Raw genomic sequence first — 209,168 nt, 5'->3', positions numbered from 1 at the left:
TAGCTAAGATAGCAAAATCAGTGCAAGAGCAGCCTAACAACTGCTTTCAGCCTTATGGCTGTTTCCCAACCGAGGATGATAAGAGAAGTTAAGAGATGCCAAGAATGTTGGTTAGCAGCCTGTGAAAATATGTGTGCCCATCAGCTGGAAAAAGTTGACTAGTGATCGATTGGAATTCCATTATATAAATGGTGTGGAATGTTTACAGTCCAAACAATGATATGCAAGGAAACTTTGGTTTTATATATATTCGGGTGCCTAATCATTACTCTCTGAAAAGAAGAGGGGAGAAAGATTAAATAATATTGTTTTGGAGAAGAGGCAAGTATTGAAAATACAGGAAGGATGAACTTTCAAATAAATCTAACTCAGACAAAAATGGTTACTGGCCTGAAATGGCACGGGGAAGGGCATCCTCAGAGCTGTTGTGGCTCCGTTTATGCCCATGCTACCCCTCCTTTTCTTCTACCTGGTACCCAGGCCGCAGGCCCCCCAGTGAGGCCCTGCCTCCTCCGTAGCACCTTCTCTGACTGATCACACAACTGGCATTTTATTTTTCTGATACTGTTTCGTGGATATTGTGTTCCCCCTAGAGAGTAGCCCTTAGAGTTAAGGCCCATGTGATATACTCTTTCCCACTTTGTCTTAAAGGCTTGATGTGCCTTTACTGAACATTTGTTCAGCCTGACTAGTTGTCACTGGTTGAACAGAAAATGACGCTCACAAATCTGCCTGCTGGGCTCAAATAATCTTAGAATAATTAGAGAAGAGAAACAGCCAGGTGTATTCCTTTTACGATAAAAACTTTATTTTACAATTTTATAAAGCAGCTTTACATTAAGCACAATCAGTTTACTTTGTATAGAAACAAAATACCTTTCCATCTTCAAAAAAACCAAGTTTTGCTGTATATAAAACTAACATGTGCACATTGTGCTTAAACTGCAAAGTCTGTACAGCTTTACAAAGGACCACCCTTCAGAAGGGCATCCAGTAAACACTTTATTGCATATTTAACACATGGTCTATAGCCCACATGTACAATGGAGGAGCAAGAAAAACAATTACAGGGAGAATGAAAATAGCAGCTTTCAGTGAACGTTTGCACACTGACAAAGAAAAAGGACTGCCGCATCCGGAGAGTTGTGCTTTGTGTCATTTTTGTATTTGCTCACATACACTGGATGGTATTTGGACGAAGCCTTTATGTACAGTAACTCCCAAAGGGTCAAACCTGACCATCATCTGGAAACTTTTGGCTGATTTTGCAACTGAAGTGGCAACTGATTTAACATCAAAGCTAACTCTAAAAAGCTAATAATATCCATCATCCTGAAACTAAGAAAAATTTAAAGAAACAAAACTTTAAAATACCTTCCCCATTCTTTGTAAGCTCAGAATAAGTAAACATTTTACATGATTAAAAACCCTAGGAAACTCCACAGGTGTTTATGAACAAAAATACAATGGCTAGTGTTGGGCAGTGTTCCTCCGCATATGCCCCCATCACCTGCATCAGAATCACCTGAATGCTTGCGAAACACAGAGTGTTGTGAAGAGTACTGTGCTCCACAGTAAGTTATTCAGCATCTGGACTCTGTATTTCAGAAAGCAACCAGGTGATTCTGAGGCATCCTGAAGTTCGAGAACCAGTGGTTTGTACTGACAGTGTTGCTACAAGTTCAACTCTCTCTCTTAGAAAATTCTGGAATCACAAGAAAAATCAAGTTGCTGTTGCAATGTGAAAGGCAGTGTGATACCAACAGCAACGAAATAGCAATGCCATTTCTAGATCAAAATGTCCTTCCTTTTTCAGTGGAAAAGGACAGCCACATTGTTAAGGCACTGATATTTGTCACAGATGCAGTACCGTGTTGCTTTCACTGATTCCTTTAATCTGAAGTATTGGTTTGCAAACATAGGCAGAAGTCTGGACTGTTTCAAAAACAACAAATATGATGAAGCAAAGAGGAGAAAGTTTATTTTTGAGTACTGAAGTTAAAAAAAAGGAGGCCAGATGTTCTTGTTGAGACATCTAATGTCTAAGAATGACCAGGTTCAAAAGCTAGGGAGAAACCTAATACCCCACAACTGTTTTGTTGTGGGCAAAAGAGAGCTGCGGTCACATAAATTGACAATTTAAGCTTACATTTCCATGGCCAGTTTATTATTGTCTTCAGTGTAGATCTACATACCTTTTGTGTTCTGCCCTCTTTGCCATTAATATACGTATTTTTCACATACATATCATACTCACGTGTATACGTGTATTTTCTAGTTTCTAAGCAGTGACGGTAGGCTGAGTTCAGTTAAGATGTGCTGTGAGGGCAGGTGCCCACCTGGTTCTTGATGTGCACTTAACGCAAGTCACAGACAGACTGCACTGGCCGTGTGGGATGGCGCTGTTCCCATCTGTAAAGTCACTGTATGATTTAGGGTACTGTCACACAAAACAAGACAGCAAAATTAACCTTCCTTGATTTGACCCAATGGCTGGAGCCCTACAGGAGCCACTGCCCAGGACATAAGGGTTATGAAACCTATTTATATGAGGTACAGGGGGAAATAAAACCAGACAAAGGCCTGATGACACATGCACAGCAAATGCAGCAGCATTGCTTCACCCAACAGCTGAAATAATTTAAAATTAAAATTGCAGAATTGAAACACTGATGCAGAGTCAGTGGTTTAGAAAGCTGACAACCAAGAATGATCTAAAAAGGAAAAAAGACCTGCTATGATTACTGTATATAATATTTGACCTAGTACTTTTCTTTAAAGGGGGAAAGAAATCCTGAATAGGCAGTGGTAGTGGACTTATCAAAATTACTAGTTCCTTCCCAAAGTAGGCTTGTAATAAAATCTCCAAAATGTCCCCAAAATGCTCCCCCAAAAATCGACAAAACTCTCAAGCATAGTCAGAAATGAAATACAAAATTCTAAATAGTGACAAAAAAAACCCCATCACAATGGGGGTAGGAGTTGGATAGACTGATTATCAAACCGTTACTGATTGTAGATCAAGTTTCATAAAACCAATAGCATTTTTGTAATTTCTTGTGCAGTCAAGTTTCATTTTAGTTGTGCTTACATTCATATAATTGTGAAGCCTGAACACTGGTTGCATTTTAATTTACACATTTTAAGAAAATCATAAATTCAAAATATTCTCCATATATAACAAGCTAAACAAATGCAACAAATGCTCCTTCGCCTCCAAGAAATTAATCCATAGAAAAGAAACATCATTTCATTTTAAAAAGGTGCACACAGTCCACTATTCAGGCTATAAGTACATATTTACTGTATTACAGCACATTATTTTTTAAAGTCAGTTTTCAACATAAACATAAATAATCACATTTTAAAAGAGCCCCATACTAAGTTTTTCAGGAAGTGCTAGACAGCTGGCCAGTAACAGCTACTTACCATTATCTTTCCCAAACGGAGAGGGACTGGCCCGTGGAACCATACAGGGTGATAAGCAAGGCAAAGTTAAACACCTTTGTTTAGCCCACGGGCTAAACCCTTTTCTGCTCTAAATGTCAGGTACATTTCTGAACACCCAACCCATGGAATGCAATTATCTCAGACTAGTTTTAAGGATCATTTATCACTTTGATGTAACCCTAGTATACAGACTTTTAAAATGTGCCTATGCTCTGCTGAGCCACAGCCTGTAGTTTCAGCAGAGGCTGAAATCGTTTTGGCTCTGAGCTCTAGTTGTGCTTTGCCCTGCTGCCTTTAAGGTAGCTTTTCCATCTCTTGACAAATTCTTTGAAGACTGGGGACTCATCAATGGTGCTGAGTAGCTGCAGCTGGTTGATGTGGGTGGTGTGATAGTCCCAGCGGGCCAGGTTGGGGGCAATGCCAAGCATGAAGTGCCGGAGGTCATAGATGGTTCCCGAGCCAGTGTCGTACAAGGGGAGCATGGCCTTCAGGGACTCCACGCCACGCGCATACAAGGACCTCGCTTCCTCCCCGAGTTTTTCTCCTGCGGTTTCTTTTAAGTCATAGAGCCCAATTAAAGAATACATAAAGCCATTTAAAACAAAAGAGCTAGGTGTGGTTGGATATTCTTCATACCAGTCATGTTTATTCATGAACACAGCTTTAACGCCATGCTGCTCAGAGAGAAACTTGTAAGGGGCCGTGGCCCTTAAAGCTGAATTGAGGAATATATGGTCTTTTGTGAACAGATAGGCCCTGACTAATGTAGAAATGGCTTGCCCTTGGGCCATGGCAGAGTACCATCCTGGTTCTAAAGACTTGAACCCTTCCCCTAACTTACGGGTCACCATAATTGGCCAGCCACCTTTCTCATCCTGGTTCCTTACCAGCCAATCACTGGCAGCAAAGAACGCGGCCATATGGGCTGTGGTAGAGATGGTAATGTTGTCGAGGAATCCTTTCCCTTTCACAATCAACTTAACCACTTTCTTGGGCATTATTTTGGTTGGCTTGACAGCTTTTGTGTTGGAAAGACCCACTCCTTTCCTGAGGTCAGTGACCAGGTCCCTGGTAACTGTGCTCCACGAAGTTCGAGGCCCGATGCCATAGTATATGTCTCTTTCTTTAAAAGCAATTAGCTGGGTATTTGAGACATAATGTACAGTGAAGAGCTGATTCCTTTCTGTGGTCTCTAGAACCACGGACACACTTCCATTTGTCAAGAACTTGAGGTCAAATGAAATAATAAAATCTTTTGTGTTGCCCAGTTGTAAGGATACACCGTCACTGGTTTCTGTAGGGAGAAATGTACCAACACTGATTAGAATACAAGTTCTTTGTATTTAGAAGTTAACTGCATCATCCTTGATAATGACTGACCATTGGCAAAATTAACATGTCAGTATTTTATGGGTCTATTATTTTTATTTTTAAACTAAATTAATCATAAATATATGACAGAATTGGTGAGCCATGACAGCTGTGGGTATCAAATCCAAGCTCTTATTTTTTAGCCTGATTTACATTAGAAGGGTTAAGAGTAAATGGCTAGGATATTGTTGATAAAAATGCCTTTCCTAGGTTAAATGCTGGCTGATCGATGACTGTTCCAGTATACCTGTTTTGCAAGTAAGAAAAAACAGCCAAAAACTGGCTCAGCATATAATATTTCAAGACAGAGGCTAGAAGAAAAGAATGGTTACATATGCAATATTTTTTAACACTTAATTAACATTAAGTATTTATTCTGTTCTAAGTGCTTTTACATATTAACTCATTTACTCCTCAATTACAAGAGTAGTGCTGCTATCACTCTCACTTTATAGATGACCAGCTTAGACACCGAGAAATTATGTAACTTGCCAAAGATACAAAGAGCTGGGGCCCAGTTGTCTAGTCTGGCCACACAATACACACCCATAATCACTAACTGATGCTAAAAATGATAGGTTTGTTTGCAGATACTCATTGGAATTATGAATAAAATTTCTGGAAAATAAGCAGTGGGTTCATGTAGTCAACAAAAAGTGAGGGATACTAGGGGATGTGGAGGTAGAAGTATAGGCTTTGGAGTTAAAAAAAAACAAATCTTTTTCAAATTCTTAGTCTACCACTTACTGGCTTTGAGTTGTTCAAGAAGATGTAGCTCTTTGAGCCTCAGTTTGTTTACATGTTAAATATAGATAATATTACTTTCAAGATAATTACAAGGATTAAAAAAATAGTGTCTTAGAACATAGTAAAAGAGGATAGTGTTATTATTATTCTAAAGCCATCGGCTTCAGGGGCTGATGAAATAAGGTAAAAGCTGTTTTATCTGTTGAATTATCAAGTAGGAAATATCTTAACATATCTATAATACAATAATGGCTGACTTTCAGAAAGCCGACTTCTGAATACTGCTGGTCTAGATCTACCAAGAAAAGAAACCTGAGAATATAAAACCAAACAGCAGCAGTAGAAAGAACAAGAATGACAAAAATATACATAGTACAAATTCTATAGTATTAATGGTAAATATGAAATTCTTGATCTTTATCGAGCTTAACATTTCAAAACACATACACATGTATTATCACATTTGAGCCTCACAATAATCTGAGGATAGTAGAGCAGTAATTACTATTTCCATTTTACAGATGAAGATATAGAGGCTTTGTGAGGTTGAAAGTTTTGCCCAAAGCTAATGCTAATTACTGGTAGGGTAGGGACTAGAAACCAGGATTATAGGATGGGAGTTCAAAGACTATGAAAAATAAATTGATAGTAGAAATGGCATTCTTATGAGGCTGGTCAGTGGAAAGATGAGTTAGTTTTCTAAACATAGCCACAGAATCAGATATGGTTTGAAGAGTCCTTGAGGAAATCTTTCAGTGTGTCACCAGAATCAAAGATTGGAAATGTGAACTGTTACTGTATACAGTGTGATCAACTTGGAGAATATTAGCATGTTGAATTGATCATTTAACTCTCCCAACATTAGACTCTACCAGTGTGGATGTAACTGAGCCAAGGCTCTTTATTTTACTTGATGGAATAGACAATTATGAAAATTGTATCAAGAATGAGAACATACTGATAGACTTAAATATAGAACGATGTTTTGAGTGAGTTTTAAAAAAGTGATTTCAGAAGTACACTTTCAATATAGCAAAAATCCATTTTATCTGAAAAAATGTCAATATGCATTTTCTCTTAACTAGCATTTTCCTGCATATATAATAAAATGCAATCTGATGCTCAGTCAGTACATCCCTGAAACACGGCAAAATTCTGAATTGACTTATGAATCACTGAAGATTAAATTATATTCAGTAGAGAAGACTATCTTGGGCACTACTTATTTTTCATTCTTAGGATAATGCCTCATCAAGCAGATATATTACTACTTATGATATCCATTCTCAACAAACGGGATGACAGTGAGCCTCCTCAGTAGTCCAAATGGGAGGAAGCTGAAGAATTGCCCATTTTCCTCTCAGAATTCTATTCTACTTTTTGCTTTAGATAGACAAATCCAATGAAATGATATGGTTCAATCAATCACCTTACATTTCAATTTAACAGATTAGTTGAAAGAATTCAGCAATAAATAATGTCATGGGGTGTAATCTCTTTAAAAAATCATTATAAATTTTCCTAAAACTTTACTTCTGTTACTGAGCCACAGAGAAGTGAGGAAGTCACAATCCCCAATTTAAAATCGACTAATGAACAATTACAGTGTTAGCAATCTCATGATAGGTCTTTTGATTACCACTTTATAGATGTACAGAGGTTAAATAATCTGTCAACCGCACTCAGAACGATGTAAATGGTAGCAAATGGGATGTGACTATGGTTCTGGCAACCATTCTGGAAACAGGCCAGGCAAGGTTCTGAGCTCTTCTGGGTGTCCTGTGCTAGACAGAGATCCCTGCTCTATATCTGCTAATAGGAAGTTTTGAGTTTTTTATTGTTTGAAATCTCTCTCTGGATAGTTATTCCCACGAGTCACGAGAAGTGTCTATTTTTGGTACATGTGCTGTATGTGCATGTGATTTAGGCGACAGAGGATGATAAACATTTAAGAATAGACTTTAAATTAGTATCGTAACAGAGAACACAATTCATCATCATTCATTTACTTAATCAACAGACTTGCTATGTGGAGTGTTTCTATTCAGAACCTGGAGGAACACTGAGAGATAAGGGTTAGGCATTAGAAGAGAAGCTCTCAAGAAGTCCGAAAAAGAGTGGCTACAGAGAGAGGAAAGTGAGGTCACGGAAAGGAAGTGACGAGAGAGCTTTGGGAAGGGGAAAGCTAATGCACTTTAACAGAGGAGGGTAGGTATAAAGTTTCAGTTCATTCCATTTTAAAATTAGGAAGAAAAACAAAACACAATTCAACAAATAGACCAATAAAAAATGTGCTGCAGACCCATGTGTAGTTCTTTCCTCAGATAATTTTGTTTTATTTCAGGGAAAAAAAAGTCAAAGCCAAGGAACAAAAAGTAAAAGGCCAGCAGCATTCATCCCTGTCCTTCAGACCCTCGCCTCATTAAGGTCTATGCTTTTATGTGTAAGGTCCAATTTCTTCTCCAATTTATCTCCCACAAGGTCTAAAAAGCCTCATCTCCCATACCTATGCTTCAATAAAACAGTCTCATTTCTTTGATTTCCTTCTGCTCTCATGTAACCCTAACTCACTCTCCCTCATACGCTGGTACCTAATGCAACTCCAGGTACACCCGAGATACCCAAGCAAGCACCGCATTCCCAGCATACTCCCACCAACCAGAGTTCCGACTGTGAGTAGCCTGTGTTCTGCTGGCCGAGTGGTGTCACAGGTAGAGTTCTCTCCATACGCTTAAAACCACCTCAGAAAGCAGTTTCATTTCTAGCTACTGGATGCAGAATGAAAGGCTAAAGTGAGGGTCCCTGACTTAGTGTAAGGAGACCTATCTTTTTTATTATCCAAGGCATACAATGAAAAGTGCATAGTGAAATCTATTGCTCTAAACAAGATAGAGTTCAAAAGATTGTTCTAGAAAACTTGCCAATACTTGAGATCAAGATGAGGGCTGCTGTTTTCCACCCTAATTCAGACAACATTAGTACAAAAATAAATCAGTGTAAAAATAAACTCTTTGGGTATGCCCAAAACCAAATTCCTCTTGCTTAGTCTAATCATTTCCTGCCACAATGATCTCTTAGGTATTGCAAACATTCTTAAATATTTCCATGTACTTTCTTACCTAGCCAAGTCTGTTGTTTTATAATAAGCAAAGATGCTTTGTGTTCTGGAATATCACAGAATACCGTAAGAGAAAAGATGTCCTAGTCACAGAATAAAAACGAAAGGTCACCCATTATTTGCACTGCATTAAGCACTCATACATCCATTACTTAAGACCATCTACAGTGAGTAGATTTGTATTGTGGCTTTCAAGGTCTGTGAATTACACAGTCATCAATAAAGGACAAGGAGAGCATACAGAAGAGATCGTATAACCTTTTCTCTCTTTTTATTTACCCACTGAAAGGTTGGTGGGAGGGGAGAATGAGTTCTGTTCTTGACAACGTTTACCCATAGAGAATTAAGCCGAGGTGCTAACTAAAATTATTTCATTGTCTTCTTAAGTAATGGACTCATTAATTCTCCAGGATATTGACTAGTGGGGAAAAATACATTACATCCTTATTAATGAGACTGTCTTAGAAAAACGGAAATGCTGCATAAAGTTAATTTGATTTTAGAAATGATTTTATTAATGAAATGATTTTATATGAAATTTGAGACAATCTAATACATTAACAAAATTCAATATGGGAAGCAGGCCTGGTTTGGTAATGCTGTATTTTCTTGAAAAAATAAAAGGTCACCAGTAAAAAATAGGCAAAGGAAAGGATGGCTCTCTCCACAAAAAACAATTTGTACCTTAATTGTAAAGTAGTTATAAAAAATTAAGGAATACTGTACTGAAATATTAAAATAAACCAAGGAATTTCATTCCTGTGTCATACTGATCCCTGGAATGAGACACGTACCATTCAGCAGCCTGAATTTTAACATTCAATCTGTCTTGACTCTTCACATGGTAAATATTCTTTTTATAATCTTGGATTTTTAGGGATTTCATTTGTGTAACACCAATTGTTTCTTTATATATGTAAAATAAAGGGCCTGCTAATATGATTTTTAAACTATAAAAACAATTTAAAGGGCGTATCAGTTGCTATAAACAAACACAGAATTAGCAGACACATATAATAGAACACTTACCTGGAGCAATGAATTGTTTAACATTGGTGAATCTAGACTTATCAGCCACGTTAGCCATAAAGCAGCCCTTTGGCACAATCCAGTCATTAGGCCTGCTGTTTTGGTCCCGATCTTCTGCTGTTTCATACACCTCTATGTGAGGGGGCTTCTCAGTTAGATTTTTGCTGTAATGACTTAACCCATACTGTGCAATCTGGATTGGGTAGAAATAGCCTTGAGGTCCCCATTGTGTAGATAAAGGTACACCTATAAAATAGAGGAACAAAATAAATAACCATGTCCAGACATTGACAAACCTATTCTGAATACCAGTCTTCACTGTTCTACTTCTGGGGGATGTTCGAAGGTTATCAGCAACTTCTGAGTGTCCTTATTATTATTGTTTATTACTGAGAATTAGTATCAAATTAATACAGACATGAAAAACAAAATTAAGTGTTCATTCATTATTTGTTGGTAGACAGAAATGCAATTTTGTAGGTTTTCCTTTAAGGACTCACTTTTTATGTGTGTTACTTTTGCTCATAGCTACAGATGTCATGTTTGGTAATCCTGTTTCATAAAGTTTTGTACAATTTAAATACAAGTAGATAATGTTACCAGTTTTATTCTAGAATACTAATCCTGAAATTTCCTAAACATTTGTGCTTAACAAGCTAATTACATTCTCATTTCTCCCTTCAGTGTGAAGATAGGGTCTGATAAACCTATTTATCACCTGATGGTTAAAAGATTTGCTTAAGAAGCCAGTTACAACTAAGCAATTTAAAGTATAAACAAACTTGCAATTCTTTTTCATATCCTTCATGTCAAAATGTAATTCTTGAAAACAAGGGAGTGTTTTTTTAATGAATTAAAGTTGTACATTTAAAGCATACATTCTTGAAATAATGCATTAATGGAGTGCCTCTAGTAAAGTTTTAAGCAAAACTTTCAAGTGTTTGGTACCAGTGTTTATCTTAGTAATTTTCTACGTGGGAAATACAGTAATACTACATTGTACAGAATACTGTATTATTGTATCATGATGTTATGTGTTGAGAGATGAATTCCTATCTGTAATTCTAAAGTAAGTTAACAAGCATCAGGTGGGCATAGTGGAAACTGGGAACCCACAAAACTGTGTTGTTTTGGTGTAGTTTCAAAACAGTCTAAGGAATAAGGGACCATATAAGGTTAAGAAACCTAGGCTACAGATAAGCTTTTTAACCTGTATTATTTCAAAGAGAAGAGTGTTTCAAAATTCAAATAGAATTATTTTCACATAATCAAAGGAAGGTTTATATGATCTCATTAAAAATGGGTGGTAACTACAATAATGTGCAACTGGTCTAAGAATTGATAGACTGAACAATGGAACAGAATAGTAGGCCAGGAACATACTCTAGCATTCAAAATATTTTAGTATAATGATAAGGATCACATTGTGAATCAGTACGGAAGATCATTTAACACATGCTAGGGAAAAAAAGCTGAAGTTAGACCCTAACTTTGTACCATTTACCAAAATATAAATCAACTTATCTGGGCTAAAAAGTTAAATGTGAATAAACAAAACCATAAAACTATTAGAGAAAATACAGATGAACAGCTGATCATGGTGTGGCAAATGACTTTCTAAGAAAAAAAGAAGTAAAAACAAAATTAGAAGTTTAGTAAAATGAACTAAATACTACTACAACTAACAAATCATAAAATGAAAAGACAACGAAAGTTAAGAAAATATCTTTAACAAATGCAACAGTGTGACTATACTTATCATATAAATAAAAATTCAAACAAATGTATATATTTAAAAACAAATCTAATCACATTAGAAAAAGGGGGAAAGAACATGAAGACCATTTTATAATAGTTAAATATGTATGAAAAAAACTTTGACCTTACTGTTATAGAAAGTAGATTATGAGATCCTTTAAAAGCAACAGATTAAAAAACAATATTCCATGATGGCAAGAGTTAGGTGACAAGAGCAACCTTATATTCTGCTCATGGAAAAGTGAGCAGGTTCAACTTTTTTTTGTAAAGCAGTTTGGCAAAATAGATCGATATATATTATTTGACATGGCAGTTTATTTCCTAGGAAATTACTCTGAGAATACAATTAAAATAGCAAATGATTCACTATGAGTATCTATAACATTATGCATAAGAGCAAAAAAACTGGAAATGACCTAAGCAACCAACTGAAGAGAACGGTTCCATATATTACATATATCATGGCAGTGTCTTACTACGGATATTAGTCACTACAGTGCTCAATAAACATTCAACAAGGGAAAATAATGTTAGATGCAAAAAGGACAATAAAAAATTGACTACACAGTATCATCCCAATTTGTTTTAAAAATGTTTATCTACAACAAAAAAGATTAGAAAACATCAAAATATTAACAGTGGTTACAGTTGTTTTGTTTTTGTTTTTTTAACATCTGAATGTGTTTCAATTTTATACATTTTAAATCACTCAAAAAAAGGTTTGGCAATGGATACTTGTGAAATCTCTAACAAACTAATTACCCTCCTGAACACTGTATCACTGCAACTATGTTAAAACATATGGCCAGGTACAAAGACTTCTAGAAAATATGCAAAAATTCTAATAATTATCTTGAAGTGGTAAGAATGTTATGTGAATTTGGTCCCCTTCCTCTTCTAAACATTTGATAAAGTTATTATAGAAAACTTAAAATATTAAGATATTAAAATCCCTCTTTATAATAAAATAAGGAAAATGAAATAAAACTAAAACCAGGCAATCTTAAAATACACTAAGTTCTTTCCTCTGATTAAATGATGTAAAGTCAAATTCAATTTGGCTTCTGATTCTAGGTTTGAAATACAAATTCCAAAATGTACTAATTATGACCATATGGAAACCCCATGGCTCTAGGTTTTAAAGACAATATACAACAGATTATAGGAATGGGTCCATGGATGGTCTCTCTCCCTTTCATTTCCCCACACAGTATAATAACTGTATATTTTAATGCAAGATTTCTGGAGATTCTGAAGCAGGTGAGTGGAATAATCCTATTTGATCAGTTATGATCTCACTGCAGCCCTATCACACCATCCTGAAAGTTGCCCTAGGTTCAGACTTAACCTGTTCCTCCCTGCTAAGTGCGATGAAACATCTCTTGATAGTAAGCTAAGTATGTACTTGCTGTATAATTAACCCCTAGAGTTTCTTTTTCCTTAACACGATCAGGATAGAAAAATGCAGTGGAGCAGACGGATACCAACCTTCAACCCCACTTATGCACTTGACTCTGTCTCGGACTTCCACATTGTAGCCTTCAAAAGACATAAACACACCATCAGGGTGATAAGGGGCTCTCTGTGCGTAGACTTTGGAATAGCTATGAGAGAATTCAAACCGATCATAGCCATCATACTGAACCACCTTTCCATAAACGTCAAAATATTTCTCTATCCAAGTGAATGGAAGAAAGACTTCATTCCCCTCTCGTCTGCCTTTAATTGTATGATCATCATTTATGAGACAGTCAATCTCTTCATATTTGAGCCCTAAGACTTTGCTTCCGGCATTGCCGTTGAAGCCCCCAACAACAGGGGGCGCTTTCTGCTGTTCCTGGGGGAATGCCTCCTCAGACTGTTTGGCCATGTGGTTGGCATAGTTGTTACTTTCAGACGCTGCTGCTCTTTTTTCTAATCCATCCACTCTGAAGCCACTACTCAAGTGCCGAGGAAACTGGATGGCTTTGTCGCTGGAACACTTATTCCACAAAAGCACTGTGACCAAAGTGAAGAGTGCACAGATGATAATCAAAGTCTTATAGTTGACCCGAGCTGCCAAGCAACGCATATTCAGACCATACCTATGGAGGCAAGAAGAAAAATGCATGCAAAGATGTGTTATTGATATCTCTTAGGAAAGGTTTCATTTTTATGTTGAGCAACCACTTTAGGGCAATTTTATGAACTGCATGAATCCGATCAGATTTAAAATTACTAACTCAAACTTTTCAGCAGACAAAAAAAAAAAAAAAAAAGGCAAGAGGTATTTCCCTCTTAAAATGCTCAGCACTATTCTAAAGCAGAGATTCCCAAACTTTCTGTTTGTGGTTCTCTTGGTGTCTTAGTAATTTTTTACAAAGCCCCTAAGCCAAAAGAAATACCTAATAATTCCATTTATTAAGTAGTTGGGCCCAAACAACTTAATATTTTTGTCCTAACACCTTAGAGGCTGTTTGAAAAAATAAAACAAGTTCTGTTAAAGTAAACACTGACATCTGTGTTGCTAAATCCAACAGTGAATTTTTAGTATTCATCCTACTGGATCTCTCAGAGGCAGCACAAAATAGTCAATGACTCCTTCCTTCTGGAAACACTTCCTTCCCATGGCTTGGAGGGCACCATTCTCCCTTAGTTCTCCTACACCCACAGCGGCTCTTTCTCAGTCATCTTTGACCCTTCCTTCTTCATGTCCCTGAACCTTACAGAACGCCTTAGGGTCCCAGACCTCGGCCTCTTCTTTCTCTCTCTTCACTCCTAGGTGGTCTCATTCAATCTCATAGCTGTAAATACAATTTGTATGCTGACTACTCCCCAGATTCTATCTCTGGGCCAGACCTTTCTTCAGACTGCAGACATACACATCTAAGTGCCAATCCAAATAACTGACACCTTTACTTGCAGGTCAAGTGGACTTCTGCAACCTAACACCCAAAACTTAACTTAATCTTTCCCCTCAACCTGTTCTCCTTTCTTCCTGCTCAGACCAGAAATCTTCATTGCTTTCTTGCTTACCTCATATACCATCAGTCAGGATATGACCTCTTTTCATGAATTCTGCTGCTACCACATCAGAGCCACTGGCATCTTTCACTTGGGATATTGCAGTGATGCCCAGATTGGTCTCCGTGCTTCCACCCTTGCTCTGCCATGCTATCCCCACGTCTATTCTCAACACAGCAGTTAGAATGATGCTTCCGGTCATGAGGAGAACTTGATGCTGCTGCCCCTCTGGCCATATAGTAAAGCAGCCAGTTGTGACTGCAATGCAAGCTGTCCCAGGCTGCTCTGCTGCTGGGGTCATTGGGAAATACGGAAAATTAAGGGTTTTATATACAATCTATGGAATGTTGGCTGCCGAGAGTAAAGGGTGTAGTCTCATTGCTGTTTGCTATAGTCACTCTGCAATTTATTTTATGGTGTAAATCCACAACTACTTACTTTATTGTAATCCTCCTTCCCTCTTTCTCTTCTCAATGAACACTATGGCAAGGAAGGGACTGAAAATACATCAAACTTCCAAATGAAAATTTTAATGAAAAATTGCACAGTGAATTTTTTTTTCAAGAAAGTTGATGCTGAATGTGTGATTCATTGACTTCTTTTAATTCCAAGAGAAGGTAAACTTGACTCCTTGCATGCTTGACAATGTTATTCTGCTCTCACCTTTGTGTAATAGTTTGGCAGGATATAGAACCCCTAGTTGTGTATTATTTTTTTTTGAAATGTTGTAGGCAATATTTTATTGTCTTTAAGCATTAAGGGTTACTGATGAGAGGTTTGGTTTCTCTCAAATATATGAGTCTGATATTTGTCACTTTGTACATGATTTCCCTCTGGATTTTTTCTTTAGCCTAGGAATTCTGCAGCTTCCAGGAAAAGTGTTACTGTAATTACGGTTGAATCACTACTTCAGCACTTGGTGTGCCCTCTTAATCTGAAATCCTGTTTCTTCTGTTTAATGGATGTAGCATCTTCTTACAGCTCTGAGTATATTAAAGTTCCTTTTTTGTAAAGTTCTCTCTGATTAGCTTTATTTTCTCTGGAGGCAATTTCTCTGATCACTTTAGTCTCTTTTTGTCATTAGTTTTACTCACAAGCCTAGCGATCTCCAGTTAGTCATTCATATTTAGACCTGAATGACTCATTAGCCAACAAAAATTTCCTCTGTTATTGTGAAGTTGATCTGATTTTTGGCTAGACTGCTCTCCTGATAGGGCTTTGTGTGAGCTAAATACAGGCTGACTGGCAGTATTCTTTTAGCGTGTGTGGGTGGGGAGCCAGCAGCCCTCTAAACTGTCAGAACAAAGATGGCTTCTATTTTTATTAAGGTATCATTGACATACAATCTTATAAAGGTTTCATATGAGCAACACCGTGGTTATTATATTCACCCATATTACCAAGTCCTTCCACACACACTGCATTGCAGTCACTGCCCATCAGCATAGTGAGATGCTATAGAGTCACTACTTGTCTTCTCTGGGCTATACTGCCTTCCCCCGTGACCCCCCTACATTATGTGTGCTAATAATAATACCCCTTAATCCCTATCTCCCTCCCTCCCTGCCCACCTTCCCCACCACCTCCCCTTTGGTAACGGCTAGTCCCTTCTTGGAGTCTATGAGTCTCCTGTTGTTTTGTTTCTTCAGTTTTGCTTCGTTGTTATACTCTGTAAGTGAGTGAAATCATTATCTTTCTCCACCTGGCTTATTTCACTAAGCATTAAAAGATGGCTTTTTTTCTTTTGCTCGGGGGACATAACTAACACTTTAGAAAACTTAACCTTTTCCAGTTTCTCTAAAGAAAACCTGTGTGGTGTTTTACATGGGGTTCATGCCAGCTATCTGGTCTCAGTGCAGAGATGAGAGAGGTATGGGGAGGTGAGGAAAGAGCACAGTTGTACCTTCTAGTACTTGAATAGAGAGATCCAGAAATCTGTGCAATTATCACTCTTTGGCAGTCTTCCTACTTATGGTTATTGGTGTCTCCATTTCTTATTTCAACACATCTTATTTCAGTGGGGCATCAGGAGGGAAGTGAGGCAAAGAGATGGGTTTAGTCCATCTTGGAAATCATACACAGGTTTTAAGAGCTGGAATACAATAGCATATTTTATCATCTACATTATTACTAGGAGAGAATGTACTGAATGATTAAACCAAAGTATAATACAAGCAAACTTCCAGAAGTCATCTATTTATAAATTGAGGATTTTCTTCCAGTACTCTAACACTAAATGATACTTGTTGAAGCACGTGGTGGGGAAGCAAAGAAAAGTCAAAATGAAAGACTTTCAATACCTTTATGCTCAGACTTTGTTATCTGATACCAGTCCTTACTAAAGGCAAGCAGGGCTTCTTAGTGAAACAGACAATTCTAGGTCTGGGGTCTTGCCCTGCCAGAACACAAAGAAAACTTTCAAATTATCCATGGGATCATTAGGGGATCAAAAAAGCAGCAGGGGATAGACAAAACAAGACGGGAAACAGAGTGATTGCTGGCCCTGAAACATCTGTTGGAGGCTCACTGCATTATTCTCTATACCTTTATGGTTAAATATTTTCATAATTAAAAAACAATTTAAAGCAAAAAGCCCTAAATAGGAATCAGCCTGAAAGGCTTAGTTGTGAGAAGTACAACTGACATTAACTGAAACACACTGAATCAGTAAAATTCCATGAGTGTATGACGATATTCAAAAAGGAGAACCAGAAAAAAAATGCCGTCATCTTCAGAGGCTGGTACAAATTGGCAACTAAGTGAAACTATTTATTTATCTATCTGGGACTGTGCAGGAGAACAAACCAAAAGCCCCAGATGGTAAAGAATTTTACTTTACAGAAAAAGGGTGGCTAAAAATGTACAAGAAATTTTTTTTTAAATCAGAAAATTAGCATTAAGCAATCCATTATGAAATTACTAATTTAGGCTAAAATAGTGTTATATTTAGGTATATATCTAATAGAGACCTACAGATTCATATTGTACAAACAACAAATACATTATTTTCTAGTTGCAAGAAGAAAGAGATGAAGGGACCAGATGGTCACTACCTTAACGCAGTGGTCACATTAACAGTGACTCAATCAGATACTGTGTCTCTTGATGTGTTAAAATAAAAAGTACATAACCTATCATATATTCCAGCCAAAAATATTTGATTTTGGCCTATGATTTAACTTCTAGTTACACGAAATACAAGGGATAGAGGAACAAGTTAAATATGGAGGCAAACAGTTGGCTCTGTCTCCTCAATAAATTAGTGGTATGAAAAAAGGGATTGGCTTAGGGTTTTTTGTTTTTTAAAAAGAATTAAGGGATATAATAACTAGTGTGGAACTTGATCCTACACTGGAGAATATGATTAGGGATTTGATAAGTAGGAAACATGAACATATGGAGATTAACTGAAGAAATGAGGTCACAAAATAGTATATAGAGTATGATATCACTTCAGTAAACAATGCATATGTCTTTATTTTCTAATTTTCTGTGATTATATTTACTGTTCTTTTAAATCGGAAGAATAGAAAATTAAGGCCAAAGTCATTTTTGTCAAAATATTGAAAGAAAGGAATGTAAATTTTAAGTTAAAAATGTATATAAACATTTAATTCTCAAATAGGCACTGACTGACATCTTTTGGGGCGAGGGTGGCAACAGAGAAGACGGAAGAACGGAAAAAAGAAAACCTTGAATACTGACATGCAGTATTAACTACCAAATGGGCTTATCTAAAGGTAAACATAATTTCACTATAATATTGCTCAAATGATAGAAAACTAGCCATAGAAACTTCCAAATTTCAAAAAGTAGATTGCATTGACATTTTGTTAAGTATAAGTGATAGTAACTCTAAAAGCTAAACGTAGCATTTTCTGCTGAGCAGTGATGAGCTTTTTACCTATTTTAAAAACTTATGACACATCCATGAACTAGATGAACTTTTCAAGTTTTAAAAAACCCATAAATTCAAAAACCTTGAAACCTCATCTGTTGCTGAACCTAAGGATTTATTTCATTAGAAACATAATCCAATAAAAATAAGTTTTTAGTAACTTTGGAAATCTAAAACAAAATAATAATTTTAAGTAAGCATCATAAACAAACTGTGGAATAACTTCTTTGCAGAAATAGCTAAAAGTTAGGGAAAGCAAAATATAACTTAGCTTTCCTTTAGCAAATTGTTCTTTCCTAAAATGATTTGCAATTCAGAGAACTCTTGTTATGTCTTTTCAAATTCATTTTCCTAACTGAATATTTCAAGTAACCATTAATGTAATTCAGTAAACATTAAAACTGTGGACATCACGATGAGTTTTTAAAATATGAATGTTATATTTCAGTTAGGAACAAACTTTACATAAATTTATAAAATATTTCACTGAAAGAAATTACTGGCTTTTTTTTCTGCTGAATAATGTAGACCAAGAACTGTTTACTCGTTATTTACTCTATTTACTTATATATCAAACAATTTACATTTCTTATAATTCTTTGGTACCAAGAAATAGAAGAAATTGTAGTTGCTCAACAGATAATCAGATTGACTGGTTCAATCAGCATCTATTCAGCAGCAACTATGAGACAGGTAAGGCACTATCACTGTCCCTAAAGGCCAAATTAGTGGTTAATGTGCACAAAAAATAATAATGCTATGAGATAAGAACTGTAAAAAAGTTATGCAGAATGTGCTATGAAACAGCAGAGGAAGCCCATAATGCTACTTTAGCTTTTTAAGGTGTTATGGAAGGCGTCATAGGATTGACAGCCAAGCATGCTCCCAAATCATGGTACTTGCACTTGCCGTTCCCTCTTGCCTGGTAGTTTCCCAAGACACCCCTTTGGCTTGCTCTCTTACTTCTTCAGGTCACTGCTTAAGTGTCAGTTTCAGAGAGGCCTTCTCTGACCACCCTATCTAAAGCAGCAGTTCTCACCGTCATTTTCTAGACCCTTACTCAGCTTTATTTCTCTTCATAGCATTTACCACCACTTGATATAATAAGTATTTCAATTATTAGCTATCTCCAGCCCACCAATACCTAAGTACCATCAGGGCTGAGATTTTGCTTCTTCTGGTCACTGTGGATCCCTACTGCCTAGAAACGTGCCTGGTTTACAGTAAGCATTCAATAAAGACTTGCTGAATGAATGAACATTGTTGGGTATGCAATACTTAAAAATAAAACATTTGAAATAGACAACTTTGCTCTCCCATATTTGGGTCTTCTGAAATCATAATCCAAATAAAAATGAACATAACTGATACAAGAGAATATGGATTGTTATGCAATATATCGGCTAAACCCTTAAAACAGACTTGCAATTTAATTACTGCTGTTAGTAATGTTCCATCTGTTCCTGCTTGACAGACCAAGATTTAAATTACACAGTCAAATGGTTAAGTATTCCATGATAGCTCAAACTCAAAGGAGAACTGTCTAATACTTTTGGTGGTCAGGACTCTTCCTGTAATATAAACAAGTAGTGTTCTCTAGCAATTACAAAAAGGACAAATGAGAAGGTAATTTTGCTAGTTTATTAAAAAAAGAAGTTAAAACAATCTTTGCTATAAGTGGTTTACAGTGCTCCCAATAAGATTACATTTCTAGGCAAACATACCAAAAAAACTGAGCAGGGGATATACAGTATGTTACATTATTTACATTTTATAGATAAAGAGAGAAAGGTGTAACAGCCCACAAGAGATTCAACAAAGAAGAAGACAGGGAAAAATATAGAGGAGAACTTAAACATAATTAAAAACTGTGTTTCTCCCTGTTTTATAGATGATACTGGAGCTTTCCTAAGTTAAGTAATTTACTCTAAGTCACATGATTATTTGACAGTTCACTTGAGATTTGAATGCAACTTTGTTTTCTGACTTCAAACCCTGTGCTCTGACACGCCATAGGGTATCTCTGGGCAGATATGTATTGTATTTTAAAAGGTGAATACTACCTTTCCTCAGGAGATATTTTAATTTATAATAGGTAACCAGACTGTGAATTGAACTCAAACATTAACAGGTCTTATTCTAGACCAAGCTGAATTTTGACCTGAATCAATAGTTTGCACACGTAAAATACAATTTTGGGAAAAGGTATCTAGTTACTATAAAAAATTTATTAGCACTTCTAAATGAAGCTACTGGAATTTCTGAGTTTTCTTTAAATCCAACAATGCAACTTCATGTCATACTAATCTTAGAAAAGAGTAGAAATGAGTCATAATGTGACTATTCATACATACAGTTCAACAAAGCTACCTGGTCTCCAGGGGAAACAGAATAATTAAGCCCTTGAAAATAGGATCCCCACTGGCCTTACCAGTCGAACAACAGCTTACAAATACATTACAATGATTCATTTCTGCTAATTAGTATGATGTTGTGGGATAATTTGTTGAAGCAAAATTTTTCTCTGGAGATAGAAAGAGATTAACAATAGTTTCATCAGTCCATTTATTTGTCTCTCTCCTTTGAAGAAATGTCTATTCAAGTCCTTTACCCATTTTTGAATTGGGTTGTTTGTTTTTTTGCTGTTGAGTTTTAGGAAGTTCTCTGTAGATTCGGGATATTAATGCCTTATCAGATACATGATTTGCAAATTTTTTTTCCCATTCTGTGGGTTGCCCTTTTTCTCTGTTGATACTGTATTTTGATGCCAAAAAAATTAATTTTCATTAAGTCCAATTAATTTTTTTCTTTTGTTACCTTTATCTTTTGTGTCATACTCAAGAAATTGTTGCCAAATCCAATGTCTTGTAGTTCTTGTCTTATGTTTTCTTCTAAGAATTTTATAGCTTTAGATTTTACATTCAGGTGTTTGAGGATCCATTTTGAGTTAATTTCTATATACAGTGTTAGGTAAGGGCCCAATATCATTCTTTTGCATGTGGATATCCAATTTTCTCAGCACCATTTGTTGAAAAAGACTGTCTTTTCCCCATTGTAGAGTCTTGGCACTCTTGTCAAAAATTATTTGATCATACGTGTGAGGGTTTACTTTTGGGCTCTATATTCTATTCCATTGGTTTGTATTTCTGTCTTTATGACAATATCACACCAATTTGGTTATTGTAGTAAGTTTTGAAATTAGGAAATGTGAGTCTTCCAGTTTAGTTCTTCTTTTTTAAGACTGTTTTAGCTATTTGGGATCCCTTGAGATTCCATATGAATTTTAGGATTAGTTCTTCTATTTCTGAAAAAAAAAAAAAAATTGAAATTCTGATAGGGATTGCTTTTAATCTGTAGATTGCTTTGTAGTACTGGCATCTTAACAATATTAAGTCTTCCAATTCACAAATATGGAATGTGTTTCCATTTATTTATGTCTTCTTTATTTTGAAGTTCATATTCTAAAGCCTTCCAGGCATTCCACCTGACATACTTACTTTTGTATGAAAATCTTATTGTGCTAACAGGACACCAAAGCAATTCCACTTTTCTGAAGTGTAGCAAGCATAAACTAAGCAGAAAGAATAAAACAAGGAACATTTGTTCATAATACAAGGAACACTGGTAATAAAGCTGTGAAGTACAGATGCTGATGGGTACCAGATCAACCACCCTTCCATACTCTCTATTTACAAATAAAGAAGCTCTGTTTGCACAAAAACACTGTTAATGAAGTAAAAAAATTAAAGTCCTTTCAATCCTATAGCACCAGTTATGATAATGAGCTAATAAGCAGACTAAATTTAATATGTTTTTTTACTTGGTATAACTATGTATATAATTTAGCCTAGGAACTGACACTTAAGAACCAATATATTATATCAGAAGTTCTTAAATTTTATTGAGCATTAGAATTACCTGGAAGCTTGTTCAAACACAGATGGCTAGGCCCCACCCCCAGGGTTTCTGATCCACTAATTCTGGGTACAGGCCCAATAAAGTGCCTGTTTAATTAGTTCTAGGAGAGAAATCTATGTTGCTGCCATGCTTTGAGAGTCATTGTAATATACTATATGCATTAAATATATTTAACTCGTAGTAATATACTTAATTAGTAGGTATTGTTTGCAAATCATGAAATGTGTGTGCTGACCAAACTCAGAACCATTTTAGGCAATTCTGAAGATAAAGGTCATTTGGCACACCGATTTTTTGCAGAATAATCCACAGAATAGTGAGAATGATTTCAGGTGTGTCCTTGCTTTCTAAAATTAACAAAGCAGCAATCAAGAGCTAGCAAAACCCCAAACAGAGTCATACTTGGAAAAAAATGTTGCAAGTTCTGGCTTTTGCCTGTATATTGAATAGTCTCTCAGTCAGCTAGAATATGTTTTGAAATAATTCTTTCAGAAGGGTAGGTGTGTGGTATATACTTTGAAGCCCTGCAAACTGAAAATGTGTACGGCTTCTTAGATAACTTGACTAGATAAAGAATCTGAGGTCCAAATTGTCTACAGAACTCTGTGGACACTGCTCAACTGTCTTCTGATGTTTAATTATAAGAACAATCTATATAGCCTGCCTTGTCTTCCTTTATGAATAACTTTTGTACGTTTTTTTTCCTTTGCCTGGATGACTGATTATTAATATTTTTAAAAACAGAAAATACAAAGTTTCACCAGAATAGGTTTAGTTGTTAGTTCCTTTTATTAAGTTTTCCTGGTATTTGTCAACAAGCCTGATGGAATTACAGAGTCAGATTATCCTTCAGCTCAGAAAAATGTTTTTCTTATACTGTGTTTAATAATTGCTCCTATTCAATTTGTTCTGGTCTCTTGCAGAAGATCAATTATCTGTATGTTGAACCTCTTTTACTCAATCCTTTGTGTCTATCATTTCTCTTCATATTTTCTTTTTCTATATCTTTTCTCCTTTCCTTTGCATCCTGGGAGAGCTTCTCAAACTTGTATTTCATATCATTAAACGCATTTTCTGAAGTTTCTAATCTGCTCTCCATTTTTCCAGTTTTATCCATCAACTTAATTTGGATACTGTATATTTAGTTACTATTCTGTTGTTTCCTATTTTGATACCACATTTTAGTTTCCAACCTATTGTTTCTTATTTTATCCAATACCCTTTTAATTTATGCCTCCCCATTAGCTAGCCCCCTTTCATCTCAGTCTAATGTCTTGTGGACTTATTTTCTATGTATTATTCCAAAGACTCTACAATCTTTTAGATCTACAAGCATTAAAAAATGCTTTCTAAAATTTCCTTGTTACTTAAGTAAACTTTAATAAAGAGTATGGTTTTTTCCTTTATCAAGTGCTACATTTCTTTTATTTAGTGAAGAGTCTTATCTCAAATTCTATGCCTGGATACTTCCTGTAAACTAGTAGCTCAGTCTACAGCATGAAAAAATGGTTTGATTTATCAGAAAGAATACTTCACAGTATCTTGGATAAATTCCTATAAACATACAATCTCTCAGACTGAACCAGAAGACAGGAAATCTGAACAGGCCAATTACTAGTAACAAAATGTAATTGGTAACCAAAAATGCCCAATAAACAAAAGTCCAGGCAGGACCAGATGGCTTCACAGGAGAAATCTGCCAAACATTTGAAGAAGAGTTAATACCTAACCTTTTCAAACTATTTCAAAAAACTGTAAAGGAAGGAAAACCTCCAAATTCATTTTACAAGGCCAACATCATCCTGATGACAAAACCAAAGACACTATAAAAAAAAAGAAATTTACGGACTGATATCCCTAATCAACTCAGAAGCAAAATGCTCAATGAAATATTAGCAAACTGAATTATAATATACTTTAAAATCGTCATTCACCATAATCAAGTGAACTTTATTCCAGGGATGCAGGAATGGCTCAATATTCACACGTCAATATGCTACACCACATGAACAAAAGAATGAAAAGCATTAACATCACAATAGATGCTGAAAAGCCTTTAACAAAAAATTCAACATCCATTCATGATAAAAATTCTCAACAAAGTGGGTACAGAAGGAACATATCGTCACATAATAAAGGCCATATACCACAAACCCACAGCTGACATCATACTCAACAGTGAAAAGCTGAAAGCATTTCCTCTACCAGGAACAAGACAAGGATGCCCACTCTCACTACTTTTATTCAACAGAGTATTGAAAGTCCTAGCCATGGCAATCAGACAGGAAGAAGAAATAAAAGGCATCCAAATTGGTAAGGAAGAAGTAAAATTGTCACTATTTGCAGATGACATACTACATACAAAAAACCCTAAACACTCCACCAAAAAACTATTAAAAATAAATGCATTCAGTAAAGTCACAAGATACAAAATCAATACACAGAAATTTGCTGTATTTCTATTTACAAATAATGAACTAGCAGAAGAGAAAATTGTAGAAACAGTTCCTTTAAAATTGCTTCAAAGAGAGTAAGATATCTGGGAATAAATCTAACTGAGAAGGTAAAAGACCTGTACTCTGAAAACTATGAGACACTGATGAACAAAATTAAAGATGACACAAATAAATGGAAGGATATCCCATGCTTATGGGCGGGAAGAATTAATACTGTTTAAATAGTCATACTACCCAAAACAACCTACAGATTCAATTCAATCCTTATCAAAACACCAACGGCATTTTTCACAAAACTAGAGCAAATAATCCTAAAATTTGTGTGGAACCAGAGAAGACTCCAAATAACTAAATCTTGAGAAAGAAGAACAAAGCTGGAAATATAACAATTCCTGATTTCAAATTATATTACAAAGATATCATAATCAAAACAGTACAGTACTAGCACAAAAACAGACACAGAGATCAATGGAACAGAACAAAGCGCCCAGAAATAACCCACACTTACATGATGAATTGATATATGACAAAGAAGGCAAGAATATACAATGGGGAAAGAAATATCTCTTCAATAAATGTTGGGAAAACTGTACAGCTAAAAGCAAAAGAATGATACTAGATCACTATCTTCTACCATACATAAAAATTAACTCCAGATGGATTAAAAACCCAAATATGAAACCTGAAACAATAAAACTCCTAGAAGAAAACATAGACAGTACAGTCTTGAATGTTAATATTAATAGCTTTTTTCTGGAAATGTCTACTCAGGCAAGGGAAACAAAAGCAAAACTAAACAAGCGGGACTATATCAAACTAAAAATCTTCTGCACAGCAAAGGAAAACCATCAACAAAATGAAAAGGCAATGTACTGAACTGGAGAAGATACTTGCAAATGATACATTCGATAAGGGGCTAATATCCAAAATACATAAAGAATTCTTATGACTCAACATCGAATAAAACAAAATAGCCCAACTTTAAAAATGGGCAGAGGAGCTGAATAGACATTTTTCCAAAAAAAGCAAAAAAGATGGCCAAGAGACACATGAAAAGATCACTATCACCAGGAAAATTCAGATCAAAACCACAGAGATATTTACCTCATCTGTGTCAGAATGGCCACTATCTCAAGACAAGAAACAAATATTAGTGAGGATGTGGAGAAAAGGGAACCCTCAGGCACTGTTGGTGGTAATGTAAATAGTTCAGCCACTATGGAAAGCAGCATGGAGGTTTCTAAAACAACCAAAAATTAAAAATACCATATGATCTAATAATTTCCCTTCTGGGAATTTACCTAACAAAATCACTCATTTTCAAAGATATACGTACCCCTATGTTGATCACAGCGTTATTTACAATAGTCAAGAAATGGAAGCAACCTAAGTATCCATCCACAGGTGGATAAATAAAGAAGAAGTGGTACATTAAATACAATGGAGTATTAGCCATAAACAAGAAAGGAATCTTGCCATTTGTGACAACATGGATGGACCTAGAGGATATTATGCTTACTGAAATAAGTCAGATGGCGAAAGACAAATACCACATGATTTCACTTATATGTGGAATCTGAAAAAGAAAACAAGCAGAAATATACTCATAAACACATAGAGTAGATTGGTTGATGCAACAGGAGAGGTGAAATAAGTGAAAAGGAATAAAGAGGTACAAAATAACTGAAAATAAAATAATACTTCATGATAAAGGCTTGAACTTTTATCTGGAAGTATATATCTTCTCTTTTTGTTGTTAGAATTAATTTAATTTAGGTGTTGTTAGCTTGATCCAGCCATTGTGAAGTTCTCCATCAGCACTCCATCTAATAGTTTTAGCAACCACTGATGGCTCTATGATTTGGGGTTGCAAAATGATGATACTATAATTCTCTCAACCGTTCTTCATGTATTAGCTGAAATACATCTGTAAATAAAAATCTTGCCTTAACCATCACTTTTAAATATCCTTATATACAAACTATATATAAAATGGCAGAATTAATGCTTGAATCTTTCCTTTTATTAACTAATTTTCAGAATAATGAATTGACTCCCTAATAATCGCCTAAAAGAAGCAAGTTTTTTTTTAACAACATGAACTCATGGATTTTAAACATATTTGATGTTTCAATCCACTGCTGTTACTATTTTTTTAATGCTCAAATTATTCGATCTTTAGCCAGTGCAAATCTCAAGTTGGTTCCTAAGTCATTTTGACACAATCCAAGTGGTTTCTGATATCTTTCCTGCTTTCTTACATGACAAAATATCCTAGGTTCATTATGTACATTTCTGCTAACGACCTGAAACAGCCATTCTTCGAAGAGTTCTAGTTGCTTTCAGTGGGACTATCCAGATTATTTCTAATATAAATTTCTTGACATTCGATATTTGAGGTATAACAACTCTTGTCCATGTTCCAGTACTGATGTACTATTTTTAGACACAGTCATTTCAGTGATGATGAGGTGGGGTTATAAGGAGTCAGATGCCTGTCCCCAGACTGCTATCTGAATCTGTTAGGATGAGATTTTGCTGCTAGAAACAAGACACCAGAAATAATACATCCTTCTATGATCCAGTCATTGTTACTTTTCACTCATGTACAAGAAACCCAGAAACAGGCAGTCTGAAGTTAATATGCAGCCATTTTATCAAAGGACTGGGCACTTTCTATCTTTCTACGTCACACTATGGCCCAAGAAAGTTACTGAAGTCTCGGCCATCATGTCTGTGTTGTAGATCAGAACGAGTAATGGCAGTAGGGCAAAAGAGCATACCTCTCAGTAGAAGGCCCATAAGCAGGTACTCCATAAATACTAAACTGGAATGTGCCTTATTCAGTCAAACTGAAGGTCTATAATCAAGTCACACTTTATAGCCGTGTATATTTTCAAACTACAGCTTGAATAACACAAGAGAGTTAGAGGCACTGACCCCCGTATAGTGAGAAATCTGTGAATGAATTTTGACTCCCATAAAACTTAACTACTAATAACCTACTGTTGATTTGATGGTAGTAAATGATAAACTAGACATATATTTTATGAATTCATGACATAACTTTATTTTTTTTTGATATTTCTAGGCTATGTGGTTCATCTGTTTTTCAATTGTCACAAATCTCCAAAAATATTCCAATGTACTTCCTGAAAAAAATCCACATGTAAGTGGACCCATGCAGTTCAAACCCATGTGTTCAAGGGTCAATTGTAATCCATTGGCTTGAGTTATCTATATGGCAATCAAGTCTTCCCAGAGACTAGAGCTTTTGCTAAACATCATCACTGGCATTCTGGGTAGGTCAACCCTGCCACCCTCATCTATCCTCAAACCTTTGAGACATATTTAGGTTAAAACAAACAAACAAAAAATAACCCACCAAATCATATCTGAATGACCAAGGAAGTTGTTCTTTTTTTTTTTTGAGGGGGTAGGGGGAACGAAAAAAGAAACATTTAAATAGTACTTGGACCATATGCCAAGTGCTATACATGCTTTCAGTTACTTGTGAAATCAAACCCTAAGAAGCTCTTGTTATCACCAGCATAGAGTTGGAGAAACTGAGTAGTTCTTAACTCTGCTGAAGGAAAATTATTAGCAAGCACATAGTGGGAATTAAGCCTAGATTTATCTGGCTTCAAAGTACAGGTTCTTTATATCAGACAATAATAGCATATTATGCGGTTCCAAACCACTACTGACTTTCTCACCAACTCGGTAAAAGCAGAATGATTTGCGCTTGGTTTGTGCAGTCATCTTAAACTATTAGCATTAAATAGCAGCTCCTCAAACTAAAATTTGTTTCTGAAAAGAGCTTCCAAATTTATTCAGCTTAATTCTCTCTAACACTGAAAACAATAGTATAAAGAACTAGGGCAGAAATGTTTTTTAAAGAGCAAAGAGCAGCTTTGTATGCAGAAAAGCTAAAGTTACAGTGTAGCTAAAATGTTCTTTGGAGTATTGTATAGTACTTAACTAAAAAAGCTCTCTGCTTCTACTAAGCAATGTGTCAAACCAAGCATATGCTATATAAATAAATCCATTCGGAAAGGAGTACCAGGCTTCTCCAGCTGTGTAAAAATTCTCCTCTTTAGAAAAGCCAAGAGAAAGAAAGCCTAATGATGTGTGTGTTTGCATGGTTCACGCACTGTGGGACTTCAGAGGACAAACTGGTATAATGATTCTAAGAAGTTCTACAGAATAGCTGCTAAAACGTTTTTATGAAGTTTGGTGCAATCCTGAAACACAGGAATGACAAAAGGGGAAATGTTCATCAAGTTCCTGCTTACTGTAATTTTAAACAATCCTAAGACATAGAGTCATGGCCATGCAGAAGCAGCTGTGTGGAAGCAATCAGTGCCCAGCCTGATTTTTTTTTTTTTTTTAGAATCAAACAATATATATATTTTCCCCTTAGGTAAGTTTAGATTTTTTTTCTTTTTAATTTTTTATTTTGGTATCACTAATCTACAATTACATGAAGAACATTATGTTTACTAGGCTCCCCCCTTCACCAAGTTCCCCCCACATACCCTTTCACAGTCACTGTCCACAGCGTAGTGAGATGCTGTAGAATCACTACTCGTCTTCTCTGTGTTGTCGAGCCCGCCCCGTACCCCCTGCCCCGCATTATACATGCTAATTGTAAGGCCCCCTTTCTTTTTCCCATCCTTATCCCTCCCTTCCCACCCATCCTCCCCAGTCCCTTTCCCTTTGGTAACTGTGAGTCCATTCGCGGATTCTGTGATTCTGCTGCTGTTTTGTTCCTTCAGTTTTTTTCTTGGTTCTTATACTCCACATATGAGTGAAATCATTTGGTACTTGTCTTTCTCCGCCAGGCTTATTTCACTGAGCATAATACCCTCTAGCTCCATCCATGTTGTTGCAAATGGTAGGATTTGTTTTCTTCTTATGCCCAGCCTGATTTTTAAATGTGATTAATTATTAGGCTAACTGCTGACATAAAAGTAGCAGAATGCAACTTTGAGTCCCTTACAAAGCAAAGCAGAAGCATCACATTGGAAAAAACAATTAAGAGACTACACTATCAAGAACCGGACGAGAAAGACCTGTCGGGTTGTTAGACTATACTGTGAATACTATTTGCTAGTCCATGTAATGTTTTTCTAACATTTACGATAAAAAGAAATGTGTAATATACCAGCCTTCTGATATTGTATAGCCTTTTGCAATTAAAAACAACCATAAGATTAGGAACCACATTTTAGATTTCTCTTAAATAGTTAATAGAATAACAGGGCAGGAGACAGGGAAAGAGGGGACCTTTATAAAAAGGGGAAGGAGAAGAAGAGACAAGCAGTTCTGAGTCCCTCTTAATGCAATCACACTTAATTCTCATAATTACAAAGTGGGTATCTTCTCCATTTTCCACATAAGGCAATTAATATGGAGCCACCTACAAGCCTTGCTCTCACTGCCAGTTACTTCACTTCTGTGAATTGCATTTATCGGTAAAAGAGGACTAGTACTATCTACCTTATTGGTACACCTCATTAGGTGGTCTTGAGTACTAAAGGAGATAATATATACACCTAAAAAAATGTGGAAATGTTCCATCTTTCCTCTTGCAGAGAGGTTACTAATGTGTTCAAAGTCACAATTTGTCCAAAGTCTAGAGAGCTGGAAACTGAAAGCAGATTAAAAGGCTAGAATCCAATTTTCTCTTAGTCCAGTGTTTACCATTACACATTTTCATTGTACTTTATTTCATATAATTTATCTTTATACCTCTACACCATGTTCAATAAAAAAAAAGTATGTCCCAAATGTCATATAGTACCTTCCAAACTTTGAAAACAGTCAACAAGTTTCTTCATCTAATTTCTAATAGAGGGCTCAGAGCTCCCAATGAGTTATCTCAGATTTTAAATTATCTAAGGCTAAGAATCTATGAACTAGTCACTCAAGAGAATACCACACTAACCCCAAAATTCTAAAACTAAACAGGTAATGAATATGAACATCTATAGCAGTTTATTCATAATAACCCACAACTGGAAACAACCCAAATGCCAATCAACTGGTGACTGAATAAACTGTGGTTCATCCATACAATAGAATGTAACTTAGCAATAAATTAATACCTGTTATCTGCAACAACATAGATGAATCTTAAAAGCATCTTAAAGAATCTTAAAAGCTGAGTGAAGAAAGCCAGACACAGAAGGTTACTTAATATATTATTTCATTTAAATGACATTCTGGAAACACAAAATTAGATAAAAATCAGATCAGCAGTGACAGAAAGCGATTTGACTATGAAGGGGCACAAGAGACTTTTGTGGGGTAATGGAAATATTTGAGATTTTGATGTGGTACAGGTTACATGATTACCCACCTGTCAAAAGTCATCTAACTTTATACTTTAAAGGGGGTGAATTTTATTCTATGTAAATTATACCTCAGTAAATCTGACTTGAACTTATAAAATTGGTCACAAAAAAATGTATTTCTAGAGGTTTTTTTTTTTTCAGCAATAAACACTATGAAATACAGATGAAGCTTATAAAGCACGTCAAAAAAACAAAAGGAGAAAGCAAATTGGGGAAAAACCTGAGCTTGAGTCTGACAGACCTAAATTTGAATGCTGGCAAGCTGGACAGTCTTGCACAGGCTAGGTAACCTTTCCAAATCTCAATTTTCTCATCTGTAAAACTGAGATTATACCTTCTATTTATAAAAGTAGTTGTAAACACTTGATTTGATCTCCACCATATAATACTAAAACAAAGGAAAATAGCTATGGATGAAGTAATGTGTCTTTTTTTAAGTCAATAAAGGAAAAATAACCTTTATCTATATCAGCTCATTTAATCAACATATATTTATCAAACATCTGTTATGTTTGTTAACATTTTCCCAAATAAACAATGTGAAAAAAGAGAGGTACATGCCCCCACCCAAAAAAGATCACTGTCCTTTAAGCTACTGTAGTTTTTATCTCATAAAAGTTGCTAAGAACAACAATCAAGAAACAAATATAATTTGCCTTTCTGCAAATCTATTGCTAAGAATGATCTATTGCTAAGGAACATAAATTTTATCAGCAATACATGTGAATTAAATAAGACTTAAGTTAATATTTCCCAAATGTACCATTTTCCAAGCAAATAGGGAGGTTATTATATTGGATTAATTTCAGCCCTGTTGGAACTTACATTTAATTTTTACTTAAGACTTTACTACATGCTGAGCAAAGGGTACAGATACTTTGTTGGTTTTTAAATTTGAGATGAATGTAAATTACAACAAAGAAATTCTATTTACCTAAATAAATGAGGTGACTGAAGTAGAAATGAAATTTATCTGAAGTAGTATTATACATTTTCTAAAGGTTGAAACTAAGTTTTTACTGACATTTATATAAACAATCTCAAATCTTGGCACTGGGATTATTTACAAAGGTAAAACTTGAATTATAAATATTTGGCAGAGAAAATTGTAACTTCTAATTTTTCTTCCCCAATTGAAATATTTGTCTTCATATATGTATGTATGTGTATATATCATGTATATTTCATATACATGTACATATATATTTTACTTCTTCCAACAGCCCCACCTTGTAGCCCACATGCTGCTTCATGTTTTTAAACAACCGCTCCTTCAAAACAGAACTTAAAGTACTACCACATATTTCTTAAGCTTTAGGTTTCAGAATGTGGTAAATATTAAGGAATAAGAAACTAAGATGACACACAAATCTTCTCTTTTCTATTAAGCCAACCACCAAGGAGCTATGGCTTCCTATTAATCCATTAGCAATCTGGATTATAAACCCAGTTTCTCTTATCGTGCCCTATGATGCACATTTGTAATAAGGATAGAGATCATTCTTTTTGTTAGTACTAAGCATTATACATTAAAAAGAAGCTAGCATTATACAATGAATTTGAAGACAGATAGCCATGTTTCCCAGCCCCTTAATATTTATTGTTTGGTATAGAGAAAGGGAAGGGTGTTCAAATATGTTACTGGAATCTATTTCTTGACTGAAAATTAAATTCTTCTAGTAGCTTCTTGGTGTAAATTTACACAGCTTGGATGCAGAAACGAAACAAGGGGACTTTACTTACAAGCTAAAAGCACACATAAAATCAATGAAACTTTTATTCCTTATTCTCTGCTTTAGTCAGAAGAAGTGACAAGGAGGACATAGAAATTTAATAATTTCAAAGCTTTCGGGGATCACATGGAATAATTTTACATGTTTTTCATATATTTTAGAAACTCATGGCGGTTACAGAGCACGCTGAAGTTAAATACGCCCAACCAGAACATTATTTTTCTGTGAGGAACTCCTTAAGGTGATTCATCAAGTCCTAAGTAGCACACCTTCCTTCAGCCTTTCAAGGAAAATGAGACATTACCCTAAAGTGCCCAAATATAGATATTCTATAATCTTTTATAATGTTAAATAAATTATTTATTTACATTAGAAAATTATCTCTCATCTCTGTATTTTCTGCCTCATTCCTCACTGTCTGCTCCTCTCCAAACAGCACATCCTCCACTAAAACAGAAACACTCTTGGTCTATAATTTTAGATTAACTTGTTAACTCTCCAAGGATAAACTCTTGCTGTTGCATTTATACCAGAAAATGAACTCCTTGAGGGGAGACACCGTGTGTAAATGAATTTTTCCCCTTTCCAAAGTGCCTAGGATAATACCAGTTTTGTTCTTTCCATATAGTGTTTTAATTTTTCCTGGAATACATTTTAATAAATTCCTATGAATATAATTTCCACCTCATATTCTACTTTGCTATCCAAATACTGATTCACATTTCCCTGTAAGGAAAAGTAGTAGCTAGTTTGGGTAGTGTAAAGGATCCCAAACGCTGCAACAATAAAAACAGTTAGAAGGCAATGCAATCAGTGAAAAAAAGTATTTGAAATCTTTAAGACACTGGCAGAATAAGATAAAAGTAAAACTCAGCAATTTTTTTTCCACTATAAATAAACCTAGAAGGAAAATGGGTGCATAAGTGTAACACACACAGGACTCATGTAGTCACACCAATCCCATTGTACCAAGTGACAAATCAAGATCTTTTTTCCTATGAAAACATTTTGTAATATAACACAATATTATGTATCTCATCGAAGACGTTGTTGCCTGTAAGTATCACTGATCATTTAGAATATATTATGCCTCGATATCAGTCACTAGCTCTTAAAAAAGCATTAATGACAATTCAACCATAGTCTCCTATCAGACTGATACTACTGGCAGGACCTATCAACATATTAGATAAATATACGAAGTTGTGCTGTAGATTTCATAATTAGTATTTTGTTATTTTCCTACAAATAAAAGGGAATTATGATCACTTAGACAATAACCTGTTTCATTCTATCCAATGGTTTACATGAAAACCTGAAATATATATATATCCTAACTGGGAAAAGCTCATAAATATACAAAAGATATTGAAGTATCTTTTAAGAGTTAGATAACAACAACATAATGATGAAATGGGGGCATTTGCTGAGTATGGTTCAAGTGTTCAATGAATATTCCATCAATTCACCTAATATATGTTCAGTTAGAAATAACTGGACAATAAATGCTAGGTAGCAAAATCAAAATCCCTGGCTGCTTGGAAAACTTGGGATATTTTGTCTTCAAAAATCTGAATTATAACAAAATCTGCCTCACCATCCATCCATTCACTCACACCTAAATAGAGCACCAGGAGAAAAACTTATTTTTGTCAGAATTGCAATGTGGACTTGAATTCTTGATCATTTGTTTTCTTTTTCAAAAATTTACTTTCATGGTCTCATTTAAATTAGCTATGTCAAGTATTCCATCTGGAAAACCAGCCTTTTTACTTCTTTAGACGGGAGCCATGAACTGTAGACTACAGACAGCCTTGAGAAGCCAGAAATACAATTAACAGAACTTAGGGTTTTCAGAAGGAACACGATTCTGCCTAAACCTTAATTTTAGCCCAGTGAAACCCATTTTGAACTTCTTACTTGCAGAAATGTAAGATAATAAATTTATGTTGTTATAAACCACTAAAATTTGTCATAGAAACAGCAACAGAAAACTAACATACCACTAACTGGTAGGCCCCAATTAACATTTATATTTTTATTGATCCCTGGTTGTGGATACTTACATAGAATTGTATTTTTAATAGCTCTCCAATAATCAGGTTTGGCAGACATAACCTTTTGGCTAATGAGAGAGCAAATCCCAATCAGAAGGAAAACACTAAAACTTTACAGGAGTAAATCATGCCTCTTGTGGCAGACTACACAGCTCAACAAATACCGATTACTGAGCATGTTGAAATTTACAACTATAATTGTGTATTTGTCTATTTCTCCTTTCAGTTCTACTAGTTTTCCTTCTTCTATTTTAAAGCTCTGTTATTAGATAATTACACATTTAGGAATGTTTCATCCTCTTGATGAATACATCCCTTTTACATTATGTAATGTCTTTCATATTTCAGATTGATATCTATAAATCTGACATTAATATAGGAACTCCAGCTTTCTTTTGATTAGTGTCTACATCATATCTTTTCTCATCTGTTTACTTTTAACCTGTATCTTTATATTCCTGTTAACAGTATATAATGAGTCTTTTAAAAAAACCTAATCTGTTTCTTTTAAATGGAATTCTTAGATCATTTACATTTAGTGTGATTACTGATATGGCTGGATTTATATCTGTCTTGCTATACAATTTTTTCTTTTCTTTTTCCTGCCATCTTTTGTTTTTTTATGATTCCATTTTATCTCCATCACTGATTTATTAGCTATACTTTAAAAATTTTTCTTGTTATAAATATCACAATATATTACTATTCTTGTTTTAAACAATTATCTTTAAGAAGAAACTCTTAAATGAGGGGGAAAAGGTTTTTATATCTACCCACATCTTAACCATTTCTAATACTCTTCATTCCTTTTTATAGATGCAAATTTCCATCTGTTACCATTTTCTTTCTGCCTGAAGAACTACTTTAAACATTTCTTGCAGTGCAAGTTTGGTGACAAATTCTCTCAGCTTTGTTTATTCAAAAAAATCTTTATTTTGTCTTCATTTTGGGAAGATCATTTTTGTCAGATACAGAGTTCTAGTTGAGTGTTAGTTTTTTTCTTCCAGTACTATAAGGATGTTACTGCAAGGATTCATAGTTTCTGACAAGGAATTTGCAGTGATTTTTGTGTATTAATTCATCTATTAAAGGTGATATTTTTTTCCCTGGATAATTCTAAGATTTTTTTCAAGTTTTTTATTCTTGGTTTCAACAATTTGATTACTGTACTTGGTTCTTCTGCTTGGAGATTTGTGAATGTCTGTAATGTGTGGGTTTACAGTTGTCATCAACCTTTGTAAATAAGGTGCCCACTATTTCTTGAATTATCTTTTCTGCCTCCCCATCTCCTGAAAGTCATTATACTTGTGTTATTTTCTCTTGGCATTTAATTTTAGATTATGCTGTGTCTTCAGGTTTTAACTGATCTTTTTCTCCTGTAATGTCTAATTTGCTAATCTCATCTGCTGCACTTTCCATTTCAGATATTATAATTTCATCTCCAGAAGTTGTATTTGGGTTTTTTCCAAAGTAACGTCTATTTCCCTCCTTGATAGGTATGTCTGTATTTTCCTCTACCCTCTTGAATATACTGACTCTACTTATAATGCTGCTTTAATGTTCTTGTCTGCTAATTTGATCACATGTGTCAAATTTCTTTCTCTCTTCTCTCTTCCTATTGGTTCTTTTTGTTCTGGTTATATTTTCCTGCTTCTTTGCATGTGTGGTCATTTTTTAATAGGTTGCAAGACATTAAATTTTACATTGTTGGATTTTTTTAAGGTTTGTTATGGACATATTTGTATATCATGCTTACTCTTCACCATATGGATATATTGCATATTTTTAAAAGGCAGAAGATGTTATTTATAGCAAATATGGAGAAATGGACTTGTGTAATTTATTCATCCTTAACCAATTTTTAAGTATACAGTATATTATTCTTAACTATAAGCACAATGTTGTACAGCAGATCTCTAGAACTTTTTCACCTTGCATAACTGAAACTTTATACCCACTGAATGGTAAATTCTCATTTCTCCCTCCTTCCAGCCCCTGGCAACCACTATTCTATTTTCTGATTCTGTGAGTTCGGCTATGTTAGTACTTCATGTAAGTAGAATCATGTATTTGTCCTTCTATGACTGTTTTGTTTAATTTCACTTAGTATATTGTGTTCAAGGTTCATCCATGTTGTTGCATGACAGAAGTCCTTCTTTTTTAAAGTTGAATAGTATCCCATTACAGGCATACCGCCATTTTCTTTATTCACTCATCCACTGATAGACACCTGGGTTGCTCCTACTTCTTGAGTATTGTGAATTATGCTTTAATGAACACAGAAGTGCAAATGTCTCTTCAAAGTTCTTGATTTCAATTATTTTGGATAAATACCCACAAGTGGGATTGATGGACCACATAGTATGGATTTTTTAAATTCCTTTTAGTATTTTTGAGCTTTGTTCTGGATATAGTTATATTGTTTGGAAAAAGCTCTACTGTTTCAAGGTTTAAACTTTGTTAGGCAGGCCCAGAGTACAACAGCTCCCCCTTATCCACAAGGGATATGTTCCGAGACCCCCAGTCATGCCTGAATCTGATCTGTAGACAGTATAGAAGTCTCTCTCTCTCTCTCTATATATATATATATATGTTTTTTCCTATATATACTTATGATAAAGTTCAATTTATAAATTAGGCACAGAGATTAACAATAACTAACAATAAAATAGAAAAATTATACTATAATAAAAAGTTATATGAATGTGGTCTCTCTCACAGTATCTTACTGCACTATACTCACCCTTGTGATAATGTGAGATGGTATCATGCCTACGTGATGAGATGAAGCGATGTGAATGATGTAAGCATTGTGACACAGTGTTAACCTACTCCTGACCTTCTGATAATATATCAGAAGGAGAATTATCTGCTTCTGGACTGTGGTTGACCACGGGTAACTAAACCACAGGAAGTGAAAGCACAGATAAGGGAACTACTGGAGCTTTTAGTCTAGGGCTATGCCCTTCTTAAGACTTTACTCAATGCCTGTCTATTAGGAGGTCTTTCCACTCTGGCTGATGAGGCCACTTTCGCCTCTGTGATCTGAGGACTTTTCTTCCTTCTCCTTCTAGTAGTTCTTTTCCTAGGTTGAATAGTTGCATGTCATGTATGCACAGACTGATAGTCCACCAAAGACTTGAAGGAGCCCTCTGCAGGTCCCGGAGCTCCCTACTTACACAGCCCTCTCCTTTCCAGTATTTTGCCCTCAAAATTTTAGCTTCCTTGTCATCTCTGAACCCCAGACTCAATCCTGTGAGACCCTGGGCTGCTTAGGTTCCTTCTCCCTGCACTGTGGGCTTGGGCTTACCTCATTTGTTTCTCTTCTCTCAGAAACAGACTTTTACCCAGTGTCTGAAACACCACAACTAGGAAACAAGTTGAAAAGTCAGTTCTTACCATTAATAAGTTTTCTATTTAATTATTGTACCACTGTTTTGCTGCAACTTAAAAAGCCTCACTGTATTTGTAGCTGACTTCAAGTGTTAATTACTAAGCCATCACATAAAATGTCTTGTATGGAACACATTCTAAATAAAAAATGACTACGGAGGATGATCTCCCATGAAAATGTAATTATTTCTTTGTCTCTTCTTGTCCTTTTATAAAATGAGCATGTAAATTTTTAGCTAATTCTCCAAATATCTTTAAAATTTTTATCCTGGTATACTATACACAGTGAACAGCTTATTTTTCACAAAGTAAATGTACCAGTGCAACCAGTATCTAGATTAAGAACACAAGGTTTAACATTTAGAATTCAAATTAACAGAAAAAGAAAAAAATTATACCATCTCATTAGGTTTTATCAAATAGAAACACTTGAGAAAATGTTTCCAACTATGACTTTATTAAATGTTTACAGCAAACTATCAGTAGAAACGAACTTCCTTAATCAGCTATCCAGAAGATCCCCTCATATTACTTCCCTGTCAAAATCCTTCCCCCAAAGTAACGACTCTCCAGATTTCTAACATAAAAAATTGGTTTTGCCTATTGTTAAACTTTATGTAACTGGAATCACACAGTGTGTACTCTTCTGTCACTGGCTTTTTCCACTGAACATTATGTTCCTGAGACTCATCCATGTGGTTGTATAATAATAGTTCATTTATTCTCATTGTTGTATGGTATGCCATTGTACAAATATATCACTATTTAGTTGTCCAGTTTGCTGTTGAACATTTGGATTGTTTCCAGTTGTTGGCTATCTGAATATTGCTCTACGAACACACTTACACATGTGTTTTGGTGAACATATGTTAGCATTTGTTGGTATATACCTAAGAGTGGAATTGTGAGGTCATGTGCTATGAGTATGAGTGAATTCAGTTTTAGTGAGAAAAAGAAAGGCATTAACCAGCTAAAGCTATTTATATTCCCACTAGCTGTGGAAAATGTGTGCAATGTAACACATCCTCGCCAGCATTTGGTACTGTCAGTCTTTTAGGTCCAGCCCTTTTGTAGGGTGGGCAGTGAGGTCTCATCATGACTTTAATCTGTACTTTGCAGATAACTAATGAGATTGAGGGTCTTTTAATATGTGTGTTTTACTTTTTGAATTATCTTATTCTGTGAAGTGATCATTAAAAGTTTTGCCCATTTTTCTGTTGGGTTGCCTGTCTGTCTTACTGCTATTTAGGAATTTTATATATTCTGGCTGGGTTCTTTGTCAGATATATGAAATGCAAATAGCAAATATCTTCTTACCATTCTATGGTTTGCTTTTTCATTCTTAATGGTCTTTTAATGAACAGAATTTCTTGATTTTAATATAGTTCAATCTACCATTTTCTTCTTTTATTGTTAATGCTTTATGTAGTCTATTTAAGAATCTTTGCCTCCCATGATTATAAGGATACTGTATTCTTCCAGTTTCATTGTTCTACTTTTCATACCTATAATTCACCTGTAATTGATTTTTTTATGTGGTTTGAGTTCAAGATTCATTTTCTTCCCCACATGGATATCTAACTGACCTAGCACAAATATATTGGAAAAAATGTCCTTTCCTCTGCACTGCAATATTATCTTTGATATAAATTAAGTGATTACATGTGTGCATCTGTTGTCTCTATTTTGTTTCATTGGTTTATTTGTCTTTTCTTGTGACAGAACCATGTTGTCTTTATTACTACAGCTTTATAATGTCTTGGTATCTTGTGGTATAAATCCTCCAGTTTTGTTATTCTTCAAGACAATCTTGGCTGTTGTTCACCCTTACGTTTCCATAATTTAAGAATCAGCTTGCCAATTAAAAACTAACAAATCTTTTGGGATTTTGTTTGAGACTGCACTGAATCTAAATGGGGAGCATTGGCATTTTTACCACACTGACTCTTTCAGTCCATGAACTGGCATATTCCTCTATTTATTTGTCTTCTTAATTTCTCCCAGTAATGTCTTACAATCTTCAGTATAGAAGTCTTTTGTTAGACTAATTTGGGGTATTTGATGTTTTTGATACACTGTATGGCATCTTTTAAATTAAGGTATCATTGATATACAATCTTATGACAGTTGCACATGAGCAACACTGTGGTTAACGCATTCACCCATTTTATCAAGTACCCCCCCACACCCCATTGCAGTCTCTGTTACGGCATCATTTTTTAAAATTATTGTTTTATTGAGGTATCACCGATACACAATCTTAGAATGGTTTCACATGAGTAACATTGTGGTTAGTACATTCACCCATCTTATCAAGTTCCCCTGCAACAACCCATTGCAGTCACTGTCCGTCAGCACAGTAAGATGCTATCGAGTGATTGTCTTCTCTGTGACATACTATGGCATCATTTTTTAAATTTCACTTTTTGTTTGTTGTCAGTATTCATTTGTATATGTATGTCACTCGTGTATCTGGCAACCTTGCAAAATTCACTTTTTAATTCTCTTAGTTTATAAATTCTCTTGAACTTTCTTTGAAATTATCATGTCATCTGTAAGTGACTGCAGTTTTATTTCTCTCTCTCTAATCATCGCTTCTCTCTTGTTGCACTGCATAGGCTGGCTCTGTCCAAGAGGACACTCTTGATAATGGAAATGTTCTGTTGTAGCCACAAGCCACGCGCACCTATTGAGCACCTAATATGTGGCCAGTGTGACTAATGGTCTGTAGTTTTAATGTGAACTAACTGGACAGCTCAGGTCTAGGATCTCTGATATTAAATGGTGAATACAAGTGGCAATAGCAGGCATCCTTGCTTTATTACTGATCTCAAAATGAATGCTTTCCATATTTTACCACTAAATATGCTACTTGCTGTGTATTTTGAGGGGGCGGGGGGTGCAGAAATCCCTATCACATTAAGGAAGGTCTGTTCTACTGATACTCTGCTGTGAGCATTTAACAAAATCATGAATGGGTAAACTTTATAAAATACTTCTATTTGATAAAACCTATTGAGATGATATAATTCCCTTTTCCTGCTAATTTGGTCAGTTACCGTCACTGAGTTCTGAGTGTTCAACTAAACTCACACTACTACAGCAAATTCAACTTGGTCATGACATCTGTTTCCACATCTATCTAGATTTGATTTGCTAATATTTTTAGAATTTCTTCACCTTAAATTCTCAAGAGAAATGGACTTGAAGTTTTCCTTTCTTATAATGTCCTTATCAGCTGTTGATATTATGCAAGCTTCAAAACGGGATAGGAAATATTTTCTCTCCTTTTATTCTCTGAAGGACTATTAGTAATATTGATGTTATTTCTTCTGAAAATTCTTAGAAAAATTTCTTTGTGACATCATCTGAGCCTGGAAATTTCTTTGTGGAAAAGTTTCAAATTACAGGCTCAATTTCATTAATAAATATGGAACTATTCAGATTTTTAATCTTTTGTAAGTTTTAAAAAGTTGTTTTTCTAGAAATTTGTCCATTTTATCTAAATATTCAAATCTATTGGTATGAAGTCATTTCAAAAGTCCTCTTATCTTTTTTAATATCTGTAGGATTTTCTTCATCAGTCTTCCAGGGAGTTCATCATTTTTATGAAAGTACTACTTTTGTTAATTCTCTTCTGTACTTTTACTTTTTACCTTATTAATTTGGCTCTTTTATTTTCTGCCTTCTACATTTTTTGTAGAAGAATGCTTCCTGCAGGGCTTCACTTTGGTCCACAGCCTTTGCTTAAAAAAGATTATCCCATTTTTTTACTGTACTATAAAAAATAAATTGATGACTTCCCTGACTTAATTATCTAAACAGTTCATTCTATTAAATGTTATGTTTTCAAAAGCTTCCTCTGACACACTTATCTAGTTGTCAGCTCTGTAATAAGCACATAGTATTTAAGACTGGTGATCCTGTTGTTATAGGGCTTCACAAATACTGATATTCTCTCTCCAAAGAATCCTTTTCCATAAATAGGAATCTCTAATAATTAATTGGAGACCCTTATGGTAAAACATATGAAGTAGCATAGTCAGGATAATCAAGTCCTAGAAAAGTAAATATTTCTCACTCTTGGTAATCTAGCAAAACAAATTTATTTCTTGCTTACACATGGCCCACCAACTCAAAGTACATTTAAACATTAATCACCATTGATTTAATCGGGCAATAATTTTGTATATGTGTGTTGTATGTGTAGACATATATAAGTATTGCCTAATTAAATAATTTCATTTTTATTGTTAAAAATTAATTGTAACTGACCAATTTAAATATGTACAGTATATACGCACATATTTTTTCCCTACTGACATCTACTCAAGAATATACCAATTAATTATTAACAGGCTTACTCTGGCTGAAGACATTAACTCTATATTAAAAAGTCCTAATTTATAGATTAGGAATATACATGAATATGATATCTTATAATGTACCCATGTAGCCATGTTTTGATTTTCAGTAAGGGGTTAGAATTCATTTTAGTATAAACTTTCCTGCTTGGCAACTGGGCTTTACTCTGAAGACCCCATTATTCCTATACTGTTTGGAAATGAACACTACTGACAAAGTAAAAATGGTACATTTAAAAAGTAACTGACCGGTTATATTATTGCCTCAGATTTTCTGTCTTCTGCATTTGTACATTTGTGAGATAGACAAAGCTTTTACAAACCAGGAATTTATGAGATCTTTACAAAATATTCCTTTTGTAGTAACTTTTTATATTAATATAGTACTCAGAATTCTATCTAGCTTGCCATGTTCAACTATAGCAGTTTTTGAACTTTGCCAAAGTCATGCTTATTACTCATGAAATACTTCTAAAATGTTAATAGCTTGGAACAAGAGTGACATTTGTGTCAAAGACTTAATTCTTACCCAACTCACTTAGAGATAAGCAGTTTAGTGACAGAAATAGTCATGATCACAAGATAGTCTAATCACTAGAGCAAATAACAAAGAATTGAAATAGGTAGGTTTAGGGGTGTGTGTGGGGGGCATAGAGGGTGAAGTTTGATGAATTAGAGCTTTTAGTCCAACGAAAACCTGAAAGTTCACATATATAACATTAGGAAGCTGTATGGCATAGTAGTTAAGGATGTAGGCTATTAACTATTCCTTCCGTGTTAGAATCCTGGTTCTATCACTTATTATTAACTCTGTGTCTTTATTTAACTTGTTTACATCTCAGTTTCCTCATGTACCATATGGGTTTAAAGAATAACTACCCCAAAGGGTAGGATCACGAGTTAATATATGTAAAGTGTTTAGATCAAAGCCAGGCACCTAGAAAGTACTCCATAAACGTTAGGAAATAACACCACCCCCATGACATTAAAAAGAAGTGAGAAAAAGAATCTTTCAACCTAATGTCTACCGAAGTTCAAAACCTTCACTACTTCACAAAACAGTGTTCCTTATGCATGAAGACCCAATCAACAAGTGTTTACTGAACACCTACTAGGCAAGGGATGTCAAGACAAGAGGCATAAGTAACAACTGTTCCTCAAAACCTTATAACCATAACTAATAAACAGGTTATTTAGAATATAAGAGCAAACATACTTAAATATTGAACTCTGTGGCAGAGAACATAAATCCTGACTAAGAGACAAGGAATTCCATGAGAGTTGATGCAAGGATGCCTGGTATACTGCTGGCAGTCCCAGAACAGATTCTCTGCATTAGGCCAAGCCTGCAGAGGACCCTTACTTATCTCCCTCCGGCAAAAAAGAAAAAAAAAAGCTTAAAATTATTTGGCTAATGTTGTGGTCTTTTACTCCTAATGACAAGAATCATGCTTGGTTACATGTTCTGTATTACTATAGGTACATGTAGTACTAAAAGCACTTAAATTCACCAGCATAGTTGCATAGAACGCACCATCCATTCTAAAAATGAAAAAATAAAACCAAAAATCCCTATTTATTGGTTAAGAACCAAAGAAAAGTAGATCAGCTATACCTTTCATGTTAGGTTTCGTACTGACATAATTTCTGACATAAGAATCAGACAGCTGGGAATAATCTTAGAAACCATAGTCCAATAACTATTTATAGCCAAGAATTTTTTTAAATCTAGAGAAGTTTAATGTCCAAAGTCACACAGTCAGCACTGGCTGTACAACATCAGAACTCAACTCTTCTGATTTCTGAGGCTGTGCTTTCCACTTCAACTTATACCTCTATTGATCGACCTGCAATACTAAGACAGAAAAATTCAGGTAATACTTTTATATCATCCTACTTAGTATTACAGTAGACTTTACCCTGGTATTTAATAAAAGAAATACTGAATTCTGGACTTTTTCTTTAGCAAATAATATTTAGCACTTTTTAAACAAAAATTCTGTAGTTGACTATATACATTGAAGCAATTTCCCATATAATTTTATCACACTTGAAGTATTTTCCATATTTATTGATTTGAGAATTTTAATATGCTAGAAATATTAAATAACTAATGAATGACTATAGATGAATTTATATTAAGTGTACAATAAGACCACTAATATAATGAAAATATTGAGAAAAACTCTTACAATTGACAATAATTCTATATATAACTCTTAATTTTGGCAGTTGAACATTACTAGAGGCTAAAATACCATTAAGATAAAGACAGCTGTGCAAATGGAATTTATCGATCTACCATAGAATTAGTTTATTGACAAAATAGTTTAAAGCATTATTTGCAGCTACATGTTTGTTCTACAATGTTATACTAAGTATCATTTCTAAGAGTTTAGACTATTAAAAAATTACTGAAAATGTGTTAAATTGTTGAGTATTTTTACTGCTTACAACAATCAGACATTATTATTTCTGATTCACAGATATTTTTAAGAAAGCCACTAATTGTCACTAATATCATTAGGAATTCTTTCTGGAAATCAACTGGAGACTAAGTCACATAATGAGCATTAATGAGTATTATGCTGGCAGTTCCCTCATATAACATGCAAAAATTAGGTTTTCAAAAGTTTCTTTACGGTTGAAGAAAACACTACATAAGGTTGAGATAGTCTCAGTCTTATCTAATTATTAGTTTCCTTCCCAAAGGTTTAAAAGTTCAAAAGATTTCCTAATAATTTTCATTGATTTTTTAATCTTAGGAAAAGCAGAACAACAGTACAGTGATGAGTGTGGACTTGAGACCAGCACACAAAGGTTCAAATTCTCACTCTACCACTACTAGCTCTGTTATCTTGGATAAAATTTTTTAAATTGTAAAATATGGATAATCATACATACCATGTAAACTAATTGTAAGGATTAAGTTAAATAACATGGAAAAAAACCGCCTGACTGGGAGTCAATCAAAAGAAGAGAGACTGCTCAAAAGAAGTTAAACTTCATCCTTCCTCAATTCTCCAATATTGACACTGTCAACTCTTATGCATGCATAATTGCTTGTAGCTGCCACTTTATTAATCTCAAGCTCTAAAGCATACTCAACTTAAGTCACAAAGTTCACCTTTCTAGTCTTCTATTAATAAACAAGGAAGCAGGCTGCCAACAAGACCTTACCCGACAAAACCACACACCTTCCTTTTTTTTCCCTGCTGTTCAGAAAGAAGGAACTAAAACACAGAAAAAATATATTTATAGTGTGTGTATATGCATATATGTGTGTGTGTACACACACATACACATATGCACACGTGGTTTTTTCCCTTTCACAAGGCTAGAAAAACAGTTTGTTTTATTTACAAAGAGAGTCTGAGAAGGCAGAACAATACAAGTTAAAGACCAGAGCAGCCACAGCCACTATAGAAAGGTCTCACTTTCTAATACAGAACTTACTGATTTAAATTCAGATTGTCACCATCACAATAACAACCACCTTGGGTTTACCCACTAGAAATATCAGTGATGTAATCACACTATTAAATAGGATATCTAAAGAAATATGCTCATTATAAAGCAGACAAGAAAGTCATCTTCCCATTTGTAATGACTTTTAATACTAACTTTTATTTTCAGAATCCGAGTACATAAATAAAATAACACTTAGGTTGCCTTTCTCCTACTGAAATAGGGGATTAACTCAGTTAACTAAAATGTGTATCAACAGAATCAGTCATGATTAACCAAAGGATGTGACAGCAATGCTATCCTTTAAGGCATTTAGTATTTTCCCAACATAAGAATGTATTTTAGGTAATATATTAAGTTCTTAAAAAGCCTTTGTACAGCAAACAAACTAAAATATATTTAAACAACACGGCTTCCCTATTCATATTCTAAGATTAAATACAGGTCTTTAAAAAATAGAAATAGTAAATAAAAAGCTCAAACACTAAAAATCACTCACTAAAACCTGCTATGTCTTTAATCCACTATGATAAAAACTAAATGTAAACTAAGAAGTCAATTAGTAACTGAATTACAGATTTTTTAGTAGTAGCCTTTGAAATCCAAAAAATTAAGTGATGACCATTCCATACTTTATTAATTCAGCTCCGTGAAGCAATATCTTATTTTTAAGTTATCAATTTAAATATTTATATGAAGTGGCCCAAGTTTAAAAACATTCATTTCTTATCTCTTTCACATACTATTGACTGATCAGTTAAAAGAATGTATCAAAGGCTGTATGTTGACAGACATCACAAGAAAGTACCAGGCCGGCTTGTTCATTTGATAGTCAAAGGGGAAAAGATCTCACCTAAGACTCTAAAATTTCTTTTTCTAAAGTGACATTTGCCAATCCAAAGCCAACCTTGTAGCACTCGTAGAATTTATTACACTTCACCCTGCCCTACATGTCTTTTCAGTCACAGATGGAATCAATGAATAAACTCTTATAAAGCAATCTAGCTTTGGATAACAATAAAATTATCACTCAAATACTCAGCTATATAAAAACTATACATTCATTCCATCATAGTAAATACAGGAAACTAAAAATCATACTTGGGAATATATTTTATCATAAAATATAGCCAAATATTCAGAGATGATGGCAACGAGTTCAATAAAAAATTTTTTGGAAAACATGGTTGATCATAAAGGAGAAAATCAAGAGAAATAAAAGCAACCAGCTGTCCATTCACAAACATATGGAATGCATATCAACATCAGTCATTGGTGAAATGCAAATTACAACCATGAGATACCATCACACATACATAAGAACAGATGAAAGACAAAAACTGACAATACACCAAGGTGCTGATGAGGATGCAGGGCAACAGGGACTCTCATTCACTGGTGAACACAAAGTTGTATACAGACACTTGGAAAAAAGTTTGGCAGTATCTTATAAAGTTAAATATAGACTTAAAATCCATAATCCCACTCCTAGGTATTTGCCCATGTGAAGCAAAATCAAAAAATAATATACACACACACACACACACAAAAACACCTTATGTAAATGTGTGTAGTGGTAGCTTTATTCACAATTGTCCAAAGCTGGAAACAGATGTCCCTTAACAAGTGAATGGATAAACAAACTGTGGTAATACAATGGAATGCTACTCAGCAATAAAAAGGAACAAACTAATGATTTATGCAACAGATGGAGGAATATTAAATGTATTTTGTTCAGTGAAAGAAGCCAGTCCTAACAGGCTTTTTATTATATGATTCCGTTTATATTAAATTATGGAACAGGCTAACTAAAGGAATGGAAAACCCATGAGTGGTCTCCAGAGTTTAGGGGCAGGAAGAGGGGTTGACTACAAAGGGGTAACACAAGGGAATTTGGGGGTGATTAATTTGTTGTTGGTAGATGAATGACTGTGTTTCTCAAAACCCATAGAACTGTACAACACAAAAACTGAATTTTGCAGGATAAAAATTGAAAACACACACACAAACCAGGGTGTCAGGGAAACCAAAGATGGAATGCAAGCTGTGACAAATCAATCTAACTGCATTACAAATGGATGACATAGCCAAATGAAGGAGATGTGGAAGAAAAGACCTAACTTACCTAACTTTGGAAAAGAGCATTTTGGCTGGATACTGTGAGAATAAAGATAAAAAGAACTGTACACAATGAATTTTATTTGCTACATTTCTTTCTCACAGGGGCATGGACTAGCAATATTTAAACTACTATAAATGAATAATGAAGAGCAAATAGGTAAATATATTGTTGATAATGAAAGTCACAAACAAGCAAAAGGAAAATGCTAGAATAATCCCTATGGTGCTAGATTGGAGTTGGAGATTATCAGTATGAACTAATTTGTTTTATTTATATACAGATAGATAATGCATTCAGAAATAAACTTAGATGTGTGTATAGATGTGGGTTAGTGTACATGCATACATTTTCTAACTCTGACCACTCAAAAGCCTAGAAGCAGTAATACCTCAGTAGCAATGAGCACACCTAGCATCTAGATGTTGGTTTCTAAATACTATTCTCCAATAAGATAGACCTGTGGCTCCTTGGAGAAGTAGGTGAGTCCAAGCCTGGTGCGGGAAAATTATAAAATGAGCATGGAGCATCTTGCGGAACCAAAGAGTTAGGAATTGCTTCAAGAAAAAAAAAGACATTTTCAAAGAACACAGAAGTAAACTTTAAAGGGCTCCCAATAGCCAAAGCTGGGACAATTTGAGCAACAAAGTACGTAACAATACTAATTCTAATCCAGAGAATAAAATAAAAATCCAACAGTGTTCACTAATATAAATAAATGAGTAAATAAATAAATGTGAGGATGCATAACTCTTTCTTACAGAGAAACTATAATTAGTAAACATAGAAAGAAAGAGGGGAATAAAAAATCACTATTAGAATATCAGAGTACTAAGTGCTGGAGGCAGGACCCACCAATTAGTGCTAAAATTAGTGGCCAAAAATTTAAGGAGAAATAGGGTATTTGTGTAAACAAAGTATTTTCCCCAAAATATTTATTAATTAAGAGAAAAACAGTAACTTTACAGTGGAGAAATCTGTCAGAAACCACCAAAACCAAGTGAAAAAGGTAAATAACATTACTGGTAATGAGACATATGGATATCATGTAACCATGATAACATGGCTGATAACACATGACCTCTCTGGTATTCTTTCCCCAAATCTGTAAGTTCATCTATGAGAAAACATCAGAGAACCAAATTGAATGGCATTCCACAGAATACCTGACCAGTGGCTTTCCAAAGTGTGAAGGTACTGAAAGACAAGGAAAGACTGAGGAACTGTCAGAAATTGGAGGAGATGAAGGAAAGAACTATGACAAACAAACACAAAGTGGGTTCCTGGAAAAAAAAGAGCATTATTGGAAAAATTGGTGATATTCTAACAAAGCCTTAAGGCTAGTAGTCAATATTGATTCTTTAGTTTTGATAATTTTACCAACATTAAGGCAAGCTCAGTGAAGAATATACAAAACCTCCATACTATCTTTAAAACTTATTTGAACTTCTAAAATTATTCTTAAATAACAAGTTAAAGAAGGAAGCATACCAAAAAAAAAAAAAAAAAGCAAACCAGCCTTTTTTCCTCCTTTCAAATGTGTGTATACCTTTCTTGAAAGCAAATTCTGTGAATAAAATTATTTTATTACCAGAAAAAATTATTTGGTAGAAAATAAAATAGCTATGTATAAAGAAAAGCTTTAAAAAATACCTTCCTTACAGTTTTTTTCATGAAGATCCCATAGTGGTCAATTAAAGTAAAATGTTCTTACATTATCTCCTATGAGGATAAACCTTGGCAGTTCATTTCCAAATGAGTTTGTTTATTGCTCTAAAGGCTATACAGTAACATTGATCAGGGTTCTACAGAATTTAAAACCTGACTGCTATTGACTCAATGTGTCAACCCAAAATTCATGTTGAAATCCTAAACCTCAATGTCATGGTATTTGAAAGTGGGGCCTTTGGGAGGTGATTATTATTTGGGAGGTGATTCAGGGAAGGCTCTGCTCTCATAAATGGGATTAGTGTAATCACTGCCCTTATGGAAGAGGCCCCAGAGAGCTCCTTCATCCCCTTCTGCCATATAGGGATGCAGTGAAAAGACAGATGTCTATGAAACAGAGAGCAGTAGACACTAAATCTGCTGGCACCTTAATCTTGAACTTCTCAGCCTCCACAACTATAAGAAATAAATTTCCATTATGTGTGAGCAACCTAGTTTATGTTATTTTGTTACAGCAGCCCAAACAGACTAAGACATTGACATTCTTTTTTAGTCTGAATACCTTCAAAGACATGAACAGAAAAAATTTCTAATCAAGTCCATACATGCCCGTTCTTATCCAGCCATATATACCCCAAAAGACAAGCAGCATATTCAATTTAAAGAATTCTGCCACTTTCTTCAACATTAATGTATCTAATTTCAGTGATGCTGTCAAACTAGAAATGACCCGGTATTTGATTTTTAAAATGACATATTTATGTTTGCCTAGAAAAATCTAAGTTTCTATGGGAGGTTATATGTAAGAAAATATCAAGTGTGAACTTTTCTAAGTTTATTTCTCATTCTTTTACTTTTAAGTACCAAACAGAAACATCTGGGAAGTTTCAAAAACAAAAGATGTCTTAAAATATAATTTTGATAGAGGCAAAAAGCTTTAGCAGTATGTCCTTATATCATTCATTATTTAAGAGGGAATTCTTATTCATAAGTTTCAGTCTAATGAATCTTCTAGATAGGAACATCCCAAAATCAATTCAGTTTAGATATATATAGCTAAACACACATAATACTAATGTGGCCTCATTCACATACTCAAGCTATCAAGATTCACATCAATTTTTCTGCAACATAATTTTATCCATCTTTCATAATTCAAATGCATAAGCACTCTAATTCTAAATCTACACTGACTTAAATATAAAATGTGTGATGGTTATAAAACAATGCAAAGTATATTCTTTAAGATAAATTTCCAATTTCCCCCTTTAAAAAGTAAATTTAAAAATGTTTTAAATATGCTTTATAAAAACAATCAAAGATACCTCACACAAGTCAATTAGGAAACCAAACATATCTTAGGTTATACAAGATAGAAAAGAGACTGTTTTCAAAATCAAATAGTTCTTGCAAGATAAAGATTAAAGAAATTAATTTTATTTTGTTAAAATTACCTAAAAACCAGCAAAAGAACCTTCTTTTTAGATTTTGGTTCCTAAAACAGAGAAATATTTCATATTGGCTAGAATTTCTAATTTAATGTCAGGTTTTAAAATATACTTTTTTCTTTAGCCAAGAAATTCCTGAGAAGCCTAGCAAGTATTTTATAGATTTTCTAGCTCAAATTTTAATTTTTCCTGTTACAGTTTTTTAATTAAGGTATCACTGATACACACTTTTTGAAGGTTTCACATGAAAAACAATGTGGTTACTACATTCACCCATATTAGAGTTGCCCCCCATACTCCATTGCAGTCCCTGATTATCAGTGTAGTAAGATGCTAGAGTCACTACTTGTCTTCTCTGTGCTACACTATCTTCCTCGTGATCCCCCCCACACCATGTGTACTAATCATAGTACCTCACAATCCCTTCACCAGTTCTCCCCCATCCCTCCCCTTTGGTAACCATTAGTCCCTTCTTGGAGTCTCTGAGCCTGCTGCTGTTTTGTTCCTTCAGTTTTGCTTCATTGCTATACTCCACAAATGAGGGAAATCATACGGTATTTGTCTTCCTCTGCCTGGCTTATTTCACTGAGCATAATACTGTCTAGTTCCATCCATGATGCTGCAAATGGTAGAATTTGTTTATCTTATGGCTGAATAATATTCCATTGTGTATATGTACCACCTCTTCTTTATCCATTCATCTACTGATGGACACTTAGGTTGCTTCCATATCTTGGCTATTGCAAATAGTGCTGTGATAGACATAGGGGTGCATTATGTCTTTTAAAATCTGAGAACTTGTATTCTTTGTGTAAATTCGTAGGAGTGGAATTCCGGGTCAAATGATATTTCTATTTTTAGTTTTTTGAGGAACCTCCATATTACTTTCCACAATGGTTGAACTAGCTTACATTCCCACCAGCAGTGTAGGAGGGTTCCCCTTTCTCCACATGCTCTCACCAGCATTTGTTGTTCATAGTCTTTTCGATGTTGGCCATCCTAACTGGTGTGAGGTGATATCTAATTGCAGTTTTAATATGCATTTCCCTGATGATAGCGATGTGGAGCATCTTTTCATGTTGGTCTGTTGGCCAGCTGAATTTCTTCTTTGGACAAGAAATTGCCTGTTCAGATCCTCTGCCCATTTTTTAATAGGGTTATTTGCTTTTTTGGGTATTGAGTTCTTTACATATTTTGGATGTTAACCCTTTGTTGGCTACGTCATTTAGAATTACATTCTCCAATACTGTAGGATGCCTATTTGTTCTGCTGATGTCGTTTGCTGTCCATAAGATTTTTAGCTTGACGTAGAACCATTTGTTCATTTTTCCTTTGTTTCTGTTGCCTGAAGACATGTGTTCAGGAAAAAGCTGCTCATGTTTATATTCACGAGGTTTTTGCCTATGTTTTCTTCTAAGAGTTTTATGGTTTCATGAGTTACACTCAGATATTGGATCCATTTTGAGTTTAGTTTTCTGTATGGGGTTAGACAATAATCCAGTTTCATTCTCTTGCATTTAGCTGTCAACAACAATTGCTGAATAGGATGTCATTTCCCCATTGTATGTCCATGGTTCCTTCAGCATATATTAATTGAACATATATGCTTGGGTTTATATCTGGGCTTTTAGGTCTATTCCACTGGTCTATAGGTCTGTTTTTGTGACAGTACCAAATTGTCTTGACTACTGTGGCTTTGTAGTAGAGCTTGAAGTCAGGGAGCGTAATTCCCCCAGCTTTAGTCTTCCTTCTCAGGATTGCTTTCGCTATTCGGGGTCTTTTGTGGTTCCATATGAATTTTAGAATGATTTGCTCTAGTTCATTGAAGAATGCTGTTGGTATTTTGATAGGGATTGTGCTGAATCTGTAGTTTGCTTTAGGCAGGATGGCCATTTTGACAATATCCATGAGCACTTGAAGTATTTTCATTTATTTTGGTATCTTATTTAATTTCTCTCATGAATGTCTTGCAGTTTCCAGGGTATCAGTCTTTCACTTGTTTGGTTAGGTTTATTCCTAGGTATTTTATTCTTTTTTATTAAATTGTGAATGGAATTATTTTTCTGATTTCTCTTTCTTCTAGTTCATCGTTAGTGTATAGGAATGCAACAGACTTCTGTGTATTAATTTTGTATGCTGCAACTTTGCTGAATTCAGATATTAGAACTAGTACTTTTGGAGTGGATTCTTTAGGGTTTTTTATATACAGTACCATGTCATCTGCAAACAGAGACAGTTTGATTTCTTCTTTGCCAATCTGGATGCCTTGTATTTCTTTGTTTTGTCTGATTGCAGTGGCTAGGACCTCCAGTACTATGTTGAATATAAGTGGGGAGAGTGGGCATTCTTGTCTTGTTCCTGATCTTAAAGGAAAATCTTTCAGCTTCTTGCTGTTAGGTATGATGTTGGCTGTGGGTTTGTCATATATGGCCTTTATTATGTTGAGGTACTTGCCCTCTATACCCATTTTGTTGAGTTTTTACCATTAATGGATGTTGAAATATGTCACATGCTATTTTAGCATCTACGGAGATGATCATGTGGTTTTTGTCCTTTTTGTTGATGTGGTGGATGATGTTGATGGATTTTCTATTGTACCATCCTTGCATCCCTGAGATGAATCCTACTTGATCATGATGGATGATCTTTTTTATGTATTTCTGAATTTGGTTTGCTAATATTTTGTTGAGTATTTTTGCATCTATGTTCATCAGGGATATTGGTCTGTAATTTTCTTTTTTTTTGTGGTGTCTTTCACTGGTTTTGGTATTAGAGTGATGCTGGCCTCACAGAATGAGTTTGGAAGTATTCCCTCCTCTTCTATTTTTTGGAAAAATTTAAATAGGATAGGTATTAGGTCTTCACTAAATGTCTGACAAAATTCAGCGGTGAAGTCAGCTGGTCCAGGGGTTTTGTTCTTAGGTAGTTTTTTGATTACCAATTCAATTTTGTTGCTGGAAATTGGTCTGTTCAGATTTTCTGTTTCTTTCTGGGTCAGCAGTGGAAGGTTGTCTTTTTCTAGAAAGTTGTCCATTTCTTCTAGGTTATCCAGTTTTTAACATATAATTTTTCATAGTATTCTCTAATAATTCTTTGTATTTCTGTGGTGTCCATAGTGATTTTTCCTTTCTCATTTCTGATTCTGTTTATGGGTGTACACTCTCTTTTTTTCTTGATAAGTCTGACTAGGGGTTTATCTATTTTTTTCATTTTCTCAAAGAACTGCGTGGTTGGTACAATTTCAATCGCTTCGAATTTACTGAGACTCTTTTTGTGGCCTAGTATATGATCTATTCTTGAAAATCTTCCATGTGCACTTAAGAAGAATGTGCATCCTGCTGCTTTTGGGTGGAGTGTTCTGTAGATGTCTGTTAGGCCCAACTGTTCTAATGTGCTCTTCAGTGCCTTTATCTCCTTGCTTATTTTCTGTCTGGTTGATCTGTCCTTTTGAGTGAGTGGTGTGAAGTCTCCTAAAATGAATACATTGCATTCTATTTTCTCCTTTGATTCTGTCAGTATTTGTTTCACATATGTAGGTGCTCCTGTGTTGGATATAGATATTTGTAATGGTTATATCCTCTTTTTGGACTGACCCCTTTATCATTATGTAATGTCCTTCTTTATCTCTTGTTACTTTCTTTGTTTTGAAGTCTATTTTGTCTGATATAAGTACTGGCAATACCTGGTTTTTTCTCCGTATTAGTTGCATGAAATATCCTTTTCCATCCCTTCACTTTTAGTCTGTGTATGTCTTTGGATTTGAAGTGAGTCTCTTGTAGGCAGCATATAGATGGGTCTTGTTTTTTTATGCATTCAGTGACTCTATGTCTTTTGATTGATGCATTCCGACCATTTACATTTAGGTGATTATCAATAGTTATGTACTTATTGCCATTGTAGGCTTTAGATTTATGGTTAACAAATATTCAAGGGTAACTTCCTTACTATCTAACGGTCTAACTTAACTCAGTATGCTATTAGAAACACAAAATATTCTTTTATTTTCCTTTTTTCCTCCTTTTTCTTCCTTCTCCATTCTTTATATATTAGGTATCATATTCTGTACTCTTTGTCTATCCCTTGATTGACTTTGGGGGTAGTTGACTTAATTTTACATTTGCTTAATAATTCTACTTTCTTTACTGTGGTTTTATTATCTCTGGTGACAGCTATTAAACCTTAGGAACACTTCCATCTATAGCAGTCCCTCCAAAATACACTGTAGAGACAGTTTGTGGGAGATAAATTCTCTCAGCTTTTGCTTATCTGGAAATTGTTTAATCCCTCTTTCAAATTTAAATAATAATATTGCTAGATAAAGTATTCTTGGTTCAAGGTCTTTCTACTTCATTGTGTTAAATATGTCAGGCCGCTCCCTTCTGGCCTGTAAGGTTTCTACTGAGAAGTCTGATGATAGCCTGATGGGTTTTCCTTTGTATGTGATCTTATTTCTCTCTCTGGCTGCTTTTAATTGTCTGTCCTTACCTTTGATCTTTGCCATTTTAATTATTATATCTTGGTGTTGTCCTCCTTGGGTCCCTTGTTTTGGGAGATCTGTGCCCCTCCATGGCCTGAGAGACTATCTCCTTCCCCAGATTGGGAAAGTTCTCCACAATTACCTCCTCAAAGACACTTTCTATCCCTTTTTCTCTCTTCTTCTTCTTTTGGTACCCCTATAATGCGAATATTGTTCCATCTGGATTGGTGAAACAGTTCTCTCAATATTGTTTCATTCCTAGAGATCCTTTTTTCTCTCTTTGCCTCAGCTTCTTTGTATTCTTGTTCTCTAATTTCTATTTCATTTCCCATCTCCTCTAATTCATCTAATCTGCTTTTAAAACCTTCCATTGTATGTTTCATTTCAGATATTGCATTTCTTTAATGATTGAATCTCACTCCTGAATTCTTCCCTGAGTTCTTGAATATTTTTCTGTACCTCCATGAGAATGTTTATGATTTTTATTTTGAAATCTTTTTCAGGAAGATTGATGAGTTCAGTTTCACTTGGCCCTTTTTCTGATGTTAGTGGGAGTTTGGTTTGAACCAGGTTCCTTTGATGTTTCATATTTGTATATGGCGCCCTCTAGTGCCCAGAAGCTCTATTCTGCGGAGCTGCTCAGCCCGTGGAGTGATGTCGGGGATCACAGGGGGGGCAGTGCTGGTGCCTGGGGGAGGAAAGAGCTGTTTCCTGCTTCTCAGTTGCTGCGCCTGTCCCCACTGCCAGAACCAATGGGCTGAGTGCACAGGTGTAAGCCTCTATGCTTTGCGTTTGTTGCTGCCATAGGCGGGGCCTCCGTTTGACTGGCCTGATGCCAGGGCAAGGGCTGCCATTTTGTAAGCTGGTGCCAGCAGGAAGGCACAGCTGGCTACATATCCTAGTGGGGTCCTTGGAGCTGCAAAACCAGCCAGGGAGATGGAGCGCCTAAAGCTCCTGAAAGTTCCCATCTTGCTGGGCTGAGTGCACCTGGATAACTTTGTCCATCTGTCCTTTCTCCTGAGCAGCAAGCTCTGTGCAATCCATGCTGTTTAAGCAGTCCTCTTGCTGTTAGGAATTCTCTCAGACTGCCCACCTTTCTTTTGTCCCATAGCAGCCAGATGTGGATCCCTGGATTCCACAAGCAGCTGGAACCTCAAACTCTCCAAATATTCTGCCTGTATTAGCTTTCCAACCCCACTTATCTTCAGAGCATGATGCAATGTAGGGTTGTGCTCCCAGAGCGGATCTCCAGGGCTGGGTGTTCAGCAGTCCTAGGCCTCTTCCTATCCCCTGTTCTGTTTCTCTTCCTCCTGCTAGTGAGCTTGGGTGGGGAAAGGCTTAGATTCCACTGGATCACAGCTTCGTATGTTACCCTATTCTGTGAGGTCTGTTCTTTTCCAGGTGTGTGCAGTCTGGCGCAGCCTTCTTTCCTGTTGCTCTTTCAGGATTAGTTGTATTAACTATATTTTCATATTATATGTGGTTTTGGGAGAAGCCTCTGTCTCACCTCTTGTCATCTTTTTCTTACATTTTTTTTAATGCTCGTAATTTTAGGAGTAACAAACAGGTATAAATAATTCAATATAAACCTCAGAGAAAATGTGATTTGAACCTTAAGCACTAAACATAGTTTTATGTCAGAATGTTTTGATTTAAAACTTCATATACTCTAAACCACTTATAATCCTAGGACAGATTAAAACAAAATAATCATTACTCTCAAAATATCAATAGTTTTGTTTAAATTTACTGGGAAAGACAATATACAATTAAATAAAGTTAAGTGAATGTTTTTAAGAGCATGAAAATCCTTGACCTTTATCATATACTTTTATTTTTAATAATCTAAGCAAAATTAAGACTTCTACTTAGTAATAAGCACCTGACATTTAATTGCTCACAGCATTACCTTATTTTTAAATTTCAGAAAATTAATACCTCTTTAAGAAATAATACAGACCCTCCACTTCAACTTGGCTTGAGGTAGAAGCACATATACTCATATGCATATTCAAATCTCTAATTAGTTTTCATAGACAACAATACTCACTGACAACTAAAATCAGCTATCAGTTCACATATAATAAATATACAACATAGTAAGACACGCTGAGTCAGTTTTCTAGGCAAAGGGTCAGCAAACTTTTTTAAAGGGCCAGATATTCAGGCTTACAGGCCATACATTCACTGCTGTAACTAATGAACTCTGTCACTGTAGTGTTAAGGCAGCCAGAAACAGTATGGAATGAATGGGTGTGACCGTGTTCCAATAAAACTTTATTTACCTAAACAGGTGACCAGCCTGCACATCATAGTTTGCCAATTCCTTTACTAAGCATAATCATAATCTGATTATGAATATACAATACCTTCAGTAAACATAAAATCACAGTACCCTCATATTTGGAAGTTGTTACATTGAACATTAGCTGTTTAAATGGTAAAGGAACCACGAAAATATTTTGTGAGGTCAGATCCTCAGGAAAACTGAAAAATTGTAATGTATTAAGAAAGCACACATTAAAATAAAAGTCTAAAAATGTATAAGGGCATGATTAATTTTTTGAACAATCTTACCTTAATCAAATGAAAATATCTAAACTCTAGTTCATGTCCGGTTACAACCTCAAAGTATATTTGATCAAAACTTCAGCTTCTTCTCAAACTCCTAGAGAAAAAAAATTAAAAACTTTTAAGTCAGACTCCATTTTCAGATAAAATGGGGTAATTATACTCCAATCTGTCTCTCCAAATGAATGTAGCTATAATATCTGGATAGAATACATGGAACAGCTATGTGAGGACTCTTTAAAAGTAAACAGTAGCAAGCAGATTCGGTAAGAAGAACCCAGTCTGAAGTACTACAGAAATAGTATTAACCAGTATGCAATTCTCCAGATCAGATATCCTCCAGCCCTAACTTATTAATACAGCCATAAACCTAGAAGTGGACAACTCCTTTACTAAGCATAATCATAATCTGATTATGAATATACAACACCTTCAGTAGACATAAAATCACAGTACCCTCATATTTGGAAGTTGTTACATTGAACATTAGCTATTTCAATGGTAAAGGAACCATGAAAACATTTTCTGAGGTAGAACTTCAGGAAAACTGAAAAATTGTAATTTTAGTTTTATAATTTTAGTTGTCACTGATTAAATCACTCACTGATTTTAGTTGTCAGTGAGTGTAGCACAGACAGGGCAGGTGCCAGAAGAAGCCCTCTAATGCTGCCTCTAGGAAAGGGAATGGGAATCTCCTAACATCCACAAGAAAGTGTGGAAATCCATCCCCAACTTTCTTCTCCATTCTCTTAAGCTTAGCCTCTTATGGAAGCTGTAAGCAACGGAGGCCACCAAGACCCTAAAACTCTGAGGGAGGGGAACATCTCTCTGATCAGACAAGCTATAGTCTAAAGAGAATGTGGTGAATCTCTGTTCTTTTTCTCCCTTGCTCTGTCATCTTGCCACTCTCCCTGCAACTTGGCAGTTACAGGGAGTGCAATTAGAGAAATATAAAGCCCCACCTTTCTGGTCAGAGTGGAAAAGGGGTACCCCAGGGAATCAGAAATTACTGAGAGATCCCACAGAAGGAGGAGTTCAAAGTTGTTTATAAACTCCTGGACTCCCCCTCAAGCAGCACATGTGGGGATCTGATCCAAACAAATGCACCCAGATTTTGAAACCTAACCTATGGGACAGACTATCAGCCAAGCTGCAGACTGGCCAACGGACAGATGGTGCACATTTCAGATAGATCTTCAGAGCATCTGAAAGTCTCTGAAAACTGAACTAATGTTGTAACCACAACTCAGGAACTTGTAGGTTGAACCTAAACTGGTTGATCGCTTACAAAAACAAATACATTAACATTCTTCATAGGATTTAAACAAAATCTCATAATGTAATAGTTAAAATGTCCAGGATATAATCCAAAGTTACTTGACATATGAAGAACTAGGAAAATCTTATCTTGGATGGAAAAAAGTGCCCACACCAAGAAAACACAGATGCTAGAATTATCTGAGGAAGATACTAAAGCAATTCTTATAGAATGTTTCAAGTAAGAGCAAATACTCTTGAAACAAATGGAAAAATAGAAAAATTCAGAGAAGCAATAGAAGAGATAAAGAACCAAATGCAAATCTTAGAAATGGAAAAATACCAAGAACCAAAATTAAAAACTCACTAAATTAGCTCAATAGTCAAAAGAAGAGGACACAAGAAAAAGTTAACTTTGTATGAGATAATATAAAATAGAAATTATCCAATGGAACAATAGAGAGACAAAGAAAGAGAGAGAGAGAACAATACTTCAGGTCCAATATTTGTGACACTAGAATCATTGTATCAAAAGAGAAGAGTTCAGTATAATAAAAATATTTTAACAAAATATTTTCCAAGTTTGTTGAAAGACATAAACTTACAGAGTCAAGAAGCTCAGCAAAGCCCCATAAATAAATAGAAATCCATGAACAGATATATACTAATAAAACTTTAGAAAACTGAAAACAAAAAATCTTGGAAGTAATCAGAAAAATTTAACATTACTTATATGGGTAAAAGTGGTCAAATGACTGTGGATTTCTCTACATGTAAAAACCATGCAGGCCAGAAGACACTAGAACATTTTGAAGTACTAAAAGAAAAGAACTGTCAACCAAAAATTCTGTATCCAGCAAAACATATCCTTCAGAGATGAAGGTGAAATAAGACATTCTTAGATGAAGGAAAAACTCAGAAAATGTGTAACAGTGGAAGTGCTTTGAAAGAACTGCTAGAGGATGTTCTTCCAACATATGGTAAATAAGGCCATGAAAAAGTTTAAAACATCAGGAATGAGGGAAGAGCAGCACTACTGTTAAATTCCTGAATAAATAAACTATTGTTACCCTCTTGAATTCTTTAAAATAATGTTTGATAGTTGAAAGCAACAAGTATAAGATCCGATGGAGCTTTCAATGTACGTATTGTAATACATACATAATATAATACGTAACACACCTAAACATAAAAGGGAGGAATAAAGGGACTTGTATGGTGGTACAGTTTCTATGTGCCACTTGAAAGTGGTAAAATATTGACTCTACGTAGACTGAAAAGTTAAGCATCCATCCCTAGAGCAATCACTTAAAAAAAAAACCTGTCCAAAATATAGTTACAAAAAAAAAAAATCAGTAAGTCATAATGGAATACTTAACAAAAAAGAACCTAAAAAAAAAAAAACCCCAAAAAAAAGTAATAAAAAAAAGGGCAGGAAAAAGAAAATGGAGAAACAAAAAACAGGCAACAAATGAAAAAAAAAGAAAATGGCAGGCATAAATCCAAATTTATCAGCAATAACATTAAATGTAAAAGATCTAAACATACCAATTAAAAGAATAGTAGAAAGAAACATTCCTTAAATATAATGCCAAACAGAGGTAGATGAGACACTGCTGAAAGGGGCCATGAGCAAAGCAAAGTGAGTACCTCTAGAAGGCGGAAAGAACAAGGAAACACATTACCCCATAGAGTCTCCAGGAAGTATGCAGTCTTACTAACACCTGGAATTTAGCCAAATGAAACAAGCCTCAAATTTCTAACCTCCAGAACTTGAAAATAATAAATTTGTGCTGTTTAAACCATTGTTTACGGTAATTTGTTATAGCAGCAATAGGAAACTAATATACTGTACCATAAAAAGATTTTTACAAACCTAAAAGAACTGAAATCACGCAAAGGATGTTATCTGACCATAATAAAACTAGACTAGATATCAATTACAGAAAGATACCAGGGCAATCTCCAAGTTGCAGTTAATTTTAAAATTTATATGTAATCCATGGGTCAAAGAGAAGTCTCAAGGGGAAACAAAATATTTTCAACTAAAGAAAAATAAGACAACACATCAAAATGTATGGGATGCAACTAAAGCAGTACTTAAAGGATAAGTTATAGCATTAAATGTTTATATTGGAAAAAAGGAAAGTCTAAAACTAACAATCTAAACTTTCATCTTAAGAAACTAGGAAACAAGCAAATTAAAAAAGCAAGTAGAAAGAAGGAAAAATTAAAGATAAAAGCAGAACATGAAAGAACAATTACAGAAAATCAGTAAAATCAGAAATGGCTCTTTGAAAAGGTCAATACAGCAAGACAAAGACAAAAAGATATAAGACACAAATGATCAACATCAATTTACATGAGATTTCCCAATAACTCTTACAAACACTTAAAGGGTAATAAGGAAATACTGTGAACAACTCTATGCACATAAATTCAACAACTTAAACTAAATGGACCAGTTTTCTGAAACCAAAAACAACCAACATTCACTATTAAATAAATTGAATTTATAAAGACTTTCAAAAATGAAACTTTCTAGGCACAGATGGTTTCACTAATGAAATCTACCAAACAAAGAAATAACTCCAGACTGATAAAACTGGCAAGTAAAAAATAAAACTGTCCCTTTTTGCAAACAATAAGATTGTCTACATAGAAAATTCCAAGAAATACAAACAAAAAAAACCCCCTCCTGGAACTAATAAGTGAATTTATCAGATAAGGCCAAAAAATACAAGGTCAACATCAACTACATTTCTGTGTATTACACAATGAACAATTTGGAACCCAAAAATGTTAAAACAATGGAATTTAAGATAGCTCCATAAATCAAAATACTTAGATATAAGCATGATAAAACATATATAAGATCTATATGCTAAACCCTGCAAAATGCTGGTGAAGTAAGTCAAAAAAGATGTAAAAAGACATTGTATTCAGAGAGTGGAAAACTTTCAGTTCTCAAAACAGTAAAAATTTCAGTTCTCTCCCAAACTGGTCTATAGATTTAATGCAATTTCAATAAAAAGCCCAGGATTTTTTGTAATATAAACAAGCTGCTTCTAAAATTAACACAGAATGGCAAAAGAACTAAAGTAGTCAAAACTACTAAAAAAAAGAAGAAAGTTGGAGGAACCACACTACCCAATTTTAAAGCTTTAAGGTATAGTTATCAAAGCAATGTGATATTGGCAATAAGACACACACACACAGATCAGTGAGACAGAATAGTGTCCACAAATAGATCCACACAACATGGTCAACTGATTCTTCACAAAGTTACAAAGACAATACATGAAAAGGATAGTCTTTTCAACAAATTGTGTTGGAACAACTGAGCATCCATATGCAAAGAAAAAAATGAACTTTGACCTAAACCTCTCAGTTTATATAAAAATTAACTCAAATGGATCATAAACCTAAATGTAAAATACAAAACTATAAAACTTCTACCAAAAAATAAAAAAGAACAAAAATCTTTGTGACCTAGGGCTAAGCAGGGTTTTTAGATATGACACCAAAACATAACCCATTAATCAAAAAGTGATAAATCATATTTGATCAAAATTAATAGCTTAGTAGTATAAAGACATGCTACAGAGAGGGAGATAATGCTTACAAATCATATATTCAACAGAAAACTTGTATCCAGAATACATAAAGAACTCCCTAACTCAAGAGTAAAAAATATCCTATTTAAATATGAGTGAAAGCACACTGATTAGAATTGCTAAAAAAAATCCCCAAAACATGGCAATACAAAATGCTGCCAAAGATGTAAAGCAATAGGAACTCACATTCATTGCTGCTGGGAATGAAAAACAGAACAGCCACATCAAAAAACAGTTTGGCAGCTTCTTATGAAGCTAAATCCACACTTATCTACCATACAACAACCCAACAGATATTTACTCAAATGAACTAAAAATTTATATTCACAAAAAAATCTGTATGTAATTTAACAGAAGCTGTATTCTTTCCTAAACACTGAAAACTTGAAAGGAACCAAGATGTCCTTCAGCATGTTGTTAAAAAAAATGACTAATGGAAAAAATCCAGGTGAAACAAACTTAACACTTCATGGACAGTCTCCATTGTGAGTACTGCAAAAATGGGACAGAAAGCAGGAAGCTTTCACAGGATAAAGAATAAGGAACAAAGAAGAGAAAAATAGAAAGTCTCTGATTGGCTAGAAACACACAGTCAACTTTGGGGTGAGCAGGCCCAGAGCTGACCAGGTGTTTGACTGACTGACAAGATATATTGCATTTTTGGTCAAGCAAAGCATTTACAAAGAAACAGTAGGTTCTCCTTGGCAGATGTGGTATCCTGGGCAGAAGCTGCTTTATCTTGGACCTATAAAATTCTTTCAACAAGGTGAATGGATAAACCAACAGTGGCAGACCCATACAACAGAATACTCTACAGGAATAAAAAGGAATGAGCTGTTTAGCTCACTCAATGGCATGGATAAATCTGAAACGCATTTTGCTAAGTGAAAGAAGTCAGACCCAAAAAGCTACATATTATATGACTGCATTCATACACACTGGAAAAGGCAAATTTACATGAAAAGAAAAGAGATTAGTGTCTGTCAGGGATTGGAGAGATGTGGAAATGGCTGACTACAAAGCAGATGCACAGGTGCCATACTGTGACTTACAAAAAAGTATATACAGGAAAAGCTAAGAAGATGGCAGAGTAGGAAGTTCCTGTGATCACTTCCTCCCACAGACAATGAAGGTGGCAACTACACATAATGTAAGTCACTCTGAAAAGACCTGCAGACTGTAGGACTCATCTTCCACAGCTGATGACATCAAAGGAAGGCCACATCAAGAAGGGCAGAAAGGGCAGAAATAAGGTCAGGATTCAAACCCCACCTCCCCCAGTAGCAACCCACAGGTGGGGGGCAGTGAGGCACAGGAGAGCAAAGGGATCGAGCCTGAAACTGGGCATCCCCGGTCCTGCGGACCTGCACTGCACCCATTAACATCTGGCTTTCAAAATCAACGGAGCTTAACTCCAGGAGCTTTGGAGATCAGTGGAGCTTAACTCTGGGAGAGCCAGAGGGATGTAAGAAACCAAGTCTGTGCTTAAAGGGCGAGATGTTACATCGATTGGTCTGAGACCCAGAACAGAAGCAGCAATTTGAAAAGCACCTGGGTTATACACGAAGGAGATTTATTGATTAATTTTAGGATGTGTACGAGAGGGGCAGAAATCTGCAGAACTTTCTCCAGGGGTAGAATGCTGGCAAGTGCCACTGTTTTCTTGCCCTCCTTCAGCCTAGCTGACCTGACACAAGTGGGAGCCAGTTCTGGCACTTTCCGTCTATCTACCAGCATCACTTATCCTGCCCTAGCATCCCCCTGTGGACTTGCCCCACCCAACCCACCCACCCTGGCAGGTGCCCCTCCAAAGCAATTCCTGCCCTGCCACATCCAGCAGGCAGCCCTGGTAGGAGTGGCACCTCCAGAGCAACTCCTGCCAAGGGAGGGAAGCCAGCCCCACCCACCAGCACACCCACCGATACAGGAAGGCCCCACAGGCAGCCATGCCTGATGTAAGCCCTCCCTACGAGTGGCCCACAGTCATCTCACCCAGTCCTTGCTGGCAGAAGGCTGAGGGCTGACCCACCCACCAGCAAGGTTGCAGCAATTGTAGTCCAGCCACATAGAAAGGTGCATTCAAATCACACAAGGAATACCCCACAGTACCTGGTTCTAGTAACCAGGGGGGATTGTGCAACTGGGCACCACAGGATGCAAACTCCATAACGCTACTGCTTTAAAGACCTGGAGACAGAGCTGACCTATCTAATACACGGGAACAAACACAGTGAGTCAAACAAAACGAGAAGGCAGAGAGCAGTATGTTCCAAATGAGAAGAAGACAAACCACCACAAAAAGGGCTAAACAAAATGGAGATAAGCAATCTACCTGATAAAGAGTTCAAAGTAAGGGTCATAAAGATACTCACCAGACTAAAGAGAAGAGTGGATGAACTCAAGTGAGAATTTCAAGAGATAGAAAATATAAAAAAATAAGTCAGAGCTGAGGACTACAATAACTGAAATGAAAAATACACTAGAGGGAATCAGCAGCAGATTACAAGATGCAGAAGAACAGATGAGTGATCTGGAAGACAGTGCAGTAGAAAGCAACCAAGCTGAACAGCAAAAAGAAAAACTATTTTAAAATATAAGAAGAAATTAAGGGAGCTCTGTGACAATAAGCATACTAACATTCACATTATAGGGGTTCCTGGGGGCTAAAAACTTATTTGAAGAAATAATTGTTGAAAACTTGCCTAACCTGGGGAAGGAAACAGGCATCCAGGTCCAGGAAGCAAAGACAGTGCCCATGTAAGAGGATTCCAAGGAAGTCCACCCAAGAAACAAAATAATCTAAGTGACAAAACTTAAATAGTGAATCTTAAAGGCATCAAGAGAAAAGCAAACACTTACCTTTGAGGCTATCAGCTGATTTTTCAACAGAAACTTTGCAGGCCAGAAGGCAGCAGCATGATATATTCAAGGTGCTGAAAGGAAAAAACCTACCACCAAGAATAACCAGCAATGTTGTCATTCAGAATTGAAAGAGATAGTTTCCCAAACAAAAGTTAAAGGAGTTTATCACACTAAACTGACCTTACAAGGATGTCAAAGAGACTTCTTAGCAGAAAAAAAAAAAGGCCATAACTAGAAGAAAATTATGGAAGAAAAGTCTCACTGGTAAACACAAATAGATAGTAAAAGTACTAACATCAACTATACAATAGTTAAGGGATACACAAAATAAAAAGACATAAAATATATCAAATTCATAAAGGAAGTAAAAAGGTAATGCTTTTAGAATATGTTTGAAATTGAGCAATCATCAACTTAAAACAGACTGCTATAGACATAGGGTGTTACATGTGAAACTGAGGTAACCCCAAACCCCAAACCTCTAATATTTACACAAAAAAAAATAAAGGAATTCAAACATAACACTGAAGAAAGTTAACAAATCACAGGAGATCAAAAGAAAAAAGGAACAGAGAAGAACTATAAAACAACCAGAAGACAATACAATGGCAACAAGTACATACCTATCAATACTTATTTTAAACGTAAATTAATTAAATGTTTCAATCAAAAGATACTGGGTGACTGAAAGGATAAAAAGACAAGCCCCATCTATATACTGCCTACAACAAACTCACTCAGACCTAAAGACAAATACAGATTGAAAGTGAATGGACAGAAAAAGATATTCCATGCAAACGGAAATGAAAAAAAAGCTGGAGTAGCAATATTTATATCAAATGAAATCGACTGAAAGACTGTAACGAGATAAAGGGTAACAAATAACATTATAGGGATCAATCGAACAAAAGGACATAGTAATTGTAAATATCTATGCACCCAACAGAGGAGGGCCTAAATATATAAAGCAAATATTAACAGACAAAGCAGGAGAAAGTGACAGTAATACAATAATAGTGAGGGATTTTAATACCCCAGTTACATCAATGGATACATCGTCCAGACAGAAAATTAATATAAGGTAACAGTGGTTTTGAATCACACAGTGAACCAGATGGACTTGATATATACAGAACATTCTATCCAAAAACTAAAGAACACACATCCTTTTCCAGGGCACAAGGAATGTTCTCTAAGATAGGTCATGTTAGGTCACAAAACTAGTTTCAAAAAACTTAAGACTGTTCTTGGCTTCACTGGAGATGGATGGTAATTATAGATTTGCTTTGTTTATGTCACCATATTCCTATTATGTTAATATGTGTGTGCAAATTAGTTAGTAGTTTAAAACCTATACATACTTAAGGTACTCTACAAGAAGATATGTCAAAGAAATAATCAATCCTCCCATGTTTCCTTCCATATGCTACATCTGTAGCTTTTCTTCTTTCTTCCTAATTACAACCCTTAAATAGAATTCGTGCCTCATATCGAATTTACTGAGTATCATAATTCCTTCAGGTGGTAAAGATACCTCGAGACAAGTGCTGGGCATAGAAGCCACAGGGCATAAATCTGCAAAGAAGTAAAAAGCTAACCTTTGCAAACAATATGGCTTCTCTCTCACTTACCAACTTTACATTTCCCTGTATGGCCCCGGAAGATGACTGGTTAGCCAGAGACGGGTAAGATTCCTCAAGGGAGGAACAACCTAAGACAGGCACAGTCGCAGGGGGGCCATCAGGTGAGAATTTGGGGATCAACAGAGGGGAGGCTCAGAACCTCACCCCCCCTGCTTTGAGAGAAATCTTCTGCATCCGTGGATGTCTTGCTGCCCTTGTCTAGCCTGGATTAATATTTAGTCCATAGGCACACACCTGATCATCTGATCATCTACATTTGCCCTCTTACAGCACTAAACTATGTTTTCTACCTTTATCTTGCATCTACCTACCACTTCAGCATTTTATTAAAAATAATAATAATAATAATAGGAGAAATGTGGGATCAACATATAAATCAAGTACAAAAATCAAACAAATATTCATATTTGACCTGATTGTTTATAGGTCATAATGCATGATCAAAACCGAAAGTTTCTGTGATGAATGCCCTTGTACTGTTCACCATGTAAGAATTTATTCACTATGTAAGAATTCGTTCACCATGTAAGAACTTGTTCGTTATGCTTCAGAAGATTGGAGACTGATGAGAATTAGGCTTGAGATGGATTAATGACTGTACATTGAGCGTTGACCCCCCTATACTGAATTTTATTGTTGTTAACAACCATTTGATCAATAAATATGAGAGATGCCCTCTCAAAAAAAAATAAAAATAAAAAATAAATAAATAAAATAAAAATAAAAATAATAATAATAATAAAGGGAGAAATGTGGGATCCACATATAAATCAAGTACAAAAATCAAACGAACATTCATATTTGACCTGATTGTTTATAGGTCATAATGCGTGATCAAAACCGAAAGTTTCTGTGATGAATGCCCTTGTACTGTTCACCATGTAAGAATTTATTCACTATGTAAGAATTCGTTCACCATGTAAGAACTTGTTCGTTATGCTTCAGAAGATTGGAGACTGATGAGAATTAGGCTTGAGATGGATTAATGATTGTACATTGAGCGTTGACCCCCCTATACTGAATTTTATTGTTGTTAACAACCATTTGATCAATAAATATGAGAGATGCCCTCTCAAAAAAAAAATAAAATAAAAAATAAATAAATAAAATAAAAATAAAAATAATAATAATAATAAAGGGAGAAATGTGGGATCCACATATAAATCAAGTACAAAAATCAAACGAACATTCATATTTGACCTGATTGTTTATAGGTCATAATGCGTGATCAAAACCGAAAGTTTCTGTGATGAATGCCCTTGCACTGTTCACCATGTAAGAACTTACTCACTATGTAAGAATTCGTTCACCATGTAAGAACTTGTTTGTTATGCTTCAGAAGATTGGAGACTGACGAGAATTAGACTTGAGATGGATTAATGATTGTACATTGAGCATTGACCCCCCTATACTGAATTTTATTGTTGTTAACAACCATTTGATCAATAAATATGAGAGATGCCCTCTCAAAAAAAAAAACAACAAAAAAAATTAAGACTGAAATCATATCAAATATCTTTTCTGACCACAGTAGTATAAAACCAAAAATCAATTATGAGTAAAAAACTGGACAAAAACAAACAAGTGGAGACTAAATAACATGCTACCAAACAACCTTCAATGGTTGGAATTGGAATAATAGTAGCAACAACATAAAAAACATAGTATTGGACTGAAAGCCAATGTAGGAAGTATACATATTTATATAAATGACTGAATAAATGAGTGAACAAAACAGGACAAACTTTCTTACAGAAAAATTCCTAATGACATATTAGTTACACCCCCATCCATAAAATTAAGCTTAATCACACCACTTTGAGTATAGGCTGGAATTAGTGATTCACTTCCAAGAAATAGAGGACGGAAAGTCAAAAATAGTAATTTTACAGTGGAAAAACCTAGCAAATACTAACCAAGTGGTGTTATCATGTATTCCCTGATATGATGTAATGGGGAGGGCATTTCACATCACTATCACCTGTGATATTCTCTAAAATCCTTAACCTTGGTCTAATCATAGGAAAAACAACATACAAACACAAATTGAGGCATCCTACAAAAACTATCAAATTTATGAGAAACAAGGAAAGATTAAGAAACTGCCACACACCATAGGAGACTAAGGAGACATGACAAATGAGATGTGGAGTCCTGGTCTGGATCGTGGAACAGAGAAAGGAGACTAATGGAAAATCTGGCCAAATTTGAGTTTAGAATTTAGAATTTGGTTAATAAAAGTCACCAATGTTGGTTTCTTGGTTTTCATTTTGTAAGATGTTGCTACAGGAAGTTGGGTTAGGGATATAGAGTAACTCGCTGTATTATATTTGCAACTTTTATATACAAATCTATTCCAAAATAAAGTTGCTATTATTTTTAAAAATGGAAAAAGACTTGAACAAACTCTTCACCAAATAGCATATATGTATAGCAAGAAAGCACATGACAAGATGTTCAACATCTTAGCTATTAGGAAAATGCAAGTTAAAGCCATTATCAGACATCATTCCAAACCTATTAAAATGGCTAACATTAAGAAGACTGACCATACGAAGCGCTGACAAGTGGAAAGAACATCTAGAACTATCACACATTGAAGATGGGACCACAAAGTGGTATATTACTTTAGAAAACAGTTCAGCAATTTCTCATAAAGTTAAATTGTACACTTACCATATGATCCAGCAATCCTACTACCATGTATTTATTACCTAAGAGAAATGAAAACTAACATTTACACAAAAGTCTGTACATGAATGTTTATACCATCTCTATTCAAAATAGCTAAAAACCTAAACACCTCAAAGTTCTCCAATGAATAAATGAATAAACAAAGTGTGGTACATGCAACTGAATATTACTCAGCCATGAAAAGGAATGACATATTCATATACAAAACAACTTAGATGAATCTCAAGGCATTATGCTGAGTAAAGACATGTACAGTAGTCTCATATGGCTTACATACTGTGTGATTTTTGTGTAATGGCCATTTTTGAAAAGACAAAATTAAAATGACAGGGCAGTTGCCAGGGATTATGCATGAGGTGAAGAAGGTATAACTACAGAGGGATAGCACAAGGTATTTTATGAACTAATGGAACTGTCTGGATATTGATTGTGATGGTTACATGTATCCACAAACATGTTAAAAATTCATCAATAATTCATTCATACAAAAAAGTCAATTGTGCTACATGTTCATTTTAAAAAATGAATTTCTGATACTTAAACAGATAACATTTAAGTAACCAAGGTTTTTCCAGGGTATTTCCTTTGGTCTGTAAAAAGTCCTCTTGTTTATTCTGGTTACTTTTAGGTTACATAAAGCAAATGACAAATTTCTTAGCTCAGTCCTGACATGTAGAATCACTGGGGGATCAATAGCCTAAATGTCAGTTCCTGGGCAGTACATCACCTGCAAAGGAGTCTAATCTGCTAGCAATCAGAATCCCACCGAATTGAAGAGTAAATCCTGACACCTACTACTTAATGGCATCAGAAAAGAACTTTTATTAAAGTTTTTTTTCCCAAAGAATACTGATTTACAGTCAGAGAATTCCAGAAAGGGGGAAAATATTATTAATTTTACTTCAATTGCATAGATAGCATTCTAAAAATGAAAAAGTAAACATTAGTCATTTGTTTCCACTTTTATTATCAGGGAAAAACTCCTTTGTTTAAGTAAGTAGGATAAGGTGAAGCAGGGATGTAAATCAGATTACATAGCATTTCAGAATTAATTCTACTCTTCTGCAAGAGTTTACTTTACCTCAACTAATATAGAACTACAAGTCTCCATTATACTATACATACACATGATATGAAACATTCAAACCCATACACTACAGGAATTAAATTTTTAAAAATCTAAGTACAATTGACCCTTGGAATAATATGGGGCATAGGGGCACCAAACCCCTTAGTCAAAAATCCATGTGTAAATTTGACTCCCCCAAAACTTAACTACTAGTAGCATACTGTTGACCAAAAGTCTTACCACTAACTTAAACAGTTGATTAACACATACTTTGTATGTATTTTTACAATAAAGTTAGAGAAAAGAAAACATTTTTTCTAATTGTCGGAAATCTCCAAAAACATTTTCCAATATATTTGTTGAAAATAAGCCACATGTAAGTGGACCCACAAATAGTTCAAACCCATGTTGTTCAAGGGTCAACAGCACAAAGGTACTACCACTCCTGAACACCTTTATCACATTATTTAATCTATTTGACTTGTAAGTTTCTTAGTTATTTTTAAAACTCATATTCAGCCAACTACTTGTATTTCAATAAAATTCAATGATTATGTTTTTAAGGATACAATTGTTTTCAGTTGTGTTAGCAAATTTAGCAGCAATTTTACACTGCTCTACTTTATTTAGAAGAATCAGCGTTTTTTTAAAAAGCCAGTCTGCAATCGACTAATTTCAAATGAAAAACAAAAAAACCTCTGTGAGGAATAGTATTTGAGTTAAGGCCTTTTGTTTTCCTAATATTACATTCAATTAGAAGTGAAATGGCTTGCTTCAAGAATTTAGGTTTATTTTCACCAGAAACACATTTTTTTTTAAATGTGACATACCTGGAACTATATCCTTTCTAACTGAAGCTATTTGTGTGTGCGTAGGCACTACAACAGTTCACAAAGGCCAGTTCAGTTTCAATACCCATTAAAATGGCATCTACTGAAAATCGTATGCTTATTCCCCCATGTAATCTTCTCAGTAGACATTCAATTACTAAACAAGGGTTGCTTTAATAATTCAAACCTAATTTCTAAAGGTGCAATACACCTGTCAAAAGTCCGTGGTAAGTCAGTAAATTTCATCTCTCTGTGGCATTGCATGTATTTAAGTTATTCCTATATTTTAATGTCCATAATACAGAGTTTTTTCCTCCTCTTTTTAAAAAAATCAAGAGACCCTAAGTCATTTTATTATTGTACCATTCACTGTTTTACCTCCAACTTTCTTCAAAAGTTTCCATGTAATCATTTTTACATATGAACTAACCCCAACAGGATGCTACTTTCCTAGACACTGAGGTATCCAAAAAAAAGTCACAGAAATCAACACTGCTTAGTAACATTTTAAAGACCACAGTACATTAAACCACCTTGATTAAATAGAAACAGCTAGAACATTCCTTTACCCAAATTACTATCACCTAAACTTCATGACAATAGCCATCTCTACATAAACAAATGAAATTAATTCTCCATTCACTATTCCAAAATTTCTTTGATCATAAATTAAATTTTGTATAATTATATTTCAAAGACATAAAGATTATATTGTCTTTATATGATAAGAAATTACACATAAATAATGTGACCTTGCCAAAGAATTACAAAGGAATTTTGTATGGAATGCTTGGTATGTACTGCAATTAAAAAGGTGCCATAAGACCTCATGTGACATTTATACTTTGTAGCACAAACTATATTTAGTTTAACGAATTTATTTAATCACTTGCCAATAAATACTTCTGACAGAAAGTTCTGTGAGGGCCAAGTCTGAAATTAATAATGCCTGGGTATGTAATCTATAAATCTCACATGCCTATGCTTACTCTATCACTAAAGGTCCACACTGCTGCTTTGAGAAACTATGTAACATAGATTATAATCCTGACCATCACTGAAAAATTTCAGAATAAATGTCTTTAGAAGTCTATGAATCCTGTGGAATTCCATAGATTAGAACTGGAATTGTGTATGAGGAAGACAGAGACTCTAAAAGTGGTAAACAGCAGACGGTAAATCCTTCATTATTTTAAAAACTATACATCCATGGAAAAGCCATATTAAGAAGTTTATTTTAATGTGCTTCTGGGTTGGTAATTCTTCACTATCTATTGATAAATACTGGTTCAAAGCAACAGTTGATTTTTTAAAAATTGGGTAAGTACTTTCTGGCTGTTGAATTCAGGGGGAAAATGCAAAAGTTCTCCAATTTATACAATGACAGCATTTGTTAGCTGTGTTTAGCACTTTAGAGCATTTACTACGTAAAAAGGAGTACATGATAGTTCTTAAATCCTTAAAAAAAAATTCTTCAGCAGGTATCTGATTAAATCTTAAATTGTCACCTGGATCTGAATTACTGAATTCAAAATTCCTCACAGCTTTTGGAGTAGAAAATAGCAGAAAAGAAAGATAAGTCAGGTTTCTAAATTTCACAGGAAAAATAAAGTAAGCCTTTGTGAATAACATCCACTGGGCATCCAGTATGTAAAACACGTGGTGAGGAGAGGAAAGGGCCAAAACAGACCACTAGCACCCACTTTCAAAGAACTTATGTAAGTATGAAATAAATAAAGAATCCCTATAAAGCACTGCTATATTTGCTCTTCTTGTTTTTATAAGTATACTGCTATATACATATGGACAGGGACCCTGTATCTTATCTTTTTTCATGACAATAGCCCCAGGGCCTATTGCAATGTCTAGCACAAAGTAAGCAAAAATTAATGTTGGATAAATGAAGACTTTCAACAGCTATGTCAACACTGACACTTGGTTTCCTTGACTCCCGTGACAGTAGCACCTGTTGACAGGCAGAATAATAGCCCTCCAAAGATGTCGTTGCCCTTTCCCCTTCTTCATCTCCCAGTTTCCTTATAAAGCAAAAGGGGCTTTCAGTTATAATTAAGATTTTCTAATGATACTGAGATGGGGAGATTATCCAAACAGGCCCAATCTAATCACATGAGCCCTTTAAAATGTAAGAGGAAAACAGAAGGTAGGTCAGAGAGATGAGACAGAATAGGAAGAAGGAGATACTGGAAGTGCCAAAGGGTCTTGACCTGCTGTTGTGGGCTTTGGGAATGGAGGGAGGGAAGCCACAGCCAGGGAATGGCAGTGGTCTCTAGGAGCGGGAAGGGCCCTCACACAGCCAACAAGGCAACTGAAATGTAAGCCTACAACAGCAAGGAAAAGAATCCTGCCCTAGAGGCTCCAAAAAGGAACACTGTTCTGCCAAAATCTTGATTGTAATCAAGCAGTACCCTAGTGTCATCCTACTGACCTACAGAACAAAAAATAGGTAATAAACTTATGTCATTTAAGCCACTAAATTTTCAGTGATTTGCTATGGCAGCAATAGAACACTAATGTACCCCCTTTAACCTCTATTCTAGCAACCTGTATATATAGCTTCTTGTCATCACTCTGATACTACTCCAATAAAAGATCTAAAATTCTTAAATGCTTCAATCTGATCACAATCTCCTATTCTTAACTCTTGCTTCATACTTCTCATGCCTGTCATTACAAAGGAAACATCTTGTTTAAAAGAAGGGATATCTTGAAACAACAGGTCACTTACCAATCATGAATTAGTACTTTCTAGTTACAATGTTTGGTCAGCATGGTACCAAAGCATAGATGATTGTTCCACACAATGGTTATAACCAAATTGCAAATTTCACATTCCTTGCAGCATGCAATATGGAGGACATACACAGAAATGTGTTATTAAACAACCCATTGTGTCAAATCCTGACTAATTTACTTTTAAAGGAAAAGCCTTTTTGTGTTAAATCTGGAACCATTTGCCTCTTTATATTTATACACTTGCTCTAAAATATTGAAAACGACTTCATAAACAATATGTTTAACAGTAATTAGAATTTTATCTAGTTAAAACAACAGCAGAGCATGCCACAACACAGATGGCAGAAGACTTTCTCCTTGCCTGATCAGTGTCAAAGAACTGTTCTCCTATTTCATGATTAAGGAGAATGTTGTTGCAGGCTCTCATTTACAAAATACACACTAGTGAGTGAGAGGACAGTTTTATTAAGAAAGCCTTCAGCAGAATTCTTGGCTACTTCTCAATGTAAAGATTTTTCTTACTGCCCAGATAAAACCTAGCCAAATATATGATTAAGGAATCAGAATGGATGGAAGTCTGTACTATTGGTTTCACTCTGGTTCCAAATCCTTAAACACACTAATTCCTTATGGAGCAGGTTCCCAAACTTGGAGATTTAAAAAATCCCAATGCTCAAGTACCACCTGATAACCAATTAACTCAAAATATCTGGGGATCAGATAGGCATAAAATATATATACATATATATATTTTTTTCTAAAGCCCCATTACTTAGGCAAGTAGGGAACACGTGGTGGGAGAGTTCCAGGCAGAGGGAGGAGCAGCATGTGTGAAGGTCCTGTGGCAGGAAGAAACAGGCTGAGTTTGCAGAACAGAAAGAGGGTCCGTGAGACTGGGGTACAAAAAGCAAGGCAGGGATGACATGAAATGCACCTGGGCGGGACGCTGGGGTCAGAACATGCAGAACCTTAGTGGCTACACTGACAAGTTCAGGCTCTCATCCTAAAAATAAGGGGAAGCTACTGAATATTTTAAGCAGCAGGGTGATAAGAGATTTGGGTTTTAAAAGATAATTCTGGCTATAGTGTAGAATGGGTAGTTAGAGAACAGGATAAATATAAGGAACATATTAAGGAGTTTTCAGTGGTGTTCTGGCAGGAGAGGACTCTGATTTAAGGCAGAGATTTTTAAGTCACAGAGGATTTTACTGCTCAGGATACTTTTGGCAATGGATGGGAACATTTTTGTTTTGAAATTAACTATGACAGTTTTGTTCTGATTAATGGTAACAAAGTATACCTTTCTCCACCCGTTTACTTTTAAGCTATCAGTGTCTTTACATTTAAATTGGGTTTCTTGTAGGCAACTATAGTTGGGTCTTGTTCTTTTTAACCCACGGATAATCTCTGAGATAGGCATAAATATTTTTAGAGATTCCCAAGTGTTCCAGTATGGTTTATTGTTAGCAATGGGGCATAGTACAGTGCATTGAATGGAATCAGGAGGCCTGGGATTTGGCATTGGCTCTGCCACTAGCAGGTTTGGATACATTAGTGGGTAGCCATTTCCTCATCTGTAAAAAGATTAGGTTGGATAAGTTATTTCTAATATCTAACAGCTAGTTCTCTTCTAAAGATTAAATTGCCTCAACATTAAAACTGCAAAAAAATAAAAAACAAAAAAAATCAAAATCCACAATCTGATACTTAATCTACCATTTAAGAGCTTATTTTTGTAAGCAAAGATTATTTTACATTAGGGATCAAACTTAGCTATACTTCAATTGCACAGATTTTGATATATCAGTGTATCTATCCAGATTATAAAATGGTGTATGTGTTGGGAATGACTGGGAAGCTAGAATTATCTCAAAATATAGTTTGCTATTAGATAATTTTTTTAACTCCCATTAAATTGTATACTCCATGCATTCTGATTTTCTTAAATAGTATTCCTGGTTTTGTTCAGTCCTAAAGATAGAAAATGATTCTACCATTTAACTAATATGACTTATTTTATGAAAGCAAATCATTAATGACAGCAGAAACCCAGGTTGAAAGAATCTCTGAGTAGCAAGTTATTGTTTGACAGTCTCAAACTGTATTCTCACCCTTAGACAGCCCTCTTACAAATATATGCTACCACTCATGAAGGTACTTGGGAAAAGGTTAAGCCACTCAACAAGTTAGCATTTTATTACACAAGGGCTTGGGGACTAGACGGCAGACTTCTAAGATGCGCCTTCTATGATCCTCACCTCCTGGTATTCACAGGCCTGTGTAAATCCTCTGTGGCTTTGAGTGTGAGCTACGCCCAGAGACTTCCTTCTAAAGAACAGAAAATGGCAAAAGTGATGGGATGCAACTTCTGTGATTAGGTTATTGACGATTGTGACGTCCTTCTTGATAGCTCTTTGGCTGACACTCTTCCCTGCCCTATCACTTACTTGCTCTGAGGAAGATGCTCTGTAGGGAAGTCCATACGGCAAGGAACTAAACGGCAGCCCCACAAAGAAACGAATCCTGCCGCAACCACGTGAGTGGGCTAGGAAGTGGGGTCTTCCACAGCAAGTTTTTAGAGACTTCAGGCCCAGTCAACACATTGATCGCAGCCTTGTAAGAGACCTACCTAAGGTGTTCCTGCATTCCTGACCCACTATGAGATAATAAATGCTGTTTTAAGCTACTGTTTTGAGAAAACTTATTATGCAGCTAATAGATAACTAATAAAGGCATGTAGAAATGAATAAAAATTGTATTTAAGGAACCAAGAGTTGAATAATGAGTAGGATCAAGGTATCAACAATCTAGTAATGTGTGAGAGACATGTAAATAAATGTAATAAAGTGCCTTCGGTGCTTTGATAGAAGTATATACATGTAGGGTATGGTGGGGACATAGGAAAGGGTTTGTGTTTGAAAGGGCACAGGCACTTAATTTCTTTAAGAAGGCAGAATGTTAAGTCGTAAAAATTAAAGGGTCAAATATGGTTAGTTTGTAAAATTATAGGCAATCCAATAAGACTGGCACAGAGGGAAGAGATGATTCATCTTCCAACTTTGAAACAGTACAAGCAATGTAAGAGCCAAAGAAGTCTGTTACTGTATATAGTGTAATTTTACTTACGTTAGTATAGTAAATTCTCAACCTCCACTGGATCACAGATCATCATTTTATTATGGAATAATATCACTGATCATAAATAAACTGGTCCATGCTCCCAACAGGACCTAGCAACAATGGCCAACCCTTTCATATTAGATCCTATTCCTTATATCTATTCAAGGAAATTGCTCCAGAAATTATTTCTTCTCTCTTCTGCATTGTCAAATATTCCCTCTCTATTGGATTAATCCCCATCCCATATTTAAAAACAAAAAATAAAACTCTATCTTTAACTCTACATGCCATGGATGCTTAGCTTCCCCTTTACAATAAAATGTAAAAGTGTTGTCAATACTCACCATCTCTACAACTCCCATTTTCTCCTAAATCCACATGAACCAGGCTTTTTTCTCCACCTACCTGCCAAATTTGCCTTATTAAAGTCACTGATGACTTCCACATTGCTCAATACAATAATCAACTATCAGTCTCCCTCTTACTTCCCTGTGACCAACAGCCGATATAAATAACAATTCCTTCCTAGAACCACGCGGCTCCCAGCACACCCCACTCTCCTGGTTTTCATCCTTCTCATTCTCTTCTGTTGGCTCCTCATTTCTCTACCTGCTAAATACATTATGTTCTAGATCTTAGTCCTTAGACCTCGTCTCTCCTCTGTGATACTGTGATTTATAGTAAACATATATTTGGTCTTTGTCCCCATTTCTGGCACAGAGCTCCTAAAATTTTTGGAATTTTGGAATTTCCTAAGATGATAGTGATAAAGGTGCCTTGTTTGGTTAGTGAGGTGACTATTGGAAAACACCTAAGGATGGGGACTGGTTATGAGGAGAACAAACCATATGATTAGAGGGCCCCTCCCACCCTCCACTGCCAACCTCCAGGGAAAGGAGACGGGCAAGGGGCTGGTTTAATCAATCATGCCTATGTCATGCCAACAGGAAGGGTTTTGGAGAGCTTCCAGGTTGGTGAACATGTGGAGATTTGGGGAGAATCATGTGCCTGAAGAGGGCATGGAAGCTCCATACCCTCTCTCTGTACTGTGGCCTATGCATCTCCTTCCATCTGGCTCTTCCTGAGTTATATCATTTTATAATAAAATAGTGATCAAGTAAGTGAAGTATTTATGAGTTCTGTAAGCTCCTCTAACAAATTCATCAAACTCAAGGAGGGGGAGGGGGTTGCTGGAACTGCCACTCTATGGCTGGGGGTTAGAAGCACAAGCGACTGCCTGGACTTACAGCTGGTGTCTGAAGTGGTCGTGGCCTGGTGGGCAGGGGGGCAGGTGTAGTCTTGTAAGACTGAGCCCTTAACCTATTGTGTATGATGCTGTCTCCAGGTTGATAATCAGAATTATGTTGAATTGTAAGGCACCCAGTTGATGTCCAAGAATTGGTTGGTGTGGGGAAAAAGTCCCCATTCTGGAATTGGGTGCAGAACAGTACTTCCATCTACACCCACTCCCTAGGTGGTCTCCCCTAGTCTGAGGGCTTTAAACATGATCTACAAACTGATGACTCCCAAATTATTTACAGTTAGATAAATAACATGGTCCTTTTTCCATATTTGTCTTCTTATACATCCAACTACTTACTCAACATTTTTTTTTGGACATTTAGTATGCATTTCTTTACATGTTCAAAACCATACTCCCGATCAAGCCTACCACCACCTCCCCGGCAGATGTGCTCCTCTCCCACAGTCTTTCTTCCCCATCTTAGTAAATGGCAACTCTAAGCCCCCAGAAGCTCAGGCCAAAAATTTAGCATTAGCCCTGATTCCTCTCCCCTTCTGCCTTTCCCGCTTATCCATCAGCAAAACCTGTTTGCTTTAAAGTAGAATCCAACCATTTTTTCACCATCTGCCCTGCTACTGGCTCACACGGATTATTGCAATCATCTCCTAAATGATCTATTTCTACTTCAAACCCCCATTTGCCCACCAATGGTAACACTTTAAAAAGATCACTCTCCTCAAAATTCTCCAACGGCTTCCTTTTGGAGGTTAAAAGGCAAAATCCCCAAAGAGTTCCACTAACTAGCTGTCATTACCTCTTGAGCTCAGCTACTACTCTCCAGTCACGCTGGCCCCTTCCTAACAAGGCACTGGCCTCCCCAAACGCACTAGGCAAACACTTCCTCAGTTTGTTTTACTTTAGGATAGGAATTCTCTTCCCTGGACATACATCCACACAGATTGCTCTTTCAGGTCTTAACCATTCAAATATTCCTTTCTTTCTCTGGCTTGACTTCCTCCCATCTCCATGCCTCCCAACATTCTCCATCCCCTTTCCTTCCTTTATTTTTCTCTACAGTACTTAGTGCTAATGGACATATAATATATTTTGCCTCTTATTTTCTGACTCTTTTCACTAGAATGTAAGCTCCATTAGGGCAGAAATTATTGTCTATTATGTTTACTGTTGTAGAACAGTGTCTGGCAATAGTAGGCACTGTATTAATATTTGCTTAATGAATGACTATAATAACCAAGAGGATTCTCTCATTGATCCATTCTAATAGACAGAAGTAATCTGAATAATTTTAAAGGTACCAAATATTGCATTCATATTTCAATCATTGTGATTTATGTTCTGACATATTTAACTCCCTAATTAAACTCATACTGGGCTTATATTACATTAGTTTGCATTCCCCTCAATATATACTAATTAGGAGGGGAAGAGTAGTCCAGAAACACTTCAGACAACAAGGAGCAACCAGATTGACTTAAAGAAAATAATGTTCCATAGATAATCAAAAGTGGAAAACTATTCACAATGTTTCACAGAACATAACTGTTACAGATTTGCAAAATCTAGGAGTAGAAGAGAGGATAAGTAAAAATTTCAAAGTTTACTAGTACCAAAAAAAAAAAACACCTTAAGGAGAGTTGATAAATTTTTTCATGGGTAATTTATAACCTTTGCCTAATACCATGTGTTTACCTAATACCATGTGTTTTCCAATCTCTGTATTCTTCATTTTCCTTCTTCTAAACTATCAGTGATAGAAATAAACTATTTAGATGAAACTATACTTACAGTTTCTCATAGATAAGAATAAGACTTGAAATGAGATAAAATAATTTTATAAATATTATTTTTACATTTGTATTTGCATAGTGTTTTACATTTTCCAAGTTGCTTTCACATCTTTATGTACTATAATCTTCATCCTCATATGTACAATAAGCAAGCAGATATTATCACATCCTTTCCCACTTCCCACACATACTTTCATACTTACACTTTACAGATGGAAAAAATTGAGACTCAGAGATTAAGTGACCTGCTCAAGGTCACAAAGCTATATATAAATGGTTCAACCTGGACTGAAAAGAGCCCTTTCAAATGTAAATTAAGTTTTCTATTACAATATATTACCTTACCCAGTACTAAAAAAAGGTACCATTGCAAAAATCTACAAAGATTTGACTGCAAAAGTATCTTCCTTCAGGATTGGGAGTTTTCACATTACAATCTATTATAGAAGTGCTTTGCATATGGTCCAAATGTGCTAATGTTATTATAGAAAAAAAGAAAAAGCCCAAGAAATCAATAGAAATCAAATAAAGAAAACTTAGTACACAAAGCAGCAGTAACATGAGATTAATGGTTAGTCTCTGCACAGAAGATCAATGTTTTAGAACCTTTGAACTATCAAACAAATACTTAATACCACTGCAGCCAAAGGAAGATACTTAACTGAGGCTATTTCAGGTAAAATCACTATTGGTACTAAAATTCCTATACTAGATTCCTATCTGAATGACGCTGGAAATATGGACTGAAAAAAACAAGAATGATTTTTTTGCCCTTCTCTCCCAAGGCTTATAGCTCAGGTTCAGGTAACAAACATATGGTCCATTTGAGGTAAAATCGCAAACTTTCCAGAATCTCCTGCCTGGCCTTAGCCCACTTTACAAATACTACCACTGCTTCCTGCAGCCTCCAAGGCAAAGGGTGGAGAGAGGCTGTGCTCTCCTCCCCTCTGTTGCATAATTGATCTGGCACCTGTCAGTCACCAGCGGACTGGCCCCAGAATTTCTCCTGGAAGGGGCGGGTGGAGGGATGGAGAGGTGAGCATCTGCTGTGACTGCAGGGAGATGGGGAGCAAGAGCGGTAGCCAGAGGGGATGAATGGAACTGTTCTCACTGTAAGCAATAAATGGGCTTCTCCTAATCCAGCATTTTCTTAGACTGATTTCGGTCACACCAGTTTATTTGCCCTGGGCTGGGAACACTGCTTCCCCCCATAGCTACATCTGGTGTAGTTGGCAGGATCAGTGAAACTGAAATCTGTCTTCATGGGGGCGATGTTTGGGCAGGCTACCCCTAGAAATGCTGGAGAGACAGCCAGAAACCCCTCTATGGATGGTGGGGACCCTGCTGTGGATTGCGCGGCTTCACCCAGGGAACCCAGTGTGGATAGTGGGGCTTCCACCCCATGGAGTCCCCAGAGATTTGGTGTGGGGGTGAAGCACCTCCTAGACAAGTGGGCCTCTCTCCAGAATTGAGAAAGGCTGGAGACACCAGAGGCCATGGAATTGGCCCTCCATGAAATAGGGACTGCTTAGTGGGACTGAGCGGCTGCCCTGTAGCAGGAATTGTGGGGTGGCTGTTCCTTGAGGCATTGCAAAGGGTTACCGAGGACAGAGACTCACTTCAGTATCGCTTATGTGAGCTGGGAGATGAGTTATGGGATGCCCTGAAAAAGGAAAGACAGCTACTGAGAACTGAGATCATGCTACTGAGAGACATGCTAGTGGTGAGGGATGAGGCAGCAGGAAAATCCAAGTTGCAGGAAGCCGTGGGGGAGCGGAAGGAAGGAGTGGTGCCTTCAGCCCTGGAGATGGCAGAGAAAGAGCCAAGGGAGGATGAGGGGGTGGGGTCAAGGGTGGAACTGTTGCTGAGGCCACAACCCAGGGCACCAGCCCCTCCCATATTAAAGGCCCACCCAGTTGTAATTAAGAAAATAAACATACAACAACTGCGGGCAAGGGGAGGAGCAGCCCCCTACACCCAGGTTGAGCTGGCAGATTTGAGCATCCGGTTTCAACAAAAGCCCTCAGAACCTCTGCCTACATGGCTTTGAGTCTTTGGAACTTGGGAGAGAGAGTATTCTGTCTGGGTCAGAAATGGGTAAACTGGATTCCCTGATGACTCAGCCCTCCCTCTGGCAGCAGTTACAAAATGCTCCTCCCAACTGGGGGAATTATGCACTTCTGGATTGGCTGAAGGCAGCCCCCAGGGCAATTTGGCCTAATCAGGGTGGTTTACCACACTTCCCCACTAGTTGGAAAACGTATGCAGAGCTCTAGCAGGTTTTACAGAAGTTAGACATGAAAAATATCGCCTATAATGTGGACCCTGGGGGCCGCGGAGTTGTTCGCTGTGGGAATGAGAAATCTGGTGCTCCATACAGCTCTCCCCTACCTCTTTGGGTCTCTAGTGATTACTCTTGCCCTCCACATAGGGCAAGCCATAAGTGAGGCTACTCATACTGAGCAGATCTGGGGGAGGGTTGAAAAGGAAGGATGTATGGTCTATGACTGAAAGGAGAGGTTCAAAGGGCCCCAGGAAGGTCTTGAGGACACAGATGTGGGTTGGGACAGTGAAAGAAAAACTTGAGGGGCAGCTCAATAGAATCTTGTTAGAACTGTGGCACCAATTAATTCCAGAGCAGCGGTTCTAGCTGCTGAGGTCCAAGACATGGAAGCCATAGGCAAAGCCTCGTGTCCAGCCCATGGCCTGCAGGACTTCCTGGGGGAAAGTACTCAGACCCCACCTGGGCCCCCACCTCCACAGGAGGGCAACTGGGCATTGTGGTTTGACTGAGAGGGGTGGTTCAAGGTCCCTACCTTGGGGGACATGGTGGGGACCAGAGGCCACATGTAGAATTAGCAATTCATTGGTCCCCTGTGAATGTACAATGTGTCCTGGCGCTGGTGGACACAGGAGCTGAATATTCTCTGATTTATGACAACCCTGAGCAGTTTCCTGGGAACCCTGCTGTGATAGATGGCTATGGGGATAAGGCTTAGAGTGAAGAAAGCCCAAATCCCAATGGGGGTAGGGCGTTTACCCTCAAAGGAGTATACAGGGTACATTACTCCCATCCTTGAATATATTTTGGGGGTAGATATCCTGCAGGACCTGTGGTTACAGACACTGCAGGTGAGTTCAGACTGAGGGTACATGTGGTAAAGGCAGTTCTGAGGAGACACGCTCAGCACCCACCTGTAACTCTGCCTGTACCTCGGCAGGTCACAAATACTAAGTCATATAAATTGCTGGGAGGCACAAGGAAATTGGAGAAACTCTATAGGAGTTGGAGAAGGTGGGCATCATAAAGCCCACTCATAGTCCCTTTAATTCCCCGGTATGGCCAGTGAAAAGGCCGGATGCTTCCTGGCACATGACCGTGGACTACAGGGAATCGAATAAAGCCACACTCCCTTTGCATGCTGCTCTCCCCTCTATAGCAGCCCTTATGGACATCCTCAGTCATGAGCTACAGACATACATTACGTTGTGGACCTTGCTAATGCTTTCTTCTCTACTGACATAATACAGGAAAGCCAGGAACAGTTTACCTTCACATGGGAAGGCTGGCAATGGACATTCACTGTCCTTCCACAGGGATACCTCCACAGTCCCACCATTTGTCATGGGCTTGTAGCCCAGGACTTGGACATATGGGAGAAACTGCCAAGAGTGCAGCAGTATGATACTGATGACATTATCCTCATGTCTGATTCTCTTGCAGATCTAGAAGGTACAGCACCTAGACTGCTGCAACATCTACAGGAGAAACGATGGGGTATCAGTAGCACCAAGGTTCAGGGACCTGGTTTGTCAGAAAAGTTCTTGGGAGTTGTCCGTTCAGGTAAGACTAAAGTTATCCCAGAAGCAGTCATAGATAAGGTCCAGGCTTTCCCTATCCCTACAACTGTGGCAATATTATAAAAGTTTTTGGGTCTTTTGGGCTACTGGAGAGTGTTTAGCCTGCATCTGGCACAAATTCTAAGGCCCTTATATCACAAGGAACAAAAGGGCATCAGGTGGGACTGGGAGGGAACATGTGTGTCTGCTGTTACTGCTGCTAAGCGAGCAGTCAAGGCTGTACAGGCCTTGAGGGTAATGGACCCATCAGGGCCCTGTGGGCTAGATGTTCATGGAACTGAAGGCGGTTATGGATGGGGCCTCTGGCAGCGTCTTGAACAGACCCGCCAACCTACTGGATTCTGGTCACAACTGTGGAAAGGAACAGAGAGGTCCAGTACACTTTGATAGAGAAGCAACTGGTTGCTGTGTACCACACCTTGCTGGCTATAGAGCCCGTTACCAGAACAGCTCTGACCAAGGTAATTAGCACCTATCCCATTTCAGGGTAGGTACAAGACGCATCCAAAGGTCACAGAGTGGTGTGGAACAGTCGCCTACACTGACCAATGGGGCACACATTTACAGCAGTGTAGCCTCTCTTCACTAGCTCCTGAAGTGTAAAAATCTCTAATGCTCACTGGGGCCAGTGACATATACCAGTGGAAAGCAGGAATAACTTACTTTGGAGCCTTTGGTAGCCAAAAGTCCTTACCAGGAGAGATAAGCCCCTATAACTGAAGATGTGTGGTATATAGACGGCTCCAGTCATGGGCAGCCCCCGAAGTGGAGGACTGTGGCTTTTCATTCTAAGACTGAGACAATATGGTTGGAGGATGGGGAGGGGAAGAGCATTCAGTGGGCTGAGCTGAGGGCGCTATGGCTCATGATCACCCAGGAGCCATCCCCCACAGTTGTCTGCATGGACAACTGGGCCATCTATCAGGGCTTGACCCTGTGGCTACCAATGGTACCATGCCAACTAGATGGTTGGCCACTAGCCCCTCTGAGGGCAAGAGCTGTGGCAAGACCTATGGGCCTCTGGTCATACTAAGACTGTTACTGAATATCATGTGACTGGCCATTTGCCTTTGGCATCCTCAGGAATGATAAAGCAGACACACTGGCTCAGGTGCTCTGGCTAGAAGGAAAGCCTGCCTCTCGTGTTGCCCAATGGTTACATCAGCATTTGTTGCACATGGGGCAAAAGACAATGTGGTCTGTAGCCCGTTGGTGGGGCTTGACATTGACCTTCGAAGAAGTCAGTAGAGCCCAGAAAGAGTGCCTTGTGTGCTCTAAGAGGAATTACAGAGTCCCGCAGCAATACGGGACAATAGTACAGGAGCCGATACCCCTTATTAGGTGGCAGATAGACTATGTTGGGCCTCTGCCCATATCACAACGATATCCGGTATGCCATGACTTGTGTGGACACAGCTACTGGACTGTTGGCTGCTCGTCCTGAATGTCGTGCAGATGCACAAATGACCAAAAGGGGCCTAGAGCATCTCTTTGCAGCCTATGGCCAGCCACAGATGACTGAGAGCAATCAAGGCACCTACTTTACTGCACATGCATTAGAAGAATGAGTGCGGCAATTAGGGATAAGGTGGAAGTTTCATGTATCATATAACCTTACCAGGGCAGACATGATAGAGAGGTACAATGGTTTGTTGAAATACGGCCTGAAGTGAAACACCAATAGTCTACGGGGCTGGTCAGTTTGCTTATGGACAGTGCTACGGCGTTTGAATGAGAAGCCCAGAAAGGCGGTAGAGAGTCCTGTGGACATGCTAACACACATTGCTGCCTCTCCTATACACCCTCATGTGCAATCCAAAGGGAAATTGTTGAAGCCAAGATATGGCCAGCAAAGCAACATCCTGCTGCCAGCACCAATTGCAGTAAACCCTGGAGACTCTGTTGAGTGGATATGGCCTTGGACATTTCAACACATGGACCAGCAACGGCTGTCCCTTCTGGGACCATGGGGACAAGGCCTGGAAGCTGGCCTCCTGTGTGTCCCTGAAGTAACAGGAGAGTGACCCCCAAAGATTACGGTACTGTACCCAAAGTAGCTGGGAGGTAACAGCCTCTTATGGGGAAGTTTTGTTTTATCTTTGTGGCCAGTGCATGCACCTCCTCGAACCCTATATATTGACCCATCTGTAACTCCCACGGTGGGGGTGGGGGGGATTGTGTAAGTCTGGTATGCTAGACCAGGACGAGACCCTATTCCTGCCACTGTCCTATCACAGAACCACTCTCTTGCCTGCATCCTACCTGATGGACAAGATTTGACCACGCTGGCATCATTAAAACATGTATCTTACCGCCCTTAAGGCTATTCTCTTCTACAGTCCTTGCTGCTTGTGCCCACCTCCTGGCTACAGCTGCTGCTTGCTGAGTACACAGAGCTTCCTACCAGTTCAGCTGCTGGCCCCTTGTGGAATGGGCAAGCCAGACTTTGAACCTAGATTTTATTACTACCTGTATTTCTGTTGTTATTGTATGTTATTAGTCCGGTTGCAGTGCTCCAGCGTTCTTGCACAGGGGCCACTGCAGAAGATGGGGAGCATATAGATTGTAAGGCAAGAATTCCGGAGGGGTGGGTTGTGGGGTAAAATTGCTAAATTTCCAGAATCTCATGCCTGGCCTTAGCTCATTTACACATACCGCTGCTTCCTGCAGCCTCTGAGGTAAGGGTTGGAGAGAAGGTGTTCTCTTTTCCCCTCCATTGCATAATTGGTTTGGTGCCTGTCTCACTGGAGGATTGGGGCATAGAATTTCTCCCGGAAGAGGCAGGTTGGGAGGCAAGCGAGAGAGGTGAGACTGCAGGGAGAAGGGTAGCAAGAGCGGTGGCCAGAGGGGACAAACAGAGATGGGCTTCATTGTGATCAATAATGGGGTTTCTCACAATCTAGCCTTTTCTTAGACTGATGTTGGTCACACCAGTTTATTCGCCCAAGGCCGGGAACAGTGCTTCCCTGGGGAGGTACAGTCCATGACTCATGTCATCTGGACTTCTTCTTGATCTCCTCTAATATTCTAAGATGAGGAATGAGATAGAGGGATTCCTTTATCATTCCAGCTGCACCCTAAAGCAATCCAAAAGTGGGTCAGAAGAACTCAAAGAGAGTACATCCCATGTGGGAGTAAAAGCTTTTCCATGATCAGAGCCTAACTATGTGTCTCTGACCCATATTAAAATTTCTAGCAGAAATCTGGATTCATTTCTGAAGCCAAGTCAGGCTTACTTGGGACACTCACACTGCAAATAAGACTACAAGCTCAGTGGGCAATAACAAACATGGAATTAACAGAATCTGGCCTAGGTGGGGAAAGCCATTCATACCTAGGGCCACTAACCTAAAAGTAGGTAAGACTTCAGTACACATGTTTGGCTCGGCTCTATGGGACAGTATTTGCTACCTCAGATATTTTTCTTTCTTCTGTTTTTCAGCTAATACCAAGGGACTGATATGTTACAACAGACTTTATTACAGTTCCTTCAAGACATAAGTTGTTGGAGAAAAGTTAAAATAATTTAACTTTGGAGTTAGAAAAAGACTTAAACCTACTCTAAAGGAACATGTGATCTAGTTAACAGTGGTTTGGAACTAATGTCCTAGGTAGTAAAAATGGTATTGTCTGGAATATCCCCTACAAAGCCTGGGACAGTGAGGCAAGCAAGAGAGTGTACAAAATTTAAGGAGGTACTGATTCTATAGGTACTTCAAGTGGAGGACTGGCGACCTGAGAGTGCCTTCTTGGATTCTGTATTCTAGGTGTCCTATTTCCCCCATCCTGTTCAGAGCCCTGATCCATTATGATATATACATGTATGTGTATATATATATATACATATATATATATTATTAGATATAAACCCCAAGAGGCTGAGCAAAATCAAATTACACACACTAATACACACACACACTCATATATATTCATAAAAAGCATAGTAGAAGCTTTTGTGGCTACATCAAGTCCTGAGCAGAATTTGAAGTTTGAGATCCTGATCATATTCTTCTTCTGAAGATGAGTGACTATCTTCTGAATATAGTGAGAAACGAATAGGAAAGGCTTGACATTTTTGCACATATTCTGAGATGAAACTACCTTAGAAGGAAAAGTGTATAGTGTAAATGGATAACTTTAGTGTTTATAGAAAGATTTACACTTTGAACATGAGGAACAAAAAAGGGTCTGGAATTACACTTCTGCCTAAACCACTAGAAAGTAGACAAAATACAGGAAACAACTATTTTCTAACAATGAACAAAGGCAGCACAATATTGTGATCCCAGTCTATTGCCCTAAAAGGCAGTAAGTGAGAAAGTGCTCTAGCTTGCTGCCTAGAGGTAATCACTAGGCAATGGCACAGAGAAGGGTAATCCCGAAAGAACCCAGTAATATTGCAAAGTCGAAAGACACAAATCAGTGTGGGGAGGCCAAAGCAGCTAGGAGTGGGGCAGTGCGTGCGCGTGCGCGTGCGCAAGTCCTGATAGTCGAGGAGAGATCTACAAAGGAGGAGTTTCTAAAAAACGGCACGGGGGTCTTACTGGGTCTTTGGCTGACTATACTTTATACAGTTTGCACGCAAGGAGGTTAAAACTCCAAGTGGCTGAGCAAAACCAAAATCCAACTCTAGAGACACAAAATTACCAGCAAACTGTAAGACAAACTATTGTCAGAGCTCACAAGGGTCCAGCGATTGTTAAAGTTCCCAGTATCCTAAGTAGAAATCTTGCTGGATACAGAAGCCAACAGTGACCCAGGAAGACCATGCCTTACAGTGAGTGAGGTTAAATTAGTCCTAAAGACTACTGTAGGGTCATTATGAAACTACTTAAAAATAAGCCATGAAAGGATCACACTTAGCTGCAAGTAACGTAGCAGCTTACCAGAAAAATTCCAACATTCTTTAAAGTAATACAACAAAATCCAGCAAACAACATAAAATTCACAATGATGAGTATACAATTAAAAAATTTTAGACCTATAAACAATAAAATGTAACTCATGAACTAGAAAAACACAGTTAATATTAACAGAACCAGAAATGAAAGAGATGGTCGAATTAGAAGATGATGTTAAAACTTATAACGTTTGCTCAATGACACAACAGAAAATCTGAACATAAAGAGGAGAGTAAGGAAACACATAAGAAATAATCAAAAAGAACTTCTAAAGATGAGAAATACAATACCTGAAATAAAAATATAATTGGATGGGATTTACAGTAGATCAGCTACTGCAAATGAAAAGATTAGTAAGCCTGAAGACACAGGAATCAAACTATTAGAAATGGAGATAGAGGGAAAAGAAAGCCACCATCCTCCCTCAAATGAAGAGTCTCAGGGACCTGTGGGACAATAGCAGCGATCTAACATGTTTAACTGAAGCACAGAAACAAGAGATGGGGCAATACCAGAAAAAACAACGGCTGAGAAAATTTCAATTTGTTGAAAACTACAAACTCACAGTTCTAAGTAGTTCAAGAAATGCCAAGCAGGATAAACACAAACACACATTCACACATACATATAAGGCACATCGTAAACAAATTTACTGACAACAGTGACAAAGAAAAACCTTAAATGCAGCATGAAGAAAAAAGGTACATTACACATAATGGAACAAAGATTAGAATTATCAGATTCCTTCTCAGAAGGTATGAAAGCCAGAAGACAACAAATAAAATATTTAAAGAACAAAAAGTGAAAAACAAAAAAGTTATTACAGCAAATTCAAGACAGCTATCCTTAGAAAAGCCTACTTACAAAGTTAGCCCTTGGCTAGTGTCTGCGAATTTGGATTTCAGGAAGGTCCCTAACATTCCCTAACTAATACCAGTGGTTTACTGTGCCTAAGTGTTTGTGCAAACAATATAATTTATGCTAAACACTTGCTTTCCTTCTGAGAACTTGGAATTTTGGTACATGCTAGGCAGAGGATGCCTATATGATGAGCTCTCAATAAAAAACCCTGGGGACTGAGTCTTTAATGAGTTTCCCCTGTTAGAAAGCATTTCACAAATGCTGTCACAATACGTTGTTGGAAGAATTAAACATGTCCTGTGTGATTCACTCGGAGAAAACTCTTGGAAGTCTGTGCTTTGTTTCCCCTAGACTTTACGCATGTACCTTTTCCCTTTGCTAATTTGACTTCGTATCCTTTTGCCATGAAGTAATAAATCATGACTAAATGCCCAGTTCTGAGAGCCCTTCTAGTGTATCACCAACCCTGAACACATCCTGGAAACTCTCAACACGCTAAAATTCAGTACCCAGCAAATACATCTCTCTGAAATGTTGATGAAATACTTTTTAAGACAAATAAAAGCTGAGAGAATTTGTCACCAGAAAACTTGCACAATAATGATGAGAAAGAATTTTTGCACAAGAAAAATACTACACAAAAATATGAATCTATACAAAGGAATGAAGAACACTAAAATGAACAAAATGGGACAAACAGAAAATGAATAGCAAGATGGAAGACATAAGCCCAGTCACATCAGTAATCACATTAAATGTAAATGGTTTTAACTCCTGATTGAAAGGGTGAGAGACTGTCAGACTGCATAAAAGGCTGTCTGCAAAAACCCCACTTTAAATATAAAAACAAAAAAGGTTAAAATTAAATAATTGTAGAGATACACTAGGCTAACACTATGAAAAGAGAACTGGAGTAACTATATTAATAACAGATAAAATACATTTCACAACAAAGACTAGTATAAATAAGTCATTTCATAATGATAAAAGAATCAATGTATCAAGAGGACATAAGAATCCTACACTAATAACATTGCTTCAACATACATTAAGCAAAAACTGATAGAATGCAAAGAAGAATAGATAAATTCCACAATTATCAGATTTCAACACTCCTCTCTGAATAATTGATAGAACAAGTAGATAGAAAATTAGTAAGGATATAGCAGACTTGAACAATTACTATCTTGACCTAATATTTACAGAACATTCCATACAACAACAGAATACAGTCTTTTCAAGTACACACAGAACCATTTACCAAGATAGACTACATTCTGAACCATGAAACCATTCTCAATAAATTTAAAGATATCAAATCATATTAAGTATATTCTCCAAGCATTAGACATTAAAATCAGAACACCTAAAACATCCCCATAGTTGACATATTAGTTTCAGGTGTACAACAGAGAGTCAACATTTATATACATTATAAAATGCTCACCACAGTAAGTATAGTTACCAATTGCCATCTGTCACCATACAAACTTATTATATTATTGACTGTATTCCCTAAACTGTACTTTTTAATCCCTATGACTTAATTTATTTTATAATTGGAAATTTGTACCTCTTGATCCCCTTTATTAATATATTCTGATTCAATGTGTACATTAACCTAAGACATGATGAATATATTAAATACTTTAAAAGGCAAATTCCTTAGCATCATCTTAATTTCATTCAACTCCAAATACAAAATTTTGTTCTTCAGAGTTCTCGGTAATGAAATATAACTATCTCCTTTGGTAATAATGACCAAACTCCACCCACATTTCTGTGTGAAACCTCAGAGTTCTTCAGAAGAATAATGTTCCAAGAAAGGAAAGACAGTGCATATGAGAAAACAGTCAATAACTGGAATAAATAAATGCATCCGTCATACACTGCAAGCCACATAAAGCACTAAGGTTTACAATTTACTCTATAGTAAATTGATGTCTTCAAAAACAGCTTTAATAAAAAAAAAAAAAAAGGACAAAAGTTGAAAGTAAAAAATTTCTGGGGAATACCTGAAAAGTAGCTACTAGGATACACTAACTAGAATCAAGCAATCAAGTAGCTATTCTGTAAAAAAAAAAATCTTTCTTTTCTTCATTAAGCATCCAATTTCATAAAAGCTGCACACATCCTTACCTTCTAGTCTTGTATCTTGAATACTCAGAATGTAAGAACAAGTGTTTATTTTTTAGGACCAGAATCTCCTGTTCCATTTAGGTTTCCTTCTTTTAACTGCCTACTCTTTCATTAGCATAATAATTAAGACAACATAAAACTGTGTGCTACTCTACACTTTTCAAGTTTCTTTCACATCATTTTATTTAACTTACATAAGAACAACTTGGGGAGAAGATAGGTACTATTATCTCAGCCTATAGAGAGGACAGTTGAAGACTGAAAGAAAAAGTGATATGCCCAGGATCACACGTAACTGGAAAGCAATGAAGACAGAATCAATTAGAACCTTAATCATAAACTAGCTCACTTTCTACTTTATCGCAATGCTCCAGGCAACTTTTGAAGGGAGACAGGAGATACAAATCAAATCACTAAAGTCTCTACATAAATGATAGCTAATTCAATTACCTAGAGGTGAAAGAGGTTAAAAATTATTGGTTACAAGGAAACACAGATTCAAATTTGCTAAGGAGTATCTCCACTGGGTTCACTATTCCAACATCCTTTCTCTTCTTTAATAAAGGAATGCTTAATAACTGCTGTATTGCTGTTGCTTTACGTAATAAAAAGCTCTGAGCATGGGCAATTAAACCAATAAAACATCACTAAGCACATTTTGACTCATTACAAAAGTTAACAGAAGAAGAATGGATTAAAAAAAACTCAGAGCACTAAGACACACCAAAGCAGACATTGTGCCAGATTGCTCCAATATCCATTCCACAGCTCTAAGCGGCAGCAACTTGGAGAACTCACTTCAGCTCAAGGATAGACCTCTCCCTATCATCACTGCCAGAAACTGATATAGAAATGAAGGCAGATTGTCCAATGGGATATGAAAAGGGGTTTTCTGGTAGCTTCTGGTTAAGTTTGTCCTTTCTGTTGAGAGGAAGTCATACTTGTTCTTCCTTGTAGAACATAAGGTTTATGCCTGGAAACCATCATACAACTACAAAGAGCCTTGGTAAGAAGCCAGCATTACGAAGAGTGGTGTGGAGCAACGGAGAGAAGAATCTGAAACCTTGATGTCTTCATTCAAGTACTGACCAACGAATCCTGAAGCCCACAGTGTATCTCTGGACTTACAGCTATGTTAAATTGGTAAAATTTCTTTATAGTGTAAGGCTGTTTGAATTGGGCTTTCTAATACTTAAATCTCAAAGAGGCCTAACTGAAACAGACATGAAGATAATACACGTACCTGATGGACTACAAAAGATGCCTACGAACCAAAATGACTTGTTGGATTTTTAAAAACGATTTTAAGAAAACTGTTATTCTATTCGTAGATAATTCAGATGTAATAATATAAAATAGATTAAACAAATTATAGAAAAAACTTCAGGGAAAAAAGGCAATAACTCTGTGTTTATTTTTTATAATTTGTGCTTTTCTCTGATTTGGATATTCCCAAAAGACTTGGAGAAAGGCAGAGATCATGATGGAAAAGAGGTATCATTATTATGACCTGCATGCCCAGAACTACAACTAAATTGAGGAGATGGTTGGGAAGCTGCCACAAAAAATCATTATTAATGGTTTAGGATCAGTCCTGGGAAACATTGAACCAATGTCCCACTGATTTCAGTCTCAGGGCTGACATTCATATTTACAAAAAATTTCCAGATGCAGGGAATGCTTACAAATGCTATGTGCTACTAACAGAGATAAGGCTATGAAGATATCAAACAGGGATAAAGCTTAAATTCCAAAATGGTACTACAGTTTTTGCTGTTCTCCAACACTAGTACCTTCTAAGCATCTCTTTATGGTACTCCCTCTATTTGGGATTCTCCTCACCAGCTCAACTGGTTAAAGTCATTCTTTTATAACTATACCACTGGCTCTCCCTTACCACTGCTTCCTCAGAAGCTTTTTCAAATGCTCTGTTTTCTCTCCCAATACCTCATGCCACTGGGCTAAGGTAGAGCAGATGTTCTCCTCACTCCTCACAGCCCCTACCAGACCATTTCTTCCTCTCTCTTCCCTAAAAACACCCAACTGGGGATCTCTTGCCATCACACTGTAACTACTCACTTCCTTTCCTTAATGCAGTTACAAAGCCCTCCGCTTTACTTCTTGAAGATTTTAGCTGCTTGCTCATTATATCCTCTCCAATGGTGCTACTGCTATGCTTGGGAATCTCAACATCCACACACAGAAACCTTCCCAAACCCTTACTTATCAGTTCCTGGACATCCTCTCCTCAGTGATCACACTCCTAACCCTTTCTTATTAGTAGTAAGTAAAACTTTTCCAAAATACGACTGTCAAGCATCACAGTTTGACTACCAGCTCACTCCAACATTCTATCTCCAACAATCCCAACAGATACACAGCCCATTAATCTGACATCTCTACATTTCCCCATACTTCTCCATGTTCTCAATGCCCTTCTTACTGAAGTTAAATCCATACTCAATCACTTAATCATTCCAAACAAAACAAATGAACAAAGTAGAAACAGACTCATAAATACAGAGAACTGGTGGTTGCCATAGGGGGAGTACAGAATGGGCAAAATAGGCAATGGGATAAAGAGGTCCAAACTTCTAATTGTACATTAAATAAGTCATGGGGATTAAAAGTATAGCATAGAGAATATAATCAATAATATTGCATTAACTTTTTATGGTGACAGATGGTAACTATGGTGGTGAGCATTTCAAAATGTATATAATAGTTGAATCACTATGTTGTATACCTGAAACTGATGTCAGCTATACTTTACTTAAAAATTTATTAAATGTTTTATTACATGGCAAAATGTTCAAGAGTTGGTAAAAAAGAAGGATAAAAACCTATACAGGCATATTGATACCTTTTGGGGGTTTTTTTTGTTTGTTTAAATGTACAGATAAAAATAATGCAAAGGAAAAATAACAGAGAAAACAAACCCAGGAGTAAATAATGGATGGTTTTGGAGGTAGGATACATGGGTGATTTTTATCTTCTACAAACATGTACAAGTGAAATGGTAATAAAATTAAACACTGCAAAAACCAAGTGCGGTTATAGTAGGCAAAATGTAAACACTTGAATTCAATTACACACAGATGTGTGGTTTTTTAAATGCTATAAAGTAACTCACATAAGTGCTAATACATTCTAAAACCTAATTTGGACAAAAAAAGATACCTTCCTTTCCATTAAATAATTAAATTCTTTTGTTTCATCTTTGTTCTCAGAGTTCTTTTTTTTTTTTTTTGGTATGTTTTGGCTATTGTCACTAATAAACTACTACATTCCCATTCACGAGAAGCATAAACTCTGTTCCAATATTCTAAAGAGAATTTAATCCTTAATACACCTCAAAAAACTTCTTGGCATGAATATATCTATGCATCTAATGACCATTCAACTTAACAGACTTATTAATCAGTATTAAAAAGTAAGAATACAGGTATAAAATATTTTGAAGTTGTCCTTTTCTTACAGAGATAAGAGATAATTTCTCTCAAGTATTTATTAAAGGTATGAGCAGAAGAACCAATACCAGGAAAAAAATTCAAAGCTTCTGCAAGACCAATGTTTTTCAAATACCTAAAGACAGACTTAAAAAATAGAGCAGAGTTATAGTAACATTCCCTCATGAATCAAGCCAATTTACTTTGGCTGCATAGATTTATTCTAACTTAGGGTCTCAATAAAATAAAACAAAGCACACTGGTCTCAAAAGCAGTCCTTTAACAAGTTCTTCAGAGGGAACACTTACTTCATTCACATTTTTTTATAGATACATTATCACATACATTGTAAAATTCAGTTTTATTGATCTAGGCAAAAGTAATCTTGTATCTTTTTATAAATGGAGTTTCCACTGAGATTTTTTTTTAAATAGAAGATAAAACTGTTAGAGTTTAAACACTGTTGAAACACACTGGATTTAAAAAAATATAATAATCTATTACATACTCATCCTTTGACATTAATTACAAAACCTGTTATTGAACTTTCTTACTCGTTATCAGAAAAACAGTGGGAATTTGGGAAAAGTGGGTTCTAGTTATAGTTATGAGATCTTATATACTCACAGTCTCCGTAAGTTGTGCTTTCTCCACATGCAAAATGAAAAGTTCAGTCTAGATCACTGGTAGTTTTTAAACTATCCTGTGGAAGTGCTTGAGGTATTTTGCAAATATTTATTTTGAGTTCCACTTTTGATATATTTATTTTATCTATTCAGATCTTCCTTGACTTACAATGGGGTTACACCCTGATAATCCCATCACAAGTTGAAAATATCATAAGTCAAAAATGCACTTACTACACCTAACCTACCAAACATCAGAGCTTCACCTAGACTACCTGAAATATGCTCAGAACTCTTACATTAGTCAACAGCTGGACAAAATCATCTAACACAAAGCCTATTTTGTAATAAAGTTTTGAATATCTCACCTAATGTATTGAATACTATACTGAAAGTGAAAAACAGAATGGCTGTATGAGTACAGAATGCTTGTGAGCACATTAGTTGTTTACCTTTGTGATCATGTAGCTGGCTGGGAGCTGCGGCTCACTGCCGCTCCCCTGCATCATAGAATTTTGTACTGCATATCACTAGCCTGGGAAAAGATCACAATTCAAAACTTGAAGTATAGTTTCTATTGAATATATATTGCTTTTGCAACACTGTAAAGTTGAAAAATCTTAAGACGAACCATAAGTTGAGACTGTCTGTAATTTAAAAAACATCCTCAAATGTAATACACACAATGAATAAAGTTAATATATATTAATGTGTGTTAGCAGATAACTCATTTTGTGCAGATTTCAGAACAAATATTTTCTTTTTATATATATCAGATCTTTATTTGTAAATGTGTCATTACTTAGGAAGACCAGCTCTGTACTAACTACGTTTTCATTTAACCCAGGTCAACGGATAGCCTCTTAAGTAGAACTCATTACCTGAATAAACGTATAAATAACACATATGTGCCACACACATTTTAAACTCAAATGGGCTCAAGCTCATTGGCATGTCAAGCTATACTGAAACAGTTAAAAAATAACTGAAGTCTTTCATTTGTGACCAAGATGGAGTAACAGGGGTCATATTTACCCTTTTGCTTGAAAACAGGAAAAAATACATGAAATAGTTTCAAGACATTAGCTAGCAGGCAATATAGGGCACTGATCCCTAAAGAGAAATGAGGCCTATTTCTCAAATGAGGGTGAGCCCTATTAGTAGCATCTTAGCTCCATCTTCCGCTTCCTTGAGAGTTTCTAACTCACGGTGCAGGGAGGGAAAGCTGAGCACAGCACACTCTGAGTTAAGAAGGAGCTGAAAGTCTAAAAGACTGAGGCAACTAGAGTTAAGTATCAGATAAATGTACAGAGTAGAGATGAAGTAAAGAAAGAACACCAGATATCTGCAGGGGATCCTCCTCAAGTATTCAGCAGAGTACTACTCAGTACATGCATGGAAGGAAACTACCAGAAGATCAGGAAAGAACCACCTAAAAGGACTGGACGGAACAGCTGCAGCACACACACAGGGCCAGGAACAGTGTCTGTTCCCCCCAGCCAAACTGGAAAAACTTGTCATGAAGGTCTTGGCTCAGTAGTGAGAGAATATTGCTTTAGTATGAGCACTGCTCCAGGCCAATCAAACACAAAAGCAAGACCTGAAAGGCTCAAACTGTTTCCAACAAACCTGACTACAAGTAACTTAACAAAAATGTTAACATGAAAATATCCAGCACCAAAAAAAGAAAAAGTCACACTTTCCAGTGTCAAAAGGCATAAAATAAGATAGAAAAAAACCATGACCCATCCCATCATTAGAAAAATAATCAACTAAACAAAACTGGCCCAAAGGAGTGATGTCACTGAGAATGGTAGAGTAGACAACTTCAAGGTGATGTCCTTCCACTAAGGCAACAAATAAACTGACAAAAACTGTTAGAATCAACTCTTCTGAACTCTAGAAATTAATCAAAACTTACAACCACAGAAGTCCTTAATGAATAAAAAAGTTGATAAAATTCAGTATGACAGCATAGTAACACTTCTGCTTGGCTGCCTTCCCCCCACATCCCCTCCATTCTCCAGCTCAGAGGTAGCTTTACGGATGGCAGCCCACATTACTGGTATGGCTTGCTGGTACCAGCCAAGGCAATACAACCCTTGTTCTAAAAGAACTATAGTTGTGGGTCTTGACCCTGTCTTGTGGCTATCTCAGGAGCTTGCCTGTGTTTTGAACCCCACTACAAGGGGAACAGGGGTGCTCTCCTAGGCAGCATTTATTGAAAACATTTAAAGACATACACATCTGCAGTCATCTGGGGGTAGGAGTGATAGAGGAGTTGAGTGACAGGCAGATCAAAAAGCCTAGGATGGAAGAGGGTTGGAGAAGGAGATAAGGGCTTTGAAAAGCTCCTGTGTGACCTGGAGAATGTAGATGGACACACATATGTCCAGTGCTAGATGCATGTCAGAAAACAGCTAAGAAGATCCTAAGCTTTCACCTCTTGCTGACTGTTCGGCTCCACATAAGCAAGAAGTGTAGACTAAGGCAAGACTGTAAATAGCCTCGCTAAGCACTGGAGGAGCACCCAGCTAAGAATCAATCTGAAAACCAGACAACTACTTTTCTGTTTGGTTGGAAGGTGTTTTTGTTTTATTTTTGGCTCCAGATGTTTGGAGAAATCTGTCCTATACTAGGTGACCACTAACCTAATGAAACAGGTATGTCGATGACTAAAAATAACTAAGAATACAGTCTTCACAAAAAACTGTTCAGAGATATAACTAAAAAAAGCAAAAGAAAAAACAAAAAAACCCCACAAAATGACAAGTAGCAACAATAAATCCTGGGATGGTGGGAGAATTTATATTATAATTATCATATTATATAATATTAAAAATGTCCAGCTTTTAACAAAAAATTCTGAGGCAGTCAAAATAACAAGGCAGTATGGTTAACTCACAGGAGAAAAAGAAATAAATATAAGTTGTCCTTAATGAAGGCCAACTAGACATATTAGACTAATTGACTTTACATCAACTGTCTTAAATATGCCCAAAAAGCTAAAGGTAATCACAGGTAAGGGCCTAAAGAAAACTATGAGAGTGACGCTTCACCAAATAGAGAATAACAAAAAAGAGGTATAATTATACAAACAAACCAAATAGAAATTCTGGAGCTGAAAACAAAGTAGATTCTTCGAACAAAGACTATAACCAGGAATAAAGACAGTAATTTCATAATGATAAGCAGGAAAACATACTAATCCTAACCAATGCCACTAATAACAGAGCTTCAAAATACAGGAAACAAAAAGTGATAGAACTGCATAGGGAAATAGACAATCCATGATTATTACAAGAATTTCCAATACTTCTTTCTCAAAAATTGATGTAACAAATAGCGAGAAAAAAAAAAAAGGTAAGGCTATAGATTTGGCAACACTATCAGTCAACTAGATCTGATTGATATTTCTAAAATACTCCATTCAATAGCATAATACACATACTTCTCAAAAGTACACAGAATACTTACAAGGCAAGAGCACATTTTGGACAACAAAACAAGGCTAAATTCAAAATGATTCAAGTTATACAGAGTATATTCTCTGAGCACAATGTAAATGAATTAGCAATCAAGGACCGAAAGATCCTAGGAAAATCCTCAAATATCTGGAAATTAAAGAACACACTTCTAAAAGGGTGTGGGAGAGCAAATTAGAAGTTATTATTAACTGAAGGAAAAGAAAAGCGCAACATATCAAGATCTGTAGGATTCTGCTAAAGCAGTACTTATTGAGGAATTTACAGCAGTAAATGCTTATATTTGGAAAAGAAGAAAAGTCTCAAACCAATGTCTAAGAAACTAGAGAAAGAAAAGCAAATTAAACCCAAGGAAAATAATAAAGACCATAGCTGAAATAAAAAAAAAACAGAAAGAAAGAATGGAGAAAATCAATACACCTAAAAAGCTGGTTCTTTGAGAAAAGCAATAAAATTGATGAATATCTAGCCAGACTAATCAATAATCAGGACAAAGAGAGAGGCAAAAATAACCAATATCAGGAATAAAAGAAATGACATAATTATAAATTCTGTAGATATTAAAAGGGTAAGAAAACATGATAAACAACTTTATTCCAATAAATTTGACAATTTAGATGAAATAGGCAAATATTTACAAACCATCTATATCACAAAGAACTCATATCTAGAATATATAAAGAACTCTTAAAATTCAACAGTAGGAAAACCAAAAAAATTTAATTAAAAAATGAGAAGACACGAAGAGACATTTCACCAAAAAGCTAATATAATAATATGTTCAACATCATTAATCATCAGGGAAATGCAACTAAAACCATAAGATACCAAATACACACCTATTGACCCCTAAAATAAAAAATTAGAACAATACCAAATGCTATGGAAGATAGAGAAATTAGACTCTCATACAGTGCTAATGGGAATATAAAATGGTATTCTACTCTGGATAATGGTTTGGCAGTTTCTTAAAATAAAGTTTATACTTTCTTAACTACATTCACATATTACCCAGCACTTCACACTCCTAGGCATTTATCCCAGAAAAATGGAAATGCATGTCCACACAAAAACTTGCACACAAATGCTGATAGCAGCTCTATTTCTAATAGTCAAAAACTGGAAACTGCCCAAATGTCCATCAATGGACGATTAAACAAACTCTGGTATATTCATAGCATAGGATGGATATTGTTCAGCAATAAAAAAGAACTAATGATACATGCAACGACTTGGATGGATTTCAAGGGAATTTACTGAGTAAAAAAAGCCAGTCTCAAAGGTTATGTACTGTATGATTCCATTTGTATAACGTCTGAAAAAAACAAAACAGAGATGGAGAACAGATTAGCGGTTGCCAGAGGTTAGGGGGATGGATGTGACTGTTGAGGGATAGCAAAGGGATCTTTTTGGTGGTGGAACACACCAAATCGGAATGACATCTCAATAGTGATGTGATTACACAAATCTACATATGTGATAAAACAGCAAATTACATACACACATACAAGTATGTGAAAACTGATGAAATCTGAGTAAGATCTGTGGACTGTAGCAATGTCAATTTCCTGGTTTTACACCATAGTTATGTAAGACGTCACCAATGGGGAGAATTGAAGGGTACATTGGACATCTCTGCAGTAATTTTGGAACTTCCTGTGAATCTTTAATTACTTCAAAATTAAAAAATTTTTACAATATACTTTTGACCAAATTAATTCAACAGTTTAAAAGTGTGTGCAGCAAACCAAACCAGTCTTACTGAAATCTCAGTAAGACTTCCAGTCTCCTAGCCCCTCTCCAGAAGCAACTACTTCTTTTCCTGTGTATCCTTCCAGAAAAGTCTATGCACATAGAAGCAGAAATGTGTTTATTAATGTGTGCATATGTGTATTTATGCTCAGAGATATAAACATTTTTACAATAATGTCAGCATACCATAAATCTTGTCCTGTTTATTTTTTTCACCTAGTAATATGTCTGAGAGATAAGCTTATGCAGAAGTGCTTCTTTTTTCTTTCTTTTTATGGCTGTGTGACATCTCATTGTGTGGCTGTACCGTCATTTATTTAACCAACCCATATTAAGAGTCATTTAAGGGCTTTTGGCAGTATAATTAATATTATAATGAACAAAGAAAAATTCTTTAAAATTATTGAGTCAGAAGTATGAACATTTATCATTTTAATAAGTGAAGCCAACTTGTCCTTCAAAGAAATTGCACAAATTTACATCCCTGCCTATAATGTATGAGAACGATTTTACACATCGTTGACATTATTGTATATTATTGAACTTTTTAATCTTTGTCAATCTGGCAAGTGAAAAAGCTCTGCTGTTGTTTAAATTTATATTATAATAGCAATAATATTATGTTATTACTAACATTTGATACTACATGAAACCATAAGGTGCTGAGAATAAACGATGTACCCAAAAGCAAGTTTTGCTATGGAGAATTATAGCCAATAAAGAATTTCAAAAAGGTTGGAGTTGGAAAAGTCTTTGGAGGATAGCTTGATTAAACTCTACTCTATATACACATTAACGCCTCAATAAGACAATGTCCACTCTATTTTCATTTCAATTGTTAAAAACATCTTCATTATGTACCATTTAATCCCTGTTCCACATGTCATTCCTTCAGGTGTTTCACAGAATCACAGATCTGAGTCAGGAAGAAGATTAAATAGATAATTTAATTACCTATCTTGAAAAGCATTACCATATACCCTCCTGAAGTTCTTTCTTCCAAGCTGAAAATCTCAAATTATTGTGCCAAGTATCTGTTTCAAGAACTGCTTCATTTAGATTAATCTCCTCAGAATACACTGTCTATCAATATCCTTAAAATATGGCAAACAGAACTGAGAACACTAAATGCAGAGTAGAAAAGAATCAACTGCTCTGGACAACAGGCTTCAAAATAACAGTGTTTAAGCAGGTGTTAGCCTTTGGGGGCAGTTATAATAAACCACTGACTCTTCAGCATAAGACAAATAAGAAGACACACCCAGGAACACCTGCTTAAAAAGAAAAAAATCCAACTAAACTGCTCTTAGCCCACCAAGTCTCCAGCCCTGTATTTATGCAGATTTTCAAAAAATATTCAATCATATGGCTTTGTTTGTCCCTACCAAATACAACATTATTATAACAAATATTTTTCTTTCATACAGTCTGTAGTTGTAACTATTAAAAATAAGCGGGAATGGGAATGGAGGGTGGGGAGGTTGAGGAGGATCCTAATGTGGTCAAATAACATACAGAGGCACTCCCTCATCATTTTGAGAGTGATAAACATCTTAAATAGAACACACAGGGGAGACAGCACCTTGAGGCACACCACTAAGAATGAACTGCAGTTTAACATCAGCCCATTATTACGAATCGACCTACCTATGCAATTATTTAGACTACATTTCTGTATCTTGTCTACGAAGGTATCATAAAAAGCTGTCAATTACTGTCTGTATGACCTTGAGAGTCCCTTTCCACATTTGTAAAACAGGGTTAAATGAAGCAACCCATGTAAAGTGTTTAACCCAGTGTCCAGCACAAAATTAAAAATCCAATACACCGTGGCCAGAATATCTCCTGAGTTTATGTGTGTGTGTGTTTGTGTGTGTATCTCCAGAATGATCTCCTACCAGCTTACCTACCCTGTAAGAAAAGTGAGGCTAACACAGTATGGCTTGTTCTTTGTGAACCCATGCTGGCTTCTAGTGATCAGTGTCTTCTTTTTCAAGACCAACTATACATGTGTTTAATAATCTGGGAATCTGTTCAGGAATGATACCAAGCTCACCAGTTAACTACTATTATCTTCAGCCTTTACTTGTTTTCCAACATTGTACATTTCCAACATTTTTGCTGTCAGCAGCTAAAAACACTCTTACACACAGGTGTTCACAAAAAAAAAGGCTTGTTGAATTTTCTTTTTAAAAATCATCATGAATTTCTTAGTTATGATAAATGTACCATGTTATGTAAGAGATTAACACTGGAGGAAACTGTGTGAAAGATACATGGGAATTCTATCTTTGCATTTCTTCTATAAATATGTAACTATTTCAAAAATTAAGCATTTTTTAAAAATCAAGATGATCTTCTCTCACCTCTAATAAATTCTTTCTTAAAATTCCTCAACTATTACCAACCATTATTCAGTACAAATTCGTTAGCATCCTCAGATTTAGAATCTTTAGACTCCTAAGAGACACGAATTCCAGCAATTAGGAACTCATAATAACCCACTTACCCTGTGCCACACAGAGTTAGCATTCAGTAAACAATAGTCATCCTAAAATATTATTTTTGGAAACAAGAGCTTTAAAAAAGTATCTATCCAAAAGGCAAATATTTCCCCTAAAACATTAAAGCTTTTTAGAATCTAATTAAAACCTCTGACTCTTATTACTCCCTCCAGTCTTCTTTAGCAGTGACATTCAAGTCAAGCTCAAAATGATCGTTGATGTATGAGACAAATTACTACTACATTATCAGCATAAAAAATTCTTTAAATATATTTTAAAAGCACGCTTATACCTGTGGGGAAAATGGAACTTTCTGACCAGGATTCCCACGTGGCCTTACGAACCTCCATTGTGTATATAATAAGAGATGTTTACTGGCTATAGAGCCACTAGTTTGTCACTGGAGCACTGGCCCAGGGGAGAAGTGGAGAGGAAACACCCACTCTCTCCTCTGCCTGTGTTCCTGCTACATAATTGGCCAAAAGTCCACCAGTCACCAGGGACCCACCCACAGAGCTCCTACTACTGCAAAGGGTGGGGAAGGAGAGCATGGTAGGGGAGAGCAGAGAGCCATGAGAGCTTGGTGCCCTCTGGGAGGGAGGGAAGGTAGCAGTGGAGCCCCAGTGCTCCTGGAGAATTAAGCCCAAGAGTGGGGAGCAGAATTTGTAACCTGCCTGGAGAGCACTTTCAAGCCAGCCGCATGTACCAAGCTGTCTGCAACCACTGTGAGAATAAACGTGGTAACCCCCTTTCATCCCCAACTTCTTGCCCTTGCCTTTATTCAGTCCCAACGAAATCTTAGCGAACTTGTCCCAGCAGAAAACCCGCACTTCCCAGAGCTACTATACCATGGATGATTGGGTTTTGAATTACGTAAATAAGAGTTTAGGAAAATGATGAACTTTATTTGCAATTATTCAAGCTCAAACTTTCACTGCTAAGCAACAAAGTCATGAAAAATCTCCTAAAACTGTAACTGTCAAACAAATCCTAAAATACCTAAGAATAAACTATCTTTCCCCTAAATACCACCAAATAGCTTTTGTCCTTTAAAGAGTTTCTTTCAGGTATCAACTGTCTAACTTTCAAAAACCTGGCTTTTCTTTTTGGAACAATGCTACAGAATTGGTATTATAAACAGAAGAGCTATTGTCAAAGAATCGATCCAATAATAAAAAGAGCTAAGGCCACTTGTCTTACAGAAAATTACTGCCAAATGCTGCCAGACCCTGCTTTTCCTCTTTCTGGGCCAGTAGCCAGATACTAATCATTTTTAGACCCTTTCTAATTTTTAGCACACAATTTAGGACACAATACCACATTTGAACTGGACAGTATTTTAATTAATATTCTCCATAATTTATCTAATGTTTTGGCAATCATGTGCATGTACACATGATCTATAATACCTTTGAAAGTACATAAGAAATTGGTAACAGTGGGTGCCTCTGAAGCAACTGTTCAGGTCTTAAAATTAGTTTATCTGCTAAAAGGAAAAACCACAATTAAATATTAGTTCTGGTTAATACATTTTACAAGATAATGCATGAGGCATTCTTTTAAGAATCTCTTTAAAATATTTTAATATGCAATTGTTTCAAAAACAATTTACATTGCTTAATTTCACTTTTAATCAAAAAATATAAATTAAGATCATTTTCTGCTTATCAAATTTAGAAAAGCTAAATACTGGAATATCAATTGGCATAACCTTTCTAGAAAACAATATGGTAATATCTAATTTTTTTAACATCTTACCTTTTGACTGAACATTTTTATTCCTATCCTAAGAAAATGATCAAGTATGGAGAAAGATTTATGCACAAAGATTTTCATCAATGTCGTCAGCAGAGGAAAAAAAGGTTAAATAATCAGAAATGGTTAAATTATTGTACATCCATCCATTCAATAGAAGCCTATGCTGCTATTAAAAAGCAGGTTTTGAAACAATTTGAACAAAATAGGAAAATCTTCATGATATAATGCTTGGGGGGATAAACAGAATATAAGATAGATGAATGAACATATTCATGGAAGGAGGAAAAATGTATGCCACAGTGTTAGCTATGTTTATATTTGGGCTAAGACATCATTTTTATTTTTATTTTTTGTTATCATTAATCTATAATTACATGAAGAACATTATGTTTACTAGGCTCCCCCCTTCACCAAGTCCCCCCCACAAACCCCATTACAGTCACTGTTCATCAGCGTACTAAGATGTTGTAGAATCACTACTTGTCTTCTCTGTGTTGTACAGCCCTCCCTATTCCTCCCCCCGACATTATACATGCTAATCGTAAGGCCCCCTTTCTTCTTCCCTTCCCTCCCATTCTCCCCAGTCCCTTTCCCTTTGGTAACTTTAGTCCATTCTTGGGTTCTGTGATTCTGCTGCTGTTTTGTTCCTTCAGTTTTTCCTTTGTTCTTATACTTCACATATGACTGAAATCATTTGGTATTTGTCTTTCTCCGCTTGGCTCATTTCACTGAGCATAATACCCTCTAGCTCCATCCATGTTGTTGCAAATGGTAGGATCTGTTTTCTTCTTATGGCTGAATAGTATTCCATTGTGTATATGTACCACCTCTTCTTTATCCATTTATCAACTGATGGACACTTAGGTTGCTTCTATTTCTTGGCTATTGTAAATAGTGCTGCGATAAACATAGGGGTGCATCTGTCTTTTTCAAACTGGGCTGCTGCATTCTTAGGGTAAATTCCTAGAAGTGGGATTCCTGGATCAAATGGTATGTCTATTTTGAGCATTTTGAGGAACCTCCACACTGCTTTCCACAATGGTTGAACTAATTTACATTCATTCCCACCAGCAGTGTAGGAGGGTTTAAGGCATTATTTTTATATTTTTATTTTGTATTTCTCCAACTTTTAAAAATAAGCACTTAGAAGTTATAAAACCAGAGGGAAAAATATATGGCATACATATATATATAAAAGATAGATACACACATTTATTCTTAAGTTTGCAAAACTGATGTATTTCAACAGCTGAAATAAATTAGAACCTTCTAATTAACATTTATGAAGGCTGATGATAAACTAACCCAAATTACTGTGTACCATTAAGATTATTCCTAACCGCTGATAGACAGTGACTGTAACGGGGTATGTGGTGGGGACTTGATGGTGGGGGGAGTCTGGTAGCCATAGTGTCGCTCATGTAGTTGTAGATTAATGATACCAAAATTTAAAAAAAAAGATTATTCCTAACATACAATAAGCATTATCAGCTAGTTTATTTTTAAATCAATATAGTAAAAAAGAAAACTTCATATTATCATATGGTACAATATGGATAAAAATTAAATCCCAAATATGATCATCAAAAAGCCTCCACAGGGATCCGGACGATGCTGCGGTTGTGGCTGCATCCAGCCCACCGTCTCCTGGACTTGCCATAGGAATGAGGAGGGAGATGTCTAGGCTGGCATGTGCATACAGTGAGACAACGAATTTGACCGGATCTGTACTGTTGGAACTCAACCAGGAGTTGGGAGGGGTGCAAGGTGTAGCGCTCCAAAATCTCATGACTATAGACTATCTATGGTTAAAAGAACATATGGGATGTGAACAGATCCCAGAAATGGGCTGCTTTAATTTGTCTGATGGTTCAAGTACAGTTGGACAATATCCATCATATCATAGATAAATTTTCACAAATGCCTAGGGTGCCTAAATGGTTTTCTTGGCTTCACTGGAGATGGATGGTAATTATAGATTTGCTTTGTTTATGTCACCGTATTCCTATTATGTTAATATGTGTGTGCAAATTAGTTAGTAGTTTAAAACCTATACATACTTAAGGTACTATACAAGAAGATATGTCAAAGAAATAATCAATCCTCCCAAGTTTCCTTCATATGCTACATCTATAGCTTTTCTTCTTCCTTCCTAATTACAAACCTTAAATAGAATTCGTGCCTCATATCGAATTTACCGAGTATCATAATTCCTCCAGGTGGTAAAGATACCTCGAGACAAGTGCTGGGCATAGAAGCCACAGGGCATAAATCTGCAAAGAAGTAAAAAGCTAACCTTTGCAAACAATATGGCTTCTCTCTCACTTACCAACTTTACATTTCCCTGTATGGCCCCAGAAGATGACTGGTTAGCCAGAGACGGGTAAGATTCCTCAAGGGAGGAACAACCTAAGACAGGCACAGTCGCAGGGGCGCCATCAGGTGAGAAATCGGCGATCAACAGAGGGGAGGCTTAGAACCTCACCCTCCCTGTTTTGAGAGAAATCTTCTGCATCCGTGGATGTTTTGTTGCCCTTGTCTAGCTTGGATTAATACTTAGTCTATAGGCACACACCTGATCATCTACATTTGCCCTCTTACAGCACTAAACTATGTTTTCTACCTTTATCTTGCATCTACCTACCACTTCAGCATTTTATTAAAAATAAAAATAATAATAATAATAGGAGAAATGTGGGATCCACATATAAATCAAGTACAAAAATCAAACGAATATTCATATTTGACCTGATTGTTTATAGGTCATAATGCATGATCAAAACCGAAAGTTTCTGTGATGACTGCCCTTGCACTGTTCACCATGTAAGAATTTATTCACCATCTAAGAATTTGTTCACCAAGTAAGAACTTGTTCGTTATGCTTCAGAAGATTGGAGACTGACGAGTTAGGCTTGAGATGGATTAATGATTGTACATTGAGCATTGACCCCCCTATACTGAATTTTACTGTTGTTAACAACCATTTGATCAATAAATATGAGAGATGCCCTCTCAAAAAAAAAAATGTAAACAACAACAACAAAAAAAAATTAAATCCCAAATGGTTAATAATGTAATTATGAATTAAATATTATAATACTTATTAGGATAAATAATATTCTTGAAAGGAAGAACTGATTAAACTAGATATAACATCTAAACTAGTAAATACAACCAAACTTTTCCTTTAAATAAACTGAGTCTTCTAGTGGAAAAAAACAATACCTATTAATGAATGGGTAAATTACCCTTTCTCTGACATTAACTAACCTGTATAGTTTCAAATATATGTGAAGTTTACCCCTAAGGATTATTTTCACCGCTCATTCAGAAATCACAAATGTCACAAGGTCACTATTATGCTTATTAGCACCTTCAGTGGATTTCCACTACCTTAAATTCAAATTCCTCATATTTGTTAAAAAAGATCCTTTGTGCTATGGTCTTTGTTTTCACTCCGCACTCCTTCCTTCTCACTTGCTTTCTATCCTCTAGCCTAGTGGTTTGCAAAATGTGATCCTTGAACCATCAACATCTCCATCACCCTTGAACACATTAGAACTCCAAATTCATGAACACAGTTCATACCAAGGGATTCACATGCCCATTACAGCTTGAAAACCACTGCTCTAGCCCTCCTGAATTGCCTGCAGATCCCCAAATCAGTCCACTCTTTCTGCAAATTCAGGTCCCTACCTACAATGCTCTTTTACCACATTCCCTATTGGGGTATCCTAGCCACCCTGTTTCCAACTCATCTTTGAAATCAGCTTAGAAATCACTTCAAATGGGAACTGAAAACTTCTCCAGAATCAGAAAAATATTTTTCAAAATTTCTTCTATTATTATAGGGGCTCTCATTTGCATTCTTTACTGACTAATGTCATTTCTGAAATTACTTAAGGCCATCAAAGAAAGCCTTTGCTTGACATATTCCAAAACATAATTTGTTAACGTATGACAAATAAAAAAAAGATTCATAGCTTTTCTACTCATGCTATGAATGTGTTGGTATAACTTATTTAAAACTGTACAGAACAGTAGAGAAAAAAAATGTACAATGAACCAAATTTTCAGAAAGAAATTACTTTTATTGTTGAAAAATATAGGAAAATGGCCTATAGTTCTGAAACTCCCATCTTGAAATAGTTGATTTGAAGTATTTCTTTTCTGCACCTATTTCTCCCATCATTTGGAGGAGGGAGAGCAGTAATAAAGAAGACAGGTTTAAAAAAAAAAAAAGTCAAAACTAGAGGAAAGAGAAATATATAGCAATGGATAAAGTCAAGTGTTACATGTTTTCGGTTAGAGATAAAAAAAAGTGCCGACCAGAAACTAATCTCCGATATTTATAATAGGTTCGAGACAGTCTCACAGCACATGGTTAATAAGTTATCTTTAGTCATTTAATGATCATATAGCATGTGCTAAGAACCACGTGGAATTAAGATTTATATGTACCTCTCCATATATGTGGAGATTAAGTTAACTCCTTGTTATTTAGCCAAGAAATTCATCTTTAAGCCCGACGGAGGGGCTGGGGATTGAATCAGCCAGTGGGCAATGTCTTATCCGTCATGACTAGGTAATCAAGCACTCACAAAAACCCGTGAGAAGAGAACTGGGGAACCAGAACACCTCCACATGCCACTGAACTAGGCCCCCAAACTCCATGATAAGAAGCTCCTTTATTTGGGACCTTGCCCTATGTATGTCTTCATTTGGCTGTTAAACTTGTATCCTTTACAGTATCCTTTATTAACTGGTAAACAAGCGTTTTCCTGAGTTCTGTGAGACACTCTAGCAAATTAATCCAACCTAAGGTCACTGGAACCTCCAATCTGTAGCAAGCCGGTCAAGAAGCACAGGTTACAGCCTAGGACCTGAGACGGGCATCTGAAGTTGAGAGGAGGAGGGCAGTCTTGTAGGACTGAGCCCTTAACCTGGGGAATCTGGTGCTGTCTACGGACAGATAGTGTCAGCATTGTGTTGACTCCTCAGACACCCTGTTGGTGTTCAAGAATTGGGTCCTAGGAACCCAAACGGAAGAGAGAAGATTAGATCAAATGATCTTCAAGTTGCTGCTTTCAAGTTCAATTATTTTATTAACTCAACAAAAATTTGAGCATTATTTTGTAACACGTACTGTCCTGGGTCCTGGGAACATAACACCAAATAAACTGAATCTTACATTATAGTAGGGATTAAAAGACTAAAAATATATACAGTTATGTTGGAAAGCAGAAAGCACAAAAGGAAACGAAGCAAGGAAGACGAATAGGAAGTGTGTGTGGAAGGGGTACTGGAAGTGTAAACCAGGTGCCAGTAAAGGCCTCCCGAAGGGGTGATATTTTAATTAAGGCCTGAAGAAAGTAAGGGAGGGAGACGTGTGGATATCCCGAGGAACATGTCCCAGACCTTCTGAAACTGCAAGGAGAGAGGCTTCTGTGGCTAAAGAGAAGTGACCAACAAGAAGTAAGCACAGGTAAGATTTTAAAAATTTAAGAAGTTACTACTGAGAGGTTCTTTTATCCAATCTTTTCCTCCTTTCACACCACCCCAACTCTTCATTTAAAGATTAACTTAAATCAAACCTTTTCTACACAGAAACTTCTATAACCACTTATCACATCCATACATATTCTGAGCTTCTGCAGCAGTATCACTCATGACATCTTTATATACTATCTTGCAATTAAATATGTACAGCCTCCTAATCCAAAATAAACCAAGCCTCTTCAGGGCAGTGACCAGATTTTGTTTTTTTGTATCCCTATTAGTTGGCCCATGCTTGGCACTTAAATGGTTAGTGGTAAGGCTAATGCTAGTAACAGCTTCATCAGACATAAAATTAGTAAATTGCAGATAGATTTTTTTTTAAAAGAAAAAAGAAGAGAAAAAGAAACTGAAACTAGGGGACTGTATTAGTAAAGGCACTGAGGCATCTCCATGTGTCATGATCCAAAGTCAGGATTTTCTCTGAGCCATGTCCTTAAGACTCTGAGATCCTCAACATCACTTTTCTAAAAGCCACTCGAGGCTTTTTTCCTCTTGGGGGGAAATCAGGAACCTGGTATTCCTTTCAAATAATGGTTTTATTACATCAATGTTCACAACTAGATTAGCAAATAAAGATTACCGCTAGGCTGTATTATCTTGAGCAAGTCATTCAACTACTCTTTCATATGTCAGTTCCCTCCCCTGATAAATGAAGGAGTTGGATTAAATGGTCTCTAAAGTCCAATCAATCTCAAATTCTCCATTTTAGCTCTTTTGAAAAAACTGAGTAAACTTTACAACCTACTTCCTCAATTATGAAATGAATAAAATATCTATTCATTAGATAGAGGATTAGTGGTTGTCTGAAAATTCTGCAAGACTTTTCTGCAAGTATAACAGAGTAACCCTTATGTCCTATGGTACTGGAAGTCTTACTTCTTAAATATGAGGATAAAACTACAGATCTAGTATCAGTTTGTGGTCATAGGGGCAATAAAATAAAATAATTTAGAAAGCCCAAAATTTTAGAAAAATAGCACAAGACTGATTTGGGCTTAACTTGGGTAGACATTATGAAGACATTAATCTTGCCACTGAGAGTTCACACCTGTAAGGAGAGCCAACTGTATAAAACAAGTAACAGAGATGCAACAAGTAATAAGACAAATATAAACCTGCCTTTCAGTCCAGGACAAGACAGACATAAATAATTACAGCACACAAATGAACATAAGACAATGAATAAACAAGACAGAGAATGACCCAGTGGGGTGGGAAAGAGGGAGGGCCAGCAGAGAGAGATTTAAAAGGCAGACAGTGCTTACGTTGTATCCTGAAAAATCAGTACACTTTGTCAGCAAAACAAGAGAAGGAAAGGCATTCTAAGCAGCAGGGAGAATATATAAGAAGGCTCTGAGTCAGAAAACAGTATGGTTCTTTCAGTGAAATGATTGCATTAGTAAAGCTGGAGCTTGAGATTTATGGTGAGGGAAATGCAGGAGATAAGCCAGATGATGAAGGACCTTGTAACCTAAAGAGAACTAAAAAGGGAGAAGTATGGATGTTAAGAAGCATTGAACAAGTTTGCATTTTAGAAAAATCACTTCAGCAGTAAAGGATGAAGACTAAAAGGGGTCAACCACTACAGATCTCACTCTACACCCAGAGTTAAAAAAGGACGTTACATTATCATATAAATACTCTATTACAGAACAGGGATCAGAAATAAAAGTAATAATGCTTTAAAGATAAAGCTAAATCATTAGAAGAAAATCATTTACCTACATAAATATATATTATGGAATTAAATATTTCCTATCTATCTGAAAAAGAAACAGGCTTCTAAAATTAGGTACGATGTGCAGGAATTACATGCAACTAGTTCCATCCTGAGAACTAGATACTCTTATTAACATATACCCCTTTTTTGTACATATATATATATAATCTGCAACATGAAAAACAATGCAAAAGAATCCTTGGAATTGGAGCTTAGATTGATTATTGACAGGGACTTTTCTTGATTTAATTTTATATGTATGGAAATCAAGGCCCTGAGAGACTAAGCAATTAGCAGCACAGTGAAGATTGGAATTCATGTTAAGTTATTTATTTCTAGAAATTGCTTTAGTATATCACTTTTATGATTCTAGAATTTTGAATGATAATCCAAAAGGCAGTCCAGTTTTGTCATTTTCAAGAGTGTAATAATGAACTATAACACTATTTTTATGTTTCAGATGTCTCACAAGAAAAACACATATATATTAGATGTCCAAGTATTTGACCAAAAAAAAATCAATTCCTGAGTCTCTGCCACAATAAGAACACCTTCACCACCATAAAAACACACCCTATTCTTTTCCAGGGTGTCTTAAAAACTTCCTTTCTCAAACTAAGTAACACAATTAAATTTAAACGATGAAAGGCTTAAGATCAATTTATCTTTACATAATTAAAAATCCAACATCTTCAACATGTTTTAGCATTTTATTTAGATCTCATTCAGTCTCCTCCTATCGTTGTGCTCCCCACCCCACCTCTATAATTTTAGATACACATTTTGTCCTTCACTAGTACATACAATGCAAGTGGCAACACGAAGAAAAAAAACTTACAAATACTGTACACTTCACTAATTTGCAGTGAGCAAATGTTTTAATTTTTAGGCTTCTATAGTTCATACTTACATAATGTTTGCTCATTGAAATAAATACAAATAATGTAGAAGCATAAAATATCTCTTCTCTACTTCCTCCTGAAAAATCCCCCAAACACTTATTAAGTTTGATGTGTATCCTTACAGACTTTTTTATACTTAATGCCAAAAGTTGCTAATCCTGAGTCCATACATATTTAACACCCAAACTCTACTGATCATAATTTAATCTCTCTAATAATTCAGAAGTTAGATCATTATCTTGCTTGATTTCTGGTTATCACGGCAGACATCAATTATTTTATCTTTCAGGAACTATTTTAAAAAGTGAGCTGGACCCCCAGTATTGTTCATTTCTCCCTCATCAGCACTTCAATTATTTCATGTATTTTTATTTCTTGTCTTTCTCCCTCTCTTGATGTAAGTTACATGAGAGCTGGAATCACTGTACCTCCAAGTGCTGTGACACCTAGCAGGAAAATCAAATATTTTTGACTGATTGGTATGTTTCCTTAGAAATTATGAAAAGTGCTCTTATAAAAAGTTACTGAAATCTACTAATGGATCATTTGCCTTTCAAAAACAATGAGAAAGAAAAAAGTCTGCTTAGGGATTTTTGGCTGTAGTTCCAACCAAATATCAGTTTTGATAACTATAAAAGTTAGTCAAGCATTTTGGTTTGAATTATAACCAAAACAAAGATTTAAAAAACTTCAAAGGGTTAAATACTGCTATGTAGGATTCCCTTGTTTTTTGGAATGGCTGCAAAATTCAAACATTAGGTACATTATCCCTAATCTCTCTGATACTAAGATCAAAAGAAATGTCATTTTTTTAAGTGTCACTAAGAAATAGAGTAAGGCAGGCAAAATTCTTTGCTTTAGCATACTCAAATTTGTCTGTGTACCCGACATTACAGAATTATTCTTGCAGGGTTCCACTGCCTGCCATATGAGTCTTCATTTACAGGCCTCTAAGATAAAGTAGCTACTAAATAGAAGAACTGTCAAGCAAATGCACAGACTAACCTATACATTTTTGAAAAACCACATAAACATATACATAAGTCATTTTATTCCACCTAAATCCGGGTTAGTTACCAAGAACTCTGCTTAAGAGTCAAGGCTATATGTACCTTTACAATAAAACTGTTAAACAGGATTCTCTAAAAGAGCTGTTAGCCATCCTTACAGGTCTCAAACGACGCTTTTACAGAGCTCTAGCTTTGCTACTTCAAATTCCAACACGTTATTTGGAGCTGAACTTGGAAGTTATCTCTTTCCACAAACGCTCTTCGAAGGACAGGGAGAAGCCAGAACACACTTCCCAACACTACTTGACTGCTTAACACTCAGGCAAGACTTCAGGGCAGATCTAATAATGCAAGATCAGCAAAGCAGACCACCTAGAAAGGGGAGCCAAAACCGCACCGCCTTTCCCATCGTTGGCGGCTTCCACGCGCAACCTGAAGACAGGCGCCTGCTAAAGAGTCTAGTCTTCCTGTCCACCTAAAGTGCTGCCACTCTCTCGCTCTCAAGTAGCGAGGCCAGCTCGCCCCCGCCGGGATCCCGGGGCAGAGAAAAGAAAACTGCGGAACAAACCCACTATTTCTCCAACTAAACAACAACACGGATCATTCTTCCCACTAAGCATTGAGTAACTCTCCTCTAGACAGAGACCAGTTGCAGGATGCTGACCAGCCACAGGCTGTCTACTGGGCCGGCTGAGGACGCCACTAAGACCCCTGCCCGTCCGGATCAGACCCAGCGCCTGCTGAGCCGCGCCCACCATTCGAGATCAGCCGGAGACTCGCTAACTCCCAGTCGCCCCCAAAAAGACTGGAGACCATGCCAAGTTACCGCCCCCCTCTGGGCAAGCAGAAACCCCAGTAAAGACGCTGGTCTCCGTGGTACACCCTTCCGCCCCCAGCAGACCACCGAGGCGGCCCCGGCCCCTGCAGAACGCAGATGCATCACCCAGAAACCCCGGATAAACAGATAAACAGACCCTTCTCCCCTGAACGCTAATGCACTGCTCCTTTACCCCAGGAATGCGAACCAGGTGCCCAATCCCGCTCAAAGGACCCCCCAAGACCCCAATGACCTGTTCCTGCAGAGATCTAGGACCCTGCTAAACCTCTACCCCCAAAGAGCCCGGGACTCCGACAAAAGGACCTCTTGTCCCGAAACCCGGCTAAACGACCTCAAGGAACCTCAGGACCCTGATAAATCTCCCTCGACCCCGAAGATCAGGGACCCTCCACGCCGCAACCCACCCCCATCCCAAGCCGGAAGAGCCCCAGTACCCCCCGATAAACCGCCTTCTCACCCCGAGGAGCCCTGGCACCCGCTATACAGCCCTTGAGCGCCCGCGCCCGGGTCCCACTTCACCGCCTCCTCGCTCCCCGCACTCCAGAACCCCGCCAAGCCTCGCGCCCACCAAGCAGCGCCGCGCTGCCCGCGGATCCGCCCCCGTCGGGAACCCGCCTGCCCCGGGTGCTCCGTGTCCCCGCTCCCCGACCGCTCTTCAGAGGAGACGCGCTCCGGGCTTCCTTACCTGAGCAGCGTCGGAGGGCGAGCTGACCCGAGGGCCCTGAGGAACAGAAGGAGGCAGCAGGGAAGGGGCGGCCCAGGCCTGCGGCTGCTGCAGTTCCAACCTCTTCGCGAGGAAGCGCTTGTGTGAAGAGAGCCCTCCCGCTTCGCGCGCAGCGGAGAGAGCTGGCCACAGCCGTAGCCGCCGCTCTTCCCGCGAGATCCTAGCCACGGTGAAGGGCGGGGCCACGGCGAGGGGCGGCAGCGCGGCTCGAGTGGCAGCCCCGAGAGCCTGTTGGCTGCGGTGCGGGAGGCGGGACTCGGATTCTATTCGACCAATTGTAAAATAGAAAAGGTGATTGGCCCTGCCCACCGCTTCTCCTCTCCCCCGCCCCTCATCAATAAATCAGGGGAAAAAGCAGCAGTGACCTCAAGTCACCAGAGTTATTGCGTGTTTGCGATAGGGCTGCTTGGATAGGGAACCCTTGCTTGTGTCTGAACCTGCCCTCCATAGATACACCTGGTTTAGAGAAGTAGCCAATCTTCTCACCTGTGTAGGCTGACGCGTTGTTCCCCTTAGTTACAGCGTAGCCTGAAGTGCCCAAGAGATTCCCATCTTCCTGGTTGCAGGCGCACCCTCCTCTGGTTGCCTGCGTCTAAAACCTCTTAGATCTCAACCTCTCCTCCCCTCCCTGTGCACTTCAAACAGGGCGCCATGGCTGAGATACCTTTGCTTCCCAAACCCCAACTCGGGACATCTGGTCTGACAAAGGACCCTTCTGGCTAGTGCATTTATTTCTACTTAATGCTTTCTAGAAGAGTAAAAAAGTAAATCTCAAAATTACACGAAAGGTCGTGTCTCTGTAGACCCTGCTGCCTGGCACACACACAGCAAATGTGAAAGGAATACGTGAAGAATGTGATATTTAAATATATAAAATCTGGACCCGCCCCAGAAAATGTTCTTAGCCTTTCGTTTACAGTAACAATATCTTCACTCTTAAGTTCAGTCTCTCCATTATTATGCCTGTCCTGTAGCTTTCATTCAGGATTCCCTCCTAGTTCCCTTACCCACAGCAAGAAGTGCTCTCTGTCCTCGTCAAGACTAGCCCTACACCTGCGCACTGGATCACAGCCATTCCGATTTTGTTTAATCAACTATACTTTCTTTCTCCATTACCAATTTTCCCCTTTAATTAGCTCTTTTCTCCCACAAACACAGTCTCCTCCACGCTTTGAGCAGAACAGAACCACTGTACCTCTTCCAGCCTCTCAAGCTGTTCTCCTTTCTTCTCCGAATCACATTTCTTGAGAAACATTACAGTATATTTGCTGTCTCTATTTTCTCATCTCTTATTTTTCCCACTACAATGTTGCTTACACCCACACAATGTGTTGCTCTCTAAATGGTCACAAAAGACCTCTTTCCTCTTGGGTGAATGTTCTGTTTTGGGGCATCATTCTCTAGTGACCTCTCTCTGCAGCTTTTGATAATGCTGGCCATCTCTTCCTTTGATACCTGCCTACCTACATTCTCTTGATTCTCCAACTACTTTTCTTAACTTTTTTGGGGTCCCCTTTCCTGGCTTGAAAACTGTGTGTATTGATGTCTCCTTGTCTTATAGCTAGATCTTGTGCATAGTAAGAAAAATGGCCACACATTGTGGCACGCTTTGAGTGCCATTAAATGGCTCATCCAAACACTGTTAGAAGCGTCTAGAGGGAGAAGACATGACCATAAGGTTGGGTGTTAAAACAATAGGTCGGCCCATACAAATGCAAGGCAGAAACTGAGTCTTCAGAGAAAATGTTGGCAGCCACGCTCAGAAAACAGCGCCCAATGCAGGGCAGCCGGAAGGCCCCGAACTTCCTAATGACAAATCATCCCACACCACTAAACTACATGCTAATTGTGCCTTGGCATAAGGACCAATGAGACCCACCAAATGGTTATGCTAATAAGGCATATGGAGCCGCACCAACCAGGTCAGAGCATGAGAACTATATAAGCAAGCCTCTCCTTCCCCTCTGGGTCCTGCCCAACTCATTTGTTTCACAAAGAGCTGAAGAATAAAGCTTTCTGCAGAAGAATCCTGCTGTTGTTGCATGCTGTTCTTGCCGGCGAGGACGGGGCACGCGACAGAAAATAGTGTGAACCTGAGCACAGAGGAAAGGATATGGGCCGAGCCTGGCTATGGGCTGACAAGTTTGGTGCATGAAAGATTTCTGCAGGAGAGCAATGGGAGGTAAGATTAGAGTGGTACCAACACTAAAAGGCCTTAAACACCAGGCCAAGCTGACTGAACTTAATTCTGTATTAAATGGGGAGCCAGACCAACCCTCACATTTGTAGGGCATACAGAAATTTGTAGGGCTACACATGGAGACCACATATCAAAAATAAATATGTAAAAGTAATAAAACTGGCTAACAGATTGTGAAATTTTAAAAATTATATCCTTATACCTAGACAAATATACTTCCATAACTACTTGGAAGTCCAGGTTTAAACTAAGAACCCTGGGACTTCTCAGAGTTCCCTACCGGAACAGGGGAAGCTGGCCTTCATACAGAGCAGTCTTCCCTCTTTTCTTCCCACAACTAGGCTGGCCCTGTGCTTCAAGGTACCCCCAACACATGGGGCCCTCCAACCCACGTGTCCAAGCTCCAGTCCCACTTTTCCCTCTATAAAACTACTATTTCTTGGCCACGCCACAGGTCCAAGGGTACATAGCTCAGGATCTGGGGGACAAGTCCACGCAGGTCCTAGAAATGGGCTCAGAGCCATTTGGGCAGGGAATTTTGGCTTCTAGGTACCTGGAGTGAGTTCTGAAGGGGTGAAATCAGCTCCGGATGGGCACCCGCCTTTGGCTTGATGGATTCCTGCTTGGTGTGGAAGAGTGCGGCCTGAGAAGGGCCAGACAGTGACCCTCAAAGGCAGCTGCCTCCCACCTGCGCCGTAGCGTGGTACGTGCGGAGCCACTGGATTTCTTTAGTAGGTTTATGACATATATAGCAGATGTATATTTTAAAGCGTAAATCTGTGTGTTTTCTACGTGTTTCACCTCTTCTTTTACACTGGTATCTTAATGGCAGAAATGTACCGGAAAGGGACTATTCTTGATTATAACCTTATATGGAATCTTCTATCCGGTGCCCAGTTTAATAAATTATACCATTCTATAATTCCCTTACTAATTAATATATCAGAAACCTGGGTGTCTCGAAGTATGAGAAAAGGGAGAAGCTGTGAAGCTGTCTTAGCCTGGACTAGAGCTTGGAACGCTTACATTTGACTTCAAAATTAAAATGCTTTGGAAGTAGAAGCTCTTGAAGAGACCCTATATGAAGGGTACACAGGCAGGATGAGTACTGAAAAGGCAGTAAGCCTCCACAGACGGGGCACCCCCCTCACCATCTGTCTTTATGGCATGATACTTCACTCTGTGGCCTGACAGGCTCTGTTCTCGCACCCTCGCCATCTGGTACCCAGGGCTCCCTTCCTCACATTGTGCACTACGAGTCACCAAAGAGCCAGAACCAGCATAGCTTCTGTTTTTGAAAGCCAAGCCTAGGCTCCAGCCCCTGGATCCTGCATATCTCTCAGTGGAGCTGTGGTTGATTTTAATGGAGGCTTTCACTCTTGCTTGGTCCCAGGGCTGGCACCTGCTCACGGCTTCACTCTCACCATCTGTGGTTGATCTTTGCCAACCAGCAGAACAAAAACAGCTAACTTCTTACCATCTTACCATCTGCTGCCTGTACCTGCCTATTATTAGTCCAGGTGAGGACAACCAAACATTTCTGTTCCTGTTCCAACCCATCCTTGGTGGTGTCCTGCTCCCGGAAAAGCTTCCCACGGCCACTGCATATCCATGGAGGGCATAGAAGATAGTATTGTTTGGGAAGCTGGAAAAAGAAATCTGGCTCTCAGACCTAACCCCCACTCTATCCTTTTAGAGCTTTGGGGGAACACCTATTTGGTTAGGTTGGAAGGCTGAAATTCTTTATGAATTGCCCCAAGATTGAGGGAACAGTATTCATCTGTCCATTTGCTGACCACAGTCTAAATCTCTGAGTGTGGTTTGTTTTTTCTCAGATGCCCAGTCACAAAGGGGGAAAATCGAGAGAGTCGTGTTGGTTTTTAAATGTATCCGTACATTCTTTGACACATTTCTGTTCAAGAGATGGAGCTTAATTCCCCTCCCCCTGTGTAGAGACCAGACCTAGTGACTCACTTCGAACAAGGAGAATATGGCAGAAGTGACAGGGTATGGCCTCTGAGACTAGGTTGTAAGGGGCATTACAGCTTTCCCTGTGGTCCCTCTCTCTTTTCCCGTGGTCTCTCTCTCTCTGATCACTTACTCTGGAGAAAGCCAGCTGCCATATCCTAAGGATATTCAAGCAGAGGCCCACATAGCAAGAAACAGGCCTTCTGCCAACAGCTGTGTGAATGACCTTGGAAACCCCAGTCCAACCCCAGTTAAGCCTTCAGATGCCTATTTACCCTAGGCCAATACCTTGATATAACCTCATGAGAGACCCTCTGCCAGAACCACCCAGCTGAGCCTATCCCAGATTCCCTCTGTGAGATAATACACGTCTATGGTCTCAAGCCACTTCATTTTGACATCATTTGTTATGCAGCCATAGATAGCTAATACAACAGTGCTGAGGGTGGTTCAGTCTACTCCTACTCCCGAACAAAAATCTAAAATCTCACATCCTACTAGCCATCTAGCCATCAGACTCTACCATCTTAAAGAGCAAAGAGCCATGGATTTATAGCCATAATTGCTACATCTAAAATTCAAGTGGTACTGCACCAAAAGCAAGTGGGAGAAACCATTGTTTGGTGGGAACAAAGATTTCAGTGCCTTCAGACTATTAAGAGCATCACAGCAATTGGAGAAACAAGAACCGTGGAGACATTTGGATGCCTTTAATAGTAGGTCGTGAGCAGTAGGGGAATTTTTCACTTTCACAAACATACTACTGTCACCCAAATCTTAAGAGAAAGTGTATGTTTCCATGAAAGCAGAAGGAAAAAACTTCTAACATTCTCTTACCCATCCACATTAACTGAGAATAAAAGTTGAAAATTCCATCTATAGGGGCCCTGTCAAAATTAAATTGACATCCTGACACCATTAAGTGCCCATGTGAGAGCAGAGCATGTTTGACAGCAAGAAGATTGAAATTCTTTCTGAATATAAAACTATAGTTCTGAAGTCTTAACATTGTGAATTAAGATGCAGTGAGAGAGCAATTTCCCTATTAAAGAAAATGAGGAAAAACCATTTAAAAAGGGAACCAGTTAGCCAAGTTACATACATTACCTGTCTAAATTTGTTTTACATGTGTAAGAACCATATAGATAGGCCATACATAAAAAGAGTCAAATAATTTACAAGCTGACCAGGAGATAAATTACAGCTAAGAAGATGTATTTGGGATTCATTTACATCTGCATGATTCAAATGACCATAACACAAATGTGGTGATCTACCATTTCCTTTAGCAGTGAGGGAAGAAATTAAGTCTTAGAACAAGACCCTAGAAAGACTGAATCCTAAAAAAACTTTTCTTAACCCCTCAACATCAAATTTTAAAAATCAGCAAATACTTATTGAATAGCTACTAAGTGCAAGGTATTGGGAAGATGCAAAGTATAACCACAATTTTTGCCATTAAAAAAAAAAAGTCCTATGGATTAGCTGAGAATCAGAAACACACAATGCCTTCATGTATTACATTCTCAATTGCTAGCAGATAAATTGATGAACAGACATCCTGAGCAGTCACTGTCGGTTACCCAGCCAACAGCAGGAATCGGACCCCTCCTTCCTGCTAACAGAACCCTGCCTTTGTTAAGCAGTGCGTTCAGCTCCAGAAATGAACCTTTTTTGAACGAATCCACTCATGGCTATCCTATCCCCTTTGCCATATGTTCATTTTCCCTGCCTCTTCACCAGGTAATCCAAGTTTCCTGAATGGCCTTTAGGGAAACTTTCCTTTTCCTGGGAAATCCTCTTTCCACCTGCTCTCTTCTTCTTTCTGCTTGAAATACTGGCGTTCAGGTTGGTGTCTGGTACTGTGGCAAGTATCTAGTGACCATAGGAAAATAAGGCCATGATGATGATGCCGGGGTTCTTGTTTGTGGAGCCGAAGAATGAGCTTCACAAACAGTCAAGGTAGGAGAGCAAGGTACAAGCTTTTATTTAGAGATAAAGTGAAAGGACAGAGCTCCCGGCTCACGCCAGGAGGGGACAAGAGAGTCCGTAGTGGTGCGTTGTTTTATAGGCAGTTGAGGAGAACATGAAAAAACTTAGGGGTGGGGACTTGTTAAGTGGTTCCTGAATATTAAAAATTAACTGTAAGGAATTTCTTGCCTTAAGTGGTTCCTGAATATTAAAAATTAACTGTAAGAAATTTCTTGCCTTGATTTCTCTCTGGGACACCAACACCTTGGTCTGGGAGCACATCAAAAGGCTGCCTGCCCAGCCCACAAGGTGGGCTGAGGTATTGTCCTCTTGCTAAAGAATCTTGCCTCTTGAACTTCCTGGGTGTTAAAATGCAATCTTACAAGACGGAATTCTTCCTGCCCTTTACCCTGCTGTCTACAGCTGGGTCTGCATGACAAGTTAGTTGCTCGGTTTGCAAAATCACCTCGTCAGATCTGAAGGAGGAAAGACAGCACATAGGCCTGGGCCTTTTAGTATGTTAAAGTGAATCGTACACATGGTTACAAATGATCAGCATAACAAAATGTGTGCTGCTCTTCTTTATCTGGGGAACACTAACTGATTTTACTGAAGAATGATTCTAGAGCTCAATGTTAAACATAGAGTTTTAGCAGGGGGGGGGTTTCCTTGCATGTAGTTACGTTGCTCTGACTGCAAATATCCTGCCCTGCCCCCTCCAGAGGCCCTCACCCTACTCTGACTACATCTATGGTCCCTGTCTCAATGATACCGGATAAATGAATAGTGTGGACAACAAGCATTAACACAGCTTCAGAGCGAGGAGAGAACACTTACACTGGTAGTGGTAGAATGAATGTCAGTTATTTTTGCCTGCCTGGCACCCATTTTCCCTTCTTCTGGTAACAATATCTCAAATTTCCTTTGGAGAGCCACCCAACCCCCATTCTCCATTCAAGCAGTTCTGTGTGGCTGACCCTACCTATGGGTTCCAGAACTGGACACATGACCCAGACCTGGTTAATAAAGCACCATAGCAGTAAGTTCAGGAGAAGTATGTGACCCATCCTTCTCTGGGACGTCTGCTGGAACTTTTAAGAAAGAGAAGTTTGTTTGCCCTGAGTTTCTTAAGCTGGCAAGATGTAAGCCTTGAATTTCTGGGACTACCACATGAACATTATTGTCGTCCACTCCAGAATAAACCTAATGCAGAATAAAATCAATAGATCAGAAGAATCCACAGAATCAGAAGAGAGAAAAAGGTTACTAATGGTATTTTACCTAAAGTCATACTTAAACTCTACTCCTGGACTTATCGATTACATGAACTAATAAGTTCTTTTTTCATTCACTTAAACCAGTTTAAGACTGGCCTCATCACTTGATACTGAAAGAGTCCTAACACAGTGGCTAGAGACGATTACACAGAAGAAATGGGAGGTAAGCTATACTCTCAGGATGGAAGGCAGTTTGATAACAGAAGAGGAGGGGCTGCTTCTAGATGGATTAAAGAATGTAAGGCTTTGAGTCAGTGAGTGAATACATCTGGTGGAACAAACAATTCACCTTAGAGAGGAAGTGAATACAGAAATACAGGTCAGAATCGCATTACAGACGGGCTTGAAGGCCAGGCAAGGTCGGAGCTTTATTCTGTAGCCAACTCCACATCAAAGGCTTTTAAGCAGAAGAAAGACCTGGTTGAACCAGTGTTTGGGGAATATTAATCCAGTAGGATCTCACAGGTTAGAAGTGGGGAAAGCCCAGGTATAAGAAAGTGAGGGCAGAATTCAAGCATAGGGTCTGTCCAAGATGAGATGACCCCAACAGCAGGCGGCCACCCAGCAGGGCAGAGCTGATCAGATTTTTATTACCAAGTAGTAAGGGAACTCTTCATGAAGTTTTGACTTAAGAGACATAGTACTTAGAATCAGTCATTCAATACAGTATACATTCCACAGATATATACACGAGCCCAGCACTCTACCAGATGTTTGACAGCAAAGAAGACTAATCAGCAAGGTATACTTCCATAAACAAATAAATACACCATGAGAGGGACTATGAAAATTATTGCATATTATGAGATTATATATCAGAGAGCCTAAACTAATCACAGTCTCATTAGGTCCCTGAGAGTCAGGGAAGTCTTCCCAGACGTAACATTTAAAATCAGAGCTGAAGCAAGAGTAGGAGCTAACATGGTGAGAGGGGTTGACAAGCAGAACACTCCAAGCAGAGGCATGCTAAAATTAGATGGGATTTCTACCAAAGATCTGACAAAATTCCGATGTGGCTTTCCTCCAAGGTGTAGAAAGAGTCTAAAGAGTTAAGTAGGAGGCTGTGTTACGCGGGGTCTTTTGTGCTATGAAAAGGATTTGGAGCTTTATCCTAACAGCAATGTTGGCCTGTGTTTCTGAGATTGGTCCATCCCATTCTCCGGTTCCATCACCAAAAGAAGTCAAGGAAAGGATCAACCTCATGCATATTCCAAGTGGGTGGTCACCAGATGGTGGGACTCTTAAGGTTTTGGAGAAGGTCTTCTACCTTGAAAATACCTCCCCGCCTGCTTGCAAAATGTTGTCTACAATTTCATGAACAGGGAATCAGTTACACAATGGAAGATTAAATGTCAAATGCTAATTCCTCCAGGAACAAGAGCACACCAACTTACATTACAACTTACAAACAACTGAGAGCTGGGCTTCCCTGAGAACAGGTTTTGAGGTCACAGAGAGGTGGAGGACTGGAGGAAACTGGATATGGAAAGCAGAAAAAAAAGTCACAGAGAGGGGAGAGGCATACACCAGGAAAACACTGGAGGCACCAGAGAGAATACGCGGCACACAGTACATGTTTGACAGATACTTGTAGGAAGAAATGGAAGAAAGGAAGAAATAAATCTCATAATTTAATCAAGACCTGGCATCTATTTCAGGCAAGCAGATTGGCTCTGTTCTCCCTGAACCCACTCACATGGTGCCTTGGGAAGACTAGGGGTAAGGAAAGCAGGAAAGAGAATGCAAATACATCTCCAGCAACCTTTGGGGTGCATGAAGCATGCATGCCTTGTCATCCAGCTGGTTCTGGGGATCACATGCACGGACTATGGCTTTGCCTTCCAATGTGGCTAGGTTGCTACAATGAAGAGTATAGAGTAAAAATAGGAATTACTGAAACAGAAAAATAAAGGATGAGTAAAAGACTCAGGAGACTAATACAACACTTGCAAGCATATTTATATACTCACAGAGACCAAAGTTTGAAATATTAATAATTTTATTGCAGCACTTGTAGAACACAGTGAAGATCTCCAACCTTTCCCGGGGAGGGCCGGGAGCCTGGGCGAGTGGGCAGGAACGGAGCCCTGGGAGGCTGGTGGGGAGATAACCACAGCAGACACTACATTTCCGTGCCCGTGAGGTTGAGGCCCAGCACCTGCACCGCGGTACTCCACGTCTCTGAGGCCCACCTTGCAAAAACCACTGTTCTTCTCCTGACATTTTTTGAGTAGCCCTTGGAACAACTGTTCATTAGCAACTCCCAGAGGTTTTGTTTAAACAGCCATATTGAATCATTATTACTGGCCAAGAGTTGTCTTCACCTGTAGACTTCTTCTTCACATATTTGGGGGCAGAAAAATCTGACAAAAACTGCTTTTGAGTAGTTAAGGATAGTTTCTTTCTTTTTTTTTTTCTATGCAGTGCAAAAGATAAACCTCCTCTATTCCTTGTGTACATTTCAACTAAATATGTATTTTTGCCATCTTCTTCTAAACCTCTGCTGTCAGAATAAAAATACTTCTGGAACAGCTTAGTAAATTCAGTGTGTTAATGGTAATTTGACCTTTTGCTGATTTCAAATTAATCAACAGGAAAACAGTAAGTTGCCTTAATTAAAGCATTATCTTCATTACAGATTATTAAATGGGTGAGAAAAGGACTCCCTGAAAACCAGCATGTGCTCTGTGGTTATAACAACCCCAGCATTTTGAAGGTAGTGTGATTGAAGGCTTGTGTGGAGAAGCTGGGGCTGGTGTATTGAACTAAGAATATGCGGATTATGACCTGCTGAATAGGGGGACACAAGCCACCCACATGGGGCCAGCAGGGAGCTCCTCAGCATCTGAGCTCCCACTTTGGGGTTGTTTTGATTGAAGGTACAGTATACTCACACAAAGGAAGTAAAATCACAAAATTTATTTAACTCTTCAGAAAGATCTGCAGAGTTGGGGGAAACACGAGCCAGGAGAAGGGCAGCTCTCCATTCTGGGTCACAAGCCAGTGGGAGATAAGAGAGCAGGGTAGCAGGCATCTATTATTTGTAAGGTGTTTGGGGTGGAGGTCACTAACTATTTGTAGACTCCACACTAAGTGGTTATTTTAAAAGGTGCCCCGGGAAACGCAAAGCTGGATCATGGGTTGGGAACCCTAAGCTGACATCCTTATCTAAATGTCTAGACTCTGGGGGTTGCAGGACTGCCATACCATCAGATGACTAGGCAGCCACTCAAAAGAGCTGGTTTTTCATGACAAGGGTCCAGAATTGAATTCGGCGATTGGATATCTCTGCAAAATATGAGCCATGTTAACAATGAGTCCTTCTCCCCAGCGTGTTCTAAAGATTGTTTCCATGGTGATCTACATTGTTCTCTCTAAATATTCTTCATGCCGTTTTTTTCCTCCGTCTAGATATTAGTGAGGCACCTATCACTTGAGTATCTCTTCTCTGAACAAGTCCCCATGAGGAGAAAGAGAATATTTCTTGGAAGAGATGAAAGGCTGACACTTGTCAAAAGGGACCAAATTTGTGAGGTTAGGCAGGGCCTGAGGTTCCCCGGAGGGAGGGCCTCCTACGGTGGGCTACCCTTTCTCCTCAGGTAGTGAGAAGCAATAGCCCCAGTCTACATATTCCATCACCTCTGCGATGTCTTCCGAGGGGTTCAGTCCTTTCTAGGCTTTGGATAGGATGATAAACTGGGGCAAGGAGATGGGCTGGAATGGGATCACCCTTAGGAAACAGATGTTTCCACCATGTAGCAGAGACAATGCTATTTATACACCAAACCATTCAATTTTCCCCTGGCACATGAGAAGATTTCATTTTCTAGGTGCAGCCAGGTGCTAGTTCTAGCTAGAGATGGGGGCAGAAGTCATGGACACCACCTCTTGGCTAGGCCCTAAAATCTCCTGAGATATCCTTTGCCATCTCTCCTGCCTTATCGCCTGACTGGCTGGATACAGAGGAGCCAGTTCAGGATTCCAAGGGCCTAGAAAATGAAGGGACCACTGGAAGGAAGTAGTGGGTCCTAAATCACTGTGTGGTAGACTGTCAAACACTTGAACTGATGTGAATGAGAAATAAACCGATTAGGTGTTAAGCTACTGAGACGTGAGGTTGTTTGTCATAACTGGCCTATGCTGGCATTAACTGATGAGGTCTGGCAGGCTTGGGGGCGGGCCCAGCAATAGATGGCAGCTGGAAGTCTGTGCAGAGAAACAAAGTGCAGAGAGCAGAGCTGAGATGGATGGGAAAGGGGTCAGAGTCCAGATCAGGGTCTTCAAGGTGGCATTAGCATCCATAGCCCAACATTAGCTGAATGTGACAGAAGGAGGTCTTGGAATCCAAAGACTGGGGTTCCCACTGGACTGCAGCCTCTGGTAGCACATTCTTCACACTGAGAGCAAAACAGGACCTTCACTGCAAAGGAATGAAGTGGAGCATTTAGAAAGAAAGGGATCAGAAAGGGTAGGGTTCGAGCCAAAGGAAAAGACATAGACATGGTGACTAGGACTGCAGAGGCTTGGACGCAGGAGAAGAAGGCAAGAATCTCTTCCCTGGTCCAGGGACACGTCAGAGGAACAGAATGAGCAGTCACAGCATGGGTGACTCAGTGTCGACCTTCTGGGGTAATAACGCTTGGGGTGGGAGGGGGTAGTTATATTTATTGGAGGGTACAAAGTAGCCTTGACAACCAGTCAGAGGATGGGGAGCATGAAGAGAAAGCCAGGCAGCACAGTGGGGGATCAGGAGCCAGAGCTCAGAAAGTGAGAAAAGAGCGAGGAGGCCACCTATGGGGTGAGGCAGTGAGAGAGGGTGGGAGGAGGAGGTTAAAAGGGGAACCTGAGAAAAAGCAGCAAGAATGGAGCGAAATGACCAGTTGATAGCCTTCTAATACCACATCAGGTAGACTTCAAGGATGGCACCAAGTGGGAGACGAGCAGGGGCACTGATGCGCCAGGATGTCAGGCAGGATCTGAGACCAAGCAACAAGGAAAGGACGCGGATCAGCTCGAGGAAGCGTCCTCACGGCTTCCCTGCAGCCCTGGGAATGAGCTGCGTCCGCGTGTTGGTAAGGCCTGGCTTTACCTGAACATCACTATGGCCTGCACGCTCTCATGGTGGGGACCGGTGCTCTTCTCATTCCGCTAGTCCCAGGCGGAATTATCACCCCAGCTGCAGGCACCGGACAATCGCCTGTTACTTAGGTGCTCATAAAAAGAGTTTTTATAGGCAATGAGCTATGAGATTGTTAACATTTACATTCTGCCCCATACCTAGGAGTTTGGCTTGCCCTATATGAAGAATCAGAGTTCTGCAGGTTGATTATTATGGGGCACACTGTACTTTATTGGGAGAAGTGGTTGGCAGCTCTTGGGATAATTAAGCTCTCATCCAGAGACCAGGGAGCTCAAAATGACCAGGGATGCTATAGTCACACTGAGTTGGACAAATGGTTAGTTCAGCCCAGGATTCTGACTCCGGTGAACAGTGGTAGATGTTTCCCCACAAGATTTTCAGTGTGGGCTGAGATTTCATTTGCCATAGGAAGAATCTCCCCAATATTCTCCCAAACTTTTGTTCTATAAGCTGAAATAAAACTTCTAATTAAAAGAAAAAAGAAACCTCTCCAAGAAAGAACACACTGGCTTATAGGTGATATATAATCTCATTTATACTATAGTGTGAATGACTGATACCAGTTACTTTCCAGGGTAATTTCAAGTGTGGGGAGGCAGGCAGCAGGGTATTAAAAATTGGGGTAAGGTGAGGTTATGAGGAAGGAAAAGCTCACAGAAAAGGGGGTGACTAGGGATGCTTATGATACTCCTTTACAAGGAGATCTCAGCTTACTTCTCTAGCCTCCTCCCCTGCTTGTTTACCCACCTCTCACACTTGTCCTCCATCACTGCCTTTCTCAAGACATATAATGTCCTGTCTTGTCTCTGTGCCTCTCATGTTTATTCCCCATACTCAGGACATTTTTCCATCCCACAGTCTCTGCCTAGACAGCTCTTACCTCCCCCTCCAAGTCCAGGTACAATATTATCTCCCTGTGAAGCCCTCCAATCTCCCAGACATTGCCGGTTACTGCTTCCTCCGTGTTCCCTATCCAGGCTTCTTTCAGCACTGGTTATTTGAGATACCTTCTCCTCAAGGCAGTGAGGCTCTCAGTGGCAGGAACCATCATTAACTTGTCTCTGGATTCTGTGTTGAACATAGGCCCTAGTAGATGGCTGCTGGATCGATGAAAAATTTCCTATCTCCCAACCTTCCCCAAAGTCCTACTCATTACCTCAGACTCCTCCGTGCATTCTTGACTCTCTCTTGGTGTCTCAACTCTCATTGGTAAGTTGGAAGTAAACACACTTAGGCGTTGTGAGGATGGATGAAGAGAAATGTAAATTCCAAGTAGGAACCATCAAAGCAACCTAAAAGAATTGTTCATATGGCCTTGACTTTGGGAAGGCTTTAACATGAAATGATGATTCATTAAAAACAATCCCTTTACTAAGTGCCTGTTACGCTCCTGATGCTGGATTGGAGGCTGGCCATTTGCCTTAATTTTAATGGATTTTATATACATTTTTCATGCCAATTTTCTGAGAACCGAAGAGATCAAAATGTCCCGTCCACTAGAAGATATTGCTCTCTTGGGCTGGTCATGCACTACTTTGAGGAGAATTCATTTTTGAATCAGTCTATTCACTAAGTTGATGACCAGTTAATCCAGAAACATAAAACTCTGAGCCAAAAGCAGCATGGTAAAAAAAAGGAGCAAATCTGAAGGAACTGGGTTCTAGTCCCAGCTCTGCCCTTAGTAGATGTGTACCAATTCTTTGTCTCTTCATCTTTCAAATGAAGAGGACTTGGCAGACTCTAAGGTGGCCACATGCTTATCTCCCATTAGCTCCCGTTATGATCTCCTCCACATTAGCTTCTTACACATTAACTCTTGTCCCATGATGTGCTCTCCCTTGATTGTGGGTGAAACTCTGGGATTGCCTGAGCCAACACAGTACAGCAGAAGCAATACTATGCGACTTCTGCGTCTAGATGATAAAAAGCCTGTGCAAGTCTGCTTTGCACTTGGGGCACCAGCATTTTGAACTTGGCTGTCTCATTGTGTGAGGAAATCCAAACTAGCCCTTGTGACAAAAGCACAGAGAAAGGCCGTTCTAGTCAATAGACAGACATGTGAGTGAAACACGTCCAGGTGAGTCTAGCCCTTGGGCACTGAGATTCCTCCAGCCTATGAGTCTCCCTAGCTCAGATCACAGATATCATGAAGCAAAGCCTTTCCTATTGTGCCTCTCTGAATTCCTGACCCAAAGATTCTATAAATAGAGTAAAATGTTTGTCCTATGCCATCACGTTTTGGAGTAGTTTATTATGCAGCAATAGTAACTGGAATAGGTGATATCTGTCCTGACTACCTCACAAAGTTGTGAAGATCAAATGACATTAGTATGTAAGACCATGCTCTGCACATTTTTAAGTAATCTACAAATAAAATTCAGTAAACTTACATGAAACGGCTGTGCCTGGCATTCACTAACCTCCCCACCTTCCTGCCCTCGCAGGTTCTAAGACACCGCTAAGGAACCGTAAGACCTTGAGGAACTCAGTTTGAAAACCACTGTCCTCATCCAATCTATTCATCCCATGGGTGAGAAAACATAGGTTCAGAATGACTTGTCCAAAATCACACAGCTAGCTATGCACTTGCTTCCATTTGTCATGCTGTCTCCAAAAAGAACTATTTAAGGTAGGACCATCCTGGTGTGAGAGCCGGAGAGTTGCAAGCAGGGACAAGTAAGACTACTATGTGATATTTCTTTTCAAGTCTCAGACACTTTAAGCTGCTGCCCAAGCATGCCAAAGACAAGCCTATTTCACTTCCCTCGTTCGCCCCCTGCTCCTCTCCCACTCAGTCCTACCTAAATGAAATAGATCATTTCACTGGGTAAAACAGAAAGATGGAGCCGCATATTCCACATGGAGCTCTGCAGGCTGTCGGCTCAGTGATGAATGGAGAGCTGAGCTAATGCAGAGGTCCGTCTGGTTTGGGTGACACTGTTTGATCGCCCGTTATTGGCATTCACAGAGAGACCCTAATTGCCACTTGGCGATGGGGTGCTCCACCGTGGTTAAGTGCGTGAGGGCCTCTCTCCGTTACTAACCTTTATGTTGACCCTCTAGCAGCGAGGGCAAAGGCAGGCTGGGATTCTGATCAAGTTATATTTAATGCACTGCCTCTCTTACTCAGCTGATATCCCAACTATTTCAATGGCAGGAACAAAATTAATAAACCCCCAAACCAAACCAAGCAGGAAGGATAAAGGTGAAACTATTGACCCAAGTACAGTAATGTCTTTCCATCTGATGGGATCCATTCCTCCACCTGGGAAGGCGCTCTGGGTATTGATGAAGGACCCCTGACACTCTGAAAGCCACAGATTCATAAATCACTGAGTTTGAAAGAGGCTTTGGTGTTTGTCCCCTGAAATAAGGGTGTTGGTCACTTAGGATTTATGGCTCTGGGGAAAACTATTTATCTAAACGGCTACAGAGAACACTGAAGGGAGACGTTAATGTTTCTGATCCGATGGGAGCCATGCAGCTTGGAGCTTTACATGGGAACCCAGGAATATCAGGTTTAAATGAACTTTCAAAAAACTGATGGATGCATATTTGCTGGGTCTTCCCTTCCACTCTTTTTTTCTGTGTATGTGCACACACACACACACACGATCTTATTTTTATGTATATATATAATTTGAAATTAAGAACTTGTGTACTATTGTTTGCATTCTGCTCCTTTACTTGATGTGGATAAAATGAAGGTTCCTGTGGCCAGGATTCTCACCTGGCCCTGGTTGACTAGCTCACTACACACGTGTGGGCAATACGTGTTATTGACTCTATATAAAGAGCTCCGCCCAGTGCTCTGGGCAACACGGTGGCAGGGCTGCAAGGCTGCAGGAGAGCAGAGCAGAGGCTGGAGTGGTGGCAGCGCTGAGGACAGAAGCCCAGAGGACGGGTGTGTGGGATGGCTGTGCAGAGAGGCCCAGAAGCAGAGACTGGCTTGCTGCTTGCAGACTCGCTCTGCATGTGCAGGATTCTAGTGACTGACCTGCCACCGTCGAAATAAAGTTGGGTATAACCCTTTCACCCCAAAGAACATTTTGCTGTCAGTTTCTTTGGTCACACTGAATCCATAGCGAACTTGCCCAGGGCTGAAACCCATTGGCAGGACAGTGTGATACTACACATTCTTTGAAGGTATGTTTTATAGAGGCAACATGACATGTAGTCACCTATATGTTCCGTAACATATTCAGCAATTTCCGTATTAGTACACATTTAGTTGTTTCCAGCTTTCAGAGTGTCTCTGAAATTTTCTTGAGGTTAAATCCTAGAAGTGAGATTCCTGAATTAAAGGATATATCCCTTTTTATAAGGCACTTGACACAAATTGCCTTTACAGTTTCTCAGTCACTTTATTTCCTCTTTTCTTTTGCAGTGGGCTGTGTGTGAGCTATGGGACTTCAGCCTGCCTTTTTATCCTTTCTCCAAAAATGATCATTGAGCATGTCATTCTCCACCACTGTTCCCTACCCACCAGTTCCACAATTCAGTATTTGCCCCGGTGTTAACTTATTCCCAACCTTCCCTGGGAATCGGTTTACTCAGTGTTCCCTATACATACGTTGTCTTCACCACCTGCACTTATTCTTCCTGTTTTCTTCCCTTCCACAAACCCTACCCATCTTCAGGGCGTAGTTTAACTCTCTCCTCCCCCACAGAGCCTTCCCTGACCACTCCATCCACAGGCTTCTCTCCTGAACTGCTCTGTAATTTATTGTCTTCACACCACTCTGCTGACAATTAATCACCACTTACCAGCTGTATGACCTTCAGTAATCCCAGAAGCTTGTCGTGAGAATTTAATGAGATCAAGCCTATAAAATAAATACCTATCACAGAGTGGGGCACACATCGCAGCTGAGCAATAAATGGAAACTGTTATTATGGCCAGTTTGCCTGGTGACATTTCTTCTGTTTAATGTTACATATCCCCTTGTCTGCTGCTGTTTATGTGTGACCCGGATTCCAAATTCCCAAAGGATGGCCGCCCCAGGCACCTGGAGCAATGTCCTCTCAGAAGAAGCTCAAGGAAGTGTGCCACTTGTGACCAGGTGGTGGGGGCATCCAAGTCTCTCTCCCTTGCTTTTCCCAACTAGTTCTGCTTCTGAGCTGACCCTGGAACCCCCAGCTCTGAACTTTTTTGCCTCTCGAATGACTGTCGAGGCTGCTGCAGCACGTTCAGCAGGGCGCAGTGGTTTAATGCCAGTTTTGTGTTTGACGGAAGGGCCGCAATGTGACTATGAATGTGCATCAGAGTTTCTGAGTTGAAAGGGAGCTTAGAGGTCACCTTGTCCCCCGTACCCATTTTCTAGAAGAGTGATGGGGAGATACCTTAGTGCTGTGCCTGGGTTAGTTGCTAGGAGACCTGGGCTCCAACTCCTCTCTTGACGAACCCTTGAGTCGTGGACAAGTCTCTACCCTTTCTGGTTTTCAGATTCCCATCTATAAAATGAGAGGGTTGGACTAGATAATATCTAAAAGTGTTTTCCAACTAAATTTTGCTTCTACGAAACTGAACCAGAGAGGCTCAGAAACTTTCCCTGAAATATGGACAGCGACATGGATTAGAATAAAAATCTGCCTTAAATTACACAGCTTGGTCAATCACTCCGGCTCTTTCTTGCAAACCAGAAGCACTCATCTAGTGCCTTCCACCTGTTAGACCCCAGAATGATCACCAACAGATATAAGCCAGGGGCCCAGTTCTCCTGGAGCTTACAGTTCAGCTGGGAACATAGACACAAATGGAAAATTACAAACCTGCTAGGCTGCTCTCCAGTATCTATTCTCTCTTTTACTCACACAATTAATAGAACTTCCATTTTTTAACTGGACATGTAGAATGTCCAGTTTATAAAAGATCTCTCAACCTTTGTTTCAACTAAGTGTGGCCATGTGACTGGGTTCTGGACCACAAGATGTGAGCAGAATTATTCTGTGCCACTCCTGTTCATCGCACTCCTTCACCTCATTTTCCCTTTCCCCATGGGCTGGAATGTAGGCCCGGTGATGAGCCATCTTAGGCCATGTGAATGAAGGTCCTACCCTAGGGATGAGCAATAAGATAACAGGAACCTAGAGCCTTCACTGTACTGATGATTCTTGTACTGTTAAGGAAGATAGAATATATTTCTAGGGGTTAAATGAAACACAACTGTTCTTTTGGGCTACTGTTAATAGTTTCTAAACTCACATCTTAACTAATACATGTGCCAGTTAAGATCCAAAGGTGTTTCTGGAAGACAAGTGAGGGGGCCACTGCTGGAAGCTGTGGTGCTCAAGATCCTTACAGAAATAATGGGGGTTAGGTTGGGTTAGAAAAATGTTGGGTGGAAGCAGAGAAAAGCCAGTCTAAGAGAAGTTCATAGCATTGAGCCAAGTCACAGAAATGGGAGTTTAGATGATAATTTGGAAAGGAACTGAAGAGAAAGTTTGTGTAAAATGAAGGTTTCCAAAACAGCTGATTATCATAATCGCTTAGGAGGCTTACAGTCAAAGCCTGGGTGGGTCCCAGCACCAAGTGTTTTGATGACACTAAACCAGGGATGGGGTCCAAGAATCTGTATTTTAAAGTTTCCGGGTGATTGTGATGATGGAAAGCACAGTGTCTTCAATAGGAAGCTGGAATGGAACCAGATCACGGAAGGTCTTAAATACCATGGTAAGAATCCATTGTTCTCCTTGGCACCACCTAAACTTCTTAAACAGGGTTTTAAAACAAATTGTCAGGTAAAAGGAATTTAAGAGAAAGTCTACATGGTATCCTAGAAATAAGTCAGACCTGGGTTTTCATTCTGGCTCTAACCCTTGCCAGCTGTGCAACCTGAAACATGAGTCTCAATTTCTTTACCAGAAAAAAATAGAGAAAATAAGTGTTGCTGTGGAGATGAAATGGGAAAATGCATGCATAATATCCAGCTCAGTGTAAACACCCGGTAATGTCACTGAAATGTTAGTTGCCCTGCAGGCACTACGCTCTGTCTGCAGGGGTGGGATGACTGGGGGAAGTTGGGAGGAGGGGAGTGTCTGGTGACGAGGATTTCAGTCCGGCCTCGGGCAGGCAGTCACCTTAGACCTTAGGACCCTGGCACTCTGCTAGAAGCGGACCGTGCTATCATGAGTCATTGACCCCTGCATAAATAATTCAACCTTGTTATTATTTAGCACTCTGTGGTCACGGCTGGAGAGCAGCTAAAGTCAGGCCGGGCCTCTGTGGCTCTGAAGGGCTCTCACGGACTCCCCTGCAAGCTCAGCCTTCAGCCTTGATATCCATTAGTTCAGGATAGAGGAGAAAGGGCACATTTTAGAAGCTCCCGGGGTTCAGCATTGTGACTTGGAGGAAATAAAAGGGCTTAATTACTTTGGGCTAAAGTACACAGGCATTTGACATTTTGAAAAATGGTTTTATGACATTTCTTTGATAGGTCTGGACGAAAGGCAGCTGCTTATGCTTTACGGAGATAACAGAAAATGAGAAGGAGAGAGTGCAAGCAAGGAACCTCAGTATTTCAACAATACTCCCCTATATTTACGGAGTGCTTTATACTTTCCCAGGCCACGAAATTACTTGGTTTTTACACTTACCTAATAAGAGAGAGTAGGGGATGAAGAAATGTTGACACTTACTAACTGGATAAGCCTTGGCAAATGAACTTCTCTGACCTCAGTTTCTTCTTTAAATGGTGATATCGCCTGCTGTGCAGGCTTGTGGAAACAATTAAATGAAATGTAAATTGTATACAAAGCCTCTAGCATAACTGCTAGCATAGAGCCATGCTCACTAGCTGTGAATTTCCATAGGCTCCCATTATAGAGATGAGAAAACTGAGGAGAGAGAAATAATATGAGCCCACAAAGTGATAGGAACCAGTGTCTGGGTCATGCTTAGTCCACGGATTTTTCTCACTACACCATATGGAACTCCAGAAGAGGTTATTTCACAAAATAAAGCAAAACCAACTTTTTCTATTTCCCCCTAAATTCCATAGTGGAAGGAGGGCCTGAAAGGGATTCATGGGAGTCCTCATAAGCAGGAGGAGAGGCCAGTGGGAGGAAAGAGACACCTTGAAAGCAGCAGCCAAACCAGTGGCCCAGGGAAGAAGGAAGCTTGTGGTGAGACTGGCTGCAGGCAGTGCGTCTTCTCTGCCGAGCTTCCAGGAACACTCCTGGCAGAGCACACAGGAAAAGCGTCCAGAACTAGAAGACGTTCTAACACAAGGTTGGGAGGATCTGCCACAGCAGTGCATCCCCAGGTCACAGCTGGAACGATCTAGATCAGTTGAACGAAATGAAAAAGATGAAATCCGAAAGAACTAAACCCAGGGTGATGCACCAAGGTCAAAAACCCAACGGCAGAAAACACTGAATGAGAAAAACTAACTCGGAAGCGGAAGATGCACTCCACTCTAGCCAATGAGGAGGCAGTCTGACGTAGTAGAAGAGCGCCAATCAGGAGTTAGGAGTCCCTTCTCTGCCCCAACTCTGTGTGAGCTGTGAGTCACTTGACTTCCCTGGGCCTAAGCTTCCTTTCCTGTAAAATTAGTGTCTTGGACTAGTAGGTAATTCTTATGGTTTATTTTAACCTTAACATATAACTCAGTCTCATTTTTTCCATGTCAGAAGACCTGGTGGTTTTAGTTGGCTGTAAGTTCAATAAGAGCTAATAGTGTGCAAAACTACTTTATGCGAACCCAGCGTGCACAATAGGAATACAGCGGTCACTTCAGGCAATAGCTCAGCTGACCTCAGTTGCCGGATAGACCTCTTTGTAATAGTCAGTTTTAGAGAAAGGGCACATGTTGAGAAGTCTATAGGATAATTAGAGTTGTCTGTCCACAGAAATCTTGTCAGGATTGTGAGAGGTCATATTTGAATTTGGAAAAGTTGGGAAACTGGAAATGTATACTCTCAAGAAGAAAATCCTGGAGAGGAACATAGTAGCTGTAATTCTACTTGGAAGGCTGCAGCTCAAAAGAGGAATCAGGATTATGCTGAGCTCCAACTCCTGCAGCCTGGACAAAGTGGGTCAACTTGAGCTCCAGATATGAATCTACCACAGCGGAGCTGGGACAGTTAGGCCACCATGCAGAGAGCAGGCTGCTGCTGGAGCTGCAGGCCAGGGTCCAGGGACCAGCTCCGAAGGCACGAGGTGAAACGGATGCACTCCAAGATTTCTCCTGATACTGACTTCTGAGGATTCAACTCAAGACAGGAGGAACCGAAGCTGAGGCCACTGGAACAGTGAGAGGAGCAAGGTGAAGGGAGGAAATAAGGAGAGAGGGCCTGACTACCCTGTATGTGCCACAACAGTGATGTGGCCACTGTAGGCACTGGCGCTACCCAATCAGCAAGTAGGAAAGAGGCAAAACATGGCCAGTGGACCGCCCTTCACACCCTGAATGTGGGACAACTGATCACGGTGGGGGCAATGGGTCTGCAGGGCTCAGTGGCTTCCAGTTTCTGTTGCTTTCATCTAGTAGATTGTTGGACCCCAGAGAACAAGAACTTACTTATATCTTTCTGCTTCCCCATTGGTTAGCTGCTGGCACCACTTCAGACACACCACTGGTGCTCAGTAAATATCTTATCAAGCACCTGCATGAATGGATGAAGGAACAGCTGGAGCTCAACAGATAGTTATTGACTCAATGAATTAATTAATTAATAGAAAATTGACCCAGCCTTTCATTCTAATCTCAGGAGGGTGAAACTATGAATAAGGAAGCTCACAATGGAGACAAAGATGGAAGTGATAAAAACTAAGGAGTCAAAAAAAATGTTGGAGGAAGGTAAAGAGAGAAGTGAGGGAGGAAAACAAAATGCAAATGAAGATTAGTGATAGAGGACTGTCAATACCAGCTTCCAGGCATGGTGTTCCAACTATCCACCCACCCTTCCACTCCATTATTCTTTTATTCATCCCTTTGACCAGCCTGTCTAGAGGGTCTGCCATTACTCCGTCTTGTCCTAGAGGCTACCTAAGACACCCTGAAGCATAAAATCCAGCTACTGTTTCTAATGTCCACACCAGAGGCTCATGAGAAGAATACTTCTCAAAAAAATAAGGAAGGATGCTGGTTCAAGATCATTACCAACTCCGTAGTGTCCTAAGCCACCAGGGGCTGTCCTGGAGGGGAGCTCTAAGAACACTATTCGAAAAAATATTTCTCTAGCTGCCTTCTATTCATTCTGTGGCACCTCAGATTTCCTCCCATGTAGTTCTGAGGGTTCCCAACAGGTGACATGTTATGTTTACAGGGGCCTCAGGGCCCCTGGCACCAGCTCGCTTGTCTGCTCCACCTTGCTGAGCTGAGATCTTTGTTTACCACCAATGGTATGTGCAGTAGCCACAGAGGGTGCCTCCCAAAGCCTCAGGCTCAGCACCACCAAAGCCCTGCTGCTGCTGGGGCTGGTGCTCTCTGGCACTTGGCTGAAGCCACTCATGCCCAACACCTGCCCATGTCCAACACCTGGCATGGGTGTCCAGGTTGGAGACACCATCTCTCTTCCCACTGCAGCAGCAGTTGCTGGCCCCAAAGGGCAGCTGTCTTTAGACCAGTAGCAGCCATGTCCATCACTACAGAAAAGGGCTCAGACATCAGTCCAGTGAGGCTGGGGGAGGTCATTCTCAGGGGCAAAATCCACATTCCCCACTCCCCACCCTGGGCCACTATCCCTAAGTCAACCTTTTGTGACTCCGGTCTCACTTCTCTTAGAAAAAATTCTTTTCCAGGAGGCTCCCTGGTTCCTCATGTAAATTGACCCAACAATCCTCCAAACTGGGACTCTCCTGCTACCAAGGGATGAACCAAATGAGTTGTCCAGAATATGGTCTAGGCCTTAACTGGTTGTGCAGCTTAAAACACTGAGCTGAAGATCCTGGGGCCTCATTTAAACTTAGCAGGACAGAGCACAATGCCATGACTGATCACTGATGCCTGCCACCTGCATTGGAAGGGCGAGTGCACTACAGGTGCCACATCTACGCCCTCCCTTATCTAGGTTACATTTCTCTTAGGAGAGTAGTAAAGGGGAGGGACTTATGATTTGCTTACGCAAATATTTAATAGTGGATATCTCATTACATTTCACAACACTGAGAAAGAGATGTGATTAATGCCTTTTACAGATGAAAATCTCAAACTCAGAAAAGGCAAGTCACTTGCAAAAAGCCACACAGCTACTAAATGGCAGAGTCAGGATCCAAATTCAAGTTTACTGGACTCCAGAAGCCAAGCTTCATCCGCCGCCCCGTGTGGCCTCCCTGTGGTAGGCTGCAGTGGGACAGACCACAAGACCACTGATGGCAGCGGTGAGGACTTAGGTCTTATCCCAGACAGCTTTGTCCAAGCGTTGTCCATAAGTAAGCACTTCAGTAATGCACCCTGGCAAAGATAATGGCTAATAAAGATAAAGACTGTGGAGATGTTGCCCAGGTCCCCCTCCTCATAAAGGGTTAGATTTCACGGCAGTACAGAAAGCGTAAGTTGCCCCCAGAGACATCTTTATGTATGATAGATTATCAGACTAGCTCCTGATCATTTCAAAATGCACATATTCATCAGCATTATCCACAGGAGGGCTGGGCCCAGAGACGCCCCCATATGCTTTTCCTAAATACAGGCTCTGTTTCTGTCCTCCTTGTAACACTAACCACAGCAGGCCAGTCGCCTTTGACTGCATGCTAGCTACCCTTGACCAACAAGGTGTTGGTATGCAGTAGTTGGATTTTATGCCTACAGCTTTCCCGTGACATTTTCCAGTGTAACAAAATATGACACACATGTGCTTCAGCTCCACATGTATGGACCTCCAAATCCAGGCACTCCAATTAAGGAGTGTTAAGATTTAATGGGAGACAAGTGGAGTATGCGCCTGTGTTCACCCTGCCCCACGGCTCACACAGGGCACCTTCCCCTTCCTCTGTTCCACACCTCCCTGGGGGCAGGAAGCGGGGTGAGAGCCCAAGTCAGCTGCTTGCTTAGATCAACCATGGATCATCACAAATGTACTGAGCACTCAGCCCGGTGCTGATTGCTGCGGAAAGCAAGGAGGAGGTGGAAATCAAAGGTGACAAGGATGTGAGGGAATTGAATCTGGGTTTTAAAGGAGGACAGGATTCGAATTTGGAGATAATTCTGGGCTTGAGTCCTGGCTCAGTCCCTCACTAGTTGGGTAACCTTGGCCATGTGCCTTCTTGGATTCTGTTTCCTAATCTATCATATGGGATAATCATATTCCCTCCTAAGACTGTGGTTCCCCAGCCTCAACCCCCAGGTGCCCCATAGTGTCAGAATTACAACACCATCTCTTAGTGGCAGGAGAACGAAAGTTATTTTGGCAGCCGTATCTGACCCGGCCTGATGTATTTGGTGGTAGAACCTGGCCTGAATTGAAAGGAACCTGTTGACCCTATTTATACCATGTAGTCAGAATAGTTACATATTTCACAGCAGTAATATTAAGGTGTTTGATTATGGCATGCTGCCTCAGCCCCCACTGGGGGTGATATTTAATATATTGTATATTATGTATTCATATACTAAAATCTGATCAGTTTCGAGCTCTGGCCACAAGAGATCTGTATTATACAGTCTTGGCTAAAAGGAGAGCAATGGGCATTTCCACTGACTCCTAGGACTGTGACAATTGCTATGTAGAGCAAGACTCACAGCCTTTTTTCTGTAAAGGTCCAGATAGTAGACATTTTCGGCTTTGCAGGTTACATATGGTCTCTGTTGTAACTGTTCAGCTCTGCAGCAGGAAGCAGCTACCACAAACGGGCATGGCTGTATTCCAATAAAACTTTATTTACAAAAACAGGCAGCTGGCTAGGTTTGGCCCGTGGGCTGTGATGTGCTAACTCTGATGTAGAGGGGTGGGTTTCAGAGCTGGAAAGAACTCTGGAGGTCACCCCATTTCGCATTCTGATCTATGAAAGGCGGAAAAAGGCAGACCCAGGTCCAGAGTCTAGGCCTACGGCTCTCTCAATAACCAGGCCACGGTGGGAAGCCCCTAAAGTGGACTCTGCCTTGTTGCATAGACCTCTGATGCCTGGGAGCAGGGCAGAGTGCCAGGTAGCCTCTCTGATCCTGACCCGTGGCCAGAGAGCACTGGAAGCAGAAGAGAATCTGAATTTCCTCATTCAACAAAATGAAAATGCCAACTCAAAAACCAAGATTGATGAGAAGTATAAAACCAAGTCCCAGTGCTCTGTCTGTAAAGGCCATTCGGCCATCTGGCTGGGCTGCAGCGTTGGGGCAGCCAGCCAAGAAGGACCACAGCCAGGCTGAGGGTGGCAGATGACAGCCACTTAGGGCCTGGGGGCAGGTGCAGCTCTCCTCACCATCTGCCATCTCCTTCCCCTTCCTCAGCCAGACTAAAAAAGAACCCTGCCTTTTGGCCAGGTACCACCAGGTGCTACCCACCTCCCGATCTTCATGCCAGGAAGCAGGACAACAATGACAGATGCTCACTGAAGGCCCTGGGGTAGGGTGAGTGGGCACAGCTTGGGTGGGAGCCACAAGCCTGTGCCTACTAGGAGAGAGGCAGCTGGGGGCAGGAGCTGAGCAGCCAACCTGGGCCTTGGAGGCCAATAGAAAGAAAAGGCCCTGGGGACAGTGACAAAATGACAGAGTCTTAGCGGAAAGGAGCTTTAGCAATGCTGCACTACAACCCCTGCTCCCATTTGACAGGTGAAAAGACTGAGACTCAACCTCACCTGCTTGCAAGCAGCAAATTGGGATCTGTAAGCCCTGTGTCCTGCTTTTAGGCCTCTTTCCACCAACAAATATATGTCTTACCACTTTTATGCATGGGAAACATGTCAGTCTGTGAAAATGGATATAACAATAGTACCTACAACACGGAATTGTTTTGAAGTTTAAATGAATAACTATATAGTATAAGCTTTCCCAGAAGTAGGTTTCACTTGGGCCATCCTGACGTTCCTCTTTGTTGATTCATTCAGACTAATTGATTTTTTTGTGTGGATGAAAAAAATGCTCTGACTGGTCATCGATTGACTTAGCATAAAGCCTCTGCCTTTGAACTAGCCAAGAGAGAAGGGGTGATTTGCTGCTGACTACATATATACGTACACACACACACGTGCACACACATACACACATCCATCTTCCATCTATATCTGTCCTTCATCTTTTTACACACACACACACACACACACACACACACACACACACACACACACACACACACACCTACACTTAACCTTGTCCTTGAAAACTGCTGAGAAACAAACTACCCAAACAGTAACTTCCGAATGCCATCCCTCCCCCAGCGCAGAGAGAGTGCGGGCAGGTAGCCGGGACCTCTTCACAGGCATTCCTCCCTGTGCAGCAGGCCTCTTCTCAGGGGCCCCAGGAGGCACCGGTCACCTGGTGGATGCTTCCGCCTCAAAGCAGCAGGTCCCAGCCTGGGAACATTGTCTTCCTCATGGGCTCCCTTTCTTGATTAGAGTTATGGAGACAGGATCACACAGTAGTTAAGAATTCAGGGCTGGGAGCCAGGATGCTGGGTTCACATTTCAGCTCTGCCATGTACTTGCTAGGTGACCTTTGGACCAGTTCATCTCTCTATACCTCAGTTTTCCTATCTGTAAAATGGGGAGAACAATGGTACCTACTTATAGGGATGTTATGACAATTCACCAGTTAATACACTGTGTGTGTGTGAGTATGTATATATATATTAAGCACCAATATAAATGTGAGCTAATAGCCTTCCACGCCCACAGCCACCATTCTTACTTTTTCCAGACCCAAAACACAGAGCAGGCTTAACTCCAGTCAGACTGGGCCTTTACTCTGTGGCCTAAACATGCTTTGACATGGCTGATGCCATAGCCTCCATCTTCTTTCCATAGCACCTCCCCTCTGAGTGGACCCTGTTGACCCCTGCCAAGAGTGGGCCTTCCATCCTCTGAAATCTTAAACACACCAACTCTGCCCTTCTCAGGGTCCAGTCTCAGGCATGGATTTGCACTGTTGGTTTCCTTCTGTTTTTCATGAAGGGGAAGAGTTTGCTTCCCAAAATTTCAATTTCAGAACACTTAAATTTCACTTCCTACCATTGCATCAGCTCCTCTAACAAGGCCAGTCAACGTAGAGATTCACACCATCTTCCTCTGTCCTTCCTTTAATGTTTAATGTCAAGGGTTAGCTTTCAAGAGTGGCTTACTTTTTAAAGTGTGTGACAACATTTTTCCCTAGCAAGGGCCTCAAGGCAGTGGCCAGGCACCCCAGTTTGGTTGCGTTCCCCAGGACACCTTGAGAAGGGCTCAATAAAGACAGACCTATAGGGCAATTGATTGGCCGGGTGATTGACAGCGCTCCCAATAAGTCAGGCACCAGACCCTGGGGTCAGCTCACAGGGCAGGGGTGCCTAGACCCAGGCCTGTGGCCTCCAGAGGAAGCGAGTCTCGGCTCTGCCCTAGTGTCTTTGATCTTCCTAGTTTCCTCTCTCCTCGGGGCACAGTTAGGCCCAAACTGGCTCCTGCAAAGACCCTGCTGGGGTCCTGCTCCACCAGGGCCAGAAAACCGGCTGGTGCGGTCTTGATGGATTCTGCCTGGCGGGGGGACCATGGCCCAGTTCCTCCATCGATACTGCTCAGCAGAGGCCTTTTCCGATCAGAGCCAAAGAAAAATGCAGAGGGTTGCTTGCTCAGTAAATGGACCTGTGCTGGATGGGCGTGGTATTTTCTTCCTTTTTTTCTCTTAGCTGCTTGTCAGTTATTCTGACTACATCTTCCTCCTCTTTTTTCCGTCCTGTGCCTTCTTTCCTCTCAACACAGTGAAGGTGTTGTACGTCCTACAGCAACAAAGTAATAGTTTTTAGCTTTGTTACATCTGCCTCAAACAATTCTTGAAAGATGAGTGTAAAATAAATGAAGAGATAAAAGGAAGGATGAGTGGGCCTCAGCCTGCTAGGCATATGCTCTTGGGCTCCTCTGCCCATTCCTGTAAGAGACTCTTTTTTTCACCTGGTTTCCTAGAACCATGAGGGCGGGGACAAAGTACATGCTGGCCAACCCTTCCTGATTATTCTGTTTTCTTTTAGTAGATGTTGCTCACTTGAGTCTGTGGGTTGGGTTTGTCAAGCTATTGCATCCTTCCTGGGTAATTTACCTGTAATCCAGGTATGCTGTCCCTGGTGGCAGGCCAGTGTGCCCCTTTGCGGCCTGCTGTCCAAATGTCTGGAGTTTCCATAGCCAATGCTAAGAAATACAAAGTGAACTCCCTTGTTTAACAATTGGGGAAACTAAGGGTCAGTGGGATCAGGTGACTGGCCCAAGGCCATGCAGTGAGTTAGTGACAGAGCCCAGGCTAAGGGAGACAAGTGGCACCAGTTTTCTGGAGCCTGGCACTGGCTTATGTGCCTTAGAGTCCATCGAGGGCTTTCTGTCATTGGAGGGGTGGAGAAAGTTCCAATAGACAGACTCTCCAAGAAGCCCCAAATCTTAAGCCACTTTCCACCTGGATCTCTGATACCCAGTTTGCTAACATTTGTAGAAAAGGATAGAGTGGAGGTTTCCATCCTTTACATACCTTTGTTTGAAAGGCAAAGGGGAAAATAAACAGAAGACAAAAGGGACTGTGAAAATCATCAGACTATACCTGGACAGAAAAGGACTTGGTTTGTAGAAACTGGGAGAAAGAAAAGCTGACCTTGCCCGGGCAACCAGTGGGGGTGGAGAGGGTGTGGAACTGGGTTGCGGAGGAGATGGAAACCAGATGCCCGCTGGTCCCTGGCCAGAATACCTGTCTGCACCACCTCCAGTGCTCTGAGCCCAAGCCACAGGCCTCCCTGGGGCTTGGAATCCACTCCACCCAATAGAATAGGAGAGACCCACCTGGGGCCTCAGTTCTGTTCCTCCCAGTGGCCCTCCACTTGCTGGTCCCTAAATGACCTCTCAGAGCAGGACAGGCTGTCCGAGGAGCTGCAGGAAAACCAGCTTTAAAACTATCTTGAGGTCCGAAAATTGCCTGATGAGAGATTCATTCCTTTGCCAAAAGTAAACTTCAGCATATAGGAGGATGACTTGGAGGACGGCTGAAACCCGGCCTGCCGTGCCCCACCCTGCTCTAGGGGGAGGCCTGATGATTTTCATGTCTAACAAGTTCCCCAGCTAATGCTGATGCGGCAAGTCTAACAGGTGTAGACATGAAATAAACATACCTCTTTGGGGACCAACGTTCAACCAGCCACATGCATCAGGAAGCAAACAATGTATTGAACCGAAGGGTGTGCTTGACCACAGAACCCAGCGGGTCAGATGGATTCTCTCTGTTTGCGGGGTGGGTTTCTGTGACGTGGGCCAAGCAGCTCTGGCTGCTGCACATACTCTGTGAGGTAAGCTCCTGCCCTGTGCATGTGCCAGTGTAGACGAAAGGCTGAGAACACCCCCTCCTGCACCACTTTTCTCTTGACAAAATGGGTTCATCTCTTTTTGCCTGATCTTATCTGAAATCATCCCACAAAGGAAGTAGTCATAAAACCACATGGAGACCTATGAATATTTAAAAAGCAACACATGAACAAGGTGCCAACCTCAGTGTTTCAGTTCTCCCTAGAGGCAACAGGGTGATGTGAAGGTGTGCAAGGGGATACATTCTGGCTGGGCTTTGAGGAAAACAAACTTGGGAGGAAGCATGCTGTAAAGTATAAAGGTTACAAAAATTACCATTTCTCTGGTGTCCCAGGAACTGATGTGCTGGGTGCTGTATATACATTATCGCCACAACCAAGGGTAGTACTAAAATATTTAATGACCAGGAAGGCCTAGATACTGACATGTCAGAACTGACTCTCGCCGCAGCTCTGAAGCTGGGTCTGCAGGCTCCTGCTGGGTCAGACATGGCCCTTAGGCTGCTGGTTCTGTGGATGTCTGGGGACCCCAGAAGGGGATGGCTAGAGTCTTTGGGGGGGGGTCCAAGAAATCCAGGGACTTAGGAGAGTGGCTTTTCATTAACCTCTATGGATACATTTAAACACTTAACAGCTGGACTACCTCCACTGACATTCTCAGGCTCAAGAACCACCGTGCAAGGCAGGTGTTGCTCTCCCAGTTTTATAGATGAGAGTACCAAGGCTGAAGGGGTGAGGGCATTTTCCTGATGGTGCATGGCTAGTAAGTGAAATATTTAGCTGGGAAGGAAAGGATGTCAGAGTTGCTGGGAGGGTATGGGAGTTTTTGGGCCACAGCTTTGGAGAGAGTAAAGGATTTTAGCCAGGAAATCTCCCCTGACAGTTTTCATCCAAGGAGCTTTAGAGAAAAGCAGCGACTCATCAGAGAGCTTAGATGAGGGGATCTCAAAGCAGCTCCTTCCTCTCCAGGGAGCCCTGAGTCTCCCATTAAATATTATGAGAACTCATCAGCCATGCCCAGACGCCGAGGCCTCGCTCCCCACGAGGGACAGTGAAGTGCTCCAGCTGCCCAACTGGGCAGCCCTGTATGCAAGGAGCAGAATGGAATGGAATGTCCAGATAGTGCTGGGCAGAGGGCCATGGAACAGAAATGTTTCAACGTGGCGGCAGGAAAGGCCTGGCAGAAATTAAACTAATTGGCTGATCATGAGTATTTATGAAACACTTGGCATGTGGAGCATGAAAGGGGTGTAATAGGTCAGTTGAGAATCCTTTCACCAGGTTTCAAATCATGCAGCCAGAGAGAAGGGGGAGGCTGACGGGGAGGCTGAGTGTTCCACCCTGCTTCAGTCATAACAGCTCTCTCTCATTTGGTTTAATCATTAGGATGCTGATTCCAATTGCACAAAAGGATTCCATGGCTTAAACATCTTTTTAAGTTGGCAAACCACTGACCTCATTCATTCACCATATTTTACTGATGAAGAAACTAAAGCACAGAGCTGTAGTAACTGACTGTCACACAGTGGGCCTGGTCTCCTGATGGCCGGTCCAATACTCTGTCCCTGGGCCCCCCTTCTCCTTACCATGTGCCCAACACTCTGCTGTGGGTAGGGGAAGAAAAGAGCAGTGCCCCTCCTCACAGGGTGGGCAAACTTTGTTGTGGAGAAAGGATCGAAATCCTCAAAGCTGTCATCCCTGAAGGATGTCTGGCAGACACTCTAGGCTGCAGAAGCTCAGGGAGGGAGAGGTCAGTTGTTCTGGAATGTTCGTGATGAGGAGCAAAAAGGAACAGGGGAGACACTGGGGAGGAACAGTGTGAGAAAAGGGGTTGACAGAGATGGTGTGGGGGTAGAAAGACCTTAACCTGAGGAGACCTGGGACACTGGCCCTCAATCTGTGCCAATCAGTTCCTGTATCAGACCACAGTTGCTCTTCAACATTGAACAGTGAGATGAGCTCCAACTCTTCTGGCTGTCAGAATTTAAACACCTGGGGACATTTTAATAATGCAAGGTCTGGGTTCTGCAGTGGTTCACATACAGTTTAAGAATCTAGAGACCCCAGAGTTCATCTCCAGCTCTGAAATCCTATGATTTTATGGTGCTTCTTCTGGCATTTGGATGCCTCCTCACAGAACTCAAAAAGGACATTACACTTCAATGGAGAGGGAGTTCTTGGCAAACGTGCGCCTTTCCAGAGCCTCCAGGAACAAGAGTTGCATCTTTCAAGGAGGAAGTGAGCTCTGCAAGTTCCCAGGCACCCAATGATGCTTTTGCTTCTGGTATTTATCCAAAACATGATGACTATTGTTCAAAGCTCTCTGTGCCTGGGACTTCCCCTTGATTCTAACCATTTCCTCTCGCCCAGAAAGCCCATTAATAGCTGGCTGCGGCTGTAGGCTGAGGACAAGGACTTGTGTTTTTGCAAATTGAAAAATTATTTTTATTGGATATCTAATCTAGGCTTATTGGAAGAACACTGGAAATTATGTATTAGAAAAAAAGAATGAAGAAAAATAACCCCAAATCTCATTTTAATGATACCCTGCTCTTAAGATTCTGAGATACATTCTTCTAAACTTTCTTCTAAATAAAATCCTACCATATTTCTTTAGTAAATTCACTTCCCCACACTTCTCACCTCAGATTTGAGAGAACAGAAGCCCTCAGACACAAACTCTCTAATCTTCTCACCACCAGGCCTATGAACTCACCTCTGAACACACACTCTAGCATTCCCTCTGCTTGCAATGGAAATGGACTTGTTTGTGTCAAAAACCAACCCCTCTACCCACCAGGGCACTGGATGCCACCCTCTCTCCTTCCAGCGCCTTCCCTCTGGCCATCTCCCTCTCTCTGGCATCCTCAGGGCCTCATTCTCTGGATCATTCCCAGTAGCTAACTTGCTCAAATATCTCCTCTGTTCAGAAAGTCCCTCGTTGACCACGTATTAGTTTCCTAAGGCTACCGTAACAAAGAGCCACAAACTGGGTGTTTTAAAAACCATAGAAATTTACTGCCTCACAGTCTGGAGCCTAGAAATCCAAAATCAAGGTGTTGGCAGGGGTAGGCTGGCAGTGGACTCTCTTTGGCACCTATACATGAGAAATGCCCCTTTCTTCTTGCTTCTGGGGGAGGCTGTCGATCCTCTGCATTGTCTTGCAGCTGCATCTCTCCAGTTCCCACCTCTGTGCTCACGTGGCGTTCTCCCATCCTATCTTTTGAGTCTCTTCTCTTCTAAGGACATCAGTCATTTTGGATTAAGAGCCCACCGGACTCCAGTGTGACCTCCTCTTAACTTACATCTTAATTACATCTGCAGAAACCCTATTTCCATATAAAATCACAGTCACAAGTACTAGAGGTTAGGACTTCAATATAACCCCCGGGGGGACAAGATCTACCTGTAGCAACCACCACTTCCCTTCTGCGCCCACACAATATCCGCCCTCCACCATGAACTCATCCGAAGTGGGCTCCAGCTCACATTCTTTACCTCCCAGTCTCACTCTTCACCACCACCCCAGCCCCCACATGGGGACTAATTGTGTCCTCATCCAAGCCACCATCACTAGACTATTACAAATGCCTAACTTGGGTCTGCTTTCACTTTTGCCCTTGAATTCATTCTCTGTACTGAGCCGGAGTCTTTTAAACACATAAATCAGTTCATGTCGTGGCTCTGCTTAAAATCCTCCAGTATTATATCACACTTGGAATAAAATCTAAACTCCTTATGTAGCCTACAAGGTTCTTCTCCATCAGCCCTGACTGTTCTCTGATATCACCTCCCCCATGTTCCCCTTCACCCACTGACCTTTGTTTATAATTACTTTTCTTGCTTCTTTAGGGTCTTTCCTGCCTCCTCCCTTGGTATGTGATATCCAGGAGAGGAGACACCTGGTCTCTCTTATGCGTGTGTCCTCAGTGTGGTACCACTAGGTCTGATGCTTAGTAGGTACTCAAAAACTATTTATTGAATGAGGACAAACATCGTGGTAGCCAACCTTCAACATGACCCCCAATAATCCCTGCCATCTAGTATTCATGCTACTCTATAGTCTCCTCCCATATGGGATAAGGCCGATTTGCATAATCAATAAAATACTGCAGAAGTGACCAAGTGGGCTTCTAAGGTAGGTCACGAAAGACATTGTGGTCTTCATCTTCCAGGATCACTTACTCTGGGGGAAGCCAGCTGACAGGTCAGGAAGATACCCAAGCTGTCCTATGGAGAAGTCCAGGTGGTAAGAAACTGAGGCCCCCTACCTAGAGCCACAAGAACTGGTCATCTTTGAAGCAAGCCGCTAGCCTCATCTCAGGTGACTGGAGCCCCAGCTGACATTCTGACTATAACCTCATGATAGATCATGAGTCAGAAGCCAATTCTGAGTTCCTGACTCACAGAAACTGTGAAGTAATAAATGTTTGTTGTTTTAAGGCATAAAGGTTGGGAAGTAGTTTGTTATGCATCAATAGAAAGTTGATGCTTTTAAATGTATTCTGTTCTTTAAAAGGTAAGTTCATAATATGCATACTGTTCAGAAAACTTCTTCATTTAAATAATATATCCTGAATATCTCCCATGTCAGTAAACCGATGTCTATAATCATTTTAAATAGACATTCAGAAGTTCATTGAGTAAATGTACCACAGTTCAGTTAACAGCTCCTCTGAGTCTCAAATTTTTAACTATTATAATAAAAATTTCAATGGCCATTTTGGGGAGTAATTCTTTATGACATTCACGATTTTCTTAGGATAGGTCCTTAGAAGTGGAACTGCTGGGTCAAAGGATAGATTTTGGGTTACATATTTTCAAATTGTGTTTCCAGAAAGCTTATAGGATTCTTTTCAATAGGATTTGAGAACACCTGCTTCGTAGGCAAAAATCTTTAAAAACTTTTACTATTTTGCCCATGAGTTTTTTTAATGATCTGTTGTTATTTGAACATTTATTTATTTGCTTTTTTAATGATAGCTGCTTTGAAACTGTGTGAGTGAGAAGCCTGGGTGGGGAGGTCTCCAAGGTGGACACCATTCCCCCCACACCCCCAAGCCCACCACCTCCACCCCAAACAGCCCTCAGAAAAGCCAGGACTTCCTCTGTTTCTAAGCTCTCCCCTTCTTTTTCTCTCATCAGGAGTGGGCAGAATAAGAGTAATAAATTTCCTTGTTGAGGCCAGACTGGGCTCTCGGTTTGTCCCTGCAGATGAAGGTACTGGTATGGCTAGGACCCCTCCTCCCACCCTGTCCTGCGGGCCCAGCCGTCCGACCTCTCCACGCTGAGTGGGGAGACGCCTGTTCTCACAGTGGAGGAAAAAGCACTGCCCCCACTTCCCCACTCCCAGCCCATCCTACCAAGGTGCTTAAGGAAAAGAAAAGAAATGGCATTTAAATACTAACTGCACTGACAAAACCCGGGGTAACTTCACAGTCAGGCTAAGCCATTTAGAGCTCCGTTCATCAGCAAGACGATGATGGATATCACTGTTCTGAGGGAGGCTTACTGACCCTCCTGGGAAAGCACGGAAAAGGGGGAGAAGGGGGAGAGGCAGGGAGCTAACCGAAGAGAGGGAGAGAGGGAAGGCAGAAAGGGAAAGTGGGAGGGGAGGAAAAAGGAAGCGGGAAATACAGGCAAGGGAGGAGGGAAAGAGAAAGAATAAAGGAGAAGGAAGAGCAAAGAGGCAGACCGGTTATGGGAACGCATGCCTGACTTGGTGGCAGGCAGTGAGATCACCAAGACACCCAGCCCAGTTCCTGGAGCTGCGGCGAGGGAGAGGGACTTGAAAGGCGATTCCTCGGGGAGAAGGAGCAGGTTGCCTCACACCCCAGAACACCGACCCTATCAAACTTTCCAGGTTTCCTCTCTCCTAACTCTCCCATAGCCTTTTTCAGAAAAGACCCTTCCATTTCCAGAGAGCTTCAGATATTCATCTTGAGACAGGGACCGTCGAGGTAGTCAGAGTAGGGTGAGGCCTCCGGAGAGGGCAGGGCGGGATATTTTCAGTCAGAGCAATGTAACTACATGCAAGGAAACCCCCCCTGCTAAAACTTCATGTTAAACGTTGAGCTCTAGAATCATTCTTCAGTGAAATCAGTTAATGTTCCCCAGATAAAGAAGAGTAGCTCATGTTTTATTATGCTAACCATTTATAACCATGTGTAAGATTCACTTTAGCATGCGAAAAGGCCCAGGCCTATGTGCTGTCTTTCCTCCTTCAGATCTGATGAGGTGATTTTGCAAACCGAGCAACTAACTTAGCTGCAGACCCAGCTGCAGACGGCAGGGTAAAGGGCAGGAAGAATTCCGTCTCAAAGATAAGATTGCATTTTAACACCCAGGAAGTTCAAGAGGCAAGATTCTTTAGCAAGTAGACAATACCTCAGGCCACCTTGGGGGCAGGGCAGGCAGCCTTTTGATGTGCTCCCAGACCAAGGCGCTGGTGTCCCAGAGAGAAATCAAGGCAGGGAATTCCTTACAGTTAAGTTAGTTTTTAATATTTAGGAACCACTTAACAAGTCCCCACCCCTAAGTTTTTTCATGTTCTCGAAAAATCCTCAACTGCCTATAAAACCCCCTAGACAACGCACCAACGACGGACTCTCTTGTCCCCTCCTGGCGTGAGCCGGGAGCTCTGTCCTTTCACTTTATCTCTAAATAAAAGCTTGTACCTTGCTCTCCTACCTTGACTGTTTGTGAAGCTCATTCTTCGGCTCCACAAACAAGAACCCCGGCATCGATCTCAGTACCCTATGAACATGATGACCACCTGGTCTGCAGGCTGGCCACTCCCTCTCCGTATCCAGGCTCCACGAGGTTATTCTAGGAGCCAGCTCAGCACTCTAGCCACAGCTGTGTGGTTCTCTAAAGGCTCTGATGCCCTAGAGCCTCCACAATCCCTCAAAGACTCAATTTACTTTTGTCAGGAACAGGATATGTGACTGCCTCATGGATGTGACGGTGTCGTGGAAACAGTCACCTGTCCTGTGGAGCATCCCTTCCTGAAGCATGCAGGTCTCTACCTTCTCTTTGGGCAATGAGAATTCTGGCAGTGAGATCACCAAAACACACAGCTACGATTCCTCAGGGAGAAGGAGCAGGTTGCCTCACACCCCAGAACACCGTGTGTGTGTGTGTGTGTGTGTGTGTGTATACATACATACGTATGTATATATATCTTACCTGAGGGTTTCAGCCCCAAGCAAGTTCACTTGATTCGGTGAGAATGAGGAATGACAATGGAACATTCTTGGGGCAAAAGGTTTATACCCAGCTTTATTCTCTCGGTGATAGGTCAAGAGCTAGAATCACGTCTGTGTACAGCAGTCTGCAGGTCCGTAATCCTCCTTGTCTCTGCCTCCACCCAGAGCCCTGCGCAGAGCTCTTTACAAAGTGACTCAGTCAATCACAGCTTATTGCCTCTGGGTGTGGAAGCAGTAGCCTAGCAGCAGGCCAGTTATGTCATCAAAGAGTTTAGGTTCAGGTGAGGATCCTGGCCATAGGAACTTCCATTTTCCCGACTATATATGCAAACATATATATACTTATTTATATAAATGTGCATGTTTTCACATTTCACACAGTTCCCAGAATCTTCTGCGAGCTGCAACAGGCAGGAAGGGGAGAAAAGGAGCCCTCAGTCCTGTCCTGCACTTGCAGGACACTGGGCCACAGAAAAACTGCAGCCCAGGATGGATGATTTACTCAAGGTCGAGGGTCAGCAGGGTCTGAGATGGGAGCACCGCTTTGTGTGCAGCACCCATTCAAATCTCTTCTGTCACCTGGCTCAGGACCACCTTCTGCTTTCCCCAAGGCCCTCCACACTTTTATCTTTGCATCCCCTCTCACTGTAAAAAAATGTTAAAAATTTCATTTTATGATTGCATTGGTATAAAGACAAATATAACCCTGGGTGGTTCATTATTCTATATTCATTATTATTGACTCATTTATTATTCTGATTTTAAAAGAAACAAAAATCAGAACCTTTCCACGCCCCTCACAGTGCCCCAGGGCCCCAGGCACAGTGCCTGCCATCCTCAGAGAATGGGGAGCCCGCCCTGCTGCCTCTCATTAAATACTGCATAGATCTCTGCTGCCTGCTTTTCAAAGGGCTTCCACAGATGTGGAGGGAGATGAGATTATTAAGAGGAAAAAAGATGTAGCCTGTTAATAATGTAAAACATTTGCGGTACTCACAGACCTCCAGCTGGGAAACACAATAGCCACAATTGATCCCCCAAGTAGCCAAGAGGCTGGAGTTCAGGGTCTCCTGGGGTGTCTGATTCTTCTAGGCCCCACCCACCTACCACTTTGAACTTCCCACCCTGCATTGACAAAACCGGCTTCAGGATCTGCATGGTTCACCAAACCTCCGCCTAGCACCATCACAGAGAGCGCGCGCTCCCCTTTCTCCCCTTGGAGTCTACATCAAGGACTTCCGTCATGAAGGTCAAGAGGAGGTGCTCTGTGACAGGACAGCTCCAACATTCCCCAATGATACTGGAAGACAGCGTTCAATTAAGAGGCTAAGTTCCTCTTTCTGTGTGAGCCTTTGAAGATTCCAGATAATGGCTTCTGTAATTTTACTTCTGGTAACTGCAAGAGTCGCAGCTTGTCTCTGCCTTCAGGGAGGAGGCAGCCCGAACAGAGATGGCAAATGGGGGTTGCCCATGCTACCAGGCCCAGGCCCAGACTGGAGCAGACATTTCCACTCAGTCACGCGCACTGTCTGCCAAGACTGGAGTCCAGCCTTGGAATCTTTCCCAACCCTGAGGGTACTTTCCATGGTGCCTGCAAATCCACCCATGTTAGTGTCCCAGTGGACCTTTAGCCGTCCCTGATCCCCTGCCCTCACTTCAGTCCACTCCCTTCACACTTTTTGTAACTTTAGAGAACTATGTACATAAGGAATCCAAACAGTGCTCCATATTTTTAATCCTTGCAATAATATATGCATATACATACACACACATACTTGTACACATAATCACTGTCCCTCTTTCACAAAAGCAAAAAGCGAGGCTTGAAGAGGTTAAATATTAACCCAGAACATAACAATTAACGAATAGTATAGAGCTGGGTTTCAATCCAGACTGAGTATCCCAAGCCCAGAACAGAGCTTAATGCAGATGTGAGTTCTAGAGGGATAAACCCTTAACTTAATGATGAAAGGTGGACTCCAGAATTCCTGGCAGTGGGGAGCTAGGGAAATTGGGGCATCACTACCCCAAAACTGCCTAATGAGACTAGGATCTGAATTTGTTCCCCTATCAAAGGCTCAGGACGCAGTGTGGGGACTTTAAAAGAAAGGGCAGTGGGCTTCTGGGCACATACTCTGCTTCTCCTGGGATGCTCTCGGCTGCATGCCTTTTGGCTCTTTGGGAGATCCTGGCAGTGCCTGGGCAAGAATAAGCTCTCCACGGTGGCCTCTGTAGCAACTGTTGGCTTTCTTCTTAACTCTAAGGACTGAGAGATACAGGAAAGGTCACCACTTCCATATTTCCACCAGTCATCTCCTCACGGAAAACCTTCAGACTTCTAAGTTATGAGCTGCAAGGAGGTGAGGATGAAGTAAGGGAAAGGTAAGCAAAGACTCGGTCTCACCAGCATGGGGGAAGGACTGGGGGCCACTGGAGATGGGACCCTGCAGCACGGGGCCAGTCCTGATGAACAGAGGAAACCGGAAGGGTGGAGTTTGAGGGGAGCTACTGCTTCTCGTTTCTACTCCTCTTCCCCTGTCTCAGAATCCCATCCGCTTCTATCATCTTTCTCTCCTGGTCCATGCCTTTGGGACCCACAGATCCCCGTTGGAGACCTCGCCTACCGTGGTGCTCGACCCACACTTCTCTTTATGACGAATGAGGTAGGGATGAGTTGGGGAGAGAATATTCGCACTTGGTAAGCACCTATCATGTGCAAGTACTTTATATATCTTTTTCATCTTCGGCCCTTTGAGTTGGTTGTACAATCTGAATTTTACAGTGGTGCAAACAAAAGCTGAAGAGATTAAGTAAACCCCAACCCCCTCACCCTAGCCCCCCAATGCCCCTCCCAGAGCTCACAGGTAGACGGCAGAGCTAGGAGTCCATCCCAGATCTGCCTGATCGCGTAGCCAAAGCAGACCTTCCCTTCCCTCTCTCTGCCTGTCCCTGTCCCAACCTCCTCACAGCCCATCAGGCTGAGCAATAAACCAGAGCTACCACACTGATGAGTTTTATCCTCCTGGGTAACATCCTGTCTTCAGTGGGGTCACCCACGCACCAGAATCATTTACAGTGTACACTAAACACAGATACTCCCCCTCCCAGAGCCTGATTCAGGAAGTCTGGGGTGGGGCCCTAGAATTTGCATTTCTAACGAACTCCTTGCTGCTGCTGCTGAGACCACACTCATAAGAATGGGTCTCTAATGGTGGAGTTTCAGCAGGAAAATATATGGGACTTGAGGGATTTTTCCAGCAACCCTGGAATCATACCAAGAAGCTCGGCTGCGTCCTCCTGCCCAGGCAGGCTGCTTTTGCTCAAGTCTTTAATGTTCTTCAAGATGGAGCCAGAGAATGTGCTCTGAAACCAGATCTCTGGGGAAGGGAACCTCCGTGCCGGGTCTCTGGCCCTGGTCTGCTGAGGGCTGGAGCCGCCGGAGCACAGGGAAATCCAGGGCAACGGCTCTGCTGGGAAGGCTTCACAGGCTGCAGCTGAGCTGCCCCTTAGCTGCAGTCTTGTTTGCCCTCAGGGTGAGTCTGACGGGGATGGGGCGGAGGGCGGCACTGACAGGCCACAGCAGATGCGGCCCACTCACCGCTCACCGCACCTGCCGCCACCTGCCCCATAACTGACACAAGAGGCTGCTTCTCTCAGGGCATCCCACCAGGGGCTGGAGAGCTGCCTCACTGTGACTCAAGGCGGAGGATGCAGGAAGGACCTTCCCACCCAGGCCACCGCAGGAACACTGTCCTTAAGAGGGTGGGAGACCCAGGTTCAGAAGGAGTTAGGATGTGAGAGCAGCAGCAAAGACCACGCAGGCTCGGATACCAGCCCTCTGCCCGCTCTAATAGGAGCTGACAGTAATCGGGCATTTACTATGTTCCAGGCACCAGCAAAGCCCATTAGATGGATTATACCATTTACACCTTGACAATAACACTGTCAGGGCTTTACTACCCTCCGTTTCCAGAGAATGGGGAAAACGAGATTCAGAGAGATTGAGAAAGCTGCCTCTAACAGCACAGCTACTAAGCAGCCCAGCTGGGGTCTGAGATGAAACCCACCTTCTCCAGATCCCATGCTCTTTTCTGTCTCCTTTCAGGGTGTGGATTCCCACTGTCCATTCATTTGTTCATTCGTTTGTCATTAATTCATTCATACAAGCATTCCTTCACTTAAATATTTTGGTTACTGGGAATAAGGAAGGAAGACCCCGTTTCCGCCTTCAAGAAATGTACAGATCTTGGAGAAGGAAAACAGGCAATTCACAAGAGTGATAAACGCCATGAAGGGTTAAGTAAGGGGCTGGGGGTGTTACATGAGGGCACCTCACCCGTTTGGGTAGGGGAAGTCTCTGGAGGCATCATTAGAAGCGGTAATACTGGAATGAATGAGCCAATTTCCTGGCCCTTCATTACATGCTGGCTTACTCTGGATGCGACATAGTTTAGGGCAGATAGTCCCTGTAGGAGGCTTGAGAGCTTCCTGTTCTGGGGGTTCTCAACTTTGCTGCTTGTGTGTTGGAATCTCCTGGAGAGCTTCTAATATTCCCTGTGCCCTGGCCCATGCCGTGCAATCCGAATTCTGGGGTAGGCAGCCCCCAGGGGACTCCAGTGTGGCAGAGTTTGAGAGCCATTGTTCTAGACAGCTCATGGGTACTCCAACAGAGAGCTTAGCAAGCCCCTACCCACTTGCCCCTGTCTCTCTAAATGAGCAGGGACCAGGGAGAGCTACAGCAGGCCCCTGGTGATTGTGGATTCAAGCAGAGGCATTTTAAAGGCTCAGCAACAGCAGTTATGTTTCTGTGACTCCTTGCAGCTGAAGGTTGAAACTTCAGGAGAGAAAAGTGTTTGTGGGAAGGAGCAGCTGGATAGATATGTAGTGTGAGCTCATAATCAAGATCTATATTTATCTTCAGCTCTCCCCATGCACGCACAATTACAGTTAGATGTCTGGATCTGGTGTTCTGCACCATGGCTGTTGCAAAAGAAATGGTTACCTCCTGGCAAGGGACTTGGTGCATCTCAGGAAGACTTGGAAGAATTGTTTTGGTAAAAGAAATGGCAACAACAGTAATGTCCATTTTTGAGCTCTTATTAAGTGCCAGGCCAGGCCAAATACTATTGCTTTAATCCTCACATCAAATCTGAGAGGTAAGTTTTATTATTATTCCCATTTTAGAAATGAGGAAATGGAGGCCTAGAAAGGCCACCAGCTAGTAAGTGGCAGAAGCAAGATTTGAACCCAAATCCTAAAGCTCTTCCCACAGGGCCATGCCGTCTCTGCTGAGAATAAGGGAGACATGATAAAAGGGACTTCAATCTAAAATTTAAGAGGGGTGAAGGAAGCCAGATAAAACTTCCAAACCAGACCCAGCAGAAGGCCCTCTCTTCCATCAGTTACTCTATTTGATCATTTCCATCAGTAAATGTGGAAAAGCATACTCCGCATCTTTTATAAAGCCCTCCCCTGATCCCACTGTCCCCTCTGATTACTACTTCATTTATCTGTAAAGCACACACTGTTCATATTACCATGAGTAGATGTGTGTCAGATGAGTGGGGGAGGGGGGCATGGGGACGTTCCCTGGATTGGAAGAGCTCCGCGTCTTCTTACGTGGTGTGCGCAGAGGCCATTCTTGTCTTCCTTCCCTCGCTCTGCCTCCCCAGGAAGGGCTCTTTCAAAGCTGGGGCAGACAGGGGGCTGGATGGCCCGACAAATGAGGGGGCAGCAGGGAACTGAAGCTAAGAGCTGAGGCAGGGGCCTGGGGCCTGCTCACTGGAGGTCTGGCCAGCACTGCCTGAGAGGTAGTCATTATTCAGACTGAATTCTCCCAAACACTGATGCACTTGCAGACCCTCAGAGCTGCTGTCCACTCCCCACCTCCCCCAGCAGTGGGGGAAGCTCTGGACTGATAATGGGGCAACCTGTAACTGCCAGGAATGGGGCTCAGAATGAAGAAAGTCTCAGGCACAGATGACAAGAGGCAGCTTCCCAGACAGAGCCTGACATGTTCCACATGTCATGGTTGCTGTTCACCACCTGCCTCACCGGTATCCTGCCAGCATGCCCACCACACAGACCCGCAAGGTAAACATGCTTCCTGCTCTTACCACATTTATGTTACCCGCCTCAAGACACCCCAAACACAGGACCCAAAAGAAACTGGTGGTGTCCTTTCTCAGAGGAGGATTAGAAATAGCTTCACCCATCAAGTAAGAGGGACTGCAAGAAGCAGAGACCACAGGCATGTCTCTGCTTTCAAAGAATATACTGCTCTGCTGAGAATGCAGAGGAGATTCGCAAAGCATGTTATTAAGGATCCAAAGGAATGTCCCAGACAATAAGCATTTGAGCCGTTTGAAGGAGACGGATCTCTGGAGACTGGGGTGCGGCAGGAAAGGCTTAACGGCAGATGTGGGGCTTGGACAAAGCCTTGAGTAAGGATTTCACCAAGAGAGAATGGAAAGGGTTTATTATTTCCAGATGGAGTGACTGGCATGAACAAAGGCGTGAGGGCAGGAAAGTGCATGGCATGTTTGGATGCAATCAGGGGGCCAACTTGAAGGGGCAGCCTGGGTGCAGGCAGGGAGCAGAGGAGGGAAGTGGGTGAGGCTTGCCCACCGGGCCATGGTGGGCAGGGAAGGGCATCCTGGGAGAGCTGGAAGCAGGCTGGGGCTTGACTGTGGGAGCCCTGGGGAGCTGTGGCCGGGTCTTAAGTCTGGGAGGGGTTTGGCGGAGTGTGCAGGGTGAAGTGCGGAACAGAGGCAAGGACGTAGCAAGGCGGTGGTACACAAAGTGAGTGGGCATTAGGGCCCTGACTGCTTGGCAGCTACAGGCACAGACAGCAGGAGAGAGGGGCAGGTGCCATAGTAAGAAGACTGGATGGAGTGACAAGACTCACTGCCTATGGGAGCTGAGGAGGAGGTAGGGGTCTGAGGGGACCCCGTTCTCCAGCTAGAGTGACTGGATAAAAGGAGTCCTAGAATTCTGAAGGGAAGTGAGGTAGTGAGGGAAGGGGCTGAGTTTTCACAGGAATCTGCAGGAAACCTAGAATGCAAACCATATGTGAGGAATAGGGAATGAGGAATCTGGAGTGTGACATGGGTCTTGAGAAGGTTTCCCCTAGAATCCCAGGACACTGCAGGCAGTGCCAGCTGCTCATGGGGAAGCCTCAGTGCACACGTGCTCCCATCCCCAACCTGGACCCCTCCTGTTCCTACACCCCTCAGTCGTAAGTGGAAGCTCCAGAAACAGCCTCAGAACTGCCCTGACCCCCTTATCCTGAGTCATCAGTTAATTATTTCTCTCCCAAACAATAGGAACCAGGTAATAATGATAGTGTTGCACCCAACAGACATCGAACAGTAAAAAGGTTAATTATATTTATTTTTTTTAAAACTTGTGCAAAACGAAGATGTTCAAACAATTGGGCAGACTAATTGAAAGCTAATGTTGTCACTAAATTAAATTTCAAATGGATTTTACATCCATAGTTCATTTTGCTAATTTCATTCTCTGCATCTTGTAATTTGTTGACAGTGATTGATTATTTAAGTGAATAATATCTATGTACCAAGGTCTTTCAGTAATAGAAAATGCCTTACATGATCATAATGTTAATGAATATTGTTTATTTACATTTTCACCACCTACCTAGTTTGTAGGAGGTATTGGGGTCAACAGAACTAGCCCCAAGATTCAGGGGATCAGAGCGACTGAGGGAAACCCATGGGCATTGGGGTAAGTGGGTCCCAGTACCTTTAAGATACTAGGCCACAGCTGATGTCATCTATCATGATTATTTTTCCAGAAAAAAGAAATCAGAAACAAACACAGATTCCTGGGCTTGGAATCTAGGCATTTCTTTTGGATAGATTACTGGGTACGCTGCTGAGAAAAACATGAATTGTATGTGGGGATTGAGGAAGAAAGGTGAATGAAGAGAGGTTTATGATAGAGCCAGAGAAGTGCCATCTGGATAGTGTTCCAGTAACACACACACATCCTAGGGCCTGAAATTCTCAAATTTCACTGTGCCTCAGAATCACCTGGAAACAGGTTTTAAAATGTAAATTCCCAGGCTCCACTCTTGCGCAAATATAGAAGCAGCCCTGCAATCTGCCTGTGAAAAGCAAGCAGCCAAACTGCTGCTGATGTGGGTGGCCCTTGCTGACACGCTGAGAAACACGGCTCCTCCTCCCTAAACATTCACCGTGACATGTCTTGAACTCTTTTCCCAAACCTGTTTCTGATCCACTGCATCCTTGCGGCTTCCTCTCCTGCCCTCAAAACGTTATGAAATGACCACTATTCTTATCCTCCTGTGATGGTTGAGGAAAGTGAAGCACAGAGAGGTTAAGGGTGCAGTGATGACAGGCCCGCTATCCTGGTAACAGACCTGGAAAAGAATCTTGCTTTTGATTGTTACTAATTGTGCAACCCCAGGCAAGTAACTTACTTAGTTACGCTGAGCCTCAGTTTTTCAACTGTAAATGGGGATACGAATCCCTCCCTGACAGGAGACTAAGTAGGATTAAGAAAAGCACTTTGCACAATGCCAAGAGCCCAGTAAGCTCTTACTGCTCCTAGCTGGCTCTGAGTGTGAGCCCCACATGGAATGAGACCAAGAGAAGCAGAGAGCATGGAGAAGGAGACGGCCAGCCCCGGTTGGAGGCCTGCAGGACTCACACCTCATCAGCATGTGCTGGGGCCCAAAGGTCATTTATTAAACCTTTCACTTTAAAACTGCAGTTATTTTTCAAATGTGCTATTCTATTGTGATATATTCACAAGGGTGAAAATAACCTGTGTTTCAGTGTCATCTGGAATATCAAGGGATTGCAAACAACCTAAATGTCAATTAATGGGGGCTGGCTCGATCATTTTAAGGTTTACACATACCATGAAATGCTATGACACTATAGAAGGGAATGAACAAGCTTTTATATGGAATACCTTTAAGCTTTGATGGATGGATGGATAGTTAGATAGGTAGGTAGATAGATAGATAGATAGATAGATAGATAGATAGATAGATAGATAGATAGATGGATGGATGGATGGATGGATGGATGGATGGATGGATGGATGGATGGATGGATGGATGGATGGATGGATGGATAGATAGATAGATAGATAGATAGATAGATAGATAGATAGATAGATAGATAGATAGATAGATAGATAGATAGATAGATAGGTAGGTAGGTAGGAAGGAAGTCTAGAGGGATAGAAAAGAAACATCATTTGCCCTTGGGTGAGGAATTGAAGTGGGACTGGATGGACAGGGTTGGAGGGAGACTTTTTGCTGAACAGCTTCTTGTACCTTTTGCATTTTGAACAATGCGAATGTACGACATCTTCAGAAAGTAAATAATAATTAGAAATAGAAAAAATGTACTAGCAGCTATTTATTTATTCATCCACAAAACAAATGCTTATTGAACCCCTGCTACATGCCAGGCCCTCTTCTAATGCTGAGGACTTCAATAATGAACACAGCAGGCAGAATCCCTCATATTCCGTGGGTGAGAAACCATAAACACAGCACATGAATGAAGATGACAGCACGCTGGAAGGTGGTGGGTGTTACGGGGGGAGATAAGGCAGGGTAAGCAGAGTGGGGAGTGCTGGGAGCCCATTTTTAAGAGGGTGATCAGGGAAGTCCTCTCTGAGATGAAAAGCTTGAAAAGACTTAAAGGAGGCAAAAGGGTGAGCTGCAGATATGAGGGAAGAGCCTTCCTGCCAGAGGGAACAGCCCGGGCAAGACTCTAAGGAGGCGAGCACCTGGCATGGACAGAGAGGAGGCCGTGTGGCTGGCCTGGGGTGAGCAAGATGGAGAGAAGTAGGAGGCGGGGTCAGAGAGAGAGAGGGCAGGGGCAGGGCACACCAGACAGGCCCTTTCAGGAATTCAGTCTTTATTTTTTTCAATTAATTAATTTTTTTTTTGAGAGAGCATCTCTCATATTTATGGATCAAATGGTTGTTAACAACAATAAAATTCAGTATAGGGGGGTCAATGCTCAATGTACAATCATTAATCCATCTCAAGCCTAATTCTCGTCAGTCTCCAATCTTCTGAAGCATAACGAACAAGTTCTTACATGGTGAACGAATTCTTACATAGTGAATAAATACTTACATGGTGAACAGTGCAAGGGCAGTCATCACAGAAACTTTCGGTTTTGATCACGCATTATGAACTATAAACAATCAGGTCAAATATGAATATTCATTTGATTTTTATACTTGATTTATATGTTGATCCCACATTTCTCCCTTTATTATTATTATTATTTTTATTTTTAATAAAATGCTGAAGTGGTAGGTAGATGCAAGATAAAGGTAGAAAACATAGTTTAGTGTTGTAGGAGAGCAATTGTAGATGATCAGGTGTGTGCCTGTAGACTATGTGTTAATCCAAGCTAGACAAGGGCAATAAACAATCCACGGATGCAGAAGATTTCTCTCAAAGCAGGGGGGATGAGGTTCTGAGCCTCACCTCTGTTGATCCCCAATTTCTCACCTGATGGCCCCCCTGCGACTGTGCCTGTCTTAGGTTGTTCCTCCCTTGAGGAATCTTACCCGTCTCTGGCTAACCAGTCATCTTCCGGGGCCATACAGGGAAATGTAAAGTTGGTAAGTGAGAGAGAAGCCATATTGTTTGAAAAGGTTAGCTTTTTACTTCTTTGCAGATTTATGCCCTGTGGCTTCTATGCTCAGCACTTGTCTCGAGGTATCTTTACCACCTGGAGGAATTATGATACTCAGTAACTTCGATATGAGGCACGAATTCTGTTTAAGGGTTGTAATTAGGAAGGAAGAAGAAAAGCTATAGAGGTAGCATATGGAAGAAAACATGGGAGGATTGATTATTTCTTTGACATATCTTCTTGTAGAGTACCTTAAGCATGTATAGGTTTTAAACTACTAACTAATTTGTACACACATATTAACATAATAGGAATACGGTGACATAAACAAAGCAAATCTATAATTACCATCCATCTCCAGTGAAGCCAAGAAAACCATTTAGGCACCCTAGCCATTTGTGAAAATTTGTCTATGATATGATGGATATTGTCCAACTGTACTTGAACAGTCTGAGAGAAATCAGACAAATTAAAGCAGCCCATTTCTGGGTTCTGTTCACATCCCATATGTCCTTTTAACTGTAGATAGTCTATAGTCATGAGATTTTGGAGTGCTACACCTTGCACCCCTCCCAACTCCTGGTTGAGTTCCAACAGTACAGATCCAGTCAAATTCGTTGTCTCACTGTATGCACATGCCAGCCTAGACATCTCCCTCCTCATTCCTATGGCAAGTCCAGGAGACGGTGGGCTGGATGCAGCCGCAACCGCAGCATCGTCCGGATCCCTGTGGAGGCTTTTTGATGATCATCCCCCGGCACGAGTCCTCCAGAGAGTGCTGATGCCGGAAGCTCCTCCTCATATCGTATCTTAGTTCATTTTCTGGGTATCCAAGCTAGGCCTTGATCTTCTGCATAGAAACAAACAGACCCTTTGCCCACACTTTGACATGCCCTCTATACCACTGTGCAGAACTCATTGGAGGTCAGCACACAGGGACTGCTTTTTTTTTTTTTTTTTTTTTTATTAAGAGAAAGGAATATTATCAGAAAAGAGTACCTCCATAGCTGATCATCTGACACCCTTTAAGTGATCAACATTAAGGATATGTAAAGCATGCGTTGATCTTTGATTTACCAATAGTTTCATCCTATCAAGGAGTAATCCCCCTTTCTTTCTTTCTTTCTTTCTTTCTTTTTTTTTTTTAATCTTTAATCTACACTTACATGAAGAGTACTATGTTTACTATGCTCTCCCCTATATCAGGTCCCCCCTAATATTATTTTTATTTTTAATAAAATGCTGAAGTGGTAGCTAGATGCAAGATAAAGGTAGAAAACATAGTTTAGTGCTGTAAGAGAGCAATTGTAGATGATCAGGTGTGTGCCTGTAGACTATGTGCTAATCTGAACTAGACAAGGGCAATAAAACATCCACGGATGCAGAAGCTTTCTCTCAAAACAGGTGGGCGTGAGGTTCTAAGCTTCACCTAATTCAGTCTTTATTTTGAGTTGAATTGGAAGTCATGGGACGTTGTGACTAGTGTGGGGCGATGTGCCTTAATGATTTTAAAGGCTTGCTTCTGTTTGTGTGTTGAGAAAAGACTACAGGGAAGCAAGGGAAGAAACAGAAGACTGATTTGGAGGCTCTTAACCTTGAAGACGTTGTTCTGACTGTACTTATTTCCTAGGGCTGCCTTAACAAATTACCACAAACTAGGGGACTTGAAACAATGGAAACGTATTCCCTGACAGTCCTGGAGTCCAGAAGTCCCAAATCAAAGTGTCAGCAGTGCAGTATTCCCTCTGAAGGCTCCGAAAGGAAACTCTTCCTTGCCTCTTCCAACTTCCATGGCTCCGGGCATTCTTTGGTTTGCAAAATTCTGATTTCTGCCTCCGTCTTCTCGTGGCCTTCTCCCTGTGTCCCTGTGTCTCTGATCTCTCTCTGCCTCTCTCTTGTAAGGACATCTGTCAGTGGATTTAGGGCCCACCCTGAATCCAGGATGATCTCATCTCAAGATTCTCAGTTACATCTACAAAGACCATTTTTCCAAATAAGGCCACATTCACAGGTTCTGGGGTTGGGATTTGGACATATCTTTTTGGAAGCCGTGATTCAAACTACTGCAGTGGCTCAGAACCGGAATGACGGCAGTGAAGGCACTGAGGAGATTCTTGGTGTATTCTGAAGGTAGAGCCTACAGGATTTGAGGAGTGAAAAAAATGAGGAGTCAAGGATGACTCCCTGGTTTTTGGCTGAGCAACTGGAAGGATGGAGTTGCCACCAGCTGGGACAGGAAAAGTTGCAGGTAGATCAGATTGGGGGAGGGTATAGATCAGAAGTTCAGTTTTCAGCACAGTAAGTTTGAGATGAGTATTAGGTGGCTATCAGGTAGGCAGGTAGATGTAAATACTAGTGTTAAAAAGGGAGTTCAAGGCTAAAGACATAAATCTGTGAATCATCAGCATATAGATGGTATTTAAAGTCATGAAGCTGGATGAGATTGTCTCTGCAGGGAGTGTGGCAGGAGGAGAGAAGAGGCTCTGTGCCCAGGACCTGTGCTTGGCTGTGGGTGAAAAACTTGGATGCGTGGGAAACCGAGAGGCGCAGAAATCAATGCTCAGAAGTGTCCCAACTGTAAGCTACCCTTCCTCTCAAGTCATTGTCCAGGCCACCATGGGGCGTGACCACTCTCCCTCCATACATCCTCCAAGTGGCTGGTAGGTCATGGCTTCTGTTCTTATAGGCTTCCTTTAATGATCGGTTCTTTTGAATATCCATACGTATAAAGGAGGAAGAGAAAGAAGAGGGAAGGAAAAGCCTCTTGCAGTTTGGGAGAAATTCCCTTCCCCCTCCAGGAAGACCCTGGACCACGGCCCCCCAAGTTCATCTCCACCACAGTAGACAATCCCATTTCTGATCTTTCTTTCCAAACAAAAGGCTAGTCAGACACATCAACTCAGATCAAAATAACTCCGCCTGAGTGGCAGCATTGCCAACCTCTGCCCATTTCAGCAGCTTTCAGTCCCCATTCTTATTTGTTGAAAGGTGAGAAAACAAATATATTGGCAGGTTGTCATGAACTATTTTCTCCTCAAATCCAATATACTGTGCATGATCCAAATCTATTTATACTCCTAAAAAATTAAAATCAATGCTTGTACATGGCTATTTGTTCTTATCAAGTTTGCCTCTGTAATGAAGAGACTATAAAGTCTGCTGAAAGCTTTCTCCATTCAGGAAACGTGTGGTTGATGGGGCCAAGGTTTTAGAGTAGGCAGGAGGGGTCAGTAGGAGCAAAGCGTATTGACTCTCAGTTTGGTTATGTTTTATGACCACAGATTGTAAGTCCTTGGTAAAGGGAGGTAGGAATTTGCCTATACCCTTGGAGTTTCAGTGGGTACAACTAATTCATACATTGTTTAGGATCTGCATATCTTCCAACCTGGCTACTCCTCAATGGGAACAGACCCTAAAAATATCCTCACGTATGTACACAAAGCATATTGCAAGGATATTACCTGCAGCACTCTTAGGAATAGCATTTGAAACTGTAAACCACTTAAAACTGTACACATTGTTTTGTACCATCTATAAAATGGAATACTATGCATTTTAAGAAAGGCCGGTGGATTCGTTTGCTAGGGCCATCGTAACAAATATCACAGACTGGGTGGCTTAAACAACAGAAATCAATTTTCTCAAATTTCTGGAGACTAGAAGTCCAAGAGCAAGGCATTTGCAGGTTGGTTTCTTCTGAAGCTTTTCTCCTTGGCCTACAGATAGCCGCCGTCCTGCCGTTTTAGGTTCACACGGTCGTCTCTCTGTGAACGCATGTGTCCGATGTCTCTCCTCATGTCTTCAGAAGAAGACACCAATCATATCGGATTAGGACCTACCCTACTGACCCATTTTAACTTAATTATCTCTTTAAAGATCTTATCTTCAATTACAGTCACATTCTGAAGTACTGGACATTAGGGCTTTAACATATGAACTTTGGGGCACAATTTAACCTATAGCTCCATATACTCTGACTTGGAAAAATGGCCAGGAAATGTTGCTTAGAGAAAGAAGCGAGTTGCAGAAGAGACTGCAGAGTATTATCCTAATGTAGCTTTAACAATAACTGTGTGTGTGTGTGTGTGTGCGCGCGCGCGTGTGTGTGTGTGTGTGTGTGTGTAAAAACATCAGCAATGGCACACCAATCAGCTAACAGTGGCTCTCTGGAGAGCAGGATGGGAGTGTGGAGGACTCCAACTTCTTATTTTATAAATGCCTGTATTGTTTGTTGGAATTTTGTTTTACAACAACCGCGCAATAAGACTGTAATTTACTTTTTGCACACCTGGCAGGGGAAAAGGAAGGCTACACTTGCTCACTGGGAAGGACCAAAGACAATGCATATTCATCACCATATTCAGCATATTCATCACCACCACCGTGTCAACGCCTACTATGTGCCAAGTGTTGTACTATAGATCTCACTTCTCCCCGCACTGATGTGGTAAGCTATACATTAGGACCCTCATTTTGCAGATAGGCTGAGAGGGTAAACAACTGGCCCAAAATTCTGTAACAAGGGAAGACACTCACTTGGCCATAAGTTGCATGTAAACTTCAAGTATAATATGACACAGCTGCTAGAGAAAGATATTGCATATTTAGTCACATTCCTAGAAGCATGGTGTTTGGTCCAGCAAGGTGAGGGTTCCATGATCTTCAGGACTGGCCAGACGTCACTGGGGTTTGGGGTCTAGCTAGTGACACGAGCCATTGTAAACCAGAAGCCCAGCGTCTGGATCCAACCTACAGATACATTTTCTTTGGCTTATACAATACTGTAAAAAACAAAAATTAAGTGAAAGAACCCCTGGTCTGATAAAAACAACATTTTCAAATAGAAACCCAGATTCCCAGCAGCATTTGAAAAGTTCAGAAGATTTGGCACCATCCTTTGGTGCCAACACCTGGCTGGATCTGAGCCATGTCTGCTTCCTTTAGCTCAAGCATTTTTGCCAGTTTGCCACAGCACTCACTGCTCCCACTTGTCCCCCAATAGCAAGGCTGAGCCTTTTATCATCGAGTTTGCAGAGACAAACTCCTTTGTATCCATATCTCTACGAAAAGTGGGAAAACAAAGGGTGAGAAGGCGACATGATTTTACTAGACCTAGTCCGCTCGTATTTCTAGTATTGTCATACCAGCCTGGTGTCTATAGAAGTCTGGATTTGCAGTCCGAGTGCAGCGCACATGAAGGAAGCAGCATGGCGTACAGGAAGTCTTCGGGGAAAGGTTACAGTGGCTGTAGATATTGATCTTGGAGAAGAAGAGGCTCAGAGGATGCATGATTATGGTTTACAAATATTGGAAAGACTGTCATAGGACAAAGGGACTGGCTTATGTGTTAACTTCAGTATGTAGACCAATGACAGAAGTTCCACAAAAGCAGACTTCAGCTGAATATATGAATGAGTTTTTGAATAACCCAGCTTTCCAAACAGGAACGAGGTGTCTAGAGGAGTGGAGAACTAGAAGAGGTGAGGCAGAAGTTGTCAGGAGATAGAATAGAAATAGCTTAGGGGGAGGCAAAGCCCAGCCAGGAGTTCTGGGCCATTTCTTCACTTGACCTTGAATAAGTTACTTAACTAGACAGCTGTAAAATAGGCAATCGTGCTGCCTTTAAGGTATGTGGTGAGGGTAAAATTAAAAAGTACAAGTAAATTATTTTGTATAATGTTTGGCATATAGTAAACACTCAATAAATGTTAGTCATTATTATTTGCAATTGGGTGAAAGGTTGGATAATTTATAAGAGCATTGCCAAGTCTAAGTTCTGTGATTTTATGGTTTCATCATCTCCATTTTCTCCCTCCAAGAAGTTTCTGAAAATGAGTGTATTTCAATCTCATTTTCTTTTATTGCTTCCCTCCCACTCCTACCAAGGCTCTTCTAACTCATGAAATGACCACAGGCTAACTATGTGAACTATAGACTTTATTTTTAGCTCCCTCTATGGCTTCTTCTTTTGTGCCTAACACGCTGGAAGTCTGCTAAGGTTTGCAAAAGATACGCTCTTTGAAAATGTTTGTTCCTCATCTCCATTGCTTCAGATTTAAAGCTGATTGCCCTGAGACCTTTTATCAGTAGTGATGATCTCAATGGGCGGAATCAAGTTCAAGATCAATCAGCTTCTTTCTTATGGAATGAACCTAGAAGAAGCAGACAGACAAAAACAAAATGCCGAGCCATTAAATTGAGACAGAAACCTTATCCTTCAAGCATAAGATAAAAGTCTGCAGGCTGCACAGGATTGTTGAGCTTGTGGTTTTATGGCTACTTTGGTAGAGAGGGAAAAACTGTGGTAAGAATACAGTGTGTTTCTTTTTCTAGTAGAAGCTGGTTGTGGTAGACACTGTGGAATACATACCCATTCTTCCTTCCTCTTTATGAGTCAAAACCCCTGTTTTGTTTGAGACTTGAATGTGCTCAGTTCATCACCCTTCCCTAGTCCCTGTTGGTACAGCTGGTTCTGACCAATGAAAGAAAGGATGACTTCTTGTTACATGAGGATGATAAATCTTGTACTTCAAGCACTGTCAGGTGTTCTGTTACTCCAGCCAAACAGAATCTCCACAGTTCTCTAATACTCGGCTGAACGTCTGACAATTCAATTCAATTCCGACACTATCTGCCTGGAGTTAGCCTCAGACCCCACAGGGGGGGCTCAGGCCCATGAGACTGCCCCACTTCACACCAGCCTTGAGTCCCAGACTGCCGTACTTCTCACCAACCAGCTATAAACCAGGAGTTCCCATGACCCCCTCCCCAGGTTTGGCAATTTGCTAGAACTACTCACAGAACTCAGGAAACACGTATGTCTACTGGTTTATTATAAGAGATATAACTCAGGAACAGCTAAATGGAAGAGACACACAGGGCAAGGTAGGGGGGTGCACAGGTGCAGCTTCATTCCCTCTGCAGGCACCACCCTGCCAGCATGTCCAAGAGTTCACTAACCCAGAAGCACCTCAAACCATGTTGTTCAGACACTTTAATGGAGATTTCTTTATATGGGTATGATTGACTAAATTATTGGCCATTGGTGATTGAACTCAACCTCCCGACCCTCTCCCTTACCTGGAGGTGGGGTGGGGCTCAAAATTCCAAATATCTAATCACGCCTTGGCCTTTCTGGAGACATCCCCCTTCAGGAAGGTAACTAGGGGGCCCCAGCCACCTGTCATCTCATTGGCTTACAGAAGATAGTATCATTCAGGAGATGCCAAGGGGTTTAGAGGTTCCATGCTAGGAACCAGGGACAAAAACAAGATATTTAGCTTGTATTATACCACAGAATGCTCTCTAGTTCATAGACCAACTACTGACTAGAAGTGTCCGTTAATTTTTACTGTGTAACAAAGTACTCCAAAACTTAATAGCTTAGAACCACCACCATTATACTATTTCTTATGACTCTATGGGCTGACTGAGGCTCTGCTGGGCCACTCTTCTGCCGTCTCTCTTGAGGTCTTGTTTTGCCTGAGGGTTTCAGCCCTGGACAAGTTCACTATGGATTCAGTGAGACTGAGAAATGACAATGGAATGTTCTTGGCGTACAAGGGTTTATACCTGCCTTTTTTCCCTTGGTGGTAAGTTGAACACTAGAATCACATCTGCATCCACCAGTCTGCAGGTCTGGAATCCACCTCTATCTCTGCCTCTGTGCAGAGCTCTGGGTGGAGCTCTTAATATAGTGACTCGGTCAGTAATAGTTTATTTTACCTACAGGTGTGGAAGCAGTAGCCTAGCAGGAGGCCAAGTACATCATTAAGTAATTTCCGGTCAGGTGAGGATCCTGGCCAGAGGCACTTCCATTTCCCCACAAGTCTCATGTGGTTGCAGTCAGACAGCCAAAGATGGCTTTACTCGCATGCCTGATACCTTGGTGGAGACAGCTGAAAGGTCGAGACCTCTCTTTCTCTCTGTCTTGCCAATGGGTTTCAGCCCCAGGCAAGTTTACTTATGGATTCAGTGTGACCAAAGAAAATGACAGTGAAATGTTCTTGGGGTGAAAGGGTTATACCCAACTTTATTTGCACAGTGGCAGGCCGATCACTAAAATCCTGTTCACTCAGAGCGAGTCTGCGTGCAGCAAGCCGGTCTCTACCTCTGGGCCTCTCTGTCCGCACAGCCGTCCTCCGGGCCTCTCTACACAGTCATCCTGCACAGCCGTCCTCTGGGCCTCTGTCCTCGGCTCTGCCATCACTCCAGCCTCTGCTCTGCTCTCCTGCAGCCTTGCAGCCCTGCCACCGTGTCACCCAGAGCACTGGGAGGAGCTCTTTATATAGAGTCAACAGCCATGTATTGTCAACAGGTGTGCAGTGAGCTAGTCAACCAGGGCCAGGTGAGAATCCTGGCCACAGGAACTCTCATTTTTATTTTTTGGTATTATTAATCTATAATTACATGAGCAACATTATGGTTACTAGACTCCCCTCATTATCAAGTCCCCACCACATACCCCATTACAGTCACTGTCCATCAGCATAATAAGATGCTACAGAGTCACTACTTGTCTTCTTCTCTGTGTTGTACAGTCTTCCCTGTGCACCCCCCCATACACATTATGTCTGCTAATCGTAATGCCCCCTTTTCCCCCTTATCCCTCCCTTCCCACCCACCCTCCCCAGTTCCTTTCCCTTTGTTAACTGTTAGTCCATTCTTGGGTTCTGTGAGTCTGCTGCTGTTTTGTTCCTTCAGTTTTTGCTTTGCTCTTATACTCCACAGATGAGTGAAAACATTTGATACTTGTCTTTTCCTGCCTGGTTTATTTCACTGAGCATAATATCCTCCAGCTCCATCCATGTTGTTGCAAATGGTAGGATTTGTTTTCTTCTCATGGCTGAATAATATTCCATTGTGTATATGTACCACATCTTCTTTATCCATTCATCTACCGATGGACACTTAGGTTGCTTCCATTTCTTGGCTATTGTAAATAGTGTTGCAATAAACATAGGGGTACATATATCTTTTCAAACTGGGCTGCTGCATTCTTAGGGTAAATTCCTAGGAGTGGAATTCCTGGGTCAAATAATATTTCTATTTTTAGTTATTTGAGGAACTCTCATTTTTTCCACACTTGCTATTTGGCCTTTCCACATGTCTAGCCTTTACATGGCAGCTGGGTCCCAAGAGTAGCAATTCTAAGAGGGCATTGTCTTTCCAGTGGGTTTCACCCCCAGGCAAGTTCACTATGGATTCAGTAAGACCCAAGTATGACAGTGGAACAATCTTGGGGTGAAAGGGTTTATTACCCAGCTTGTTCTCCCTACAATAGGTTGAGCACTAGAATTATGTCTGCAGCCAACAGTCTGCAGGTCTGTAATCCTCCTTCCTCTCTGCCTCCTCCCAAAGCACTGGGCAGAGCTGTTCATATAGTGACTCAGTCAGTAAAAGCCTATTGCCTGTGGGTGTGGAAGCAGGAGCCTAGCAGCAGGCCAGTTACATCAAGTAGTTTAGGTTCAGGTGAGGATCTTGGCCTTAGGAACCTTCACTTTATCCACAGGCACATTCCAATGAGGACTCATCAAGCCTTTGCTTGCTAATGACCCATGGGTCAAGCCCAGAGTCTCTGTGGGAGGGGTCCACAGAGGGGCCACCAAATTAATCATTTACCACACCACAGATTTTATAGAAGTGATCAATTCTTTATGTAGGGGCTTAGGACTATATAAACCCCCAGCTCCCTTCTAAATAGTAAATTCCTTCTTTTTGCAATCTTTTCCATGGCTTCATCCTTCTTCCCTATCTTTCTCTTTTACTTTTCCTCTCCTTATAACCAACCCTCACCCCAAAAAAGTTAAAGCTGTGCCAAGTTCCTCTAGAAGCATCCCAATTAATTGGGATCTAAGGATTAGTATCTGAACTCTTAAAACTAGTGTTATAAACCAATAGCCTACAGACATGTTTGGATTGGGGCTTAGTTTTTTAAAGCAAGGAAACTTCATATTAGAATTCACAGTCCTAGTTTCACTTAAAAATTTGAAAGAGCAAGCAATTCTAGGACCACATTCTTCCACTTCAACAACAGGCAAGAGCTGAGTTGAGGCTCACCTTTCAGAAGGGCCAGAGTTCTCCAGATCACCCGAAGTCCCCACCACTCCATTTTGTCTTGTTCTAATACGAACCCCAGGTTCAAATCTGACTTATCTAACTTGCATTCTGTTATCTGCTTGGCCTGTGAAGGTTTTTGAGTTGCAACCCCAGCTTTAAACGTACTTGTCATTTTCTCTCATTCACCATAACATACCCCCAATTAACATCCTCTATATAAAAGGTACTCATTGTTATTTTTCACTCACTCATTCAACATAATTCCATTATTATACCTTATCTAATGCCTTTTCTAGTGTGAGGTCAGCTCATCAAATGATGTCTTGCCTTTCGTTAAAGCTTTGCCAAAAATCCCATCACCTTTTAAACACCTTGCTTGGTTTAGTAATGGTCAAGTAGTGGTGGATTCTTCTAGATTCCACCATGTTTAAATTCAGGACCTCAGATTCAACTCCTCCCTCATAATGTCTCAGGTCAAAACTTGATTATAAATACCATTGTTTCTGGATTATAGTTGGATGTCCAACGCACAAGGACAGAGTCTTCATGTAAAGCAATGCTTTGTAACATGAGGACCAAGAGACACAGCCGAGTCCTTTCCAAAGAGACACGTTTGGTTCACATATGGAGAATCACTGAGGGCAGTGCTTCTCAAAGTGTGGTCCTTGAGCAGCATTACCCATAAGCTTGTTAAAAATGCCAAGTTCCGGGCCCTACCCCCGACCTAATGGATCAGACATTCTGCAGAGCAGGGCCCAGCAATCTGTGTTTTAACAAGCCTTCCGCGTTGTTCTGACGAATGCTGAGTTTGAGAACCACTAACTTAGAGCCACCCTTGTGGTTTCGATTCAAGTGAAGCAGAATAAGAGGCCCCTCCCCAGGGGGCTACTGGTTCTGCTGCCCTTTTCATATTTTCCAGAGTCCCTCATGGTTGCAGGTTAGTGATTCCCGAAGTGGAAAGTGGCTCAGCATCAGTACCATCTAAGGCATGGTTTCCAGCCCATGCCCACCCCATTCTGAATCAGGCTCCTGGAAGTGTGCAGCCCCTACAAGCTCCCCGGGTGATGCTAGTGCTCACTCAGGTTTGGAAACCATTTGTAGAGATTAGCTGCTAATGGGCTCACCTCTTTCTGCATCCCACTAAACACAAGTTGGGGCAGTTTGGCCCTCAAGTTCCTGGAAAACCACTTTCGAAGCCTCTCGCAATTCTGCTGCTGGTTTTGGAGGGCCACTGAGTGGCACTGGGGCATCTGTAGAGGGACACACCTGCGTGCACACTGCTCCACTTCCACATGCAGACGGCAGCTCCCCAGCCCCAATGCCCACATGGCCAAACTGTTTGGTTGGCCTGCCCTTTGGGGCTTCCTGTAATGGCATTTGACCCTAATATGCTTTCTGCCAGGCTATAGGGGATTGTTTGCAGACCTTCTGGAAGGCTAATAAATAAATGATGGGCTTCTTTCTGGCCACAGGAAATCATCTCAAGGTCAATGATACAGGGCTTTACAGAGCTGGCTAAGATTAAAAAATCATCAGCTCCCACTAACCACATCCCTTCTTTTCTGAAACTTTGAAGCTTTGCTGCTACAAAAAGGAGCACAATTAAGCCTCGATAAAATTTTAATAGCAGAAATTATGCACTCTGCAACCAGCCTACAATTAGTCGTTGCTATGCTACGGGCAGAACCTAATCACAATAATGAGGCAAACAAAGGGAGGGAATTAATCAGGGCTATAAGGTTAGTGCACAGCCGGTTCCATCTCAGAGCGCTGATTTCTGAAACACAGCAGTTGGACCCCTGGGAAATCTCAATCCTACACAAGGCTAGATTAGCTGGTATGGGGTGTGTGTGTAACTTATTCTGAGTAAGGAAGGCTATGTGCTATCATTCTTACTACCACCATGAGGATGTATTCATTTTAAGAAAATAATGCCACCCCTCCATTCGGCAAGAGAGATATTGCTTTATCAGACACAAGCCCCACCCTCCAGGACTTTGCTATTCCAAGCGTGGTCCTCAGACCAGCAGCATCAGCGCCATCTGGGAGCTTGTTAGAAATGCAGAAACTCAGGCCCACTCCAGACCTCCTGAATCACTGTTGGATTTTAACAAGATCCCTAGGTGATCTGTGTTCACATTGAAGTTGAGACATGTCTTGTCGATGGGTTTCAGTCCCAGGCAAGTTTGCTATGGATTCAGTGTGACCAAAGAAAATGACAGCGAAACGTTCTTGGAGTGAAAGGGTTATACCCAACTTTATTTCCAGGTAGCAGGTCAGTCACTAGAATCCCATTCATTCAGAGCAAGTCTGTATGCAGCAAGCCAGTCTCTGCCTCTGGGCCCCTCTGTCCGCACAGCCATCCTCCGGGCCCCTCTGTACAGTTGTCCCACACAGCCGTCCTCTGGGCCTCTGTCCTCAGCACTGCCACCATTCCAGCCTCTGCTCTGCTCTCCTGCAGCCTTGCAGCCCTGCCACCATGTCACCCAGAGCACTGGGCGGAGCTCTTTATAGAGAGTCAACAGCCATGTATTGTCCACAGGTGTGCAGTGAGCTAGTCAACCAGGGCCAGGTGAGAATCCTGGCCACAGGAATTCTCATTTTATTCACAAGACACCCTGCTATAGGAGACTGCATCCTAGTAACATTATGACAGTGGTTATTATGACTATGGTTTCCGCCAGGTTCTAGGTGAGGCATTCTGCACGTATGATTGTCTCATTTAACCCTCACCATACATCACTTAGTCCTCACTATGAGGTTTCCCCCATTTTGCACATGAAAAAATTGAGGCTCAGAAAAGTTAAACTTGCCCAAGTTCACTGAACTGGTAGTAGGAAGAAAAAGAATTGTACTTCCTGGGTGTGAATAAAGTGAAGGTTCCTGTGGCCAGGATTCCCACCTGGCCCTAGCTGGCTAGCTCACTACACATGTGTGGGCAATGCATCATTATTGACTCTATATAAAGAGCCCTGCCCAGCACTCTGGGCAACATGGTGGCAGGGCTGCAAGGCTGCAGGAGAGCAGAGACGAGGCTGAAGTGATGGCAGCACTGAGGACAGAGGCCCAGAGGCAGAGACCGGCTTGCTGCGTGCAGACTCACTGAGTGAACAGGATTCTAGTGATTGCCCTGCCACCATGGAAATAAAGTTGGCTACAACCCTTTCACTCCAAGAACATTCTACTGTCATTTCTTTGGTCACATCGAATCCATAGTGAACTTGCCCGGGGCTGAAACCCATTGGAAGACACCAGGTTTCCAAATTACTAAACTAAGCCTGGGTTCTTAGCCGCTGGTCCAGAATGCCTGGTATCACATATAGATGGAGGGTGACTTAAGATGATCACAATTCAAATAAGTGTAGGATAAGGAGTCACAAGTTATTCAGAAAAGGAGGATACTAAGAATTCATAAAGAGACAGTGAAGTCCCTTGGGTTTGGGGTAATCAGGGACGGAAGAAGCGGCACCTGAATTAGAATTCGTGTAAGTAGGATTTATACAGATACAATGGTGGGAAGGGCATTCCAGGCAGTAGGATCAGCATAAGAAAAGCACAAAGACTTGAAGGCATGAAAAATGTCTGTGAGACTAATGAGTGGAACACTTTGATTAAGTATGATATTCATGAGGTAGGGCTGGATTATGCAAGGCCTTGAATGTCAAGACAAGGTTTTGAATTTATTAGGAGGTGGTGAGGATCCATGGAGGGTTTCTAAGCTGGGGGTATGTCCCGGTCAAGCCAAACTCTAGAAAGAGCCGCCTTGGACATTATGAGCTGAGCAAACACCAGAGGGAAGCCTGAGCCTCCCAAGCCACCATGGGGTCTTTGAGGCCTGAGCCAGGGTGTCAGTGAGATCAGAAAAGAAGGGGTGCCGAGAGATCCTGTGTGGCGAGGGGGACCAAGGCACTGGGATGAGTCACAGCCTCCAACTCCAGGCTCCAATCTTGGTCACTAGGAGACAGAACCAGAGGGAAAGATGGTTTGGGGAGAAAAATGGCATCATGCTTCAAGATGCATTACACTTGACATGCCTCACAGCCTCCCATCAGCAACACCAGTGTTCACTCAACAGATGTTTATTGAGAGGGGCAGCAAAATGCATAAGGCACAGAGCAAGCAAATGACAGTTCATAGTAACAGTACCATGTGCAGAGCCCGAGCTCAGTGCTTTCCAGACATTGCATTTCCGACCCCTCTGCAGCCTCTTGATGGAACCTGTCATCCAGTCCCTCAAAACCCAGGATGCATATTATAACCACCTGGGGAACTTTAAAAAAACTCCAAAACCTGGTGTCCCTTCAAAGACGTGTGCACTGTTACTGCACTGAGTGAGGGTCCTGGTCCAAAGCAGTAAGGGTCTCAGCTGAATCCTGGTGGAAACTCCAATTCCATTGATGCCTTTCAGCCAAAGAGCACCAGGAACACTTCTGTAGTTAAACGAGTCAAGTTTGTTCCCCACTGAGGGAGGGAGGATGCACCCCACGGGGTGCCAAGGGTGCAGTGAGCCTACGAGAGGAGCTAGAAAGAATCTATGAGAGCAGTTAGGCTTTGATGGGGTGACTTGGGGGAGGGTCCCAGGAAGTGGGGGCTCCTCTGGATTCAATGGCTTCAGAAAGTGGTGGCAATTCTATGACTATTTACCTCAGAAATCTTGTCTGTGGGGAGGGGAGACTAGAATGAAGACAATGTTAAAACTGGCAAAGACGTTAACAGTCACCCAGCTGGCTAAGGGGGTGGGTGTTGGTTATTTGGTGAGTGGCAGAGGGACCTTGTTTTTGTCTTTGCTGAGACAAGATTATGAAGTGGCCTTGCTTCATCTCTTTTTATGTCAGTCTCAGAGCGAACTTGTGCAAGGCCGGTGGTCCTCTGAGACGTCGTTTCTATCCAAAGCCCACCCAGGCTCGGTTTTGATGTCAGGGTGACTGGTTTTCTCTCTCTCACTGCCCTTCTTGCCATTTTGCATCTTCCCCAACCAGCAAAGGAAAGGAGGACAGAGGAGAGGAGGAAAGGAGGTACGAGATGGTCTGAAGTTAAGGAAGTGAGAAGACAGAGAAGGGAACTGTGAGATGGGTGCGGGGAGAGTGAACCTTATGGATTCTGCCTCCCGGCACCAAACTGAGCACATCTCAGTGGCATCTGGGTGGCTGGGCAGGAAACGGCTCGGACTGAGCCGCTGCTTGCAGGGAAAGCCATGTATTAAGTTCTTGCTGCCTTGCAGCCCAGCCTTCCCAGGCCAGCAGCGACCTTGCCACCCAGCCCCCCTTAGAGAGAGCTCTCTGTCCTGCTATCTGTTGGGCACCCGCGATTGGTGCTGCTCAGCTTGGAGTGAAGGGGAACCTGATGGCAGAAGGGGAGGTGGGTGGGCAGGAGAGGATCCCAGGAGCCTTTCCTGCAGCTCGTGTGCGTGTGTGTCGTGTGATGTGTAAATGCAGCGTGAGCTCACACTGGCTTGGAGAAATCTCGGCCGGACTCTTCCGTAGGCAGGTTGACACCCAAGTTGTGTGGGCCAAGGTGCTCCTCCTCCGAGTCCGGCCCCCCAGCGGGTGTCCGCAGCGCCCACCTCCACTCTGACTTATCTAGAACGCAGGGGGAGGGAGGGGCAGGTGCCTGAGGGCCTTGGCGTTCCCACCTGGGAGGCCTGCGCCATTCCTCCACTTGGGGTCGGCTCTAGGGAACCCTGGCCATCCGAGGGCCTGGGAGGCAGCAGGGGCCAGGCTGCCCGCACGCAGGTCATGCGTGTTGTGCCTTTCTTACCTTGCCTCTGGCTTCCCCGCTTCCTGCAGAGCCTATGCCTACCCTGGCCTAGTCAGCCTTCAGGACCCAGTGAGAGGCCTGCCGCCCCAGCAAAATCGATTATTCCCTCCTGCCTGCTCCCAGAGGGAGGCTTTTGCCCCTGCTTCTACTGAAAACCTTCTCATGTTGTATTTATTATTATGTGTTCTTTACCCGAATGTCTCTTCTACTGGACAGGGAGCTGCCTTATTTATTGCTTGTTCCCTAGTCCCTGGAATTCGGCCAAACTCATAATGGACATTTGGTAAATGTTTGGGAAGGGGAGGAGAGAAGGCTCGATTGCCATTCTAATGGCCAGCGATGTCCTGAGGGCTGTGGGGCTGCAGACACCCTCCCCTCCACCCCCACCCCTGCCCCCGCCCCACCCACCACAAACCACTAGATAAGTCCCGGTGTGGGACAGGCTGTGGATTCGTCCTGTGCACTGGTCATACCTCCCCTTTCTCTCCCCATCTTCCTGGAGCTTTTCCTGAGTCAGAAGTGAAGGAGGCAGATGACATGAGAGCCTTAAACTCAGGAAGAATCTAGGCCACAGAAAACAGCAGGTGCCTGGTGTTAGTTCAGGAAGGCCTCGAAGGAAGGGGTGACTGGCAGCGGCCCCCCTGTTAACACAGTTTAACCTGCCGCTTCTATTACTCTCTAGAACCAACTTCTCACAGAAGCCACAGAGGAAAAATAAAACAAGCCAGCCCCTAAGGCAAAGTCCCCAGGGCAATAAGATGGGGGAGCTGCGGACTAGGAAACACATCACTCATGCCCTGAGCTCCCTGGAGAAGAACCAGAGTTACTTCAGCTCTGTCTGGGGTGGCTGGGTCCCTGGGCAGACGCGGGCTGTGGCTGTCACCTTCTGGCCCTTGTCTGGCCTCTGCAGGGGGACCTGTATGTGTGATGGTCCAAGGGCACCAGATCTCCCCTTTGTAAACCCAAATCGTGCAGCTTTTCAATTATGCACTTTAGCAGCAGCTCTTCGGTGGGGATGCTAAATGAACGTGCTGATCAGCACGTGCATAATGACTCGTAGCGCTTGTCATTGGCGAGACACACAGAGAATAGGGAGAGGCAGTTCCGGTAGGACGGATTTCTTTCTCTTTTTTGCTGCTTGAGTTAGCACCTCAGAACTCACCACCCTGTCCCATCCTAACTCAGTGCAGAGTTCAGAGGTCCAGGCAGGGCGAGGGAGGAGGGGAAGGAGAGCTGGGAATAACATTTGAAATGTACCCCTCAAGTCTACCCCATGGCGCATCGAGGGGCACAGGGGCAAGATCTTGGCATTGTGATTTCGAAGAGTCCTCTCAGCGTGGTGGAGTAGGTTGAAGGCAGACGCGGACGTCAGGTAGACCAGGGTTCATATCCCAGCTCCTCCACCTACCAGTTCTGTAATCCCAGACGAAGCACTGGAACTCCGCAAGCTTCTGTTCTATCTTCTGTTAGAAAGAGATCACGGCCCTCCTCCAAGGCTGTTAGGATTTGGATTCAATGAAAGGAGATGACCTACAGGAAAGGGGGAGCACAGGCCTGCATGTTAGTGATGCCGGGGAGAGGAAGAGCCCTCAACCACCCCACCTGAGCCCTTCCCAGGGTAGGAGCATGCCCTCCCAACCAGCACACCAGTCTAGTTTCTCACAAAATTAATTATCCAGAAACTCACCTCTAACACTCTGTGGGTGTGTCCTTAGCAAAGAGGAAGCATCTGGCTGGAGGTGATGGTGAGTGGGTTCCAAATATTGACTCTTCTGGGGTGTAAAGCAGAACTCCTAATTTGTCCTCAAGAATGGCCATCCACCTGCCGGGAGGGTCTCAGGCTGGAGCAGGCTGGGACTGGGTAAGAGTCTCTCCTTCCTCATCATGATTTTATGGACTCTAATTGCCTCTCTGTCCAGACTTCCAGCCTCCAAGTTTTCAGCTTCGAGTGATTTATCTCAAAGGCCACCCCCGTGGGCCCCTCATCTGCTGTTTAATTGGAGAAGGGGGAGCTAGAGGCCCCAGTGCCTTAATTGCATTTGTTAATGGGGAGGTGCAGTTATCCCGGCCACACTCTTGCACACTGCCAGGCAGACAGAAGATGATTAAGGGCATCTTTAAAACTCCAGTTCCCCACAGCCCTCTCCACTAATTGAGCAGTGGAGGAAGTGATATTGAGCCTCCCCCCTCCTTTCTTTAAATTAACTCCTGGCTCCAAAGTCCTCCTCAGAGCCGTGCATTGGCCACGTGGCTCAGAGTGTTCCTTCCAACCCCATCCGTCACCAGTCACTTAGGCACAGGGCCCAGCCACATCGCCACTGGGCCATCTATCACCCACTGACTGGGAGCGGACTGGGGGCTGGGGCCTTCCTGGGCCCCAGAGGGTGATACCATCCAGCCTGACTTTAGCACTGACTTGGCTGAGAGGTGGCCTGAAGGTGTCCCACTGTCCTCTGACCTTGGCACCTGTGCTCAGCCCCAGTCTATACCACCAGTCACCTACCAACCGGTCCACTGCTTCCTGATTTAGCGTGTTCTTCGTCTGGCAGCCAGAGTGATCAGCCTGAATCATAAACCAGGTCCAGCACTAATATTAAAAACCCTTTAACAGCTTCCTAATTTACCCAGAATGCAATTCAAGCCCCACGTCATCGCCTACAAGGCCCAGGTAGCCTGGTGGCTGGCACACTCTCCATCCTCAACCTGCATCCTTTAGCCCTTGCTCACTAAGCTCCAGCCACATTGATTTTCTCGTAGTTCCCCACACATACTGAGCTCTTTCCAGCCTCAGAGCCTTTGCACGTCTTCTTTCCTCTTGGAAGAATTTTCCTTCACACTTTCATGGTCAGCCTCTGCTCACCCTGCAGGTTTCCATTTAAATGTTGCTTGAGAGAGGACTTCTGTCCTTCTGTGACTGCCATATCTTAAATAATTTTCCCACCTCCTTAGTTTTTTTAAACACTTTTTTGTTTTCTTCAAAGCATATATCACAATTTTCATCATTTTAGGTTTGTTCTTTTGCTGTGTATTTTTATTGTTGTTTCTGTCTTGATAGACTATAAACTCCACGAGGTCAGGATCCTTCTTTCAGTTGACCATCGTAGCCCAGATACCTACCAGAGTGCTTGGTAGTTCCTCATTCATTCAGCAAATGTTTATTAAGCACTTACTATGTGCCAAGCAGTCTTTCAGGTTCTGGCGATACAGCAGTGAACAAACAGGAGAAAATCTCTCCCCTCCTGGATCTTACATTCTAGAGGGCACAGGAGAAGCAGGCGATAAAAGTGAATGTAAAAAATGAATCAGACAGAACATTAGAAAGTTACTAGGTCTTTCTACCAACCAAGGCTAATGATGACTAAGTCTCTGTGATCTTTGGAATTAAAGGTTGGGTAAAAAGCCCAGGAGAAAAGGAATGTGTGTGTGTGTGTGTGTGTGTGTGTGTGTGTGTGTGTGTGTACTGACATATGGGAGGTCAAGCTACCAGGGTGGGTAACATTGAGACGCAGATGCATTTTGTTCCCCTGATAATGAAGAATGTCAGCTTACAATTTCCCTCTTCTGGGTGTCCATCTCCCACAACTGCTGCCTCTTGAGTGGCTCTACCTTTTCTGGGTATCTTCACCTCTCCTGAGACTCTTCTCCTTCCTCATTCCCCACAGACACTCTCCCACCCTGTGCCCCGTTGTGGCATGGTGTGGTCAGGTGAGTTTGCGTGTTGGCCTGCCTGGCATTCATCCCCTTTCTTCTGGAAACAGCATCCCAAGTTTTACTTGGAGACCAAACCCCACCCCAGTGGATACAGGCATGGTAGGACTGTCAGTCACGGCCTCTGCCCTCTCCCAGGAGGCCATCCTGAGCCTGAGTTCTAAATGGAGAGACAGAAAAGATTTAAAAACATTTATTCATTCTGGTGAAATGACTGTCCATTCATTCCTGCTCCAAGACCCTCAGAGCTGTCCTGCTTCTTGTCCCTTCCCATCACGTCTCACTTTTCCTTTCCTTCCGGAGCTGCACCACGGCCCTTCCATACATTCTTTCTCGTTCATAACAGCGGAGGTCGGTTTCAGCTGCTGACTGATTTAATTGCGAATTGTATCATTTCCCACTGACATGGAGGCAGGCCAATTCTCCTGTTGGTGGATGAACTGGGGCTAGAAACCGATGTCTTTGGGCCCCAGGTTCCTTGTCAGTTACGTGAGGATGGTAATAGCACATTTCATGGGTATTGTGAGGATTAAGAGACTTGGAGTGTTTGCTTATGACAGTGCCTGGCAGTTCCGCCCTCTCCTTTCAGTCTTCTGCCTAACCTCTCACACAAGTGCAGAAGAAGATGTAGTGAAACAGGGGCAGGAGGTCCCCCAGAGGTTGCTATGGGAACCCCAGCCACATGTGCAGCAATCTGTGGGGTGTGCACAGCTGCCTGGGGGCTGGCAGCAATGACTCTGCCTTTTGGAGCAGAAAGGCCCAGCTGTTCCTGTTACCCCAGGTCCCAGCTTGGCTCAGTTCGCTGAACTGCAAGCAGGCAGCTGCTCAGCCCGGGAGATGGGAGGAGGAACTTACTCTGTGCGGCTCTTAGTTTCCATTCCCGGGGGAAGCAGGGAGAGAAAGAAGACCATTACTCAGCTCAGAAGTCTCAGGCAAGAAACCAGACTGAAGAAGCCAAGCAGTCACTCAATCCAACGGCAAACCTTCAGCGAGTCAATTTTGGGAGGCCAGAACTACACTGAGTAGGCAGTGAGGGGGACTGGAGGTCAGAAAACATTAGGGGAAGGACCTCCGTGGAAACAAAAATAGAAATTAAAGACAGAAACCATGGTTATCACTTGCAGAGTACCCACCCTGTGTTAGCCACTCACCTAAGGTCTTTACACGCATCTCTATAGCCCATACCACAAACCCTGCCAGGAGGTGTTAACATGCCCTTTCTCCACATGGAGGCTGGGCTCCGAGAAACTGCAGGGCATGCCCACGAATTACCTACCAGGAAAGGTGACCCGGTACGATCCAGTCATTTTACAGTCAGGTTCCTCGGTTCACTCCCCCCAGAAATTTGTTGAGCACCCAGTATGTTTGGAGCTCTGTACTGGACATGCTTAGAGTTCAGTGGGAGAAGCTCAGGGGCACATAGGTGACCGTGACACTGGTGAGGGCTGTGAAAACCACAGGACAGAACAGTGGCAATGCCTCGCAAGTCAGGGCAAGTGGGGAAACATTGGCTGCACTGGGCCTTGAAGAATGGACAAGTGTTAGTTTAGCAAAGGAAATGGTGGAAGGGGGAGAAGGAAGCTCATGTGGGAGCCCAGCATGAGCAGAAGTGTGTGGCTTGTGCAGGGCAGCTTCCTCCAGGTGTCCCTTAGCTGGGGGCTGAGTGCATGGGGCTCCACGCCAGGGGCTGAGGGTAGGTCATGCTGAAGCCAGATTGCAAAGGGCCTTGCGTGGCATGCCAAATGATTTGAACTGCATCTGGTAGGAAAGGGGTTTTAGGCAGGGGAATGATGCGGTCGGATTTGCCTGATACTCGAACAACCCCTGCTCGTGTGCGCAGGATGGACAGCAGGGTGGGCCAGAACAGGCGCAGGGACCCAGCCAGGGACTGTTGCCCCTGCCCCGCGGTCCCGGTTGGGGGTAAAGGGACTAGGGCTGTAGCGGGGTAGGGAAGGGAACAATTAGGAGAGATTTCAGAGGTGGAATCAGTAGACTCTCATTGGCAGGAAACTGAGGATTATTAGGTTCCTTGCCAGAAACCTCTGGGTGTGTCCCTGTAGTGTTTGTGAGTGTGGGTGTGTGTCTGTCTACATGCATGTCATGTCTGTGCATGCCTGTACATACACGTGCATGGGACCATGCAGGCCCCCATGCATGTGGGTGTCCCTGTGCTCTCGGCCACACCTGCCCCACTACTTGCATGTCTGTGCCTGGGTCCTGTGCGTCCACTGCCCCCAGCCCAGCTGCAGGGTCCCCACCCCCTTGCTGTTCTCCAGGCTCAGTGCAGAATTCTGTGAGCCAGGCACCCCCATAGACTTAAGCTGCTTTAGAGACGCCCACTGCTAACTCAGGATCCATCTTGCATCTCTGTTTGATGAGCAACATGAACCCCGAGGCAGGTCTTCAAAGGGAGCAACTGGGGGTGGGAAGAAAGAGAGTAAGCACCAGGATCAGGACTGTGAACTGACCCCGCCCTGTGCCAGCCCCGGTCACAGGCCCGCTCCCACCTCCTGCCCTGCCCCCCCAGGAAACAAGCTTTGATTTGACAACTGCATTTTCCCCAGGCCAGGATGTGGGTGGGGGAGCTAAGGGGGTTCTGGGAACAGAGAGGTGGGCAGGCCTGGGGCAGGGGGAGCAGCAGGTTCTCACAGCTCAGGGCGTCCCTCAGCATGTGTGTCGCGTGGGCAGCCAACGGGCCTGCCCTCGGAAGCCCTCCATCCTTCCCCGCCTCACTTGTGTTCTCTTCTTCCCTCCTTCCTTCCCCCTTCCCTTCCTTTTCCCCTTCTCTCCTTCCCTAACCACCATTTCCGGAGGACTTCAAGGCTGCAAAGTGACTCCAATGTGTGTACCACCTGAGACTTAGTGACGGTGTGACTGTGGGCAAACATGCCTCAGTTTAAAAGGTAGCTGCTCGCACCACACAGATTGTCAGGATTCAATAAATTCAGGCATGTAGGTCCACAGGACAGTGTCAGATTCACTGAAGGAACTCTACAAATGGCAGCCATTGGAACTCTTGTTAGGTTGTCCAGTGATCAATAAGGCATCTCCTCTCTCAAATTGCTTCCACCAGTGAGGAATACCGGCAGATTAACAAATAGGGCAATAAGAGTTCTATAGAAGGCTGGGGGCTACAATGCTCAGAGGGGGCTCAGAAGAGTAAGGGCCCATTCTTCCTAGGAAAGATGTGGGATCAGGGAGAGCTTCCTGGAAGAGGTGACTCCTGAGTTCTAAAGGACAGCATGATTTCACGAAGTGAGCCAGGGTGAGAGCATCCAGGCCCAGGACAGGGTGTTGCTGAGGTGGGAGGGGGAACTATAAAGACCCCAGGGTGCATCTGAGGCCTTGGGTACTGGGCAGCAAGCCTGCCCCAGGCTGCAAAGGTCCTGGGAGTGATAAGCATGCCTGAAAGAATTTGACCAGACTAGGAGTACGGGAGCTGAGGACCTCGAAATCTTTCTATGCAAAAAGATCTCTTCCACTCAGGCAGCAGGCTGCTTGTGGTGGCTGTGCAGATGATTCTTCAGTGAGACACTGCTGGGGGCGGCTGTGGCAGGCCAGCTTCAGGGGGGAGCCCCTTCAGGAGGCCTCAGCTGGGGAGGGCAGCCAAGCCCAGGATCCCACCTCTTCCCTAGCAGCGCCCAGCCAGTGATGGACCAGTGCCGGAGTACAAAGCTCTGGCCAATGCAGCCCAAGTCAGGACAACTCTGAGGGGCTAATCTAGCTCTAGGACCCCTCCAAGGGGTCAGCTGGGGCTGTGGTGGACCTGTGCTGAGCCCCACCTCTCGCTCTGTCCCCTCCTCTTCCTTCCCCTGCCTTCTCCTGGTGTGGATCCCAAGGGCCCTCCCTACGGAATGTTCTGGGTGCCAACCCCATTCGTGTCCACCTCAGAGTCTGCTACTTACCATCTGGGCTGAATGTTGTCTTTCTACACTTCTCTCCCCACCTTACCCTCTTTTGCTAGTCAACTTCTTTGTTGTGAGGTATAACATGCATACAGAAAGGTTCAAAACCCAATGAATCATGTACAACTCAAATCTTGGCAAAGACAACATAGCCTGTAACTGTCACCCAGATCAGGAAACAGAAATTTACCAGCCCACCCAGAGTCCCTTTGTGCCCCTCTCCTTTCCAAAGGTAAACACCATCCCTGACTTCTCACACCATGGCTTTAAGGTTTGCTTGTATTTGAACTTCAGTGGAATCATGTAGTGTGAGTATAGACACACTCTTAGGTGCCTGGCTTCTTTCGTTCAACCTTATGTTTGTGAGATCCATGCTCGTCCTTGCAGATAGCAGTAGTTCATTCATTCTCAGTATGCACGCATTTCCCTTGCCCAAATGACCCTATTTTATTTATCTATTCACTGCTGAGGGTAGGTTAGGTAGTTTCTAGTTTACTACTATTTGACAGTTCCACTATGAATACTCTTGTAAATGACTTTTGGTGCTTTATAAACAAATTTCTGTTAGATGTATACCTAGGCTCAGGACTTCTGGGGTAGGTATGAATATGTTCATCTTTAGTGACACTTCTGAACTGTTTTACAAAGGGGCTATTCCAGCTTATGCTGTTACCAGCAGCATGAGAGCTCCAGTTGTTTCACATCCTCAGCAACACTTGGTATTGTCAATCTTTTTAACTTTAGCCATTCTGGTGTAGCTCTAACTTGCATTTTCTTGCTAACTAGTGATGTTGAGCATCTTATGTTTATTGGCCATTGTGAAGTGTCTGTTCTAAACTTTTTTGTCTATATATTTGCCAGGGTTTTTCCTTTTTTTTTTTCCATATTGGTTTATATAGGAGCTTGTAGCTCCAGGCAGGAGGGGTGTGGAGAAAATTGAAGTTCCTCTAGTCAGGATCCTCACCTGACCCTAAATGACTTGATGATGTAACTGGCCTACTGCTAGATTACTGCTTCCACACCCGTAGGTAATGAGCTATTATTGACTGAGTCACTATACAAGAGCTCTGCCCAGGGCTCTGGGTGGAGGCAGAGATGGAGAAGGATTACAGACCTGCAGACTGTTGGATGCAGGCTTGGTTCTAGTGCTTGACCTATCACCAGGAGAACAAAAGCAGGTAATTAACCCTTTTACCCCAAGAATGTTCCATTGTCATTCCTCAGTCTCACTGAATCCATAGTGAACTTGCCTGAGGCTAAAATCCATTGGCAAGACAAGGGGGTTCCCAGCTCCAGGGACGTTCACTCCTGATTTGGTGAGACCGAAGTACAACCGAATGTTGTGGGATTGTGGAGTGGGGGTGGGAGGGTAAAAGAGTTTATACCAAGCTTTATGCTCCTGGTGGCAGGTCAAGTGCTAGAGCCACATCTGAGTCTGGCCATCTGCCAGCCCGTCTCCACCTCCATCTCCAGGCTCTGCCTTTACCTCCAGCCTCTGCTCTGCCCCATGCACTGGGCAGAGCTCTTTCTATAGGAACACAGGCAATATTGGCTTAGTGCCAACGGGTGTGCGAGCATTAGCCTACGCAGTAGGCCAATGACATCATCAAGTAGGTTAGGGTCAGATGAGGGCCATAGGAATTTCCATTTTCCCTACAGAGCTCTTTATATATTCTGTATGTAAGCTCTTTGTCAGATTCACATGCTCTTTTTTTTTTTTTTTTTAGATTCAAACATCCCCAAGAGAGAGGTAGGGGGATAAAGTGAGGGGAAGGTGGGGGATAAGGCGGGTAAGGCCCAGCATCACCAAAGCTGACTGGTGGGTACCAAGTTACTTCCGGCTTCTTTGGGCCTGAGAAGCCGTTCTAGCAAGGAGGCCTCCTCACTGCGGCTGCATTTTCCCTCCTCTGACAGTCTTCTTTCAGCTGAGGGAAGCTACAATTCTAAAGAGGAGTCTCAGAAGGGTCAGCAGCAGAGACCTGGAGTTTTCACAGAAGGGGAGAGTGTGGCCTCCCTTCCTCTGGGCAGGAACAAACGGTGAACATCTGCTGTCTGCCTCTCAATGAGGGGATGAAGCAGCACAGGTGCTCCCTCCCAGGCTGAGGACCCCCAATGGGGGGCTGGATAAGATTGAGAGTTAGTGCCCTGAGCCCAGGGGGGCAGGGGAAGGAGATGAGAAAGAAACACCCGGAGACCAGAACGTGATCCCCTCAGGAGACAGGATTCTATCTTCTTCATCCACAGATCCCTGACCTTTAGCTTAGTAGGTGCCCTGTATTTTCCCAGCAGAAAGGGACATGTAGAACTTTCTAAAAGTAATCTCTGTGAGAGGAGGGTCTGTAGGTGCTCACTAATATGCACTGAATGAATAAAATTCAAAAGGCCATGAAACTAATAATAGCTCCATTTTGTGAACATCTACCATGCCAGGCACACTTACATACTAGCAGCTCATTTAATACACTATCTTCGTTTTGCAGATGACAATAGGTAACTTGCCAAAGTCACTAAACTGGAATTCATACCCAGTGCTACCTGCATCCAAGGCCCCTGTGCTTTCCCCCTAGCCATGCAGCTTTTTATTAGGGGGACCACAGAGGGCAGTTTGGCAGGAGTTCCCCAGACAGGAAGTGCATGCTTCTCACTTCCAGGCGAAGAACTGGAGGCCAAAAGGAAGGGCTGTGAGCAAGAGCAGGGACAAAGGTGAGGGTATGGTCACCCATCTTAGCCCACCCCTAACCTCCCACCCGCCTTCCTCCCTCCCTTCCACAAACACTTACTGAACACCTACTGTGTGCGAGGCCCTGTGCTAGGTCCAAAGTGAACACAACAGACACAGAAATCCTGCTTCCGTACAGTTTACACTCCAGTGGTAAAGGGGGGAGAGGGCCATTCATCAAATGATATGTGACTGCAAAGGGAAGGGGGCCGGCGGAGCCATGCATCTGTGTTCTGCTCTTCCCCAGCAGAGGAGGGAGCCCACCATTTGTGAGTTCTATTCCCAGAGGCCTTTGTGTGGCAGAGTCACAGGCAGCCGTTGCCAAGCACCCAGAAGGCTCCCCTCCCTTTCCTGGCTTTTGTTTTGTCAAAACAGAGGAATTATGCTGGGTAGTCTCAGAGGAAGGGCTTGGAGGGGGTGAGATGGAAGCAGCTGGAGTAGAAAATCGGGGAGCTTCTCCCAGAAAGGCTTGGGAGGTGGGGATGGCTCCCTGGGGACCTTGCAGGGAATGGCCATCCAAGACCCTACTTGTAACACAGGCTCCCAACCTTGGCAAAGATGCAGATAATCCCCTATGTGCATGCACACATGTGCACGCACTCACACACACACACACACACACACACAGAGGCTGGGCAAGGATCTTCAGGATCTTGGAAATCCAGCATCCAAGGTAGAATGTAAACCAGAGGACCTAGCCTGAATGTGTGGGTTCTCTAAGGCCCCCAAGACCTTGGGCCTGCATGGGGAGGAGCCTGTGTCAACAAAGATGGAGTTCCCCACCCTCGTGACCACTCCCAGTTCCTCACCTGCTTCTCCCCACTTCATGTTCAAACTCTTTCCTGGCTTCTGAACTACCATATTTTTTTCCAACCTTCCTCATTGACTCTCCGCCTATTCCCTAATTCCAGTGGTTGAGCTCAATCTAGAATCCGTATCTGCTTTTCCAGCACATTCCCCAATGTCTGAGTTGTTGAGACCAGTGACACTACGGGAGGCAGCGGGGTTGATCTTAGTACCACTCAGGGGGAAGCTGACAGGATTAAACAAAGATAATGCATGTGCAACATTTAGTCCAGTGCCTGGCGCTTGGAAAGTGCCCATTAAACATTAGCTATCTCTTTACCAAGGAGAGGGAAAGTGGGAACCCAGGCCCAGAGGTGGGAAAGGGCATGGCACAATCAAATAGTTTGATTACAAACAGTTGGTGCAGTATTGGTGCAGTACCTTCACAAAGGCAGCTGAAACAGGAAAGTGACCCAGGATCTAGAACCCATATGTGATCACATGCACCTCACTAAAGGGTTTGCGATTTCTCCCCCAGGGCCATGAGAAGTACTGGTGTGTTTTAAGTAAGATGTGCATTTTAGAGCCCACTTGGCCACAGTGTGGAGGTTGAATCAGAGTGGGAAAGACTCAAAGATGTGCTGTTATGTGCCACTGACCCTGGTTTATGAGGACAGTGCTTTAGTATCTGGGCAGGCAATGTAAAAAGAGGAGTCTAACCTATTTCCCAACAACATCTCATTTTTAGTGAGTAAGCAAATTTAGAATCATGTTAATTATACTGTCAGAGAAGTGATAGAGCAGGAGAGAAAAATCCCTGTAGGAGACTGCAAGAGAGAAAATAGAAAATCCACTAATGTGGCCCTGTAGGTACCAGTGATTCAGGGACACAGACGTGTCAAAGTTGCTGAAATCCTGACACCTCTCTTCCCACCCCATGTCCCACCGACTAACCCGAGGGGGTCTCCTCCTCACCGTGTGCATTAATTAGGACTTCTTGTATTGTAAGCAGCAAGACAAACAAAACCTCTGTTCAAACTGACTTAAACAGTGAAGGGAAGTTATTGCCTTGCATGACTGAAGAGACTAGAGGTATTCTTCAGATGGAGCTTGACCTAGTGGCTCAAATCATGCCACATCAGCCCTGCTTTCTCTCTGTCCTGCATCTACACTTTTGGGTTCATCCTCAGGCCTCATTCCAGCCACACCTGGTTTTTCCTCGCAATTAGGAATGGTTGCATTTTGCCTGCTCCGCATCCTTATCCTACTCTTTTCAAGCCAAGGGGAAGCCTCTCTTCTGGTAGAAGAATTGCTTTTCCCCAGCAGAGCCTCCTTCTCCTCCCCTCACTCACATTCATGCCTCCCTGCTTCCCACTGGCACCGAGGACTGATGCAGCCATCCCTAAACCATTCCTGGGCCATCCCTGAGCTGTTCCTAAACTGTCCCTGAGCTGTCCCTGGGCCATCCCTAAGCCATCCCTGAGCCGTCCCTGAGCCATCCCTGAGCCGTCCCTGAGCCATCCCTGAGCCGTCCCTGAACCATCCCTGAGCCACCCCTGAGCCGTCCCCGAGCCATCCCTAAACCGCCCCTGGGCCATCCCTAAACCATCCCTGAGCCATCCCTAAACCCCCCCTGGGCCATCCCTGAGCTGTCCCTGAGCCATTGAGGCGCTGGTGTGGTCCTTAGTCAACTGAGGAGCCCTCGATGAGTGTGCAGGCTCCACGAGGCCAGCACATTTGTTTAGGGACCCACCCTCCTCAGTCCAACCACATAAAGGAAAGATAAAGGAGGAACAGTACCCTCAAAAAGTGGGGTGTGGACATGGAGCTATAATGCCATCACCATCTCCATGGGGCCTCCTTACCTTCCGTGACCCTTCCTCTTAGACCCTGGGCTCCTCTTCTTTTCCTATCCTTTAAGTATAGGGACCTCACAGTATTGTCTTGGGGTCTCTCCCTCCCCAGCTGTCTCACCCACTTCCACCTTCTCTGACCACCTGTTTGTTGATGACTCCTAAATCCACATCACCAGTCCAGATGTTACTCCTGTGCCATGAAACCATAGATCCAGCTTCTTGCTGGACCTGTCCACGCAGAGGTACCTGAAATCTACCCATTCTCGCTCCCCCAGGCTATCCGGCTCCAAACCTGCTTCCCTCTATGTGTTCTCAGAGTCACCACAGAGCCGGAATCCTGGCTGTTCCTGACTCCAGCTTCTCTCTGGGTCCCCCCAGGTCTGAACAAGCCCCAGACCATCAACCAGGTACCTAGCCACTTCTTCCTAGCCCTACTGCCCCATCCATGTTAGGGGTTCAGGAAGGGCTGGGTGCCCGATGGTTTCTGTTGCAGCCAAGGCCCCATCCGTGTGCTGCTGAAACTCCACACTGCCCCCTGGGCCACCAGAGTGGCCTTACCCTGACAGCAGGCCTATGTCAGGGTCACTGCTGCATTGACCAGAGCCCAGGACAGTTCCCGGGGCTTAAAGACCTCCACAAAAACTTGTGGAGTGAACAAATGAATGAATGAATGAGAGAGAAAAGAGTGAGAGAGTTCTTCTGGGGAGAAAGAGTCATCAGCTCTGAAGGCCTCAGCAAGCCAGACAGGCCTCAGGCCACCCTGCCAGCCTTGTGGAGCCTGTGCCCTCCTCACCCAAGCTCATCAAGTAAAGGGCTGCCTGCCCCCTGGAAGCCTTTCTGGTGTGAGGTGGCCAGTAGAATGGAGTATTGTTAAAGACTCTCCAAATGTCCAGATCCTGAGATTCCAAGTGTTCAGCTTTTCCCTGAAGCTCAGTATAGTTAGTACCAGTTACCACCTGGAGCAGCTGAAAGTTGAATAGCTCCATTTCTTGTTTGATTTCACCGGAAAACTAGCACATTGCAGCAGGGCCTCTGGGAACAAAGTGTGCTTATACTTCCCCACCCTGGTCACGGGGGGTAGGCATGTGGGCTAACGACACCTAGGATTTCAGCTACTGCAGTGACATTAAAATGTGCACTGGGAGAAGCCAATATGTGCCTGTTTGGCTGTAAAGAGCTCACAAAATTTATTAACCTTCTGTGACTTGGCAGAGATGGCCAACTGGTGGCAAACCCACACGTGTAGAAATAGATATGTGGCTTTGGGGCCAGTTTTCTCTATGAGGTCTCTGTACTTTCATAGACAAAGGCTTTCTCTTACCTCTCTCCTGCTGAACAAGGGCCGCCTTCAGCTCTTGACTGCTTTGGAAAGAAAGGTAAGGAAGGAGAGGAAAATTTGGTTGTGTTGTGTTCCCGCCTGGGCCAGTTGCCATGCTGGGCACATCACATGCCTTATGTCGTTTAAGTAACAAACAAGAACCCCCATAACAAACATCTCACAGTCCTCATTTTTTTATTTTATTTTATTTTGGTATCATTAATCTACAATTACATGAAGGACATTATGTTTACTAGGCTCCCCCCTTCACCAAGTCCCCCCCACATCCCCGTTCACAGTCACTGTCCATCAGCATAGTGAGATGCTGTAAAATCACTACTCGTCTTCTCTGTGTTGCGCAGCCCTCCCCGTGCCCCCCCCACACTATACATGCTAATTGTAATGCCTCCTTTCTTTTTTTTCCCACCCTTATCCCTCCCTTCCCACCCGTCCTCCCCAGTCCCTTTCCCTTTGGTAACTGTGAGTCCATTCTTGGGTTCTGTGATTCTGCTGCTGTTTTGTTCCTTCAGTTTTCTTTTGTTCTTATACTCCACATACGAGTGAAGTCATTTGGTACTTGTCTTTCTCCGCCTGGCTTATTTCACTGAGCATAATACCCTCTAGCTCCATCCATGTTGTTGCAAATGGTAGGATTTGTTTTCTTCTTATGGCTGAGTAATATTCCATTGTGTATATGTACCACATCTTCTTTATCCATTCATCTACTGATGGACACTTAGGTTGCTTCCATATCTTGGCTATTGTAAATAGTGCTGTGATAAACATAGGGGTGCATCTGTCTTTTTCAAACTGGAGTGCTGCATTCTTGGGGTAAATTCCTAGAAGTGGAATTCCTGGGTCAAATGGTATTTCTATTTTGAGCATTTTGAGGAACCTCCATACTGCTTTCCACAATGGTTGAACTAATTTACATTCCCACCAGCAGTGTAGGAGGGTTCCCCTTTCTCCACAACCTCACCAACATTTGTTGTTGTTTGTCTTTTTGATGGTAGCCATCCTTACTGGTGTGAAATGATATCTCATTGTGGTTTTAATTTGCATTTCTCTGATGACAAGCGATGTGGAGCATCTTTTCATGTGTCTGTGGGCCATCTGAATTCCTTCTTTAGAGAACTGTCTGTTCAGCTCCTCTGCCCCTTTTTTAATTGGATTATTTGCTTTTTGTTTGTTGAGGTGTGTGAGCTCTTTATATATTTTGGATGTCAAGCCTTTATCAGATCTGTCATTTATGAATATATTCTCCCATACTGTAGGGTACCTTTTTGTTCTATTGATGGTGTCCTTTGCTGTACAGAAGCTTTTCAGCTTGATATAGTCCCACTTGTTCATTTTTGCATTTGTTTCCCTTGCCCGGGGAGATATGTTCAAGAAGAGGTGACTCATGTTTATGTCTAAGAGTTTTTTGCCTATGTTTTTTTCTAAGTTTTATTCACCGTCCTCATTTTTATAGATGAAGAGACAAAGGCCCAGAGAAGTCCCCTGAACTGCAGAGGTTAAATGATTGGTGGGTGGCAAAACTGAATGCAAACCTGTTCTCCCCAGAGCCCTCCAGTCAGCAGGCTGACAGCACAATGTTTAGATTTCAGGGTCTTGGTAACCTGTGTCACAGATGCCAGGAGCAGAGGGGACTGCGTATTTATCACACGACTTTTGGCTCTGCCCCCCAAAGAGAAGCTGGGGTAGTAAACCTTACAGATCAGCCCAGGCTTCCTGTTTGCAAGAAAATAATGTATATATACCATAATAAATTCTCTACCTAATTTCTCTATATGTGATCCGCCTTTATTATGCTGGTTGAAACTTTTTTTTTTAAATACAGAGAAGTTCCCAGAAGAAAACTAAAAGTGAGTCATTATTCTCCCTTGTCAGATTAGCTTTTGTTGAGTTTTAAAGAGATCTATCAACTAAACTTATCATGTAATCATTTTCCAATATATTCCTGTATCACATTATCATGTTGTATGCCTAAAGTGAATTCGATCTTTTATGTCAATTATATCTCAGTAAAACTGGGGGAAAATCTAAGTATACGTTTATAAAATTCAAAGAGCAAGAAAATTTAAAAAACGAAGTACCATTCCCTTCCATTCCTCTCCCAAAGGCAATCTTTGCTAATATATTCTTCGGATTCCCTCTAGTAAAAAGGAGCATGTGTGTATGACTTTATTTTGTTTTTCACACAAGCAGCGTCATATGATACTCCCTAGATGTTCTGTAGCTCACTCCCTTTCACTCAGTAACACATCTGAGAGGATCTTTCCACTTAGGACAAAGCCACCCACCTTTCTTTTCCTGAACACATAGTGTGCATATTCTTTGCTCCTTTCAAAATCTGGTTTAGAATCTTTTTCTTGTCAAACTCTTTATAAAGACATCAGTTCTTGGTCAACTTTCTGTGTGATAAATACGTTTTCCCTGTTTCATTTCAAATAAATGTTAACATTTCTTATTTCGAAAGGTAGTTCAAAAGATGGCCTCACTGAGATCACAGAGGGCAAGGGGGGCCTGTATGAATCTGCTATTGTAGCTGGAGCAAATTCCCACAAACTTAGTGGCTTAAAACAAGCCCAACTGCCTTCCAGTTGAGAGGCCGGAGGTCTGACGTGGGTCTGCAGGGCTGCATTCCTCTTGGCGGCTCTGGGGAAAATCTGTCTCCTTGCCTCTTCCAGCTTCTGGAAACCACCTTGACTTCTTTGAAACCAGCAGCAAAGCATCTTCTCTCTCTGGCCTCTGTCTCCACCCTTACATTTTCACTCTCTATCTGAGCTTCCTGATTCTCTCTTAAAAGCATCCTCGTGATTGTATTGCCACCCAATACAATTTAATCACCTTGGCAAAGGCCCCTTTGTCATGTAAAATGACATATACACAAATTCCAGGGGTTAGCATATGGACATCTTTTGGGGGACATTATTCAGGCAAGAAGGGGGAAGGGCTGGGAGGAAGGGGTGGTGGTATTTGTCCAAAGCAGAGTTGTCCTCCCATCTCTGGAACTCTGGGGCTGTCTACATGTAGGGTGATCCAAGCCTCATCACAGACATCTTCTTCCAACCACACCTGAAAGGCGATAGCCTTGCTCTTCAAGGGCTGTCACATCACCATGTTTGCTTCTTATTTACCCCCCCCCCCCACCACACACACACAGCCATAGGGCACAGGGACAACTTATGGAAATCAGGCACCTGTGCTAAAAAAATGAATTCTCCCAGCTGGGGCTTAGCTCCTCAGTAGGTTGCAAGCCCCTGGAAGCCAAGGTCCAAGGCTCATTAAGCTTTTGTTGTTGTTCACAGTGCCTCCTGCAATTTACAGGGCAAACAGGAAGGAAAACTGGCAGAGAGGAGGCCCGCAGGTCTCCCGCACAGCCCTGAACCAACACATGCCCCTTCCCAAAGGGCTCCCCAGACCTGGGGCTCAGCTTGACATCTTTTTCCCCTTGGGAGACTGGGTTTTCTAAGAGGGCACTGCCCACAGGCAGGTCCTAGAGCCACTGGGACCAGAGACTGTGAGAAGATCATACCCTGTATTCCATCTACCATCCATGCCCGATTTTCTATTTAGCAGAACACTGGAACTGCGAGGGTGAGAAGGACACTTAGCACAAGGTCAAATCTCTCTTGGGGTTCTGCTGGGAGTGGAAAGGCGAGGAGGGCAAGGGGCAGTTTCGGACATGCAGAAGGAGTGCAGATATTGCGTCTTCTTCAGGTTCTTCAGATCAGAGTCAGGAGGATGGACAGGATGACCTCTCAAGGCCCCTTCCAGTCTGACATGCGTGTAACCACCATGTCCCCACCCCTCGAGCCTCTTACACTGAAGTCTCCCTAGGAAGTTGGCCATATAATTTTTTCCCTCCTGATTATAAAAACAGCATACTTCTCTTATTACCAAAAAAATGGACAAATTCAGAAGAGCATAAAGGAACAGGAAAACCTGATGCCTATAATCCAGATATTCACAGGGAACCGTGGGTACCATCACCCCTATTTCCTTCCTTTCCATGCATATGTGTTTGGAACTCTTGTGAGAGGCTTCTTTCTGGGGTCTCCTGGGGAGGGGCTGTCAGAGATCACCCTGCTATCCCAGGTGTCCCCAGGGTGGTGCTGTCCGTGTTCCTCGTTGCTTCGCCCACTTCATCAGGGAGGAGGTCGAGCAACCTTTTTTGTCAATGACCCTGGAACCTTAAGGAAGATTTCAGTTCTGTACTGAATGAGAACAGAAGACCATCCCCAAGTCTTACACAATTAGAGTCCTGTTTAGTGGGGATGGGAGGGAAGAGTAGGTATCTTGTGATATTCCGTGGACCTCCACAAGGTTTCCTGCTTGGCTCTCCTTCCCCCTGTTCTCTGCCAGTGGCCCCTCTGATAATTCACCTCTTTCTGTTCAGAAATCCAGTTCATCCCCTTCTGGGAATGACCTCTCTCCCGAAAACAAATGAGGAGCTATTGAATCCAACGCTGTGCCTCCGGCATTCCCAGACTCTGGCTTTAAATGAATGACCATGTCTTTTTGCCATTGTTGCAGAAGAGAAGGAGGTTCCCAGGAGGCAGGGTGCAGGCGAGGGGGTTGAGCACTGTTCTCTCAGGGGTCGGGGGTGGGGGCTAGCTAGGGCCCAGGGGCCCTTCCACTTCACCCGATTGCCTCTAAAATAAAACATACCCCAGTACCCCAAGACCAACTTCTTCCAGGAAAAAAACCACAACCATTAAAATATTTGACCCACATAAGAAATTAACAATCTTCCTATGACTATGCATGTAACTGTATTTCCAGTGAGCAAACACCCTGACCTTATTAGCCCAAGAGAACATTTACCTCCCCTCCGTCAAGGTTAGATGACAAGATATCCTTCATTAACTTGACAAAAAGCATATTGCTTTAATTGCTTGGAAGAAATGGAGGGGAGGGTGGCAGGGGAGCAGGGTGAGAAGTCTCTTTTCACTCTATTACAGGTATTTTTGACATACTTGAAATGACACAGTTTTGTATCCTGCTTTTTTCGGAAGTATGAAAAACATTCTTGGGTTTTTAAAAACTCCCCAAACACCCTGTCTTATATAAGCACGATTTTAAATGATTGTATAACATTCCATTGTAGAACACAGTGTGGCATTTTTAGGGGTAGAAAGTCAACATCCTGGGATTATTCTTGCTGAAGGGAATCCTAAACACTCTAATAACTAGTTTAGGAAACAAACAGTTAGTAGGGAACAGCTTACTGTCGGCTGGAAATGCCACTCTCAGATATTAGAGCTTCGTGTGGAAGACATGGAGGCCAGACATGCTGGACCCGTGTGAATTAGGTCAAGAAACCCATCACAGGAGGAATCAAGGTAAAGATATAAATAAACGGATACAAGAGACATGCTACCTGGGTGATCAGGTCCCCAGCCATCAATCTGTCCCTAGGGAGGGGAACTAAAGGCTTTTCGTCTTGGACACCGGCAGATGGCTGAACTGCTGGCTAGGGATGCACAGGCCTGGGGCCAGCAAATTCCTCGCTCTGAACTCAGTGACCATCTCTGAGACTGTGCAGCCCTCGGTTCTCAACTCTGACTGCACATTAGGAAAAACCAAAGGAAATGCCCAGGATTTCTCATCTGCTGATGAAAGAAAAAAAAAATCCAATTTCTTTGCTCTAGAGAATCCTAGAGAAAGACAAAGCTCTCTGCTCACCTTTGGCAGTTTAGATACTCTACCAGGCCTTTCCCGAGGCAGGGGGTGGGCTGTATGACCTCTAATAGGTCCCCTCTCCTGTGAGGTTAGACTTCCCTAGTCAGAACTTGGCAGGAAACACTGGGATATCAGCAATTTTACAGAGCATTTTGTGCCCTATTTTTGTTTTATTTTTTAATCTTGTAACCCTTATTGTCAGGTTGCAGCATCAGGGAGACTTGTTTAATAGGACAGAATTTTGGAATAACAAAAACCTTAACTTCTGACTGTCTCAGGTCTTCTCAAGAGTTTCATCGAGGTACCAGCAGGAGACCTCCAGGGAAGTGGCAGAAAGCTCATTGCCCCTTTAGGATTCTCCTTTGCCCTTCCCAGAGGGCCCAGCCTTAACAAATGTGGTTTGGAACTTGGCATTAAGCGGCAGGGGAGGAAGCCCAGCTCCATGTTAGGTTACAAGCAGCTTCCGGCAGCCAGCACCGCCCCTTCCTGATTCATGTCCCCCACCCTCCCTCAAACATCTAATCACCCAGTAAGAGTTATCAACACTACCTCTACGTCTGTCTTGAGTCCTCTTCTCTTCCCTCCCACTGGTCTCCCAGCCTTGCATCTTTCTGCCTCCAGTCTGTTCTCTGTGCCACAGCCAACATGATCTATCAAATCTGAGAACTCCTGATTTGAAGATGGTCCCCCCTTTTTTCTTTCCAATGAAATCATCTGAAACTAAACAAGAATTGAGAAATAAAAACACAAACTCTATGTTTAAAATTTAAGTATAGCTGACATAATATAATATTTCAGGACCACAGCATAGTGATTCGACATTTATATACATTACAAAACAAAGACTCCATCTTTAGTAAAAGTAGGAGACACCTAAAACACAAAATAGGTGGAAGAGTTGCCCAAAACAATGGACCCTCAGCAAAGGCACTCACAGGGGGAAATGGGGAGAGAACGCAGGGCTGCAGTCTCAGAGACAGCCTGCAGACACTCACCCAGCACATGGGGGGCACACCTGCAGTGCAATATTGAAAGTCCTCGTTTGCAACAGCAGGAAGCAGGCGCCTGTGCCAGTGTCATGAGTTCTGCTGGACCAGGACAAATGAGGCATCAACTAGATCCACCATATTTGTAGGAAGTGGTCTGTCTGTGTAACAACAGGGAAGGAGAGACTTTGCACTGGGAAAAGCCTCACCATTGACTGGAGGGAATTCAAGACAAAGTGCACTTACATTAACCCTGGGTCTAAGGAAAATTTAGCCTACCTGGAAGATGACCTTGGCTTATCTTCCTATGTGGCTGCTCTCCCACGGGAAACCCATGGGGAAGGGAAAAAAATCACCTGCTTCAGTGATTAGTAATCTTTGCAAAGATAGGGCAAGAAAAAAAAGAGAAAAAACAGCAGGCAAAGAAGACACATCAAAATAAAAACATGTTGCCAGGGTGTGGATGAAACTTCTAACCAGAAAATTAAGAAAACATAGTGAAGAATTTGCCTCCGTGAAGGAAGGACACACATTAAAGATCAGGGAAGAGATCAGGATACAATAGGAGGAAATGAATTTTGAGCTGACAGAGCTCAGGGAAGAAGTGAAGAAAAAAACACAATCATCTAATCTTCTCTCTTAAAATGAAGCCTAAAATCTGAAAGAGCAAAAGGGAGAATCAGTACTGTTAAAAAGTCAGCCAGAGAGAGCAAGAGGAATAAGGAAAGTCAGCAAATTAAATGGAAATCAGGAAAGGATTAGAGAGAAATGATAGATAGGAAAGACAAAGATCTGTTTGTAGATGCATTAGTACCTCTGAAAGGGCTGGAGAGAAACTGATACCATGGTTTGGGTCTCCAGAGGGAAATTGGGTGGATTCGGGGGAGTGGAGTAGGTAGGTGGAAGGAAAGGGTGGAAGGAGAATATTCACTTTTCTTTCTTTTAAAATATTGACTTGTATGAACATATTATCTCTTCAAAAAAAATTCTATTTAAGCAAATCCCGCAAGCCCGAAGCACCCATGCACAGATTCACTTGCACACATTCCCCAATCTGATTATGTTTCTCTCCCCCTTAAAACCCTTGAGTCATCCTCATTGTTGTTGGGATAAAGAGCACGTATCTCAAAATGGCTTAGCAGTAGAGCAAGCAGAGAATTTATTGCCCAACAGGGCACTATGGAGGTTAAAAGGAGTTGCTACAGTTGTAATCTGAAACTAAGGTCACCTACAAGTAAGGCAGGTCATAACCTGGCGCTGGCGCGTCTCCAGCCTCATCTCTCCCCTTGCAGCCTGGGGCCCTAACGCCAGCCATGCTCCAGACCTCTGCGCATGCGCTGGACCTCCTCCGCTGCCCCCAAGCCCCACGCTTTAAGAAGGCTGCCGTATGTCCTTCGGGTCTGAGTTTACCTCTCAGCACTTACATATTCTATCGATTCTCAAATGTACATTTTGCTCCCTACATTTTCACATCTGAAATTAGAATAGGTCTTAAAATCCATGGCATGTCACTTTTTAATTGGCAGAATTCTCCTTAATGGAGCACCAGTTAACGGTGCATCTTACAGTAGAAGGCATCTTAGATGTGATGACACATGTTCTCACACTGTCCTGTAAGTCTCTAGTTCCCTGGCTAGCCGTCCCCTGACTGGGATCTCTTTAAGGACAGGACTCTGTTATTTTTCATGTGTAGTGGCGCTTACTAGAAAACAGTAGTTACACAAGAAATAAATTCTTCCATGAAGCAGGCATTTTCACAAAATTATTTGGCTAGGGATAGGGGATTTTTTTTTTTTTTTAATTTCAGAGAAGTTTTTTTTCTTCTGAACATTTTTGGTTTTCTCTGGGTCTTCAGATCTCCAAATATCCAAACTTGATGACTGAATGAAAGAAGACAAGTTCCATATAAAATACATCTTTATGTTTCTTACAAGGGGACTTTAGATGTAAAATGGAAAGTGAAATAAGAGTATGATATGTACTTCTATTTTCTTTCAAAATTTCCATCTCCTTCTGGACTTGGTTCACAAGATGGAAGTAACGCAATGCCAAAAAACCACATTAATTCAACAAACGTTCACGAGACCCCAGGCCTTGTCTGCCCTGCTGTCCATGCTGAGAACACCACAGTAAACAAGACCAAGTCCCTTCCCCTTGGTGCTCACAGTCTAATAATGGATTGAAACAATAACGTGCACAAGATAAGTGTCAGAGTGGTGATGATAATGTCAATAATATGAGAATATGGCATTCTGTTGCAGTTGTGGTCCCCAAGCTTATCTGATCGTAACCACCACCAGGGAGCTCATTAAAAATACAGATTCATGGGCCTGCCAGGCCCACCAATCCAAGAACCACAGGGGAGAGGCCTGGGCAAAATCACTGGAAGGAAAGCTCCAGCTGATCCTTGGGATCACGTAGGCTGTATCAGAGGCTTTGACCTTGGGCTGCATTGTAGAATCACATGGAGAGCTTTGAAGTATAACATCCAGGTGCCTCCCCCATAGGTTCTGATGTGATCTGTCTGGGGTGAGTCCTGAGCTTTTGTATTTATTTAAAAGCTCACCAGATAAGGATGCTGAGCAGTCAGGGTTGAGAAGTGTCTCATGGATGGTTGGAGATCAACATTAGGAACCTGCTGCTCTCAGGCTATCCGCCCCTGCCCAGGAATCAGCAGTTAGGCCCTTGCATACAGCTGCCTGCCTGAGTCCAAGATTCAGTGTCTTCCGATCTGTATCCAGGGACAGACCGATGGCCGACCTAGGTACTGTTCTTTTGCAACTGCTTTTATACGATTGCTTTGGTGCCTCCTTGGATACGCTTCCTGTACAGAGCAGAGTCTGACAGGTGAGCCAACCGTACCATAACATTTCAGCGGCGCCTGGCCTCAGTACTTTCTGTGTACAGCTGTGACAACCTGAAGCAACACTTCTAGGCACAAGCCACTTCTGTTAGCAATTTCTTTAGAAAGTCCCCTGTGCATCATTTCCATTAGTAACTTCATTTTGAAATCCTATCAAGCCTCCCCGGTGCTATTGCCAGATAACTAATATGCAAACACCCTAACAGCTCCTCTTGGGAATGTAAATTAGTTCAACCATTGTGGAAAGCAGTATGGAGGTTCCTCAAAAAGCTCAAAATAGAAATACCATTTGACCCAGGAATCCCACTTCTAGGAATTTACCCTAAGAATGCAGCAGCCCTGTTTGAAAAAGACGGCTGCACCCCTATGTTTATTGCAGCACTATTTACAATAGTCAAGAAATGGAGGCAACCTAAGTGTCCATCAGTAGATGAATGAATAAAGAACAGGTGGTACATATACACAATGGAATATTATTCAGCCATAAGAAGAAAACAAATCCTACCATTTGCAACAACATGGATGGAGCTAGAGGGTATTATGCTCAGTGAAATAAGCCAGACGGAGAAAGACAAGTACCAAATGATTTCACCCATATGTGGAGCATAAGAACGAAGGAAAAACTGAAGGAACAAAACAGCAGCAGAATCACAGAATCCAAGAAAGGACTAACAGTTACCAAAGGGAAAGGGACTGGGGAGGATGGGTGGGAAGGGAGGGAGAAGGGCGGGGAAGAAGAAAGGGGGCCTTACGATTAGCATGTATAATGTGGGGGGGGAGGAATGGGAGGGCTGTGCAGCACAGAGAAGACAAGTACTGATTCTACAGCATCTTACTACACTGATGGACAGTGACTAAAGGGGTATGTGGGGGGGACTTGGTGAAGGGGGGAGTCTAGTAAACATAATGTTCCTCATGTAATTGTAGATTGATACCAAAAAAATGTTATAAAATAAAAAGAAAGAAAGAAAGAAAGAAAATGCTTCTCTCCTGCAGTTCAAAATTTCCAAAATCACTACATCCCTACACCTGGCCTTTGAGAGTCATTGAGGGGGGAGGAGATGGGGTCCACCCAGGCATGGGGAGCATAGAGATTCTCTTTTCCCATGACCAGCTTCTGAAGTCCCTCCACTCTGACATGGAGCTGCAGGGAGGCCCCCCCGCTGGCCTCAGCTGGAGCTTGGTGACTTCTGTGAGCCTTGGCCTCTCCACCTGCCTGTTGTTGGAAGGACCAGAGGAGATGTATCTGAGGCAGCCAGCGCCTCACTGCACGTAGTAGGCAGCTGACTGATATTGCCTCTCTTCTGCCTTCTGGTGTTTCTCTTCTGAAGAATTGATTGTGTCAAAACTTTTTTGTGTTGTTGCTCAATGAGCAGGAAACGGCAGTCCTGCTGATCAGAAGGCTGGTTTGCGGGGAGCAGAGTGGTAGTGTTGACATTTGCAGAAAGCTTTCTTGCTAAACTTTAAACACTTTGCAGATCTAATCCTGCTGGCATCACCTGTTAGTGATATTTCTGTGGCTATGATGGACTCGCTGAGTTCAATCAGATACCTGGGGAAAGGGCAGGATAATTGGTTTCCTTCAGGGTTCCAGCCAAGTTAGGTGTCCACAAGCCCATTTCAGCATGAAGGAAACTAACATGTATTGAGTGTTACCTGTCTGGCACATAGGAGGAACTCAATAAATGTGGACAAGCTGAATAATGTGAAGGAATGGATTACTTAATTGCACAGGCCAGAATGAACTGTGAGTTTTTATGCTGTATACTATTTGCTTTGTTATGTATAAATAGCTGATTTCAAATACTGATGTATTTATTTGAACACAGTGGTGTGTCAGGCTCTGTGGTGGGTTCTGGGAACATAACTATAAGTAAAACAAAGTCTCTCTGCCTGCTGAGTCCTTTCCGTGAAGAGAGTGACGGAGAAGAAATAGAAGCATTACCTGAATTAGTTTGCTTTGGCTGCTGTAACAAAATATCATCAGCTGGGTGACTTAAGCAACAGACGTTTGTGTTCTCACAGTTACGGAAGCTGGAAGTCCAAGATCAAGGTGCACTGATTCCATTTCCGGTGAGAACTCTCTTCATGGCTGGCAGATAGTCACCTTCTCATTATGTCCTCCTGTGGCCCTTCCTTAGTCCATTCAAGAGAAAGAGAGCTCTTTGGCGTCTCCTCTTATAAAGACATCAATCCTGTCGGCTCAGGATTGGCTTCATTAGCCTTAATTACTTCCTTATTCCCACACTGGGGATTAGGACTTTAACATCCAAATGGGTGGGGGGACGGGGGCCAGGGGGACACAAACATCAGACCCTAACATTACCCTACAGCGCCATCATTCCGGTGTCGGTGTCGGAGAGAGCCCTGGGGGCATCGATCCCAGCCTGGATGGAAGCTGGGGTGGGGGGAATCAGGAGAGGCCGTGAAGGACTGGAGCTGCAGGCTGGCTGGCAAGTTGAATGACAGCTGGGTGGAGAGGGTGGATGAGCCTGCCTGGAACGAGAACTGCTTGGCAAAGGCCTGGGGGCAGGGAAGAGCTGAGCCTCGGAGGAACAGGAAACTGGTTTGAAGGGCTGGTTCAGGGAACAGAGAAAAGGCAGAGGGGAGAGAGGTGGGGGAGACCCCAACTGGCCTTGCAAAATTCGCTGGGTCATCTTATGATAGGCAAGGGTGCTGCCTGGCGAGAGCGCAACTATGTTATTCTTGTTGAAATGATTTGATGGGGGAAAGAATCAGCTCTTCAGAAAAGTTCCGTTTGAGTATCACTTTAATTTTCAATTACGTTGATGGAGATGGTGTTTCCCATAAGCTGTGAAATGTTTAGAGCGCCTTAAGGTGTCCACCAGGCTCTGATTGTGAGCTCTTTAAGGCCAGCGGAAGCTACTGAAGGAGTAGGCAGGGGGTGGCAAAAAATAGCCCAGCTTTCTCTTTGTTTGATTTCAGGTGCCCCGGGAAGTTGGCTCAGTAGGCTCAAAGTGGCCGAGAGGGACGCAGCTGCGGGAGGGGCGGGCCAGGAGTTGGGCACTTGGTTTCTCCCTGGGTGCGCCTGCCCAGGTGCCGCAACTTGACAGTCCCCAGACCGACTCGGGTCCCCTGCCCCACCTCTATCCGGGCGGGGCATGCCCAAGCCCAGTGGGGACAAGCAGTGACCAGGTGGCCAGCTCTCAGAGAAGGAGACCCGTTTCCTCATCGTGTGCAGCCACTACCTCTTGGGCGAGTAAAGTGACTAGAGCCTCTCTGTGCCCCCTCCTCCAGCCTCTCGTTCATGCCCAGGACCCTGATTCTTCCCTAGGCGTTTATGCAGGATCTGTGGGGACTCCCCAAGAACACAGGGACCCCTACACGGCCACTGTTTCTGCAGGGTGTGCAGCAAAGCACCCGGAAGAGCGAGAGGTCCCACACCACGGCCTGCTCCGGGCTCACCACTACGACCCCCTTCTTGTTCCTCCCCCAGAGGCCCCCTCGGCCACTCCGCTTGGCCTGACACACTGAGGGCCAAGCTGCTGTGACACCCTCCCCCACCCTCCCCCCAGAGCCCACAAGGGGAGCACAGCGTCCAGGGGGAGAGGCTCAGATCGGGTGGTCGCCATCCTCCCCCTCCCGGAGCACCGCTGTGGGCAGCACCTGCCCGGGCAAGGGCAGGAGCACAGACCGGAGGATGCTTTTAATAAGTGAGGCGCCGACAGTCACGACCCCGTGAGTGCCTCTCCCTCTGCTTCCCCGAACGCATCTTCTCCGTCTACTTACCTCTCTTTCTCTATTTATGATTTACCTGTTTTATCACAACGGGAATGCCCACATGCATTTTCATTGCTTGAGATGACAAAGCAAAATGTCACTATCAGCACTGCACGGCTCCCCTAACCCCACCTCCCTCCTCCCGATGGGGTCCTGCCGGCCGTTTGATGTGCACCATTTCATCCCTGTTCCTCAGGCAAGCCCCCTGCATGTACACATGTATGAAAACCACACACCAGTATAAACCAATATGACTTCATTATATATATGCCTATGTATGTACATGTACATATAACGTGTTTTGTATTTTTATGGAATTAGGGTCATATCGTAAGTGTTCTGCAAATTGCTGTTTTCACTTAGAATGTGTTCAGAGGAGCCATCAATGACAAAACAGACAGGTCTTTCACACATAGCCCTATCTCATTCTAACAGCTGTGTGTTCCAAACTAAATTCCTCATGGTTTTTTAACCTTTCATTATCGACATTTCTGGTGCTTCTAATTTTTTTTTTCTATTACAAATAAGGAAGCCATAACAATTGCATTAGTTATCTATTGCTGCCTAACACA

At 41.1% G+C, this 209,168-nt stretch overlaps 1 protein-coding gene and 1 long non-coding RNA gene across 5 annotated transcripts; one reads left to right on the top strand and one right to left on the bottom strand.

Annotated features, from left to right (window-relative positions):
• Positions 1-786: 786 nt before the first annotated feature.
• On the bottom strand, positions 787-117,549 carry GLCE (glucuronic acid epimerase). Of its 4 annotated transcripts, XM_037010051.2 has the most exons (6): positions 117,353-117,549; positions 58,412-58,502; positions 16,380-16,568; positions 12,962-13,557; positions 9,716-9,961; positions 787-4,744 (listed from the first exon to the last, which is right to left on the bottom strand). In XM_037010051.2, the coding sequence occupies exons 4-6, from the start codon at positions 13,542-13,544 to the stop codon at positions 3,720-3,722; spliced, it is 1,854 nt and encodes a 617-aa protein (XP_036865946.2). In that variant the 5' UTR covers positions 13,545-13,557; positions 16,380-16,568; positions 58,412-58,502; positions 117,353-117,549; the 3' UTR covers positions 787-3,719. The 4 variants fall into 4 exon arrangements, with proteins under 4 accessions (XP_036865946.2, XP_017515876.3, XP_073068177.1 ...); XM_017660387.3 differs by lacking the exon at positions 16,380-16,568; XM_073212076.1 differs by lacking the exons at positions 12,962-13,557; positions 16,380-16,568.
• Positions 29,414-100,662, top strand: LOC140843198 (uncharacterized). Its single transcript, XR_012120768.1, has 3 exons — positions 29,414-44,528; positions 85,027-85,146; positions 94,022-100,662. It is a non-coding gene; the product is annotated as an uncharacterized lncRNA (long non-coding RNA).
• Positions 117,550-209,168: the final 91,619 nt, after the last annotated feature.

The sequence above is a fragment of the Manis javanica genome, chromosome 8 (assembly GCF_040802235.1).
Source record: "Manis javanica isolate MJ-LG chromosome 8, MJ_LKY, whole genome shotgun sequence".
Lineage (NCBI taxonomy): Eukaryota > Metazoa > Chordata > Mammalia > Pholidota > Manidae > Manis > Manis javanica.
The sequence above is the reverse complement of the archived record's forward strand: the minus strand, read 5'-3'. Positions and strand labels throughout refer to the sequence as shown.

What these genes read in the sequence shown, in the direction of transcription:
- GLCE (XM_037010051.2), bottom strand. Translation starts at nt 13,544, where the DNA reads ATGCGTTGCTTGGCAGCTCGGGTCAACTATAAGACTTTGATTATCATC. An exon ending in GTGCATAAGTGGGGTTGAAG is followed by an intron (nt 9,962 to 12,961) that starts GTTGGTATCCGT and finishes TCTATTTTATAG; the next exon opens with GTGTACCTTTATCTACACAA. An exon ending in TAAACAATTCATTGCTCCAG is followed by an intron (nt 4,745 to 9,715) that starts GTAAGTGTTCTA and finishes TTCTCCCTACAG; the next exon opens with AAACCAGTGACGGTGTATCC.